We start from the raw sequence: 238,096 nt of genomic DNA on the forward strand, positions 1-238,096 counted from the left end.
TGTTACGACCGGGCTTGGCCCCATGTAAGCCGCCCCAAGTCCCTCCGGGGAGATGGGGCGGGGTATAAGAATAAAATTATTATTATTATTATTATTATTATTATTATTATTATTATTATTATTATTATTATTATTATTACAGACCCCTTGACAACCATGCTTCTGTTCTGCATTTTATCTCTGACCCCACCCCATCCTACCCCTAACGTCATCTCAGGAAACCTTGGATTCCTCCGGCCAGGCACTTTAGGGGATAACCTTGTTATTAGGCACTTTACTCTGACCCCCTTTACTCTCCTTGACCTTTGGTGGTTGAAGCTGATATTGTTTTAAAACTTTTTATCTTGTTTTACGTATTCATTAAAATTGTGCCTGAATTCGTTTGTGTTTTATACTGCTTGTTACTTATTTTTTATTGTCTTGTTTTATATTTTAATTTGTTTACATTATGTCTTTTGGGCTTGGCCCCGTGTTAGCCGCCCTGAGTCCCTTCGGGGAGATAGTGGCGAGATACAAAAATAAAGTATTATTATTATTATTATTATTATTATTATTATTATTATTATTTTAGAAAGGAATAACAGTTTATTTCAGAACAGGATCCCACAGCAGGAATAACACGGGCCAAGGTGAAATGAAATAATAACGCTATGTAATAAAATTTGGGGGAAAAAATCTGTTCTTGTTTTCATTGTGTGGTATTTTCTTTGAAAGCAGCTGTTATATTCCAGAAACTTCATTTTTTTGTGACTGAAACAAACTATGTTGAATTGCTGGATTGCTGTGTGTTTTCCGAGCTGTATGACTGTGTTCAAGAAGCATTCTCTCCTGACATTTTGCCACATCTATGGCAGGCATCCTCGGATGTTGTGAGATCTATTGGAAATTAGGCAAGTGTGGTTTATATATTTGTGGGATGTTCAGGGTGGGAGAAAGAAGTCTTGTCTGTTTGAGGCAGGTGTGAATGTTGCAGTTGGCCAGCTTGATTAGCATTGAATGGCCTTGCAGTTTCAAAGCCTGGCTGTTTCATGCCTGGGGGATCTTTTTTTGGAGGTGTTACCTGGCCCTGATCATTTCCTGTCTGAAATTCCCCTGTTTTCTGAGTGTTGCTTTTTATTTACTGTCCTGATTTTAGAGTTTTTTAATACTGGTAGCCAGAGTTTGTTAATTTTCACAGTTTCCTCCTTTCTGTTAAAATTGTCCACATGCTTGTGGATTTGAATGGCTTCTCTGTGTAGTCTGACATGGTGGTTGTCAGAGTGGTCCAGCATTTCTATGTTCTCAAATAATATGCTGTATCCAGGTTGGTTCATCAAGTGCTCTACCAAAGGAAACATTTGATCTAATTCATATTCAATATGCCGATTCTCCAGCAAATGTTCAAAGAGGGGAAGAGACTGCTAAACTCAAATGATGCAATTCCTTTCCTGGGATGCATCATAATTTTAAGTGCCCTGGCTCAGTGCTATACGAGTTGTTGCTTTGCCAAAGAGTGCTGGTGCTTTGCCAAACTACAACTCCCAAAGAATTGAGCCATGAAAGTTAAGGACTACAAAACTACATTAATTCTGCGGTATAATGCACCCTCAGAAAGTCCCAGATACCTCTCAAGTATTCTCTTTAATCCCTCCACACTTATCAGCGACAATCTCAGATTTCTGAGACCAAATTAAATGCTATCCTTATTTTTGCCTGTGGGCGGTGCTGGTTTGTTTTGTTTTTTAAAATACAATATACAGATTGAACACCCTTTCTCACAAATGCTTCTGACCAGAAGTTTTGGATTTCAGATTTTTCCTTGAATGGTATCCATGGGAGTTCTGGATATCAAAGGCCAACTGTATGACTCTCTCCCTGTCGAACAGTTCTTCCCATCAGTTCTATCCATTAATTTAGACCAGGAAAGCACTCAAGATGTTGTGGACTTGGCTCCTTAAATCTTTGCCATTGGTCATACAGTTGGCCTTTGATATCCAGAACTCCCATGGATACCATTCATGCATGCTCAAGTCCCATTATATGCAGTGGTGTAGTAAACAGCATCACTTATATAAAATGGTAAATAAAGGTTTGCTTTTCAGAATTAAAAAAAAACAATCAAGGCCTGGGTGTAGGCTTCATTGATATGAAAGGATGACATGATATGAAATCTCAATGAATGTTATGTTTAGATTGGGTCCCATCTCCAAGTTAATTTACAAGGCAACGTTTTCTCAATAGTTGACTCTTTTGGTTAAGTGGAAAACAGTAAATTTTGGAAAAGGATTTCATAGCCAACATAAAGGACTCTGTAGAAAAAATGTAGTAATATCAAATCCACATTATATGTTTCTCCCTACTCTCATGTAAAATATGAAGGGTATACCAGCAGGACTCTAAAATGTGATTTCTAAAATGAGAATACAAAGCGGGTAAATCTTGACCTCAAAGACCTTTAATAGATCAATATAATGTTGGAAGATAGGTCAGTAACATGTTACAACTAACTTAATGACCATATCCAGTTCCTCAGGAAATCAGCAATTTTTTAAATTTATTTTATATATTGCTCTTCTTGTGATTCATAATTCCAGTGAATTCCCAACCTCTAGTCTGTGGACCACCAGTGGTCTGCAAGACCTAAAATATGGTCCGTAGCCTCACAGTTACTACACTGTTGCAACAAGAGTGACTGGTCTTGCGAAATCCTCTTATAGTGCCAAGGCTTCTTAAATATAGTTTTCTGTGGGCAAGCAGATGGCGACTACTGGATGGCATATGTTCTTTTTCAGAAAATAGAACTGATGTGGTCTCTCCAATGCAGGTGGATAGACCACTAATAACCAAACCGAATCTAAAGTTGACCAAAATCAGCCCCCCAAATAACCAAACCAAATCTAAAGTTGACCAAAAACTGACTTGTAACCCTTTTGGTACCCATGTTGGAGAGTGGTCTCTGGTCAAGTGGTCCCTGGTAAAAAAAAAAAAAAAAAGTTGGGAAACACAGCCTAACTCGCTGCAATGTGTTCCTTTCTTTTGGTCCTTTTGGTCCCATGAGAAGTTGTGCCATCTGTGATAGTTTTCTCTAACCAGGTACTGATTCCCTGCACATGTAGCAATAGAGTCAAACTGAAGGAAAAGAGATTCCACCTAACATTAGGAAGAACTTCCTGATGGGAAGAACTATTTGACAGGTAGAGAGTATAGCAGAGTCTCCTTCTCTGGGGGGTTTTAAGCAGAGGCTGGATGGTTATCTATTGGGAGTGCTTTGGCTGTGTATTCCTGCATGGCAAAATGAGATTGGATTAAATGACCCTTGCAGTCTCTTCCAATTCGATGATTCTATGTATGTACAAGGATTAAAGTGAAAGTCTAGAACTGGGCTGATGAAGGTTCACATCTCCATCAAATCATACAGCCCAGAAAAGGGGTCATACCCCCCCCCCCCCCCGTTATGGATGCTCTCCCATTAGAAGCCTAATTGATACTCGCACTGGCTTCATTTCAGCATGAAGTTAACACACTGCATTTGATTAAAACCTTTGGGATCTAATGCTCTCATTCCTTTGTACATGCACTTGGTTTTAACAATTTTAGTTGTTTCAATTTCTGGATAGCTTAATATGTTGTTAGACTGCAATGTTACTGCTTTACATTTTAAATTGTATTAAGTCCTGAAATATTTGGATAGGGATGAGAAAAGTGTCTTTCCAATGAAGCAAAAATGGAACTGAAAATGCACATATTCCCTGTGCTTTCTTTTACCTGCCTTTGCAACAATCTTAGCCCCATCTACACTGCCAGATAATGCAGTTTCATAATGCAGTTAAACTGCATTATAAAACTGCATTATATGGCAGTGTGAATGGAGTCTAAGTAGACGCTATGGCTATGTAAAAAGATTACATAGAAGCAAAGCAACAAATAAACCATTCAAGATTCAGGGTTGGAAAAAATATATTTACTTTCAATCTTGTCTCAGAACATTTTATGCACAAAAGACCCCACAACACTTTTAATCCTATGCCGCTCCCCCACCCTACCCACAATGTCATGAGTAGGTAAAGTCAATTTCTCTTTGGCATGTGTGCTATGCCACAGTGCTGAGGTTTTCCAGGGTCTCCTTGGAGATTGCACACCACCTTTTTCCTTGGAGTATTGTAGCATCTTTGTTCTGAATTCTGCTCCTGTGCGAGGCAAGTACTTGGTCCAACTGAAGTACACACATCACTTCACAGAATAAGAACAGGGAGCAGTACAGAACAAGGTAATAGATCCATTCTGAAGACCGCATCCCTGGAACATGGGACGCTAAATGTTGGAGGTAAAACCCACTCCCATCTCAAGTCTCACACAGTGGATCCACTTGCCAAGTCCTTGTTTCTGGAGCAGAGCTTCCTGAGTGCTGGAAGCTACCAGCCTATCCATCTCATCCTTGCAGTGACCAGAGCCTGGTTCTGTTGGTGCCCGTCTTTCTCCTGTCATCCCAGGATCTTCTAAGTGGGAGTGGGCACACCATGCCCAGCTGACCGGCGTTTCCTGCGCCCGTAGCCCATTGGATCTGTTGTGCCTTTGTTGTTCTTGTGGGATTCATCTTTCTGGCTGTTGCCTCCATAACGATAGAGCAGATTGGCAAGGTTCTGGATCTGACAGGTGCCAAGGTGGCATCCTCGCACAGGAGGTGAAGCCATTAGGTGCCGCGGAACTCGGTGACCACGGACAGAGCTGTGGGTTTAGGAAAATCATGGTGAGGAATTTTGGAAACTCAGGTAGAAATGTAAAATCCAGAGCAAAAGGAACCATCTTCTGTATATTGGGAGGAAGTGGGAGCTTATGCCTGAACAAATGCCTAGGCAATAGTTGAGACTTGGACTAAAATGGTCATGTGTCCAAGATATGGCTTTTGCATGATTAAGACACTGCTGTGCCTCTCTCAAAATCAGTTCTGAAGTGACCAAGGCCCTTATACACTGTCATAAAATCCAGATTATCTGCTTTGAACTGAAATATATGGCAGTGTAGACTCATATAATCCAATTAAAATCATATCCATTTTGATAATCCGGATTATATGGCAATATAAAAGGAGCCTAAATGCTCAGGAATAGTAGGAAGTTAGCCAGCTTTCAGATAGTGACCATCTGTCATTTATTAAGCACACACACATATAAAATCTATCCAACACACATACACACAAAAATATAAAATCTATTAAACATATAGATGTGTATACGTGTTTGATCGATTTCAAATATCTCTGTCTCCAAGGAAAGTTAACTACTATAATAGTATAGTTGGCAGAAACATAGGAATAATTGGGTCACAGGGTCACATAAACAGAGCTATAGCAATTCTTGCAGTCTAAAAAGATAACTTTTCCAAGTTTTTCATGGGAAACTGCCTTATATTGTGCTGCCTCCTAGCTCACAATTATCTAGTACATGATATGATGCAATCTAAGTGTGTGAAACAGGAACAGACATTCAGTATAAATACTTGGATATTTATCAAAATAACTTCTAATTAATTCCTTCCTCATACTGTCGGAGGGGGGAATTAAATTTGCAAAAGCACTTGCCTAATAGAAAGCAATTATAAGGAGCAAAGGAAAAAAAACCTAGGGAGGGACTGAAGAGGACTGCAAATATGCTATCTGGAGACAACATTTTTCCAAATGCAAATTGCTGCTAAGTGATTTAAATATACTTCTAGCTAAGTTTAGTGTTCCACAGGACTTTACCTAAAAGCAATAGCTTGGGGACTTATGACTATCCCGATGTGTTTGGACTCTAGCTCCCATCAGCTCCACTCAGCATGACCAATTGTCAGTAGTGATGAAAAATGCAGCTGAAATATCTTAAGTCAAATTGCATTCATATTATAGAATAAAGGGGCACAACTTACAGATTTCAGCACCCATGATTCCTTATTATTACCTATATTGACTAGGGCTGCTGGGAGCTGAAGTCCAAAAACATCTGGGAAGCCACTCTAGGACAGTGGGTCTCAACCTGTGGGTCCACAGATATTTTGGCCTACAACTCCCAGAAAACCCCAGCCAGTTTACCAGCTGTTACAATTTCTGGGAGTTGAAGGCCAAAACATCTGGGGACCGACAGGTTGAGAACCACTGCTCTAGAAGATCTATTGTTGGAAAGGTTGGGCTAGTTCAAAGCTCAGGAAATAAGAAAAAAACTGGTTTCTCTGGAAAGGACTGAAGCGCTGGAAGACAAGACTCTAAAAGTAGTGATGAGCAAACTATCCCTCCTTTAAATGTTGTTGGACACCAACTTCCATCAACTCCAGCCGGCATAGTCAGTGAGAAATGAAGATGACAACTTCAGTCAAATCACAGCTGGAGTGCTTCAAGTGAAGCCGTCTGCTCTTGTGGTTTTTTAAGGAATATGGAGTTGTCTGAAGCCCTTTCCACACAGCTGAATAAAATTCCACATTTTCTACTTTGAACTGGAATATATGGCAGTGTGGACTCAGATAACTCAGTCCAAAGCAGATATTGTGGGATTTTCTGCCTTGATATGCTGAGTTATATGGCTGTGTGGAAGGGCCCTGGAATGATAGGCTAAAAACATTTCCGAACTACAAATAATCCCAGTATCCTCTACTAATGCAATACCTCGCCACCCTCTTCAATGCTATTGCTTCCTCACCCATAATGGCACTTACTTCCTAAACAGGTTTGGCTGGTTTCTTGCTTCCTCCAGCTGTTCCCATCTGATGGATTTTTCACCTGCCTCCAGCCCAGGTTTCTGAGGGGCTCTTCCATTATTTGCTCCTCCATGAATCTTTAGGAGCTGTTCCAGAAAGGAGGCAAAAGGAGGGGGTTGCCGTCTGTGAGAGAAAACATGCAAGAGAAGGGTTACAACTTTAGGAATACCTTGTAATTAAAGAGACAAGAGAAGGAATTCCTCATGATCTCTTTAACCACGGCCCTCCTTAAATCCATGCCTCACCTGTCAGGTATTCCAGATGTCCTCCAGGGCTGACAGGAAGCAGCCATCATCAAACACAGCAGCACAAGAACACTTCTGGCATCCATTATCCTGACCTTTTAAGGGGAAAAAAGAACCAGGATTAATTGGAGAAACAACTCTGCCTGGTTTAACCGGTGCTCACTATCAAGATTCATCAGCAGAGCATCTGAAGTAATAGCAAAAGTGTTTCTGAACATGTGAAGACTAGTTTTCCCTTTCCGACTGACAACTCCAAATAAACCTATTCCATTCACCCACATCTTGGCAGCTGTGAGCTTGAGCATTGTGTACCTCTCTCCCTTCTTATAAATGAAACTTTCAAAAGGAACAGTATTTCTTATTGGATCTTTACTGCTGTTCTGTTAGAAGCAGCCAATTGGATGGTCACATCTTCTTGACGACATTTCCTCCCAAAGACTTGAGGAATATGTGTTGTTGAAGGCTTTCATGGCCGGAATCACCAGAAGCATTCTCTCCTGATGTCTCTCCTGTGACAGTGCTTCTGGAACATGGCCATACAGCCCGGAAAACACACAACAACACTTGAGGAATAATTTGCCTTAGCTATTTAAGCTCTCCATAGAAATGCCAGGCTTTGGAAATACCATAAGAAGAAATGACTCATTAGAAAATACAAACAATGCTTGGTAAGAGATAGAAGGCAGTTGGAACAGTCGAAGACCACAATACAGATGGAAAGATTCACTCTACAGACTCACAATACAGATGGAAAGAAGCCACAGCCGTAAGTCTGCAAGAGCGGATAATAGAGTGACTTGGCAATCCATCATTCATAGGATTGCCATGAGTTGAAGTCAAGTTAACAATAAAGAACATAGCCATTCTTTTTATGATCTCCAGACAGAAAACTGCACTTTTCACTCAAAAAAACCAAGTGGCCAAAATCTTTCATGCAAGTCCAGCACCCATCTCAAAAATCTACATCCCAGAAAACCCGAATCCCAAAGATACTGAGATACTCACTTGAAGGATCTCCAGAAATCAAGTCCAGTAAAGTTCAGTGTGATCTAGTTGGATCTCTTTTCCTTCTTAGGAAGCAGGTAGTTCTGTCTGTCCAGCAACAGTTGAGAGTCTGTGTCAAGCTGGGATGGGAGTGGAGTTTATATGCCACTAGTCAGGAGGTGGAGCCACGGAAAGCTGGTAAGAAGCCTTCGCAACCAGACAGGATGCGGGCAGGACTTCCCTGCATGTTTGGAGGAGATGCAGGGTCTGTATCCTATCCCTGCTCCGGTTTGTGGCTGTTTGACATGCTTTTTGTCATGCACACGCCATAGTCACAGTGACTCATCACAATCCCCTAGCATCCTGTTTGGCACTGCAGGGATCCCATTCCCATCATTTCTCCCTATACGTACATGAAAGGCACCCGATTCCCCGTGGACTTCTCACTCAGACGTACAAACAAACAACATTAGCTGACACACGTACATAACACTTCATTCATATTTCCACTTCCCTGAGCCCAGTGCCATTTGGAGATGTATGTATACTTAGATCTCTGTCAAAACACACATGCACCTCCATCATTTTTTCAAAATGTACAATGGTCCTATACCAAAAAAACCTTATCCCAGAATAGGTTGAGGATTGCCAGGCTACACCAGGTTTTCCTTTCCATTTTGATTCTATACCAGTTGCCAGAAAATCAAAGGACAAGGTCGGATTCTGTGTATTTTAAAACTCATTTTAGGCATCTAGATGACATACTTTGTTGTTCTTGTATACCTTCAATTATTTTCTGACTTCTGGCAATGCTAAGGCCCCTTCTACACAGCTGTATAAAATCCAGATTATCAATGTTGAACTGAATTATATGGAAGTGTAGACTCAGATAATCCAGTTCAAAGTAGTTAATGTGGATTATCTAACTTGATATTATGAATTATATGGCAGTGTAGATTGAAAGGCCCTAAGACAAATCTATCACAGGCTCTTCTGAGGCCAAGCAGGTGAGAACTGCCCACGGTGACTCTCATAGCTGAGCGAGGATTCAAACCCTGTTCTCACAAATCATAGTCCAACAAGCAAACCATTATGCCAACTGGCTCCTATTTGCATGTGTTCATTCCTTTTAATCCTTCAAAATGTCTTGTTAAGTAAGGGCCCTTCCACATAGTCATATAACTTAGAATATCAAGGCAGAAAATCCCACAATATCTGCCATATATTCCAGTTCAAAGCAGATAATGTGGGGTTTTATTCAGCTGTGTGAAAAGGACCTTAGTTAAAGAAATATATCCCAGAATCCTTTGACATACTGGAGGTAATGCTGCAGAACACCTCTGCGACCACATCTGCTCCTTGTGCATGCCATAAATCTTGGTCCAGTTTGCCACCACAAAACCTAAGATTTAGACCTTGCCCCCCGAACTCCGGTTACACTGAATGAGTTACTTTTAGACTGCCACTCCCATAATCCAAAAGAGTAATTTGTCCACATTCTGGATTGCAGGACGTGACATTAGAAAGCCTCCATCCAAACAGTTGTGGTTATTATTATTAATATTTTTGGTCAGATTCCTGACATTCCCAAAGAGAGGATGTAATAGGGCATTGAAAGTCAGGATGTGTTGGTCCATCCTCCCCCCATTCACACACCAAACTATTCTTAGCTGTGGGAACGTGCAGATACACCAGGCTCTTTGGCCAGCTGTTTATGGCCAAGGGTTGACTCACACCTGGGACGATGGGGATTCATTAAAACTTAAAAGCTAGGAGCAAAGAGAGAATAGGAATCATTGGCTATGCCAATGTTGCATTAAGTTTCATCAGCCAGCCCAGTTGCTTTCAGTGCTTGGATATTGTATAAATACTATCCTTGATCTCATAGCCTCTAATTGTCTTGAAGTGCCTGGGACAATCCCTATTAATGTTCTGTCATCCCATTTTTTCAGCTGCTTTTAAAACGCTCTGTTTTCTTAATCCTCCTCCCACATTCCCCTTTTGGCTGGATCTACACTGCCATAGAATGCAGTTTGAAACATTTTTTTTCCGTGTCAGGAGCAACTTGAGAAACTGCAAGTTGCTTCTGGTGTGAGAAAATTGGCCATCTGCAAGGACATTACCCAGGGGACATCCAAATGTTTGATGTTTTGCCATCCTTGTGGGAGGCTTTTCTTATGTCTCCGCGTGGGAAGCTGGAGCTGACAGAAGGAGCTCACCTGCTCTCCCCGGATTCAAACCACCGACCTGTCAAAGAGCATTCTTTCACAAGTGAAAGAACAAGTGACAGACTATTTTTTGCAGTACTCCAGTTTCTTATTTTAAAAATAGCAGAAATATTATAATTTTGACACACTGGGTAAACTGACCCTTTTTCTAATTCAAGCCAATGCTCATAGAAGTATTGTTGTTCACACAAAAATAAATTATGTATTCAGTGGTCTGGTCTGGAACTGTGCGTGCTAGAAAGGTTGTTAATATTTCTTGGATGCTTTCTAAAAATATTCTAAGGATCTCACATATGAAATACACAAAAATTAAGTAAAGTACAATGTGATATATTATAGAAATTAACATCACTCTCTCTAAAACATATAATTAGATCATCAAAGAGCCAAAGACAGATACATTTCAACATGAGCCAGTCATATCTGATGAAACACCTAGAGAACTTACAGCAGTTGGGCACACTATGGTATACACACTATCACAACAGTACGTGTGGAAAAGATCTTGGCATCCTCATGGGCAATAAGTTAAACATGAGCCAACAATGTGATGCGGCAGCTAAAAAAGCCAATGGGATTTTGGCCTGCATAAATAGGAGTATAGTGTCTAGATTCAGGGAAGTCATGCTAGCCCTCTATTCTGCCTTGGTCAGACCACACCTGGAATCACACTGTGTCCAATTCTGGTCACTGCAATTTAAGGGAAATGTTGACAAGCTGGAATGTGTCCAGAGGAGGGTGACTAAAATGATCAAGAGTGGAGAACAAGCCCTATGAGGAGCGGCTTAAAGAGCTGGGCATATTTAGCCTACAGAAGAGAAGGCTGAGAGGAGACATGAGAGCCATGTATAAATATGGGAGAGGAAATCATAGGGAGGAGGGAGCAAGCTTGTTTTCTGCAGCCTGGAGACTAGAATGCGGAACAATGGCTTTAAACTACAGGAAAGGAGATTCCACTTGAACATTAGGAAGAACTGTGAGAGAGCTGTTCAGCAGTGGAACTCTCCGCCCCGGAGTGTGGTGGAGGCTACTTCTTTGGAGGCTTTTAAGCAGAGACTGGATGGCCATCTGTCAGGGGTGCTTTGAATGCGATTTCCTGCTTCTTGGCAGGGAGTTGGACTGGATGGCCCATGAGGTCTCTTCCAACTCTACTATTCTATGATTCCAGTCATGAAAGCCTTCAACAACATAACTAATTATCTGATTTCCTATTTTCCAAAAGTACATATAATGTTTACTGTTCACTTTTTTTTTTTACAAATCTTAATACTAAAAAAACTTAATATTAAAAATTACAGGACTCCACATATGTGTTATCTTACAGCCCTGTACTTTTTAATATTGAGATTTTGTTAAAGAAAATAAGATGTTTTGGGGACCCTATAGGTACTTCTGAACCAAAACAAAGTCACAATGTCACCATAACTGTACATACTCTGGTATGACGTCACCTAAAATGTGGGAAGACCCCTGAAAGATGAGTGGGCATAACTGGTTAGAGCTGGTCAAGGCTTCAAGACCTCCTTCCCAGGGTGGCGATGGGGTGGGGGTAGTCTAAGAGAGTTTGTTTTTCATTTTGTCCTTGGATGTTTATGATTTTTCCTCAGCAGCTGGAAGGAGCCGGAAAAAATACACACGTGACGTTTGTGCGTCTACAACGAAGGAACAATGGGGGGCCAGAAATGGGTGGCAAGGAGGAAACAGCTGGGGCTCCCGGTTGGAAAGGAGATCGGGTATTGGCTATGGGTGAAAGACCAAGCAGAGAAGCTTTGGGATTGTGGTGGAGAGGATAGGCCAGAGTCCATCCATAAAATCCATAGAATCATAGAGTTGGAAGAAATCATAAGGGCCATCCAGTCTAATCCTCTTCTTGTCATGCAGCAAAATGCAATCAAAATATCTCCAAAAGATAGTCATCCAGTCTATGCTTTAAAACCTCCGGAGAAGGAGACTCCACCACACTCCAAGGCTGCATATTCCACTGTCAAACAGCTCATACTGTCAGGAAATTCATCCTAATGGTTAGGTGGATCCCCCCCCCCCCATAATTTGAATCCATTGCTCCATGTCCTAGTCTCCAGAGCACAGAAAACAAGTTTGCCCCCTCCTTGCTATAACATCCTTGGGGTATCATGCCCCCTTTCAGCCTTCTTTTCTCCAAGCTAAACATACCCACTTCTCACAGCTGTTCCTCATAGGACTTGGTTTCTAAACCATTGATCATTTTAATTGCCCTTCTCTGGGCGCATTCCAGTTTTGAATTGTGGTGCCAAGAACTGGACATAGTATTCCAGGTGAGGTCTGACCAAAGCAGAATAGAGTGGGACTATGACTTCCCTCAATCTGGATGCTATACTCCTATTGATGAAGCCTAAGATCAAATCAGGTGACGTTTACTTCTAGGAAGTAGAGCAATAACCAATCTCGATAAAATAGTGAAAAGTAGAGACATCACACTAGCAATGAAGATCTGCATAGTTAAAGCAAAGGTATTCCCTGTAGTAACCTATGGATGCGAGAGCTGGACCATAGGGAAGGCTGAGTGAAGGAAGATAGATGCTTTTGAACTGTGATGTTGGAGGATAATTCTGAGAGTGCCCTGGACTGCAAGAAGATCCAACCAGCCCAAATAAAGCCTGACTGCTAGGAGCCCCAGGTGGTGCAATGGGCCAAACCCTTGTGCTGGCAGGACTGCTGACCAATAGGTCAGCAGTTCAAATCTGGGGAGAGCTGGTGAGCTCCCTCTGTCAGCTCCAGCTCCCCATGCGGAGAAATGAGAGAAGTCTCCCACAAAGATGGTAAAACATCAAACATCCAGGTGTCCCCTGTGCAACATCCTTGCAGACAGCCACTTCTCTCACACCAGAAGCAACTTGCAGTTTCTCAAGTCATTCCTATATTTAAAAAAGCCCGACTGCTCACTGAAGGGAAGGATATTAGAGACAAAGATGAAGTACTTTGACCACATCATGAGAAGACAGGAAAGCTTGGAGATGATAATGATTCTGGGGAAAATGGAAGGAAAAAGGAAGAAGGGCTGTCCAAGGGCAAGATGGATGAATGTTAATCCTTGAAGTGACTGGCTTGAAGGAGCTGGGAATGGCCACGGCTGACAGGGAGCTCTGGCATGGACAGGTCCATGAGGTCACGAAGAGTCAGAAGCGACCGAACGAATAAACAACAATAAAAGATCACATTAGCTTTTTTAGCTGCCACATCACACTGTTCAGTTTGTGGTTTAATAAAACTCCTAGCACCCTTCTACACAGGCACATAACCCTGAATATTAAGACAGAAAATCCCATAATATCTGCTTTGAGCTGGGTTATCTGAGTCCACACTGCCATAGATTCCAGTTCAAAGCATAAAATGTGGGATTTTATTCAACTGTGTGGAAGGAGACCTAGATCACACATACTGTTTTCAACCCAGCTGTTACCCATCCTATATTGGTGCTTTCCATTTTTATTGCCTAATAAGTAAATGTATACTGTACATTTCCCCCTGTGGAAATTAATTTTGTTAGTTTTGACCCAGCTCTCTAATCTGCTAAGATCATTTTGGATCCTGATACTACCCTTTGGGTATTAGTTATCCTTCCCAATTTGGTGTCATCTGCAAATTTGGTAAGCTTGGCTTCTATTCCAACATCCAAGTCATTGTTAAAGAAGACATGCTTATCAAATCCAAACGGTGAGAAGACCCCAATGGGGCCTGATTTCCAAAAGACTGAGCATTAGAAGAATCTGGAGAATGAGAGGATTGGAAGGAACTGGAGCTGTAGGTATCTGAGCAAACTGTCACAGTGGGCCAGAGGTATCCCTCAGAGTCTTATTTACCACCAGGCTAGAGGCAGGAGGTCATGATGAAAACACCCTTCTTGTGCCTCAAATTCATCTCACTGAGTCATTGTCCCTTGACTTCATCATTCCTCAAAGCCAAAAAACTGATAGAAGCAGCAAGTGCAAAAATACCACACTGTAAAGAAGAAAGAAGCACACTGATAAATGCATGTATGGGATGAGGAAAGAGGTGACTCATCTGATCTACCTTGGTAAACATCTCAGGAAACTTAGATTATCAAAGACGTTGGAGGAAACTAAAATACTTGTTCTGAGTCAGGAAACCATACTCTCCATCAATTTACAGATAAAACTGGGAAATGTGTGGCCAAGCAACAGCAAAGTATGACCAAGATGACGAAAGTTATTCATTAGGCAGAACAGACAAGCTCAGGTGTGTTGTAGTCATTTACTTTCACCCGAGGTCCCTTCTACACTGCCTGTGCATATCAAAATCTGGGGATATTCAGGTCCTGCTGGATACAATGGCATAACAAAATTGTATGCGTTGTACAAAATAGAAAATTTGTTTTTGAGGAAGAGGGCTATTGTTAACCCATGGATAGTTGAAGGCACATTACAACAATTGCAGAATCCATGGATACAGAGGGTCAATTACATATGAGAAGATGGTATGGAACCAGTGAAAAAAATTAAATGACAGAGGATTGTTTCTGCCAAATCAGGCAGTTGGTGGGTATGTGGACTGGGACAGATTTGTTTCTTAGGAACTTTTCCCACTGTGTATATATAACTGATGGACATAACTTCTAGTTGTTCCCATTTGGTAGTCTGAATTAGTCATCCCAATTTTTCAGCTGTTCTTCAAATATCCCAGTTTCTCTTTCCTCCTCTCACTCTCGCCCTTTGTCCTCAGTTTACCTCAGTTGCTGCTGACTAAATTCCAAATACCAAAGGAATTTGTGCCCAGCAATTGGGAAATGAAGGAGACAGAATATTGCCTTTCCCTGAAGACTCAGACAAAAGAAAACTGCTGCAGCCTCTCTTAACCCCTTAAATTATGTTGTCATCCTGATCACATCCTAAGGTTGTTTAGCCACATTGTCCTAGTTTGCATCTATAAAATGCAGGAGGTTATAAAGGGACATTGGGTCTCCCTTGGGCAAAAAAAAAATCTCTATCTCAGCCTGACCTTTCCTCCAAGGCCTTTTCTCCAGTACGCTGGCATCTCAGACCCAGTTCATGGATGGTGGTGGTGGTGACACATTGCGCTCCAGCATCCAAAGCAGAAGCTGTGTGCCCTTTCCGCATCCTCCATTTAGAAACCACCTGTGTATTTTGTCACCCGCAGCATTGTGGTGGCTATTTCCAGACTCCGGGACCTTGTCTATATTTATGTTGATTCTGAATATCTCCCTTGAACTTTTAAGAATTGCATCCCTTTTGGATGGACAAAGGAAAGGAAACGGATGAGGAAACAAAAGGGAACGTGTCAAGGGAGGGCCAGATCTTTTCAGAGCAACTTCTTGTAACTGGGGACTCTTCAGAAGAGCAATGTGCGCATTTGTGGAGAGGGGGAATTTCTTTTGAGGGGTTGGTTAAGTTTGTTATTTTACAAAAGCTTCATTCCAAAAAATCAGATAAGGTAATGATTTCATAACACTGGTATGCACTGATAAATTTCCTGATTGAACCTTGAGTTTCCCCTTAGCAGGGAAAGGTATTTTGCAATCCACTGACACATACACACTCTCACTCCATGGCCTTTTGCTTTTTTTGTTACGGTTCAGCTTCGGCCCCAACCCTGGCAACTTTAAAATCTTAATGTTTTAGCCCTCGGTCAGGTTTTTGCCCTGAAATTAGATGGCACTAAACTGGAAATCCTAGGCCACATAGGCATTGTTGCTGTCAAAATAGATTAGTCAGACTTTGCTAAATACTTTGGGGTTTTTGTTTTGTTTTTGTTTTTTTTGGGGGGGGGGTTGCTGTGCCAGGTCAGGTAGCAAAATGACATGGACTTTAGTCATAAGGCAGCTGCCAGCCCCTTCTGAGGTGCCATTTGAGTTCATTTTTCCAGGTTTTTAGTGTCATGCTTCCTATCTCTCTTTGGCACAACACACGTTTGCAGGTCCCTGTTTGTAACACTTCCCAGAACAAAGAGGAAACCGCTCACAATGTCTCAAATCAGACATATCCAGTGGATAAATATTTATGCTAGGTGCAGAATTCAAGGCCTGACTCACAGGATGCTCATAGGTACACGTATATTGTACATAACACTCTCTTTTTGAGACAATAGACAATAACAAAGCATTTTCCTCATGAAGGAAGCTTTCACAAACAAACAAGAAAACATGAAAAACTCACATGCTTCAAGCACCGTAGTCAGTGAAACTGTTATATTTGCATAAGATTACTATCGGATAACTGTGAATCAGTCTGAGATCTGTGAATAGTAAACTATGGGTACAGAAGATATCTCAGGTGTTGCCTTTTCCATGGTGGTGTGTCAATTGTCCAATGTTCTCCCAAGAAAGGTTTGCTTGACATGGCCATCCATATTTTCTAATGGATTTCTAGGTTGGATTTCGGCCATAATCATGCTTTGAGTGAATACTTTGAGCAGGCTGATTATTTACACTGGATACTTTGTAACAGTCTTTTAATCCAGTTAGTGTTTCTCTTTCTTTTAGTGATATATTTTTGTTTGAGTTTTTAACCCATTTAAAGACTTGATCACAACTCTCATCACAATTGTGTTGTTTAAGCAATTTCAAACTTGTCGTTATTGGAACAATCACATTTACACTTCCACAACTCGCTGCTATTGTGCAATACTGATACTTTGTTCATGTGCATTCCTCCAATCTGTGTTATGCGCAGCCTCATTTCTTCCCTGCGTTTGCTCTATCTAATTGTATGCATATTTGCCATAATTGTGCTTTAACTTCCTCATGTAATAAAATTATGAAAGCTATGTTTCTGTGAAAAAGGCATGTAAAAAAATAAATTTGGGAGATCCCTAGAAAGGATCACTCATGTATCCACCTTGGAGGGACTACCAATCAGTACAAGGGTTCTGGTATCTAATGTTGCTGAAATTGTCTTTGCTGTTGTTAATAATTCACATATTTCCATTTGCAGTATAGCCTAAATCATTCACAAAGAGCTTGTTCTACATTTATTAGCAATTACCCTGACGGAGAAGCCCCCGATGGCGCAGCGGATTAAACCACTGAGCTACTGAACTTGCAGACTGAAATGTCAGTGGTTCAAATCCGGGGAGCGGGGTGAGCTCCCATTGTTAACCCCAGCTTCTGCCAACCTAGCAATCCAAAAACGTGCAAATGTGAGTAGATCAATAGGTACCGCTTCAACGGGAAGGTAACAGCACTCCATGCAGTCATGCCAGCCACATGAGCACTTGGAGATGTCTACAGACAAAGCCAGCTCTTCAGCTTAGAAATTGAGATGAGCACCAACCCCCAGAGTCGGATACGACTAGACTTAATGTCAGGGAAAACCTTATGGAAAGCACTGCCCAGTCCACTAGAAAACAAGAGCCCTGTCTATATTGTCCAGAAAAGAAATTGTCCATACTGGTCTCGGAGGCATTTACATACATCGTCCTGAACTGGCAGGGTGTCAAAGTCCAATCAAACCAGCTAGGCTAAGAAAGTCAAGACTAAACTCACAGTGAGTATGGTTATCAGTCCTGTATATATGAACCCTTAGTCAAATTTTCAGGATTGGCCCAAGACATTTGGCTGGCTGGGACAGTAAACTAGATGGTGGCCTTTATACAGAAATGAATTGGCCTGGATCTTAACGACAAAATGGGCAACTTGATGATATCCTCTGAGGGTAACAGGCTGTAACGTAGGGGTTACATACATCTTTTTATTTCAACATATGGCCATGGGTTTCAGGAAAAACAGCCAAGAGCTTGCCACAACTGTGTGTCTGGAACCGGAGGCAGTTACTGCAATTTGCCAAAAGATAGTTTGGCAGAATCTGGAGATTAACCTCACTGTCAGAGAAGTTAACACAGCATAACAGGATGGTCAGTGGGAGGCGTAAAAAGAAAACCACTTTATAGTGTGATGAATTATATGATGATTCTATTTTTAGTGTCACATCTAAAGTGGATGTGTATGATCCCTTGGTTTCTTGTTTAAGAATGATGTGACTCAACCTCATCAGAACCAAGAGATTGCTCACTCAAATGAAACTTTTCCACAATTAAATATATATTAGAGATTCTATGTAAACATTAAGAAGATCTTTGTGATGGTTTGCTACTTTGGATTGTCATATACTCTCCTTCTCCAAAGGTTTTTAAACCTTTGAAGAGGTTGGATGACCATCTGTTAGGAATGCCTTGATTGTGTGTTGTTCCATGACAGGGGGTTGGACTGGATGGCCTTTGTGCTTCTGTTTCGAGAGTGCATAAAAAAGGGAGAACAAGAGAATTGCAGAGAGAGCAAAGTTGCAAAGTTAGCACATCTGAGGTTCCTCTCAAAAGGTATTTGGAAGTCAGCAGAGGTCAATGGAGGTAAGGTGATATATTTTGGGAGTGCTTCAGTTGTGCATTCCTGTGTGGCAGAAGGCTGGACTAGGTAGTCATTGCAGCCCATTCCAATTCTGCACTTCTATGACATCTTAAAACTGACTGTAGATTTGTGGCCATGTTAGAATGCTAACAACCTGCCTGTCCCCAACTACACTTAACTGTAATATTTTACAATCAGCTCAAATCACTAAGGAACTCATCCCACAAACGGGGAAAGTGGGGATCTTCTGTCCATCTTTCCCCCTTTTAAGCCTTTTGGAGTTGGGTAAGACGAGACTCCTGAAGATGGAGTTTTGTCTCCATTTCCATGTGCTGTGGAAACGGAGCTCCACAGTGTCCCACTGGAAGTGCCCTTATGTCATGTCACGGTCTCCATGGGACTTCTGTGGGGCTTTGTTTCTACACTGCATGGAAACAGAGCCAAAAGTCAATCTGATGAGGTCCAAAGACAGGCATTTCAATCCACAGAGCCCAGTCCTGGCACTATTCTTGTATTGCACCATCTGTAGAGACAGAAGCTCTTGCAGTTGTAATGCACTCTGTTGCTTACGCAACAAGTGGCAGAGCTGGCAAGACCATTGCATCCTTCCCCTGCTAGTGCCAATCTATCTCCCTTTCCCCCCTATTGCTTCTTCTCTTTCCCCTTTTTTTGCAAATTACCACTTATTATACTTCTTAGATTTTCCATGAACCAAAGATTGTATCACAACCAGAGGTCTCTGGTGACCCTTTTTCCAGATGAATCCAAACCTAAATCAAGTGCTGTCCTTCTTTGACTGTCTTGTGGCTCAAAGGAATGCAAAGTAAATACATCGAATGCTTACCATAAAGGCCACCACGATAAACATTGGTTGAAATATGTTCAGTCTTTTCAACTTAATAATGTTTCATTGAGGGAAGTAACTGGCTTGAATGGCTGGGTGCAAGTTTTATAGCTTTGTTGATAACATTCACAGTCATAAGTTGTCAATAGCATTAACTATGGGGTATGATCTAATCACTTTCATTATTTCTTAAGTGGAACAACAAACCTGACGAAGGCTATAAGTCGTGTCTCTTTATTGTGAGTCTGTGAAAGACCTGTTGTGAAAACAATACAGAACCATGTTTTGAATGGAATCTTCCACTATGGATTCCTGCAGAAAAAAATATTCAGGGTTTTTCCTGATGTATGCCTCACTGTTGCTTCTTACAAGCTTTAGACATTTAATAGCTGTATAGAAGAGGGAATTCCAGCTTATCATGAAACCAAATAACAAGCAACACCTGCTGAAATTTCCTCTTCTAAGCAACAATTGAAAATACAGGTGCTCTCTCCAGTTTTCAATCTGGCAAGCCCTACCTCTGGTTATTTTAGCTTTCAACTTCCGCAAGCCAATTGTCAGCGATTCTGAGAAATGAAATCCAAAACAGCTGGAGAGACAAAAGTTGAGAGCCACTGCCCTGTGAATATTTATTCTCATCTCCCACTGAGTTCAATAGATCTTGATTGTATGTTTTGGAACGTAGCCTTGACTGATAAGCACCTATGCTTACACAGAAAGATGAAATGTCTATTGTTTTAGAACCAAAAATGGATCTACAAATGAGGGCCATTTGGGGGAAATAAACATACTTGGATTATATCAGGAAATTAACATTTTGCCCTTAGTGCTTTATTACTGTAAAGGAAGAAGATATAATTTGCCTCCCTCCTGCATCACCATTTTGCTAGATCTGGAAAGTACCTTCATAATTGGAATGCACTTTCATGGAATTGCTCTCACTTCCAAGAAAAGTAGTTATAAATTTTGAAACGATACTTTCATAAACGCTATGTAAGCTATAGCCTGTTGCCCCCCAAAAACTAAATATTGGGATGAAGTGTATTAAAAGAAGCTACCCAAAAGGATAAAGAAGCAAAATAACCAGTTTTGTGGCAGCTAAATAATAATAATAATAATAATAATAATAATAATAATAATAATAATAATATTGGTCCCGGTGGTGATGGGCACACTGGGTGCCGTGCCAAAAGATCTCAGCCGGCATTTGGAAACAATAGACATTGACAAAATTACGATCTGCCAACTGCAAAAGGCCATCCTACTGGGATCTGCATGCATCATCCGAAAATACATCACACAGTCCTAGACACTTGGGAAGTGTTCGACTTGTGATTTTGTGAAACAAAATCCAGCATAAACTATCTTGTTTGCTGTGTCATACAACGTCGTTGTGTCAATAATAATAATAATAACTTTATTTTTATACCCCGCCCCATCTCCCCGAAGGGACTCGGGGCGGCTTACATGGGGCCTTGCCCGATAAAACAATCAAATATCAAAACACAGCAATAAAACAGTTATCCAATAAAAACATCAATTACAGTTAAAACAACTGAACAACTATGAGTTCAAGTGGGCAAGAGCTAAATATACAATTACTGAAACAGAATGCTTAACATTGTATATACCATTGAAATTTGTAAGAAATGTTGCAGCATATCTCATTTATTTCATTTATTTCTATAGTACCATCAGTGCTCATTGTGCCCTAAATGAGCAGTTTGTTGCTCTGTGTTTTCAAGTTGTTTCCAACCTATAGTGACCCTAAGGTGGCTCAACCACAATGTTTTCTTTGCAAGTTTTATTCAGAAGAGGTTTGACATTGCCTTTCTCAGAGGCTGAGAAGTGTGATGTGTCCAAGGTGACCCAGTGGGTTTCATGGTCAAGTGTGGGGTCTGCAGAGATGTAATCCAACACTTAAACCACTATGCCACACTGGCTCCCACATGAGCAGTTTAGAATTGTTAATTTGTCAGTTCCCTGCCTTCTAGCTTCCAATCTAAAAAGACGTGGCACACAAGGAAGAGGAAATTGCAGATAGGGAAGGGTTTACGTCTAGCAGATTCCGGCTGGCGTTTTTTCTCTCAATTGGGAAGGAAGAAGGACCTAGGCATGATGGACCTATGATGCCCACCTGGCCTCTTCTGCCTCCAAAGCTCCAAAGATCAGTCAGAGGCTGACGGTTTAACTGAGGATTTAGAGAAGACTGTGGGCTTTCCTGTGGCACAAGTGATGGGCTCTCAAGTCTGGGAAATTCAGGTCTGGGAAATGATGTTTCTCTCCATGAGAAAACTGGCTCGGAAAGTACAGGGCCTCAAGGCCAGTCTGAGGAGTCAATAGTAGATAAAGATTCGTGTGAAGAGCTGAGCAATAAGAAGGAGTCTCAGGAGAAGCCACCTGTAGCTACGGAGATCAACAAAAGTCACCATTTAAAAATCAGAGCCAAAAATAGAGTATGCCGGGTTGAGAGATTACATGGGAAAGTTGTGAAGAAAATTCACAGGAGACATAATGCTTCCATGGGTGGCTATTAAACAACGAATTGTTTACTCTAAGGGCAGTTCAGGCAACGCTGTGTTAGAGTGAGAAGTTAAGCCTGAGTTCTCTTGTTCATGGTTCAAGTCAAGCCTTGATTTTGAATTTAATATATCCTGGAAGTTTTCTATGTTTCTGTTCATGTACTTTTGCTCAAGTATTACTAGTTATATCTTCCTGATTGTGGATTTATGCTGTATCTGTGATTCCTGGCCATTCCTGGACTTCGTGATCTTTGGAACTTTAGAAGACATTTGGATTATTGTTGGTCCTCACCTTTTGCTAAACCTTTTGGGTTTATATATCTTCCTTTTTTATTCCTGATTTTAATATGCTTTTCATTTGTTTTTACAATAAACTGTTTGCTTGTATTCCTGGACTCTTGTGTGGTGCAGTCGTCATAGGTGTTTCCAGGCCTGGAGTGCAACAGCTACACCATTGGGAAATGGAGAAGAGCTTTTCATCAATTGCCAGGCCAAGGCAGAAAGGACATTGGCTGTTCACGTTCAGGGTTTCAGCTTAATCAGTGATGTCCTCCTTCATCCTCTCTTTGCCACCATGTTTATTTTATTTGTTAATTATCATATAACATTGCATAGTTATTGAGTGTGCACAAAAAATCAGTGTGTAATTTTTAAAAATCCAGTTTGCTTATGTACTACACACATCCTTCAAATGGAGAACGGAGAATGCCCTATTGGTATATTCACTTTAATGAATTCCTCCCAGTACCATGAAGATACCACCCTCTTTTGTTGTAGCCTATTAATCCGCACTACCTGCAGACAGAAGGATGTGTGGGAAACTGATGCTTTTTGTTAATCTGTTGAATTAATTTTATTTTTACTTATTTACTTACTTTATTTATATCTTGCCATTCTCTCCATAGGGACTCAAGGCAGCTAACAATAACACGACACAATCCAAGGATTAACAACCTCAGTCAGCCTTTCACATTCAGTAGGGTTAAGGGCACAGGACACAACCTGTGGGTACTAGATGTTTTGGCCTTTAACTCCCAGAAATCCTAACATCTGTTAAACTGGCTGGGATTTCTGGGAGTTGTAGGCCAAAACACCTGGGGACCCATAGGTTGAGAACCACTGATCTATGCTCAACTTATACCAAAACTTGATCATAGAATTGCACTGGAGGACCTATAATGTCTCGAAAATAATCTCTAGAAATCTCCAGGTCCTCCAGTACAACTTGGCAGAACTCATGCTTGAGAACCTAGGGATTCCTAGAGAAAACATGTTAAAAATACCCATGAATAATCAAATCCCCAAAAATAAAAAATGCAAATGTGGAGGGACAACTGTATTCTATATAAAAAGGCTGCCCTCCAGTGGCCTTCTGAATATTGACTGTTTTTTTATTGAGAGGAATGTCTGAAACAAACATAGAAGCATGAAAGTATGTAGTGATTCCCACATCATCATCATCATCATCAATAATAATAATAATAATAATAATAATAATAATAATAATAATAATAATAATAATAATGTTTATCTATACCCTGCTTTTTCTCTTCATAAGGAGACTCAAAGCAGCCAACCCACAGGTACAAAATACATCATGCTGGCTTATGAAGATCAGAAGTTGTAGAAGCACCACTATAAGATCAAGGTTGGATTTGTCTGGTCCTTTATTAATGTAGAGTAAATCTTTGTTGCCAGCTCTTGTGATGCCTAGTATTTTCCTGCTCAGACCAATTAGTCATGTCATAGCTGTAATACAATGCATAAGCCATTTTTGTTTATATCTCTTATGTTTCTGGAAAAACACAATGAGTCCCACTTTTGGGGAGAAGTCATCATGTAATTAAAGTGATTGATGTTGAAATGTATCAATAGTATTAAAGAAAATAGAAAACATTACATCCATATCAAGGAACGCATTCAAATATGTTTCAGTATTTCATTTCATATTAATTTAGTTTTAACTTTTCTCTCAAATCTGATTTCTGAGAATGTTCATACCATGATTTAAAGGGTACAGATGAAATCACAAAATGTTTAATATTTAAACATAGTTAAAACAATTACAACATTAAAATAGAATTATAAACGATTTAAAAGCACAACAATAAAATACAGCATTCTTTGCCTTTCCTCAGAGCAGATACATTGCTGAAAGTTAATCTGCATTGGATGCAAATTAGTCATGGTGGTCATGTGTGCCAAGTTAATCTTCTGTGGGACTCACAGTGCTCTCTGCAGTGTCCTCTGCCATTGCCCCCCAAAAACTTCCAAGTGGTTATGTGAGCCAAGTTTGGTCCAGATCCATTGTTGGTGGAGTTCACAGTGCTCTCTGGATGTGGGTGAACTACAACTCCCATTATCCAGGATCAAACCCACCAGTATGTAAAGTTGGTCATGGTGGGTATGTGTGCCAAGTTAGCTCCATCTTCTGCAGGATTCACAGTGCTCTCTGTGGGTGAACTATAACTCTCATCATCCAGAATCAATTACCTCAAAACTCCTCCAATGTTTTTGGTTGGTCATGGTGGATCTGTGTGCCAAGTTTGGTCCAGATCCATTGTCAGTGGGAGTCACAGGACTCCCTGGATGCATTTTCCACATACAAACATAGCAACATACATACATGCAAACATATTTTCACTTTTATTATACATATAAATTTATGTTTCGCCTTTTATTGTTTTTTAATGCTATGATAATGCAAAATTAGTTTAAATATAAGAAAGGTGAGATTATGAAGATGTACAGAAATATGATTGCAGGACCAAATAATTGTGAATCATCACAATTGCATTAATGAAAAGGTGCAAAATTGAAGGTGTTCAATCTGGTATCTATCCACAATCTACGCTAACATAATTGTAACAGAATAGCAGGTTGGTGCAATAAAGTCCCAAGTCCTTAATAATAAATGTATCAAGTTCAACAATCAGCTCTGTTAACTGTGTTTCTTCAACTCCAAATTACCCCTTACATTTAAAGGATATGGAGACTTTATTATATGAGTAATCCTTGTGTGCTTTTAAAACTATGCTACATAAATCCAATAATGGCAGCAAGCACCAAATTATAAGCCCTGAAGTTGCAATTGTATCCACATTTGCATGAAAGTTAAGTCCTATTCAGCTCGATCAGATCTGTATCTCAAGTACAATCAGTCTTCCACATTCACTGGGATTAGGAACCTTCGGGAAAGTGAAAAAATGCAAATAAAATGAAAATAGCCCAGGCTGTGGCGCAGGCTGGTGAACAGTCAGCTGCAGCCAGCTGCAACAAATCACTCTGACCAAGAGGTCATGAGTTCGAGGCCAGCTCGGAGCTGCGTTTGTCTCTGTCTTTGTTCTATGTTAAGGCATTGAATGTTTGCCTTATATGTGTAATGTGATCCGCCTTGAGTGCCCCTCGGGGTGAGAAGGGCGGAATATAAATACTGTAAATAAAATAAATAAAATAAATAAACACATTGTTGTTGTTTTTTACCTGAGAGAACACATCTCTAGGAATTTCTTCTATCATCTCTATAGACAATTTCTGTTGGATCATAGGTTCACATTGGAGGATTTAGAAATTCCTAGCAAGAAAATATCCAGAAATCTCTAGGTCCTCCAGCATTGAACTGGAGGACCTAGTCCTAAGGCAAATACTTAAATTGTAATCAAATCTTTAAATTTGGAGGGATGATCACATAGTTTTGTATAGTCTATCTAAAAGCTAATAATAAAAGGGCCGCTGGATGGCAGCATATTACAAGGGAAAGAAATAACAGAGACTACTTAAAAGGAGGAGCAGCAAGGAAGAGCTGGGATACTTGAAAGCTTAACAAGTTATTTTTGGCATAAGGTTTCTTGGATAGCAGCCCATGAAAGCTTGTGCCAAATCAAACTTGTTAGCCTTGAAGGTGCCATAAGACTCTTTGTGAGTTTTGCTTGCAGTGGGCTAACACAGCTACCGCCATTTGGACATGTTTGAAGAAGGATATAATAGTTTGCTGGTGTGAGAGCAGAGCTTAAGCTGCCAAGCCTGCCATTAGCCGTCACTCAACTTTGGTACCTGTGAGCTCAGCTCTTTTCGATGCCAACTTTCAAAACATGTGTTAAATGTTTGAATGGTTTAAGTGGTTGTGAAACACCTCTTTAGCAGTTAAGATGCAATCAACGGAGCGGTTCGCAATGGCTACGGCAGATCAATTCCATTGGATGACTCTGAGTTCTAGTACTATTATTGAGATGGGATCTCTCTCTACATAATTTCGTCCTTTTGTCCTTTATGTGTTCCCTCACTTTAGGCCCCATCTACACTACCATATAATACAGATGGTAACTCATATATATGGGACTCACATAATGTAGATTAACTTCCTTGAACTGCATTATTTTAGTCTACACTGACTATATAATGCTATTTCAAACTGAGATATATGGCAATGTAGATGGGGCCTAAGTCATTTTTCATTCCCCAAGTAATATTTAGCCTCTCCAACTTCTCATTCCACACCAGCCCTTTCATTCACCTTTTGATCCATCATTCCTATTTTTGGGTGCTCCTAGACTGAAGAATTTCATTATGCAACTGTCTTGTCTCAAGCACAGAATTTTACATGGTGTCCACCCTATATCTTCTATTTGCAACCTTAACAGTCACTGTGTAGTGGTTGAGCATTGAACTACGACTCTAGGGAATATGGGTAGATTCTGCAATAGAAATGGAAACCACTGGATGAGTCACTCACTCTCAGCCCTAGAAAACTCTCTGACAGTGTTGTCGAAGGCTGTCATTGGCTGTTGTGAGTTTTTCGCACTGTATGGCCATGTTCCAGAAGCATTCCCTTCTGACATTTTGCCCACATCTATGGTAGGCATCTTCAGAGACTATAAGGTCTATTTGAAACTAGGCAAGAACAACAGAACAGTAAATAAAGAGCAACACTCTGAAAACAGAGGAATTCCAGACATGAATCAATCAGGGCCAGCTAACACCTCCAAATAAAGGATTCCCCCAGGCAGGAAGAAGCCAGATCTTGAAGCTGGCAAGGCCATTAATGCTAATCAAAGTGATTAATTACAACATTCACACTGGCTTCCAACAGACAAGAGTTCTGTTTCCCACCCTGGACCTTCCACAGATATATAAATCTTCCTTGTGTTTCCAATATACCTCACAACCTCTGTGGATGCCTGCCATAGATGTGGGCAAAACATCAGGAGAGAATGCTTCTGGAACATGGCCATATAGCCCAGAAAACTCACAATAACTCTCTGACAGGTTTATTGTAGTGTTACAGTAGGTTGGAAATAATTAGAAGGCACACAACATGTTTTCCCCATAATGTCTTCTGTACTTTTGCCTTTAGTTTCTTACCAGAAACAAAAAAAATCAAAGATCGAAAGATTGAGTTTTTTATTTCAGCTGGTAGCAGAAAAAACAACCATTGGGAAGTTCCCCCTGAGAGCTTGGATACATTGGGTCTTTTAGATGTGAGCTGACTGTGGGATATTGGAAGTTGTAGTCCAAAAAATAAACTTTCCCAAACCCTGACTCATTCCCTGGTTTTATGCTCATCCTACATAGAGTAAAATCATGCATCCTCTCTAGATCCTGTTAGCTTCCTAGTCCTAGCCAGCATAGCCAATGGTTAGGGATATTGGAAGTTGCTTTTTAACATCTGGAGGGCTACATAATTCCCAGTCTGGCTTTAATAAGTAAGATTCACACCCATGTGTTATCTAGCTGTCCTTTCATACTCAGTGTACACTTTAATTTTTAATACAGTAGAGTCTCACTTATCCAACACTCACTTATCCAACGTTCTGGATTATCCAACGCATTTTTGTAGTCAACGTTTTCAATATATCTTGATATTTTGGTGCTAAATTCGTAAATACAGTAATTACTACATAGCATTAATGTGTAATGAACTACTTTTTCTGTCAAATTTGTTGTATAACATGATGTTTTGGTGCTTAATTTGTAAAATCATAACCTATTTTGATATTTAATAGGCTTTTTCTTAATCTCTCCTTATTATTCAACATATTCACTTATCCAACATTCTGCCAGCCCGTTTATGTTGGATAAGTGAGACTCTACTGTACATACATTTTATGTCTGAACAAAGTCTCCAACACAATCTGCCCCTTGGGACCCAAAATCAAATGCTGATTCTTTCTTTGTGGAACTGAAAATAATTAAAACATATCAAATTATGTTGGATTAAAATTTAGCACATAGCTTTATTAGAAAACTTTGTATGAAGACAAGCTGGCTCTCTCTTAGTTAAACAGTAAAAATCCTAGGCTGGGTTAAAAGCAGAGGCTGTGGTTAAGATGGAGAAGGATATTTTATCTGCTTTTGCTGAAGGGAAGAGGGGTTCTTGAAGTTGCTTCTGCCTTGGTTTAGAGAGGACATCCAGACTGGTAAGTAGAGTGGTTCCAGGTGTGTCTCATCTCTGCAGGCCCACCCTTCCATCCTCTGTACCAGTGAGGACTACAGTTGGCACTGGTACAAGGGTTGGGAGAGAGGGAAAGAGAGTTTTGTATATTCCTTTCCTGAAGCAGCAGGCGAAATGTTCATTCACGTTCCATTATCTGCAAGAGTCCAAAAAAGAAACACATAGAAAAGGGGAGGACAGGATTAGGAGAAGAAACTAGGACATCAAGGTCAATCACCCCAAAGTCCACCAGTATGTAAAGTTGGCTGTGTTGGGTCTGCGTGCCAGGTTTGGTCAGATCCATCATTCATGGGGTTTAGAGGTGAACTATAACTCCCAGAGTTAAAGGTCAATCACTCCCAAAGTCCATCAGTATCCCCAGCTGGCCATGTTGAATTTGTGTGCTAAGTTTGGTCCAGATCAGTTATCAGATGGGTTCACTGTTCTCTGGATACAGGTGAACTATAACTCCTCAATATCAAGGTCAATCAACCCCAAATCCCACCAGTATGCAAAGTAGGCCATGTTAGGTCTGTGTGCCAAGTTAGTTCCGGGTCCATCATTAATGGGGTTCAGAGTGCTCTTAGATTGCAGATGAACTATACATCCCAGTATCTACAACTCCTATAAATCATGGTGAATTCTCCCCAAACTTCTCTCTAATATGTTTATTTATTTATTTAATTTATATACCACGCTTCTTCCCCAGGGGGACCCAGAGGTTCAGTTGCTGTGTGCCATAGAAAAGAATAGGAAAGGGTTAAGGGAGAGGCAGTGGGCGGGGTCATGCAAATTCCACACCAATGGAGAGAGAAAAGAACACTGGGATACAGCACTCATTATAACCTGCAATGTCAGTGGAGGGATAGCTTTGGTGGCTCCTCAGCACTGTAGATTAAAACTATTTGTGGAGGCGCGAGGCTATCTGTGTAAGTGGACACGCTCCATATGCACACATACAGATTTTCACTTTTATTATGTGTACAGATACAGATTTTGTCTTTTTGGGGTAATGTATTAAGTGATTGGGAGAAGGAGCAAGATCAGAGACTCTACTGAAATCCCAGCACAGAAACATATCTTCTAATAGTATACTATTGGGTCCACTCAGAGACTAAGCCAAATTTATTTCAATGGCGATGAACCAAATACTCTAAAGCAGTGGTGTCCAACTAGTGATCCTCCAGATGTTTTGGACTTCAGCTCCCAGAATTCCTGGCCATTGGAATAGCTGGCTAGGGTTTCTGGGAGTTGGAGTCACAAATATTGGGAGGGCTATAAATTTGACATCTCTGCCCTAAAGATCATGCTTGACAATGGAAGCTATGCAGGGTCAATGCTGGTAAGTACTTAGATAGGAGATCACCCACAAAAACCAGGTACTGTAGTTTATATTGCAGGGGAAGAAACCAGCAAAACCATCTCGGAGTATTCCTTGCCATAAATCAAAAGGCAAGATAAAGACACACACATTTCAATAAGACACAGAAGTGCTAAACCTGCTCCTGTCTTCCTTTTTCACAGTAGTGAGAGGATCTTTGACCACTGGAATTTGTCCACTCTGCTTTTAAAACTTCCTGATGTGCACAGGAATTTGGAAAAGTTGGGGGAAGAACTCATCTATTGTATTGTTGAAGGCTTTCATGGCCAGAATCACTGGGTTACTGTGGGTCATACATGGCCATACAGCCCGGAAAACTCACAGCAACCCAACTCATCTATTATGTATTTATGTCGTTCCTTGCTTCTTCGTCGATTTATTTTCAGGCAGAAATATTTATCTAGTTTAAAAATATGTACTTTTTAAATGACAAATAATTCAAGAAGGTTCACCAACAGATTAATAAAACCCATTAAGCCTAGTAAAAACACATATTACAGTAAAAAATACAAAAAAATGTCAATGGCAATCTCTATTGTAGTTATGGATACCTTCATAGTCATAGAATCAAAAAGTTGGAAGTAACTACAAAGGCCATCCAATCCACCTCTGGATGTATGAACACATTCAAAGCACTCTGGACAGATGGCCATCCGCTCTCTGCATAAAAACCTCCAGAGAAGGAGACTCCACTGAAGCAGCATATTCCACTGTCAAACAGCTCTCACCATCAGGAAATTCTTCCTAATGGTGAAATCTCTTGTTCTGCCACTTGAATCCATTGCTTGTGGATCGTAAGAAAGCATTTTGTCTATAGTTGTACCCTTCTTGATTTTGTGAGATGAGAATTCCATCCTTGTTGGGATTCTGCCAAATGCTACAGAACCAGGATACGAAACCCCAAACATCCTTTAAAATATTCCACAGGATCTTTTTACAAAGCGGCCTTCCTGAAACCTGAAGGATTTCCTGTAAACATTTGCTCTGGTCCAAGAAAACCAACTTGGAATATTCCATCCTAATTAAGAGTATAGCGTCTAATTTCACACAAACAATTCATGTCTCAGCTTTATCTAGCAACCAACTACCGTAAGTTCATCACCCAAATAATGGAAAATCAACAAATTATAAGAGTTTGGCACATTCTACACTGCCATATAATCCACATTATCTGCTTTGCACTGGATTTTATGAGTCTACACGGCTATAAAAGCCCGTTCAAAGCACATAATTTGAATTTTACATAGCCTTTGAAGCTGCAATCCTATATATATATATATATATTTAGAAATAAGTCCTCTTAAACTCAGTGGGATTACTTTTGAATTAACTTGTACAGAATTGGGTTATTTATTAATATTAATTTATTAATGTTTACCATGTGGGGACACGAGAGAAGCCTCCCACAAGGATGGTAAAACATCAAACATCCGGGCGTCCCCTGAGCAACGTCCTTGCAGACAGCCAATTCTCTCACACCAGGAGCGACTTGCAGTTTCTCAAGTCACTCCTGGCATGAAAAAAAAAAGTTTAATCTCCATATAGCTCCCTTCTTTCATACAGACATAGGTGGCTTCTTTTAAAGGCTCCTTCCACACAGCTGTATAAAATCCACATTGAACTGGATTTTATGGCAGATAACCCAGTTCAAAGCAGATATTATAGATTATCTGCCTTGATATTCTGGGTTATATGACTGTGTGGAAAGGCTCAAAATGTGCTTGCCATGTGTAATTTTTTATCCGTTATATATCTTAAATAAAGTTTTTATTAAAAGTCTGATCATGGCAGCCTTTGAATCAATAAAATACTTTCCATTTGACTTGCTCTAACTGGCAAATTAACTATCATAGCTCTACTTAAAGCACATGTTTATGTTCAAAGAAATATGTCAAAAATAATTACCTTACAAATGCATAGCGCATTTATAGTTTCTCCAGAAGATCGTGTTTTTCATCCAAAATCACATCCAAAAGCAAGAGACACTTAACTTCCTATTGTCACTAGCCTGTACAGCCTTGACAAAATGAAGATCACATTGCCGATTGGTTTAGAAAGCTTGCATGGTTGGAAATTCCTTCTAAATGCTCAGCAGAGGGGACGTTTTCCCATTAATGAGACTGAAACCAATTCTTCTATTTCACCCACCTGTAGCCCAACAGGAAAGTCAACACTGACTACAATGTACTTTCCATTAAAAAACACATGCACACAGAAGCTTTTCTTGTCTTTTTGTCTCACATTAGAACTGGTCACACATGAATGCAAAGAGCATTTGAGAGAGATGCAAAGGCTTGCCTCCAGTGAGCTTGTGGCTAAGGTGTGATGTGAAAAGAGGACTTAAAGAGTTCCAGCTGCCTTGCTATACTGCACCACACCACACACCAACTTTAGGTGTGAAAAACACTTTTTGCAAATGCAGTACTTCTAGGTGCACAGATTCCTGGTGTGCCTTCTACCAAGAGCTCTTTCACACTACACAATTATAGTGCTATGATTCCACTTTAATTGCCATGGTAACACTCCATGAAATCATGGGATTTGCACCTCAGCAAGGAGTATTGGCACTTCCCAGCTAGAAAACTCTAGTGTCTCACTAAACTACAAATCCCAAGATTTCACAGGATGCAGCCAAGGCAATTAAGATCGGGGTCATACGGTTATAATTGCCTACTGTGGAAGGGCCTGAAATTATTGAAATTTGCTAACCCATCCTAGTATTGTCTATTCTGAATAACAGAAGCTCTCCAAGGTTATAAACAGATATAGGTCATCCCAGGACCAGCTTTATCATTGATAAAAGATAGCACATCTAGTATCATGAAAGCAGAGATATTGTGTTGTTGTCAAAAATCAGGACAGTAAATAAAAAACAACATTCAGAAAACAGGGGCATTCCAGATATGAAACAATCAGGGCCAGCTAACACCTCCCAACAAAGCATTCCCCCAGGCAGAAAACAGCCAGGCTTTGAAGCTGCAAGGACATTCAATGCTAATTAAGGTGGCCAATTGCAACATTCACACTTGCCTCAATCAGACAAGAGTTTTTTTTCCCCACCCTGGACCTTCCACAGTATATAAACCTCCCTAGCCTAGCTTATACCTCACAACCTCTGAGGATGCCTGCCATAGATGTGGGTGAAACGTCAGGAGAGAAGGCCTCTGGAACATGGCCATACATTCCGAAAAACTCACAGAAACCCAAGTTGTATATATATCAGTGTGGCTCCTTCTTTTTCCACTGAGCAGATTGCACAATGACAAACAAATGGTGATAAATCGTGGAACCAGAAAAGTTGGAAAAGACCCAAGGGGCCATCTAATGAATCCTCTACCCACTGTCAGACAGGATCAATAATTAAGCTGTACTTCAGACTTTCCCAAAATACCAGCAAACCAAGTTTTGAATAGAAACAGATTTAAAGAAACTTCGAAGTTTACAAAAGTGCATACCTTTAAGATGGCAATGTGACCTGAGCATGATCAGTGTGTATGGAATGCAGATGGGTAAATGGTAAGGAAGGGGTTGGTGTAAGTGTGTGAAGAAATGTGAGATACAGGACAGAAAGGAAGCAAAAAATAAATTGAAAAAAATAGAAAACAGCCCCCCCCCCCCCCAAAAAAAAAAAATTATTGGTATCTTGTTTTTAGGCATGTTCTTAGAGTTATTTGGGGCACTGATTCAGAAAATTGCATTGGATAGACCACATCAGCTCTAGTTTCTTGCAAATGGTTATCATTATTTTTTTTAAGAGCAAGCAGATGGCAACTGGTAGATGGCATACGTTCTGTATCTCTACTAGAGCTCATAGGAGGAAAAATGTACCTTTTTTAAAAATCAGCATATCTAATATATCCAGAAACAGGGCTAACATTTGGGGCACCAAAAGGTGTGTTGGCCAGTATAATGGACAGGTAAGGGAAAGCTACTTTTCTAGCAATGCTCACAGAATCCCCTAGTCAACATGTCCACAAGGAGTTTTCATCTAAATAAGTTTTCCAAAATCTATGTAGGTGATCCAAACACAAATTTAGGTGAAACTTTCCCAACCTTGTACCTTCCACGTGTGTTGGGCTACCACATGCTGGATTGGGATAACAGACAGCGTAGTCCACATCTGAAGAGCACCAAATTGGGAAAGACTGAAATCATCTCATACACAGAATTAGAAAGCATGTGACTTGTGAGAGAGATTTCACTCTCTTTCCCCCCTAAAAATTAAGCCTGTAATCCTATACACTTGGTCCTGCGATATGCACAGATCCTACATCAATGGATTCAACCACTTAAAATATTACAGACACACACTCCAGAAAAAAATAAAACTCAAAAAGCAGTTCTCAAATTTTCAATTTTTATATAATGGACACCTATTTTACTATACCATTCTATATGGGATTTCAGCATCCACAGATTTTAGTATCAATAGTAGAGGCAGTCCTAGAACCAAATCCCAATGGAAATGAAGGGTGCACTGTATAGACACTTACATGGCAGTAAGTCTAACTGGCCCCAACAGAACTTACTTTCAAATTATAGTACTAATTTTACTTATTATTACTTTAGTGACACAAAAACACAGTATGACACAGCAAACGAGATATATAAGCTGGATTTTGTATCACAAAATCACAAATCGAACATTTCCCAAGCATTTCCCAAACTATGTGATATTATTATTATTATTATTATTATTATTATTATTATTATTATTATTATTATTTAGTTATATATGTGAGCACATACACTGTATTACTAAAAAAAACCACAAGACTTCCTCCTGTCAGGAAACAGATTTTTAAGATTTCCCATCCCATGCAGAAGTAAAATGTATTTTGTTTGCCTGTGTGTGTGCATGCATGCATACACGTATTATTTGTTATATTTATATCTCAGCTCATGTCTAAGGAAATGAAGGTTGTGTGTATGGTCTTCCTCCCCATGTTTATCTTCACAGCTACCCTGAAAAGTAGCTTATGGTGAGAAAGACAAAGGCTCATCCTACACTGCCATATAACCCAGATTATCAAAGCAGATAATCCACAATATCTGCTTTGAACTGATTTGTATGAGGCCCTTTATACATTGTCATATAAAATCCAGATTAACCGTTTTGATAATCTGGGTTATATAGCCATGTGGAAGTGGCCTGGGTTTACACTTTAATTTAATCCACTTCATAACAGATTATCTGGATTTTAGACAGCAGTGCAGAATGGGCCCAATTGGCTCAATGTACATTGGTGAGCTTCAAGGCTGAGACTCCAATATTTTCTGATGCTACAAATAAGAGAGAAATTCCCTTTCCAGTTCATCACTTGCTACTGGGCTCCAGCATGTCTCAAGTAGTCACTAACAGCAGTCACATTGTCTAAATATTTATCCTGGAGAAAGCCTTAAACTGAAGGATTTGGAAAAGTTACTTTGTTAAAATTCAAACTGCTTAAAATCGCCAAGAAAGCTTGGCCACCTGCTGAAATGAATGCTGTGCTGTGTCCTCAAGTCATTTCTGACGTACGATGATCCTAGCAATGAGTTTTCTAGGGCTGAGAGTGTGTGACTCGCCTAATGGGTTTCCAAGGCTGAGCAAGAAATTGAACCCTTGTCTCCAGGGTTATCCCACCTGGGAGAAAGGTATAAATAAATTAGTAAAGTATGAACATAGAAATATTTAGCATTTAACTAGGAGCACATGCAACACAAGGGTTGTGGAGCCAGTTGGCCTAAACATAACTATTGGGCTGGATCTTCACTGCCATATAATCCAGATTATCTGTTTTGAACTGAATTATATGAGTGTACACTGCCATATAATCCAATTCAAAGCCGATAATTTGGATATTATATGGCAGTGTAGAAGAGGCCTCAGAGGAAGTCTTAAAGGGATCTACTGTTTCCATCTCACTGGACATACTCAACATGAGTATATTACAAAAAAAAACAAAAACCACCACAAATGTTCTGCACTTCCTCCTTATCAGGAAATTAATTTTTAGGTTTCCCACCACACAGGGGAAGTAAGTGAGGCACGCAACACTACATTTTGCTTTGTGTTGTCTTTTGCTATTTATTCAAAATGTGGGGTGGAAATTTACCAAGCTCAAGCAAAGCTTTCCAAAGGGGGCCCCTTCTACAAGGCTATTTAATCCATTTTATCAAAACAGATAATCCATATTATCTGATTTGAACTGGATTTATGAGTCTACATTGTCATATTGTTCACTTCAAAGCAGAAAATGTGGATTATCAACTATGATAATCTGGATTATACGGCAGTGTAGAAGGGCCTTGAGTAGTGGGTTGCTGTGAGTTTTTCAGACTGTATGACCATGTTTCAGAAGCATTCTCTCCTGACGTTTCACCCACATCTATGGCAGGCATCCTCAGAGGTTGTGAGGTATATTGGAAGCTAGGCTAGGGAGGTTTATATACTGTGGAAGGTCCAGGGTGGGAGAAAGAACTCTTGTCTATTGGAGGCAAGCATGAATGCTGCATTTAATCACCTTGATTAGCACTGAAAAGCCTTGCAGCTTCAAGGCCTGTCTGATTCCTGCCTGGGGGAATCCTGCAACATTCTCACTTGCCTCCAACAGACAAGAGTTCTTTCTCCCACCCTGGATCTTCCACAGCTATATAAACCCCACTTGCCTAGTTTTCAACAGATCTCATAATCTCTGAGGATGCCTACCATAGATGTGGGTGAAACGTCAGGAGAGAATACTTCTGGAACACAGCCATACAATCTAGAAAACTCACAGCAACCCAGTGATTCTGGCCATGAAAACCTTCAACACCAGGGCTTGAGTAGTATCTCTTCAGAAAAAGCAATCCATGTGAGAAATCCTGTTCTACCTAATTTGGGAAAGGATATGGGAAGTTTGTTTCAATAAGTGCATTGTACCTTCCAACGTTTCTTAGATGTAGGTTTTTGTTCATTGGCTCATCATAAATTTGGTTCTCAACTCTGCATCTTTGAAAGTGCATAAGGTGTATGTGACATTCAACAATTTACTAACCAGGAACAATGGTGGCTGTAGTACCTTCATTCCCTGCTCTATTAATCTAGTAGACAGTTAGGAAAGTTCTGGTTTAGCAAAGTTAGTTTTTTTTGGGATTGCAGCTTCCAGCATTTAGGAACTGCAGTCCAAAAAGGCAAACATGTTCGATAATTTACAGATCTTAATTAATAACCTTGCCAAACTATGTCTTTGATGCTATTAAACTGGATATTTATTTTGTATTGTACTGTCTGTTTATTTTATGTGTTGTTTTAGGCATCTTGTGCCATATGTAACCCGCCCCAAGTCCCTTCGGAAAGATGGAGGCAAGATACCAAAATAAAGTTATTATTATATTTGAACACGTAAATAGTTGGATACTATGCGATATGAAAGTTGTCATCAAATTCATGTCTATCCCATCCCACCTCAAAGAAACACAAGGAAACTAAAGCCCCTTCTACACTGCCATATAAAATCCAGATTATCTGCTTTTAATTGGATTATATGGCAGTGTAGACTAATATAATCCAGTTCAAAGCAGATAAAGTGGATTATCTGATTTGGTAATTTGGATTATATGGCAGTGTAGAAGGGGCCATAGATGCTTCCTTTCTCCCAGGATCCTTCCACACAGCCATATAACCCAAAATACTGAGGCAGAAAATCCCACAATATCTGCTTTGAACTGGGTTATCCGAGTCCACACTGCCATATATTGCAGTTCAAAGCAGATGATGTGGGATTTTATTCAGCTGTGTGGAAGGGGCCTAAAATCCATTCTAGGAATGGTAGATTGAAAGCAGTTTGGCATCACTTAATCTGCCATTACTAAATTCTACAAAATCCATTGAGTCAGGTCTTTCCCTCCTCTGCAAACTACAACTCCCAGGATTCCGTAGCATGCAGCCATGGCAGCTAAAGTAGTGTCAAACCTGTATTAATTCTAGATGCTCACGATGGTTCCTGTGAGGAAGAAAGCAGCAAGCTGTCATAGATAGGGTTTTCTTTTGGTGCATCTACAGCAGGCATGAGCCAGGGCAGTTAAAGTGGTGTCCAAGTGCAATCACACTGTAGATCAGGCATGGGCAAACTTAGGCCCTCCTATTAGGAATTGTGGAAGTCCAAAACACCTGGAGGGCCCAAGTTTGCCCATGCCTGATCTACAGAGTGATTGCACTTTGACACCACTTTAACTGCCCTGGCTCAGGCTGGATCTAGGTAAAGGTAAAGATTTCCCCAGATGTTAAGTCCAGTCGTGACCGACTCTGGGGGTTGGTGCTCATCTCCATTTCTAAGCCGAGGAGCCAGCGTTGTCCGTAGACACCTCCAAGGTCATGTGGCTGGCATGACTGCATGGAACGCCGTTACCTTCCCGCAGGAGTGGTACCTATTGATCTACTCACATTGGCATGTTTTCGAACTGCTAGGTTGGCAGAAGCTGGAGCAACAGCGGGCGCTCACTCCTCTCCCGGGATCTGAACCTGGGACCTTTCGGTCTGCAAGTTCAGCAGCTCAGTGCTTTAACACACTTCGCCACCGGGGCTCCTCAGGCTGGATCTACACTGTGCTTATATCCCAGGACCTGATCTCAGATTATCTGGCAGTGTAGACTCATATAGTCCGGTTCAAAGCAGATAATCTGAGATCAGATCCTGGGATATGGGGATATAGTGTAAATCAGGCATGGGCAAACATGGGCCCTCCAGGTGTTTTGGACTTCCACAATTCCTAATAGGAGGGCCTAAGTTTGCCCATGCCTGATCTACACTTGCACTTTGGCACCACTTTAACTGCCCTGGCTCAGGCTGGATCTACACTGTCTTTATATCCCAGGATCTGATCCCAGATTATCTGGCAGTGTAGACTCATATAGTCCGATTCAAAGCAGATAATCTGAGATCAGATCCTGGGATATAGGGTTATAGTGTAGATCAGGCATGGGCAAACTTGGGCCCTCCAGGTGTTTAGGACTTCAACTCCCACTATTCTTAATTGGAATTGTGGAAGCTGAAGTCCAAAACACTTGGAGGGCCCAAGTTTGCCCATGCCTGATGTAGATCCAGCCTCAGTGCTGAGAAATCACTGAGAGCACCACCCCATACGCACAATGCTCGGGACAGAAACCCATGCTCATCAACATCAACAACAGCACCCCTCCTTGGCTCTTACCTGTCTGTCTGTCTGTCTGTCTGCCTCCTTCCTGCCTTGGGGCTGAGTCTCCTCTCCTCGCAGGCGCTGCAGCTCAGCCCTTTAAAGCCCAGCCTCCTGCCTTTTGCTTCTCGCTTCTGGACCCACTCGAGACCAGGGGTGTGGCGGGAAGCCGGCTCCTGCCAGGGCTTCCTGTCGGCGGGGAAGTGAGCTCAGAAGCCCACGGATGAAAGCTCCCGCTCCAGCTGTAAACAGGAAACAGCAGCAGAAGCAAAAGAAGGGGAGGGGGAGGGAGGGGGTCAAAGGCAGGGCGGGTGAAACAGCATGTTTGTCTAAAGGAGGGATTTAAAGCACCCAGAAACCCTTATAAGTCCTCTTAGGGTGCATAACTTTAAAGCGTCATCAAACTGCGTTAAAGTTAAATGTAGACACTCCCTCTTAGGCCCTCATAGCTGCATTATATGGCAGTGTACACCAGGCATGAGCAAACTTGGGCCCTCCAGGTGTTTTGGACTTCAACTCCCACCATTCCTAACAGCCGGCAGGCTGTTAGGAATGGTGGGAGTTGAAGTCCAAAACACCTGGAGGGCCCAAGTTTGCGCATGCCTGGTGTAGACTCTTCTACGCTGCCATATACAATCCAGATTTGTCTGCTTTGCACTGTATTATATGGCAGTGTAGACGCATATAATCCAGTTCAAAGCAGATCATGTGGGTCATTTGCTTTGAAAATCTAGATTGTATGGTAATGTAGATCTGGCCTTAATGATGTTCAGTACAGTTAAACTGCATTATATGGACAGAGTAGATGGGGGCCTTAAGAAAGTGTTTAGCCAGTTTACTGAATTTTTTAGTTCTGTTTGTGTTTGATTCTGTTTTAATGTTTGTATATTTTGAATTGTATACTAATGCTTTTATGTAAAGATGGTTTGAGTTCCCTTTGGGGAGATAAAGCGGGGTAATAATAAAAATAATAATAATAATAATAATAATAATAATAATAATAATAATAACAGAGGCACAACTACATGGCCCAAATGATTCATTGGAACTTATGCCTCAAGTACCACCTTCCAGCAGCAAAGAACTGGTGGGATCACAAACCTGCAAAAGTATTGGAAAATGAACATGCAAAGATACTGTGGGATTTCCGAATCCAGACTGACAAAGTTCTGGAACACAACACACCAGACATCACAGTTGTGGAAAAGAAAAAGGTTTGGATCATTGATGTTGCCATCCCAGGTGACAGTCGCATTGACGAAAAACAACAGGAAAAACTCAGCCGCTATCAGGACCTCAAGATTGAACTTCAAAGACTCTGGCAGAAACCAGTGCAGGTGGTCCCGGGGGTGATCGGCACACTGGGTGCCGTGCCAAAAGATCTCAGCCGGCATTTGGAAACAATAGACATTGACAAAATTACGATCTGTCAACTACAAAAGGCCACCCTGCTGGGATCTGCGCACATCATCCGAAAATACATCACACAGTCCTAGACACTTGGGAAGTGTTCGACTTGTGATTTTGTGATATGAAATCCAGCATATCTATCTTGTTTGCTGTGTCATAATAATAATAATAATAATAATAATAATAATAATAATAATAATAATAATAATAATAATAATAATGCTTTCTCTGCAATATTGCCTCCAACACCAGTTATTCCATCCAAGTATTAACTATGGCTGTGCCCTGGCTTAGCATCCAAGATCAGATGACACGTTTTGCCTTTCTTACTAGTCATCACTAAATATTGGATGAAAAGGAAGGCAATGTTGATTATTTCTCTAACACTGGTGCCTAAGAAAACTCTGTGAAATTAATGGGGTCATGAATAAGTTGACAGGCCATTTGAAGGAACATACACATATGAATAATGCATTTGAGGCTGGATCTACACTGCCCTATATCCCAAGATCTGATCCCAGATTATCTGCTTTGAATAGAATTATATGAATCTGCATTGACACATGATCTAGGATAAGCAGATAATCTGGGACCCCTTCTTCATTGCCTTATAAAATCCAAATTATCTGCTTTGAACTGGATTGTATAGCAGTGTACACTCATATAATCTAGTTCAAAGCAGATAATGTAGAAAAAGCTATGTGATCTGGGCTATGTATGGCTGGAAAATTACCTTATATACTCAAGTATAAGCTGACCCGAATATAAACCGAGGCACCTAATTTTACCACAAAAAACTGGGAAAATATTGACTCCAGTATAAGCCGAGGGTGGTAAATTTCAGAAATAAAAATAGATACCAATAAAATTACATTAATTGAGGCATCAGTAGGTTAAATGTTTTTGAATATTTATATAAAGCTCAAATTTAAGATAAGACTGTCCAACTCTGATCAAATCATTATTCTCATCTTCAATGTAAATGTGCTTATGTATCCTTTTAATAATAATAGAGTAAAATAATACATGTAATAATAATAATAATAATAATAATAATAAATACAGGAAAATAATACAAGTAATAATAAATAATGTAAAATAATAAATGCAGTAATATCAGAGTGAAATATAAATATTATTATTAATAAAAATAGAGTAAAATGTAATAGTAGCAACAATAATAGAGAAAAATAATAAATGTAATAATACCAATAATAATAGAGAAAAATAATAAATGTACCATATATTCTCGAGTATATGCTGACCCAAATATAAGCCAACCAGGACCCTCACCCAAGTATAAGCCGAGGGGGGCTTTTTCAGTCGTAAAAATAGGGCTGAAAAACTAGGCTTATACTCGAGTATATACACAAGTGTTATACTCGTGTGTTAATGTATTGTCAGTGCCTGGTAGTTGAATGGGTGAATTAATTCCATCGATTTGAAGAAGCCATGGAAGTTCTCTATATGCCATTCCATATCTGTAACGGGAATCCTGGAAGAAACCTGGTTGATGCTGCTATTGAAAGCTTTCATGGCCAAAATCACTGGGTTGCTGTGAGTTTCTGGGCTGTATGGCCATGTTTCAATCGAGAATGCTTCTGGAACATGGCCATGCAGCCCAGAAAACTCACAGCAACCCATTGGTTGATGCTGTCAGGCAAACTTTAAGCATAAAACATTTTTTTAAAAGAATAACCTTTCAGTTGCATTGGTTCTCCTAAATGTACTTTAGAGCCTTTGATTGCCTGGACTGGCAATGTATCTTCAAACTGCTTAGATAAGTGATCCTCAAACTTTTAAAGCTGTGGGCCAGTTCACGACCCCTCAGGCTGTTTGGAGGCTGGAATATAGTTTGAAAAAAAAACATGAACAAATTCCTATGCACACTGCACATATCTTAATGCAAAAAACATGAAAGAACAATACAATATTTAAAATGAAGAACAATTTTAACCAATGTAAACTTACCCGTATTTCAATGGGAAGTGTGAGCCTGCTCTTGACTTGATGAGATAGTCAAGTTAATTAGGATTGTTGTTGTTGTTGTATGCTTTTAAGTTGTTTCAGCCAGACAGCAACGCTAAGTATAAGGTTTAGGATGGAGGCTGGGTAAATTATCTTGGAGGGTTGCATCAACCCATGGGTCTGAGTTTGGGGAGCTGTGCATGAATTGGGAGCAAGGATTTGTGAATATGTGCCAGAAACTCTACAGAAGTTTACTTGTTGTTGTGAACATCAAGGCTATTGATTTTTGAAGATTCTCACTGCCTCGTGATACCATACAGAAATGTCCTCTTTCATCTCTGTTAATTGTTCAAACATTGGAAGCTTTATCTTAATTAATTCACATAGACCCGGATATTAAGATACAAGAAACACAGGATTATGCTTAATGCTGAATATGCTCTCCTGGTTTTTCTGATACCTTACAGGGTGGTCGTTTTGAGGATAAAATAAAGATAGCAGTGTATGCCACCTCGAGCTCACAAAAGGAAACATAGCATATGAATGTAACAAATACATCAATGGCTCATTTACTCTCACATCATTTCAATGCATTGAACTTGGTTATGCGCCAAGCCCAAGCTCCTTAAAAGAACATGAAATGCATGTGGCCCTAAGAAAACTAACTGCTCATACACATTTAAGGACTGAAGCTTCATTGCTTCATTTAGGATTCATGTTCATGGTGTGGTGCATAAGACGAAAACATTGATGTTTGCATGTGCCTGGTGGTGTGTTGAATGGAAAGGATTTGGGGACAAAACTAAATCTGGTCCTTTGTTCTAATAGGCAAAGTGTTAGGTCACACATTTCAGGGGCCGGGCTGTGGCGCAGTTGGCTAGTAACAGCTGCTATAAATCACTACTGACCGAGAGGTCATGAGTTCGAAGCCCGGGTCGGGTTAAGCCTCCGACCATTAAAAAAAATTTAAAAAATAGCCCCGGCTTGCTGTTGACCTAGCAGCCCCGAAAGACAGTTGCATCTGTCAAGTAGGGAAAATTTAAGGTACGCTTTATGCGGGAGGCTAATTTAACTAATCTACAACACCATAAAACTGCTCACGAGGAAAAGAATGAGGAAGAACAGCCACCAATGGACGGTGAAGCAACAGCTCCCCCTATGGCCGGAACCGTGAAGCTGGAAAGATGTTAAAAATGCCTCTGTGTCTGTCTAAAACTGAATGTTGTTTGTCTGTTGGCATTGAATGTTTGCCATATATATGTTCATTGTAATCCGCCCTGAGTCCCCTTCGGGGTGAGAAGGGCGGAATATAAATACTGTAAATAAATAAATAAATAAATTTCTTCAATTATTCCTCATTGAAACCCACCTTGGATGCAGAGGAATATTTTCCGAGGAAGAGAACAGTATGGAGAAAAAACTGTTTCAGAATTTATTATGGACTACCTAAAGCATCTGGTGGGCGTTCCTCCCCAGATCCCGTTCTAGTTGTTGAGAGTGCACACAGAGGGCATGTTTATCCCACAATCTTTTGTCATAGCTCCAAATCAAGCAGGTATCCTCTGAGCTGTTATCCAGCACCGGCTTCTCACCCACCCTCCGTCTTGGCAGGCGCTCAAAATGCATATACAAAGTGGTCCCACGCCCTTTGGCCAACTGCCTCCAACCACTTCCTCCTCGCAGGTGCTCCAATCTCAGGAGGGTGTGGTATTTTGTGGTTCTCTCTACTTGCTGTTGGGTGTGTGTGTATGTATCTATGAATAAACAGGAACTAAGAATAGACCCAACGATGACATGAAAGGTTTGGCAGAAACAAATTACTTTGGGCAGAAAATTGACTCAACACTAATGAAGGACATATATGTTGAGTCAATATGGGCATGGACTGAAGTGTTAGGATTTGGAAAAGCTATCCCCATGATCAACACTGGTTTTCCAGTTTGAAGAAGTTACTCTCATGCCTGATAGATATCCTTCCATCACTAACAGGCTGAAGTTCAACTGGCATACTTTAACCTCTGGCATAAAGATGGAATGACACCACCAGCTTCACCTATTGTTTTTCTGCTTGTGGGCCATTGTGGAGACTTTTCTGGGTTTAAGAAGAATAAAGCACTTGTTCTTTATTGTTCACCTGCGTGGCACATATCTTGTTTCTCTGGCAAAGCAGTGCGTGGACTATACATTTTGATTTTTCATTATATCAGAGACAGCAACTCTACATATTTGCTTTGCATTCAGCTTCATTGTCTTTACTTGCTTTGTCTTAATCTAGTTATCCTAACTTAAAAAAAAAAAACCAGATGCAAATTCTACAATTGCACAGTCATCGAGAGATACACAGAATACAGTAGACATGAACTGAGCAAACATCTTTATGTGGCTCAGAGCCATGAGATCCACAGCCCTTGCTAATTTTCAGCACCTCAAACCACAGGCTCTGCTGCTTTTCCTTCTCACAGGTTCAAGGAAAAACCACTGAAAAAAGCAAAGGAAGCGGGTCAAGGAGGGGGGTGCTTCCTCAGCAGAGAACATGATTCCCAGTAAAGCCTCCTTGAAATGGCTGTGTGTTTACTGCTACCATGCACAACGAGGCGTTGGGAAGAGAACAAGAGCCAAAGTGAACAGTAATGGCTGCACATAATGGACAGCATTGTTAAAGCTCACGCACAGCATTTAAACTTGTCATCAAGCGCTGTACAAACTCAGGATGCATGGTTTATGAATATACCATTTTGTCTGTGATGGTCTGCTCTTCTTTTTTCATGGGATTCACTGTACATTATAGAAGCATGGAGTCAGAAGAGACCCCAAGGGCCATGCAGTCTAACCCTATTCTTGCCATGAACACATAATGAAAGCACTCTTGAAAGATGGCCAACCAGCCTCTGCTTAAGAACCTCCAGAGAAGGAAACTTGAGGAACATTGCACACACAGGATGTTAACACTCACACAATGTTATTTACACAGGTCCTTTATTAACACAGGTGAAAACAGGTTGAATCTATAAGTGTGCATGTGTGTGTGTAAGTGTGTGTCTGTGTGGGCATTTTGTGTAGGTCAGAGGTCCCAAGTCCTCTGGGATCCATGTGGAAACCCAGCTAAGTGAATTCCATGCAGGAAAGAAAAGAGGTTGGAGTGAGGCCGAGTGAACAGAGATACATGGAGGGGCTTAAAGGACAATCTTTGCAAGGGGGAAAAAAACCACTGAACATTACACACCCAGGAAGAAGCAACACTAGCAAGCCTCCCAAAACCGCAAGAGGGGCCCGGAGGCCTTTAACATATATCCCACGATATTCTAGGAGGGCAAAAGAGGAGAGGGTCAATGCTTTCTTCCCCACAATGATATTCACTGCTTTCCAAATGGTTGTGGTATTGATTTACACGCAACAATCCTTTGCAAACAATAGCTCAAAAGGGGAACGTGTGCTTCATTTTCCTCAGGCAGTCCTTTGTAGATTTCCACTGGATTTTAATTTGTTGGTCACTATGTCTCTTCGGGTTTATCATTCAAGGTTCCACCTTTGTTTCATTCGTTGTATCCGCTCCCCAAAGAGGTGTTGATTCCCACAATCCATTACACTAGATCCCCAAGATGTTGGTGTCTTGCCATTGTACTTCTGGAAGGTCTTTTTTCCTGGTTCTCACTGCCCTTTTTAGGATCCAGGGGAGGAAAAGAAGAAATCCACAGAACGAACTATATAATTGGGGGGGGGGGGATGGACAACCGAGGAGCTGTCCCCTGCTCCCCCGTGGCACAGAAGTGCACACACAGAGAGGAGGGTGAAGGCTCGGCACCAACACAGACATGGTTGCCTAACATAGATACACAAAGTTGAGGCAGGAAGGCAAGCTCTTCCTCTCCACCATTCCCTCCCATGTGATGTGACCCATCATTTCTCCGTTCCTCTCCTATTTCCTTTCTGCCTTCCATTTCCCTCTTCCACTTCCCTCCTCACTGTAATCTTGGCCAATACTGGGAAAGATCGGGATCTCCTCCAGGGACTTGTACGGGAACAGACACCCCTGGAGAGATTAAGCCTACAGAGGTTGTAGGGAAGAGAAAAAGAGAGATTATCAGTCACTAGAAGGAATCGCAAAAAATCTCATACGTCACCAAAGTCAGGACATGAAAATAAATATATACATTCAGTAAACAATGTGTTGTCGAAAGCTTTCATGGCTGGAATCACTAGGTTGCTGTGAGTTTTCCAGGCTGTATGGCCATATTCCAGAGGCAATCTTTCCTGATGTTTCACCCACATCTATGGCAGGCATCCCCAGAGGTTGTGAGGTCTGTTGGAAACTAGGCAAGTGGGGTTTATATGTCTATGGAAAGTCCACGGTGGGAAAAAGAACTCTTGTCTGATTGAAGCAAGTGTGAATGTTGCAATTGGCCAATTAATGGTAATCAAGGTGGCCAATTGCAACATTCACACTTGCCTCAATCAGACAAGAGTTCTTTCTCCCACCCTGGACATTCCACAGATATATAAACTCCACTTGCCTGGTTTTCAACAGACCTCACAACCTCTGGGGAATGCCTGCCATAGATGTGGGTGAAACGTCAGGAGAGAATGCTTCTGGAACATGGCCATACAGCCCGGAAAACTCACAGCAACCCATTCAGTAAACAGATTGCTGAAAAACTGCCATGAAAAAAGAGAAGGCTGATATAGGATTTGTATTCCAAAAGATCAAAACATTTCAAAGCTCCAAATATCAAGACTCTTTGGACATGAGATGCTCTCCTCAGTTAACCTCCCTTGGTACAGAGAATAATAATTGGGTCTCTGCTAAAGATTAAAGGCAAAGTCTTAGGGAGGTTCTTGAAGCCTTGAAAGAACGGTTTTCATCGCATTGTATTCCATCAACGGCCTTCTTAATAACAGTTTAAGAGGAAGGGCAGGTCCATATCCTATTTACAATATGAAGCAGGAAAGAGTTGAAATGCCCCCTCGGCAACTGAATCCACTTCAGCAGAACGGCAGTTCTCTTGTTTTGAGAATCCAAAGTCAGTACAAAGGTATGACTAAGATGAGGATTGACTGAGCAAAACAGGGCGTTTTATGCCCTACTGGTCCATATCTGAAACCCAAAATATTTTTTCTTCACTCCCTCCCTTGTTTTTTTTTTTAGAGAAAGGTGGGGTAGAAAAGTATGGTTCATGGCTGCACGCCATTTATAACCTGATCCCTTTTCTTTATATTTCCAAGTCTATTTCTAGATTTTCGCTCATGATGCAGTAACACCCCTTGCAAACACAGATTTTTCTTTTCTAAATCCAAAATCTTATCATTCCACCCCAGCCCTTTTTTTGCTGAAATCTACTGACTACAAGAAACATAATATCCCTTCCAATGCACTGTTGACACCATGGTATGGCACATAAGGGAACAAAAATGGCCCTCTCCCCTTGCACAAGTGCACACCCTTGGCCTACAGCTTTCAAGCTTAGCAAATTCCCATTATAACAAAACCAAGAACACAAGAAGAACCATACTGGATCAGACCAAAGGCCTCTGTGAACCATCATTTTGTTCCCCTAGTGACAAATGAGAAGCTTTGGTGGGAAGCCCATAAGCAGGCCATAGTAACAACATGCCTCTTTCCTTCGCACATGTCACAACAGTATCTATTGGAAAGCAAACAACCTCCAACACGGAGGACCTTACAAAATCTGTTTATATCAGCATGCATCTCATATTTTTTAAGGACGGGATGCATATTGTCCCCATCCCACTCAATTCTTACATTTTGAAAATACTGTGCTTTGACGCATCACACCACAGAAGGCTGGCTCCTCCCAATCTGTTCAAATTTATCCTTATGTCACATTTTTAAAAAATCTAATATTGCGCAATGACACAGTCTGGAAGTCTCTAACTATCATTCTCATGAAATTTTAGCTGATGGAATTTGAGCCCCCGGTGGCGCAATGGGTTAAATCCTTGTGCCGGCAGGACAGCTGACTGAAAGGTCCGTGTTCCGAATCCAGTGAATGGGGTGAGCTCTGGTCTATCAGCTCCAGTGTCTCATGCGGGGACATAAGAGGATGGTAAAACATCCGGGTATCCCCTGGGCAACGTCCTTGCAGATGGAAGGTTCTCTCACGCCAGAAGCGACTTGCGGTTTCTCAAGTCACTCCTGACATGAAAAAAAAGCTGATGGAATGCATACTGATTTTACAATCACACGTAAAAACAGTGCCTCAGGATCATATTAAATAAAAAAACACTATTAGAATCCCAGCTGCAATCATTCCATTTCTGCGATGTTTTCCAGATGGATTCTGACAGATTACTGACGGAATGGGACAAGCGTCATGTAAGAGGACCCGTTCGGAATCATGTTCAAAGAGTGTCAGAAATGGAGACTATCCCAACATGATAAGGTCCTGAAAGTCATATAGTAGCCACTTGATAGCCTTCTCCTCTAGGAATTTCTTTAATTCACTTTTGAAGTCCTCTGAGTTGGTGGTCATTTCTACATCTTGTGGTAGCAAATTCCACATCTTGGCTATACACTGTATGAAGAAGTGTTCCTTTATGCCTGTACAGATTTTCTACTTAGCGACAATATTCTAGAGAGTCAACATAACCTCCGGCAAGTGATGATGGGAACTCCTAAGACACACTTTTCCCGTCCTGTATTCTTTGATGTGCCAGAAGTTTCCAACCTGATATTTCACTGCATCTAGAGAGTTCCAGAGCAAACTTGTGTCATGCTGCTCACATATGCTTTGGAATGCATCATATTTGGGGAAAATTCTGGAAGGACAAAGGGTTTTGTGTAGGCATGCTCCTCCTCTCTCAAATGCACAGAAAGGGGAATTTCACCCACAGTTGAACTGCTATATTCACAAAGATTGAGTAGGTCAGTACTTTCCAATACTGCTGGGATCCCCACAAATAAAAGGTATGGTGCAATAAAGACATATCAGATCTATGCAATTTGTTTCCCACTCATTGCCTTCCAACATGCCATAATCAATATGCCCTGCGTAGGAGATGAAGGAGGTTGTAGTCCAAAACATTAGGCAGGACAAAGATTCTCTGTTGTACCCCAAACTACATGTTTTGTTTTGGGAACAATACTGGATGGGTGCCTGTATCTGAAACTGGAGCAAACAATCAAAATCTGACCATTTGTCAAAATGTAATTTCTCTTATTTACTTGATGTTTTTTTGGAAGATATCTTGCAGAATCTGAAATTTCAAGTACAGTGTTTTATTTTATTTTTTTCTTTCTGGGGTTGAGAATTGGCTTGTGGTCTCTGTAAAGGATGACTCTGAGTCACGGTGCGGTAGCTGAAAATTATGCTAAATGAATATGCATCGCCCTTGACGAATGAAAAACAAACTTGGATGCCTGGTGTGTTTTAGCAGAAGCTGACAATATGTTTACCTATTGCTTCATGACCACAAGAGCTAGTAGAAACTTGCTTTTAAAAATAATGTATTAATGCTGAGCTTTCCAGAATTTTTGCCATATTCCGCATAGCATAGTGAAATCACTACTTAGACAGATCTTACATACTTCTTTGCCTCTTGCTCACAGAATTTACTTATTTGGTTTATGACTCCCATAATCCTCCAGCCAGCATAAGAGATTGTGGGATTCATAATCCAAAAATAAGTTTCTCAAGGCTCTGTCCTACCTAGAGCAGAGTTTCTCAAACTGTGCCCCCCCTCAGATGTTTTGGACTTCAGCCCCCACCATTCCTAACAGCTGGTAAACTGGCTTGAATTTCTGGAAACTGAAGTCCAAAATACCCAGAGGAGCACAGTTTGAGAAACACTGATCAACAGTGTCTTTTTGAAATATTGGAAATCTTTCTAATCAGAGAGCAACATTAGATTGCTCTGAGTTCTTACTTTCCCACTCTTTTTGCCCATCTGCTAGTACTAGTTGTTGTGTGCTCTACTTTATCCTCCCCACCTGCCAATTCAAGGTGGCCTCTCCTACCCGCTTCCCACCTGCAATGCCTCCTACCCTTCCATTACCAGTAGAGGCTCCATTGCTTGGGCTCAGGTTATGTGAGGAGAGCTGGGATGGCGTGTATGAATCGTAGCTTCGCACCGATGAACTGCCAGGGAGCATACAGGAATAAGATGACGTCTGGCTGGCAACCGGGGGCACGGCCTGCTGCTGGCATTAGAGAAAGGAATAAAAGAGGTTGGAGGATTGTCATTCATTGGCCCCAGCTCCCACATGCTTCTGTTTGAGCTTTTGCTCTAAGCTTCCACACAGTTTGCGCTCACCTGGATAGGGAGGCTGTTGGCCATGGAGAAGGTAGGTAAGGGTGGAAGGGCACCATAGTTGTTGCTGAGAGCACTTTCTGTACGGCCCAACATAGTGCCTGAAACAAGGGGAAGAGACACGCGATCAATAGCGTAGTACCAGAATTTGAAGACTTTATCATAATCCCCGTAGTCATTTCTTCAAGGTAAAGGGTAAAGGTTTCCCCTGACGTTAAGTCCAGTCATGTCTGACTCTGGGGGTTGGTGCTCATCTCCAGTTCTAAGCTGAAGAGCCGGTGGTGTCCGTAGACACCTCAAAGGTCATGTGGCTGGCATGACTGCATGGAGCGCCATTACCTTCCCGCCGGAGCGGTACCTATTGATCTACTCACATTGGCATGTTTTCGAACTGCTACGTAGGTTGGCAGAAGCTGGAGCTAACAGCAGGCGCTCCCTCCGCTCCTGGGATTTGCAAGTTCTCCTTTCGGTCTGCAAGTTCAGCAGCTCAGTGCTTTAACACACTTCGCCACCGGGGCTACTTCATTCTTCAAGGATGATCCCAAAAAATGCAAACGACTTTGTGGATCCATAGTCACAAACAAATGCTTAGTAACTGGCACACTACTTTTGTGGTCACTACTTTTCCCAGGGTCATAGTGTCCATGGAAGATGGACATAACCTGTTGGCTCCATTCTACTTCTCCAATGCCTTCTTTGAAGACACAGTTTCCATACCTTTCTCCCGCTTGCTCCCAACACTTACACTGACGTAATGCACCAACAAGATTTCAACCACTTGCTCGATCAGATCCAGATAACTCTTAATTGCCCATTTAAGATCAATCCACCCAAGAATACTTTCTGTTGAAAGAGATTTACAACAACATTTTGTAACTGGGACAATTTATGTTCCTTTCAGGGATTGCCAAAAATTGCAGATAAACTCAAAGGAAACAGGGAAGCCCAGGGAGAGGGCTGATATCACCATCCCTGCTAATTGAAAGTACTATTGCTTCAGCTTGGAGCTCCATGGGCCCTAGGATGGAGGAATGGATGTGCCATCAGCCAGGAAGCCTATAAGGCACACTATTTTAAACAGGAACTGTCAGGAAGATACAAGAAGGGAGCTAATGATCTAGATGGAATACACTTGGAAAAGTGTTTTCAGGGGGAGGATAGAGAACTCTGGAAGCTGTGGAACAAAAATCAAACAAGCTGAGGAAATTTGATCCCTTGGGCCTTACCTGACCCTGTAGGCTGAGGGAGAGACTGGTAAACAGTGCTCCCTCCAGTGCCAAAACTGCTGTTTATGGTCAGGTGTCCCCCTGTCCCTCCTGCTTGGCGTCTCTGATTCCGCAGTTTCTCCTCCCGGCGCCACTTGGCTCGGCGATTGGAGAACCAGACCTGTAGGGAGAGTAAAATAGCATCACTTGCAGTAGAAAGATGACCTAGCAATGCTAGGTATCCTGTTCTTAATTCAATCATTTAAAAATGTCATGTGATCCCCCTGTCTTACCTGGATCCGGGCCTCTGGAAGATCAATTTTTGCTGCCAAGCGTTCCCGGGCAAAGACGTCAGGATAATGAGTGCGCTCAAACTCTGAGGAACATTGGAGGGTCAAAGTCAGGGAGATTAATTCACCTCTCTCTCCATCATTCACAGCTCTAGGTGAATTAGCACATTATCACCTCCTGGCAGCGACCTTAGGGACACCTTCCTTTCTATGTTGCTTTGTTAAATGCTCATTTCCCCAATTGAGGCCAATAAAGGACATCTAAATCAAATTGCAAAATTGGGTCAGCTGGTGGCCTTTGGGACTGGGAGGGCCGGGTGGCCAATGAAAGGTAAATCCAAAATACAAGAACAGGGAGAACCATCTAATTCTAGTTTTGTCTCCCTGTAATGACACTACATTACAACTCTTTAACATCCCAATGAACTGGAAAACAACCTCTTATGCTGTGAATCTTTGTAAAAAGAGATTCCTAGAAGGACAGAAACCAGAAGTGCATCCAATGCCACCTCACGGACTGGTATAAATAAGGAAGAAGGTGGAAGTGGGCTGGAGAGTCAGCATAATGTAATGTTTGAATTTTGATTATGACTCTGGAAACCAGGGTTTGGTTCCCCGCTTCTCACTAGTCTGGCATATGAGGGGCATGTTCCCTGGAAACACTACAATGTTCTGCTGGGTGCAGATGCTCTGTTCCCACATATAGCTCATTGCATATAAGTGATATGATATAGAGCAGGCATGGGAAAACTTCAGCCGTCCAAGTGTTTTGGACTTCAACTTCCATTATTGCTCACAGCCAAATTGTGGGACTTGAAGTCCAAACACCTGGAGGGCTGAAGTTTGCCCATGCCTTACAGAGTAATGTGCTGTAAGCAGATGTGCATCTAAGATGCAATATGAATTATATCCACCAGATGGACCTTTCCATTTCCCTTTTCCATACGGCCTCTAAAAAAGGTAAAGGTTTCCCCTGAAATTAAGTCCAGTCGTTTGCGACTGGTGCTCATCTCCATTTCTAAGCCGAAGAGCCAGCGTTGTCCATAGACACCTCCAAGGTAATGTGGCCAGCATGACTGCATGGAACGCCGTTACCTTCCTGCCAGAGCAGTACCTATTGATCTACTCACATTTGCATGTTTTTGAACTGCTAGGTTGGCAGAAGCTGGTGCTAACAGTGGGCGCTCATTCCGCTCACCGGATTCGAACCTGTGACCTTTTGGTCCAAAGTTCAGCAGCTCAGCCCTTTAACTCACTTTGCCACAGGAGGCCCCCATCCCAACAATATAAATGATCTCAAGCATATGTGGAATTACTGGGCCTTGTAAAAGGAATCAGTTTATGTAAAATAGGTATTGGAAGGGCATACATCATATGAAGTCTAATGCCCAGAAGAGTTTTATATCATCCCACCAAAGATGCATTGAAAGGAAGATTTCCCACAGTTATTGTTTCTGCCATTTCTCACAGCACCAGAGGTGGGTAGGATGGAGAATTAGCATCAAATAAAACTAGTCCCTGAAAGGCAGCTCATGTTTAAATAAAAGACCTGTGTCTTTAAGGTGCTTCATAGAGTTTAGTTTTTACCTTCATCCTTGTAGCATGGATAACACTCAAATAATTCTCCTATATGGAAATTAGTGCCTACAGTATCTGCCAGTCTCATTATGAGCTTTCAGATGGACCCTAAAAACTTACCTTTTCACTTTGACCTATACATGAGTCTTACTTTATTAAATACAGTATTCCCTCACTTATCGCAGGGGTTACGTTCCAAGACTACCCACGAAAAGTGAAAATCCACAAAGTAGGGACGCTATATTTGTGTTGTTTACAATCTCACTGGCAAGTAGCATCTCTGTCCCCTCCTTGCCTCTCAAGCACGCACGTGCCTTGTGAGGTGAAAACAAAGTTGTTTCAGCCTCCTTTTCTCTCCCTTTGGCTTCTCCTTCCTTCCTTCCTTAGGCTTCTCCTTAGGAAGGAAGTAGAAAGAGGGATTTATATTATTTTATGATTTATACTATTATTTTAGTGTTTATTTAAAAACCGCAAAATAGCGAGGGAGCGAAAAGCGGACAGCGAAGTAGTGAGGGAACACTGTAAGCCTGTTCCTACGGTGCTAGACAGGGTACATTCTGATATAGTATGAACCCCTGTATCCATGGGAGATATTTTCTTTGTGTGGATACAGTAAATGAATAATAATAATAATAATAATAATAATAATAATAATAATAATAATAATAACTTTATTTTTATATCCCGCCACCATCTCCCCAAGGGGACTCAGGGCAGCTTACATGGGGCAAGGCCCAACAACACAATAAAAATAAAAGGCAATTCACATAAAAATAGGATAAAAACAGTGATATTGTAACAATAAATAATAAATGAAACTGATATGATAGGGAACATTATTGAAATGAAGGACAGCAGACTCAAGAATTCCATAGAGTTGTATTGGAGAACTAGAAAATTCTTAGAGGATCTATTTTGTTAGATGTTGACAAATGAAACTGCAGATACCAGCTCACAGTTATGGGAATTCTAATGTACTTGATCCTTATTACATCATTGTTTTACAGTGTCTTACTGTCTTAATTTTGTGTATCATCTTGGTAAATTTTCTCTTCAATAATGTCTGAAAATATGTTTTGAAAATTTATATATATATATATATATATATATATATATATATATATATATATAGGTCTGTGAATATGAACCTATTATCTGGATATGCAGCCTTAATCTACCTCATAACCACTGAAGTAACTAAATTGAGGGGAAATTCAGAAGAAAAGCCCATAGGAATAAGGTTTGGGTAACAATAGTCTTTTCATGGGGCTGTCCTAAGATTTGTTTTGCCTAATGTGGAACAGCAAAGATCACTGTTGCCCTCCTACATCCAAAACAAGGTACATAACACCCAAATTATGATATACAAGGCAGAAAAACCCTTAGAGACTTCTCTAAATCACTGTTAATAAAAAATACTATAGTCGCTAACTAATAATGTACTGTATTTACTATAGTTAATAACTAATCATATGCTATTCTTTCATGTTGCCTGAGGAACTCAACTCACTCTGCTGAATGACAAGATTCAAGCCAAAGACAAAATGGCATAGATACAGCTAGTCATAATGATGTCAGCCACCTCTTTGAATCTTTTTCAAGAAGCTATTGGGAAAACTGATATAATGTGTGTGTTTGCACTGTTTGAATTAGAGTACAGTTCTCCCAGTGGCATCTCAGTTTGTGTGATGACAGTGCACATATACGTCCTGCAAAAATGCAAAAATACATGCATTCCTAGAAATCAGCTAGCCTGGGTTACTAACCAGAAAGACAGCCTAGTAGCCAGTGAGCAATTCCATCTGAACATCCCAGTCTTTGCCACCATCATTGCTTTCTCACCTTTCTCCAGAGCTTCGATCTGCTCCTGGGTAAAAGATGTCCGGTTCCTTTGCAATTTGCGCTTCAGCTGCAAACGGATTTGGGACTCATCTAGATCTTGGCTGCTTGCACCTTGGGGATGCTCAGGATCCAGGCCACTTTCAAGTTGCTGGCAACTATCTGCAAGTTGCCACAAGGAACAATATGTGGAAACAGAATAAGAGAATCAGAGAGTCAGAAGAGACCACAAAGGCCATCCAGTCTACTTTCTGACATGCAATAATAAAAGATACACATATTATAAGCTTTATAACACCTCATCATTGGGAGACAGTATAATATAGTGGTTGGTGAGGTAAAGAGGGATGGTCTTATGGACTGGCAAGGTAAGCAGTTGCCCTGGGTGCTGAGCTGAAGGAGGCACCAAGCCAAAATCACTGGCGCTCTGTTCATTGTGGATCCTGAATCTTTGGTAAACCAACACAAACCAAAGAAGGTAGAAACTTTAATGTTTTCCTCCAAAGTTCTGCATGTTCTCTATAGGACTACTTATAAAAATAAACTCCAACAGTTAAATTTAAAATGGGTTTCTTTTTCAATGTTTACATCACTTGTTCTCAGAGCTGATGAAACACAGCTTTATATTGCCAAAGTTTGAAACTTTGCTTCAATATAAATGTAAAATGTTGTAGAATTGATCAGGAAATGGGATGCGCCAAAAACACTCCTCAATCAGGGCATTGGTGTTGGACTAGAACATGGCCCTTCTTATTAGACGGTGGTGGTTTGAGCATACATGCTCCAGGGTCTCCATATCCACACAGCCACCATTTACTAATATGAGATGCAGCAGTCTGCGGTCACAGCAAATCATGGATCCAGATCCCACAGATCCAGAGGGTCACTGTATAAGTCTGGTGGCATATATTGCAGAGCCAGTGTGGTGTACTGATTTGAGTGTCGGATCAGAATACTTTGAATCCCTGTTCAGCCACGGAAACCTTGGGCAAATCATACACTCAGCCTCAGAGGAAGGCAAGGGTAAATACCCTCTGAACAAATTCTGCCAAGAAGCCCCTGTGATAAGGTTGCCTTAGAGTCGCCTTAAGTCAGAAATTACATAAATGCATGCAATAATATCAACAAGGATATACAGGCAAAGGATAAGGGTCAGCAGAGGACACTACCCCCTGTCCAGTGGTGCTAATACTCATAAATCTGACCTCAAACCAGTCCTCCCATTGCTTGCTTCAGCTCTACTCCCTCTGTCCCTCATATCACTGATGTTCCCTTTCAGCCCCATCCTCAAATCCCTGCCTCCCTTTTCAGGCTTTCTCCTTCTTCCTGTCTGATTGCCTGGTCTTTGCTCACAGTGACAACTATTTATTAATAGTTTATAAAGAGTGGATGAATGATTAATAAGCAAGTGTGACAAAATTGTTAATCCATCTCCTACACACTCAAAATGGAGGATTTCACTTCTGTTGGTACTTCTGTATGTAGCTTGGGAGGAAGAAGTGTCCTAAGATTGCCCCGATGATACCTGAGGCCTATGGAGGTCAAGAGCAAGAGAAGGGGAAACCAACGGGGAGAGAGAAATCTTAGTTTCTTCTGTATCTAGAGATGGAATTGAGCTTAAGGCTACCATATTGAATAGTTTGAATAGTTAGCAACTGTGCAATGGATTTTGAACAGGCAAGAATACATAGCAAAAGGAAAGAGAAAGGCAACACCAAGAAATCCTTGTCATGATTGCCTTTCATCTAGAAATCTATGTCCTCAATGTGACAGACCATCCACATCCAGAATAGGTATTCACAGTAATTTCTGGATCCGTCACCAAACTCTGCCTTTGGAAGGCAATCATAGCCATGAGCAATCATCCATGACATTCAATGAACTACATTATATGGGTCTATAGCCAGGTATGGGCAAACTTCCACCCTTCAGGTGTTTGGGCCTCAACTCCCACAATTCCCAACAGTTGGTAGGACATCAGCCACAGTTTGCCCATGCCAAGTCTATAGCAACAAGATATAATGAGGTTCAAACTGCATTATGTGGCAGTGTGGATCCAGCCCAAGACTAGAGCTTAGCCTATTTCTTTGGAAGGGACTATACCGCCAACAATCCCCATCCCAAATAATGTTATTTGGGAGATTCTGGGAGCTGTCGTTTGAAAAAGGGATTTGGACAAGCTCTAACAAAAAGTTTGACTCTCTGAAAATAAGAAGTTCTAACAATGTGGCAGCAGCATATGAATGCAAATTTGGGCCAAGACAGAAGCTTTGTTTAGACAAGGGGCTATTTATTTATTATATGGAAAGTGAACTGAGGGTACAGTAGTAATATATTTTAAAAGACAATAAAAGTTTGGAATTATACTAAATGCCCTTTGACCAGTAGCTGGCCACTTGGGGTGCCTCTGGTGTTGCTATAAGAAGGTCCTCCATGTACATGTGGCAGGGATCAGACTGCATTGCTATAGGTGGTCTGTGGTTTGCTCTTCTCCACACTCGCATGTTGTGGATTCCACTTTGTGGCCCCATTTCTTAAGGTTGGCTCTGTATCTCGTGATGCCAAAGCACAGTCTGTTCAGTGCCTTCCAAGTTGCCTAGTCTTCTGTGTGACCAGGAGGGAGTCTCTCATTCAGTATTAGCCATGGGTTGAGGTTCCAGGTTTTAGTCTGCCACTTTTGGACTCTCACTTGCTGAGGTATAACTCTGTAGATCTTAGAAAACTATTTCTTGATTTAAGGTGTTGATGTGCTGGCTGATATCCAAACAGAGGATAGGCTGGAGATGTCACTGCCTTGGTCCTTTCATTATTGGCGGCTACTTTCCAACTGATGTCAGGTGGTGCAATACCATCTAAACAGTATAATTTCTCCAGTGGTGTTGGGCATAGACATCCTGTGATAATGCGGCATGTCTCATTAAGAACCACATCCACTGCTTTAATGCGGTGAGATATGTTCCAGAATGGGCATTCATACTCAGCAGCAGAGTAGCAAAGCACAAGGGCAGATGTCTTCACTTTATCTGGTTGTGATCCCCAAGTTGTGCCAGTCAGCTTTCGTATGATATTGTTTCTAACACACACGTTTTGCTTGATATTCAAGCAGTGCTTCTAGACAAGGGGCTAGAGAGAAACCAACCATAGGGGGTTCGGGGACTCTCCGGGAAAGGTATAAAATTGGTGGGTGGCAACTGGGGATTTGGGGGAACCCACAAGGGTTTAACCTTTTATCCCAAGGGAGCTCTGGTCTGAAGAGTGACCTTTCTTTGCTTCTGCAGAGCCCAGCACTCGGATCTCTGCAGGCAACGCGAAGCCACGACATCAGCCGCAGTGCCCTAATGCGAGGCGACACTGCCAGCTCCCTCCCCCCCCTCCTTCCCCGAATCCTTTGCAGCCCCTGAAGCAATGAGATCCAAAAAGGCCCCCTCGGTGAAGAGTGTCTCTGCTTGGCCCTGGCCCAGACGTAGTGTTGTCAGGATCACTCCTCCTCCTTCGCCCGCCCCCCCAACCCAGAAGTCTGCCTGCCTACCCACCCACCCCCCTCTGTCCCCACATCCCCATCAGCTCTGTTTTTGCTGAGAGATCTTTGCAGAATGCAAAGGGAGGAAACACACTTGCATAAACCCAGAAGGGAAATGGGAGGCTTGGTATGAGGAAGGGGGGGGGGGGTTTGAGGAGAGAAGTGTGGGGAGCGGAGACCACACAGAGTATCTAAAAACAGCACAGATGGGGAGAGGGAGGGGAGGGACAGCCTGCTTGATGCTGCTACACAACATCAGCCAGGCCCATCTCAGTTGTTGGGCGTCACGCAAAGGGACCCAGAGGATCAAGAGAAGGCAGGGGATCCAAGGAGGCTGCAACAGGATAACTAGTTTGGGTAAACAGATACAAATGTCTCAGCTTCTACCTAGGCCTGGATGCAAAAAAAAATAGTTTGTGGGGATCAGGGGCCGAACTGTGGCGCAGGTTGGTGAGCAGCCTGCTGCAATAAATCACTCTGACCACGAGGTCATGAGTTCGAGGCCAGCCCGTGGCGGGGTGAGCACCCATCAATTAAAAAATTAAAAAATAGCCTCTGCTCGTTGCTGACCTAGCAACCCGAAAGATACAGTAGAGTCTCACTTATCCAACATAAACGGGCCGGCAGAACGTTGGATAAGTGAATATGTTGGATAATAAGGAGAGATTAAGGAAAAGCCTATTAAACATCAAATTAGGTTATGAGTTTACAAATCAAGCACCAAAACATCATGTTATACAACAAATTTGACAGAAAAAGTAGTTCAATATGCAGTAATGCTATGTAGTAATTACTGTATTTACGAATTTAGCACCAAAATATCATGATGTATTGAAAACATTGACTACAAAAATGCGTTGGATAATCCAGAATATTGGATAAGTGAGACTCTACTGTAGTTGTATCTATCAAGTAGGAAATAAGGTACCACTTATAAAGTGGGGAGGCAAATTTAACTAATTTACGACGTTGGAATGAAGAAGTGCCGTCACAGTGGATGATGAAGCAGCTGCTCCCCCCTGTGGACGGAATCGAACATCCCCTCAGGAGAAGGTTAAATTGTCTCTGCATCTGTCTCTGTCTTTGTTCTATGTGTATATGGCATTGAATGTTTGCCTTATATGTATACAATGTGATCCGCCCTGAGTCCCCTTCGGGGTGAGAAGGGCGGAATATAAATACTGTAAAGAAATAAAGAAATAAACTTGCAATATACTGTCAGCTATTAAAATAATGTGAAAATATGGGTTCTTCTAAAATAATAAGACAGGTTTCTGATTTGTCATACTATTCTATTTAAATCTATTTTTAATCTATTTAAATGGAAGACATCCGATTTGGTACATGAGATACCCTTTCATATACAACTCTCTACAGCCTTGAGGACTAGACACCTGAATGCTGAAATGCATTCTTGGAATGAATTAATGAATGAAGTAAGATGCAAAACAAGATTCTAAATATTTTTAAGAGGCACAGAACCTGGAGGGCCCCTATTTCTAACCTTCACAATAAATATTTAGGATATATAGCAGGTATTGGCAAACTTTGGTCCTCCAGGTGTTTTGGACTTCACAACATCAGCCAGGCCCATCTCAGTTGTTGGGCATCACGCAAAGGGACCGAGAGGGACCTACCGGCTGTTAGGAATTGTGGGAGTTGAAGTCCAAAACACCCGGAGGGCCAAAGTTTGCGCATGCCTGATATATAGGATAATATTTGCCTGCTGACATCCTTTCTCACAATATTCAATGGTCCACTTCTATAGAGTAGATACTGCAAATCTTGAATTATCTGAAGATTGGCTAGCCTCTGAAGAAGGACAATTTGTGATAAGGCTGAAACACTCTGGGCTTTTAAAAGAATGGTTTTGACCACTGTATGTCTCCTTTTATTCTTTCACTGTGACTACATGCTTTCCAGTTCTTTGTTTTGTTGCTTTCTAATGCAAGCCATTTAGGGTGGCAGATGAAACATTTACAATAATATTGGTAGATTTGTTTACCTTTTGCATGTTCTACCTTATTATTACTCTTACACCCATTTAGGGTGGCAGATGAAACATTTACAATAATATTGGTAGATTTGTTTACCTTTTGCATGTTCTACCTTATTATTACTCTTACAAAACGGCCATGGGCAGGAGCAGGAGTAGAATCATGCAAACTGGAAAGTAATATGAGCTTCATTGTAAAGGACAGAGTTATTTTTATATAAACATCTGAAAAGTCCTTGCTAGAGATTGAAAATAATCCTTTTTTTGGACTACAGAATCCAGAATCACCTGTCCCATATGGACACTTGTTCAAAGATTCCAGAAACTGTATTCCAGACTCTGTGCCATGTTGTAGGATGGGTAAACTTTGAGGAAGCTACAAAAATGAGAGCATTCAAAAGCTGGTTTCATCTTCAGGGTCCGTTACAAGGCTGTACAAACTGCCTGTTTAGTGGTACAGGAATGAAACATCTTTGTCCCCATTGAAAGTTCAATAATTCACATGTCAAGTATGAATGATTCAAGGCAATGGCACAGGCTAAACACTCCATTACACATCTGACATAATATATAAGCCAAGAGTAGCTAGCCTCCGTCCCATACTTTGGACAGCTCTTATAACCCAAAACTGTTAGCCATGGTATTTGGAAGCTTGGGGAACATGGTCTAAATAACAACATCCAAAGAGCCAAAGAGTCCCTATTCCCAGTGTAAGTTAATATATATGAATGTATTTGGTCCGTTTGCTTGCTCTTTTTGGAACAGACAAAAGGATGTCGTCTTCACATTGCATATAGTTAAACTGAGGAATTCATATCCATATGTTGTAGTAACAGCTGCCGACTTTGACAACTATCAAAGGAGACTGGGCATGTTTATGGAGGATATGGATAAGTGATAATCACAATTGCTAATAAGCACTGTGCCTCTGAAAATAATCACTGGGAAACACATCTGAGAGTACTTGGACCTCATGTTCTGCTTCTACTTGGTTACTACAGGACTAGAAAGCAGTACTGGGCTAGAAAGGTCTTTGCTCTCATTCAAACCCAGATGCCTTACGCATTAGCAGTGGAACTTGCCAAAACATTGAATGCCTAGCAGCTGCCTATGGATGCAGAATGCAGAGACTAATCCAGAATGTAAAGCAGGTAGCCATGATTTGTTGAAAATGATAATAGGCCGAATTTGACTACTATTGAGTTTCTGTAGGTAATAAGAGCTTAGAAAAATAAGGGGAAACAGTTTGGGATGAAGGAAATGTTAATGCATGCACATACCCCATGTTTCCACCTCATAGTTACATCTCCTAAATCTCTTTTCCTTCATAAGGCGAAACACAGAAACACAGAAAATATACATACATTTTACCATAATATGCAGCTAGCCCGCATTAAAACTGAGCACAGCAAGCCTTCTACATTTGTAATGTAATAACTTATCCTTATTCAAATGGATAATGGGACAGTAGGAAAAAGCCAACATGAGGATGTGTGTGCATGCATGCATGCATGTATGCAATTCAATTTTCTATTCCATACCAGGGTTGGGTGGTCCTGTCACCAAACTGTCTTGATACCACTCCTGGCGACCACCCCATGTACTGTTCTGTATGTTCAGCATTCTGCTCTTCTCATACATGCCATCCACCCCCATGGAGTGGAACTGGAGACCGGAGGGACAGGGAGAAGGGAAGTGGATGGAGGCCCCCCACCTGAAGGACTGCGAGCTGCAGGGCACACGCCCTGCGCCAGATAGACCTGAAAGACACAGCAAGAGAGAAGCAGTTATTCAACAGATGATCAATGCTCAGGGGAAGTCCGCACTGAGAGCTCTAAAGAACTGAGAAAAGAACTCAGTATATTATTATGATTATTATTATTATTATTATTATTATTATTATTATTATTATTATTATTATTATTTAGACGCCACTTTATCTCTCTCAAGTCACCAGTGGCACAGCGGGTTAAATCGCTGAGCTGCTGAACTTGCTGACCGAAAGGTTGGCGGTTCAAAAAAAGGGAGTGGAGTAAGCACCCACTGTTAGACCTAGCTTCTGCCAACCTAGCAGTTTGAAAACATGCAAATGTGAGTAGATCAATAGGTACCGCCCTGGCAGGAAGATAACGGTGCTCCATGCAGTCATGCCAGCCACATGACCTTGGAAGCGTCTACAGACAATGTTGGCTCTTTGGCCTAGAAATGTAGATGAACACCAACCCCCAGAGTCGGACACAGCTAGACTTAATTTCATTTTAATTTACCTTTTACCTTATCTCTCTCAAAGAAGACTCAAGGCAACTTAACATAAAAGCATTAGCAGACAATATCTTTCTCCATAACTGTCACACCAATCTCTTTTTTTCTGTAGCAATATCATTAAAAATATTGAGCAAAACAAGCAAAGAGTCCACCTAACTCCCCAGGGCTGAAAGTAGTAGAGCGCTTGCTTGCTTCTGCATGCAAAACTTTCCAGGTTAAGTCCCAGATATTTCCAGGAGACAGATTGAAACCATTACTTTTTGTTTGGTTTTAATTATTCATTTTGAGATTGTTTTAGGTCTTAATCTTTATAATCTGTAGGTTGTAAATTGTATATTGTAATGTTTGTACCACTGCTGACCGCTTTGAGTCTCTTCCGGAGAAAAAAAAGTGGTATATCATCATCATCATCATCATCATCATCAAGTTTTGAATCTTATTCCAAAATTTTCATGATTGATCTCCAGGTAGGGCTATAGATAGGCTCCCTACCTTAAACCTTACAAGCATCTACTTCCTACTTCCTATATCCCCCTACATTAAGGAAAACCAGAACACATGTGGCCATGCAACTTCAGTGTATGGTCAAGGTGTCAAAATTTAATAATGAGGAAGATCACAATGCTAGCAGGTAAGCTCACTGGAAAGTGTACAGCTCTGCCCCTTCTCTCTTCTTCCCCTGTTGAGTTGATTGAAAAGTGTTTTTGCACTTTGTGCAGCAACTGGAGTAAGTTGAAAATGGAAAGTGGGAGGAGAAAGAAACTGGATCATTTAAAAAGAAACTGAAAAAGTGGGATGACAGAGGATTAAATGGGACAGTCACTACAAAATTGGGGATTTGGAGGGTGTGTAATCCCAAGACCAACGGTTTGGTGTAAGGAGGCCTACTATATTTCTACATGTCATATTGCTATTGCAGAAATAAGCACAGATATAAGTAGATACAAGTCTTGTCATGGTGGTAAAGGATGTAATCTGGGGGGGGGGATCAAAACTATATTTTTACTGGAATTAAGAGCCATGATCCCTATGCACATACTCTTAGTTCATGGCTTCTGCGTGTCAAGCCGGAGATGAGTTGGGGGGCTTCTCAGTAGGGGAGGCCCTACCCGCTATGATAGTGTGCGTCTATATCTGCACACACTCTCTAGCTAGAGAGAAACTCCACCGCAGGGACCTGCTGTTCTCTTGACATGTCAAGGACTGCTTGCTACGTTGTCCTTGAAAGCAATGGCTGCAGCTGCGGACTGAGTGGGTGGATGTGGGTCGCAAATGGAGAGACTGCCTGGTCTTTCATCCACATTGCCCTGATTGCAAATTGCCGGTTCGTGTTGACAGGACTTGGAAGTGTCAACCCTCTTGCCTTTGCCAAAGCACCCCAATATTGTGTTGTTGAAGGCTTTCATGGCCAGAATCACAGGGTTGTTGTGTGTTTTCCGGGCTGTATGGACATGTTCCAGAAGCATTCTCTCCTGATGTTTTGCCCACATCTATGGTAGGCATCCTCAGAGGTTGTCAGGTATATATTTATATATATTCACCCCAATATTCATAGCACTCAATGGCACTTCCCAGATCTATTCTCCAGTCTCCCAAGGCAGCCTTTCCCATTCCCATTCACACCATCTTCTCTTCACCCACTCCCACCGCAGTTAAATATTTAGAAGAAGCAGATAGAGTGAAAGATCAGAGCTTTATGTGATGGGGAGAAAATGAGGAGAAACAACTAGAGGTTCAGAAAATATTTGTGGATGGATAAGACATATGTGAATGGATAAATACGGAAAAGCAGGCTGGCAGATTGAAACTGTGTGTGGATGGATAGATGAAGGCTGATCATGAACACAAGAGACGGGCATATGTTTTATGAGTATCTTGAAAGTTGCCTCAGGCCTTTTCTTGCTGCATGCCTGCACTTACCTATATGGATCTTCAAAAAAAAAACTCGACAAATTTTCATATCAAGGTCTTTAAAAGCCAGACATCACAAAATGCAGAGGAGTGAAGGCTACAACTTCCTAATTTCCACAACCAACGTTGTTTAGAAGATTCTGGGGATAGCAGTCAACAATAAAATAACTTTTCCATGCTTTGTTTAAAAATTGGTTTTAGCCTACTGCCATGAGATTTTTGAACTGCCCACCACTAAAGCATTTGCACTGGCTGCCAATTCCTTTCCAGGCCCAATGCAAGGTGCTGGTTTTGACCTTTAAAGCCCTAAACAGGTCCTACTTACCATTCTGACCACATGTCCTCATATCAATCTGCCCGAATTTTAAGATCTTCAAACAAGGCCCTTCTCTCGTTGCCACCACCATCACAAATGCAGTTGGTGGTGATGAGAGAAAGGGCCTTCTCGGTGGCTGCTCCAATTCTTTGGAATTCCCTCCCCAAGGAGGTTAAAACAGCCCCTTCCCTGATATCTTTTAAAAAGCAGCTAAAGACGTTCCTGTTCGTGAAAGCTTTTGATGAAGACACTTAGCTGTAATGACAGGAAGGCTAACTTTTGTTGAGTTGTGCTAATGTTACCATCTGTCTTATTGAGTTGCCTGCAATAACTGTATTAGACAAGTGTTTTTAAATATGTTTATTTATACCTTATTGTAAATTTGTTTTTATAGGTTATTATTTTACATGTGTATATTGTTTTGAATTGTCTTTTATATAATGTTGTGAGCCGCTTTGGGTGCCGGGATATAAATAAAGATGACGATTATTATTATTACCATACATTATTTTGGCTTCCGTGGTTTTCAAGGATGCACAGGCATAGCTCCAAAGTTTCAAATAGCCCCCTTAAACAGTCACAATAGTTCAAGTTCTGAAAAGAGGGTTATTCCTGGCTTTTACATTATCCCTCCCTGTGAAAGGTAAGAACAAGGAAAGAATATAAGGCATGGGTTGGGAAGAGTAGCAATCGTCATGGTTGTGCAAAGCATCAATGTAGAAGATTCCCTGGATCAGTGACCCTTGTGCACTGACTAGTGCAGCCTTCCCCAAAGGCCATGAATTTTGGGAGCTAAAGTATGAAACAATTAAAAGTCACCCCGGTGGCAAAGTGTGTTAAAGCACTGAGCTGCTGAACTTGCAAACCGAAAGGTCGCAGGATCAAATCCGGGGAGCGGAAGGAGCGCCCACTGTTAGCTCCAGCTTCTGCCAACCTAGCAGTTCGAAAACATGCCAATGTGAGTAGATCAATAGGTACCGCTCTGGCGGGAAGGTAACAGCGCTCCATGCAGTCATGCCGGCCACATGACCTTGGAGGTGTCTACGGACAACGCCGGCTCTTTGGTTTAGAAATGGAGATGAGCACAACCCCCAGAGTCAGACATGACTGGACTTAACGTCAGGGGAAACCTTTACCTTTACCTTATACTAGGGAAAGCTAGTCCACACAAAATTGCAAAGCCATGCCATGCCTCTGTTTCACAGCTTAGATCTACAACTCCCTGTATCCTCCAACCAGTAAGATTCTGGGAACTACAGTCCCAAAAAAGAACTTTAATGAATGTCAGTCCATTTTCATATCAAGGGTCATTGCCTGAGTAACAAAACAGGAAATCATATCTTGATTTCCCTTTTTTCATTAGCAGCAGGCGCGGGATTTGTATTCCAACTATAGCAGTTGGTGATAACATGATCCTTTATCTTGAGGCTAATACTGATATAGGGATAAAATGATTCCCACTGCAAAGACTAATGTGAATGTGTATGGAATAGCTGCTCAGATGAACTAGATACTTCCCTTCCCGAATGAAGCAACGTCATGGCGTTGATACGAAAAGAAGATGATGGAATAAGTAGGTCCCCATAAGGCAATATCTCCAATAGTTCAGAAAATCAAATGAAAATTTGCTTGAACTTTACAGTGGAAAAGTAATGATATATCATTACTAGGACAAGACATCTGGAAGCACCTGCTGGAAGTTGCCTCACAAGTCAAACCACTGTGCCATCTAGCACAGTACCTCCTTTGCCTAGTTTCCAACATACCTCACAACCTCTGAGGATACCTGCCATAGATGTGGGTGAAATGTCATGAGAGAATGCTTCTGGAACATGGCCATACAGCCCAAAAAACTTACCGCAACCTAGCTCAGTATGTTCTATGACAGTAAAAGTCTACCTTTCCCAGCCTGATTTGGATATGCCATGATTGATCTCTTGCACTGTCTTTGTGCAAAATATGTGATTTTCATTGAGCTATTGTTGTTCCACGTGAACAATAAACTATCCTGTTTAATCTGTCTCAAAATCAAATTGACAACAAGCAGCTACATACAGTTTCCAAGAAAAGAAACAAAAAAACCCCAAATCCCTATTTTATGCTTTCTGGGGAGTGTTCCATGCTATTTGAAAATATATAAATCTCCCAGATCAATTATATTATTATGTGAAATAAGCATTCTCTCTAACGGGTCAAAGACACCTCAGCTTCATAGTCCGGATCTACACTGCCCTATATCCCAGGATCTGATAATCTGATTATCCCAGATTATCTGGCAGTGTAGACTCATATAATCCAGTTCAACGCAGATAATCAGGTATCAGATCCTGGGATATGAGGCAGTGTAGATCCAGCCTGAGACAGGGGTTTAGCTTCTACAATGTGTTTTATCTGCTCAGGCATTCAGTGTCCTCTGCAGAAAGATCTGCAGCAACATGATCGCAATTGACACTTAAGATGAAGGCTGCAGCTAAACTGTAGGAATAATGCAGTTTGACACCACTTTAACTGCCATGGCTCAATGCTATGGACCAATGGGAGATGTAGTTTGGTGAGGCACCGGCACTATTTGGTAGCAAAGGCTAAACACCTTGTAAAATTTCAACTTTCGTGATTTCATAGTATTCAGATATGGACGTTACGTGTTATCAAACTGAATTAATCCTACAGTGTAGATGCACTTGAAGCCTCTGGATTGGCCTGGCTCTATATCAGGGGTGGGCAACAGTGATCCTCCAGATATTGTTAGATTGTCTATCATCCACAGTTTGTCATCATTTTTGATGTTAGTTAGGGTTGACTGGAACTCTAGTCAAATAATGACTGAAGGCCACATCTTTGTCCCATATAACAATGAAAGCCTGCTCGGTTGCCTGTTTCTGGCTGGTCAACAGATTGTGTACAAGCTACACATCAAGCCTTGACAGAATATTCCTGCATCAATGTCTTTCTTTGAGTATCAGTTTGTTTTTAAGCCTTTGTATTTGCGGACCTTAATTTTTAAGAGGAACAACAACAACAACAACAACAACAACAACAACAACAACATTATCTTTGTATCCTGCCCCCATCTCCAGGGCGGCTCACATGGAGACAAGCCCAACAACAACATAGGTTAAAAACACAGATCCATAATTTAAAACATTGTAACAATATAAAACAACATAAAACACATCAACAGAATTTAAAACCTGTACAATAATAGTAACTGAATATTCAGAGGGTAAAATTCATTTGAAGTTGCAATGACAATGGAAGGGGAAATCTCTGGACTTCCATGTATTGTTGGACTCCAGCTCCTATCAGCTTCCACACTCAGAGGTTTAGGGACAATGGAATTTGCAGTTTGACTACATCTGGAAGACTGTACAAACACAGTGATTTGAAACTCTTCCCCCTCATTTGCTTAACATCAGCAAGACAGAGCTAGGAGACTCATTCTTCCTCATTAGAGAAAGCTATTCTAAGACAACTCAACGCAGCCATGCAAATGCCACATTTAGAAGCCAACCAATATTACATGGAAACATACATCATGTCACATGGAGAGCAGTGACATATCATGCTGAAAGGCATGTGTGGGTAACATGTGGCCCTGCTGCCCATAGAAGCCTATGGGAGACGTATTAATTTTTCTCCATAGCCCAGCAGATGGAGTTGATGCAAGCAGCCCAAAGAAATTGGGATAACTGATTCCTTGCAAATGACAGCAAGCAAGCAGCAAGGAAGATTATTATTGTGCTGACAAAGGCTTTCATGGCCAGAATCACTGGGTTGCTGTGAGTTTTCCAGGATGTATGGCTATGTTCCAAAAGCATTCTCTTCTGGTGTTTTGCTCGTTTCTATGGCAGTGACCTCACAACCTCTAAAGATGCCTGTCATAAATGTGGGTGAAACTTCAGGAGAGAATTCTTATGGGTTATAGCAATACAGCCCGGAAAACTCACAGCAACCAAGATTAGCAGAACTAGACTTTAATCATTCTCTTTACTTGCAATCCAATCCTTGTCTGCATCTGTTTGTGCCTCTGTATATTTTCATGAAGCTATCACATGGTAGCATGTTACAAAGCCATTATCACACATTTGTAAATAGGGAGAGAACAAAACTCATTGTTACAATGGCTAACAGAGACCGCAATAGCACCATGTCAAAGCTTATCCGGATAGGGATGAGCTGCATTGATTCTAAGGCTTGTGTACAGTCTCTCCTTCCCCTATCTTTTTTTGATATGGCAACAAGAAGTATTTTACACACATTGATTAACCATTAAGCACAGCTTGTCATTTAATCTAAACCTAACTTATTTAATTTTAACAATAATGTAGGTGGAACTAGCCAACAAATCATAAAAATGGCTTGTTTCAGTAAACTATAGGTAAAGGTAAAGGTTTCCCTCTGAGTCCAGTCATGTCCGACTCTAGGGATTGGTGCTCATCTCCATTTCCAAGCCGAAAAGCCAGCGTTGTCCATAGACGCCTCTAATGTTATGTGGCATGACTGCATGGAGAGCTGTTACCTTCCCACCAGAGTAATACCTATTGATCTACTCGCATCTGCATTTTTTCAAACTGCTAGTTTGGCAGAAGCTGGGGCTAGCAGCAGGAGCTCACCCCGCTCCCCGGATTTGAACCTCCAACCTTTCGGTCGACAAGTTCTGCAGCTCAGCAGTTTAACCCACTGCACCACTGGGGCTCACTAAACTATAGCTAAAACTAAAAGCAGTTTATATTTCGGTTGTATCAACAGACTGCAGTTAATAAAAATTAAAGCAAACACTTCCAATCTTATTCTTGAGCATATAATGGAGAAGCAAGGCTTTGCCCCATCCCAAAAAACTGGTTTCTCATGATACACAAACACAAGCTGATGGACACATATTGAACAGCGCTTTAGTGAGAAAGAGAAAAATATGGAGCACAATGTTCCTTAGTAACAAATTTGCGGAATTCAAAAAGTGCTTTACTAGTAGTGGCAGCAAATCAGAATGTGTCCTTTCTGCAAATAGGGTGTATCTGACATTTTCAAATGTAAAATAGCACTGTTTTCACAGTGGTTTGTCTCCTTGATGTGTTCATGCTTGTGGCCAGTTTAACATGTTTGCTTCTTGCCTCCGGCCAAAATTTTCAGCTTGTGATTCCAGAGCAGAACAGAGTGCAATGCATGCAGCAGCTTTGCCTTGGTTTCCCCATTTTCCACCTCGGTTGTTCTACAACTCCCACTTTCCCCCCTTAATCAACCACAGTCTGATTTTCAATTAGCATATCTGAAAGGCTAAAGAAAGCTGAACAATGGGATTTTTCTGCACCATTTGTTACCCATTGATGGATTTCAAAGTCGGCTGTCTCAGGCATCTACCTCACATTCCCCCTTAGCAGTGCCAAACCAGCAGAATTAATATGTCCTAAAAGATACGCAAAGAAAAGGGGAAATACAAGACAATGTGCAGAGATTTAACAAGTCCTCCAGATACACAGTGACATACTTGTCAGGGCACATATATATACACACAAGCCATATACAACATGTAAACTGATGTACACATGTACACATCAGTGTACATAGTATTCAAAGAGAAGGATACGGTGCAGTGCATGTAGCAACACAAAACAGCTCTCGGCCAAATGAATGTGACAACAATAGACACATGAGTAGAGCAAAATAGTGATCCAAAAGACAGTACTGGCTTGAGCAGAATTGTGCTAAAAAATTCACTTGAAGTCTTGAAAAGGGGGAATGGTTATTCGATGTCATGCGGAGACCTGCTATCAGGACCTTGCGCATGGTCCATCCCCCCACATTTTAATAGAAACCATAGAAGGGGAGTGGAAACAGGATGGAACAATGACACTCACGGTGGATTAAGTAATTGTTCTTAATGTTTTTGCAAACATCTGTCTCCTCCAATTTGTTTCCCCTGTACAGTAATTTCCTAAGAAAGACTTGTATGCTTTAACCCAGGCAGGGGCAAACGTCGGCCCTCCAGGTGTTTTGGACGTCAACTCCCACAATTCCTAACAGCCTCAGGCCTGAAGCTGTTAGGAATTGTAGGAGTTGAGGTCCAAAACACCTGGAGGGCCAAAGTTTGCCCATGCCTGCTTTAACCCATGAGTTGCAAATAGTAACTTCAGGGGATACTTCAAACTACCTGCAACAAGCAAGATGAACGAAGCACTGTAAAGGGCAGAAGGAGATCAAATAAGCCATTGATCCAATCACTTGTGCATACATTCCTGTTTGAAGCTTCTGAAAATATTAACAACCACAAGCTTCTGAAAGCATTTTTAAAAAATCAGCCTGAAGCGAAACTAAAATGCAAAAATAAAACATTTTGATGGAATTGATTAATTTTTAAAACCATTATTATTTGTTCTGATAAGGAAGACACAACATAACAGAAGCTAGAAGACATTTAGCAACACGCACGTTGAAATATGCCCAGTATATGGAGTCTCCATATCAGCACAGAACAAAAAAATGTGAGGGTTGCTGTGAGTTTTTTACAGGCTGTGTGGCCATGTTCCAGAAGCATTATCTCCTGATGTTTCACCCACATCTATGGCAGGCATCGTCAGAGGTTGTGAAGTCATAGATGTGGGCAAAACGTCAGGAGAGAATGCTTCTGGAACATGCCCAGGAAACTCACATCAATCCAGTGATTCCGGTCATGAAAGCCTTCGACAACATAATCAAAGGCATCATCGAAATTCACTAAAATAAAGCCAAAGAACATGCTATAAAGCACAAGACATGCATATATGTGTGTGTCTCTCAAGTTGCCTGTTGACTTTGGAAAACCCATGAATTTCACAGGCAAGGAATATATAGATGCAGTTTTGCCCTACTGCACCATTTTAAAAAGGTATTTTTAATGATTGAATAAAATGAAAACAACACAAAATCGGCATAGAATTTGCTGAGCAGTTGCAGTCCAAAACACCTGGAGGACCAAGGTTTGCCCATGGTATAGAGCCATATAATGCAGATTAATGCATAATATAGGTCTATACTGGCCATATAATGCCACTCAAACTGCATTATATGGCAGTGTAGATCCAGCATAATCTGTTATATCATACAATGTACTGTAAATATTCACTTGTCAAGTTACGCTATGGTAGCACTACACAATCCCTGTATTGGATATTGCCATTGTGCAAAGAATGAGAAATAGTATATGTATAGCTATCACCATATTGCATTGTGTGCAATGCACAAAGACAATTAATTCACAATGTGCAATTCAGCTGGAAACAACCATTTCGCATTGTCCAACAAAAATTACTCCATATTTGTAATTCAATATATATGTGCATATACGAACATGGCTTCTGATAGTTACAAAAGTATGGACAATCTTATCAAGATCTACTTTTTAATATCTGTTCATACAATTCATAATTCAAGGCCCTTCTTTTCCACCTGACACTTTTCATTTCCACTTGTCTACATGCATTTGTATACTATTTTATCTTCCACCACATCTTCTCTATCCTCATCGTTCATCCAATCCCCAAGTTATTAATCAATTATTCAGGCCTAATAGGATTTTTTTTCCTTCCCCACATTGTCGCAGTCCCCACATTTTGCATATTCCCTAAGTAGAATTAAAAATTTAATTTCAGAATATCTAATCATGCAAACATTATTCTCTGATTTCCGAGTCTCCGCATTTTAGTACCCAATCCTACCATTGTGTTGTCGTAGGCTTTCATGGCTGGAATCACTGGGTCGCTGTGAGTTTTCTGGGCTGTATGGCCATGTTCCAGAAGCATTCTCTCCTGATGTTTCACCCACACCTATGGCAGGCATCCTCAGAGGCTATGAGGTCTGTTGGAAACTAGGCAAGTGGGGTTTATATATCTGTGGAAGGTCCAGGTGGGGGAAAGAACCCTTTGCCTGCTTGAAGCGAGTATGAATGTTGCAATTTGGCACCTTGATTAGCCTGGCAGCTTTTATACAGCCCGGAAAACTCACAGCAGCCCAGTGATTCCAGCCATGAGATGGACAATTTCAACAGAAAGGATGAAACCAGGAAAATGAACAAAACCTGGCTATCAGTATTTAAAAACCCTAAAATCAGGACAGTTAATGAAGTACAACATTCCGAAAACAGGGGAATTCCAGGCAATAAACAATCAGGGCCAGCTAACACCTTCCAACAAAGGACTGGCTCAGGCAAGAAGTAGCCAGGCTTTGAATCTGCAAGGCCATTAAATGCTAATCAAGCTGGCCATTTGCAACATTCACACTTGCCTCAAACAGACAAGACTTCTTTCTCTAAACCTGGACTTTCCACAGATATATAAATCCCACTTGCCTAGTTTCTAAGAGACCTCACAACCTCTGGGGATGCCTGCCATAGATGTGGGTGAAATGTCAGAAGAGCATGCTTCTGGAACATAGCCATGCAGCCAGAAAAACTCACAGCAACCCAATCCTACCATTTTTCAACAAGAAATTCTATATATCCTACCCCATAAAATTAAACTATTACCCCATCCTGTATCATAGTTCTACTTGGATGTCATCAAATTTTGTAAAAATAAATAAATTTCCATTTGATTTTCAGTCCAGTTTTTTAAAAAAATTATTATATTTTGCCAAAATGTTGTGACAACCCTGGTAGTGTCATCCATCAATTCATCTCCTCAGACACTCCATTACCTGCCTATGTTTCCCAAAAACTTATTTATGAGAAAAACAAGAACATCATCAACATATAGGACGTTTTGCTGGATATTTTAATTACCTCTATTTGTTCAGATGGCTTGATAATGAGATATAGTAAATTTATAGACAATAAGGCTACCAATGAGCATCACTGACAATGGTTTCATTATTCTGCCAGTGTCAAAGACACTAAGTCTTTGTGTATCAGTTGCTTGGAGCAAACAGACATAGTGATTGACCCCGTGCCATGTTCACAACTGAGCGCTGTGGGAAATACAATCAAATCTTGGTGTAATACAGCACTTTTCCTCTTACATTCTTGCAAGGAAATCTGCTGCGGCGCAAAATAACAGGGAATGAGATAATACACTCACTCATAGGATAAACTCTTCACACAATAAAACTGCTTCACATACACAATGCACAATTTAATATCTTTATGCTAACATAGCAAATGAATACCTACAATATCATACGTCCACTGTGACTATGCTATTTGGCATGGTAATGGATTTTCAGGAAAGGTTATATTGATTGAGATCTTGGTGTATCGAGTTCTGTTCTCAAGGTGATCAAAACAGAACCACCTCCCAACTAGTCTAATATTCAAGTTCAGATGAGACCAAAACTGCTTAGGTTCAGGGATGGACCATACTTGGAATTCACCGACCATACTTGACATTGTCCTTCCTTCTGTTTCCGCTGTTCCAATTTGAAATTTTATACTACAGAATCACAGCCAAATGCAAATAAAAACATGTATATTGCATTGTTTTCAGTATTGTTTTTAAAGACAGAAAAAGCGGGATTTAAATAAATACAACAATAATGTCTCCATTAACAAAGTTTACAAAGACTTTTTATGTCCACCCGGACCTTTATCTTTCATCCTCTGTTTAAATGGGCTTAAAAAAAGAAGAAGAACAGATTTCCAGGGTTAGTTTGCTGCATATCTACAATAAACAATGCAATAAAAGCTTCAGCTGGAAAAGAGAGGGATTCTCCTGTAAAACATCCTACTGTAACTGCATGGATCTATCTTCTGAACAGTCATTATGAAATCCAGTTGCTTCTGAATGCCTTGTTGAGCATAGGAAATTAAGAAATTGCGAAGGCAAATATGCCTGCCTCACTTACTATGCCCAACATATAAAAAATCCATAGGTTTACGTATTACACTGACCACCAAATTAGAAATAATGAGAGGATTAAAAAACTCCAAAATCAGGAAAGTAAATCAAGGACAACACTCAGAAAACAGGGGAATTCCAGACAGGAAACAATCAGGGCCAGCTAACACCTGCTAACAAAGCATTCCCCCATGCAAGAAACAGCCAGGCTTTGAAGCTGCAAGGCCATTCAATGCTAATCAAGCTGGTCAATTGGAACATTCACACTTGCCTCAAACAGATAAGAGTTCTTTCTCCCACCTTGGACATTCCACAGATTATATAAACTCCACTTGCCTAGTTTCCAACAGACCTCACAATCTCTGAGGATGTCTGCCATAGATGTGGTGAAACATCAGGAGAGAATGCTTCTGGAACATGGCCATACAGCTCGGGAAATTCACAGCAACCCGATGAGAAAACTGAAAGCTAGTAAATGTATTTCAGAATACATCTATGAGATGCAAAATGTTTTTTGTTAACTGACATAAGAGTTTTCTGAGTTTCATTTGGCATCTGCATAGCATTATTTTTTAATTTAAAATGCTAAGATATCTTTAATTGCTCTTCTTTTGGCATAGAAACGTATCTCTATGCCTTCCATGTTATTTTTGCCAACTTTTCTATTAAAGAAGAAATGCCCAGGGGCACACTGGCATGTAGATGATCCCTCAGCCCTGGATTTTTGCTTTGCTGTAGGCAAAAACACACAAAGAAATGGATGAAACCTATTCTACACCTCCAGAGATCTTTCACTGGTTACTGATATATTCATTTGGTTTGGGGTCATTCCTGTACCGCAACCGTTCTTAAGCTAAGCAGGTAAGAATCTATTTTTTCCCAGGATAGGAGACAATTCAGTACTCCAGTGTTCCAAGCATAAACCATAAAATTGATACTATAGAAAGAACCTGGATACTACAATGGTTGCTATGTACACACATTTAAAAAGTTACTTTTTCTAGATTTTTTAGATTCAAGCAAATATATATACAGTAGAGTCTCACTTATCCAAGCTAAATGGGCCGGCAGAACCTTGGATAAGCGAATATATTGGATAATAAGGAGGAATTAAGGAAAAGCCTATTAAACATCAAATTAGGTTATGATTTTACAAATTAAGCACCAAAACATCATGTTATACAACAAATTTGACAGAAAAAGTAGTTCAATACGCAGTAATGTTATGTAGTAATTACTATATTTACGAATTTAGCACCAGAATATCACGATATATTGAAAACATTGACTACAAAAATGCATTGGATAATCCAGAACATTGGATAAACGAGTGTTGGATAAGTGAGACTCTACTGTATATACATACACAAACACACCAAAAATATTATCTCTCTCATTTACACGCACACAAAACATCCTCCCTGTGCTAATAGTACATCAATATGGCCTTGAAAGAGTCGTCAAAGCAGCACACAAGCACAATGCACTCTTATGTACAGTATACCACGTTTTGGAGGGGGAAATGTAATCTCTCTTTCATTGTTAAACACCCATTCATCCAATGCTTTGTTGTACCAATGCTTTTGACACGAAATAAATAAATAAATTGTTAAACACCAGGCATATAATCATCCAATCCTATTTCTAAAGTGGTAGCCATGTTACGTACGTTGCACCAATATCAACAAAGAGATCCATAGCATCTTAAAGACAGCTAATACATAATGTGTTTCCAAAATAATGGGTGTTTCTTCTTCATGGTACTAAGGGATCGTATCTTCTTCCTTCTGTCCTTAACATAAACATAGAAGGATCCTTCTCCCCTTGTCCCCTTTTCAATATATCCATCTTATACGGGGACCACTAAGTTCCATATGCTTGCCTTTCTCAGCTTTGAAAGTCTCCCTCTGAATTGGGAATCCAGTCTTGCATATACAACCTTTCCCACCCACACAGGGGACTAGCTACATAGGAGTCCATGCTATCATGGCAGAGTGTTATTTATAGTGTTCCTAGACTAATAAACACACACCCCAAAATGGCGGCCATCCCTATCCCACAATACGGTAGTATGGAAATAAGAAGTGATTCCACCCAACAAAGAGGAAATACGGGAAGAAAAAGGCAACATCTTATAGACAATTATGGAAAGGTTTGATAGAATAGAAGTAAACCACAATCCTACTAAATTGTCAACAGAAATCAAAGCATGAAATCTTATTATATTATCAAACTCCATCTCCATGAACACATAGCTGCTCCATAAAATGTATCGCATGAAGGGCAGTGACTTCCCCACAATTATGTCTTGTTTCCGAAGTATTCAATCTGTATACCTTTTGGAGGGAACTGTCATTATTTTCCCACCACAAGCAGCTCATTCTACAGAATCCACATTCCATTCCCAGATACTTGGATCCATAACATCTCCGGGGGTTTTTAGCATTTGATTTCCCCCCAGTCTAGAAATTCTTCAGATAAGGTCGAACAATATTTGAATCCCTGACCCAGATCATTTTTTGATTAGTGTCATATTGTAATAGTCAATACCTGGAATCCTCTGCTTCTGAAAACGGCAACTAAGCAGAACTGGGAGAAGCTGATAAGAAGCAATTGTTGTATTGGAGAATATTTGGATCGGCACCAAGTAGTTGTCGGTTAATCACATAAAAAGTGGGCTCATTCAATCTGCAACGAAAGAGGACTTTTGTTAACTGAGGATGGGGAAAAGAAGAAGTCCCCAAGATTGCAACCCTCAATAAAACTAGGTTGGCTTACATAAACCCATCCAATTTAAATGGATGCTGGTCTACATCCTGATAGCACAATCCAAGCCTACCCTATGAGGTTTTTGAAGGTTAAAGAAAGGTAAGAAATATGAAACACAGACACAAAATAATAATCATGGATAATGATTTTTTTAAAAATCCAAGTCACCTCATTATTACTCCATGCTGTTTGTGTTGAGAAAAAGATTCTTAAAAAATCCAGAACAATATACTGACCCTGCATCCATCTTTCTCCCATTTCCATTGTGTCACCAGAACGCATCCATGCCAAGTGCCTACCTGTTTACTGAAAGCCACGTAGTCTTGCAGGCATAACTTTTTCAGTTTTTCCCTTTGTTACCCAGCTTCCTTCTCAGCTGGTATGGCTTGAGGTGTCCTGGCCTTTGCACTTCTTCTCCCAGAACCTGATCCACACGAGTCTCAACTACTTTCCCTTTGTCTGAGCTGTGCCCAACATCCTTTATTCTTGGTAGGTGCCTACCCTGCCTTCGCCCAATCCAGTCCAACCTATACCCCAGCTCCCATAGTACTACCTGCATTAGCAGTATCCAATATTTTTGGCTTTCCTTGCCCTTTCTTCTTCGTCTCCTTCAAATGCCCATCCTTTCTGCGTAAATGCTTTCGGGGAGACCTTGCTACCCCACCAGCCACCCACCTTTTGCCTGCCAACTCTTGGTACCCAGCCTAATGGACGTAGTCTCCCAATAAGAGTCTATATGCCCCGTCCCCTTGCTGTGCCTACTGCCCATACCACACTGTCTTGTTTTGGCGCTGCGAGTGGCTTTTGGGCGGGCGTTGTACAAGAATAAATATCATTCCTGGGCACAGAGATGGGGTTGCGGGGGGGAGGATAGGATGCGCCAAGGGGTGGGGGGAAATGCAATGCTGCGGTGACATTTGTGCTAAGTTGTCGTGTCAGATTTGAACTTAATTCCCTCCAATGGATCAGGGGTGGGGGAGAAGAGAGTAGAGAGAGAAGTCCCCAGCTATACGACCATGCGCCGTTGCTTGCAGAAATCATGGAGAAGGAGCCTGTCATAGTCGGTCAGGGCTACAGGGGATGGCAGGGATGGGGAGGGAAGGGGGGAGGATTGGGACAGACGGCACAGAGAGAGAGGCGTGAGCTGCACCTCCTAGTCAAAGGCTGCAGGGATGGAGAAACGAGAAGCCAAGAAGCTTGGCTCCAAGCCGTCTGATTTTAGCCCGTCAGCCTCAGAGTATTCCAAGTCCAGGTTCACGGGCCTCTCTTGTTCTAGCCAAATAGGCCCCAGAGAATCCACTCTTATTTAAAAAACCAAAAAACAACTAGGAGTCCTTGCTCCTTACACTCAGTCCCTCTAGGCATGGTGTCCCTCCAAGTGGAACTAGAATTGCTCCTCAGCCCCCCCTCCTCCGTCCACAGATATGCCCCGTTCTCCTTTCAGATGACCCAGATGACAAAGTAAACGAGATCCCATTGCAGCCCAAGACCAAAAGTCCTCAACAGCCATCTATCCATCTCATCCCCCTCCACCCACCCGCAAATAAATAGAGCCCACTCCCACTATAACACTGGGAGAAGATAATATAATGCTTTAGAGATTAAGAAAAAGCAGTACGCTAGGGAAAGATAAGGGAACAACCCAGGGTACAGAAATCGCAGGCCAAAAAGCAGGCAACTAATCAAAACAAACTACCCTGTAAGATATGTTGTTGAAGGCTTTCATGGCCGGGATCACAGGGTTGTTGTATGTCTTTCGGGCTGTGTGGCCATGTTCCAGAAGTATTCTCTCCTGACGTTTCGCCCACATCTATGGCAGGCATCCTCAGAGGTTATGAGGTATGGTTCCATACCTCACAACCTCTGAGGATGCCTGCCATAGATGTGGGCGAAACGTCAGGAGAGAATATTCTGGAACATGGCCACGCAGCCCAAAAGACATACAACAACCCTACCCTGTAAGAGTTTGTGCGGATGATGGGACCATTTTGAAGGAGCCTGTGTGCAAGACTGAGCAGCAGTCCCTGCCATTGTACAAAGGGAGACCACTGAGTCTGAAGGAAAGTGTTGGGTTTCATGCAAAGGCAGCATGTTGATGTATATGTATGTACAGTTGGATCTCCTTGTCTACAAATTCAACCAACCACTGCTTGGGAATATTTTTAAAATAAATAAATCTGAAGAGCAGGCCTTGATTCTGACATTTTATATAACTATAGGTAAAGGTTGCCCTTTGACATTAAGTCTAGTTGTGTCCGACTCTGGGTGTGGTGCTCATCTCCATTTCTAAGTCAAAGAGCCGCCGTTGTCCATAGATGCTTCCAAGGTCATGTGGCCAGCATGACTGCATGGAACATCGTTACCTTCCCGCCAAAGCGGTACCTATTGATCTATTCATGTTTGCATGTTTTCAAACTGCTAGGTTGGCAGAAGTTGGGGCTAACAGCGGGAGCTCACCCTGCTCCCTGGATTCGAACTTGTGATCTTTCAGTCAGCAAGTTCAGCAGCTCAGCAGTTTAATCTGCTGCACTACCGTAGGCATTTTATATAAGGGGCACTATTTTATGACGCCATTGTATATAATGGGACTTGAGCATCCATGGATTTTGGTATCCATAGGGGTCCTGGAACAAAACCCTAGTAGAAACCAAGGGCCCACTGTATGTATGTATGTATGTATGTATGTATGTATGTATGTATGTATGTATGAATTTTTACTGCCAGAAATTAGGAGAGACATATATGGGATTTCTGCCTCAGAGATCCAAATGATTTGCCTGGCTTTAGGTGGTACAGTAGAGTCTCACTTATCCAACACTCGCTTATCCAACATTCTGGATTATCCAACACATTCTTGTAGTCGATGTTTCCAATAAATCGTGATATTTTGGTGCTAAATTTGTAAACACAGTAATTACTACATAGCATTATTTCATATTGAACTACTTTTTCTGTTGATTTTGTTGTATAGCATGATGTTTTGGTGCTTCATTTGTAAAATCATAACTTAATTTGATGTTGAATAGGCTTTTCATTAATCCCTCCTTATTATCCAACATATTCGCTTATCCAACGTTCTGCCGGCCCGTTTATGTTGGATAAGTGAGACTCTACTGTATATACAGTACCTTCAGTTGGTAGTAAGGGTGTATTTCTTGTTTTGGCTCACATAGTCAAGAAAATAGGCAGGGACAACTTTATAGGCACTGAACAACTTTAACCCACACCCATTATTCAAAGCACTGTGTAATTTTTGCAGCTTTGTGTTTTTCCTCTTCAAAGGAAAGAACCTTTTTCTACAGTTTTTCTGTCACTTAGGGTTAGAGTTAAGGTTAGGAACAAGTTAACAGCTGGTCCCATTCTTTCAATCCTTTCAAGACCTAAAATGCCTTCAGGGTGGTTTAACCTAGAAAGAGGTCTATATGTACTTTAGATTAGTGGTATTCAAAGTGATGGATCATGGCCAGTCCATGAGCCATCAACTGCCAATCCCTGGCAAGTTTCCCAAGAAACAGGAAGTGCATAATAATAATAGGGCACAAATATGGCCCTGATAATAATAATAATAATAATAATAGGGCACAAATATGGCCATAATAATAATAGGGCACAAATATGGCCCTGACACTGCGGGCTTTTATCACATTACATAGTTATAACAGCACTGTGGTTCCACATTAACTACCACAGCTGCATCCTTTGGAGCACTGGGGTCTGTAGTTCGGTGAGATACTAGAGGTCTTTGGCTGGCAATTTTAATAGCCCTTGCTAAAATGCAAACTCCATGACTCCTCAGGCGGCAATCGTGCCAGATAAAATGGAATAATTGTGTAGGATCAAAGGACTCTAGGGGAAAAATGTTGGACTTCTATATCAAATAGCCTGAGAAGCACTGTTTAAAGTCATCTAATGAACTGTGGTCAAACACAGACCTCTTTGATTTTTACAGACAAGACCCTAGAGGCAACAGCCCTCCCAACTCCAACATCTACACTTCAACAAACTGCTTCTAATCATGGAGGGTCAATTTCTCCATTATGAATAAGTAATACGTGTTAATTTTTTGCTTCTTTTTTAGACATTTATTCAGTAGGAAATCTAATAAAAGGGAAGAGAAGCAAGTAGGTAAGGTGCACTGGATCACAATCTACCAATGCGAGAAAGTGAAAGTAACTTACATCAGAGAATATCAGGCTAGAAATAGTATCATACGAAAGCCAGCTGGCACAACCTGGGGATCACAACCAGACACAGTAAAGACATCTGCCCTTGCGTTTTGCTACTCTGCTGCTGAATACGCATGCCCAGTGTGGAATACATCTCACCTCGTTAAAAAACAATTGATGTGGCTCTTAATGAGACATGTCGCATTATCATAAGATGTCTATGCCCTACACTGTTGGAGAAATTATACTGTTTAGCCTGTATTGCACCACCTGACACCCGTCGGGAAGTAGCAGCCTGTAATGAAAGAACCAAAGCAGTAACATCTCTCGCCCATCTTCTGTTTGGATATCAGCCAGCATGCCAACGTCTTAAATCAGGAAATAGCTTTCTGAGATCTACAGAGATACTCGTAGGAACACCACAGCAAGTGAGAGTCCAAAAGTGGCAGGTTAAAACTTGGAACCTCAATCCATGGCTGATACCAGATGAGAAATTCCCTCCTGGGCGACTTGGAAGGTGTTGAACATACTGCACTCTGGCACAACGAGATGCAGAGCCAATCTTAAGAAATGGGGCTACCAAGTAGAGTCCACAACATGCAAGTGTGGAGAAGAACAAACCACCGACCACTGACTACAATGCGGTCTGAGCCCTGTCACATGCACAATGGACGACCTATTTACAGTGACACCAGAGGCACTCCAAGTGGCCAGTGTCTGGTCAAAGGAAATCTAACATAATGTCAAGTTTTTACTTTGTTTTTTTTTAATACATTATAACTATAGTCTCAATTTGCTTCTGACACAATAAATAAACATCAGGGAAGAGATGAAGAAGTCTAGAAAAGGGAATAGGTAGGAATTGTGAACCCATCTCTCTCCAGATGTTGATGAACTGTGGCCAACCACATCTGGAGAGCTACAGGATCCCCACTTAAGATCTGCAAGACAATGCAAGTGCAGATTACACTGAAAGGAAAGGAAAACAATTCAAGACTTATGGGGGAGGGAAACAGCCAAGTCAATAAGAAGAAGTGAGTAATTCCAAATGCTTCCTAATGCTGAGGTAAGGAACTTACAGTCATCCAGATTTAGCTGTCCCTCAACTTATTTATTTATTTATTTACAGCATTTATATTCTGCCCTTCTCACCCCGAAGGGGACACAGGGCGGATCACATTACACATATAGGCAAACATTCAATGCCTTTTAACATAGAACAAAGACAAACAAACATAGGCTCCGAGCGGGCCTCGAACTCATGACCTCCTGGTCAGAGTGATTCATTGCAGTGATTCATTGCAGCTGCTCTCCAGCCTGCGCCACAGCCCGAGCCCCATCAATCCCAGCTGTTATAGCCAATGGACAGAGGAGGTAAAAATTATAGTCCAACAATATTTGTAGGGCTGCAAATCCCCCACCTCCACGATTTCTAGAATGGAAATGTAAGCAGAACCATGTAGGCAAAACCAATTGGATCAAGAAAGTGGTTTTGATATTAGGATCCATGGTAGCCATAATAGTGGTATTACATGAGGACCAAGCTTTCTAAAAAATGGAAAAAGTGGACAGGATAGAGAAGGACATCAGGAAAGGATAAAACTGACATGAGAAATACCTTATAGAAGACATTTGGGCCATGTCAGAATGCACATTATGCTGGTAAACAGGTGCTATATATCTTTAAAGAGACTCCAGGCTTGGCAAACACTGAAGAAGCTTCTCAGATACTCTATTAAAAACAGGTGATATCAGTGTCTTAGGATTAAGCATAACCTGTCTTAAATGAGAAAAAATAGTTAAGTTCAATTCAGACAGGAACAATTAGAAAAAGAGGGTATATTCACAGTGCATGCTAACAGCAGTTTGGTACCACTTTATCTATGATGCCTCTATGGCCCCATCTACACTACCATATAAAATCCTGATTATCTCCTTTGAACTGGATTATATGGCAGTGTAGACTCATATAATCTAGTTCAACACAGATAATGTAGATTATCAGCCTTGATGATCTATATATAGCAGCTAGCTGTGCCCGGCCACGCATTGCTGTGGCGTTGTCTGGTGGTGTTGGCGAGCAATTTGAGTTAGTGGTGGTATTGAATGTCTGTTGTATGGTTGTCTTTTTGTTTAGTATGTACAGTAGAGTCTCACTTATCCAAGCCTCGCTTATCCAAGCTTCTGGATAATCCAAGCCATTTTTGTAGTCAATGTTTTCAATATATCATGGTATTTTGGTGCTAAAGTCATAAATACAGTAATTACAACATAACAGTTTGGATTGTGTCCTCCTGTGTGGTAGAAGGAAGTTTTACTGGATGATTCTTAGGGGTCTCTGCAAACCTTAGGATTGTATGATATTATTATTATTATTATTATTATTATTATTATTATTAAGAGGCTGGGTGGCCATCTGTTGGGAGTGCTTGGATTGTGTCCTGCATGGCAGATCGTGGGAGGTGTTAGCTGGCCCTGATTGTTTAGTGTCTGGCATTCCCGTGTTTTAAGAGTGTTGTTTTTTATTTGGTGTTGTGATTTTAAGCTTGTTAAAATATTAGGAGTCAGATTGTGTTGATTGTCATGGTTCATAGCATATATTTAAAATATTGAGTATTAAAATGTGTTGGATATTGTAGAAGGTTGGATAAGGGATAGTGGAGATAAATAATTCGGATGATGGGCGAGCGCTAAGACCCAGGGGACAGCATTTTCTCAGGCCCGCCTTGTGGGAACAAGGGAGAGGGCCTTTTCTGCTGTAGCCCCCCGATTGTGGAATTCTCTGCCCATTGAGATCAGGCAAGCCCCCACTCTTTTAGCCTTTAGGAAAGATTTAAAAACATGGCTGTTCCGGTGTGCTTTCGGAGAGTAACTGTTATATACCTCCTTTGTTACCCCCCCCCCCCCAACATCTATCCTCTAGACTGTTTTCACTATCTCATGTCCCTGTTCCCCATGGTTTTATTCTTATCTCTTCTTACCCCGAGTTTTAACTTTGTGTCCATGCGGCCCGCCCTTGTTATGTCATGTTGCTTTTCCTTTGATTTTGTTCTGTACTGTGCATTGTTATTCTTGTATTGTTTAATTGTATTTTGATATGTTGTTTTTATATTTTGTTATATTGTACTGTCTTGGGCATGGCCCCATGTAAGCCGCCCCGAGTCCCCGTTGGGGAGATGGTGGCGGGGTATAAATAAAGTTTTATTATTATTATTATTATTGACACAACGACGTTGTATGACACAGAAAACAAGATAGATATGCTGGATTTCGTTTCACAAAATCACAAGTCGAACACTTCCCAAGTGTCTAGGACTGTGTGATGTATTTTCGGATGATGCGTGCAGATCCCAGTAAGGTGGCCTTTTGCAGTTGGCAGATCGTAATTTTGTCAATGTCTATTGTCTCCAAATGCCGGCTGAGATCTTTTGGCACGGCACCCATTATTATTATTATTATTATTATTATTATTATTATTATTATTATTATTTTCCCATTGCCTGCCTTTCCTCTTGCCGGCGGCCATTATGCTTTCTCTTTCCCTCCCTCCCGGCATGGCTCCCGATGGTGCGTTGTGAGTTCTGTCCATGTGGAGGTGCGTGACGTGATTTGTTGTTGTTTCAACCTTAAGGCGTGGATGATGGGTTGTGTTGTCAAATGTCGAGGTTGGGGGGCCTTTACTTTTGTTGTTTTGCTCGGTGCCACGATTCCATCACCCTTTTATATAGATAGAATGTAGAAGGGGCCTATGTTATTAAACAATGGTAAACTGTGGCGTTTGTAGTTGGTGAAGTACTTCGAGAGCCCTAGTGTTTTCCCCTGTACAGCACCAGAATGGACCCAGAGCAGTAAAAATTGTGTCACGCTGCTATAATTGTTCAATTTGGATACAACTGAATAAAGAAAAAGAAGAAGAAAGATGAGGTGTGGGATTCATCGTACAACTAAAGAATTTAGCATAACATCGGGTTACATTAAAAACAGACAAGAAACACTCAGGTCCAGCTAATCACCTCCCAACAGTCCTTGCAGAGCTGAGCAAGCCAGTTTGCTGCCAGAGGAAATTTTTAAAAGTGGGTATCTATCTTTCATTCCATATGAAATAATGTATTGTCGAAGGCTTTCATGGCCGGAATCACTGGGTTGCTGTGAATTTTCCAGGCTGTATGGCCACGTTCCAGAAGCATTCTCTCCTGACATTTCACCAGCATCAGCATCCTCTAAATTAAAAAACTCTAAAATCAGGAGAGTAAATAAAAAACAACACTCAGAAAACAGGGGGATCCCAGACAACAAACAATCAGGGCCAGCTAACATCTCCCAACAAAGGATTTGCTCAGAGAAGAAGCAGCCAGACTTTGAATCTGCAAGGCCATCAAATGCTAATCAAGCTGGCCATTTGCAACATTCACACTTGTTTAAAAGAGAAGAATTCTTTCTCCCAACCTGGACTTTTCACAGATATATAAACACCACTTGTCTAGTTTCTAACAGGCCTCACAACCTCTGTGGGCGATAGATGTGGGCGAAACATCAGAAGAAAATGCTTGTGGAACATGGCCATACAGCCTGGAAAACTCTCAGCAACCCAGTGATTCCATCCATGAAAGCCTTCAATGGCATAACATTTTTTTAAAAAAATGATTCTTGAACATATTGTACAGAGGTCATATATTCCTCTCTGGTTCAAATGGGCAAAGTCTCCCAATATCGGACTTCTACGCCAAAGGAGGATTGTAGTGGTGTAGATGGGAGCTGGTAGCGAAGAGTGGAAAGGTTGTCCACGTGGCCTGGGGACCAGTGTGGGGGGGACACATAACGACGACGACGGGGAGAGCTAAGTACACATTTCTGTTGCTGCGACACGCCGTCAATTAAAAATGCAAAGCAGATTGACTCATGTGTGAAGGGGGCCTGGGGGGAGTCAGAGACTGTCAGGCCAGATCTATCTGCCCAACAACACACACACGATTCGGGCGGGGAGGGGTGGCATGGCAGAGGGGTAGCTAATGCCTGGAGGGGGTAGATTGCTGAGGAAGTATATAGCACATACTCCCTCACTGTTCTTACTCTCCCCCCTAATTTTGGTAATAAAAGCAAATGCAAAACACCACCAAGGTGTGCATCTACGGATCCCCAAAATCCCTCTATCAGTGCCAATTATGAACTATCTCAAGGCTCTTTAGAGCATTGCTTGGACACCCACATTTTTTCTCTGCCAAGGGAACTCCTTCAGAAAGCTATCTGCAATTCTTTTGAGAGAGGGGAGCCCACACATTCTCCTGCTTGGATGCCCTGTCCTTCCCTGCCCTCCTTTGCGCCCCTCCTCACCCCTCACCCTGAGCTCCATCGCTTTGGATTATCTCCTGCCACTGACAGAGCCCTGATTTTGTTAATTACGACTTTAAGGTGGTCTCTTTCGGGGCCATGGCTTTACCCTCACTCCAGCTAATGCTTCTCAAGGCTGCCCCAGAAATATCTCTCTTTTTTTTCTGTAGCATAGGATTCTCAGCCATATCCCTTGAGGCCAGAGAAGGAAGGAGGAGAAATTATAACAGCAATGTCCAGACACAGATTCTGAGTTTCAACAATATGAAAAGTGAACCATAACTAGACATCTTTGAGGAGGGGATTGGAAATATGGGAGTGGTGGTCTGGAAATGTATGCTTAATGAGGGCCAGAGGACTGAAGGAGACTAGGAAAAACCCTCCCTAATAAAATCTGGTGGCAAATACAGCTGGAAATATTCCCCCCCCCCTCGTTCATGTCAAAGAGCCTCCAAGCAGAGGCCAATGCGAGGTGGCACCCATGGCTGGCTGTCACGCGGCTCAAGCCCTCCCCTCGAAACCAGATCCCTAGCACGTGTCACTTCGATGTGAGGCCAGAACTGGGCTAAGGCGATCCAGCGCGGCGGAGCGAGCCGCCTCTTCCTCCCCCCAACCCTCTCTTAGGGTCTGGGGCGGAGGGGTGCATGTGCCGTGGTGTGTGCGCCAGGCATGTTAAATCAAAAAGATTGGGGAAATGCACCTCTTTCTCTCATGTCACCCCGCTCAGGCTAGTGCCCCCCTAGCTTCACAAAACAGCTTGCAAAACCCAAGACCTGAGGGATCATTTTTGGTTTGAAGAGCTGCCTTCAAATTCCAGCCAGAAGCCATCATCCTGCCAATATTATACCCCGTATGTGTTTTGTGCTGACCCAAAACAGCATTATCTCTGGTGTGACAATATGCATCTGTTTCCACACATACGCAGGGCTTTCCGTCTGTTCAAAGTTGCATGCCATCTTCTCTCCTCAACCTAAGGGCCCTTCCACACAGAGTCGGCCCTAGGTATTTTTCAAGTGTAGGCGAACATAATTTTGCCCCCCACCCCAAACCAATCACTGAAAAATAAAAGCGTTGGATAAGCGAAAATGTTGGATAATAAGGAGGGATTAAGGAAAAGCCTACTAAACATCAAATTACATTAAGATTTTACAAATTAAGCACCAAAACATCATGTTTTACAAGAAATCAACAGAAAAAGCAGTCTCAACTGTGCCCCTGTATGTTTTGCGCCCCAAGCGACTGCTTAATTTGCCTCATTGTTGGACTGGCTCTGCTTCCACACATCCATATAACCCAGAATATCAAGGCAGAAAATCCCACAATATCTGGTTTGAACTGGGTTATCTGAGTCCACATTGCCTTTTATCCTAGTTCAAAGCAGATAATGTGGGATTTTATTCAGCTGTGTGGAAGGGGCCTAACACACCTTGAATCCTATCTTGGGAGAAAAGCAGGATATAAATCCAATCAATCAGTCAAGCCATTGGCACTCTGAAAATTTAAGCCAGCATCATTTCATGCCCGAGCCCCACATGCCAGTGCTATTCCAGCTGTCAGGCCTTCCAAACTGTAATTTTCTGAGTGTGTGAATTAAATAGTGCTCTCAATCTTGACCCACATTTTTCTGATATCTGACTTTGTCTTCTTTCTTCCCCCCATTTATCTCTCTTTCACCGCCTCCCTTCAATGCATGGTCCTCAATCCACCCTCCAGCCAGAAGCCAACATCCTGCCAATATTACATCCTGTGCATTCATTGTGCTGACCCAAAGAGTATTATCTGCTTTAGCACAGCAAGTTAAACCACCAGCTGCAATCAATCTTGCCAATCAAAAGGTTGAGAGTTCGAAGCCCGGGTCAAGATGAGCTCCTGGTCTTTAGCCCAGCTTCCACCTACCTAGTAGTTCGAAAGCAAAATGAGAGTAGATAAATAGGTATTGTTTTTTTGATGTCAGGAGCACCTTGAGAAACTGCAACTCACTTCTGATGGGAGAAAACTGGCCTTCTGCAATGACATTCCCCAGGGACACCCGGATGTTTTGATGCTTTTATCATCCTAGTGGTAGGCTTCTCACATGTCCTCTCATGGAGCTGGAGCTGATAGAGGGAGCTCATCCACACTCTTCATGGGTTGGATTCGAACCGGCAACCTTCAGGTCAGCAACCCAACCTTCAAGTCATCAGTCCTGCCGGCACAAGGATTTAATCCACTGTATCACCAGGGGCTTAAAAATAGGGAGGTATTTTAAAGTACCCATAAGAAAATGCCAGGAAAATACCAGCAATTTGATCAAGGAAGAAGTTTACAAACAAAGCTCTTCAGCAGGGAGATGGAGTGACAGCAACCCCCATGGCCAGGACCGACCACAAGCCTCCAAGATGCCAAAGATGGGAAAATTTTTAACCCAGTATCATGCCATGCCCATATGGCAGAGCTATTCCAGCCTTCAGGCCACCCAATTTATAGTTTCCTGAGTGGATGAATTTAAAAGTGCATTCAATCTTGACCCAATTTTTTCTGATATCTGACTTTGTCCTCTCTCCCTCCCTCTCTCCGTTTCACTCTTGCTTCAATGTACAATCCCTTATCCATCTCCTAGCCATTGTTCTGTCAATATTACACCCAGTGTATACATTGTGCTGATCAAAAACAGTGTTGCTTCTGTGTTGTCGAAGGCTTTCATGGCTAGAATCACTGGGTTGCTGTGAGTGTTCTGGGCTGTATGGCCATGTTCCAGAAGCATTCTCTCCTGAAGTTTCACCCACATCTATGGCAGTCATCCTCAGAGTTGTGAGGTCTGTTGGAAACTAGGCAAGTGGGGTTTGTATATCTGTGGAATGTCCAGGGTGGGAGAAAGAACTCAGGACAGTAAATAAAAAACAACATTCAGAAGATAGGGAAATTCCAGACATGAAACAATCAGGGCCAGCTAACATCTCCCAACAAAGGATTCTCCCAGGCGGAAGCAGGTAGGCTTTGAAGCTGCAAGGCTATTCAGTGCTAAACACAGTGGCCAATTGCAACATTCACACTTTTCTCAAACAGACAAGAGCGCTTTCTCCCACCCTGGACATTCCACAGATATATAAACCCACTTGCCTAGTTTCTGGAACATGGCCATACAGCCCGGAAAACTGACAGCAACCCAGTGTTACCTCTGGTTTGATTATATACCACAGTTTCCATACACTCTTCATTCAAAGTTGCAATATCACCTTCTTTTCTTAACCAAAGCCATCTTTCATCCCATCTTGAGAGAAAGGCAATCCAATCAATCAATCAATCAATCAATCTAGCCAATCTCCAGTTTTAACCCAGCATCATTCCATGCCAGCGCTATTCCTGAGGTAAGGCAAAGGTTACCAGTCGTGACCAACTCTGGGGGTTGGTGCTCATCTCCATTTCTAAGCTGAAGAGCCAGTGTTGTCCATAGACACCTCCAAGGTCATGTGGCCGGCAAGACTGCATGGAGCGCCGTTACCTTCCCGCCGGAGCGGTACCTATTGATCTTCTCACATTTGCATGTTTTCGAACTGCTAGTGTGATCGAGGTGACCTCCCCTCCAGGACTTTGTAAAAGATAGTTCAAAAATCAAGACTTTATGTTCTATATTCCATATATTTATAGTAGAAGGTGATTGAGACTTTTTACTGGAGTTTACTGTGGATTATCCCTGCATTCTGAGGCAAGAGATAACAACTTCATGAATTGTAAAATCATGCTGCTAAAACTCCACTTCTATGACTTTCCATATTGGGTTCCCCAGATGTTGTAAACTTCGTTCTTATCAAATGTTTTCTATTGTTTATATCATTCAGGATTCCCCTTTATGCAATGTCACCCACCTTTATGGATTTTCCTTTATTTCCTTGAAATCTATCTATCTGCCTATATGTATTTGTACTCTTTGGGATCCCCGGAAAATATGTATTTTCCCAGCAGGGTTTATGTTCCAACTTTATTTTAATTTTCATTCTATCCCATATAATTGTCAAATCATGAAATCAAATGGGAAATATTATGACCCCAACGTGAACTCTAGCCCTATGACCCAGACCTCCCTTCCCAAAAACAAAAGGATAATCTGCCACCGTTTAATCCAATCTCATTCCGATCGCATGGACAATATAGGGCTTGAGTCACCAAATTCCCAAAGGTGACTCGCCCCCAAGGCAAACATTGTCATATCCCAGGCCAGGACGCCTCAGGAAGGCACCCCTGTGGGGCCCGTCAATGACGGCTCATCACCACCCTTCTTTACTTCCCGTCTGACACCCCAAGGCATATCTAAGATCTGTGAACGTGACAGGACCCCGGACATCCTTGATGGGTGCCATTAATTCCTTTAGAAATCGGCTGGGCCAGGATTAATCTGATATTTCCTGTCCTGTCACCTCATTGTTTCAATAGCTCCCGCCTCCTCCTCTCTGATTGGCCCGGGCGGGGACAAAAAGCGGCTCCCCATTGGGCCAGCAGAGCAAGGCGGGAAACGAAAGCCCGCCTCGTTCAACCTCCCAGCCTATCCGCGATCAGATGGGCGGGGGAGCAGGGCGGGAAATTCAAAGGGCTGTCAGACCGAAACATTGTATAAATATGGCTTTATTTGAAACATATGTTACGCTAGTAGATTGAATGATCGCTATTAGCGTCCTTTTCAGCTGAATTGCTCAATAAAGACTCCTTGGCGGATTTTCCTTCACCCTTGGCGGACCTTCTTCATTTCAGGCTTCAGGTTGTATTGCGGCTTATATTCTCCTTTTGGCTTCGCCAAGGTCCGTTCCCTCAGGACCGGGTCGGGTCTCTCCTAAAGGGCCCGATCCCCTAAAGTGCGGTCGACAACATAATTTGGCTTTACCACGAAGGGACTTGCTTGGAAGTTCCAAAAATCAATTTATTAGGCTAAAATTCCAAGCGGCGACCTTGGTCCAGATATTCTGGAACAGGTTGGGGAGAGAAACGGCTGCAAGGAGGGCCCTCCAACCAACAATTTGACCTCATTTCACATCCAAATTTCTCTGGCAGTCCCTTTCTCTCTCTAGATCTGATTCAGGGTACTGAACAAAGGAGCCAGATAGGAGGAAGCAGATTTTTAGCTCCTCGAAGGAAAGGCGCCAACGTGAAACAGGGGACGCCCTGGAAAAAAATAAAAGGGAACCGGCCCCGTTGTTGAGACCCAGGTGGGCGGAGCTCTGGAGGTATTGCACTTCGGATCAGGGCTCGGTAACAAATTCCTGGTGAAACGCGGGAACATCTGGCACCCGGGGGGCGTGTGAGAACAGTCTGGCTTGTAAGATTACAGGTTCAAGGATCGCGGGGTAGGGGAACGATTGTGTTCCCGGGGCACCTGCGGATTCCACGAACGCCAGCCATTCAGCCTTGGTGTAGGGAAACTCTTGAAAGGACGAGTTGCATCCGGGTGAGTCGTTACTCCATTAACTGTCAGGTACTGGGCAGGGGCTGAGCCAAGGATGGGTGTTTGTTCAGCACGTCTAGGGTGTCCCACCCCAGTAGACATCCCCAGGGATTCTCCATTGGGCAAGATCCTGGCCAATTGGGGTGGGCTTTGCATCGAAAAACATGGTGCAGGCCAGGTTGGGCTAACTCAGCGCGCATAAGTGGCCCCTCGGGGCCCTTGAAGGGGGAACAGCTTGCCCCCTCCCCCGCTTGAGTCGCCGAATTCGGAGTGTTGACCTAAGGTGACTCACCATGGGGAGGGCAGGTGGTTCCAGCTTGCTTATGCCGCAATGTTCATGGCCCTAAGCCAGGGAGAGAATCGGAGGGGGGGAGGGGGGTCCAAGTCTTCCCATGCAGGGACGTGGGCTCCAAACCTACCCTCCTCAGAAGCTCCTCTCTAGACCTACTTCCCCTCCCGCCTCCACCAGAAGAGGATTTTCTGGACACATTTGCTTGCCCTCTCCCCCAATCCCTATCCCTACTTTTTCTCCTCACCCTGAGTCCTACACTGATCCAGGACTCCCAAATTGGCCTTCCAAGGGAACCCTTACTTCAAGGATCCCCCCCCCCCCCAAGAAATTCCCCTCCAGAGAGTTCAGCCCAGTCTAACGTGAAGGAGGGCTCCCAGCCCCCTCCCCTCTCACCCCGAAACACACCTGATCCAAAACACTGTTCCTCTTCTCAAGTCACACTCTCTCAGCCCCCATCCCAGCCGTTCCTTTGAAGCCTGATGCCCCCCCCCCAAATTGTATCTGCCCCTGCCACTCAACTCCTGCCACATTCTGAGTTTTCCTCAGATGGGAAGAATCGCCCCACCATCCCCCTCCTTCTCTTGCCCCCACCAGGCTCTCTCTCTCTCTCTCTCTCTCTCTCTCACTCTCTCTCCCTTTTCTTCTGTGCCATCTCACCTCCCTATTTTCAAAGGTTCAAGCCCTAATATTTTGTGAGACCCCCCCCCAGAGAAAACCTGCTGCTTCTGTGGTTTTAACTTTTTCTTGTCTCTCTCTCCTCAAGCCTCCCTTATCTTAGAGAGAAAAGGGGGGGGGGGGGATGGAAGAATTGATGTATTTTTCTATATGTGAGTTTTTTTCTCTCTCTCTCTCTCTTCCACTTCATGTTTTCCTAGGCCAAAATGCACTTCAACATTCTCCTTTTTCAAAGCCCCCCCCCTTCCTTCCCAGCATCCCCATTTCTCCTTATAAACATTCAGTCAAAATCCTGGTTTACTTTTATAGTAAAGGCACTCTTTCACTCTCCACAGTTCCCCAACAATCTCCTTTCTTCCTTTCGGGTCCTTCTCCCTCCCTTTCCCTGAGTGCATGCGTGTGAATGTTTTAAAAATCCCTCTAACTGCCTTTAATTATGAGGGGGGGCAGTACAGAGTCCAGGGGACCTTCCAGGCACAGCTGAAGAGATCCAGAGGACCGGACCCAACCACCTGACTGAGGACATCAGACCAGACTGCAAGACCCATAATCCATACCTGCCACCATGAACAGTTCTAAGACCTGGGTAGGGGCTCTCGGAGTGCGCTGTGGATTTCATGCAGCAGCTAGAACCCGGAGGCCATTGGAGATGGTCCTGTGAGGGTAAGCCCGGACCCCCAGTCACCCAGAAGAGACAGCCCCACCTGTGGCTGATCTGAGACCCCTACGGGGGAAGCAGCCCCATCTGCCTGGCTCAGGGGCTAGAGACTAAGACACTGCTGAAAGGATTCTTGCACATGGCAGGCTTTTATGGCCAGACCACCGTATGGTGCCCTCCAGCTGGCCTGGTTCTGCCCTGGCAAAGGGCTACTGAGTGCAGGTCTGCCTTTGACGCTGCCAAGGAGGCCCTCATGACATCACCAGGGGACAGAATTGGCCGCCATGGCAGGAGATGTCCCAGAAGAAGTGAACAGGACTCTACCAGTGACCACCATGAGGGAAGGATGTTCCGCCCTCACCAGAGCTGTGCCAAAGAAGGACCCCAGGACTGCTGGAGCCCTCACAAGGTATGAGTGACTTCCCTGACTAACCCCACCACGGGAGGGAGGGGGGCTTATAATCTGTCCTTAGTTTCCCTAGGCACTCTCTCCTTTCCGTCTCCTCTGTTGGAGTGCTGGACCTGCCTGCAGTCACCAGGAGGCGCCGTGCTGTGAGGCGCAGAAGCTGTGCCCAGTTGCCCCCAGCTGCCAACTACAAAGGGGGGCCCAAGCTGCAGCCAAGAAAAGGCAGCCAAATGGGAGTACTGCATCACAGCCTCCATCATCCCCAGCCCTCACCACCTCCACCTTCATGCTCCATTTCCCATGACTCCAGACCAAGGGACATCTGTTTCAACACCATGGGATCACCCACCACTGACTGAACCTCAGCTTTCACCTCTTCAAGCTCCTGCCCTCCAACAAAAAGGCACAATCTGATCTACCAAGGCAGAGGCCCTGCATGCAGTGAAATGTCGGGGCTTTGGGAAATGTTCATAGCCATTTCCAAGCCCCGAAGGGGGGAAAATGTGATCGAGGTGACCTCCCCTCCAGGACTTTGTAAAAGATAGTTCAAAAATCAAGACTTTATGTTCTATATTCCATATATTTATAGTAGAAGGTGATTGAGACTTTTTACTGGAGTTTACTGTGGATTATCCCTGCATTCTGAGGCAAGAGATAACAACTTCATGAATTGTAAAATCATGCTGCTAAAACTCCACTTCTATGACTTTCCATATTGGGTTCCCCAGATGTTGTAAACTTCGTTCTTATCAAATGTTTTCTATTGTTTATATCATTCAGGATTCCCCTTTATGCAATGTCACCCACCTTTATGGATTTTCCTTTATTTCCTTGAAATCTATCTATCTGCCTATATGTATTTGTACTCTTTGGGATCCCCGGAAAATATGTATTTTCCCAGCAGGGTTTATGTTCCAACTTTATTTTAATTTTCATTCTATCCCATATAATTGTCAAATCATGAAATCAAATGGGAAATATTATGACCCCAACGTGAACTCTAGCCCTATGACCCAGACCTCCCTTCCCAAAAACAAAAGGATAATCTGCCACCGTTTAATCCAATCTCATTCCGATCGCATGGACAATATAGGGCTTGAGTCACCAAATTCCCAAAGGTGACTCGCCCCCAAGGCAAACATTGTCATATCCCAGGCCAGGACGCCTCAGGAAGGCACCCCTGTGGGGCCCGTCAATGACGGCTCATCACCACCCTTCTTTACTTCCCGTCTGACACCCCAAGGCATATCTAAGATCTGTGAACGTGACAGGACCCCGGACATCCTTGATGGGTGCCATTAATTCCTTTAGAAATCGGCTGGGCCAGGATTAATCTGATATTTCCTGTCCTGTCACCTCATTGTTTCAATAGCTCCCGCCTCCTCCTCTCTGATTGGCCCGGGCGGGGACAAAAAGCGGCTCCCCATTGGGCCAGCAGAGCAAGGCGGGAAACGAAAGCCCGCCTTGTTCAACCTCCCAGCCTATCCGCGATCAGATGGGCGGGGGAGCAGGGCGGGAAATTCAAAGGGCTGTCAGACCGAAACATTGTATAAATATGGCTTTATTTGAAACATATGTTACGCTAGTAGATTGAATGATCGCTATTAGCGTCCTTTTCAGCTGAATTGCTCAATAAAGACTCCTTGGCGGATTTTCCTTCACCCTTGGCGGACCTTCTTCATTTCAGGCTTCAGGTTGTATTGCGGCTTATATTCTCCTTTTGGCTTCGCCAAGGTCCGTTCCCTCAGGACCGGGTCGGGTCTCTCCTAAAGGGCCCGATCCCCTAAAGTGCGGTCGACAACACTAGGCTGGCAGGAGCTGGGGCTAACAGCGGGCGCTCATTCCGCTCCCGGGATTTGAACCTGGGACCTTTTGGTCCGCAAGTTCAGCAGCTCAGAGCTTTAACACATTGTGCCACCAGGGGCCCTGAGTGGGTGAATTTAATAGTGCCCTCAATGTTGACCCACATTTTTCTAATATCTTTGTCTCTTTCATTCTCCTTCTCTCTTCTTCCCCTTTCTTTCTTGCCTTCTCTCCCTCTCTCTTTCTTTCACCCCCACATCTGCACCCAATGTACAGTCCTCTGTCCATCCCCTATGAATTCACTTCCCACAAGTGTTTGGATTTTCTCCAGCTTGTACTCCAAGCAACCTAGTTTCTCTTCTTTTCCTCCGCCCCTCCTCCTCCTCCACATCCACATGCCCGGAGGCATCTCTGTTGTCAGAAAATCCTATGCTTGCCCTCTGGGCCGTGGCTTGTCCCGCCTGGGGCCGACCCAGAAAAAGCAGCTGCAGGCAGGTTGTGCGGGGAGGGTATATCTTTCCAGCCTGGAGCAAATGCCATCAGCTGGTATGGAAGCCCTCTTGGGAAAGTTTGCTAAAAAGCATGGCAGATGGTGGCCCTCCATGGCACTCTCCATAGGGATGGAATAAGGCTAAAGAACCAGATGGAGAGGAAGGACAGGCTACGTTTCAAGTTAAGATGGGAAACGGCAAGTTAGGAGATAAGGTTAGGTTGGAAGGTGTGACTGGAACAAAACGCAGCCAAAGGAACAAAAATAAGGAAACAAAAATAATTAAACCTGCAAAAGTGAAATCCACAAATGTGGAGGGCCAACTGAACAGTAAGGAGCATGGCTTAGCAGCGTACATGCCTCAAATAGCTGTTTGATAAAAGGACAGCAAATGGTTTGTTATTTGACTTATTAGTATCATCTTCAAAGAGCAGCAAGTGCTTAGCTATTTAATTTGCTATTATTACATACACTGGAGCCCTTGGTGGCGCAGCCTGTTAAAGCGCTGAGCTGCTGAACTTGTGGACTGAAAGGTCACAGATTTGAATCCAGGGAAGCGGAGTGAGCACCCGCTGTTAGCCCTAGCTTCTGCCAACCTAGCAGTTCGAAAACATGTGAATGGGAGTAGATTAATAGGTACCGCTCCGGCGGGAAGGTAACAGCACTCCATGCAGTCATGCCAGCCATATGACCTTGGAGGTGTCTACGGACAATGCCAGCTCTTTGACTTAGAAATGGAGATGAGCACCGACCCCCAGAGTCGGACATGACTGGACTTAATATCAGGAGAAAACCTTTACCTTACCCTACATTTTACTTTATCATTTATAGGAGTCATATATTGTTATATAATAATGATTATTAAATATGTATTATTATTATTATAAATAATATTTGATTGGCACTAGTATTGTGTGTTGAAAAGGAGGGGAAAGATACTTTTGGGGTTTAATATTTTGAGTGTCAGAAAATTTTGTCTGACACTGCATACTAAATGTGCTTTGATGTGTTGTCAAAGGCTTTCATGGCCAGAATTACTGGGTTGCTGTGAGTTTTCCGGGCTGTATTGTCATGTTCCAGAAGCATTCTCTAGATGTGGGAAAAACATCAGGAGAGAATGTTTCTGAAATGTGGCCAATCAGCCCGGAAAACTCACAGCAACTCACTATAAACTAACTATATATAACTACTGAGGAGAATTGCTGCTGTGCCTCAAGAGACACAATTTCTTAAGGTTGCCCTCCATCCCTGATATTGTCATTCAAAACATCAAAGAGAGTAGACAATAAAGACATCGAAATAGTCAAGGATTTCCTATATCTTGGTTCAACCAATAATAAAAGAAGGAAAGAAATAGACAAAGACTAGAACTTGGGGGGGGGGGGAGCTAGGAAGAAAGGAGATAAGATCCTCAAATACTGTGTATGTATGAGGTAGCAGGAAATAATGAAAGGACCAAGGCAATGACGTCTCCGGCCCACCCTCTGTTTGAATATCAGCCAGCATGCCAATGCCTTAAATCAAGAAACAGCCTTCTAAGATCTATAAAGGAACTCCTCAGCAAACAAGAGTCCAAAAGTGGCAGGTTAAAACCCAGAACCTCCATCCATGACTGATACTGGATGAGAGACTCCCTCCTGAGCACAAAGAAGACTGGGCGATTTGGAAGGCGCTGAATAGGCTGCGCTCAGGCACCAGGAAATGCAGAGCCAATCTTAAGAAATGGGGCCACAAAGTGGAGTCCATGGCATGTGAGTATGGAAAAGAGCAAACCACAGACCACTTATTACAATGCAGCCTGAATCCTGCCACATGCACAAGGGATGACCTTCTCACAAAGACACTAGAGACACTCCAAGTGGCCAGCTTCTGGTCAAAGGAAATCTAGTATAATGCCAAGTTTTTGAATTTGTTTGTTACCCTCTATTTGCTTCTGACACCATTAATAAATAAATAATCATTTTGGTTTCCTTCTCTGGACACATTGTAGCTTGTCAATATCTTTCATAAATTGTGCCTTGGCGAGGTCTGACCAAAGCAGAATAGAATGGGACTATGACTTCCCCAGATCTACTCCTATTGATGCACACACAAAGTTTAAATCTAGTTTTTTGCTCAAGAAGGAACCTTTTGGGGCCCTATGTCTGCCTCTTTGGGAACCCATAATAAGAAACTGGAATTGCAATTGATAGGAGAGTAAAGTACTGCATCCATTCTAATGTCTGAGGAATCAACATGAGGCTGAATCCAACTGAAAGAGAGGAAACCTATACCAGCAAGTTGCCTCTGGTGTTGCAGAGCTCTCTTAAAAAGAAATGGCCCGAGAATGACTCAAGGAAGTCAAATAATTTGGAGACACTTCTCAATGTAAACAACAGGAGCTGTTGATTCAAGATAACAGGATTTGACTCCTTTGAACCTTAAATCAACAAACCTCCAAAATCATCTCATGCTACCGTGTGCGCATCTCTGCTTAGTTTATTATCTAGAAATCCAAAAACACATATATTAATTCCAAACTAGGCCCTATATGCTTCAATGAGGGGTCACAGAAATCTGTAAAACCCATTATGGATGAAATAAATGTAGTCATGTTATTCCAAGTAACCCCAAAACCATATGCACAGCCAGTATGAAGAGGATAAATGTGACATGAGTGTGATACAGAACTACAGTGTGAAAGTGTATAGTATTATGAGCCATATAATTATTATCACGTACGGGTGGACTATTGTGTCCTATGCATTATTGAATGGGATTCTCGTGGAGACGGGAGCTCAGAAGAGGAAACTGGCATCTCTAGGATTAGAACTAAAAAACAGAATTACAAGATCTAGGAACCCAGATCTCTGAACTCTGAACTTGGAAGGATGTAGCCTGTATTTTGGTGACTGTAAAGAGAAATTGAACCAGAGGGGTGCAGGCACATCTCACCTACTTAATCCAAGCTCAGTTGCTTAATGTGGGATGGGGAGGTGATGTGAGGCTGACATCTTGTGGTAGAAAGTGAGTTTACAGGGCAAAACTGAGCAATGATGCAAACCAGAGTGGAAAGATGTGTATTGACATTTCTGGCATCAATGGGTGCCTTAGGCCCCTTCCACACTACCATTAAATCCAGATTATCAAAGCATATAATCCACATTATCTGCCTTGAACTGGATTATCTGAGTCTGCACTGCCATATAATCTAGTTCAAATAAGATCATCTGGAATTTTATATGGCAGCATAGAAGGGGCCTTAGATATGGGCAATGGATAATTGGCAGTCTAAAACATTGATGTCTTCCAAAACTCTATCCTGAAGTCAAGTAGGAAATCTAAGATATGTTATTTTCTTCCAAGGCCAGCTCAAGGTATTTCCTGCCTGAGGGTGTATCCACACTGTGGATTTAATGCAGTTTAACACCACTTTAACTGCTATGACCCAATGCTATCGAATTCTTGGAGCTGTAGTTTAGTGAAGCACCAGCATTATTTGGCAGAGAAGGCTAAACACCTTGTAAACTTGCAATGTCTGTGATTCCTAGCACTGAGCCATAGTGCGAAACTGCATTAATTCTACAGTGTAGAAGCACCCTGAGACAAAGGTAAAGATGGTGTTCCATACCAACATCAACAAAATTCCTGTACCTTATACAGAAGCTGAATGGACTGGCACTTGAACTTTATCTGACTTCAGCACTGGCGAGATATATATATATATATGAGTGATGGCATCACGGCGACCCACAAAACAACAAAACTACAGGCCCCCCAACCTCGAAATTTGACAACACAACCCATCATCCACGCCTCTAGATACAACAAAAAGAAAAGAAAAATAAAGTCCTAATTAGAGAGAGGGGAATAAATGCTTTTATCCAATTGCTGCCAGTTAGAAGGCTAAGCTCCTCCAACTTGGTCTCCTAGCAACCCAAAAAAATAATAATAAAAAACACTTAAAAATTAATACAATAAAATACTATAATAACAGAAAATAACTAAAAATAATACAAGAAAATAATAAAATATAATAAATAAAAATATAACTTACAATAAAATTAATAAAAAATGCAAATAACATCAAATAAAAATTACACAACAATTTTTAACCAATACCACCACCACTTTGCCACAGCAACGCGTGGCCTGGCACAGCTAGTGTGTGTGTGTGTGTGTGTGTGTATGTATGTATGTATGTATGTATGTATGTGTATGTATATGTATGTATGTGTGTATGTATGTATATGTATATGTATATGTGTATATATATATATATATATATATATATCCCTTTTTGAATGACTGAAACAAGTACAGTATAATCACTTGCATACATAATAAAAAGTACTTTGGTAAACTGAACTGGAAAATAGAACAAATCTAATTGGAAAGCACTGGCAGAAGGATACAGGAGAGGCTATATGAAACACACAATTCTCCCCCAACACTATTCAAGACAGCTATTTGCTACTTGAGGCAGTTGCCTCACTCTGCATTCTGCTCATGATCTATTTGTACCTACTACAAAAAGTAGGTCCTGCCAACCTAGCAGTTTGAAAACATGCAAATGTGAGTAGATCAATAGGTACCGCTCCGGCGGGAAGGTAACGACGCTCCATGCAGTCATGCCAGCCACATGACCTTGGAGGTGTCTATGGACAACGCCGGCTCTTCGGCTTAGAAATGGAGATGAGTACCAACCCCCAGAGTCAGACATGACTGGACTTAACGTCAGGGGAAACCTTTACCTTTTAAGAATAATAAATCCCTAATGTTTTAGATTTAGGTTCCATCTCCAAGATAACTTGTTATGTATGCAAATTCTGAAATCCAAAATACTTCTGATCCCAAGCTGTTCAGATAAGAATACTCAACTTGTACCAATTTTGGTTAAATAATTAATATTAGATATAAATCTACTTCCTTAATGTAAATGTTCCTGGAATAAATAGGATTGTTATGCCAGCTTTATAGCAGTGCTTTACTGATCCTTTCCTCTAATCAATGAACCTATCTCTCGCTTTGTCCTCTTAACTACGCTTAAAGATCATGATTGAGACTAATCACCCGACCATCATTTCACAACAATTTACACTTCCTTCCTAGGTTGCTGTAAGTTTTCCAGGCTGTTTGGTCATGTTCCAGAAGCATTCTCTCCTGATGTTTCACCCACATCTATGGAAGGCATTTTCAGAGGCTGTGAGGTATGTTGGAAACTAGGCAAATGGGTTTATATATCTGTGGAATGTACAGAGTGGGAAAAAGAACTCTTGTCTGTTTAAGGCAAGCGTGAATGGTTCAATTGGCCACCTTGATTAGCATTGAATAGTGTCGCAGCTTTGAAGCTTGGCTGATTCCTGCCTTGGGGAATCAGTTGAATGCAATTTTCCTGCTTCTTGGCAGGGGGTTGGACTGGATGGCCCATGAGGTCTCTTTCAACTTTATGATTCTTATGAGGGGATTAGCTGGCCCTGATTTTGATTAGTTGGCCCTGGAATTCCCCTGTTTTATGAGTGTTGTTCTTTATTTGCTGTCCTGATTTTAGAGTTTTTAAATACTGGTAGTGTTGGCCAGTTTCACAGCCTTTTTATAACGAGTTGGCAGGCTGCAGCCAAGCTTCGAATTCTGACCAATCGCAGAGAGGGGCTTGGCTCACTGGCCAGCATGGGCTGGGACAAGGGATGATTAAGTGTCAATGAATGGGGTTCCTTTTACTGAACAGGAAAAATAACAAAGTGATTGAGGGCATTTCTGGCCTTACCCAGGAATGCTATTGTCTTATGAGATGAACATGGCATGGCCCCTTAATAGGGCTGGGCTGGTGGTTCCAGACCCCAGAGAAACAAAACATCATATATTAATACAATCATGCAGAAATGACAGAGGATGGTCTTGGCTGTAGACATACAGATTCCTTCTGATGCAAGAAGTCCCATTCATCAAAGGCACAGGTGGTGAAATTGGTTCTTCCTCACAGGGGCAGGAAGAGGTGATTGTCCTGTCCAAGTAAGCTATTGTGTTACAATGTCCAGGTAAAGTCCAAGAGATGGGTGAGGTTGGAAATTGATGAGGAAATTCCCAGCTTGGTTTCTTTCCCCCAGGCTATGCAATTGTGTGGGATGCAAGACATCTTTGGGTTCAGGAACAAGGTTTCCCTCAAAGGGAAGGAATGGGGATCTCAGGAGCATAAAACATTAAGTTAACACAACATATAGGCAAAATAGGAACACATAGGAAAAACATGGCACATTTAGGGCAAATTATATACATGAGAGACATAGTTTTCCAAAGTACCTTTAACAAGCCAGGCTTCCCAGAGGAAAAGGAGAAGGCAGGCAGAATGGAAGAAAAGGGGGAAAGGAAAAAAAGTGAGGAAGGAAAAAAGGGAAAGGAAGGAAAAGAGGGAGGAAAGGAAGGAAGGGAAGGAGGGGGAAAAAAGAGAAAAAAGGAGACTTCAGTGAGTGGGGACCTGGCCCAGGTAAACTAGGCATCCCAAGGACCCAGGGCTGGTTTTCTCATGCAACAGTAGCCAGGTTGTGTTCATTTTCATGGTTTCCTCCTTTCTGTTGAAATTGTCCACATGCTTGTGGGCTTCAATGGCTTCTCTGTGTAGTCTGACATGGTAGTTGTTAGGGTGGCCCAGCATTTCTGTGTTCTCAAATGATATGCTGTGCCCGGGTTGGCTCATCAAGTGCTTTGCTACAGCTAGGGTCAACTAATCACCTCCCGACAAAGGATTCCTCCAGGCAGGAAGCAGCCAAGCTTTGAATCTGCAAATCCATTAAATGCTTATCAAGCTGGCCAATTGCAACATTCACACTTTCCTCAAGCAGACAAGAATTCTTTCTCCCACCCTGGAACTTCCACAGATATATAAACCCCACTTGACTGGTTTCCAACAGAACTCATAGGAGATGCAGGCGAAACGTCAGGAGAGAATGCCTCTGGAACATGGCCATACAGCCCGGAAAACTCACAACTACTCACTCATTCCGACCATGAAAGCCTTCGACAATGCCAGGGTCAGTGGCAGGCAACAGAAAGGCAAGGCGGAAAAAGGAGGAGGGACATAACGAGTTACATAACGAATTACTTTGGAAAAAGAAACTTTCCAAGCTTCTGGGTCTTAACGTGGTATCACAGTGTAGATGTACCCCCACAAAAATGAGATCCCGCCCCCTCCGCCTCGCCGGGGTCTGGGGGGAAAAGTGTGGGAAGAATGAAACTTTTTGTGTCAACGTGGCGCCCAGCAGCCAGTCCCAGGGCCTCTCGGCCACGCCCCTCGCCCATCCTCGGCCTCCGATTGGCTCCGGGAGGGATGAGGGGCGTGGCCCGGGAGACAACTGCAAGAGTGAAGATGAACTGGGGCGGGATTCAGAGAGGGGCCATTGCTGGGAGTGGAGCTGCTGCTGCAAGTGGGGCAAGAAGGTAAAATCGGTGATGGGGGATAAAATGGGGGTGGTTAGGGGGCATATGATGGAGAGGTAGGGAGATTCAGTGGCTCATGTGAGGAAAAGGGGGAAAATAACTCAAATATTTGCAAAATTTCTTTTTTGGGGATCCTGGAGTGCATCTACACCAGGCATGGGCAAACTTTGGCCCTCCAGGTGTTTTGGACTGTAACTCCCACAATTCCTAACAGCCGGTAGGCTGTTAGGAATTGTGGGAGTTGCAGTCCAAAACACCTGGAGGGCCAAAGTTTGCCCATACCTGCTTTAGCCTAGCAATTCTATAGCAATGAACCATAGCAATTAAGGTGTCAGAAGAAAGGTATGGCTGTGAGTCATGTTAAATAGATGTGGTTTGCAGTTGTTTGCAGGTTTAAAAGTGTGCAATAGCAGGGTTTGAACAAAGAGGAAGAAATTGAATGATGTTGGGGAGCATCCTGACGAGTCTCAAGCTTGCAATCGGACTCCATGTCATGGGTAGTAGAAAAAAGAATTGCTATGTTTTGTTGAAAACTTTCATGGCCAAAATTACTGGGTTGCTGTGAGTTTTCTGGGCTGTATGGGCATGTTCCAGAAGCATTCTTTCCTGATGTTTTGCCTGCATCTATGGCAGGCATCCTCACAAGCTCTGAGGATACCTGCCATAGATGCAGGTGAAACATCAGGAAAAAAATGCTTCCGGAACATGCCCATACATCCCGGAAAACTCACAGCACCCCAATTGCTATGTATTTCTTTGCCTTGCAGAGATGCACAAAAGGCACTTTTATAAGCTTCAGGAAGGCTGAGTAAACTACCCATGTACTGGATGGATGGACTTCTGTATCCATGTCACCAATTTAGCACATAGTGGTTTTGCAATAGCAGAGCATGTATTGTGGCCGTGGGAGGGAAGGATGGCATCAAAAAATAACTCAAGGTATAGGACACCTTGATCAATGGAATTATTACACTATGTAACAAAACTTGAAAATGTTTTTGTTCCTAGTTTGAAACTGTTATTTCCTCTTTCGTTGTACAGTACTACTTACTTTGAAAGTAGTTGTTCTGCTCGAGAAACTTCATTTTTGTGGCTGCCACAAACTAGGTTGAATTGGTTGAGACTCTGTGAGATATTGATTGAAAAACTACAGCAAAATGTGCTGCGGCATGTTCTGCAAAAACAAAGTTTTTTGCAGTTTAATAAACTTTTCCCATGTTTTTATGGTAGAACCAATTAGGAATGATAGAAACAATTAAGATAGAACCAATTAGGAAATGACATTTTCCCAGGAACAAAATTGTGTCACATAGTGCTATAATATTATTCTTATTCCCTGACTCTAAGAGGAATAAGGCCTCATATACACTGACCATTTAATACAGCTTCAAACTGCAGCAGCCAGGCAACAAACTTTCAGGAAAGTGCACAAAAGAAAGCCCTTAATATGCCTCAGTGTTCTGAAGTTTGTGAAATCACCAACAGACTGGTTCCATGATTTTCTATAGAATTATCTGCTCAGCGGAACCACTTTCATGAATACAGATTTGAAACTGCATTAAATGATCAGTGTAGATGAGGCCCAAGAGTGAGGACTCTCAATGTAGCAGGGCTGCTGTGTCACTATGACCGTTTAAATAGAGATAAGATGTTGGAATAATTCCATCTAGAGTTATGTTGACCGATAGCTCCTGTTGAGCCCAAAGGTTTGCTTGCGATCCGTATTCTTTATGCCCTAATTCTCCATCAAGGCCTTTTTTCTGAGCTGAGACCCTCAATTGTGTCCCTTTGTCTGATAATTTCAATATGTTTCCTTGGATCTCTTTTTCAGTGTAAAGGATTACAAGGAGAAAGCAGCCTTCTAAAGGGTTTTTGCCACGTGGGGGCAGAAACTCTCTTTTAAGTTTGGCAGCATAGCTTTGCTTCCATTTAGAGTCAAGTCACCGCTGAGCTGGTAGGGAGGAGTTGGCTTGAGTTTTGCACATTTTAGAGTTGCAGGGGTCATTTGAAAATACAATGTTAAGAAGGTTTTTTGGTGGGTGCCAGAAGCTCCTTTTGCAGGTTGTCCAAGCAATTTGGCATCGGATGGATCTGCTTTGTCCTGCTGTCCAGGAAGTAATGCGCTGTTCTGATTCTGCTGTCACTTTGCTCCTCTGTGGCTTTCTCTGGAAAGGATTTGGGGACAACTTTAATTGAGGTGCCTCCAAGAGTTGAACATTCTGTATCTTGGACAGTACAATTGGGAACTGCCCTAGTTCTCTGCTGCAGTTGGGATTACTAGATTTCTCATTTTTTGCCAGTTTTGCCCTTGGAACGACAGGTGCAGATTTATTTTAAACTCTTTTATTTTGTCATGCCATGCCCACCCCCAGATTGGCCTGAGATCCTTATAATTGAGATATTTTACTGGTTGGATAAGGTTAAAATACGTGCAAGAGAATAGATTAAGCACCAGGAATTCCACATTCTCTTAAGAGTGGGTGGATCAAAAACTCCATAATGCTCTTTGAAAGTGAAGTGCGTGTGTGTCTGGCTGGGACAGAATCAAAGTAAGTGGAAATACAGAACAGATAAAGTAACTAGGAATCCAGACTCTGTGTTCTTAGATGTGGGAGAGAGACCTAAAGAAGAAAAAAGCTGGTTTGCTTGGAGGTCATTTTGCAGCTAATGTGGCCATAAAAGTGCATCTACACTGTAGAATTAAAGCAGTTTGATGCCACTTTCACTGCCTTGACTCAATGCTATAGAATCCTGGGAGTGATAGTTTCACAAGGACTGCCAAATAATATTGGCGCCTCTCCAAAATACAAGTCTCATGGTTTATAACATCGAGCCATGGCAGTTAAAGTGGTGTCAAACTGCATTAATTCTTCAATGTAGATGCACCCTTCGAAGAAGAGTTGAACTGACAAAGAGCAAAGTTGAGAAACTTGTGAATAGGTACATGGACCACTCTCCATATTGACCGTGTTCCTTTTTTTCAAAGCTGTGCACAATGACGTGGCAGAAGAGCCTGTGTTCCTACTGGATGTTGACTGTATGTGTCATGTGGGTTCTGGCCAAGCCACCCCCTGACAAGAAGGACCGTGTCCATCACAGCCCAGACCTCAGTGACCACCTCCACGACGACAGCCAAGATTTCCAGTATGATCACGAAGCCTTCTTGGGTAAAGAGGAGGCCAAGACATTCGACCAGTTGACTCCCGAAGAGAGCAAAGAACGTCTAGCGTAAGAGGAAAACCTTTAGCATTCCAACATTGCCATTTTTAACACTGGAAGTAGTGACTGAGTGAAGAATATTGCATCCTAGGTTGTGTGGAAACAATGCAATCTTATATTCCCTTAGGTGGGTCAGTACTAGACTAAGGGTGCATCTACACTATAGAGTTAATACAGCTTCACACCACTTCTGGATTCAGAAACTGGATCATATGGCATGGTAGATAGGGCCTGAGACATGGCAGTTAAAGTGGTGTCAAACTGCATTAATTCTATAGTGTAGATACACCTTTGGAGAGCCCAAATCCTTGTTCTGTCTTGGAAACTCACAGGATTACTTTGGCAAATTGCACTCTCTCAGCCTAAGACAAAATTCTGAAGCAGACCTGCATAACCTGCAGCCCTCCAGCTGTTTTGGCCTCCAAATCCCAGAAGTTGGAGGCCAAAACAGCTGCAGGGGTGCAGGTTGTGCAGGTCTGCTCTAAAGAAATATTACCAAGAATTCCCTATGATAAGCTCACCATGTGTTGGGTTTAATGTGAAGGAACATAACTGCAACAAATATCCCATCAATCTCGGCCAGTATAGGCAGTGTTGAAGGAGAGAGGAGATAAGAGTCCAACACTTCTGGATAACATACATGTGCTTCATTAGCATTAGTTTAGGTTAGTTGTACCATCCAGGTTTTCTTGAAACAGAAAGAGGATTATTTTGGTGCTGCATCTTTAGAGCGGCTTCAAATTACTGCTAATATGGCACCCTTAACAAAGTAAGAAAAATTTAAATAGCTGTGCAAATTAATGTGCTTTACCCAAACCAAACCAATTTGGAAAACGGGAAGCATTCTGCATAGCATTCTGTAAATAGAAAGTAGGTTTGGCCATACTGGCATATATCTAAATGATTGGTGGGAGATCAGCAAGTGTTACAACTCTGAATTGCCTAATAATAGCAATAGTGTAAAAGCATTTTACCTTTATGTTTAGTGGGTGAAAAATAATACTTAAAGAGGAAGAACTCACAAGCTTGGTTCTGGCAGTGAACACAATATCCTGAGCTGAAGTTGTGCTTTACCTTCTTCCTTATAATAAAGACATTATTTTGCCCTGGTTCCGGTTGGTGGATTTTGTTTAAAACAATTAGCTCCACATGGCCCAAGGCCATTCTGTAGCATAAATCTCATCATATTGGAAAGAAATAATGCTACCTTTCAAGGTGTTGGTCTTGAAAAAGCCTAGTTGACCACTCACAGAGAGTACTAAGTCATTTATCATAGAACAGCTTGCTCCCATTAAGCATGTTTTTATATACTTTAAAGCAGACCACATATCTATTTTTATATACCCATCCAACCACTATAAACTAGTTTCTTTAAGGCAAAAAGTTTTCTGCCCAGTAGAGCAGAAAACTTAACTGGACAAAGAGATATTATTTCCGAAAGTGAGACCAAGCAACACTGTGATGAAATGTGAACAGAGCTTGGAAAAGTGTTTCTTTCTGTATACAATTGGTTGGGGGCATTCTGGTCTGAAAAGTATTATTTTTGAAGCTCTGTTGTAGTGTATACAATAACATTTGAAGTTTGGTTAAAACATTCTGTCTCAAGTCACCCCTTTCCACATAAAGCAGTATCCTTCCGGGTCCTATGATACACTGAAGTACAAGTGATTACCTATCTTTTAGTTGATTATGTCTACCTCGCAGCCCTGTTTACTGCATTGGACTCCTTTATAATGATTGGTACCATAACTGTGTTTATTTTAGATTGAACTGTTTTTACTGCTGTTTTATGATATTGCTTTTATTATATTTGTTTGATCATGCTGTTGTATGTTGTTTTGACAACTGTTTTCTACATGCTGGAAAGCTGCCCTGAGTCCTCTCGAGGAGACGGAGTGGTGTATATAAATAAAGGATTATTATTATTATTATTATTATTAGGCAAAAATTCCAAGTCTCTCAAAAATCACAGATTTCAAAGTTCTGTAGTGTGAGGCCATGAACATTTAAGTATTATAAAACAACTATAATTTTACTATACAACGGACTCTTTATCACAGAATTCCATGTGTATTTGGAAAGATTCTGAAGCATATTCCAAACAACACACTTCATTTGCATGGAACATTGAACTACCAACAACATACATATCTAGGAGTTATCATGAAAACTTTAAAAAGTAATTTTAAAAAGTAACTTTCCTAAGATTTGGCTTCAATATAATGCACACATGCATATAGAGAAAGATCAGCAAAAAACCCTGATTTTTTTCATTGGGAAATCCATGCTGACTTCACTTTCCTCACTTCTCCTTTAGACCCTTTAAATTCCACTGAGATGTGTCAGATTTGAACTTGGAGAGAGTTTATCTCATACATTTAAATTGCCTTGAAATTCAGTACGATATAGACATTGGTATGTCAGACTAGGATTTAGGACATCTATTAAAATCCTGGTCTATCCACATTATCTGCTTTGAACTGGATTATAGGAGTCTACACTGCCATATAATCCAGTTCAAAGCAAATAATCTGGATTTTCTATGGCACTGTCAAAGGGGCCTTAGAGTCAATCATTCTCTTGGCTTGACTTGTAATATATAGTTGTGGTGAAGATGAGGTGGAAAAGAAGAGATCCATCAAATCTATATCCTCAATCCTCTGTATTATCTTAAGAACATCTAGATATTTTGGACTACAGCCCAATAATCCCTTATCATTGGCCACACTGGATCAAGGTTGGTCAGAACTGGAGGCCAAAATATTTGATAGGCCAAAATTCTCCACGCTGTCCTCAGGAATTGATATCTTAAACTTGAACATACTTTGGTGGCTGTTCTCTTGATTTGCAACATTTATCCTCTCTGCAGGAAAATCGTCGATCGAATCGACAAGGACAAGGATGGCTTTGTGACTCAGCCTGAATTAAAGGATTGGATTAAGCACACACAGCACCGCTATATTTATGAGAACGTGAACAAGAACTGGAAGGACTATGACAAGGATAGCGATGGCCATATCACCTGGACTGAGTTCAAAAATGCAACTTATGGTCACTATGAAGGTGTGGTTAGTGGAAGGAAATTGGGGAGGGAGAGGAAGAATGTGTGAGAAGAGTAGGTTAGGTGCTTCCTAGTCTAATTCTGCCTGGGTTGCATACTTTCTAGTGTAATTCTCAAGCAAAGCCAAAGTGCTGTTAGAGGGAATGCCTGAACAACAGCATATATGTAGAAACATTTGTGAGTGGTTATTTAAGCAGAAGGCTGAGGATACAGCCGTCCCGAGTCCCCACGGGGAGATGGTGGCGGGGTATAAATAAAGTTTTATTATTTTTATTTATTATTATTACAAGGGGAGGGGGGAATTATGGTATATGGCAAGATTGGAGAACACTTTTCTCCCCTGACTCTTTTTACAGCTCCACACAATTCTTGGTCATGTTGGGAATTGTAAAGGGAGCTGTAGGCCAAAAATCACAGACTATCAGTAGTTTTCTGCTTCCTACTCCTTCCCTGTCTACAGTGTTTAGTACAGGAGAAGGCAAATTGTGCACTTTAAACCACATGGCTTCTCCAGGACTCCCAGTGGAGCCTGAAAACATGGCAACCATGACTCACAGCCCCTACATTGCATTCAGGCGAATGCTTGCCTCCTGCAGATGCCTGCCCTGGTTTAGTAAAAAGAAAAAGGGCTAAGAATGAGAACTTTTGCCTGTGGGTGAGTAGGGTTTATTAGATGGGATTGCATTCCACTGGGAAGATTTGGAGAGACTTTCTTCTACGCTTTCTCCCCAATAATCTTGATACATATTGGGTTGCTGTGAGTTTTCTGGGCTGTATGGCCATGTTCCAGAAGCATCATCTCCCTGTGTTTCGCCCACATCTATGACAGGCATCTCCAGAGGTTGTGAGATCTGTTGGAAACTAGGCAAGGGAGGTTTATATATCTGTGGGAAGTCCAGGGTGGGCAAAAGAACTCTTGTCTGTTTGAGGAAAGTGGGAATAAAGAACAACACTCAGAAAACAGAGGAATTCCAGACAGGAAGCAATCAGGGCCTGCTAACACCTCTCAACAAAGGATTCCCTCAGGCAAGAAGCAGTCAGACTTTGAAGCTGCAAGGCTATTCAGTGCTAATCAATGTGGTCAATTGCAACATTTACACTGCCTCAAACAGACCAGAGTTCTTTCTCCCACCCTGGACATTCCATAAATATATAAGCCCCACTTGCCTAGTTTCCAATGGACCTCACAACTTCTGAGGATGCTTGCCGTAGATATGGGCAAAACGTTGGGAGAGAATGCCTCTGGAACATGGCCATACCGCCCGGAAAACTCACAGCAACCCAGTGATTCCAGCCATGAAAGCCTTCAATAATACAGATTGTTTGTTTCTCCTCTGTTAACAGTACTGAAGAAAAAACTAGTTATTGTATATGAAATTGGAAAAGGGGGAAAATTCAAAGGCAATGGATGGTCAGGGGTTGCATGTGGTGCTTGGATTGCCAGTTGTGAACTCCTGAATTGTAAGATTGGAAGCTTGCAACCATAGGTGCCATGGAAAGGGGTGTATGTCTATGATGGTTTCTGTACATCCTTGTTATGCTCTGTTAAATGATCTAGTAGCACACAAGGAGAAGAGAGTTCAGATGGTAACTCTAGAGGGGGACTCTAGAGTGGTGAAACCAGAATTTGACAGGCTAGACCATTGGTTCTCAACCTGTGGATCCCCACATGTTTTTGCCTTCAGCTCTCAGAAATCCTAACCGCTGGTAAACTGGCTGTGATTTCTGGGAGCTGTAGGCCAAAACACCTGGGGACTCAGAGAGTTGAGTTCCACTGGGCTAGATACAAATATCCTCTCCCACTATAAGGCATCTTCATGTAGGGCACTGAAAGCTAAGACTGGAACTCAAGATGGCTTTGAGGGCTTTAGGAGCAAAGTACAGTTAAAGGTTTGAAGGAGTTTGGCTAGTTTATCTTACAGTGTGTTTATATGTCAAGTTATTTGGAGCTAACAACCTTAGACTTCTAACACCTTGTTTATGCCAGTAGTTTTATAGCAAGATTGGCAGGTGAACACAGAGACAATGTTCAATGTGATCGGCTTCCTCTCACTTACTTGGTGCAGGCTTACCAGCATTGTGGGAGCTGGCTGAGGCTGTAAGGTCCAGGCTGGCATGCTGCCCTGAGAGAGAAAGGGAACCATTGGTGTCTTTCTCCCCCAGTTTCTGGCAGTTTACCTCCTTCTGGAATAAGCTATGAGGAGAAAGCTGCCTGAGCCTCAAACACTTAGGTTTCTGCAACTGGAGAGGTACAGAGGATTTGCAAGCCAATTCTTGGTTGTCAAAGGGCTACACTTAACCCATGAGCCACTAGCATCTAATCACTAAACCAACAGAGATGCACAAAACAGAATGCTGTCATCATTTGTATGCATCGACCCTTTCAGAACAATTTTGGGCAAAAACCAGAGTGGGAGTGAGGGACAGTAAACCTCTATAGAATAACTCCATTCATCATCCATGTATTGAGATTCTGTGTAGTAGAGCTGTAGTTTCAGATGTTGTTGGTCCTGCACTTCCACCATACTTAGCCAATGGTAAGGCATGATGGGTTTTAAAACTCAACAGGCAGACTTAGAAGATCTCACAATTATACTTTTCCCTATAGGTGCTGGTGATGCATACCAGGAAACTTAATTGACATTGTAATAAGAGCCATTGTATAGCTTTGTGTCCTCTACTTTTATTTTTATGAGTTATATTTATATCCTACCTTTCACTCATTCAGGTGTCCTCTTTTTATCCACTCAAGAGCCCTGTGAAGTGGGTCAGGGTGAGACAGAAAGTGACTGGGCCAAGGTTATCCAACAGATTGCATGGACCAGTGGAAAGTAGAACAGGAATAGGTTCCAATTCAACTCTCTAAAAACTAGTACAATTTGAAGTGGTGGTTTGTGAACTGTCTATGAACCATTTGCTGACAATCAGTGGAGTTTCCAGGAAAAAAGAAGCAGTTCTAGTCAATGCACACAAATAGGATGCTGTTGCCTGGGAAGTCCAAGAATAAAGTTCAGTCTTGACTGTCTGGATAAACATACAGCTAAATACAACCTGTGTTGATGCCAGAATATTGTCAGAGCAAAAACAATAAACCCCCCTATACCTAGAAAAGGGAATTTCAGGAGGTGTTGCCTGTTACCTGGTGGTTTGTTAAGCAACACTTGTCTTTAGTTCTGTCTGACAACCCTGAAAAGAGTTCAGTAAATCCCTCAAGAAACTACCATTTGTGCAGAATCAGTTCCTTTTTATGATGTCCTTCTGCCCTTGTGAATGTCCCAAGAAGACCAACATAGATGTGTGAGACACCCTGTATTTTCTCTTTATGTAGGTCAAGACTGATAGTCTGGAGCTACAACTCTTGGTCAAACTGGGACTGATAACACTATGTAACATGATTTTTGTTCCTGGATAATAAATGTCATTTTCTAATTGGGTTTATTATAAAAACATGGGAGAAGGTTATTAAACTGCAAAAACGTTGGTTTTGCAGGATATCCTGCAGCACTTTTTGCTTTCATTTTTCAAAGAATGTCTCATAGAGTCTAAACCAATTCCACATAGTTTGTGGCAGCTACAAAAACAATTTCTAGACTGTAACAAGTACTTTCAAAACAAGTACCACACATTTAAACAGGAAATAACATTTTCAAACCAGGAACATTTTTTTTTCAAAATTTGTTACATGGTGTAACATCAGCATTTGAGGGGTCCTGCACACTCCCCATCCATCTTGAAATACCCTTGATTGTGTGATTTAAATCTGCTCTGGGCTTTGTGGCTATTCCTGTCTTTGCTTCCTTTAGGAGAGGAGTTTGGTGATCTGGAAGACAAAGACTCCTACCGGCGAATGTTAGCCCGGGATGAGCGACGTTTCAAGGCAGCTGACAAGGATGGGGATTTGAGTGCTACAAGGGAGGAGTTCACTGCCTTCCTTCACCCTGAAGAATTTGACTATATGAAAGATCTTGTGGTGACGGTGAGACTGATATCTTAAATTATTTGACGAGAGGAAAAAACTTATTTAAGATCTAGGCTTTGGTAGCCTAGGTGGGACATTTCCCTTTGATATCAAAGCTGATTTCATGCACTACATTTGCAGTTTCCGTATTTATGTAGAAAAAGAATTCTTAAATATCAATGTGCTCACTTGCACACCACCTCTGACCCAGTTAGTGTAAATGAGTTAAAATATAATAAATACACTGCAGAGAGAACCATGTATAGAATAAGAGCAAAACTGAATAGCTGCACCAAAAAATAAGATTAATAAAGCAAAATTCAATAAAGCTTCTCATTTGGGTCATACTTAAACCAGATAGGAGTTAGGTTCATCACAGTTAGTACCACTTCGATAAATCTGTTAGCTCATCCTAGAATACAGCCACTAAATGGATCTGACTTTAAAAATAAGTATTTATATAATTGATTCTGAGATCTATTCTATTTGTGATTAGCTGTTAGATTTTGCCCATTGATTTCAAGAGTTTTAGCCAGTGTTTGAGTATGTCTGAAGCCTATGTTTGATGTAATGGTTGCAGATGTGGTTAATATGCTGAAACAGAAATGTGTTGAGTCCAGAAAACTCCACTGTGCTTTTTCGCTAACTGCCGTCTTATTTTTCCAGGAAACTATTGAGGACATAGACAAGAATGGAGATGGCTTTGTAGAGGTGGATGAATACCTTGGTAAGAAAGGGACCATAACATTGGTTTTGAAAAAGAGTTAGAAGGCTTCTTAAGGGGAGAGACAAGAGACAAAAACTTTCCTTTACCCCTATTCCTGCTTTTGAGTAAGAATTTGGTTAACCTATAGATTACCAGGGAGGACACTGCTTTGACTTTTAATCATCACAATTAGTGGGCAAGATACCATTACAGATGTACATACATCTGTACATATCTTTGTGTTTTATGTTTTATGGCCAGGTGACATGTATAGTCCTGAAACGGGAGAGCCAGAGCCCAGCTGGGTGAAGAGTGAACGTCAACAATTCTTGGACCACCGGGACCTCAATAAAGATGGCAAAATGGACCGAGAAGAGATTGGGCACTGGATTTTGCCCCCAGATTATGACCATGCTGAGGTGGAATCAAAACACCTCCTTGTTCACTCAGATGTTGATAAGGTAAGGGGTAAGTGGGGCAAGGGGAAAGAAAATTAAGTAACAATCTTGGAAAAGAAATGCATTCAGAAAAAATTGGTCTTGCTTTTAATTTTCTTAAGCAGGGAGGAAATGTTTCTGGTATATATGGATATACCGACTATTATATCATGCTTCCTCAACTCAGAGGTGCTGGACTACAACTCCTATCAGCGTCAGGCTGCCATCTTCTGGTCATTTCCAAAGCAGCTAATTCTCTTGCCGTTGCTTGTTGTAGCCATCCTGTCTTGACCTTGGCCATTTTTCCAGGTCTGCAAAGACAGAAACTGGGTTATAGTTGCTAAGCAACTGTAGGTCCTCCTCTGGCCCTTAAAAATCTGTTCTAATAAACAAGGTCCTTTCACGGGGTTGAGGACCACAGGCCTGTTATACAAGCCCTGTGTGAGTGAATAGTTCAGTTCTTTGGTGAGAACACTGAGCAGTCTCTCTCTCTCTCACTTAGCTTAACTGGGGTGGGAAAAAGAGAAAGTGTGTGGGGCAGAAGTCAGAGAGGAAAATTAAGGTGTCCAAAAGAAAATAAGGAATTGACAGAAAGTGGGAGTGTTTGATAGACTAATAGCTCTATTGTTTCCAATTGCTGTCCTTGGCATAGCACGTAGTCCAGTCAGATTTGTCTATGGATTGTGGCAAAACTCTTAGTAACTACTTGAACTCCTGGCTATTTACATATCTCATCCCTCTTAAGTGACACACATCAGTAAACACGGCCAGGTATTCTGGGACAAAGTATCTAGCGCAATGATATTGAGTCTTAGCTTGACATCCTTTTCAGCTCCCCAATGTCAGGCAAGACCCAAATTTTATCCTAGTGAGAAAACGTTTCAATTTCCCCACCAAACAAACTCATCAATGTTAGAACTAGACTTGCACCGGAAAGCCATTTATAATGCTGAGAAGATCCCCTTTCAACCAAAGGAAGGTCAAAAGGAGCATTTTCAAGGGATTCCTTGCCAGTTGAGTTAATATATCTCTTGGGGTGTGGAACAAACCATTCTCCATTTTTTAAAAAGAATTAAAGCAGAATATAGTATGAAATGGTCCCACTTTCAGAGGATGTTTTTCCCAAGATTGTGACTTGTTAGTGATGTGGCACACTGTCAGTTTCATAACCACACAATAGCCCCTTTCAAAAAAAGCAGGAGAAAAATTTCAAACTTGCCTACTCAGCAGCCATTGGTCTTCTCAGAATTGGTTAATCTTTGGCTTTCCGTGTGGTTTTGTCTACAGCTGTCATTGTAAAGCTACTGGTTTTATATTCTGCTGCCTTTAATGTTAATAAACAATACACCGAGGGAACTCTTGTTGGTAGCTGGTAAGGACAGTCACTGCATCCATCCATTAGCAAGACCTATCCGCATGCCCATGGACTGTGAGACTACAGCTGGATCTTAACTGCCACATAATCCAGATTATCTGCTTTGAACTGGATTATACGAGTCTACACTGCCATATAATCCAGTTCAAAGGAATAATCTAGATTTTTTATGGTAGTGTAGATGAGGCCCTATAAGTCCAAATAACTGGAGGGCCAAGAGTTACGAATATAAACACATATCTTGTTTCCTTCAAGAGCATTCCATCGCATTTTTGGGGTCTCCCTTTTCAAAAGATGGAGGTATGCTTTCAAAGATGAAGATCAAACCTCACATGCTTTTGACCCATACTGGTCAAAAGGCTTGCATTCAGAGCTATGAGAAGAGGCACAAGAGATGTGCCAGAAGCTGTAGGCATATAAATTCTTCCAATGCCTCCATAGGATGAAGTGTAGAGAAATGAACTAGTTCTGGAGTTGCTGTAAATTATTTTTGTCCCATTGGGAACTAGAGGAATTTTTAAAAATTGAAAAAGCATTCACACATAATGACCAAATGACCGAGAGGGAACAGTGTGTTTGCTGGCACAAAAAGACAGTATTTCATCTCTGTTTCTCCCTCTTCTACAGGATATATGCTTTAAACAGTTCTATGATTCTTCATTTTTGTATGGACGTGGTTAATTGGGCAGGATGTTGTAAAGCTCTAGTGACAATAGGATGGGAGCAATGCTTGTTTTCTTTCCCCTTTGAACCTTTCATCCTCTCCCTCATCTCATATTACAGTAGAGTCTCACTTATCCAACATAAACGGGCCGGCAGAATGTTGGATAAGCGAATATGTTGGATAATAAGGAGGCATTAAGGAAAAGCCTATTAAACATCAAATTAGGTTATGATTTTACAAATTAAGCACCAAAACATCATGTTAGACAACAAATTTGGCAGAAAAAGTAGTTCAATATGCAATAATGCTATCTAGTAATTACTGTATTTATGAATTTGGCACCAAAATATCACGATATATTGAAAACATTGACTACAAAAATGCGTTGGATAATCCAGAACGTTGGATAAGCGAGTGTTGGATAAGTGAGACTCTACTGTACTTCAATGATGCTATTTTATACATAATTGACTAACAATAATTGACTAACAGTAAAAAAACAATCAGCATAAATGATTTGGGGTATAATTGGGGTTGTAATTGTGTGCTTCTCTCCTCCCTCCTGCTCCTCCCCTGCCTCTGCTTTCCCTTTCCCATCGCAGGATGAAAAAATAACCAAGCAAGAGATATTGGACAATTGGAACATGTTTGTGGGGAGCCAAGCCACCAACTATGGTGAAGATTTGACAAAGGAGCACGATGAGCTGTGATCAGAGCAAGTGGGGGATGCGTGTTGGAGCATCCTCCCTCAGATGCCAGTGGGGGAAGCACACTCCAGGAGGGAAAGGTTTTCTTATTTATTGGTGTGAGGGCCTGCTTAAGTTTTCTGGCAGTTACGATAGCTGGCATAAACCTGGGTGGTTTTTATATGAGCTGTTCTTCCTCTCCTGACTCCTTATCTCCCTCAAACACTGTGAAGTTTTGCCATACTTACAAAGATGTCCTCACTGCCAGAAATTTAAGAAGTGGCAGATTAAACATCTCTCACTCACTTCCAAAACAGTGTTCAATCTATTTTACAAGGGCTGGTCTGTGTTTGTGTATTCCTCCTGTCATATTTGTGGATTTCAAGGCATCCATTTGTTTTATCTCCAATAGTTTTAAACTGCTTCTCTAAAGGGCAAACTCCATTGCCACTCAAGTTGCTCTCTTTCCTTGGTAACAAGATTTACCTTTCAAACAGTAATATGGGACTTCATAGGGGGCAAGCAGCTGAAGCGGCACAAACAAGGCAATAGGTTTGAAATCACCATTTATATACAAATATAAAAGGCTCCTTATATGCAATATATACGTAGCCTCAATCCTTGGACAAATATTGTAGGTGTAGTTTCTCTTTCTACCCATTCTTCTCCAGGATGGCAGGCTTTCACGGGAGGAATTCATAAAACTTATGCAGCAGAGTTTTGACGCCACCAAAGAATATGAATCGACAATCAAGCAAGTGTTGCCCCACCATGAGCTGTGACGTTGTGATTGTAACAATCTGGATTATTAATAAAACTATTTTCCACCCCCTCCATATTCTGTGGTATAAACTGGAATGAAGCAGAATTAGTGGAATATAAAAGTGGGAGCAAATTTGTTTTTACAACAGTCACTCCAGCAAAACACATTTTTTTCCTTGCTGTCTCAACAAAACATTGCGAACTAGACTTCCTGTACATTTGAACCAAAATTACTTTGGAAGACATTTTCTGAGGAAGTAAGAGTTCAAATCTCAAAACACTGAGAAACAGGATTGCTAGAACTGATCTTGTTTTGAAAAAGGGGGAAAGTAATGCTTGTAGCTTGTGAGAGAAACAGGTGACTACTGTGATCCTCTTCTTATACTTGAAGTGTGCACCTTGTCTAGGGAGAGTGAGTGAACAGTTAGTTAAGTATGCTTCCCATGGCTCGCTTCAGAACAGATCCAAGAACCCATGCTTCAGATTCCATTCTTCCATATTAAGCAAAGGGACATTCCATACCACAAATGCAGTGAGAGCGGTACATGTTTTATGTAGCTCTTTTTCCCAAAGGTATTGCCTCCCAAATTCCTGGTAGTTGTTATGAGTAATCACTGAATCTAAAACCCTATGCCTATGGAAAAGGGGTTGAACACTAGGAAAGAAATGGATGTCCTCACAAAATGTTCTTCAATTCAAAATTGTCTCCAAACTCTTTCAAAATGCAGGACACAATGTTATGCTCACTGAGCTGGGACTGGAACTGAAAAAAAAACTTGCCTCTAGATATCTTTAGAAACCAAACCCTTGAAAATTAGTTATACAAGATTAAAGGGAGGATAGCCAACTGGACTCAACCACTTCAAAAATAAATTGTCTCATACACAGAGAATCACAAACCCAGTTTTTATTTACAAACATTACAGAAGACTATTGCTACCTCTTTCTGTTTATATGCACTAAATACCATTTGGGGGAAGCAGATTGTAACCAGCACAGAGAGGCAAAGGAACGGCTCCTTTCTTCTGCCAGAATAGTTGTCTCAGCTCATTAAGCTTGCATAACTGGACGGGACTTCTTGGCCTCCAGTTCCACACCTGAACCTGAAAATCCTGTGCCACCCTAAAAGAAGAGAAAATACTAATGAGACAAGACTGGGTGGCAATGGCTAGCTTTATTTTACAATGCTTCTAGAAAACACGTTTTGTTCAAAGTTTAACTGAAAAAATGACTTGTCCTGGATCTTGAATACATTTGCAACTATTCTCAGAGCCTGGAAAGGTTACTTTTTTACTATGACACCACCCTCCAACCAGCGTTGGCTATATTGGCTGAGGGATTCTAGAAGTTATAATACAAAATAGGAACTGTTCCAGACTCTTAGGCAGACAAACAGCTGGTAAGAAGTCCTCCCTCCATATTTCAGCTTATGTGAGCTCTGAAAGAGAGAAGAGTGGGCAGCAACTGCTGGCCATTATCCTCTTCTCCACTTCCATATACTTTTTTCCTTGTATGTTATGTCTGACTTAAATTATAGGCCTGAAACCAGGGAACTGTCATATTAACTACAGTAGAGTCTCACTTATCCAACATTCTGGATTATCCAACGCATTTTTGTAGTCAATGTTTTCAATACATCGTGATATTTTTGTGCTAAATTCGTAAATACAGTAATTACTACATAGCATTACTGCGTATTGAACTACTTTTTCTGTCAAATTTGTTGTATAATGCGATGTTTTGGTGCTTAATTTGTAAAATCATAACCTAATTTGATGTTTAATAGGCTTTTCCTTAATCCCTCCTTATTATCCAACATATTCGCTTGTCCAACGTTCTGCCGGCCCGTTTATGTTGGATAAGTGAGACTCTACTGTATTAGTAAACCACTCTAGGAGCATTTTTAGTTGAAGGATGTGGTATAACTACTCTAAATGGATTAAAAAGCCAATTAAGATATGCAGAATAATCCATTACTCTGATTCAAAGCACCAGTAACACGTGATTCATGTAAACAAGTAACTATGCTATATGAAAGAGTTACCCTACAGAGACAGCATCTCAAAAGTAGTAAAGAGCTTAGTAAACATTGAAACCCATTGGGTGACTGGGCAAATTGCACACTCTCAGATTCAGAGGAAGGCAAAGAATCTCTTTGTGAAAAAATCTTGCCAAGAAAACTCCATGATGGAGAAGTGAGCAGCAGCAACACAGGTAAACTTTCATGTGTGGAGCATGCCCTTAATCAGTGTCAAGGCCTTTGAAGCATTATTCCAAAGGTGTAATGGGAGAGCTGCATCTTCGGAAACCTTTGCAGTAGGATACAATATACAAATGATTTCTGAGACTAAAAAGTCTAGGCAACTACGTGACTTCAGAAGCATTACTGGTTCTGCATGGGACCCTGGAAACCTATATAAACAACATATTTCTCATGTTTAAGGCTCAAAATCTCCTTTCAAAGTCCAGGGGGCAATAATGCCATATTTCTGTTCTCCTCCCACAGGCATTTTAGCCCTTGGAGAGGTCTTTTCTATTTAGAAAGTAGGGCATGGAGGCACTGAATTGGAGTCAAACAACAATTGGAAGGACACAAGTTCTCTGGGTTACACAAGTTGCTCTCACCCGCTGTAGGACAATGATATCCTTGTCAGTCAGCTTCTCTCCATTCATCGGATCAACCATGTCCTTCTTGATGAGCTTCTCCACACACTCTAGAGTCACCACAGAGCCCCTGTTAAAAAAAGGACATGCTTCGTATTCTAAACAGAATACATGAATTACCACACTTAGTGTATGGCCTTGAGGTCACCATCCCCTACTTTACACACTAAAATCTAAATCTAGAAATGCCCCATGACTCACGATGGACGGAGTACAGCACAGGGAACAGAGTTTCCAAGCATGTCCCGCGTGACAGCACAGACGTAACGGTCTTGGCGGTTGATCAGCCCCACACGATCCACACTGGAGTCCACAGGGGTAAAGTGTACTGGGGTCAGATCCTTCAGTTTCAGGGGTTTCCTGCTCATGGGACAGTACACACACTTGTCCTAGAAAACCAACATCAGGGCAAATTAAGGAGGACAGACTAATAGATTTTTGGGGGAGAAAAAAAGAGTAAAGTTTGGGGGATTGAAACACTAAAATATAAATCTCAGAGCAGGGTCTGTGTGTGTATCAAATATTTAGAGTGCTACTCTCCAATTGACAAAGAGCATTCAAATGTAGATGAAGTTACATAAGCTCTATGAATTGTGGGGGTAAACCTGGTAACTGCAATTTTAAATATCAAGGTTCAAAGAATTTATGTCACATTCTTTAAAAGTATGGGGAGATATTAAGAGAATGAAGCAGTCAAAATATGTGATTTATCCAAACAGTGGAGAATTGGGTGTAATCTGAAAAAAATAGACATTTTCTAATAGATGTTTCTGATGCTTAATATTTCACATTTTATATAAGAAAATTACTTTTAAACAAACCAATGCAATAATATTTTTATGCACTTCAGATAAAAGAGAAGTAGTTTTTCCACTTGCCCAAGTATTTACATTGAACCAAAGAAATCATCACCACCCATGCAGACCGCAAACTTATAACCACATACCTACAACCAATGCCTAGGAACTCAGTGGAACATACTTCTGAGTAGATATATCTAGGATTGATCTGTTATTATGGTTTAGGAAATGCAATCTTATTTGTGTCAATCAAAAATAAGTGACTCAAGATTCGGTGAAATGTACAGACAGATACCAGAGGAACTATTCTGGGAAATTCAAAGCTTTAATTTTTTATTAGATTAGTTGTAAATATCTCAAGAATTGAAAGATCAAAAATACATATCTTTATGATATTTACATTTTTTAAAAAATTGCACTCAAAACTACTAATGCTTTTATACTCAACATGGTATGTATTTATGAAATTCCCAGACACGCTTCACAAAAGGAAAAAAAATGAGAAAAAGCTAGTTCTTTAACTTTTCTATCTCTAATTAATTAGAAGAGACAGCATATTCTAAAAAATGAGAAACCTTCCACAAGAAAATATGAGACCATGGGAATTTTTCCAGTCCACATACCTGGAGCTGTGAGGAGCTTCCTGTGCACTTTTGAGAAAACTAAAGGCTTTCTGGATCAAACCTTTCACCTCTGAATCAAGGTTAGTATAGCATTTTGTCGCAAGTCGCCACCCTCCAGATGTGCTGAACTACAATTTCTATCATGCCACAGCCAGAACTGCCAGCCAAATCAGATACGGCACATTTGAACAAAAATAGGAACATACAGTCCTTCATATAATGTTGAAGTGCAACTTTTACCATGCTTCAACATCAGATGCAGCTAACAAAACTGTAAACCAACATCTGCAGGGACACAACTTGTCCTTCCTTGCATTGAAAACCAGGCAATAAATGAGCCTGGGAAGGGAATGGCAAAGGGACTCACTGGTTTGGGGATGACTTTGGTCTTGGCCTCAGGAGTCAGCGAAGGAATCCAGAAGCTGGGAAGTTTTTTGTCTTTGTCTTCACTGCTGGGTCCAGGCTCAGAATCTCCTGTAATACACAGAACAGAGGGAGCTGTGTAAGAAAACCTACCACTTTTCAACTATCAGATGGAGGCATGAAATGGCATGTAATATAAAAGCATCCATGTAGCAGTAGCGACACTGAAAGCACCTATAAAATGCCAAAAGTTAAAATGTGGGGCTTTTTCTATTAAAAACGATGGTATTTGTCTAATTTTTGGGTCCCTGCTTTTGAATACAGGCAATAAACAAAATTGTATAACCGGCACACAGAGAGGACAAAACGTTTCAAAATTTTATCAGTACTGACCCACAGCCTTCTGCTTTGTCAACATTTACCTGCCTTTTGATCAAAAGGGTTGAGGGGCTTGCTGACAATGCTCAGCTCTTTGTCCAGGAAGTTCTTCACCTTGGACTCTTTGGCAGCCTTGCTCAGCTCTGCCATCTCCAACTTCTTCTCATTCTTCTGCTTCTCATAGGCCTGTCAGTACAAAACACTGACATCAACAAGTATGACGCCATATTTTCCACAAAATCAGGACTCACAATGGATAAAATCGCCATTCCTACTATACTATTCTTAATATTGGTATAATCTATAGAGCAAATTACTAAGAAATTTAATTATACCAGTGCTACAAAAGAAAAAGAATAAAAATAAATACAGAAATGCTTCACTCCTTGTTACAATCTTATAAGAGAGAGAAAATGAGGATAAGTACAAAGCTAGAGGGAGAGAATAGGCCTTCTTGTGTGAACATAGCAGAAAGAACAGAAATGCTCATAGTCTACTGAATAAAATGTCTTGTGAAAATTTGGGTTAAAAGGAGAAGCTTGACAAGAAACCGATGAAGAAGTTGCATTATGGTTCCTAGGGGACAACAAACACTAATGGAGGAAGCGGGTCCAAGGACACCTGACTGGGGCACACTACCTGACATCAGCATAACTATATCAGGAAAATATGCCCTACTTGGATAATGAATTGACAGACTACCTTAGCTGCTAAAAGTCACTATCCTTTACAGCAGGGATGGGAAAGTACAGCAAGCAGATGGACCCCAAAATGCACATTTGCAGCCACCAAAGCAAGAGGCGCCCTCTCAAAGTCCCTCCACAATATCTAACGGATCTATCCCCAAAGTGCTGAAAACACATTCCAAACTCACCAAATAGGGCAGTTTGCTTTCTCCTTCTACAGACCAAACTATTAGAAACCCTTTTGTACTTTCACCAGAAGTGCCAGGGTATCACTTTCTGATAGCACACTTGTACAACCTGGGCAGAGGGGGTGAAAAGTGTTCTAGACTTTCGTTAGTATGTTCGAACAGACTTATTTGAATCCTGTAAACTTAACTGGCCAGATGTTATTAGTGGATTCTAGCTCTCAGAAGTGACAGTGAACCAAGTGTCCTCCTCAACCATTTCACTGTCAGGTTCACCGTAGCTCCAAGGGAACAGCCACCCCTGGGAGTGTGCTAATGAAGACTAAGCCTATACACCATAAATTATCCTTTCCTTTCCATTCCGTTTATCACTTTTCCTTTCTCAAATTGCATGTCCTACAATTTTCTCAAAAACTGGTACAGTGCTTTCCTTTCCATACAGAAAACCTGTAGATAAGTATGTATATAATAATCCTGTTTAGCCCTCAGAATAGCACACTGAACATTTTCTCTAGTACCTTCATTTGCCGAGCAATCTCTTTTTTCTGATGAAGAATGTACTCTAGGATGGCTTCTTTCTCATACAGATATCCATCAGGGCTGGGGAGAAATAAGAAAAAGAAAAGAATGAACTAAGAGAATTACTTTTAAACATCACAGGCCTCTACTACACTGGGAGCTCCCAATCATGATATGAGTTTAGGAATCCAGTGCTTTATTACAAATACAAGTATTAAGAGGGCATATACTGTACAAGTGTAACAAATCCAGTTGGCCCCACTAGATATTTACGTCACAACGGGGTCCTTGCAAGGCTGCAAAGAAAGACAGCAGCAATCAAAGTCCTTGACCGCATCTTTGCTCAGACGGACATTCTGTGTGCCGTATCCAGAGGCGGCTGTGGAAAGAGAAAGGGGAACAATTACAGCAAGCCCACTTTGACACAAATTGTATTTTTTAATTGGATGCCCTTGGCCTTATATAAATCCAGAAAGAAAAAGAAACTGGTAGAATACTTGCCCAAAAAAGACTAGACTGTTGGGGCACATACTCAAACAATGCAACTTGTTGCTACTGACAGCTTTTTTAAAATCTGAGTAATGTTAGTCACTCCAAAGGATGTGTTCAATGCAACTGAATAGTAACATGATTATAAACAATTATCATCATCATCATAGGTGTTCACTCATGGCCTAGTATAATTGTAAACAATTATACTTATAGATACCCAGTTTTGACCTTCATGCCCATGCTTACTTACTTAGGCGATCCCTCATAGTTCGAGGATGATGGTCCTTCATTTCTTGGAAGATGCCTGTGCGTGATTTTTTTTAATGTGTGGAGGTCGGTGCACGGCTGGTCAACACACAGTTTTCACAGATTGAGGTCCCAGCAGTGGTGTGATTAACACAACGAGAGTGGCTTCTCAGTCTGTTGCAGCCTTCTTCCGCCTTCACAGCCATTGTAACATGTACCATGTTATCCTCCGCCTGCTCCGCCGTTGAGGTCTTTGGGTCTTCGGATTGTTCTTGGTCTGGATCCTCCCCTGTGGCCACTCCTGGGAGTGTGTGACTCCCGTGGTTGTGCCCGCAGGTTCACTGGAACACGCAAGTCCCCTCACCACGTCAAGGTGACAATCCATCGAGGGGCATGCTATGCAAATAATGACAGTGAAAAATTACAGGGAAGGCAGGGGTAGCCCCATTTTTTACCATTGCTGATGTCCCCCTTAACGACTATAAAGTAATATTTACCATACTCTAACTATTATACAATACTTTACAATTGGGAGAAAGATATTGACTGAAGTTGCAGGAAGCCATTACAGGGCTTATAGATTTCATTAAGGGCATCCCTGCCAACTCAATAGCTTCAACACTGTCCAGAACTTCCATGTTCAGCATTCCTGCTTGTATTCAACCCCATTTTACAGTTAATGTTCTCAAGGTTTCAAAGTTGTTGTTTTTTTTACTGCAACTCCCACAATTGTCTAGGCAGCACAGTCATTGGCTGTTCTCAAGGATTACGGAATTGTGGTCCTTTGGAATGGAAGAAATGAACCACGTTAGCTGCAGGGGAAAAAATTCTTAGACCAAAAAACGTTATTTGGCATAAGTTAATCTTTAAGGTGCAAAAAGACTCATTGTCGTTTAGTCTGAAAAATATTATTTCCAAGGTCTGCCTCAATCTCAGGCAAGATTTCTTTTTCATGTTGAATCAGTATTGCTTTTTGGATTATTGCCTACAGTTCCCTACCGCTATCACAAAACAAGACTTCCCCCTGCCCCAACAGTATTGCCCACATGCTTCCATCTGAATCCACAATGCTACAGAAAGAGGCCTCCTCACCTGTGTCTTTCTTCTTTTCATGGTAAGTATAGACAGCTCCTGCTGTGCAGTTCTTCCCGTGACGTGTCATGGAGGCTTAGGTGGCCAGTCCAAGAAGAGACCAGTAATCTTTATTTCATTTCTTCAAACAAGAAGATGTTTTGATTAAGATTGACCCAACATAGTGGAAGAAGAAGGTGCCAGAATGCTACAGCCAGAAGCATGTTAGGAAAATCCAGAGTGTGATAAACTATGTTTGGACTTAAAACGCACAGAATCACCAGCCAGCATGCCCATAAAGCAATGACCCAAAACCAAAAAGAATTGCCGGCCTTTGGTCTACCATCAAGCTGGAAGCCTGAGAAAAAAGAATGGTACAGAAAGTTCCACAGAAACACCTCCTCATCTATTTTCCACCTAATCTTCCTCATCATTTCTCAAACCTACCATGGGGAGTTGTACCTAATCTGACCATAAGCCTTTTGACTTTAAATTTACACATACCAGAGATTTTCAACAGGCATAGCTTCCTTTACTATTATTTGGCAAACCATACCTGTTGAAATTACATATGCCACACTATGTTAAGCAGGATGTTACACTATTCTTTTATCTAGCTGCTCTAAGGCCTAGACAATGACAGGCGCTTTCACTGCCACATTTAGTTACAATTCAATCTCTTCAGGTTATCTTATAAAAGTTCCTTTTTGGGAGCCACAGCTCATAGAATTGTTCTCATCCTGTCACCCAGAATGGCCAGGAGCCAGGGTAGCTGGGTGTTTCCAGATGTTTCAATCTTTTTAAAGTAAGTTTTTATTAAGTTAATGGCATACAGAATAAGAGAAAGAAAAACATTTAAAGATAACTGAATACACATAATACTGGTATACAATTCCCCTGAACTCTCCACCCCCTCCCCCATCCGTGTACCACCACCCATTATTTTTTTTTTAAAAAAACCCTATCCTTATCCAGAGGCTGAAATCTTAAAAGCAACTTTTATAAGATGATTGAAATGAAACCAGATTGTCAGGTGTGCTACATTCTAAGAGATGCTAGCTCCTTATTTTGGAAATGGCAGCTGAATCTAGCAATCCCCTTTCCCTGAATAGGGGGTCACATTAATGACAGTCCATGCTGCTAACAATGGAAGATCAGACGCACTTGAAAAATATGTTAGTCTTCTATTTAATGGCCTAGACGGTCTATGACTGCCACCTAGCGGATATTTATTTAGCCATTTCTCTAGGATCTGTATCATTCTCTCCCACTTGGTATCCTCTGGCTCTTTGGGGCTAAAATGCTCTACATTCATGACCACTGGCCATTCTTGCTGGTACAGAAAGGAACTGAAGTCCAAATATGTAGAGGCAGGTGCTAAACAGAGAGGCTAAACTACAAGGCCTCATTATTTTGTATATACTCTCATAGCAACTACAGGCAGTCCCCAAGTTACAAACATCGGTCTTATAAATGACTCCAAATTAAGAACGGGGTGAGACAACAGAAAGTGAGAGGAATCTACTGCTTGGAAGGACAATTCACTCCTAAAAGAGTTATCATGGAAGCTTTTTATCACTAATACTTTTTTCTACAGCAAGCCTTTTTCCAAAAACCCAATATCACAGGGACAGAAAATGAGGTGAAATCTTCATAACAGGGGCACAGACAGCAAAACAAACACGACAGGGATATCAACTTTTCCTTATGCTATCCAAAACTTATCTATCTATTTCTGGCTGGAGTTATACTTAAAAATGTACCTGTTACAAGTTACCTGCAAATTCAACTTATGAACAAACCTACAGAACCTATCTTGTTCAACCTACTGCTTAATACTAAATGTATTAATGTATATAACAGTTACTCCTTAACAACATGCCATATAAACATTAAAAAGAATGCAAATTTGTATGATTTACTATGCTAACATTCCAATGGTGGTAGATAGAGCAGGCAAAGGCAAACTTGGGCCTTCTGGGTGTTTTGGACTTCAACTCCCACAATTCCTAACAGCCTACACCTGCTTAAAAAAGTAACCACTATCACTCTCATAAAGCAACTCATATTTCCACATTTTGAATATAGCTTTTTTTACTTATTGAATGAAGAATAAGATTCCATGACATTCCCAAAAATGGTAATTTGGAAAACGGCATACTGGAGTGCCTTTGTAAATCCCACAGATTATATGTAACAAAATTCAAAACATTTTCTGTTCCTGGTTTGAAAGTGTCACTTCCTGTTTAATTGGTGGTGCTTACTTTTAAAGTAGTTGCTATACTCCAGAAACTTCATTTTTGTGGCTGTCACAAACTATGTGGAATTGTTTGAGACTCTATGAGATATTAATTGAAAATCTATAGCAAAATGTGCTGCAGAATGTCCTAGAAAAACAAAGTTTTTGCAGTTTAATCCATTTTTTCATGTTTTTATGATATAACCAATTAGGAAATGGCAGTTATAATCCAGAAACAAAAAGTATGTTACATAGTGTAATCTGTCTGAAATTTAAAATGACTTCCATTTTGTGTGTGTGTGTGTGTGTGTGTGTGTGTGTGTCAGGAGCGACTTGAGAAACTGCAAGTCGCTTCTAGTGTGAGAGAATTGGCCATCTGCAAGGACGTTGCCCAGGGGATGCCCAGATGTTTGTGGGAAGCTTCTCTCATGTCCCCACCCGGGGAACTGGAGCTGACAGAGGGAGCCCACCCTGTTCCCCGGATTCGAACCCACTGATCTTTCAGTCAGCAGTCCTGCCTCCACAAGAGTTTAACCCATTGCACCACTGAATTCAGAGGGGTTTCCTTACATGTACCCTGTTTTCCCTAAAATAAGACATCCCCAGAGGTTTTGCTGAATTGCTAAATATAAGGCCTCCCCTGAAAGTAAAACCTAGCAAAGTTTTTGTTTGGAAGCATGCCCGCGAACAGAACACCAGAGCATGCAGGATCGGTAAATGTACATACCATAAAGTACATGGAAATATTGGTAGTAACAAGAAATTCTTGATAGGATTCACAGTTTGTCTGGTTATGCTGGTTTATGATGACAACTACTGTACAGTATATAATAAAGTTCATTTTTTGTTCAACAATAAATGTGAATTATTCTTCATGGAAAAGTAAGACATCCCCTGAAAATAAGATCTAGAGCATCTTTGGGAGCAAAAATTAATATAAGACACTGTCTTATTTTTGGGGAAACACGGCATTTATATAGAGCAAGTGGTCTTGGCCTACAACTCCCAGAAATCCCTGCCAGTTTACCAGCTGTTAGGATTTCTGGGAGTTGAAGGCCAAAACATCTGGGGACCCAAAGGTTGAGAACCACTGATATAGATGCTCATATTGTCTAATAAATCACTTTGCTATTCCATCACTCAAGGAGATCATTCTCTGCCACAACATAATAATTAAATCCACCCTAAAAATATTAACTAGCCTTTTAGAAATGACATATTTAATAAGTTTCTACATTCCTTTCTCTTATATCAAGTAACACACACTGGCTACTACGCTTCCTGTACAATATCCCTGAATGCTCACCTGTTAATGCTCACGGATAAATAATAAACTTTACAAAAAGCACGGCCAGTTCTTCTGTTGGCAGGCCCTTACCTCTCCAGAAGAGGCGGAAGCAGGAAGTGAATAACTTCCGGGAGCGCGCTGATGTTGTCTCTGTCTGGCTTGAGCCTTTGCAGAATCCCCGTTGCTAAGGAAACAAAGAGCTGAGAACAAAAGGGCCGGGCTCCTAAAGTTCCTAGGCAGAAAAAAGGCATTTAGGACCATTGTTTGAATTCCTCAACAGGAACAGAGAGGCCCTGGTCTTGAACAAAGTCCATAGCATTGAGCCATGGCAGTTATAGTGGTGTCAAGCTGCATTATTTCTACAGTGTAGATCAGGCATAGGCAAACTTGGGCCCTCCAGGTGTTTTGGACTTCAACTCCCACAAGTCCTAACAGCCTCAGGCCCCTTCCTTTTACCCCTCAGCCGCTTAAGCGGCTGAGGGGTAAAAGGAAGGGGCCTGAGGCTGTTAGGACTTGTGGGAGTTGAAGTCCAAAACACCTGGAGGGCCCAAGTTTGCCCATGCCCACCCTAAGGAGAACCTATGATGTCTGAAACTGTTTGAAGGCACACAACAATGGCATGGCATGATGGCAGAAACATACAGAATTATCCATAGTGCAGTCTGCAAAACGTTGCAGGTTCTTATGTTCTGTATTTATTTCCATTTTGCTGCTAGGCAGGAACATCCAGATTTGTTGTTTTTTAAATGCTGACTTCACTTTAAGCATAGATTAAGCATGTCTACGAGGTTGATAGAATCACAAAAGAGAAACCAGGAAGAAAAAGAAAACCAACCGCTGCAGCATTACATAATTCATGTGAATTAGTCACGGCAACAGTTCGCTATCTCTGGATGTCGGCCTGAAATACACTACTTTTCAATACAAACAGACCATAAACCCAGCTCTGAATCACTGTCTTGTATAATTGCGCAGAGCAAAATACAGTAGAGTCTCACTTATCCAATATAAACGGGCCGGCAGAACACTGGATAAGTGAATATGTTGGATAATAAGGAGAGATTAAGGAAAAACCCATTAAACATCAAATTAGATTATGATTTTACAAATGAAGCACCAAAACATCATGTTAGACAACAAATTTGACAGAAAAACTAGTTCAGTATGCAGTAATGCTATGTAGTAATTTACGAATTTAGCACCAAATATTACGATCTATTGAAAACATTGACTACAAACATGCGTTGGATAATCCAGAAGGTTGGATAAGTGAATGTTGGATAAGTGAGACTCTACTGTAGAGTAAGACTGGATGGTCCCTGGGGTGGTTGTTTTTATTATTACTGTTGTTGTTGCTTTGTACTTTTCTTGCATGGCAGTGTGATCGAGGTGACCACCCCCCCCCCCAGGACTTTGTAAAAGATAGTTCAAAAATCAAGACTTTATGTTCTATATTCCATATATTTATAGTAGAAGGTGATTGAGATTTTTTACTGGAGTTTACTGTGACTCTCTGCACAAAAGGTGTTTGACCTTTTAGCCTGAGGCAAGAGATAACAACTTCATGAATTGTAAAATCATGCTGCTAAAACTCCACTTTTATGAATTTCCATGCTGGGTTCTCCAGATGTTATGAACTTCGTTCTTATCAAATATTTTCAATTGTTTATATCATTCATGATTCCCCTTTATGAAATGTAACTCACTTTTATGAATTCTCCCTTATTTCCATGAAATCTATCTATCTGCCTATATGTATTTGTAGTCTTTGGAATCCCCGGAAAATATGTATTTTTCCCAGCATGGTTTATATTCCAACTTTATTTTATTTTTCATTTTATTTCATATAATTGTCAAATCATGAAATCAAATAGGAAATATTTTGAACTCAACCTGAACCCCAGAACTTATCCCATTTCCTATGACCCAGGCTTCCTTTCCCAAAAACAAAAGGATAATCTGCCACCGCTAAATCCAATCAAATTCAAATTGCATGGACAATATAGGGCTTGAGTCGCCGAATTCGGAGTTTGCTGACCTAAAGGTGATTCGCCCCAAGGCAAACATTGTCATATCTCACCCAAAGGAAAAACCAGGACACCTCAGGAAGGCGCCCTGCAGAGCCTGTCGATATGGCTCATCACCACCCATCTTTGCTTCCATCTCTGACACCCCAAGGCATATCTAAAATCTGTATACGTGACAGAAACCCGGACACCCTTGATTGCTGCCATTAATAAATTAAGCACCCTTTAGAAATCAGTCTAGCAGGATTTAATCCTCTGGTTCCTGTCCCCATCACCTCATTGTTTCACTAATTCCCGCCTTCTCTCTCCTGATTGGACCTAGTAGAGACGTAAGGCAGCTTCCTATTGGGCCAATGAAGCGAGGCGGGAAACGAAAGCCCGCCTCGTTCAACCTTCTAGCCTATCAACGATCAGATAGGCGGGGAAGCAGGGCGGGAAATTCAAAGGGTTGTCAGACTGAAATTTTGTATAAGTATGGCTTTATTTTGATTGTATGGTACCCTAGTAGACCGAATGATCGCTACTAGAGTCCTCTTCAGCTGAATTGCTCAATAAAGACTCCTTGGCGGATTTTCCTTCAACTTTGGTGGACCTTCTTCATTTCGGCTTCAGGTTGTATTGCGGCTCATATTTTCCTATTGGCTCCGCCAAGGTCCGTTCTCTCAGGACTGGATCGGGTCTCTCCTTAAGGGCCCCGATCCCCTAAAACGCGGTCGACAACAGCAGAATGGGGTTTGACTGGATGGCCCATGGGGTTGCTGTTGTTACTTCTGTTGTTGTTGTTGTTGTTGTTGTTGTTACAAAGACTGGGTGGCCATCTGTGGGAGGTGCTTTGATTTGTGTGTCTGTAGATAGTTTGTAGGTTGTGTTTCTTCATCAGCTTCTGTGGTCAGTGGTTCCCTTGATGGTTAGTGGTTCCCACTAAGAAAATCCAACAATCCACCGACCGTATAGGGAAGCTGATGAAGAAACACAACCTACAAACTATCTACAGACCCACCAAGAAAATCCAACAAATGCTACATTCAGCAAAGAACAAGATGGATCCTCTCCCCTCTCCAGGAATCTACCGTATACCATGCTGCTGTGGACAAGTCTACACAGGGACCACCAAATGCAGCAGCATTGCCCAAACACGAATCAAGAAACACGAAACGCACCACAGACTAATTCGATCAGAAAAGTCAGCCATAGCAGAGCACTTGAACCAGCCTGATCACAGTATATTATTTGAGAATACAAAAATGCTCGACTACTCTCACAACTATCATGTCAGACTATACAGAGAAACCGTTAAAATCCACAAGCATGTGGACAATTTCAACAGAAAGGAGGAAACCATGAGAATGAAGAAAACCTGGCTACCAGTATTTTAAAAACCCTCTAAAATCAGGTCAATAAATAAAGAACAACACTCAAAAACAAGAATTCTAGACAAGAACCAGCTAACACCTCCCAACAAAGAATTCCCCCAGATAAAAAACAGTCACGTTTTGAAACTGCCAGATTATTCAATGCAAATCAAGCTTGCCAAGTGCAATATTCACTGTTCTTTGTGTTGTCGAAGGCTTTCATGGCTGGAATCACTGTGTTGCTGTGAGTTTTCTGGGCTGTATGGCCATGTTCCAGAAGCATTCTTTCCTGACGTTTCACCCGCATCTATGGCAGGCATCCTCAGAGGTTGTGAGGTCTGTTGGAAACTAGGCAAGTGGGGTTTATATATCTGTGAAATGTCCAAGGTGGGAGAAAGAACACTTGTCTGTTTGAGGCAAGTGTGAATAGTGCAATTGGCCACCTTGATTAGTATTGAGTAGACTTTCAGATTCAAGGTCTGGCTGCTTCCTGCCTAGGGGAATCCTTAATTGCAAGATGTTAGCCATTGAAATCCACAAGCATGTGGACAATTTCAACAGAACAGAGGAAAACATGAAAATGAACAAAATCTAGCTATCAATATTTTAAAAAACTCTAGAATCAGGACAGTAAATAAAGAACAAAACTCAAAAACAATCAGAGCTAGCTAACCATCTCCCAAAAGAGAATTCCCCCAGGCAGGAAGCAGCCAGACTTTGAAGCTCCAAGGCTATTCAATGCTTATCAATTGTAACATTCACACTTGCCTCCAGCTGACAAGAGTTCTTTCTCCAACCATGGCCATTCCACAGATATATAAACCCCACTTGCCTAGTTTCCAATATACCTCACAACCTCTGAGGATGCCTGCCATAGATGTGGGCAAAGCATCAGGAGAGAATGCTTCTCAAACATGACCATATAGCCTGGAAAACTCACAGCAACCCAGATATCAAAGTGGTATAATTGTGTAATCTCGACTCTCCCATTATCACCAGCAGTATATTTGAACAGAGAAGCCTGGTTTCGTTTCCTGAAACAGAATGGAATCACCGAACTAGAAGAAAAAGGGAATCAATGCAATGCTGAATTGTACTTCTTTTTATAGAATCTCAGCACAGCATGAAAACTTAAACTTGGTATCCATTGAACTTTGGTTTCAAGAGCCCGCTGTGGCTACCAAAATACGTGGGTGCCATATATAAACGAAGTAGTAAAATTGTGTCCCTGAAATAAAATTGCAAAATCAAGGTTCATTTTTGGTATTTTTTTAATTAATATTTTCAAGTTGTGGATAGTTTAATCTGTGGATATGGAGGTACGGTCCATAAGCAAACATTAAGATCCCAACTATGGATGGAAAGAGAGGCACAAGCTCAGAAAAGACAGATCTAAGGAATCTTTACTTCTGCCAAGACACTAAACATAAATGTGGGAAAGGGGGGGGGGGGGGGAACTAATTATGCTGGTATGAAATCTCAAGCTATGGAGAGTAGAAGGTTATGACCTTCTTTGGTAAACAGAAAACTAAAAGGCAATATTTGGTTTCAGTAACACAGATATGAGGAAGTGGACAAATGAGGGTCAGGTGATTCCCTTAACCCGTATCATCCTAAAAGACTGAAACCACCAGCAAATTGGGAAGAAAAGCAATGTGTCATTGCGACAGACTTTCCAGTCTTTGAGTCGCATCAATTTTGTTTATACTATTTTTACAATATAAGATTTCTAACGGAGGTATCCAAGAACCCCGACTCAATGTATCACAGGGAAATAATACACCTGTCTTTCTAGATACTGTCCTTAGCAGTATTAACAATATTTACATTCAGGGCTGGGCCCCAAAAAAATGCTATGTCTCGTGTCTTTACCTGTCATCTACATACTGTATATAAAAGCTGGCTGCCTGGACTGGACTGGACTGGACTCTTAATCATGATTCCTTATTACAGTATACAGAGGTGGCCAAGATGTAGAGGATATTTTGTAAATATACAGGGTGTCCCAAAAGTTGCCATACATACTGGAAATGGGAAATTGTAGCTAAATATACTTTTATTTGCAAAATATTCATTACAAAATATCCTCTACATGTTGCCCATCTCTTTCTACACGCGCACACACATGCACACACACACACACACACAGTCTTCTCCCCACCCATTATGATATAAACTATAATATGAGTTTATTATTTTTTCTTATTTGTGGAGAATTTTGGGACACCCTGAATAAGACACCAAGCAAACAGTGAGCCCATCTACACTTCTATGTGATCCATATCAAAGCAGATAATCTGGATTTTATATAGCCGTGTAGAAGGGGGCTGAATAGCACACATAGGCCCCTTCTACACAGCTGTATAAAATCTGGATTATCTGCTTTTAACTGGATTATCTGTCAGATAATCCAGTTCAAAGCAGATAATGTGGATTATCTGACTAAATATTCTGGATTACATGGCAGTGTAGAATGGCCCATACTCTCTCCTACAACAGTGGCTGCCTCAGGCCCCTTCTACACTGCCAGATAATCCAGGTTATCAAAGCAGATAATCTACATTATCTGATTTGGGCCGTATTATCTTAGTCTATACTGCCATATAATCCAGTTCAAAGCAGATAATGTGTATTTTATATGGCAGTGTAGAAGGAACCTCCCTATTTCTAATCATAAACCAACTCTGTAACAGTTATTATCACACAGTCATACGATCACAATTTACACAAGCTCATTAATCGCCCAGACCTTAGACTACCCCCTCAATATTTTCAGCCCAACAAAACATTTCCTCATTGAGTTTGGATGCTGTAAATTCTCAGCCTTAGGCAAATCGTACACCTGTTGCAATTCTTAAACAGGTTTATCAGCACTTGTGAAAGTTACCTTTGGACTATAACTCTGAGCCCTTCCACACAGCCATATAATCCAGAATATCAAGGCAGAATAACCCACAATATTTGCTTTGAACTGGGTTATCTGAGTCCACACTGCCATAGATCCTAGATTATCTGTTTATCCCAGATTATCTATCAGTGTGTTTTGTTGATGTTTATTAATTCAGTCACTTCCGACTCTTTGTGACCTCATGGACCGGCCCACGCCAGAACTCCCTGCCGGCCATCAACACCCCCAGCACCTCCAAGTGTGATCGAAGGTGACCAAAGCCAGTCACTTCAAGGATAACATCCATTCATCTTGCCCTTGGTCGGCCCCTCTTCCTTTTTCCTTCCATTTTCCCCAGCATCAGTATCTTCTCCAAGCTTTCCTGTCTTCTCATGATGTGGCCAAAATACTTCATCTTTGCCTCTAATATCCTTCCCTCCAGTGAGCAGTCAGGCATTATTTCCTGGAGAATGGACTGGTTGGATCTTCTTGCGGTCCAAGGCACTCTCAGAATCTTCCTCCAATACCACAGTTCAAAAGCGTCTATCTTCCTTCGCTCAGCCTTCCTTATGGTCCAGCTCTCGCATCCATAGGTTACTACGGGGAATACCATTGCTTTAACTATGTGGACCTTTGTTGCCAGTGTGATGTCTCTACTCTTCACTATTTTATTGAGATTGGTCATTGCTCTCCTCCCAAGGAGTAAACGTCTTCTGATTTAGTGGCTGCAGTCTGTCTGCAGTAATCTTTGCTCCTAGAAATATAGTCTGTCACTGCCTTCACGTTTTCTCCCTCTATTTGCCAGTTATCAATCCATCTGATTGCCACAGTCTTGGTTTTATTATGTTTAACTGCAACTCAGCTTTTGCACTTTTTTCTTTCACCTTGGTTATAAGGCTCCTCGGCTCCTCCTTGCTTTCAGCCATCAAAGAGGTATCATCTGCATATCTAAGGTTGTTATGTTTCTTCCAGCAATTTTAACTCCAGCAATGGATTCATCATGCCCCGCACTAGGCATGATGTGTTCTGCATACAAGTCAAATAGGTAGGGTGGGAGTATACAGCCCTGCTGTACTCCTTTCCCAATCTTGAACCAGTCTGTTGTTTCATGGTCTGTCCTTATTGCTGCTACTTGGTTGTTACACAGATTTCTCAGGAGACAGACAAGGTGACTTGGTTTTTATTTTATTTTTTTCGTGTCAGGAGCAATTGGATTTGCTTCTGGAGTGAGAGAATTGGCCGTCTGCAAGAACGTTACCCAGGGGACGCCCAGATATTTTGATGTTTTACCATCCTTGTGGGAGGCTTCTCTCATGTCCCCACATGGAGCTGGAGCTGAAAGAGGGAACTCATCCACACTCTCCCCAGGTGGGATTCGAACCTGGCAGCTTTCAGGTCAGCAACCCAACCTTCAAGTCATGAGGCTTTTCTCCCCTAGGCCATCAGAGGCTCCTAGGTGACTTGGTATCCCCATACCACAAAGAACTTGCCACAATTTATTATGATCCACACAGTAAAAGTTTTAGAATAAAGCCTGTTTTAGTCAATAAAACAGAAATAGATGTTTTTCTGAGACTCCCTGCCTTCCTCCATTATAGATAGGCTCATATAATCCAATCCAAAGCAGATCGTCTGGAATCATAGAATCATAGAATAGTAGAGTTGGAAGAGACCTCATGGGCTATCCAGTCTAACCCCCTGCCAAGAAGCAGGAAATCGCATTCAAAGCACCCCCGACAGATGGCCATCCAGCCTCTGCTTAAAAGCCTCCAAAGAAGGAGCCTCCACCACAGTCCGGATCAGATCCTGAGACATAGGGCAATGTAGATCCAGCCTAACTGTCCCTAAGCTTCAGAAAGTGAAGAACGTAGAGAGACAGGGCTGCTTTGAGTCACCTCGCTCAAGGCTTGAGCCCTGGGATGTGTTTTGAAATCTGGGACTTAATGATGTGTTTGTAAGGATGAGAGTGCTTCAGAGCAATTGGGGAACTCTCTCAAACCGTGGGCTGTCTGTTTCCTGTGAATGCCGCAGGCTTTCTTTCGAGGGGGTGGGGAGTGACTGGACATTTGCAGAACAAAGGCTACCTGCCCACTCTCTCACCGGCATTCTGCCAGCCCAGCCTTATACTCCTCCTACAATCAACCACCCTCCCCTGCCTGGCTTTACCTGTATCTCCTCCTCTATGTGACCTTCAGACCCACCCACCTCCCTTCACCTGGAGCTTTGGCAGCGCCTGCTTCTATTCAGCAGACATCAGTCTTCTTTCAGTGACTCCCTGCTATTTCAGGGTGGTCACAGAGTCAGGATTTATCTCTTCCGTTATCCTTCGCCTGTTTGATATTTGGATAAACCTTTAACTCTTTACATCTGGCTTCCCGGATTGGAGTGGGCAAGGGCTTGGGAACAGCCTGGTGCTTCCCTCCAGTTCATCTACCTGCTTTCCGCCCACAATTTCCGCACAGGTGAGTTGGCAGCTCTGAAACAAACCCAACTCTCTCTTTGTTTAACACTTTGATTTCCAATATGTGTGTTGTTTTTCTTTGCCTTTCTTCTAATCAGATTTTGATTTTCAAGAACTGCCTAGAAAGCAAGAGCTACACTTCTTACAATTAACACTTTACAAAAAAAAAATCTTCTCTGGTCCTATTGCCAAAATTAAATTGGATATCATCCTATAGGAAAACTCCAAGATTTTAAAAGAACATTGGAACACTAAGAGATATGATACCAAGTCCTCTTACTGTATTTTAATGGCACAACCCTTGCCACATCAACTCAGAATTGGATTACATTGTATTTTCAAATTGACTTATTTTGGTTAAATCCATCTGAATACAATGTAATCCACTTGTGAGTGTACAGTACTTAGAATCACAGTTTACTTTGTTCATGCGTAGAAGTAGTTTATGAGTTGCTGTGAGTTTTCTGGGCTGTATGGCCATGTTCCAGAAGAATTATTTCTTGACGTTTCGCCTGCATCTATGGCAGGCATCCCCAGAGGTTGTGAGGTATGTTGGAAACTAGGCAATGTGGAAAGTTCCAGGTGGGAGAAAGAACTCTTATCTGTTTGAGGTAGGTGTGAATGTTTCAATTGATCACCTTGAATAGCATTGAATAGCCTTTCAGCTTTAAGGTCTGGCTGCTTACTGCCTGGGGAATCCTTTGTTGGGAGGTGTTAGCTGGTCCTGATTGATTCATGTCTGGAATTCCTCTGTTTTCTGAGTGTTGTTCTTTATTTACTGTCCTGATTTTAGAGTTTTAAAATACTAGTAGTCAGATTTTGTTCATTTTCATGGTTTCCTCCTAACTGTTGAAATTGTCCACATGCTTGTAGATTTCAATGGCTTCTCTGTGTAGTCTTACATGGTAGTTGTTAGAGTGGTCCAGCATTACTGTGTCCTCAAATAATATGCTGTGTCCAGGTCGGTTCATCAAAGCTCTGCTATGACTTCTCTGATGGGATTAGTCTGCAGTGCCTTTTGTGTTCCTTGATTTGTGTTTGGGCAATGCTGTGTTTGGTGGTTCCTATGTAGACTTGTCCACAGCTGCATGGTATACGGTAGACTTCTGCAGAGGTTTATGAGTTCAGTGGGCTTGGGAACATATCCTGAATCTAAAGTAGCTATTATGGTCTATTTATATTACATCTCATGGAAACAGAAACTGGAGTTGAAAATACCCTGAATGTGTGGGTGTAATTATTATTATTTTAAGTCATAAGTCAGAAAGATCTTTTTTTCCAGCTTCATCCCATAAGGGATTGGAACAGAATATATTATTCTCTGTTAGAGCATATGATTTTTAAAACAGAAAAGTTTTGCTCCGGGAACCCTCCCCATCTCAGTAGGGTGTGCCCATTTGAAATACACAGCAAAGCCTATCTCGGGATCCACCCTATTACCTAAAGGACTTCTCTTCCAGTCCCGGCAAGAGATAATGATGGTTTATTTTTAATTTACAGCTCTGGAAACTTTGGCACTATGGGAGAAATAAACCTCACCTACCTTATAGGAATGTAGTCAGAATAAAATGGTAACTGGTGCAAAATACTGACTATTAAAAAGGACTATCAAGGCTGGCAATTTTTTGGTTCTCCAGATGTTGTCGGAGTGTGTCTCCCATCAGTCCTAATCAGCATAACAAACTACTGTCATCACTCCACATTTGCGACTTTGACTTTTATGGATATAATTATTAGTAGATTTTGATTTAAAATGTTCACTCTAGAAATCTGTAAATCATCCAGTGCAGTTCTATGTTCAGTTTCCAAAAGATGTTGATCGTAGATATACTCGAAGACATAGAAATTCCCAGAGAAATTCTATATTTGTGGTTTTTACATTCATGGGGGCTCTTGTGCCTCAAACCCCTGTGAATACAGAGGGCTAACTGTATCAGAGATGATGGGAGTTATGCTCCAATAATACCACATTTGGTTTATATTTAGTATAAATGGCAGGAATTCATTGGGGACTAATAGAGCAGGGGGAAGCAGCTGGTTTTAAATTGGATTATTCTACCATCATCAACATTTAAAATTATTTCTAGGGCTCTAAACATATTTTCTTGGAACTAAGTGCAGGTTCAGCCCTTCCATAAAGCTCTGCAAGGAACTGCTTGAAATATTATCATGATTTTTTAAAGACTTCAGTAAAGAAATACACACTTAGATGATTGTTTTATATCATCCATGGTGTGGCAAATGCTCATGCTATGTCTTTCAGATTGTGCTTATGCTGGGGATACAAAAAAAACAAACCCAAAACTAAGCTAGGCAGTTCTACAGAATACACTTCCGAGTAAATGTACGCAGGACTGGAACTGCAAATGATTAACTTGCTTGATAAATCACAGGAGAAAAGCCAGCTTTTTGTCATTCCAAAAGGCTGAGGGCTGAATACAGCTGGAGAAAAGCTTATCTTTCTCCTTTTGCCTTAAGGACTAATTTTTAAGAATGGATGTCCTGTAGGATAATAGGATCAATGTTTTTTGTGCACACCCATTAGAAGACATTGAATTCAACAGGCCTTGCTTCTGGGTAGACTTGTGGTCTAGAAAGACTTTTTCCATTGAGAAAACGCTGTACAATTAAAAAAAACATCATCTTTCCTCCCTATAAATGTCTCAGCATTTACTGTTCCCTTGCAGGCAATGGGATGTTTCACCTTATAATACTCCACACTAGTGGAGTTTGAGAAAGTTACTTTTTTGAATTTACACTTAACATTTGGGAATGGGCTTCAACGCCTTGGAAGGTGTTATTAAGATTCACAGCTTGCTTTGACTAAGGTGTTTCTTAGCTAGCTGCACCCTCTTCTACTTTGGTCAGATCTCACCCAATTCCGGGCACCACAATTCAAGAAGGATATAAACAAACTAGAAGATGTTCAGAGAAGGGCAACCAAACTAGCCAAAAAACTGGAAGCCACCCACGAATTACTATGAGATGTGGCTTAGGGAGCTTGGATGATTAGCTTGCAGAAGAGAAGGTTACATGAGAACCATATTTGAAAGGATGTCTTATGGAAGATGGAGCCAGCTTGTTTTCTGCTGCTCCAGAAAGTAGGACACAATGGAGTTCGATGGAGTCTCCTTCTCTGGAGGTTTTTAAGTAGAGGCTGGATGGACATCTATTGGAAGCGCTTTGATTGTGTCTTCCTGCGTACAGAGATGGGTAAGACTGGGGTGGCATTGAGGGTCTCTTCTAGCTCTAGGAGTCCAGATTTCTTTTTGGAAGAGCTTTGCTTGAGGCAGAGAGAGTGTGACTCACGCATGATCACTCCAGGGGGATTGTGGCTGGAAGGAGATTCGAACCCTGATCTCCAGAGTTGTATTCCAATGCTCAGGGATGAATAGAATACATTATCTATATCATGTATGTGTCTATTCAAAAGCTCTATGCTTGTAGCTGAACAGAAAAGATTGGATGGTGGTCTCCAGAAACCTGAATCCTGCACTCAACCAACTACATCCCTTTCTTAGCTTTTTTAAATCGTGTCAGAAGCGACTGGTGTGAGAAAATTGGCCTTCTACAGAGATATTGCCCAGGGGATGCCCGGATGTGTTACCATCCTACTGGGGGGGGGGGGCTTCCCTCATGTCCCCGCAAGCTAGAGCTGACAGATGGGAGCTCACACCATCTCACGGATTCGAACCACCAACCTTCAGGTCAGCAACCCAAACTTCAGGTCAGCAGTTCAGCCAGCACAAGGGTTTATCCCAGTGGTTCTCAACCTATGGGTCCCCAGATGTTTTGGCCTTCAACTCCCAGAAAGCCTAACAGCTGGTAAACTGGCTGGGATTTCTGGGAGTTGTAGGCCAAAACACCTGGGGTCCACAGGTTGAGGACCACTGGGTTAACCCATTGTGCCACTGCGGGTCCATCCTTTCTTAGCTGAAATAAATATATCAGCCTTTAAAGGTTGCACTGGATTTCTTCTGCATCTGCTTGAATATTTTTTCATTTAAATCTTGGGAGCGGGGCAGGTGAAATCAAGTTTGCTTTTGCACTTTCTAGGGAAAAACGTGTCACAAATCCATTCCTCCCTGTTTGCACAGAAAGCCATATCCTGAGTTGTGGATTTATTTAATCTGCAGGGAAAATCTGAGGTGTCAAACTGCATTAATTCTACAGTATAGATTGGTGGTTCACAACCTGGGATCCCCAGATGTTTTTGGCCTTGAACTTCCAGAAATCTTAATAGCTGGTAAACTGGCTGGGATTTCTGGGAGTTGTAGGCCAAAACATTTGGGGACTGCAGGTTGAGAACCACTGGAATAGATGCAATATTTGGTTCAGTCCTCTTGTAACCAATCTTATGCTCCCATTTCAGGGACTGTCATGTGGAGTTCTTCCTGTCTTCTGCTGTTCCAAGCTGTAGCACTTGTTCTCGCCGCTTCTTTCCAGAGATACAATCAAGTCCAGAGCGCTGTAGAGGATCAAGGTAAATTTGAAAAAGGTTACATTGATGAAGGGCTTACATGACAGCAAAATGCAGTTTTATTGCTATTCATTTTAGTCCTTCTCATGCTTTGGATCAGCACACCAAATCCAGTGCTACAGACCTTATGAACTTTAGGCTAAAGGAGGGTAACCCAAATCACTCAGTAAGATTCAGGATAAGTGATAATTTGGATTGAGCTCTACTGGGACCCCTTCTACACTGCCATATAATCTAGATTATCAAATTGAATAATCCACATTGTCTGCTTTGAACTGGATTATATGAGTCTACACTGCCATATAATCCTGGGTTATAGGCTGACCCTTCAGCCACCACAACTTACAATCAATCCTGCTTTAACAGAAAAGGTCAACTAAAACCAAGAGTTCCAGCATGCACAAACAACACACTCTCTCTATACAACCTCTCTCACCTCTAAGCTTGCATGTCACAGATAATAGCTTCTAATACTTGCAGACCTACATTCCACATGTGGCAGCGAGTACTATATATGGCCAGGAAGTGTTGCATTTCCACAAGGAGGAAAGAAGTTAGCGAGTTGCCCCTGAGGGGGGAAAAAAGCACAAAAGCTCAACCTGGAAACGCATGCATGTGCCAGTGGGCAACAAACCAGGAACAAAGGCACATTCATGGTGTTTGGAATCAAATGATCTGCAAAGATCTGATAACAGGCAAGAACAGAAAGCACTAGAATCTTAAAGGCTTAACTATTGGTTCATAACCCTCTCTTAAATTCCCATTAATATTAGCTTTAGGTAGGGCCAATGTTGTGTAGTGGTTTAAACATTGGACTACAACTCTCGAAACCAGATTTCAAATCCCTGCTCAACCATAGAGACATGCTGGGTGATTTTGGACAAGTCGCATTCTCTCAGCCTCAGAGGAAGGCAAAAGCAGCCCTCTCTGAACAAATCTTGCCAATAAAACCCTGTGATAGATTTGCCTTAAGGTTACCATAAATAAGAAATGACTTGAAGACTCACAGCAGAAACCATACACATGCCAATCCATTAAGGCCAGGTGGGCAATCTCTGTAAGACACTTTAGGCTCAGAGAGTGGGTTGCTGTAGATTCAGATATGCTAAATCCAAGGCTGGTAAAGTTACTGGCCCAAGGATTCTGGAAGCTGTTAAAAAAGTAACTTTCCCAAGCTGTGCTTTGAACATGAGAAAAATGCTTTGTTTTCTCTTCTCAGTGTTCCTGGACGACATAACTGCACACAGATTCCTGGGCCGTAAGCTTCTTTATAACCACTGGGATTTTGAGCTGATCGTCCCAGACAATCTGGAACGTGAATGCATCGAGGAAATTTGCAACTATGAGGAAGCCCGAGAAGTCTTTGAGGATGACTTCAAAACAGTTGAGTATTGGGGAATGGAGCAGGTCTTAGACCAGGATTTTATGAGGTTGGTTACTTATTTGTGGCCAAAAATGTGGGTTGAGATTTTCATGAAATCTGCATATAATCTGTACATGCCAATTTAAATACAAATTTAGAATTTACTTCCCGACATTTCGGAGATAAAAACTGGGACATGTCTGGCTGAGCAACATCAGAGTGTGGTCAAGGTGACAAAAGTTATTAATAAGGAAAAACACACAGCTAGGAGTGGTTGCAGCAGTTTGCTTTTGCCTCAGCCTACTGGGAAGGGCCAGATTTGACACACACCGCTCCTCTTTTCCCACTGAGCAATTTAGTAGTACTATAGTTGAAAGGAGGATGGAAGGAACCTGGAGCATTTTAAAACAGCAATAAATAAAATGACAAGAAAGCCACGAGTTGTCCAGTCTTGCTATACAGGGAGTCAGTCCCCAAGCTACAAATATCCGACTTACAAGCAACTCATAGTTAAGAATGGGGGTTAACTTAAGTCAGCAGAAAATGAGAGAAATCTACTCCTAGGAAAAGAAATTCACTCTTGAAAGAGTTATCATGGGGAAAAGATATCTCCACTCAAGTTTTTTCTTCTATCCTTGTTTCCACGGCAAGCCAAATTTTTCAAAACCCAATCATCACAGGGACAGAAAGTGAGGTGAAAACTTCTGAAAAGGGGCACAGACAGCAAAAACAAACCCCACTGAGATGTTAATCCTTTCCTATGCTATCCAAAGTATGCATATACAGTATATATAACTTTGTTTGCAACTTTGTTTGTAAATTGCATCAGGTACTTTTTAAAGTGTTGCTCCAGCCATCCCCCCCTTAAGAACAAACCTTCTGTCAAGGACAGAACGCCACAAGATTCAAGATAACAGAGTTTATTGGATTACAGAACTCAAAAATGCCCGTAAAATACAAGGGCCAGGCAGTATTAGCCTTTAGGAGCAAAAAGGGACAAGGAAAAACGTTCAAAAGATAAACCGGATTAAACCGGAGTTTAATCCGGGTAAAAACAAACTGCTTGCTTCAGCCTGGGGATAAACAAAACAAAAGCCGAGGAACAAAAGATACAAAAGAATGCAACTAATTGGCAGCAGATTCCTCTCTGCTGCCAACACTGTGCTTAGAGTAACTTGCGTCGCTCCCACACACACAGCAGACAGGATTTCCAACACGAACAGATCAGCCAAGGATTGTAGCAGTAGAGTAGACCCAGTTCCTTTCCGTAGATCAAAGCCAGAAGCAGACGTTTGTAGTTTCCAAGTCCAAGAAGGGGGAAGTCAAGCCGTGGTCAGTTCAGTCCGAATTTCAAAGCAGGAGATGGCGTCCGTCAAGAAGACGACGGAAGGTCAAGGTATCAGCACACGAAAACACACCAGTCTTCAGGAAAGCGTCCCACACAGATCCCAAGCGTTCGTCCAGATTACCATGCCCAACGCAATTTGCAATTGCTCCCAAGCCCCATTTTATGCCAGTTACAAATCCTCATCACTGTCAGCTGTCCTCCTTAACCCGGGCGTTTCCTCATCACTTTCCTCATCAGAGCTGGAACACCTCTGACTACGCCCCACAGCATCTCCAGCTGTGGATCCCGTCCCATCCCTCCAGCTAGACCATGGGTCTAATCCTGAAGGTCCCCATTCATCTTCTATCCCATCATGGCCAGTGGCACCCAATTCCTCCCTCACCCGAGTCCAATCCATCTCATCCTCCTCCGAGCTAACCAGCCCCTCCTCCATTCTCTCCGTAAACCCCTCAAAAGACTCTTCGTCAGATGGTGCTGCAAAAATGTCTCGCAGTCTTTTTCTTTCTCGCTCCTCGAGAGTATCTGACTCTCGAGGAGTCTTACGCCCACGTCTGTCAGTAACAGAGCCATGAGGCTCAATCATAACACCTTCAGAACCTATCTTGCTTGTAATTTGGGGGACTGCCTGTACATTTCATGCATCTGGGGAAAGGGATAATTAATAGTTAGCAAGAGAATTCAAATACAGCAAGTATAGTCAACCCTTCACATTCACTGAGGTTAGAGAACAAGGCACCAACAAAAGTGGAATAAATGCAAAAAAAAAAAACCCAACACTTTTTTAACCTGGGAGAATAGCGCTCTGGGAACCTCTAGAACAGATCCTTCAATATAACTATATGGTCAACATTCATTATAGTTCTTTAAATTGGACTTAGACTGGATAAAGCAACCCACATAGTCATCCTATGCATAGTTCCCGGAAAGTATATGGAATATAGATTCTTTTTCTTGAGAAATGTGGCTCTTCTCATTTGTGTGCCATTCATTTCTGTATTTAAAAAAACCCCAATACATTTCATGCACTGGGCTTTCACGCTCTTGCTCTTTTATGAGCATCCTGATCAATAGTAATAAGATAGTGATAGTATTTAGGAAAAGTTCAAGACTGCTGGCTGCTCTGTCTTCTTATTTTCTTTATGCCTCAACCCAGCTTGGACTAGGTAGCTCTTTAAAAAGAGGACATCTTTGAATAGAGGACTATCCTTTGTGAACTAGGACATTGGCCATTATAGACCATAATAGCTCCCTACACCGGAAATATTATCCAGTGTAATGATTTTTAAATGAGCATCTGCTGCCTCTTGTAGTCTTGGTGGAATTGTAGTTAGTCTACAAAACCACTGCCAGAATTGCAGGAAGGAAGCAACTGGGGGCCCTTCTACACTGCCATATACAGGAGAGTCTCACTTATCCAACATAAACGGGCCGGATGAGCGTTGGATAAGCGAATATGTTGGATAATAAGGAGAGATTAAGGAGAAGCCTATTAAACATCAAATTAGGTTATGATTTTACAAATTAAGCACCAAAGCATCATGTTATACAACAAATCTGGCAGAAAAAGTAGTTCATTACGCAGTAATGCTACGTAGCAATTACTGTATTTACTAATTTCGCACCAAAATATCATGATATATTGAAAACATTGACTATAAAAATGCGTTGGATAATCCAGAACGTTGGATAAGCGAGTGTTGGATAAGTGAGACTCTACTGTACTTCACATTATCAAAGCAGATAATCCACATTATTTGCTTTGAACTGGATTTTATGAGTCTACACTGCCATATAATCCAGTTCAAATCAGATAATCTGGATTTTATATGGCAGTGTAGAAGGGGCCTGAGAGCTTCTCTGGCAAAGGTATAGCATTTCCCAGACAGATGCTTCCAACTATCTCCAAACACCATGATGATGTTTATAGTCCAATGTATGTAAAATGTATTGGTACAAGACCAGTACTATAGCACATATTATGCTATAAGTAAAGGTTGCAATGGAGTTATAAGTAAGACCCCCCCTTATGTCTACTCTTTCCATGTGGCTATAGATATGGGTCACATTTTTACAGATACCCCCAAATGAATTAGATCTCTTGACCTTTTAAAACTAGTAGTCTTTACTGTAGGTTATTGAAGCAAGCCAACTTCAGGCCATTGTTTACAAAGATGGCTTGATTTCTTAAACCATAGATGAGATTAACTATGTATTTGTTTTTTCATAGTATCACCCCATGGACCTCCTAAATAAAGAGCCAACATAATACCCAAGTATAGGTCAATTTTATATCCATGTCAGCCATTCTGTACTCTGTGCCAATAAAAATTTTGCACCAGGCAATGCACTTTTTGGTTTCCAAATAAATTAATCTAATAATCACATATCTGCTTCCTGTGTGTAATATTTTTATTTTTTTAAAATAATTAGGTTGCAATCTTTTGGGTAAAAACTGGCCACTACAGCTCAATTTAACCAACTCATGGTTAAGGAAGCTCAACTGGTTTTGGGTGATGTCTGAATTAGCAGACCTCAGCTTGTAATAATACAGGAAATGTAAACCACAAACACTGAACTGAAGCAGAATCCAAAGACATAGCTGTGTTAGTCTGGATCAGAATGCCAAGAGATCCTGTTTCACCTTTGAGGCAAACTGAAGTAATTAAGTTGGTAGCATACACTTTATGAAAACTATCATTTGCACTAACTTTGATTTGATGTAACACTAAATAGACAAACTATGATTATGGTTGCTGCTGTCTCCTCATGGTTGTTGCATGATGGAGGTGGCTGTGGCCTTATAAAACTAAATGCTGGAAGCTTAAGTTGAGAGAGACAAGCAACAGTCATCTCATGCTTTACTTGTTGCATGTCTAGAAATTTAGGCTGTCTTTAAGCCGTGGTTTTCACAGCTGGCCACCACAAGGAGTGATCTAAATTGAGCAGTGTTCACAAAATATTTTTCTTTTAGAATCGCTTTGTAGGGTTATTATTCCTTTAAATTTGGATTTAAGGGACATGGGATACAATATCAGCTCCTAAGCTGTAGTTAATATCTGAATAACCTCAAAAATAAAGCAAACCATGGTTCATTTCAGTATTGAGAGTCATGCCACCCTGGGTTGCAACTCCTTTCATTTTTTGCCATTGGCTATGCTTGTTCTAACTATGGTCCATCCTAATAATGGTTTATTGAAACAAGCCAGCCTCATAATCATAATTTGATACTGGCTCGTTTCAAAACAACCTATAGTTAAGAAGAGACATAACCTCTCAACTTCAGAGTAACAGTGGTTAATTTAAAACAAAAGGTTTTCAACATTTCCTTACAGCTTGACCAAGGTAAAGGTATAGATGTGTGTTTGTGAGTGTGGAGGGGACTAAAGTTTTGCTTTCATTTTCATAATGCTATGCTGTGCCAAGATTGTGTTTGCACTGACCTGTGTGTTTTGAATCCTGTGGCACTAAAAGGAGCAAAGTTTCCATATCATTCCAGGAAAGCAATAAATAAAGCAACACTGGTTCTGAACTAGTGAGCTAAGAACACTGTTGTCTCGGTGCAGTTCCTCCTTGTCATGACTCGTCTAGGAAGTTCAGTACAGAGAGATTCTTAGCATAGTCAACAGCCGCAAATAAGACCTCAGGCTTCTTATTACAGAACTACGCATTGGCATTTCAGAGTTGGGAAGGCGGGGACTGAAACCAGCAACCACAGCAGCTTGTGATGACGGTCAGGGGGAAAATTGTAGCTAGGTCAAGGCATGTTTTGCATGTTGTTGTTTTGTTTTTTTGTTTTTTTACATAGCAATGTTACTTCACTTAAACTGGAAAGACTATATGAAACCAGTTTTCATGTAGTTCTGTTCTGTACCGTAATGGTAATTCCAGCTGCAATGTTCAGTGGGGTTTTTTTTTGGGGGGGGGGGATATTATCTGCTTGTATCTACTATATTCAGTTTTTCCTTCACTTTTGTTCATCTTGATAGGTTTCGAGTATTATGCATGTAACTTAGCATTCAGGAATATGGTTAAAAATTCCTCTAAAAGGTGTCCAGTATGAATCCTCCCAATGAGTTCTTCACCTCCCAGTCAAATATACTATCTCCTCTAATTCAGTTAAAGCTTTTCCCATCACATGCAGTTGGCCCATCCTATCCATGGATTCTAGTATTCTAATTTGAAAATGTATTTTTTTAAATCTAAAAATCTTGATTTTGCCATTTTATATAAGAGATACCATTTGATTATGCCATTGTATTTAATGAGACCTGAGCATCCATTGTTTCTGGCATTCACAGGGGACCAAACCCAACAGATACCGAGATCCCACTGTACCCGGTTGTGTGTTGTACCACAACACAGTGCTGATTAGTCCTCTGTTGTCCCACATTTTAGCTGCTTTTTAAAGGTCCCTCTTTCTCTCTCCTCCTGCCGCTTTCTACTTTTTTCCTTGGTTTAATTCCATTGACACAAATAAAAAATGTACAAAAGATAAGAAAGGTATTAGTATTTCATTAGAGAAAACTCCCAAAAACAGCAGAGCATCCAAAAATATGCAAACATGATACTTAAATTTATTCATTTATTTATTTACAACATTTCTACCCTGCCCTTCTCACCCGAGGGGACTCAGGGCGGCTTACAACAACCGGCAAAATTCAATGCCAAACAGATCAATAAAACAGCAACACATTTAAGACCATTAACAACTATTCATAAAATATAACACATAAAATACATTAGTCAGCTAAAACATATAGTTACTTATATTGGAGCATTCAGCTCACAGCAAGCAGAGCCTGAAGTGTTATGGCTTGAAAAGAATTTAGATCTTAGGAGGCAAAGATCCACAGTTCAATCTTTAAAATTACAAAAGGTTTATTTACAAAAATTAATATTAAAGAACTGGGTCTGAGCTTCTGTCTAACTCAATCTCTCTAGGGTTCAAAAGAGAGGGAAAAATCTCCAAGCACTACATCTCTCCTGACACACACAAGCAGAGAGCGGTCTCAATACACACTAATGTAAAAAGCAAAAGTCTGAAATAAAGGCATACACCCGAGAAGTATCCATTCTACATAATCAAGCAGAAAGAGAGTGAAGAAGGGGACTGAGTCTTGCCCTTCTCATTGGGTTCAGGCAAAAGCAATCTGCTGTGGCCTCTCTGGCCCCTTCTACACTGTCCTATATCCCAGGATCTGATAACAGATTATCTGTTTTAAACTGGATTATATGAGTCTCCACTGTCAGATAATCGGGAACAATTACATAATCTGGGATCAGATCCTGGGATATAGGGGCAGTGTCGAAGGGGCATCTGTTTTTCTCAATAACTTTTGTCATCTTTACAACGCTCTGGGGTTGCTTGGTCATACAGTTTTCAAATGTGAAATGTTGGGGCTGCTACAAAAGGCGTTGTGTTTGCTTGCCAGTGTGCTTTCTGTTCCACCATTTAGAACACTGTCACCATATTCTCTATTAAATATGATTAATTGCTATGTGACGGCAATTAAAGGGATAATCCAGGGCTGTGCAATATGCCATAACTGCACGGCACAATCCATATATTATTAGAGCCAGTCCAGAATCCTGTTTAGCTTCAGCTCTGGATGAAAGAGAGAATGAATACCTGTTGCTTTAATTTCATACAGAGACAAACGGTTTATTGTGATTTACCAGGGGAAACACGTGGAAGTAATGTCTGTTGTTGAGGTTGAGGGCTGTCTTTTCCTGGAGGCTACTGCCCTCTACTGTGCATGTTCTGAATTGAATGCTTCAGTTCAGTTCAGCAAACTGCAGTAAGCTAAGCAGGATCTATCCAGACTATAGGCTTCCTCAAGGTTTTATGGAGGAGATAGCATGCTGCTTTCCACTCGTTAGAGTCTGTAGATAATAGTGAACCCTATATTTTGACTATACATGAGGTGGAAGCATACTATAGAATTGCACTAGCGGATCTAAAGAGGCCCATTGACACTTCCAAGGGGATTTTTTTTTGAGAGTGTGGGTAAATGAAACCATTGATATCGAATCCATGGATAAGGAGATGCATTGTACTGTATTTGTGCCCATTGCTACAATTGCTTCTTTCTTTTCTGGAAACTCTCCAGGGCCTGGAAGTTGATGGTTTGTGGGCTGACACTGGTCCATATACTACCACTTTGAATAACACTGACATAGACTATGCTAGTAAGCTAAGCAAACCAGGTTACTTGGTACTTGCTTGGTTATTTGTTGACTTGCTTGTTACAAAAACAAAGAGGAAAAGAGATAGTGTTTGGTCATTTAGATTTATTTAGTTATTTAGTTATTTTCCGTATCAGAAGCGAAACCGAGGGTATAGTTGTAATGTATTTAGAAACACAAACAAAGTTTAAAACTTGTCATTATACTAAATGTCCTTTGACCAGAAGCTGGCCACTTGGAGTGCCTCTGGTGTTGCTGCAAGAAGGATCTCAATTGTGCATGTGGCAGGGCTCAGGCTGCGTTGTAGTAAGTAGACTGTGGTTTTCTCTTCCCCACACTCACATTTCGCGAACTCCACTTTGTGGCCCCATTTCTTAAGATTGGCTCTGTTTCTCGTGGTGCCAGAACTCAATCTGTTCAGTGCCTTCCAAGTGGCCCAGTCTTCTGTGTGCCCAGGAGGGAATCTCTCATCCGATCTCAGCCATGGATTGCGGTTCCAGGTTTTAGCCTGCCACTTTTAGACTCTCACTTGCTGGTGTGTTCCTACGAGTATCTCTGTGGGTTTTAGAAATTTATATGTAATTTATATGCATATGTAGAAAAAAATACTATAACTGATAGAAAAAATCATAATGGAGAGGATTGTGACCTGGGGCGTGTCTAGTTCTTTGATGGTACGGAGTTGCGGAGCAGAAGGGGTGGCAAATCCCAGCCTCTTTGATAGGAAGATACCATTGCTTGGAAGAACATTGTTAGTCCCCCTTTGGCTAGGGAAAATTCTCTGGGCTTTCCAAAGAGGGGCATGGATGATGTCTGGAGAACCCCTCTTTGCCACTTGCTGCTCCATCAATTATAGAGAAAAGGAAAAAAAACTATTGCAAAATCTCTCCAGAATCTGCTGGATCCCAAAAGACTTTGCTTTGAGCTACAGCAACAAAGGGAAAGGAGTGGGCTGTGGGTCAACTATATTGTCATGACCAAAGGAAGGAGTGAGGCGTGTGAGGTGAAGAAGTCATGATGGCTGTGGAGAGTGCAGTTGAAACGATGGCAGAGAAACGTGAGAGCTAATATAGAGCTTACCTTTGGTGATGGGACACATCCGATGCTTAGCCGGCTAGTTGTTGATGGGAAACTTTATCACTTATGATTTATTTTCTTATTGTTCTTTATATACCAACCTGAGATGCATTAAAAGAGGGCTCTGTTTTTTCCTACTGTCTCCAGCCCCACACAGCTAGAAAAAAGGGTCCCAAGTGCTAACGTCTACTTCTGGAAACCACCCACCAAGAGCCTTGTTGGTATCGAATCTAGATAGTGGTGTTTGATAACATTGTGGTATATGTATATTTAGATCCCCTTCCCTGTGGCTTTTACAACTGTAGTGGAGAAAGAGGTGGGAAAAGCAAGGGGGATTTCCTGATAACATCTCTGGTTCATAAAATGTGCTTTTGGTTATTTGTTTTGATCAATTTGGGTTCCTATCTGAATATGTGAGATCATGGACTCTATTGCTGAAGCCAATATCTCAGATATGGAATTTCCCTTATCATGTAGCAACCATGGCTTTTCTTAAGGCTGGCTAAAAGGCAGGGTGTCCCTGGCTTGCAGCAGAAGACCAAACATCTTGCCTCTAGCTTAGAGAGGATGGTTTTTCTTTGCTGAGGGCTATCAATTGAAACAGTAGCTATGTCATTTTAGAAATGGAATATAATTCCCCTTGCAGGGCTGACCCAAGACAGTTTGCTGCCTGAGGAAAATTTAAAAAGTGGGTATCTACCTTCCATTTTATGTGAAACGTCTGACATCCTTCAATATGAGTGATGTGGGTGATTCTCCATAGAGCCTGAAGGCAGCAGACTAGCTTTGAGATGCAAAATAGGTTTTTTATTTATTGTGCCAGAAGCAAATTGAGACTACAGTTATAATGTATTAAAAAAAAACCACAAAGATAAAAAATTGGCATTATACTAAATGTCCTCTGACCAGAAGTTGGCCACTTGGAGTGCCTCTGGTGTCGCTGCAAGAAGGTCCTGCATTGTGCATGTTGCAGAGCTCAGATTGCATTGTAATAGGTGGTCTGTGGTTTGCACTCCAATGCTGTGGACTCTATTTTGAAGCCCCATTTCTCAAGGTTAGCTCTTCATCCTTTGACGCCAGAGCACAGCCTGTTCAATGTCTTCCAAGTCATCCAGTCTTCTATGTATTTCTCATCTGATATCAGCCACAGATTGAGGCTCCGGGTTTTAGCCTGCCACTTTTGGACTCTTGCTTGCTGAGGTGTTATTGCAAGTATCTCTGTAGATCTTATGAAGCTATTTCTTGATTTAAGGCGTCGGCTTGCTTACTGATAACCCAAACAGAGGATGGGCCAGAGATGTCAATGTCTTGATTCTTTCATTACTGGCTGCTACTTCCTGATGGATGTCAGGTGGTGCAATACCAGCTAAACAGTATAATTGTGATAATGCGGCATGTCTCATTAAGAGCCACATCCACTGTTTTAATGTGGTGAGATGTATTCCACACAGGGAATGCGTATTCAGCAGCAGAGTAGCCAAGTGCAAGGACAGATATCTTCACTGTATCTGGTTACATCACTCAGTACTCTCCTCTAACCTCTTACTCCCATCTCCCAGGCTCTGCCTCCTGAGGCAATGGTCAGACTCTTCTCCATGGTAGGAGAGTTTCCTCATCAATGAAGAACAGACATGAAATACTTTATTCAGTGATGTGGCAATGACATTTTGGGGCTTCGTAAGGAGCCTGGAGTTCTATACTCCTGCATGGGTACAACCTCTTAGTGGGTGAAAGTGTTTCCAGCATCTAGAAAATGATCCCTTTTTCTTTTGTCATATCAGATGTAGAACAGTCACAAATGCTGAAGGCAGGAGGAATGGCTGTTGAAACGAGTTGTTGAAATGGGTTTGACAGTGTCAAGTTCTGAGACATCTCATTTAACCTTACCTTTCTGTGCTAAGAAACTGCTGGTTTCTCCAAATGGTGTGTTTTCTCCCAATTTTTTTTGCATAACATTTGGTTTTACAAAGTAATTGTGAAAAATATTAATATGGAGTGTGAAAAGAAAATTGGGAGCCTCTCTGAGTAGGCTGAGGAGGGAATATTGCCAGAAGGGGTTTTCCAAAGACAGCCTGCTGCCTGGGGCAAATGATAGAATGGTGCTTCTCATAATTCCATAATAATCAGAAACCAAATGTAGTAACAGATGAATTGTTGCTAATAATAAACCACTAGGAGCCCCCAGTGGCGCAGTGGGTTAAACTGCTGAGCTGCTGAACTTGCAGGCCAAAAGGTTGGCAGTTCGAATCCAGGGAGTGGAGTGAGCTCCCACTATTAGCCCCAGCTTCTGCCAACCTAGCAGTTCGAAAACCTGCAAATGTGAGTAGATCAATAGGTACTGCTTCTGCAGGAAGGTAACGGTGCTCCATGAATTCATGACCTAGGAAGTGTCTAAGGACAATGCCGACTCTTTGGCTTAGAAATGGAGATGAGCACCAACCCGCAGAGTCGGGCACGACTAGACTTAATGTCAGGGGAAACCTTTACCTAATAAGCCACTATATTTGAGGGCAGTTATCCCAAAGGACACAGAACAGGCAGTCAATTTTATCCTTCCAAACGAGAGGATAACATTCAGGGGATGGTTGTCGTTGGTCCTTCAATGTCTTTCTAATTAGGCGACTGCTATAAATACACCTTTTTAATAAATGGACTATTTTATTTTGATGCCAGTATGGCCAGCTGTGACAACTGGAATTTGGTCAGAACTTGTACAGAGCAATGTTCTATAGGTATCCCCTCCCATTTGCACAATTTTCAATTCAAATTTTATTTTTACCTTGGCAGACTTAATTGAAGGATTAGAATTACTGTGATGATTAGAACGGCTGTTAGGAAGAGACCTTCATTGTTGTTGGATAATTGGAACACAAATTGAGTGGTTACCACCAAAATTGCAGAATTTTGACTACTGTATACTGTATATGTATTGCCATTGGGGTTTTATCCGCTATTCATGGTGGCTAACAGAATTCAAAACAAAATAAGGTATTATTACAAAACAATATGATCAAACAGTTAAATGTTGTCAGAGAGTGCCGATATTACCTCTCAAGGCAAGGAATTTCACAATTTATGCATTTATTGTGGTTAAAACACAAAGAAAAGTCCCTCTGACATATCTTGGAGGCTAATATTGGACCCCCCCTCCCCCCCCATAATGCAGTAGGTTAAACCCTTGTACCGGCAGGATTGATGTCCTGAAGGTTGGGTTACTGACCTGAAAGTTGCCGGTTCGAATCCAACCCGGGGAGAGTGCAGATGAGCTCCCTCTATCAGCTCTAGCTCCATGCGGGGACATGAGAGAAGCTTCCCACAAGGATGGTAAAAACATCAAAACATGTGGATGTCCCCTGGGCAACCTCCTTGCAGATGGCCAATTCTCTCACATCAGAAGTGACTTGCAGTTTATCTACCCGCTCCTGACACAAAAAGTGGCTAATATAAGAAGAGGCAGAACTCTTGGACCTAAGCCATTTAGGATTGTTGTTTCATATCAATGCTGCATTAATCTTGCCTTCTTTTGTTGTTCTCTCCTGCAGAAACAATTTTGGGAGGCCTATGAACACAATGGAAAAGGAGGAGCGAGTGAGTATGGGGACAAAATGCCAATGGGGAAAGCTCTTTTCTCTATATCTCCAACGCCCCATTTTGCAGCCTGAATCCACAATACTAGAGCTAGGAGACTCTTGTTCTGTTTCCCCAAGCAGACTTGGGGGGCATTACTTCTCTGAGTTACAGTTCTTAGGATCCTCCAGTCGGCACAGCCAAAGATCATCCTGGCTAGAAGATTCTGGAGGCATAATCCAAAAACAAAAAAAGAAGTCTTTTAAAGCTTTTCTTCACAGCTACTGTGTTTACTAACCTATTTTCCTGCCTACTCAGAAACCCCAGGTGTGGATGTGGCTGGTTTGGTGGCTGGCCTCATAGCGGCTTTGGTATCTACCGTCATGTTTGTGGTCGTGGCCATGTATTGTATCAAGTACCGGGCGAAAGAGAGGAGCCGGTCCAGGTATGGGTCAAGGTCAATGGGAAAATTCTGTGTGTATATGTGTGCATAAGAGATAAAAAGGAAGAAAAATGCTCTTCATCAAATTACACCCATGTTGATAGAGCCCCCAGTGGCACAGTGGATTAAAACCTTGTTCTGGCAGGACTGACAACTTGAAGGTTGGGTTGTTGAACTGAAAGTTGCCGTTTTGAATCCACCCAGAGAGAGCGCAGATGAGCTCTCGCTATCAGCCCTGGTTCCATGTGAGGACATGAGAGAAGCCTCCCACAGGATGGTAAAACATCAAACATATGGGCGTCCCCTGGGCAACGTCCTTGGACGGCCAGTTCTCTTACATCAGAAGCGACTTGCAGTTTTTCAAGTTGCTCTTGACATGAAAAAACCACATGTTGATTGGACCTCCCCACAACTGGAACACAGGTTTATCCATTTCTCCTTGTAAGGAGGCAATTCAGATCTAGAAAATAGGAAGAAGGATGAAGCTACCTCCTGTTGTCTGAAGTCCACCAAGTTGGAAAAGATTATCTTGTAATCCTTTTTACGATTTGATTTCTTTCAAATGTCATCACAGAATTCACAACTTCTTCCATTATTCCCAAACAGAATAACTGTATCGTGACCACTCCACATTTGCGTTTTTAACTTTTACAGATTTGATTATTCACAGATTTGATTAAAATGCTCTCTGTATGAATCTGTAGGTCCTCCAGTGCAACCCTATGGTCAACTTCCTCTGTTAGAGAATCTAGAGATTACTAGAGAAAGCACCTCTTTAGGAATCTCTATGTTCTCTAGTGCAGAGTTTACTAAGTATAGAGTCATACTGGAGGACCTGAAAAATCCTAGAGATGTTATCTCAGGTTATCCCAGGTACCAAAAAAATAATCTTATTATTTGAAATTTTTCACTTTCATGGGGGCCCTGTGTCCCTAATTCCAGTCAATGCAGAATGCTTACTATAAATGCTTAATACAGTGGTTCTCAATCTGTGGGTCCCCAGATGTTTTGACCTTCAACTCCCAGAAATCCCAACAGCTGGTAAACTGGGTGGGATTTCTGGGAGTTGTAGGCCAAAATACCTGGGGACCCACAGGTTGAGAACCACTGGCTTAATGTATGAAGTTTCCTAAAAAGTAATTGCATTTTTGTTCAACGTATAATGGTCAATGGCACATCTGTTGAGCAAAGGTAGTGAATGCATGGTACTCATGATAATCAATTGTCACCATTTGGAATTTACATCTCTTTATAAGTTGAAAGTTATATTTCAGAGGGAATGCATGCAGCTTTTTCCAGATAGTGCAACTTGCTGTGCACAGTTTCGGTTCCTGGAGGAATAGCCAGTGTTGGCCTGTGCAGCACAAACAACAGGGAGTCCTATAGCACCTTTAAGACTAAAATGGCATACAACATTTGCATCAGATATGTGAAACTTCATCCACATTTGGCAATCATATGTAGTAGAGGGAGACAGGAAAGAAGAATTGTAAAAGGTATGAATTGCAAAAAGTACCGTTCTTTCCCAGGGCAATAAAGAGACTGATGGCTTTGCGTAACCAATCATGATTGACTGATACTAGTATCAAGTCAGCTCTGATTTACGCTGATCCTAGGAATAAGGATCAGCTGTCATCACCAGTCCTACTCAACTCTTGCAAACTCAGGCCATGGCTTCCATGATTGAGTCTGTCTATAATGTCTTTCTCCCTTTTCCTAATATCTTATACCTTTCCAAACATTATTATCTTTTCTAATGAATCATATCGTCTCATGATATGACCAAAGTATAGCAATCTCAGATTGGTCATCTTTGCTTCTAGGGAAAGTTCAGGCTTCAATTGCTCTATTACTCATTTATTTGTCCATGATATGTTTAGACTTTTTATCCAGCATCATATTTCAAATTAGTTGGTTTTTGTCCTCTCAGCTTTCTTCATTATCCAGCTCACAACTCGATATAGAAATGGGAAATACAACAGCACATCATGAACAATCCTAACATGATATATTTTTATACTTCAGGACCTTGCCTAATTCCATCATAGCTGTCCTTCCAAGGCCTACTCTTCTTTTTATTCCCTGGTTGAAGCCTTCATTTTGATTAATGATTGAAAAATCTTGAGCTATTTCAATGTCTTCATCATCTACTTTAAAACTAATTTTAGCTGGACGTTCAGAAGGACATCAGAGTCAGACTACCTTGGCTTCTTTACTGAATGACTAATATTAGGAGCTAGATAGAGGAAGTTACTTAGTTCTAGCCTTCTGAATATCTAGACATGGCTGGACCTGGAGGTGTCTATGTTGCTATAGTTTTAGTCCATCTAAAAGTTTAACCCATTGCAGTGGCGCGAAGGGTTAAACCCTTGTGCTGGCAGGACTGTTGACTGAAAGATCGGTGGTTTGAATCCGGGTAGTGAGTTGAGCTCCCATCTGTCAGCTCTAGCTCCTCATGTGGGGACATGAGAGAAGCCTCCCACAGGATGGTAAAATATCAAACATACAGCGTCCCCTGGGCAACGTCCTTGCAAGATGGCCAGTTCTATCACATCAGAAGCGACTTGCAGTTTCTCAAGTAGCTCCTGACATGGAAAAAAGTCCTTCTTGATTGGTTATGTCCAGGAGGTAGTGGTAAAGGGCTATTGTTTGGCAATATGGGGCTGACCAAAGTGTAGCCCTTGGATCACATGCAACTTTCCTAGTCGTCTTTGGACACTTAGAAAACCCCTTCCCCATGTTTGGGTTCATAAGGGTCCCTCATGCTATCTAGACTGGATGGAGGAGATTATGCCACGTTTTTATTGGATTTGGTAGCTGTGGTGAAGCTCTTCCCACAAACTGCAAGTGACTTCCAATCCCTTGCACTTTTGACATTAAAAGTTCTCTAGGATTTTTTAAAAAAGTATTGGTGCTCCAAGAGTGACAGAATTTCTTCCATATCCTCAGAGGAGTTTTTACATCAAACATTTTCATCAGTTAGGTCTTGGGTCTCAGGGGATGGGGGTGACCCTCTGAAATCATATGTGGGCCCTGTACCTCTAATTCTGCTCTTTCTTCTGTTGTATTACCATCTACATAAACTATTGCAAGAAAATAACCAGACCTTTGGACTGAGATACTATGAACATGCTGATGACACTGTGTTCTATTGCTCTTTGTTACCTCATTCCAAGAAAGTGGTTGACATACTTGAACATTACCTGTGTTTGATAATAGCCTGGATGTGGGTGAACGAGATTATATTAAATCCAGATAAATCTGAGATAATCTTGGTTAGTAGAAAGCCTTAATTACGAAATTGATTCAACCAGTTCTGGAAAGGTCATGACCCACCTGAAAGTTCAGATTGATAAGATTGAAAACACTCCTTGATTCTGGACATGCCTCTGGACTTTGCAAGTGTTTGTGATGGTGAGAGTGCATTTCCGTTTACATTGAGGGTGTTAGTCAGCTGCAGTCATTCCTTTGCCAGTTTCATCTTATGCATGCTTCATTACATTGCAGTTAAAATAAATTCAATGTGCAGTACCTGGGACTATCTTTGTAGATCATCTAAAAGCTTCGACTGCTGATTGGTTCACTGATTGCATCATTTCACCACTGAAAAATCAGTGCTGGTTTCAGGGCCTGGCCTCTCTTCTTCAGTTTTCAGGGTGATGTGAAGGAATCTCAGGACAAGATAGCTGTCCTGAAAAGTAGTTAAACTTTTAAAAGAACTAAATGCCATATTCTGTGCCTGTTCTGATGCTTAATACATATAACTTTCTTAATGGCATCATCAGGAGCTATCTCCTCTGACATCACCAGGGCTTGCCCCTCAATCCATGGTTGTAACCTTGACATCCTAAGGCCTGGGATAGTCCTGAGATGGTATTCCATTGCCAGCTGATTTCCATGCTCAGTTCAAAATAGTTGTTTGAAGCCTTACATATGTTAGACTAGTACAGTGGTTCTCAACTGGTGAGTCCTCAGGTGTTTTGGCCTACAACAACCAGAAATCCCAAGTAGTTTGCCAGCTGTTAGGATTTCTGGGAGTTGAAGGCCAAAGCATCTGGGGACTCACGGGTTGAGAACCACTGTACTAGATCTTTTAGAATCTTCTTTGATAAGACTAACATTTCTACAGTTTGATTCCCTCCCATTTCAGATGGCTTGCTTAGAAGTTACACGTCCCTTCCTTTTATACTAATAGAAAAAAAATCCATCCTGCAAGGTTGAACCTTCCCAGACAAAATCAATAGGGGTAGATTGGCATGGGTACTAGTAATATTTTGTGGCCTCTGAGAGGTTTGATCCTTGTGGCTCCAGGCTTTTGGGCATAATGTGTTTGTCTGGCCAAAATGTGTGTTTTCTGAGCAGCTGGTGAAAACTGTTAGTAAGCTAGTGTTTCTTTACAAAAATATTATTTCTAAAGAATATTCCAAATGACTAAGCCAGGGTTGGGTCATTTCAGCAAGGTGAGAAGGTACATTATAGAATGCATATTTGGTAGTGATTGTTTTTGTTGTTGTTAAAATACATTAAAAGTAGCTAGGGCTCGGGCTGTGGCACAGGCTGGAGAGCAGCTGCAATGAATCACTGCAATGAATCACTCTGACCAGGTCACGAGTTCGAGGCCCGCTCGGAGCCTATGTTTGTCTGTCTTTGTTCTATGTTAAAAGGCATTGAATGTTTGACTATATGTGTAATGTGATCCGCCCTGAGTCCCCTTCGGGGTGAGAAGGGCGGAATATAAATGCTATAAATAAATAAATAAATAAGGTAAAGGGTTTTCCTTGACATTAAGTCTAGTCGTGTCCGACTGAGGGTTGGTGCTCATCTCCATTTCTAAGCCAAAGAGCTGCCGTTGTCCATAGACACCTCCAAAGTCATGTGGCTGGCATGACTGCATGGAGCACTGTTACCTTCCCGCTGGAGCGGTACCTATTGATCTGCTCACATTTGCATGTTTTCGAACTGCTAGGTTGGCAGAAGCTGGGGCTAACAGCGGGAGCTCACTCCTGTCCCGACAACCGACCAACAACCGCTTGGCGGTTTAATCCACTGCACCACTGGGGGCTCCTAAAAGTAGCTATATGTGTGCAAAATAGATTACAGCAGAATATAATTAAAATATCTTCATTAAATATTAAATTACATTTCCCCATACTCATTATTAACAAATGAAATCTCCCCGTGCATAGTTGAATATTAAATTACATGTATATACAGTAGAGTCTCACTTATCCAACATAAACCGGCCGGCAGAATGTTGGATAAGCGAATATGTTGGATAAGAAGGAGGCATTAAGGAAAAGCCTATTAAACATCAAATTAGGTTACGATTTTACAAATGAAGCACCAAAACATCATGTTAGACAACACATTTGGCAGAAAAAGTAGTTCAATACGCTGTAATGCTGTGTAGTAATTACTGTATTTATGAATTTAGAACCAAAATATCACAATATATTGAAAACATTGACTACAAAAATGCGTTGGATAGTCCAGAATGTTGGATAAGCAAGTGTTGGATAAGTGAGACTCTACTGTATAGAGAATCCTTAAATTGTTTAATTTGACTAATTATGATACCAACTGTTGATACAAAACTCAAATGAACTAAACTATGGTATTTACTAAACTGCATTTAGTTTACTTTTGCATTGATAATAGTACATATAGCAATATGCTGAATTTCAGTGGCCAACTGTAATCCAATTTTTAACAAATTAAAATAGGGGGAGAGCACAGAAAAGGTTTTGGAATCTTACTTTGCCCACATTTAAACTCCATAACTAGATGCCATGGAAATAGTTTGTGGATCACTCTGAGTTTTTGGTTGTTTCTTTTGGGCAGGACTCAAGACAACTTGCATCCTCTCACCAGCTTGGATGAAGAGCCAAAGCCTGAGAATGCACCAGGGCTTCCATCCTATGATCAAGCAATGGCATCTTCGGGAGTGCATGATGCACCACCTCCACCTTACAACAGGTACAAAAGTTGCTGGGATTTCACCCCAGGTCTCTTGTTCCAACATCATCCAGAAGCTGAGAACCAAAAATGGCTGGAGAGCTCAGTTTAGGGTGGAGACCAAAACCAAGTATCCATAGTAAAAAGAAAAAAGGAGAGTGTGTGGATATGTAGTATAGCAGAATATTTCCCATCTCAGTTTGCTATTTAAATGCCATGATGCATCTTCCGTGTCCGTGTAAGAATGTGCGGGGGGGGGGGGGGGTAGTTCTATGACATTCATAGAGTCTGTATTTACCACCCTAGACCCCTGGCAAGAAGAGTGGAAAAGCAAATGTGATGTGATGTAAACTGACAGGCAGGTAATACAGCAGGGAACGGCAGCATAGAACACAACTTTCTGCTCCATATTTGGCTAAAACATCAGAATTCATTTCTTTTTATTTTCTCCTTGATATTGTTGCTATGAAAATTAACAGTGTTAATACATCAGAAAAAGTAAATAGTAGCATAAAATAAATACAGAAACCGGAAAAAACTGCAGGGAGAAACATTGTTCTATTGTTTGTACAGATGTGGGCAACTGAAATCCTTTCTTTCGGCCTTCAGTTCCTACCAGCGACAGCCAACATAGCCAATGCTGAGAGATTTGGGGGAAGTGGTCATAGCACATACACACCCAATATCAGAAGAATAAAATTTCCAAAAGTAACAATAGGTTTAATACATTAAGACCAATTAAAATACAGCAGTCTCACTTATCCAACATTCACTTATCCAACGTTCTGGATTATCCAACACAGTCTACCTCCTGCTCGGATCCACAGCTGTTTCTCTAGGCAGCGAGGACTACACTTTTAACGGATTTAATTTCCGACAATGTTGTTACTGCAAGTTAATTTTATGTAATTCTATCATTATTTGTAGTCAATTTGTTAGTAGCCAATGTTTTTGTAGTCAATGTTTTCAATACATTGTGATGTTTTGGTGATAAATTTGTAAATACAGTAAATTACTACATAACGTTACCATATATTGTACTTTTTCTGTCAATGTGTTGTAAAACATGATGTTTTAGTGCTTAATTTGTGAAATCATGTAATTTGACATTTAATAAGCTTTTCCTTAATCCCTCCTGATTACCCAACATTTTCGCTTATCCAATGTTCTGCCGGTCCGTTTACGTTGGATAAGTGAGACTCTACTATATCACAAATAGGGAATAAGCTTTCAAATAAATGTCTTCTCATACTGGATTGGGAGACATCCAAAAAAGCCATTGTGGCTGCTAAAAGAGGTCTCTGAGGAGCTGAAACTTTGAAAGGACGTGTACAGAAAATGGAAGGAGTGACATAAAACCAAATTCAAGCCTCCAGGGTTAGACAACGTGCATTTTGCTGTGTTGAAAGAGCATGTGGTTGTTTTAAAGCTGTTGTCTGTCATCTTTAAAAAATCTTTGCTCCTCCTCTTCACCAACCACCATCAATGTGTAGCTTCTTTCTCAGTAACATGACACTGTGGTTTGCTTTCCTCTTTTTCCAGGAGCAGTACCAACTTGGCCCCTCCAACCTGAGTTGCTGACAGCAGGGGGAACTTTCCCGGGAGACTTGCTCCACCTGGTTGTACATTCCTAAAAGACATTACACGTGCACATTGCAGCAAAGCTGGTGGATGAATGGGCACAACTGTGAAAACATGCGATGCTGACAAATATTTATCAGATATGAGTATGCACTCTATAAAGACTGGGTGTAAATGTGTCAAGTGTGCTACAGAATTTTACCTTATGTCGCCTGAATGATAAAAACTTGCAACTGTCAAATGTGAATGTTATGCATATTCACTACACTGGCATGAAAATTAATCACCAGTCTGTACAGGTTTGTATCCCAAATTCCTTTACGACCAGCCTCTTCATATTGAACAAGGTTTGGTATATACAATCTTTTTCTCTATCTTGGTTTTAACTAGACAGAGTGTGGATAGGAACTGTTTCAGGATAAACAATTAGGATTGAGAAATGAGCAGACACTTTGGAGCCTCAACTATGAACCTTATGGCCCAAGACTGTGTAAGCTGCTATATTCTATTCAAGTCTAGATGTGAAAGATTTGCCCCTGTGATCAGCTTGCAGTACGAAGCTTTTTAAATGGCTATGTCTGACATTCATTCTGTAACCTGAGTTTCTACTCCTGGTCTCATCAAAAGCAGTGCTTGCCTGCTATGGATACTGATCTTTGATTCCTAATCTGGAGATATGCCCTTCCATGCTTAAAAATGTAGGAAGCCAGGCTATCTGTCCACCTAGCATGGTATTGTTTGATCTAGTTTGGCTGTTCTTTTGCAGGGTCTCAGATAGGAAGAGGTTTTTTTTTACATGATACTTATCTAATCCTTAAAATAAAAACTTGGAAGTAACTGGACCTGGGAGCAATTGCATAAAAAGTATGTTCTTTTCCACTGAGCTATGATCCCTCTCCATTTATAAAGTCCAAGTTGTTCTTCTATTATCTTATCTAGAGTTGTAATTATGGGAGGAGTTTAGATAGCCTCCTAATTAAGAACCCCCCACATTTTCCTTCTGTCTCCACATTTGCACAACTGCAAAAAGTTTGTAAAATTAGGGCCCCCCCCCCCCAAATTACACCCCTGACCTTATCCCTGGTATTTCTTAACTAAGTACAAAAAATAGCAAACGTGCAAACAATGGAGTGAGTGAGTCTTGGAAATATGGCAGGAGGAAGGATGTACGTATGTAAAATGTATACATCAGTTATGGGAAATATGGACACTGTTGCAATGATGCAACTGTGCAAGAACAGAAGAGCAGAACCAAAGTCTCTCTACATGTACTTCCAACAACTGTGGTGAACAAAATTGTGTGACATGGAATGCGTGTGACTGTACAATGAACTAAGCAAGATGTGTGTGCCTGAACATATGTCAAACATTGTATCTGTCCTGCATTTTCGCTCAACTGTCCTGAAATATTTTCGCTCATCTGTCCTGAAATATTGCCACTACATATCTCTGGAGAAGGGGAAGCATTCAGATGGACAGGAACGTTTCCAAATAACTGTGTTGTCTGAGAAGTTTTGATCATGGTCTGTGTTAAAAATAAAGTATGATCTACTTTTCATAAACCTGTCCTTCCTATCACAATATAATTTGTTTCAAATTAACTCAGAAAGAGAAACTAACTCTAATATACGTACTATGGCCATTACAGGCTGGAAATAACTTAAAGATGCAGTTACAAGGATAATATAATGTAAATAAAGAAGAGTACAGCTTTCATTATTTTTTTCAGAGAACAGTGAGCGTTAAAGCTAGGACTGGAAAGTCTTGTTCAAGGGCTCCTCTATACTGCCCTATATTCAAGGATCTGATCCCAGATTCTGTTTATTCTAGATTAGATTATCTGGCAGTAGAGATTCATATAATCTTGTTCAAAGCAGATAATCTGGAATCAGATCCTGGGATAATAAGGAAAGCGTAGAAGGGGCCCGAGTCCCCACTTGGCTACAAAGCTCAATGGGTGACTTTGAGCCAGTCTCTATCTTTCGGTGTAAACTACTTTACAAGGTGGTTGTGAATGTAAAATGAGCATGAAGATCCTGTGTGCTGCCTTGGGCAAACCAGAGCATATAAATATAAGAAAGAAATACTGATACGTTCAGCTTTTACTATTGTTTGTGACCATTTAGAGGAAATCAGAGTGGAAAAAAACCCAGCAAATGCATATTTTATTTTCCTTTCCTTTGATGCGATTCCTGTTTAACACTGGCACTTTAAAAAAAAGTACTTTTTTTTTGCAAGATGGCTTGCATTTCTAAATAAATACTAAAAGGCTTCTGTTCAGCCAGCTAATTATTTTGTTTAAACTCAGTGCAGTGAAAAATGAATTCAGTGAAGCTTACTCCTCAAATACTAAGAAACTAGGGTTCCAGCCTTACAGCTGTAAAAAAAAAAGGTATTTTACTATGTGCTTTTGCGTTTGTGTGTGTACTCTCAGGATGAGCCCCGACACTCCAAAATTTACAACTATGCCACTGGACTAAAGTAGATACTACATATACAAAAAGTGCCTTTCTCCGCATGACTATGTACATGGGAATACATACATATTGTGATACTCATTCTGAACACTTTTTCATTTTAAATGTTTACAGCCTGTCTGCAAAATCCTCAACATGGTTGATAAAAAATGATTAAAGATAAATATAGATTAAATCACTAGAAACCTGATTTTTTTGGATTTTTAAATATATCTATATATATCAAGCTGTGTATATGTTTGAATCCGTGGATACAGAATCCAGGGATACAGAGGGCTGATGGTACTCCATTTCCAAACCCATCCCTTTTATATATTTACACAAGGCCTAGCCTATCCAGAGACTTCATACTGTCTGCCAATCAGAAAAAAACTGACATTTTTACAAACACACACATATTAATTCCCGGCTGTTCCTGAAGAGGGCTCTGAGAACATAACATAGTTTAGAATAAATTTCAGCATCAGGCCACGAGGTTCAAACACGGGTCTCCCTGACAATTAGCTTGGATTCAAACAGCTCATTTCTATTTACAGCCTGAAATAATTCAGGGGGAGTAAAGAGATGACAAACGACTACAACAATTCTGTTGCTCTTAATTGTTGTCTCAGACTAAACAAGCTACAGGCCATTTGAAATTATTCTTGAGGTGAATGTTATATAAACTTAGGCCTGAAATCTTTTCTATTTCTCCCAGGCTAAACCAGAGGCCGACTTGCAATTGAAAATCACCTCTGGCCTCTTAACCTCTGGGTCTTGAAGACAGTTCATCTCCAGAGAGATGTGACTGTGCATTCATGTAATTTGCTCTATAATTTATAATTATATCGGATTCTGTATTCATTTTGCAGTTTTGCAGAAAAAGAAAACATGGGTGATTCAGGAGGGCACTAGGAGGCCAGGAAAATCCACGGCATGAAAATGGCTGTCTCTTTCAATTTGTGTACAATACGCAGCAACAAATGGGCTTTCAAGTTGCCTGTTGACTTTTGGCAAGCCCGTAGTTGCTTTTCTTTAAGTCAGGCATATGTACAATCTGAAATAATTGATTTATAGAATGTTAATACAATAGAAGCTGAGGGATGTGTTTTAATCCTAATACTATTTTTTCATAGCATGTACATGTTACTGAACCTGTTTGTGGGACATCTTTACAGCCAAACACTATAGAATCTGATATTCACAGCCTTGTATATACGTGTCGGTGGTAAGAGCAAATAGCCACACGTATCCATGTACGTATTCCACCGCACTCTTTGTAAACTTGCACCAAAGAAAGATCCAATGTGAAATGATCCTCATTGGTTGCTGTGGGTTTTCCAGGCTGTATGGCTGTGTTCCAGAAGAATTCTCTCCTGATTTGTAGGCAAAACGTCAGGAGAGAATGCTTCTGGAACATGGCCATACAGCTCGAAAAACTCACAGCAACCCAGTGATTCTAGCCATGAAAGCCTTCGACAACACATTGATCCTCATATTGTTATACCAAGACAGATCTCCAAACTTTCTACTTAAAAGACTGCTTCCACTGTAACCAGCTAGGAAGAGCATTCACACAACCAAAAACTTAGGCCCCTTCTATGCTGCCATAAAATTCAGATTATCAAAGCAGATAATCCACATTATCTGCTTTGAACTGGATTATGTGTGTCTACACTGTCATATTTTCCAGTTCAAAGCAGCTAATCCGGATTTTACATGTGTGGAAGGGGCCTTAGTAGGAGCTTGTCCCTGAAATGAAGGATTCACATCATTTCAGACAAGTGAACTGCTCTTCAGAAGTAAGAGAAAGCCACAAAATACATCCACAGAGCAGAAACCTGCTCCAAACTCCCAATCCTCAGTGACACCCCTTTCTCGGTCTACTTCTCTGTTGCTTTGGCCATTCACACATGGAAATTATAAGGCACAAGGACATCAATGTTGCTCTGTAAACGTAGTTCCCTTCTACTCCATTTAATTCATCCTCTTCTTCTTCTTCCCTGTTCTTTGTCTAGGCCCCTCTTCCCACTTTTTCTTTCCCCATTCTTCTCCAGATATTTCTCCATCACCTTCCTTCCTTATTTCAAGTCCTCGCTTTGCCAGCCAGACTTGACCCGCATTCTTCCCATTCCCATCTATCTGTCCTTTCCCTTCTTCTTCCCTGTTCCCACCGATCCTCCAAAACGTTCCAAAACTGTGGCTTTCTCAAGGTCCATAAATGTTGCTCCATGCCCAAATTTATCAAAAATAAGGCATAAAATCACCAAAGGAATTCATGTAACATAAAACAAATTTTGCATTGAGATTCGGGTTCCATTACGCACATGCAAATATCCTCAAATCTGAAACATTTCTGGTCCCAAGTATTTGGGATATAGGGAGACTCATCCTGTATTCTTATTTCTTTCTTTCTATTTTGCCCATGCATTACATGACATAAAATTACCTGCAATCTGTAAGATGTCTATGAAATATAAAATAAATTTTGTGTTTAGATTTGTACCCCATCTCCAAGGTATCTCATTATACATTTGCAAATATCCCCAATTTCGGATAAGGGAAGTATTTCAGATAAGAGAAGACTCAACTTGTATTATTTTTCTTTCTTTTGCCTAAGCCACTTCTCCTAAGCATTTCTCCTCTCTCTTTTGCCCATGATATAACATGATATAAAATTGCTTTCAAGCTACAAGATGCATATGAAACATAATATTCTACTTTATCTCTCTGTCTTTCTCTGTTTTGCCTGACTACAGGCCTTTCCACACAGCTGTAAAAAAAAATTCACATTGAACTGGATTATACAGCTGTGTGGAAGGGGCCCCAGTTCAAAGCAGATATTGTAGATTATCTGTCTTGATATTCTGGGTTATATGGCTGTATGGAAGAGCCACCAGAATATCAATAATATTATTAATAATACTTTATTTCTAGGCCAACCCTGTAGGACTCGGGCAGATAATCCACAACATTTACTTTGAACTGGATTAACTGAGTCCACACTATCATATACATTAATCCAGTTCAAAATGGATTTTATACAACTGTGTGGAAGGGGAATACCTTCTCCCAAGAATGTGGGATAAGCCTTATCGGATAAGGTAAGACTCAGCCTGTATTCTCATTTTTTCTCTCCCTTTCTCTTGCCTGACTCCTTTCTATCAAGCATTTTTCCCTCTCTTCTGCCCATCCAAAACATGATATAAAATTACCTTCAAGCTACAAGATGCATTACCTTCAAGATACAAAGATACATATGAAATATAATATTCTGCTTTCTGGGTTATCTGAGTCTGCACTGCCATATATTCCAGTTCAAAGCAGATGTGGGATTTTATTCAGCTATGAGGAAGGGGACTCAGGGCCCTTCCAGACACGCCTTATATCTCAGGATCTGATCCAAGATTATCTGTTTATCCTAGGTTATCTGACAGTGGAGGTCCAGGGCCCTTCCACACAGCCATATAACCCTGAATATGAAGGCAGAAAATCCCACAATATCGGCTTTGAACTGGGTTATCTAAGTCCACATTGCTATATAACCCAGATAATATGTGATTTTATACAGCTGTGTGGAAGAGGCCTCATATTCCAGTTTAAAGCAGATAATCTGGGAACCGATCTTGTGATAAAGTGCAGTGTGGAAGAGCCCTCAGTCTGTAGTCTCTTTTTTCCCTCCCTTTTCCAAAGCATTCCTCTCTCTTTTGCCCATCGAAAACATGATATAAAATTACCTTCAAGCTACAAAGATGCATATGAAATATAATATTTTGCTTTCTCTCTCTCTCTCTCTTGCCTTACTCCCTTCTCCCTAACATTTGGAACAAGTCTTATCTGATAAGGGAAGACTCAGGGCCCTTCCACACAGCCTTTTAACCCAGAATATCAAGACAGAAAATCCCACAATATCTGCTTTGAATTGGGTTACCTGAGGCCCCTTCCACACAGCTGTATAAAATCCCACATTATCAGCTTTGAACTGGGTTCTATGGCAGTGTGGACTCAGATAACCCAGTTCAAAGCAAATAACATGGGATTTTATACAGCTGTATCGAAGGGCCCTTTCTCTCTGGGCCCTTCCACACAGCCCTATATCCCAAAATATCAAGGCAGAAAATCCCACATTATCTGAGTGTGGACTCAGATAACCCAGTTCAAAGAAGATATTCTGAGATATAGGGCTGTGTGGAAGGGCCCTCAGATATTCTACTTCAAAGCAGATCTTGTGGGATTTTCTGCCTTGATACTATGAGTTATGTGGATGTGCTGAAGGGCTCACTATCTGTGGGCCCTTCCACACAACCATATAACCCAGAAACATCCCACAACATCTGCTTTGCACAAGGATATATGGCAGTAATATAAAATTACCTTCAATATACAAGATGCATTACCTTCAAGCTACAAAAAGGCCTATGAATTATAATATTTTGATTTCTGGGTTATCTGAGTCCGCACTGCCATATACTCCAGCTCAAAGCAGATGTGGGATTTTATTCAGCTGTGTGGAAGGGGCCTCAGGGCCCTTCCAGACAGGCCCTATATCTCCGGATATGATCCCAGATTATCAGTTTATCCCAGATTATAAGGCAGCGTGGGCTCAGGACTCTTCCACACAGCCATATAACCCAGAATATCAAGGCAGAAAATCCCACAATATCTGCTTTGAACTGGGTTATCAGATATTCCAGTTCAAAGCAGATATTGTGTGATTTTCTGCCTTGATATTGTTGGTTATATGGCTGTGTGAAAGGACTCACTACCTCTGGGCCCTTCCACAGAGCCATGTAACCCAGTGCCCTTCCACATATAACCCAGAAAATCCTACATTATTTGCTTTGAACTGGGATATATGACAGTGTGGACTCAGATATTCTAGTTCAAAGCAGGTATTTTGGGATTTTCTGCCTTGGTATTGTGGGTTATATGGCTGTGGAAGGGCTCACTATCTCTGGGCCCTTCCACACAGTAATATAATCCAGAAAATCCCACATTGTCTGCTTTGAACTGTAACACGCTATGCTAATTATATATGTGTGTGTGTGTGTGTGTGTATACAATATAATTTACAATAATATATATTACAATGTATATGCATATATTATTTTGTAATATACTAATAATACTAATAATAATAATAAAAAAACTTTATTTATACCCCGCCACCATCTCCCCAAAGGGACTCGGGGCGGCTTACATGGGGCCCTGCCCAGGACAATACAATATAAAACAACATAAAAACAACATATCATAATACAATTAACCAACACAATTGATAAAATATACAGTATAACACAAATAATACAATGTAATAATATTAATTATATATTAAATGTAATATTGCTAATAATATTACAATATATTTATATAGTACAATATAGTAATTTATTGCCAGTATTGTGCTATGCTAATAATATAATGTATGTAAATTTAATTTGTAAGCCACTCTGAGTCCCCTTCGGGGTGAGAAGGGCGGGATATAAATGTATTAAATAAACAAACTGGAAAATATAACAGTGTGGACTCAGATAACCCAGTTCAAAGCAGATATTGTGGGCATTGTTTATACAGTAGTCTCTCACTTATCCAACATAAACGGGGCCGGCAGAACATTGGATAAGTGAATATGTTGGATAATAAGGAGGGATTAAGGAAAAGCCTATTAAACATCAAATTAGGTTATGATTTTACAAATTAAGCACCCAAACATCATGTTATACAACAAATTTGACAGAAAAAGTAGTTCAATATGCAGTAATGCTATGTAGTAATTACTGTATTTAGGAATTACCATCAAAATATCACGATGTATTGAAAACATTGACTACAAAAATGCGTTGGATAATCCAGAACGTTGGGTAAGCGAGTGTTGGATAATTGAGACTACTGTATTTTCTGCCTTGATATTCTGTGAGGAGAGGCTCACCATCCCTGGGCCCTTCCACGCAGCTATATAATCCAGGGCCCTTCCACACAGCGATATAACCCAAAAAATCCCACAGTATCTGCTTTGGGATACTGGGTTATCTGAGTCCTCACTGCCATATATCCCAGTCCAAAGCAGAAAATGTGGGGTTTTATTCAGCTGCGCGGAAGGGGCCTCTGTTTCCTTCCTGCTCCATTTCCCTCCCTTCCACCCTTCCACCCATCCATCAATCCGTCTCTCTCTCTCTCTCTCCATCCAGGCATCCTTCTCTCTCTGTGAGTGTCTCTCTCTCTCTCCTTCCCTCCCTCCCTCCTCCTCCTCCTCCCGCTCCCTCCTCCTCCTCTGGCCAAGCACGGGATTGTGGGAGGAAGCGGAGCGGAGCGCAGACAGACGCCCAGCGAACATGGCTGCACCATGAGCCGCCTCCCAGAGGCTCTCCGCCGCCGCCGCTGCTACTGCCGCCGCCTCCGCCTCCTCCCAGGGCCGCCTCGCTCTCAGCGCCAGCCCGCGGCTTGAGGCCAGGCCGAGTGCGGGGCGGGAGGGGGAAAGGAGGAAGGAGCCAGCGAGGGAGGGGGAGGAGGAGGAAGAGGAGGAGGAGGAGAGAGAGAGAGAGAGGGACCCCCTCCGCCCTCCCTCCCTGCCTTCCTTCTCCTTCCTTCCTTCCTTCCCTCCCTCCTCTCCCCGCTCGCCCGCCTCTCTCCTCCCCATCGAGCGCCTCCTCCGCCGCCGCCAGGAGGGGCCCAGCGCCCAGGCTGGCCTCCCCATGGATAGGAACTACCCCAGCGCCGGCTTCGGGGATCCGCTGGGCGCCGGCCCGGGATGGAGCTACGAGCGCTCGGCCAAGGCCAGGTCAGGCCGCCCGCCTGGGTGGAAGAGGAGCAGCAGGAGGAGGAGGAGGAGGGACGCAGCAGGGAGGGATTGAGATTGGGCTTCCTTTCCCTTCACCCACATATTCCAAGCAGGCCTCCTCTCCTTTGGGCCTAGGAAAGTGGCGGTGGGAGGAGGAGGAGGATTAGGAGCAGGCCCCAGGGCATGGCGTTATTTTATTATTATTTTGCATGGCATGTAGGGTTGCAAGTGGAGGTTATCAAAGGGGGGGGGGGGAAGGAGGCCTGTGCTTCAGGGAGCGCCTCCAGGCCATGCAGCGGAATGGGGGGCCAGATGAGGCATAGCAAGGGGGGAAGGGGAAAGGGGAGGAGGGGGAAATGTGTGTACAAAGGGCAGGGGGGCAGGAAGAGGGGCCGAGGAGACTCCTTTTCTTCTCTCCTCTGCCCCCTTTCCATGCACAGCAATCCCTGCAAGGAGAAAGTGTTTTCATTCTGTGCAGGTGAAGAGTCAGAGCCCTTCCACACAGCCCTATAAACTAGAATATCAAGGCAGAAAATCCCACATTATCTGAGTGTTGACTCAGATAACCCCGTTCAAAGCAGATATTTTGGGATTTTCTCCCTTGATATTCTGGAATATAGGGCTGTGTGGAAGAGCCCCGAGTCCACACTGCCATACATTCCAGTTCAAAGCAGACAATGTGGGATTTTCTCCCTTGATATTCTGGGATATAGGGCTGTGTGGAAGAGCACACTGCCATATATTCCAGTTCAAAGCAGACAATGTGGGATTTTATCCAGCTGTGTGGAAGGCCCAGACAGTCCTTATATCCTAGGATCTGATCCCTGTTTTTCTGCTTTAAAGTGGATTATATGAGTCTGCACTGCCAGATAATCTGGGATAGTCTCAGGGAGATAGGGCCGGTTACCAATAAAGTATTATTATTATTATTATTATTATTGTCACATAACCTGGGATCAAATCCTGAGATATAGGGCCTGTCTGGAAGGGCCAGAAGTCCAAACACCCATATAATCCATTTCAGTGTGAACTCAAATAACCCAGTTCAAAGCAGATATTGTGGGATTTTCTCCCTTGATATTCTGGGATATAGGGCTGTGTGGAAGAACACACTGCCATATATTCCAGTTCAAAGCAGACAATGTGGGATTTTATCCAGCTGTGTGGAAGGCCCAGACAGTCCTTATATCCTAGGATCTGATCCCTGTTTTTCTGCTTTAAAGTGGATTATATGAGTCTGCACTGCCAGATAATCTGGGATAATCTCGGAGAGATAGGGCCGGTTACCAATACATTATTATTATTAGTAGTAGTATTATTAGTATTAGTATTATTAGTATTACTGTATTGACACAAAACCTGGGATCAAATCCTGAGATATAGGCCCTGTCTGGAAGGGCCAGAAGTCCAAACTCCCATATAATCCATTTCAGTGTGGACTCAGATAACCCAGTTCAAAGCAGATATTGTGGGATTTTCTGCCTTGATATTCTGGGTTATATGGCTGTGTGGAAGAGCTTTTATACAGTTTATGGAAGATGCCCCAGGCACACAGATCAACACATACTTGTATAGGCTTTTGCTATTCCTCTTTCTCATCCCAGAGTGTGTGCATGAGGATCCTTTCTCCTGTGGAGGACAGAAGGGCAATTCGATTGTGTTTTCTTGCAAGCAAAGATGCCCCTTCTCTGTGCTCTGGGTAGGGAGCATTGCACTGTAATACAACTCAGCACTCTTTTGGGGACATGCTCCTCCCCATTCAGATTAGGAAGGGACAGAATGCCCCCTCCCTATACATATATGTGTGTTTGTGTGTATGTATGTATGTGCATTTGAGGACCTTTGTTCTCAATTTCACCATTCATAGGGTGAAGGTGAAGAGTAACACACACACACAGAAATAAACACACATGTGTACATTTGGATTTTCTCCCTGCGATGCGGGGAGTGCATGCATGAGGTGCCCAAGGGATGGGGCCCTTTCTCTTGCCAAGGAAAGAAGGACAATTGGATGCCCCTGCTCTGTGCAGGGAATACTCAGCTCTCTTTAGGACCATGCCCCTCTCCATTCGAAATTGGAAGCCTCATCTCCTTTTCACTGAGTATATAAAATCTGTGCATTTGAGGACACCCCCCCCCCCTCATTTCACCATTCATGGGGTTATTATACCTGGAGGTACAAGAGATGGAGGTCTTGAGCAGGGCCTGTGTTTTTTCCCTCCTTCATAAAATGGGGAAGGGCTTATAGCAAGGGGGCAGGCTCCCTGTCTGACGTATAGGATGACTTGTGCACATAGTTACTTTTTGTGTTTGCATGTGGACATTTGTTTTGGAGATTGTAGTCTACAGGATAAATTTTTGTTGCTGAAGTGGTTGTGGCGGCAATAATGATGCTCCGTGGAAATACAGGTCTTGGGGAACCCTAGTGATTCCCATCACGTTCCTTGTGAAATTAGACACAGAAGCAGGCCTGCAGGCCTTGCGACTTTCTTTATATGCTGTGCTTGTAAATTGGGAGACTTACCCTCTGTGGTTGATGTGGTTTATGCCTGGAAGGCCATCAATTCAGGAAAAGCACAAAAGGTGAAAGCACAAGAGCCCTATATTAGTAGGCCTAGTGAACCAGGGTGGTTACTTCTTGATTTCATACTTGAACCTCTTTGGCGGTCTCTTCTTGTGGGGTGTTTCTTTCCAATATTAGTAAGGAAAATTAGAAAGGGATGGAAGTTGCACTAATTGCAGATCTCTCCTGCTTACCTGAAAAGGAGGAAGCATGTTGGCTATTTTTGTAGCCTGGCAGGTTTTGTTTATTAATGCAAAAACACAGAGGTACTTTCCTCAGAAAATAAGTTATGCCTCAAATTAATAGCTCTTTTGCTTCCTTTTTTTAACCACTCAGGTGTCCCAGAACCTCACACAGATTTGGGCTTCTGCTTTAATATTTAAATCTTGATCTCTTCTTGAAAGCCCAAAGATTCCAGTTCTCACAAACTACTAGCTCCTGTTCTTTCCTTCCCTATATGAGCTATAAGATGAGTATCCTGAATATGTCATCTTACTTGAACTCTGGCTTGCGGCCTACCAGATGTTATTGGGCTTTATCTTCCTTCAGACTGGCTGGCAGTGATTTTGTTTGGGAGTTGCAGTCCCACAACATCTGGAGGGCCCCACTTTTCCCATCTCAGTTCTGAAGAATGTAGGACGGTGCTCTTGTCATTTTCTGCAGTATCCAAAATTTCATCTTTTAGCACTAAACATTAGGCTACTTTTTAATTCTTCTCTGTCTTGATGGAGCCTCGTATAGGTGATGGAAAACAAAAATAACATATTGCACTGCATTACTTCCACATACATTTCATTCTTCTCCCTAGATGTAATATAAAAATTACTCCGACCCCCCCCCCCCTTTCAAAGCTGTACCTTTGTGTTGACAAGCAATTCTTGTATGATAGAAAGGCAGTAATCTGAGTTTTGATTTGAACATGACACTGGCCATGCATGTGCTCCATGTGGTCACCAACCATCTGATTTATAAATTTTAAGTGCTTCAACACATACACACGCATTGTTAACACACCAGCAATTTGTGGTCTGGTTGGCATATTCTTAGAGTGGTAATTTTTTTATGTGCAAGCGTTGCACACTTTTGGGCCAGCACATGCGTGTTTAAATGAAAGGATGCTACCCATGGCCTGTGTTTCCATAGAGTTTGTGTCGCAGATTTACCCCGAAGTAACTACGAAACGGGTGTAAATAACCTAAAGGGACAAGATCTAATATGATCTTGGAAGCTAACAGGTTCAGCTCTGGTTAATAATTGAGTGGGATACGGCCAAAAAACACTAGGTATTGTAGTCTATATTTTAGAGAGATGAACTAACAAATATGTCTTAACAAAAACCCCATGAAATTAATAGAGTCACCATAAGTTGATGAGCAACTAGAAGCATATATAGTATTACCCTTCTCAGTGGATTTTATAGTCACAGTTTCATTTACTTAGCCTCCAAAAATATTCTCTTTCAGAAGTGTTTGTGGATTTCTGTAAATCCCCCAGTGTGGTTCTATGACATGCTTCCAACTCAAGAATAGTCAAAATTTAGGGTTTGCTATTATTTGTAGTTTCAGGCTTGTGCAGGGATCTTGGAATGTGTTGTTGTTGTTGTTGTTGTTATGTTTATAGCCTGCTTTTTGTCTCCACAAGGAGATTCAAAGCACCTATATACATATAAACACACAACCACAGAAGCATGGGGGAGAGTCTAGACTCAAGATGATGAAGTTACTTGGAAACACATGGTTTTCTTTTGGATAAAAGACATGAGTTTTACTGTAAAAGGCATCTAAGACTAGGATTCTGTATACTGTATGTATAAATGAGGCAACTCATAGACCACTCTAAGGGTTCTTTACTGTACTGTACTAGAGCTCACGAGGGGTAACTGTGAAAGACCTAATTTTAGGGATATTCTTGTGTTTCAGATAGGTCAAGAACACTGTTATCTTCACTATAAACATTAGAATACAGGCAGTGGTTCAGTTATATTTGAGGAGCCAGAAAGTTGTTCGATGCTTTCTGGAGGGTCAGAGTTAATGAGATAGAAGTTGGAGAATTCTTGGCTTAGTGGATAATTACAACCTACAATATCATTTGTCCTTTGCTTCTGTTTATTTACTGTCTCCAAAAGTGTGTGTTGTGTGTGGTAAAGGAAGAGCATTTTAAAGTTAAACTGAAATCCCTTTGGTTCCTTTTGAAAGTGCAGGTGTGCTTTTCTGGTGCATAATATTCAGGCGTTACTGCCTGTCTTAGAAATTTTGTGAAACAGTAGGAAAAAAGCATCTCAGTGTGCACATCTTGCCACATCTCTGTTCATCCACTATCTTTTATAGGGAAGGAGGGCTTCCAGGTCAGAAGGCATATCTTCCATGTGAGCTTGAGGCCTAGCAGAATTCATAACTATTGGCTGTGGGGTAGGTTGATTCTGTGGCAGTGGCTGTGTCAGCAAATGGCTTTGAAATAGCCTTGGAAATAAGCCTATAAAATGCTACTAGTCAACAGCAGTTATATTAACCTGCTTGATTGCAAATGTTTTATATTTGCAGGCACACTAGTGTCCTTAGAAAAACTATTTTCCCGTTTACAAAAGCCTTGTAGCCTGGTTGCCTGGAGGCGATCCTTTGATACCACAGGCAAGTAGCTGAATGTTTACAAGTCAGATTTGAGAAAGCAAAAACTGGATAGCTAGTGACAGGATAGTATAGTGGACTGGCTTTGCGCCTCCTCTCCTGAATGCTGAAAAGTATATAACACCCATTGCATTTCCTACTTGCCCAGATTTTTTTTTTTTCTTCTTCTTCTTCTTCTTCTTCTTCTTCTTCTTCTTCTTCTTCTTCTTCTTCTTCTTCTTCTTCTTCTTCTTCTTCTTCTTCATGTCTTCAATCTATGCTGTATTTTTCTTGGTTTTCATCCTCCCCCATCTCAGTCCACCCCAAGTTTGCTGCTGTTCTGATTCTGTTAGGGTGCAAGGCAGTGATTCAGAGTGCATGCTCTGTCTCCCATAGATACTAAAAATCTGTAGATTGTGTATCCCTTCTCTCATAAATGTCATTTTGCTCCAGCACAAGTACCCAAGGCTTATGTACTCCCTGACATGGTTTAGTTGTACTCTCACTGTAATCATGCATGTGCATGCTTTTATACACGGTATCACATGCATAATACATGTACAGTAGAGTCTCACTTATCCAACATAAATGGGTCGGCAGAATGTTGGATAAGCGAATATGTTGGATAATGAGGGATTATGGAAAAGCCTATTAAACATCAAATTACATTATGATTTTACAAATCAAGCACCAAAACATGTTTTACAACAAATTTGACAGAAAAAGCAGTCCAATATACAACAATGTTATGTAGTAATTACTGTATTTGAGAATTTAGCACCAAAATATCTCAATGTATTGAAAAGATTGACTACAAAAACATTGACTATTAAAAGGCAGACTGCGTTAGATAATCCAGAATGTTGGATAAGCGAATGTTGGATAAGTGAGACTCTACTGTAATTATTTTTGATATAATTTCTTGCATGGGCCCAAGATTGTCTGAGAGTGGCATGTTGCTAGAATTTTTTTTTTTTTTAAGAAAAAAGTTTGGGGAATTTTATGTCCAGAGAAGCAGAGTTCTACAACTTGTATATATTATACATATTTTACATGTGTTTTGCATTATATGTCTCGCTCCAAATACTGAGGAGAAAGGGCAGGGAGCATAGCAGGTCATCGTGGCTATTCCTTACCTTGGCCAATTTACTTTTTTGGACAACAGCTCCAGGAATTCCTCAACTTGTATGGCCAAGGGCCAAGTTCTTGATGAAAGCAATCTACACATCATCAAAAACCAGAAGCTTCATAAGATATATATACTGCATTTATTCTTAAGTTGCATCTTTATACTGCAGGACAAACTATATAAAACTGCCTGTTGCCTGTACAGGCATTCCCCAAGTTATGGACAAGATAAGTTCTATAGGTTTGTTCTTAAGTAGAATTTGTTTGTAAGTCAGAACAGGTACAAGTGTAATTCCAGCCCATTATATACATACAGTAGAGTCTCACTTATCCAACATAAACGGGCCGGCAGAAAGTTGGATAAGCGAATATGTTGGATAATAAGGAGAGATTAAGGAAAAACCAATTAAACATCAAATTAGATTATGATTTTACAAATGAAGCACCAAAACATCATGTTAGACAACAAATTTGTCAGAAAAAGTAGTTTATTATGCAGTAATGCTATGTAGTAATTACTGTATTTACGAATTTAGCACCAAAATATCACGATCTGTTGAAAACATTGACTACAAATATGCGTTGAATAATCCAGAACGTTGGATAAGTGAATGTTGGATAAGTGAGACTCTATTGTATATATTTAGCTTTGGATAGCATAGGGAAGGTTTGACACCCCTTGAAAGTTAGTTTTGGTTTTGCTGTCTGTGTCCCTATCCAAAAGATTTCACCTCACTTTTTGTGAGGATTTTTGGATTTTGAAAAATGAGGCTTGTTGTGGAAACAAGGTCTGGTGATAAAGCTTCATTTGAGACACCTTTTCCCCATAATACCTCTTTCAGGAGTGAATTTCCCTTCCTAGTGGTAGATTTATCTCATTTCTTGTTGTCTTACCCTCTTTCTTACCTGTGAGTAGATTGTAATTTGTATGTTTGTAACTCAGGGATTGCCTGCAATTGTAATCTAACAGTTTAAATATTGAAGACCTGAATGATACGTTTATATCCCATTGTACATATATTTTTGGCAAGCAGGCTTTTGCTGTTGCTAATCAGGTGCCAGGTATCCTTATACATGCCTGCCCTCCATGTGGTGCCTTTCCTATAATATGCAACTACACGTTCCCATCACCTCCTTCCTGTTTCTGTGACTTTCCTATTTCTATGCGTGATTTTCCACAGACCAGGCACTTTCTTTTGTTTTTAGTTGAACCTGATTAGCAATTAGTTAGTCAGTGTATAACTGTGTCTGCAGAAGATATACAGTTAGGAAAACATATGTATGTTGCGTTGTGTGAAACAGGCTATATAACATCTACCAATGCAGACATTAGTTTTTACAATCCATATTTTGAGCATATTTCATGTCATGAATTTTACATGCCATAGTTGTATGTGCATGCAGTATGGCTTTGGCATAGGAATTACTCTCTAAAAGTATAAAAGTAGTACAGAGTATTACAACTAGGAAATGTTATGGTTGTTGTTGGGCTGTGCGGCATATGGTTTTGTATTCCTTTACCCAACTTAGTTCATATCCATGTATGTTCCTGAAATGTGTGTGTTCTCTGCAGTAGCATCTTTCTAGTGTTTATAATGCTAGATAGTATTTATATAGGGCTTAGACTGAGGCCCCTTCCACACCGCTGAATAAAATCCCACATTATCTGCTTTGAACTGGAATATATGGCAGTGTGGACTCAAATAACCCAATTCAAAGCAAATATTGTGGGATTTTCTGCCTTGATATTCTGGGATATAGGGCTGTGTGGAAGGGAGATAGAATTCTGAACTCTTTTCATGGTCCCCCCTTTTTTCCTTTCCTCAATTTATTTTCAGATTCAGAAATGGAGGGCAATTTAAAAGTGCATAAATTAAACTTGTCCAACATATTTAAGTGGTATTTTATTGTTTCAAAGATTTCAGTGGTGAGTGGCTGAGTGCATCATTGGAGAGAGTTTGCCAACTATTCTTACTCCTTTTTTGACAGATGCATGTGCATTTTCGGCTTTGTATTCATTCATTGTTTACTTCCATTATTTGATTCAAATCCTTAATGTGAGTTTACTGTCAAGGGTTGAAGAAATGGGCCTAAAGTAGACCAGAGCACCCTGGGAAAGTAGAGTGTAAGTCCTATTCATTTGGCTTTTCCCCCAGGTAATAGGGAGTCAGTATATATATTTCTTTTTAAAGTGTAGTAAGTGTTATATTGTTTTCTTATTTGAATGAGCTTCTTTTTGTCAGTACTGTACAGAGTTTTTGGACTGCAGCTCCCAGGATTCCCCAGCCAGCATGGCTATTAGCTATGCTACCTGTGGAATCCTGGGAATTGTAGTCAAAAGAGTGGGTTTTATTCGGTTTATGTAAATATGCCGAATGGATAATTTTTGTTGTTGTGGTATTTAGATTGATAACCCTTCTCACCCCATAATATAGAATTGGTAGCAAGACATGTCCTTAAGTCACCTTGAGAAACAGGCCAATATTATCCTAATGTACTGGTACAGGAGCTGAGGCTTAGAGCCACTGACCTGCTCAAGGTTCTCTCAAAACCTCCAGGTCCCATAGTTTATCAGCTGTTGCTCACATGATCTATAATTCTGAAAGGAAGAACTTGCTGCCTCTTGCAAGAAACTATCTTTGTTATCTAGGGTGTCACCCATGAAATTTTTGGTGAAGGCATAAGGTTAGTGCCTGGGTCCTGAAGACCTGAGTTCAAATATGACACTTTCTCTTGATTGATTGATCAACAGCTGTTTGGCCTTGGAAAGGACATGCTCTGACACTCAGTTTGTTATCTGCATAGTGGGAGCAGAACTGACCCATCTTGCTGAGGACTTGTAAGGGCAAATATAGCAACTATTTAGAAATTAACAGGGTGGTCTGTTTGAAAACTGCTATAGAACTGCTTCAGTGGGTGTTTGGTATCCACTGGTTCCAGGACCCTCATTATGCTCAAATCCTATTACATACAATGTTACAGTAAAATGGTGTTCCTTATAAAAATGACAATATCGATATTTACTTTATGGGATGGGCGTGGGTGGGAGAGGAAGGAATATTTTCAAGCCATTGATGTTTGAATCCATGGATACAGATTTTGGATATGGAGAGCTGACTACTGTGGACACCTGAGTGAAGATTGCAATTTTACAAGGGATTGATTGCAAGAAACAGTTGTCTGAATCTTTTTATCTTTTGCTATCAACAGAAACAAATGTGTTTGCTTTACAATCTTCAGCCACTGCCCCCTTGATCAAGGGAGATTGAGGATTTCTCTCTCCTTGGGCCAGGAGTCTCACATTGCCACCTTTTGCTCTGGATATCATGAGTTCTGTTTCTGCCTGTCTCTCTCTCTCTGGATGGATGGCCATTCAGCTATTGACACAGTGTTTTGTGGCAAGTTAGGAACTGAAACATCTAGGGTAAATGAAAGAGTCGCTTATTTCCTGTTTTCTATAGCCCTAAGCGAAATTGCCCTCATGATTGCTGCTGCGTAGCCCATTCTCACACACCCCTGCCCTAGGAGGTAGGCTGGGGGCAGAGGGTGCTTCTAGTTTTGGTAAGTTGAGCCTATGCCAGACACCCAGTCCACTGCTTCTCTGGATCTCTATGCCTTGTGTGACATTTGTATCTTCCATATTTCCCTGTGGGTCTGCTGCAGGTAGTGGCATTCCTGAGGCAGGCACGCTTACTCTTAGCAAGAGCTTTTCCACAGCATTTACTTCTCCGCAGAGAGGCCTTCTGCTGTCCTAGGGCTGTGCCTGCATTTCCTGCATGGCACGTGCATAATTGTGGCACATGCCTCGACACACACATTCAGAGAAACAAATAACGGTGTTGGGTTTGGCTTGGTGCTGGAAGGAGAGGAGTGGCAGTGTTGCACATAATTACGTTACACAGAGTAGTTCCCAAAGGGATTCTGGCAGAATAGAGTACAGTAATGCTGCCTAGGATCTGGAACGCCTGGGTATTTTTTAAATCTGTGAGAACAGTTCTTTAGGCATTTGTAAGTCAACTACTGTGATTCTATGGTCAACCACCACCAGACATTGACCATAGATTCCTGGTTGGTGGATAGAGGGAGTGATGTTGTGAAACTATGGTAACCACCTGGTATAAGACCAGGTCCCATAGCAACAATAGCTCCAGGTGACTAGGTGGCTGTAGTGTTTGTCATCTTATACCCAATCCTTTGGAGGAAAACCCCATTAAACTTGCTGTTGAATTTCACTGATAATTTGTGTGACAAGAGACCAGACTCTTGGGTTTTCTAATAACATAGACATTTGGAGATATTTTGGGAGAATAAGCTGTCAAGAACAAGGATTTGTGGCTGATTTAGAAATGAAGGTTAAAGTCTCATAGTGTGGAACAGAGCCTTGGAAGGTGGGGGCATTTTGTAGCTTGGAGTAGGGATCTGGAAACAACGCTTCTTGGGTGTTTGGTTTCTCTGACAAGAGGCCATGTAATTGGCATAGGGAGCAAGCCTTTTTTAGTATGTGTAGGGGGGTAGGGATATTTGTGCAGATCACAAGGGGAAATGTGTTTTCTTGGTGAAGGTGGGGGTAGAAAAGAATGTCAGGTAAAGGACAGGTGTAGGCAGCGGTATTAGAAACAAAGTTGACCTGATTGAGTTGCAGTTAAGGACAGAGAGATCTCAGCAGCACCCACGGCTGAGGAAGCAGGTCAGGATTGGGGGACGTTCTTCTGCAAGCTGTGTTTTGGCTGCTGGGCTAGACAGCTGCGTCTTTCTGTGTGAGTAGAATGGGGGGGGGGGGAATGGAGAGGTCAGATGCTGTGGGAAACAAGGAATTGGGGACTACATTTTCCAGCATGCACCACTAATTACATATTCCAGTATTCTTTCCAACAAAGTGATATGCTAATGAAAAAAGATGGGGGAAGGGGTGGACAGTGTCTTGGCATTTAAAATAGGGAGTCTTCTCTTTATTCTTGTGCTGAATTTCATTCCAGTAGCACTTTTAGAATGCGCCATATTTTTACTTGAATAATGGTTGTGTTCTGGCAAAGAGAGTTCATGGATGCACCCATTTTAGAGGCAAGGGGCTAATGCCCAAGGCCATATAGAAAGTTTATGGATGAAAAGTGATTGAACCATTGAGGATGGGACATTCACACACTGGACCTCTCATTGCTTTGTACCTACATCAACATGACTGCCTTTACTTGTTTACTTGCCCTTGATCACTCATGCAGATGAAAAGAGTAAGTGATCTCTCGAATTAGTTTTAAAGACACCTATTTTTTGTGCAGCCAGGATATTTGAAATAAAACTTGGAAAACTATACATGTGTGTGCGTGTGTATATGTGTGTGTGTGTATATATGTATATGTATGTATGTATGTATAGATAGATAGATAGATAGATAGATAGATAGATAGATAGATAGATAGATTGCAACTTTCAGAATCCTCCAGACATAGTCCAAAAAAGTAGTGTTTACAAACTCTAGAGCAGTTCTTCTCAACCTGTGGGTCCCCAATTGTTTTGGCCTTCAACTCCCAGAAATCCTAACAGCTGGTAAACTGGCTGGGATTTATGGGAGTTGTAGGCCAAAACATCTGGGGAAACACAGGTTGAGAACCACTGCTCTAGAGTATGTTAAATTAATTAAATCAAGATTAGTAGCACTATTCCCTTCACCATTAGCAACATTAGTGGGATCTGATGAGAACCATAGTCTAGCGAGATCTTGAAAGGCACAGGTTCCTCAGTTTGGTGTTCAGTGTACTTGACTGTCTTGTTAGACCTGACACACTGTCTTTCTCAATCTCTTCCTCTCTCCAGCTTGGTGTATGGCGGATCCCGGAGCTCACACCCAGACACAGATATCTTACACCGCCAAGCATACGCCACCCCTCATCCTCTGCAGGGCTACGCCACAAACCACCACCCGGCAGGTACCGTGCTCTTTTCTCTCTCCTTGATGTCTGTATCTTATCTGTGTTCCTTTGCCCCAGGCTTCTAAAGAAGGAAAAAATCTTGTGACATCTTTAACTAATTTGTTCCAGCGTATGCTGAAATAAGCCCCACGTGTACATGTGTAAATGCCGCTAGTAAACAATAATAATAGTCTATCTTTTCTCTACTGAGCATAAGACACAATGCAGACTGAGTGTTTATCCCAAAATTGAAAATCCTCCAAAATCCAAAATTGCCTACATTGCTAACTGAACTAGTGACTCCTTTGCTTTCTGATAGTTCAGTGTATACCAGCTTTGTTTCACATACAAAATAATAAAGAATATTGTGTATAAAATTAGCTTCAGGCTATATGTTTAAGGTCTATATGAAACATAATTGAATTTCGTTTTTAAATTTAGTTCCCGTCCCCAAAATTTCTCATGTATATGCAAATATTTCACCATCCAAAAAAATCTGAAATGCAAAACACTTTTGGTCCCAAGCATTTCAAATAAGGGATGCTCAACCTATATAATTTGATACCAAACTAAAAATCATTTAGGCCAGTGGTTTTCAACCTGGGGTCCCCAGATGTTTTTGGCCTACAACTTCCAGAAATCCCAGCCAGTTTACCAGCTGTTAGGATTTCTGGGAGTTGAAGGCCAAAAACCTCTGGGAACCCCAGGTTGAGAACAACTGATTTAGGCTTTAGTATTTCTGATTTCTTTGTATGGATGTGAAAGCTGACAGGAAAAAAAAATGAGTCATCTGAAATATGGTTCTGAGGATACCATGAGCCACCAGAAAAATAAATAAATAAATCTAAGACAAATCAAGCCTGAACTCTCCCTAGAAACCAAAATGGTTAAACAGAGGCTATTGTGCTTTGGGCATATCATAAGATGACATGACTCATTGGAAAAGACAATAATGTCAGTATGATAGAAGGCAGTAGAGAAAGGATGAAAGCCTCATTACAAATTGTCCTAGCTTTTTAAGACCTGAGCTGAGTTGGTGACTAGTGCTTGTGGAGGCCTCTTATTCATGCAGTCACCATAACTTGAAGCCAACTTGATGACACATAGACCACTTCTCTCTTCCCCATTGGCTAATATTGGTTGAAAAAAGATCATGCCCTGTGCCAAAAAGAAGTTTAATACAGAGGTGATGCTATTTGTCCCTCAGTTCTTTGATCTCTACTATAGCCAGGTGTTTTTTTTTGTTTGTTTTTTTACCCCTGGCCATTCTTTGCTACCAGTTTTGCAAAATTCTTCTGTCTTTTTTTACTGACTGTCACCTTTCTGATAATCACTTTTTCATTGCCCACCTTCATATCTGCGAGGAGTTTACCTAGTTCTCCCTCTTCTTAAACAAAACGTAACAAACAAAAACGTAGTTTTTCTTTGTATACCGCCCTATTCTTTAAGGTCACCCTGACACCCCCATACGGCTGACTCTTTGGAGATTCTCTTGCTTGTTCACTAAGACTGTAATCCTCTTCTTGCCCCCTGTCAATGTATCTGTCTGTCTTTGCTTTCTCACTGACTTTCAGCTCTTTATCTCCTTTCTCTGTCTCTCTCTTAAAATACAAACAAGCACTCCTTTCTCCTTTAGGTCTTTCTGGCCTGTTCGAGACAGGGCTCCATCATGCCAGCAGTGCCACACCAGACGCCTCGGTCATGAACCTCATCTCGGCGCTGGAGTCACGAGCACCACAACCAGGCCCTTCCGCCTCTTCCCTACTCTCCCAGTTCCGCACCCCATCCTGGCAAACAGGTAAGTGAAGCATTTTGGACCCTCTCCCAGCATCCCAGGAGACGTTGATGCACTGATGTAGCTTAGACTTCTGTTGGACTGCCTTATACCATCCCATTGGTCAGTATAGTTTGGTATTCTCTTCTTGAACTAGCAGCACCTCTTAGGGGTGGAGAGATTGCCCACCAGATGTTGTTTGGCTATGACTTCCATCATCCTTCACCTGTGTTGACTAGAACTGGTGGGAATTGCACTCCCAAGAGCTTCTGGAAGACTGCAAGTTCCCCATCCCTGATGGAGGGTCTTTTCTACTACCGTGTTTCCCCGAAAATAAGACAGTGTCTTATATTAATTTTTGCTCCCAAAGATGTGCTAGGTCTTATTTTCAGGGGATGTCTTATTTTTCCATGAAGAAGAATTCACATTTATTGTTGAACTAAAAAATGAACATTTATTATATACTGTACAGTAGTTGTCATCACAAACCAGCATAACCAGACAAACTGTGAATCCTATCAAGAATTTCTTGTTACTACCATTATTTCCATGTACAACTGGTATGTACATTTACCAATTCTGCATGCTCTGGTGTTCTGTTTGGCAGGCGCTGGGCATGCTTCCAAACAAAAACTTCGCTAGGTCTTACTTTTGGGGGAGGCCTTATATTTAGCAATTCGGCAAAACTTCTACTAGGTCTTATTTTTTGGGGATGTCTTATTTTCGGGGAAACAGGGTATTTGGTTATCTTTATTAAGATGTCTTTCCTACTACAGTATTTTAAACTTGAGATTTTGGAGGTAGAACCTGAGACTTTTTGTATGTAATTGAAATGAGGCATAAATGAGAAATAGGTGATCCTTCAGATGCCACTCAAGTACAACTCACATCAGCTCTAACCATTCTAGCCTATTGAATGATGGTTAATCCCTGATTATGAATGCCCAGCCCTAATTTACTGTTAAGGTTTTCTCAGTACTTTACCCCCAACCCCGACCCTATAATTTGCATCTTGCACAAGTCCTTGCCCTACCCTCTCTATTTGATCATGCCTATCATATCCCCGATGACTGGTTGCTGAGTTTGGTTTTGATATACTTTTATGATGTTTTTATACTTTGCTGTTTTTAATTGTTTTAATCAGATTGTTTATGTTATTATTTGTTCTTATGTTTTTAACTGCTCTGTAACTTTAGTTGTATGTTGGGCTTGGTCCCCATGTAAGCCACCCTGAATCCCTTCGGGGAGATGGTGGCGGGATATAAAAAGAAAGTTGTTGTTGTTATTATTATTGTAAGGAATAATGGGATATTTATGTGAATGGTTCCATATTCTCCCCACCTACATGACTATCATTTTCCCTCGATATGTAAGCAGCAGGGAGGGGGGAGTGACTTTTGTGAATTGTTTTCAGAAAATGTGTCCTGGTACCATTTTGTGTGTGCCTGCCATCTCCTCATTTACTTCTTTTTGTGAACATGCTTGACGTCTCTTTTGTAGACAATCCATAAATTCTGTTATTTTTGTCCGGGAGCCTGTAACTTGAACCTCTTTTTCTTTTTGCAGCCATGCACACTCCGGCGCCTGCTGAGCTCTTCATCTCAGGGGCGCTCCCAGGCTCCGGCACCTTCCCTTCATCCTCAGCGCTCTCTGCTTACCAGCACCCGGCCTCCTTCAGTGGGCGCAGCTTCCCAGTCACTTCCTCACTCACATTGCAAGATGCTACCTTCAGCCCAACCTCCAATGGTCTCTTGTCTCCTCACGATCCTTTGCTTCACATCAAGTCCTCGCAGTCGAGTGTCCCTTCATCTCTCAGCTTTGACCGGCTGGGCAGTGCAGTGCTGGGTACAGGCTTGCCCTCCCAGAGCTCGGCTTATCGCAGCGCTCAAGAGTCGGCTTCCCGTCACCTCCCTTCCCAGTTCAACCTTCTTTCATCCTCGCTGGGGCCATCCGACCAGACATCCCAACTTTACAACACGTCTGTCTTTTCCAGCTCGCCTGCGTCCTCCATTGAGCGGGCCATCCCCCGGCAGGACAGTGTGATCAAACATTACCAGAGACCCTCCAGTGCCCAGCCGCAACTCCCTGCTGCCCATTCCCTCCAGCACTACCTGAGCTGTGGGGGCAGCTATCAGCAGATGCCCCACCGTTCCAGTCTTTCCTGCAGCCCCCTGGGTGAACAGTCCCCTGCCAGCAGTGAAGGTTCCCAACAGCAGAAGACCCCACAGGCCTCACGACAAGAGCCCTCCCAAAGTTACCGTCCCATTATCCAGTCCCCTGGGTACTCTGGCACAGCCTCCTCTTCGAAATCCAAGAGCTATTCTGCCTCCCGCCAACCACCCCGTTCCACCGCCACACCCAAGTGCCAAAGCAACTACAGTTCATCCACCCCCAAGCCTAGCTCTGTCATTGCAAGCCAGTCCCAGGCCTATTCACCCGGACAGCCCCAGAGCCTGCTTTCCATGAGCCAAACACAGAGTTACTCTGTCAGCCAGCCACAGAATCTCTCTTCGGTTAGCCAGGCATCACAAGGTTTCAGCAGTAACCAGGCCCAAGATCTCACAAGCGTAAGCAAAGCTCAGAGTTATTCAACTACTGGTCAGGCGCAACAGGGTCAGGCTGGTCAGGGTGGGCAAGGGCTGCAGACCTGTCAGAATCAGACTTACTCGCCTGAGCAACTGCAAGGCTTGTCATCTGTTGGGTACAGTGTCCAGGCTGAGCCCCATGTCTCTGTCAGTCAGACACCGAGTTATGTACCAGCGCATTCGCAAGGGATGCCCACAGCCAGCCCATCGTTAAGCTACAGCACTGGCCACTCACCGGCAATGCCAGGCCATAGCCAGTCCATTGGCTATTCACATAGCCAGAACCTTCCAGACTCGAGTCCTTCACAGATCATTCGGCCTCTCCAGTCGCCCACTGCTAACCGACCGCAGAGTGTGGCATCGCCTGGGCAGTCTCAGAAGTATCTCACTTCTGTGCTTTCTCCTTCCTTCATGCAGTCAGCTCACACCCAGAGCTATCAGAGTTCCCAAGGAGGGTTGGAGAGAACACCGTCTTATGGTAAATCCAAGACTGACTCAGACCTGCTCTCATCTGAGCGGACAGACGATGAGGAGTTCTTGATCCAACACCTACTGCAGTCACAGAGTCCACCTAGGGTGCCCACGGAAGGGATGGTGGAGTGTGAAGAGAGGTCTGGGAAAGGGATGAGTTACGAGCTGAGTAAGACAGAGGAGCGTTATCATTTGCAGAGCGTCATCCGGACCAACTCTAATCTGGACAACCAGGGCCTTGAGATGTCTCTGCAGAGCCTAAAAGACAAGAAGAAAGGCGAGAGGGCCAAGGAGTATCCACACACACGCTCGACACCAGAGTCTTTGGCCACCTCTGTGGTCCATTACAGTCATCAAGCTGGTTCCATGGACTCTTACGGCCAAGAGATCAAGAAGTCAGTGGAACAGCACCTCCAGGGAGGCCACATGGACACAGGTGGCAAGGAGATTTCGCAAGCCCACTCCTATTTGCAGAAGACTCCTGAGCATGCCTCACAGCCTCACCCCATGGAGCCACATGGACTCATGCCTGGGCAGCAGGGTGCCTCATTGATGTTGGACTCCCCTCCTGACTTGCCCTCTCTTTCCCTTTCACAGCAGCAACAGCAACAACAGCAGTCCCAGCTGCTCCAGTCAGTTCTGACACACACCCAGAGCCAGCTGCACTCACGTGGGAAAGTTCGGACTCCCCTGGATGTCCACATGATGGAGCCTCAGCGCATGCACCAGGCAGAAGCCCCCTCTCCGCAACTTCAGATGCAGGCATTGGAAGCCCACCTGCACCAGGCACATGTGCGTTCCCAGAGCATGGAGGCCCAGCTCCTTGAGCCACAACAGTCTCCGCAGCTCCAGGGTCAGCTCCAGTCAGAGAGGATGCAGTCTGAGGGCATGGAGGTGATGCCACAAGGCAATCTGTCCCAATCACAAGAGATCCAGGATTTCTTGGAGCCAGAATTGAGCTTGGAATCCCACCTGGGGCAAAGTGGGGCAGTTCAAAATCAGCAGCATCTTCTTCCCGATGCCACTTTGGACCCGGACTCCTCACAGCAAGTTCCTCAAGGACAACTTGAGGGCAAAGATCAGTTTGAGAGTTCTAGCCCGCAGGGAGCCAAACAGCGTTTTGTTCCCTTGACCTCCATTTGCTTCCCAGACTCCTTGTTACAAGATGAAGACCGAAGCTTCTTCCCAGGCATGGAGGACATGTTTGGGCCTCCTCCCTGTGCTGGGGATGAATTCCCTAAGCCAGATGATGGCACACAAGGCATGGAGAGGGGCGAGGGGATGAAAGGAGGGGGCTATGACATGATGCAAGGAGGACAAAGCTATCAGAGCTATTGCCATTCTGAAAGTGGGGATGGGCAGCACTTGGGATTAGATTCTGTGTCTGTCAAACACGAGTTGCCATCAACAGTCAACACGGAACAGTTGGGGCTAATCCAGTCTGGCCAACACGGGACACCTCCTGTTTCGGAATCTAAGTCAGGCTTGACATCACCAATATTTTGTTCCTCCAAACCCAAGAAGCTGCTGAAGACGTCATCCTTTCACTTACTCAAGAAACGGGAGCCACCGTTCCAGCCACCCAAAAAGAATTATGCCCAGGAGTATGAGTTCGAAGATGACGAGGACAAGGAGGATGTCCCGGCTGATATCCGCCTCAACAGCCGCCGCCTGCCTGACTTGCTGCCCGACCTCATTTCCAGCTGCCGCACCAACCGGACAAGCCTCAGCCCCATGGGGGACATAGACTTCTGCCCGCCTAACAGCGGCCTCATGGAGGGGCCCAAACGACGGGGCCGCAAGCCCACTAAGCCCAAGCGAGAAGGCCCACCCCGACCCCGTGGCAGGCCCCGCATCAGGCCCCTGACTGAACCACCCCACGGCGTGGCTCACGACGGCACCAAGAAACCCCGAGGCCGGGGGAGAGGGAGGGGCAAGAAAGCTGGGGAGGAGGGGGTGGAGCCAGGAGGAGGCTTGGAGTCACTCAAACCACTCAAGGTAAGCCAGGAGGGTGAGGAGTCTGCGTTTCTTTTTTTCTGTTAAGCAGTAGGGCTTAACGATAAGAGAGGGAATTCTCCATAAGGGGCAAGTAATAGAAGAAAACAGGAGTGAGTGATGGAATACAAAGCTTATGGGTTTGTCTGACAACCTGGTTTGGGAACTGAGGAAGCTGCTTTTAATCAGATCAAATAGATAGTCTATAGTCCAGTATTGTTTTCTCTTGATAGGCAATGACATGGCAGGGTCACAGGCTTGTGTTGTTCCCATCACTTGTTGCTATGAGTTTCTTTTTTTTTTAAACTGAGGATGCTGGAACCTTCTGCTGTGTGTCACACTTATGTTCTGCCGCTGGGCTAAGGCCTCCATCTCAGTGCTTAGAAGAGTTACCACACTGGACTAATCCCAGAATCCACAAGCTAGTATCGTTGGTGAGATTCTGGGAATTAGCCTGAAAAAGTATTTTCTCTAAGTTGTGTGTATTGATTCATGTATCAATGCAAAAAGGAACTACTTTATTTTTAAAAACTATATTGGGCTGTGGGAGATGTACAATTTTCAGAAATTTTTAAGTCATGTAAGGGAGACCTTTTTCCCCCAGAGTTTTTATGGGGAAAATTGGGGAAAAAATAAACACTGTAATATTATCACACTTTACAGATTGACGGTCATTATGTTAGTTAAGGAACGTAAACAGTATCATGTATAATTTGGTTTGGTATAATATTGTCAAGTTTGGTATATTGATAGTACAGTTAATTTCTTACAAAATTCGGTGTACTTTTTTACATTTTAATTTTGAGGGTTATAACTGGAGTCATACAATCCTAAACTGTAGGGAACCTTTTGAGTTTTGCCAGTTTATTAGGAACAGGCAAAATTAATAAAAACGGGAGGGGGGGGGGGAATCACTATAATAAGATTAAATTGTTTCATTTCTTCTACTTATCCATAGTGTCAAATAGACATACAGGAAATCAAGACCAACAGTTTCAATGATCTGATACTATAGATAGTCTTGTTTATAGATTTTCGTCTTACATGGTTTTAGGAAATAATTTTGGGGAGGTAAATACACGAACACTTTTTTTAAAGTGTTCTATTCATAATTCTAAATAAAAACATTCTGCAATTAATTCTTCCAGGAAGAAAAAGCTTTGGGAAAAAACTTGTTAAAAACCTGTTTCTCCCTACATTTGCCTACATTCTTTCCTCCAGGTCTTCATTTTGCTACTGATGAACAGTTGTCAGAAGCACCTCTCTGTATAGTGTGTGTCAGTGATGCACAGTAGCCCCAATACAGGTCTGTAACTCAGTGGCAGAGCTTGTGTTTTGCATTCAGAAGGTTTCATGTTCATTCTATAAGGGTAGAAGTGATCCCTGCCTAAAACCCTGGAGACCCACTACCTGTCAGTGTAGACACTGTTGAATTACTGTGACCAATGGCTTGACTTGATGTGAACCAGCTCTGTAACTGGAGTGACAATGGCTAGGTCCAGTGATCCAGGAAAGAAAATAATAATAACAATAATAATAGTAACTTTTTTCTTGTATCCCACCACTATCTCCCCAAAGGGACTTGGGGCGGCTTACACATGGCACAGGGTGCCAGAACAGAACATAAAATAAAACACAATTTAAAAATACAGTTGAATAAAACATATAAGCATATTAAACGACAACTTTAAACTCAATTACAGTAGAGTCTCACTTATCCAACATAAACGGGCGGGCAGAACGTTGGATAAGTGAATATGTTGGATAATAAGGAGGGATTAAGGAAAAGCCCATTAAACATCAAATTAGGTTATGATTTTACAAATTAAGCAAATTACATCATGTTATACAACAAATTTGACAGAAAAAGTAGTTCAATACGCAGTAATGCTATGGAGTAATTACTGTATTTACGAATTTAGCACCAAAATATCACAATGTATTGAAAACATTGACTACAAAAATGTGTTGGATAATCCAGAACGTTGGAAAAGCGAGTGTTGGATAAGTGAGACTCTACTGTATAACAACACTCATCAACCAATGGTAGAAGCAACTGTGAACATGGCCAAGCTGTAAACAATTGGACAGGGAATGGGATAAGTGCAAAGCTATCTGCTTTGAGTAGGCTTGCATTCCCGTTTACTAATGAAGAATGCAGTTTGTGGATGCTTCTGGATCCAGCACTTCCTGGATTGTCACTTGGTTATGACCATATTGCTGGTATGTCCTGAAATCCCTCCAGCAAAAAGGAGGTATTCTTTCCTGGATCATTGGACTTGGCTTTTTAGGACAGACAAAGGTTCTGTCTTGTCTCTCATGTCTTGTGGCATTTTACAAGACAATCAGGGCTGGATGACCAACAGCTCTTCTGTTTTGCCGTCATTAAACTTCCATGTGGTTATCCATGTCACCAGTATATTGATTATATTTCAGTCCAACTTTGCCCTGTAGTTTCATGTAAAAATTACAAAACAAGAGAGACAAGGCAGAACCCTTGTCTATTCTAAAATGCCTCAAATCTGGTTGTTTTGTTTTTTATTTTTATAAGAGCCAGGTAGTGTTTGATATTTCACAGTTAGAAGAACTGCATAAGGTGTGAAAATTTTACTATTTGTGGTTTTGACATTAGCATTTTTTAAATGTCATGGCTCCAGGGTTTGAGTTTCTAGGGTATGATAGTACCAGGCTAGGATGGCAGAATTTGTAAATACTATAGATATTGGACACCAAGAATGTGTTTGTGCATGTGCTTGCATGAGAAAGAGAAAGAGTGCCTGTGTGAGTCAGAGATAAATTCCCTGATTGTTTGGGGATTAACAAAAGAAGGAGTTGAGATTATGGATTATTAGGTCTGTGTGTATGATGCTTATTTCACCCAAGAACTGATGCAGAACTTTATTTTCTTTCATTTTAAAGAGACATTGCATTTCTAATGGGGAAAGTGAGGCCATGATGGCAGCAAGATAGGGGAACTTGGGGCTTTCCAGAAATTGTTGGACAGCAATGTCCCATTTTCCCTTCCTATTTGCTATACTAGTTAGGGATGCTGATTTCCCATCTATGGCCTATAGGAAGGCAAAAACCAGGGATGAGCTGGCAGGTGGTACTTTAGTTGGTTATGAGTAGCATTAGAGTTCTTCTGTTGGTCTTTTTCACTCCTCCTTTAAGTTAACATCAGGTCACCCTGCTCTTCTTTCACTTTATTCCTTTTCCACCAGTTCCTGAGTGGAAAGCCAGAAAGTGTGTTTTTTTTTCAATCCATAATTTTGAAAATCCAGTAATTAAGCAGATGCAAGCAAACTCACCTAGTTTGCATGTTTCTCGAATTGGTTGGAAATGGTGGGTCCAGAGAGGTGGTGCACAGTGAAAACCCCAAAAGAGAGGACACAGAGCCAGTGTCTGAAAGAGACCAAGCAGGAAATCGTTTTGAAACTCCTCCCCTCCTCCAATTCCTTCTCTTTCCTCAGATCAAACTGCCAGTCCCAAAAGGCTTGGAAGGCTCTCAGCTGGAGGTTCCTGCTCCATCTCACCAACCCCCTCAAGAGAGTAGCTTGGACAGCAGCCAGACTCGAGAGAAGATCAAACAGAAGATCAAGGAGGTGGAAGAGAAGCAGCCTGAGATGAAATCAGGATTCATGGCCTCCTTCTTAGACTTCCTGAAGTCAGGCAAGCGACAAACGCTACCTTCGTCATCATCCTCTACATCAGCCACGGTTGGGCCACCTGGGACCTCGGCTCCTGTGGCCTCTTCTTCCGGAAGCCCCTCCAAGACGCCACGTCCCCCATCGGCTGCGTCCTCCTCTTCCTCTTCCCAGCCCCCACCTCCCTTCGGTGTGGCACCTTCAATGTTGTCTGGGGGATTGGATGGAACAGAAGGAGACCCATCTGGACTTGTTATGAGTTGTACCAGTCCTTGCAAGAGGCTGGACGAGGAGCTGAAGCGTAACCTGGAGACGCTACCCTCCTTCTCATCTGATGAGGAGGACTCTGTGAGCAAGAACCAGGACCTCCAGAAGAGCATCTCTTCTGCCATCTCGGCACTCTATGACCCCACTGACCGTAAGGAGGGAGAGCCTAGCGGTGAGTGTCTGCAGAGCCTCCACAAGTCCTGGGCTCTTGTTCTTTAGATTTCATTCATGTCATTTACAAGGTGTCTTATTAGCTTTGTCTCCAGGTTCTGAACATAGATTTCTGAACAATACTTAAAATTTGTTGTCTCTGTATAGCCTTAAGAACCCTTGAATCCTGAATGCATAGACTGTTAATAATCAAACAGTTGCTTTTAACCATGAGATTTCCGTCATTTCCAAATAGCCTGCTACTCACTTTATTGGATCCAGGCGCACCACAACTTCTGACCCAGTTTAGAGTTCAATCCTTCTAGATAATTCTCAGTAGTATTGACATGAAGCAGATTTCTTTAGCCTAGCGCCTTCCAGATGTTGGTGAACTACAACTCTTTATCCCCAGCAACCATAGTTGTTGGGGTGGATGCATGGTGGGAATGGCAATCCAACCAGTGCAGAATACAAGAGCTCATACCAAATAAGAGCATAACAGATAAAGCAGTTAATACAAATAATATATAGGGTACTGTATTACATGATTTGTATGTGATAATTAACACCACAGTGTAAAGACTTTAACAACAGATCCATTAACCAAACACCAACAATTATAGAAATCCAAGCCTAATGGAATTCTGTTTAGGTGTAACGTAGTTCAGCACAACTGGAGGGCATCAAGTTGGAGAAATCTGATCCAAGCATTTTAAAAGTGAAAAGAATTATTTGCTTCCTTCTGCACAGATTGCTCATCCACGTTTGTCAGCCTCCACGTTTTTGGAGTATTGTCAATTATCAAAACCTTTTTGAGAAAAATGTACCACTTCCAAAATCTGTTTTCTCATAAAATTAACTAGTATAATGAATACAATGGCTGTCAACGTGAATAGTTTGGAGTGAAAGATTGTTTCTTCAGGAGACTATGACTAAATGGCTTCACATAAGAGTAGGTTAGGAATGAGAGAATGTGACTTCCCCAAGATTCCCCTTAGCTTTCAATAACCGAGTGGGGATTTGAACCTTTGTCCTCAGAGTTGTAGTCCAGTGCTTAAACCACCACATCACACTGTTATCACTTGACCATAGTCTCTAGGATAGATACAGTTGAATTTGCTCTTCCTGGTTTGTTTATTTTTTCATGCAAAGGGAGGAGTGAATGGTCATTATCCATTAGCATATACTACAGTTATTAAATTAAGATTCCTGGTCTGTCATTACATGTTAAAGCTGTATATTTGACTTCACTTACATACGCCATATCTTCTCAGCCATATTTATCTAAATTTGATGTTTTTTCTTGTAATTGACAGCATAATGTTTTACAAAAACATATAACAAACAAAATGAAAATTAAACTATGTAGTCTCCAGAGCCTGAAAATACGTTTATGTTTAAGAAAGCTGTTTTCTTTCATTGCAAACTCCACATGGTTGCATGCTGCAATATACCTATTTCCAAAAAGATAAGATGGTAAACAGAAGGGGAAAATTTTAAATCCAGTCTAGAAAATAGTGGATTTTGTTTTAAACGTTGTGGCACTCTTGCTGATTGAAACCTCCCACTTTCACCTACAGATGTTCCACCAGTGGAAGAGAAAGCCCCCAGCCCGGCCCCCTCATTGGAGGCAGAAACCCAGCAGGAACTGCCCCCGCCTCCCATTTCCCCAGCTCCATCACCCAAGGAGGCTCCACCTGTCCCAGAAGAGCCACCAACCCAGGCATCTCCTGAACCTGAGGATCCTGAGGACACCCGACCCCTACACCTTGCCAAGAAACAGGAGACGGCAGCCATTTGTGGGGAGACAGACGAAGAGGAGGTGGAAAGCGGTGGGGAAGGAATCTTTCGAGAACGTGATGAGTTTGTCATACGTGTTGAAGATGTCCAGGCCCTCAAGGTTTGTAAAGAGGTCTATGGGTGTATCATTTAAAATTATAAATGAAAACAGACCTTTTAAGGATGAAATTTGAAGTATTTTAGAATCAGAGTTGGAAGGGACCACAAGGGCCACCAAAGTCCACCTCTCTGCAACGCAGAAACATCCAATCAAAGCACTCTCAGCCTTTTTCACGGCTGATTTTCCTATTTCGAAAATCATCCCAGGGACAGTGATGGTGTAGGGTTGCTAACTGGGATAGTCTGTTGCAGCAGAAATAACGGAGAGCTTGGTGGCACGAAAAACTTGCACAGTTTGTTTGACGACGACTTCTGCGGGCTCTAGCCTACTTCCTCAGATGCATGAATGGGGAGGCACTTAGGACACATATCTGAGAAAGTGGGCTGGAAAAGTTCATGCCAAATCAAATCAGTTAAGTTTTCAAAATGCCCTCAGAACTCTTAAATATTATTTCATATTTCATTGGCTATTTTTTCCCCTTGGGTACGTTTCTGGCTTGTTATGTATTTGTGCTTCTAAAGTATATAATTGTACTTAAAATTGAAGTCTGACATTGGAGCTTTCAGCAGTTCCTTTCTAGAGCACCAGTCAAATTCACCCAGTTCTAAGCAATGCAGGATCATCAGATGCTTCTGGAAGAGGAATGAGAAACGTGCCCCAAGACAACATAGCTAATAGTGAGGAATGCCAGGAGACTCAAGTAATGTGTCTTCTCACTTTTGTCTTAGAGCAGTGGTTCTCAACCTGGGGGTCCCCCAGATGTTTTGGCCTTCAGCTCCCAGAAATCCTAACAGCCGGTAAACTGGCTGGAATTTCTGGGAGTTAGAGGCCAAAACACCTGGGGACTCACAGGTTGAGAACCACTGTCTTAGAGCTTTAGCCGAATCCTGATTTATGTTATTCCTTATCAACTAAAAAATAATTTTGCCAAAGTCCAAAAAATCCCCTTACATCCCAAAACATGAATCAGAAAATCCTGACACTTCAAGTTTGACAATACAAACTTTAAAGAAAGTAATAGAAAACACATAAAAATAACAGGACACCTCAGAATATGAACCAGCTATGCTAACAAATGGGATATTTTGCAACACAAAAGGCAGTCTGTTATTATTGACTAGAAGGTGTTTGATTCAGACAGAATGAGTTACATTTAGTTCCCATTGTAAAACAAATAGCTTATTTCTCTGATTTCACAACTAGCCTATAGAGGGAAGGACTATCCCCAAAACATGTTTTATCCTTCAGAATTTAAAACCATAGAAGACTTGGGAAAGGCCTTTTTAAAATTACATGTCTATCCTGCCTTTCTTGCATGATATAAAACATTGCATCTATGCTTTCCAGGCAGTCTCCTATTTAAACACACATCAGACCCATATAAACTTAACTTAAGCAAGACAGCTACCTCATGTGCCTTCAGACCAAACCTTGAATCTGCATGAGGTTATAATTATCAAGCTAGAACCCAATAGGGTTTATTTACAGTTTGAGTGTACATTTGGCACTCCCCATCGATGTATTTTTGCTTCCACAGATTCCATTATCCACTGTTTGAAATATTCCAAAAAACCAAAGAAGCAAAGCTTGACTTTGCCATTTTATATAAGGGATCCCCTTTCCCCATGCTATAGTATATAATAATTTGAACACCCAAGGATTTTTGATTCTGTAGGGGTTCTTGGAACTAAAATCCAATGGATAAAGGCCCCACTGTATGATTTAATCTTGCAGCTGGAGTGTTTTTCCCCCAAAATATAAAAACCGTTAGAAGAAGATTTCAGTCTTACTGAACAAATTATTAATGCATTATTTTAACTACAAATCTTCTTAAACTCTCCTTCTGGAGAATGAAGTCATCAGTGTGACTACAAGAGTTAGTCCTTCTGTACAAGTTTGATACAATTTCAAGAATATTGACAAAATATAGTATTGTTTTGAAAAGGACACTTTTTCATATTTGTATTTCCTTTGCTATGGTCTTTTCTAACAGCGAGAAGTCAGGCTTATCAGCGACAGGTTGCTAGTCTTATACTGTGATCAGCAGTCCTTTTGTTTGTCCTTCTTACAGCTTGCCCTTCAGACGGGGAGGGAGCCACCCCCAATCTGGCGGGTACAGAAGGCTTTGCTTCAGAAGTTTACACCTGAGATTAAGGACGGACAGCGTCAGTTTTGTGCTACAAGCAATGTAAGTGTCCCTATCAGTTGTTCCATCCCAGTGACCTGGCACTTATGTGCTGTGCTTCGTCTCTTCATGTAAAAACATAGTGTCTGTAAATCCAGAGGTACCTCATTAAATCTGCATTTTAGTGTGCATATTTGCATGCTACAGTAAGCCATGGTTTGTTTTAACTATGGTTTGTTGCTGAAGCAATATATTGCACAGCAGATAATCAGCCAAACTGTGACTCTCCCCATTTCTGATTTGTAGTCTGTTTCATTCCCACTCAGCTCCTACTTTAAGAGCTGGGAAAACAAGTCATAACAAGCAATTTTGAAAAAAGTAAGAATCTGTAAGCCAGTAACAAAATATTATTTCAGACTATAGTGGGGTGGGTGGGTTTCTGGATAATAAATCATGGCTTTTTAGCAGAGGTGCAATGCACATCAGAAAAAAAAACAGATTCAGCAAAACTGTCTCTATTGGCATGCTATTTTAATATTGTATGTGATGTAATAGAGAAATTTAAAAATATCAGAGTGCAGTGTGTTGAACTCAGTTTTTCTTTTCATTTTTCCACCACATTGTTCCTATTTCTCAAACTCCTTTTTTTGTGAGAGAAGTAGCCCATTCAATTTTGGTGCAGTTTTCACACAGTTTAGCCATGAGGGATATGGATTTTTATGGATGACATATATAAATGAAGCAGTGCACTCTCCTTCCTGTGCGCACATCTCGTTTTCCAGTTTGTGCCTAGGTTGTACCCTTCAAGTAGTTGGGTTGATCCAGTTCCTCTTTTATTGAGTGTCCAGCCTTGAGTTTGATATCCCCTTATTAGTTTTGGAAGAACAAATGTACCATTTAGAGCCTCCCATTGCCCTTTTCAACATGCTATCCTTTCTTTCTTTTTTTCCCTTCCTCTTTTTAGTATCTGGGTTATTTTGGTGATGCTAAGAATCGATACCAACGCCTCTATGTTAAGTTCTTGGAGAACATCAACAAGAAGGATTACGTACGTGTCTGCTCCAAAAAGCCTTGGCACCGGCCTCTGCAAGCTGTCAGGTAAACAGACAGGAGGGAGGTCATATTTCTTCAGCTACAGAAGCACTAGTAATAATTGCTTTCTTAATGTGAATTTATTCCAGTGTAGGCAGGTGTTTTTCCTCCATATTTCCTCCATATTTATGCTTAATTGATTGAAAATCAAGCATAAATACATTCCTCTTGTGGAACTTGATGATTGAGGGCCATTTTTGTGGTGCAGGTGTTGGTAGTTTTTGTTAAAAAGCAATTAAAGAGTATGTCATTAATACTGTGTTGTATTATTCATAAAAAGTTAACAGGCAATGAATAATATGTTGCTCTTTAAAATATGTTTTCATGTTCTTGGCTGGGCTATACAGTCACATTTTACAGTTTTGACCTCCTCTCTGGCCTTTACTTTTCTTTTCAAGCCTGGTTTTCATTCCTGGTGACCATTTACATCTCCTGTTCAAACAGTGAATTGGGTGGCATCCTATACAAGGTTTTCTTTTTCTCATAAACATGATTGGATATAAGGCTGGCCTCATCCCATACTTTCATTCCGGCCCTGGAGCCCCTAGTGGCGCAGTGGGTTAAACCTTTCTGCTGGCAGAACTGCTGTCCGACAAGTCGGTGGTTCGAATCCGTGGAGAGCAGGTGAGCTTCCTCTGTCATCTCCAGCTCCCCATGCGGAGACATGAGAGAAGCCTTCCACAAGGATGGTAAAACATCAAACATCTGGGTGTCCCCTAGACAACGTCCTTGCAGACGGCCAATTCTCTCACACCAGAAGCAACTTGCAGTTTCTCAAGTCACTCCTGACACACACACAAAAAATGTCCCTCACTGTTTCCATTACAGTAGAGATGTGGAATGTATATAATTCCAGCTGTTGTTAGATTGCATCTTCCATCAGCCCTGGCCAGCATAGATAAAGGTTAGAAATGACAACAGTCCAACAACAGCTAGAAGACTGCCTTCCCTTGTATTACAGCCTCTCTGTTTATATACTTGCTGACTTCAGTAAACTTGCGTCCTCAAGGATGAAATATTTTGACCCCTGGGTCATGAATACACACTTCTATGCTATGTCTTTCCTGGTGCAGGAGACAGAGCCAACCCAAAGCCTCTGGCCCCAAGGTCCCAGTGACACCCAAAGTTGAGAAACCCGAGAAGCTGGAAGTCACAGAAAAGACTGAGAAGCCAGAAAAGCCCTCCAAGCCGGAGAAGCCCCCCAAGGCTGAAAAGCCAGAGAAAACGGAAAAGCCCCCCAAGGCTGAGAAAGGGCCTAAGCTGGAAAAGCCCCCCAAGCTTGAGAAGGCTGAGAAGCCTACCAAGGTGGAAAAAACGGCCAAGGCAGAGAAGCCCCCCAAACTGGAGAAAGTGGACCTTCCTCCTCCTGTTCCTGCGAAAGCTGCCTCAGCGAGTGGAACCTCCAAACCCAAACCTAAGCCGGCCAAAGTGAAAGCTGAGCCACCTCCCAAGAAGAGGAAAAAATGGCTGAAGGAGGCAGCATCCTCCTCCGACTCGGAGTCCAGTCCTGATCAGCAGAGTGAGGAAGGTGAGTCACCAGGGCTGTGCTTCTGTCTTAATATTCATTGGGAGCAGGTGGCCCTAGAAGTGAAGTAAGGGGTACCAAACATCTTTGTGGAGAAACTGTCACTGACAGTGAGGAAGAAGAGAATTTTATTGAGTCACTAAGAGAGAATGTTAGATTTAGGGTGAATCTGCAAAGCTGGAGTAGGATTTAAGGGAAAATTGAAGAGGTCCACGGAGCCAGATTGAGGGAGTTTATGGACAAAAGGATGGAGGGATAGAAGGAGAAGGCTGAGAAGGAACATTGATAGCAATGTTTAAATATTTAAAAGGATAGCACATTGAGAAAGTGGCAAGCTTGGTTTCTGCTGCTGAGGAGACTAGGATACAATGGAACAATGGATTCGAATTAGAGGTAAAAATATTCCACAACCATTAGGAAGAACTTGTTGACAGTAAGAGCTGTTCAGCAGTGGAATGTGCTGCTGCTTCCAAATGTGGTGCAGTCACCTCTGGAGGATTTTAAGCCGAGAATGAATGACCATCTGTCAGGAGTGCTTCGATTGCGCATTATATTGTATTATTTTTATGTGTTTCTACTCATTTGAGGCATTGAACGTTCATCTTTTTGCTTTGCGTCTGTAAACCGCTCTGAGTCCCTTTGGGGAGAGAGGATGGTCTAGAAATAAAGTTTATTATTATTAGAATATATATATATATATATATATATATATATATATATATATATATATATACACACACACACACACACACACACACACACACATACACACACATACACACACACACACACACACACACACACATACATACATATATATGTGTGTGTGTATATATAAAAAAGACGGTCGACGACCAACACCAAAAAATGAACAGACGTCGTAATAGGAACATGAAATACGTTTAGATATTTAAAAACACTGTCAAAAGCAAAGTTAAAACCCATTATTGAATATGATAGTTAAAATGGTATTAAACATTTATATGCTAAGATGACAATGGTAAATATTGAAATATATATTAAAACCTTCTAAGACTGTGACAGCATCTTGCGCCGACAAGCTATTACTGCTGCACAAAAGTTAGCAACTTTGGCAGTAATTTTGAGGTGTCGGTCAGCCAAAAGATAATCAAAATAAAACCTTACAGATCTCCCTGATAAACCTTCTAAAATTGGATTTATAAAATGTTTTCAAAGACCAGTACAAAAAACATGCCCCACAGTTCTACTGCCTCAGCCTCACAGGGACATAGGTGTTCATTAGATTGTATTTTCCTGCATGGCAGAATGGGGCTGGGCTCGATGGCCTTGTGGTCTCTTCCAATTCTGTGATTCTATGATGATTTTTTTACAGAGGGGTTTGTGTCATAATTGAGGAAAATTTTCCATTTGAATTGGAATGATAGCTGGAAAGGGCTGTCATTAATATATCTTTAATCACAGGCTGGATTTTGTTTTGGAGGGCTGAGTTCTACTGTGATTTTATTTTCTTCCTTTGCTTGTGTTTTGTTTTTCCATTAGCTACCTTGTGTTTTGTCACGTATAAGCCGCATTAAAGATTTAAGGGAAGGCAGGTTGTAGATGACTTAAATGCAATATTCCATCTCTTCTGTAGAGCGTGTGCTGACCGGACGTATTCTCAATACACGAGCCATGAAGGAGATGTACCGCAGCTACGTGGAAATGCTGGTCAGCACTGCCCTCGACCCAGACATGATTCAAGCTCTTGAGGATACAAATGGTATGTACTCTTACATAAGGGCACATTGGCTGTCATGAGCATCCCAAGAGGGAACTCATTAGAAGTCACAGATGTTTTGCTCCCATATGCCAATTCTTGAGAAATCCAGTCATTTTTCTTTCTACCTATTACCAGACTTGAGTTCCTCACTTTTTTCTATTACTATTAGTTGTATGGAGACTTAAAAGGCTTTTACTTGCAAGAGGTACTGGCCAGGATCTTCCTGGAGCAGAAATTGCCTGGATACTGACTATTCTGCTCTTTGTTACCAATGATAAGGAAGCTTTTCAAACTAAGCATGAAATACCAGCTTTTGTACTGTGCTGGGTAATGATAAGAATTATCATTAGCATTCTCTCCTGACATTTTGCCCACATCTATGGCAAACATCTTCAGAGGCTGTGAGGTTTTTGGAAACTAGGCAAGTAGGGTTTGTATATCTATGGAATGACCAGGGTGGGACAAAGAATTATTGTCTATTTGAAACAAGTGTGAATGTTGTAATTGGCCACTTTGATTAGCATTGAATGGCCTTTCAGCTTCAAAGCTTGGCTGCTTCCTGTCTGGGGCGATCCTTTGTTTGGAGGTGTTCAGCTAGCCCTGATAGATTCATTTCTGAATTTCCCCTGTTTTCTGAGAGTTGTTCTTTATTTAATGTCCTGATTTTAGAGTTTTTTTTTAAATACTGGTAGCCAGATTTTGTTCATTTTTGTGGTTTCCTCCTTTCTATTGAAATTGTCCACATGCTTGTGGATTTCAGTGGCTTCTCTGTGTAGTCTGACACAGTGGTTGTTAGAGTGGTCCAGCATTTCTGTGTTCTCAAATAATATACTGTGTCCAGGTTGGTTCATCAAGTGCTGCTATGGCTGACTTCTCTAGCTGAGTTTGTCTGCAGTGCCTTTCGTGTTCCTTGATTCATGTTTGGGCAATGTTATGTTTGGTGGTCCTTGTGTAGACTTGTCCACAGCTGCATGGTATATGGTAGACTCCTGCAGAGGTGTGAGGATCCCTCTTGTCATTTGCTGAACGTAGCATTTAGTTTGTAGGTTGTGTTTCTTCATCAGCTTCCCTGTGTGGTCACTGGTTCCCTTGATGTATGGTAAGAATAATGTGTTGTGAATAAGTAACACTACTATGTTTTTCACTATGCATCTTTTGAGCTTGGAAAATACATGCAGATTTATTTTAGTCTCAGGCTCCTGGAATCCCATATCAACAATGCCCAGTGATTACTCTGTCTTGAGTATTCTAGGATTTATCGTCCAAAGAAGTGACCTTTCCCGTTTCTGCTATATTTTGTTATGCTATGAAATTAGATATCCTTGAAGGTTTTTTAAGTCTTACTGAACATGAGTTCTTTTCTTTAGGTGATTGATTGAAGTCCAACTTGAACATGTGACATACTTTATAACGGGATAAACTTTGTTAAAATGCAACACCAGAACTTTTTTTTTTTTTTAAAAGAAGGCAAACCCTGCCCAGAGATTCCAGCATCTTCAGAAAGCCAGCATGTGACCTTTTAAATCTTGCCTATGTCACTTCCCTTTCCTCGATAGAACTCTAGCCTACAAATGACCTCATTTACAAGTGTCTACATATGACCCACCCACCCCCCAACATTTTTAATTGCTTGTTATTCTTCTCCAGATGAACTTTACCTCCCACCTATGAGGAAGATTGATGGGATATTGAATGATCACAAGAAAAAAGTGCTGAAAAGGGTGTCTCTTAATCCATCACTGCAGGTATTGAATAAGGACAAATTTTTAAAATGTCGTTCTTCTGTTGGTGAAATTCTATTGGTGTCTTTTGATTTCAAGTTACCTAGACAGAGAGAATATACCTGGAGCTTTATAGCAAATGCTGAGGATGAGATTTGAATTACAGAAAATGTCTTATTCTTTGATTAATTTTGGAGAGTCCTTCAGATCTTTGATTGTTTATTTGTTTGCTTCCTGTCTCCTGTGCTTTTTCTGGGATGGAGCTTATCCCTTTTCTCCCAGTTTGCTCAGTGGCTATTACATCTCCAGTTGTTGACATTACCCTCATTCTTTGCCTTCTTTTAAATGTCCAATCTTTTCCACATCTCATGAGTTTCAGTGTATAGAGCAACATGAGGTCATGCATTTGATCTGACAATTCATTATGTGGACACTGTAGTCTCATAATTTATGCTCCACCTAGGAGGCGCTCCACACGTTTCCCCAACTCCATGCTGAGACGTGCGACACCACAGTTAAGATACGTCCGAGTGGTGAGCCTTACAACCGCAAGACGCTCAACAAACTCAAGAAGAATGTATCCAAACCACAGGTAAGTGTTGGGAACCAAAATTTGCTATTTGTTGATTGTTCGTTGGAAAATGCAGGGCATGCCATTCCCTCATCCCTCTTTTAGTCTTCCTTAAGTTAAACGGAGAATTGAAATTTACTGGACGAGAGTTCAACATTGATCAGAAATTTAAACTTGGGTCTCCCTGCTCTCAGATTGAGACCAAGTCCTGCATCACAGTGGGGCTCTCTATACCTTGTTCCTAACACTTTTTCTCACTTCTTATGTCTGGGGCCCTTTCACACTATACAATTACAGCACAACTATTCCTCTGATTACTTTGTAAACCATATGTGTTATCCTGGGACCTGGAGTTTGCTAAGAATTGTAAATATCTCTCCCTGAATTACAGGTTCCATGATTTCATATGTTGGAACCATGGCAGTTTAAAGAAGAGCCCTGAGGTGAAACTGTGTACTGTGAAAAGGCTCCTACATCTAATACTTCTACCCTTTTAGTTTTTTGTCTGGTGAACTTTTTTGTGACTCTGATCCATTAATAATAATCATAATCATAATAATAATTTCTTACCGGCCTCTCCTTGTGGCAAGTTAGAACATTGCTGAAGACACAGAATCATCTTAAAACATTCTGCAAAATACACATATTAAAACATATTTCTACAAAATTCTTATTAAAAATACACGGAACAAAGATTAAACATAAAACACAAACTTACAAATTTGTGATTAAAATTGGTGCTGAACTGCTAGAGCAAGAGATAGGGAGCCTTTCCACGTGGTGCTAAACTACTCTCCCATAGTTATAGTTCATTTTGAATGGAGTTTTGATAATAATAATAATTATTATTATTTTATTATCCGCCACTCCTCACTGCTCGAGGCGGGTTACAACATCGATGTTGATGGATGTTGGAGTCCAACAATATCAAGAGGGCCACAGATTTTCCACCATCTCCGGGTATCTAATGCCCCTTCTACACTATACTTATATCTTAGGATCTGATCCCAGGTTATCTGATTTGAACTGGATTATATGAGTCTCCACTACCATATAATCTAGGATAAGCAGATAATCTGGGATCAGATCCTGGGATATAAAGATAGTGTCAAAGGGGCTTTAGCAATACCTCTTCTAATCTGTACAAACCTAGCAGAAAAGGGTGAAATAAGTAATAAAATCAAGTAAAATACATGTTATACCTTGTTTCTCTACTAGAGTTGTGCATTCGTGTGGAATTACTGTCGGTTTTGAGTAGTTTCATCCATGTTGTCTAATTTTCGAATTTGTGTTCCGCTAACAAAAATAGGCCACCTGTACGACACGAATTTTCGTCTGGCTAACGAAAAACACCGAACTTTTTGTGCATTGGCAGCAATAGGAGGGCTTCTGAGGCTCATCCCCCTCCCCTTAGTTTTTGGGCTAGAGGGGTGAAAATCGCCACAAAAGGAGGGCATTTTGATCCCTTTTAGCCCGCCAACTTTTAAAACGTTTGGATCTTCCCCAGAGTACTATTGTTATTAATAATATTACATTAACCCCCCTTTCCACAAATCAGATCTTACCCGGAGGCAGATCCTTCTTAATATATACATATTATATATATAGATATTATTACCTTAACCCCCCTTTCTACAGATTGGATCTAACAGGGAGGCATTTGCCAGGCTGAGGTCAGATTCCGAGATCCTTCTTCATATACATTGTACACATCAGCTGTAAGCTCTCTGTCAATAACTGCTTATTGTTACACGTCAGAAACAAAACGAAAGCAAGCACGATGACTGTGCGACTTTTACTTTCATGTTGCCTCTCGTTTCCTATGAAAATCATCATTCATTTTGTGTAGATGAACAGTCAAAACAAAACGATAGCACGAAGGAAACGAAGGAAAAATGTTTGTGCACACCTCTAATCTCTACTGATAATACTCGAAATCCCATCCTACCCATTAAGCTGTTTGGTGGAGTTGTGAAAGGCTGATCTAGCTCTTGCTCTAAATAACATGTGAGTGAACAGTGGCAAACAACAATTTCACATGTTCCAGTATACAACTACATAAAAGACTCCTGTAGTGTTATTCTGAATAGTATGTCAGTACAGAACATCTATCATATGTACAACGGTTTACTTGTTTTTGACAAAATGCAGGGCTACATAGGGCTTCCAATCATAGGACTGACCTTCTCTTGAACAAGTTGAGAAGCAAGTAATTGCTGTGTTAGCTGTTCTCCCACTGGACAAAAAAACTAAAAATGTAAAGAATGTTGTTTTCAATACTGGCCAGTTTAAAGGTTCTGGGAAGTTCTTAACCAGAATATGAGGAAGTTAGTTTCCCTTCCCTTTCCTCTAGTAATCTGAAGTATATTGTTTCTGATCGCAAGTCAAAAACAACATACTTCTTAATTTATCTCCCAAAAATTTCCCTAATCTTTCTCAAAATGCTACCATCTTTCCAGTGCAAAAGAATGTTGTGATAACCACAAATCTATAGATTGTGTGTTCAAGATGAATATCTATAATGTATTGTCGAAGGCTTTCATGGCCAGAATCACAGGGTTGTTGTGTGTTTTCCGGGTTGCATGGCCATGTTCCAGAAGTATTCTCTCCTGACATTTCGCCCACATCTATGGCAGGCATCCTCAGAGGTTGTGAGGTATACCTCACAACCTCAGAGGATGCCTGCCATAGATGTGGGCGAAACGTCAGGAGAGACTGCTTCTGGAACATGGCCATACAGCCTGGAAAACACGCAACAACCCAGTATCTGTAATAATTTTCCCATCCATCCTTATTAATATGGCAGTTCACTAGCAATCTCCTTCTCCCTGCTCCAGTTATCTCTGACTGAAATAAATGTGCCTGCTTTGTGCATCTGGAGGGAAATTTTAGTGGGTTCGATAGTTCAGTTTGAAATACCCAAAGTATTTGAGTATCCCTATTCACATGAAAAAGAGATAGTGATATTGTATTGCAGTACGTCCCTCTGAGTACTGAGAACAGTAGTTCTGTTAAGTACAGAGAGGGTGGAGATTTCACAGTAAAAACAAAAATGCAGTTGTCCAGTGCTGGGTGGAAGTCTGGCAATTGTGATTCCTCTTACCTGTATCAAGGAGGTATGATTACAAAATACTAATTGAAAAATATGTAATCAGTTACGCAGTCAACAGAAATTGAAGCCAGATAGTGCAGAGGGATAGTCCAAAGAGCCCCTAACCCGAGTCAATGTTGGATTAGATAAAAGAAGAAACAGTGTGTTGAATTTTCCTTTCTCATTTAGTTGAGGCAGGGCACTTGGCAAGGGGTATATATCCACAAGCAGTTTTGCACCTGAATGGCATGTACCCTCTCATGCCAACTTAATAGTTTATAGAACTTTGAAAGATGCCACCCTGATCCCAAAGAAGACGCCTTGAGAGAAAGCTCAACTCTGTAGTACAACTTATAATTGTGTTACTACCCAAAGTGGTGGTCCTTGGATCAGTGCCAGTCTGTGAGCAGCAAGCAAGAATTGTAGCAAACAAGCACTTTTGGGGTGGAAGCTTATCTCTTACATCACATAGCCTGAGACGCACTGATACAGAGAAGGGGCAAGGGCAGTTTTGATTCCACATCTCCCATCAGCACTACCCCATCTACTTCCTCAGATGCATGAAATGAACATTTTGACAACTTTGTTCACACAGTAGAACATTACAGAGTGGAATAATAGTTTTGCTCACTAGCAGTATTCCCACTGCAGACATTGAGGTCATTGCTACTGAGTCCACTGACAGTTAACTATGTCAGCAAGACCGTCCTTGTGATTCAGAATGTGCATCTTGAGATTTGTAAAGACTGTGTGATTGCTTTGCATTTCCTTTTTAAAAAATGTTATGGGAGGATGGGTTGCTGTAAGTTTTCCGAGCTGTATGGCCATGTTCCAGAAGCATTCTCTCCTGATGTTTTGCCCACATCCATGGCAGACATCCTCAGAGATTGTGAGGTACAGTATATTGGAAAATAGGCAAGGGGGGTTATATATCTGTGGAAGGTCCGGGGTGGGACAAAGAACTCTTGTTTGTTGGGGGCAAATGTGAATGCTACAAATAATCACGTTGATTAGCACCAAAAAGCTTTGCAGCTTCAAGGACTGGCTGATTCCTTGAATTGCTAATCAAGGTGATTAATTGCAACATTCACACTTTACCTCAAAAAACAAGAATTCTTTCTCCCACCCTGGACCTTTCACAGATAAATAAACCTCCCTTGGCTAGTTTCTAACAGACCTCACAACCTCTGAGAATGCCTGCCATAGATGTGAGTGAAACATCATGAGAGAATGCTTCTGGAACATGGCCATGCAGCCTGGAAAACTCACAGCAACCTAATTATTCTGGCCATGAAAGCCTTCGACAACACTTACATGAGGATGATGGGATCAAAGTCTTCCTTCCTTCTAGTATCCACCTGCAAACTGCTTCATGACCCTGGTTGATGAACATGTGCATCCATGTTTTTCCTCTCAGAGCACTCATCCTTTTTGCACCAAGGATAGGTAGTTGTGTCCATCCAGACATTTTTGGACTGTAACACCCATAATCCATTTTCAAGAGCTATTTTGACTCATGGCTACTCTAAGATGGCAGCACATTGCTTCTTCTTGCTTTACATCGGTGGTTCTCAACCTGTGGGTCCCCAGGTATTTTGGCCTACAACTCCCATAAATCCCAGCCAGTTTATCAGCTGTTAGGATTTCTGGGAGTTGAAGGCCAAAACATCTGGGGACCGACAGGTTGAGAACCATTCTTTACATCAATGAGCAAGGCTCTCTATAGTCTCACTTTGTCATATGTATATGGTAGGTATTGAATCTGAGACCTTCTCATTGCAAACCATAAATGTTATGTATGCCTGGATAGACATTGGAAATGAGGAAACTGCAGCCTTGTGTTGTTGGACTCCCATCTAGATCAGGCTGTGTTCAGAGTAAATGGACAATGCAATCCAACAATAGCAACATGTAACACGGTTTTTGTTCCTGCTTTATCAGTGTCATTTCCTAATTGGTTCTATCATAAAAACATGGAAGTAGATTATTAAACTGCAAAAACTTTGTTTTTTGCGGAACATCCTATAGCACATTTTGCTATCGGTTTTCAATTAATATCTCATCAAGTCTCAACCAATACAACCTAGCTTGTGGCAGCCACAAAACAGAAGTTTCTGGAGTATAACAACCACTGTACTTTCAAAGTAAGTAAAGAAAAATTAAACAGAAAATAACACTTTCAAACCAGGAACAAAACATTTTTCAAATTTTGTTACATAGTGTAGTCAGAAGGTCGTAAGTTCTCCACTTTTCGCACACATCTATTCTCTGTCTAAACCAAGCCTATTCTTCAGAATAAAGAGTCCTTTCCCATTGGCTGAAGCTTTGTAGTCTGCCTTCTGACTGAAGGAGAAACAACCGTTACGAAGTTTTCTTTCTTACCCCTTAACAAAACTGAAATATATAACATCGCAATGAATTTCAGAACATAAAGATGACATAGTAATATAAGCTTCTTTACACTGAATCAGACCATCAATCTGTCTTCAGTATAATCTGCCCCAGGCATGGGCAAAATTTGGCCCTCCAGAGCAGCTGATCGGGAAAAGGAAAGGGCCTGAGGCTGTTAGGAATTGTGGGAGTTGAACTCCAAAACCCCTGGAGGGCCGAAGTTTGCCCATGCCTGATCTACCCTGATGGACAGCAAATCCAGACAAGCTTTTTCTCAGTATACCTGGAAGTGCCAAGAATTATATATAGATATTATTACCTAGACTGACATCCTTATAATTTAGATTTGCTGAGGTACTGATCATTTCACAGGATTACAGATTTAAGGAGTTTGCTTTGCATGCATGTGCGTCTGGGATTATTGACACTGAAAACTATGTTCAAAGTGTTTCTAGTGAAAAGTAACTGAACAAGGCAAGTGTATTTGGCGTACTTGTAAACAAAGAACATGGTTTTTTTTTTTAAAGGGTAAATAATACAGTCTTCAAATCTCTGGAAATTTTGGGGGAAGGAAAGGCCTAGTAAGTTAAATATTTCACATCCTTTAAAAAATAGGAATTTTGTTATTTTATTTTCTGCAAAGTGTTAGAGAGGCCAAAAAGGTGAATGTGAGATTTAGAAACCCCAATGTTGATCATTTAAAAAAATGAGGATTCCTTGCCAAAGTAAACTCTTATGAGATGCATGGGGTTATCATAAGGCAACAGGTGACTTGAAGGTACACACATATACATTTAGACTTCTCAGTCAGAGAATCCAAGCCTCACCAAACAACGGATCCTGGGTTTCCATAAAATGTTGCCATGGCAGTTAAAGCGGAACATATTGCTATACATTGTATTGTGATGTGCCCAAGGGCTTCATGTTCCTTCTGCCCAATCTTTCCATTCTTACATCTTCCTTCATTTCCATATGTACCCCAGGCCTTGTCATGGTTGGAGAGGTAAAGAAGACTACAGGTAAAACATTGAGTTTAGTCTTAGAGTTTTAGGCATTAATGGAAATAGGAGTTTTCAGTAACAAGAAGGCATGGGCAGTTTAGCCAAAGGGGAAGATGTGACAAGAGGGCAAAGTAGGCAAAGGAAAGTGGAGCTTTCTCAATGTCACTGAAACCAGAGGTGGTCCATAGGCGCCCCAGAAATTTTGGGGTTGTAACTTCCATGATCCTTCACTGTTGGTCAAGTCTGGTGGGCCTGGCAGCCATAACATTTGGAGAATCACAGTTTCATACCCCTGTTGTAAAGATCAGCAGTGTGATTTTGGGATTATATAAGTGAGGAACTTGTGGACTCAGACCAAGAAGAATCTATGATCTGTGATTTCCTTGAATTATTTCTCCTTTTCATCTTTCTGCTGTTATTGTTGACAGGAATTCAGTGTGGAAGTGGAGAAGTCCTTTTTCTACACTCTGTACCATTCCCTTCACCACTACAAGTACCACACTTTTCTGCGTTGTAAGGATGAGGTAAGATACCAAGCATACCATTTTGTTGCTTCTTTTAGGGATCACTTTTGAGATGAGCAGAACACCAATACCATTTCTGTTCCAATTGTACTCCTGCTCTCTTCCATTGTTTCTTTCTCTCTCAAACCTCACAGTCAGAGACAAACAGGCTGAATGTTATTACACAGAGATGAGGGCAGGCAGTTTTCTGTAGATTCCAGGCATCGTGAACTGGTCTGCCTTAACAGGAAAGAGAGTCTTCCTCTGTCTGCTATGCACACTTGATGCCATGGAAACCTGACTGCACAAATGATTTTAGGAAACATTCTTAGAAGGACTTCAGCCCTGTGAAAACAGCAGCTAAATGAGATGACAAGTGTCGCATAGATATAAATGTAGATACACACATATAAATACATATGTGTATGTATAGCTAAATGTAGCTGTACTTGGCTTTGTGGAATGGAATATCACTTGAATTTGAGACCTTATTTTTCAAAAGGTCATTCAAGCTGATGGAACTGATTGCTATCCTTGGTGTACTTATGCTTGCATATGGTGGACAATAGAAGAAGCTGACAGGCATTGATTTTGGAGGGATGTTTTAATGTTCCAGTAGGTCAACTTGAACATTGGGGTAACATATCAAAAATGTTTCAAACAACTCGCAAACCATTGTGTTGCGTCTGATTCCAGCGAATGTAGACTGGAGGATGAGCATACTAGAGAGCAGGGTTCTTTGTATTAAGTAATTTAAGGCATTTCTGAATTATGGAACCACTGTGTTTTTAATATAATGTTTTTATACTGTCTATTGTTAAATTTGTCTATTTTGTTTTATTTTGTTTTCCCTTTTATACTGACTTGTTATTTATTTTGTATATATTATTCAATATATTTTATTTTTTATGCTGTAAGCCGCCCTGAGTCCTTTTGGGGAGAATGGGATGGGATATAAATAAAGATGATGATGATAATAATAACAATAACAACAACAACAACTTTATTTTTGCATCCCGCCGCCATCTCCCTGAAGGGACTCGGGGCGGCTTACATAGGGAAAATCCCCACAACATAGTATAATATGACACATTAAAATTAATAAACAATATCATAAAACAATATAAAACAAAAACAACATGATACAATATAAAAACAGTCAACAACAGCCAGTGAACCAGGAATAGTAAACATCTTATTATTTTATTATTATTTGATACACAAGATTAGTACACAGCAAACAAGATCACTATGCTGACTGTTGTATTGGATCACACGTCACACGTTGGTGAATAATGCGTGCGGATCCGAGTAGGGTGGCCTTTTGCAGCTGACAGATGGTAATTTTGTCAGTGCCGATTGCTGGCCAAGGTCTTTAGGCACTGCACCCAGTGTACCAATCACCACAGGAACCACCATTATTATTATTATTACTATTACTATTACTATTATTACTATTATGACCAAATACCTTGTTTACCTAATCTGGTAGGAGCACCCCTCCAGATTCCTAGTGCAGCATTTAGTTAGATGTCGAGCATCGGCTGTACTTACCAAGATACCAGCATCAGAGTTGGAAACACATTCCATTTTTGCAGTAAATCCCAGAATGCCTGAGCCAGCAGTCCCACTGGTTGTTTGGGTTTCTGGGACTTATAGTTCAAAAAAATTATATTTTCAAGCTCTAAGACACATCAGACCTTTCTATGCATCCATCCATCAGCAGCATCTGCATCATATCCTGCTCTTTTTCTCCCAAACGTATAACAATATAAGTAACACATTCAAAAAGTTAACCTTAAAATCTCATCCTGGTGCTCTCTCGAAATACTCGTGCATGTCTCTTGCACTGGGCGCTAATGTTTGATCCTCTCTTTCTCCAGACGACGGCAATTGAGGGTCAGGACGAGGACCTGGGCCAGGAGGAAGTGGTGCAGCAGTGCATGCGCAACCAGCCATGGCTAGAGAAACTGTTTGACTCCTTCAGCGAGTTGCTGACTCAGGCGCAGAATAAATGTGCGTGACGCAGCCGCCAGAGCCACGCCCCGGGAGGGGCTGCCTAAATCCCGCCCCTCTGCAGAGCCAGAGCAGGAAGTGGGGAGAGGAAGGTCGAGGGGTACCATTACAAGCAAGGAGTTCAGACCCAGCTGACCACCACCCCTTCCCTTTCCAGGTTTTCTTTTTTTTTCTTTCTTCAAAGCAGGATCTGGGATGGGACTCCTTATTTTAGGGTGGGTGGGGTGTGTGGGAAGTTTGCAATGGCAGAGAGGACATGTCGAGGAAGGTTCTCATCAAACGTTGGGTGGTTGGACAACCCCTTTCCCTTTCGCCCTGGCTGTACAGAGAAATATTATTTATATATAAATGTATAAATGTCTAATTGAGCAGCCTTGCCCCCTGCTCTGGTGGGGGGTGGGAGAGTAGGAGAACCTATAGGAAGGTCAAGGTGGTGTGTGATTTAGAGCTGGGAGGCTGGGATCCCGGACTCCTGGTTTTTGTTCAGGGTGAAGGGAAGTGGAAGTTGGGTCGGTAAGCAGCAAAGAGAATGGAGGGAGCAAAAGGTTCTGGGTTTCTTGGTGTCTGTCCTGCACCTCTCCTGTCAAGAACCTTTACTTCTCCGTAGCAAGAGTTCAGAATTGGAGTGTGAGGGATGGTGTGCTGGGCCACCCTTGTTACCATATTGGATCCTATTCACAGTCTGACCAGGTAGGATGTAACCCTGCTTCCCCATCTTTCTCCTCCTGGTCAACAAACAAACACATCTCCGCCAAATAAACCGTTGTTTTGAGGTGCAGGGAGAAGGAAGCCTCCACCATCCCATCCACTGATAGCGGTCACCTCTGTTCTTGCTTCCAACAGGACTATTTATTGCCAAGTTCCTCCTTCCCAACCATAGCTTGTTCCAGAAGGTGTTTTTTTCTGAAGCATTATTATTCTTTCACTCAAAATTGCTGCTGGTGGACCTGCCGCAAGCCACTTTCCCCCCCCCTCCTTTTTGCCATTGGGTTCAGGAGTCTAGCTCTTTCGGACATGTGGAACATCTCCCCTAACCCTACTCAATATCCCTTTGGACTAGCTAACAGTTAATGGGCAAGGAAGGGAGCATAATTGCATCCATAGCAAACTGCCTGCACCAAGTTTTCTTAAATCTCCCCATATCTCTCTGCCCTGGATTTCTGAACTGGCCCTTGTTGGATCACCGGAGGGCTGCAGTTGAGGGCAATCAGAGCTCCTTTGGGGAAAGGGTCATCCTTTTCCCCTCCCTATTCTCCCCTTATGGTGTTTGACAAGGCAGGCATCTGCTCCCTCTCCTCCAGCTGTATATACTGTATAGGATAAAAAGTCTATGTATCATATTGTATTTGACTAACTTGAACTTAACAACGCGCAGGAGTTTCTCTCTTTTCTCTCATTGTAGCTGTGATGTTCTTTGGTTTGGACTGAAACTCATTAGGAGGTCATTATTTTTTTAAGAACTCATTGTTGTTGTTGTTATTGAGGGGGAAGGGAGATTCTGTGTCCCTACCCCTCTCCCACCCTCCTAAGCAAAGGTCCCCCCCTAAACCCTGAGCTGAAAGGCTAAAATGAACATTTTAGATAGAGGATGAATTAAGTCCCAGCCCTGGCTATGACATCTTCAATTCACAATTCACCAGTATTTCTACCCTGAGGTTCACCACTTCTTTTGTTTCTTCTGGATCATCCTGATAATTTCCTTCACACACAAATAGTGACCAGTTAGCCAGTCCTCCTCTGCCTTTTAACCCTTGGATCTTCCTAGTGATCTTCCCACCCCACCAGATTCCCTTGTCCCAGCAAATGTCTACCTCATTCTTGCTCCCAATGTTCTCTTTCTTTTCAATTTGATTTAATTCATCTGCCATCTTTTCTAATTTTAAATTTGTTTTTAATTTTAAAAAATCCACTCCGCACATGCAATTTGATTCTCCCTCCCCCCCCCCCCCCCCCAATATCTAAATTCCCTGATATTTGCCATTCTTTAGTCTTCCACCTTTTCCTCAAAGATTCCTTGTTACTGACTTTTGTAAATCTGCAGGGCATGTCAAAATTCCCCAGCACACTTCTACGTTTTTCATGGAAGAGAGAGAGAGGAGAAAGAGGTGCGAAAAGGTACTTCAGATGTGGAGAGGGAACAAAACTCCCTTTAACCCAGCAGAACGACTGTGGACATATCCCTGAACAGCACAGAAATGTGTTTTAAGTGGCCCATGTGGGTGTTTAGGTAGGTCAGGGTCTTTTATATATACACAGCATCCCTCCTGTCCCCATAGATCCTACCCTTCTCCCTATTATTTATTGTGGATGAATAGAGGTTGGCAAGTATGTATGTGAGTGTGCGTGGATGGAAATTTGGTGTCCGTGAACCCCACTCAAAATGGGGCGCTTCGTTTTTTTTTAAAGGGGAAGGAGGTGGACTGGCTGCCTTCTCGGATATTTTAAAGCTTGCGGTTTAGTTTTTTAACAAAACAGCTTTTCCTTACAAACCTGATTACGAAGATCTGTTGGGCCTTAGAGGTGAAGGATTGTAGCTTGAACCTTGTGTGTGGAAAGAGGCTTAGTTGAACATGGGTTTGAAGTAATGAGGTGGGGAGAGGGAGGGTTTCACAGTACAGGGTTAATATTTGAGGAACAGAGAGCCAAGAGACCTCTCGGGACAACAAACCTGGTGCCATCGATCCCATGCGAAACCTTGTGAAAGCATCACTCCAGGATGGAGGGGACTGAGTCGCCAAACCCTGACTACCAGAATTGGAGAGGCCCAGCTCCAGGTTGATGGAGAGAACACACACAAATGTACCCTTTGCTTCCTGTGACAAAAAAATAAGAGACTTTTCTCCCCGCCCCCCCCCCCCTCCCAATTTGGATCTCGGAAGGTCCCCTTTTTTACGACGTGTATTTCTGTGTATCTTGTTCGCGCCTCAAGGGTATTGTTCTGAGATATGGGATTTGTGTTCTGTATTATTGGATGTTCCTATATATTTTTATTGTTTATTATTAGTGTCTGAGACGTTTTTTTCTCTCAATATGTAAAACTCACATTGTATACTGTGTACACAACAAAATGACAAGAAACACTTTTCTTTGCAAAAACCAAATGCCTGATGCACAGCTTTGTTCATTTGTTGGGAGCTGGGCAGCAGTGGAAAGGGCTTTTTTGGTTACGTTTTGTCTGCTTGGAAATTGGTTCATTGGGAGGGTAGAGAAAAGAAAATCCAGATCTACTTTTCCACCTTCATCATCTGCAGGAATAACCAGTAATCCTTGGTAAAGTTGTCTTCCATTTATACACAGAAAATGCCACCTTTACCTCCAAACAAGGACAAGCCACTCCATCCAGGTGATGTAGGCTGTACTTCAGAGGAAGGAATTGGCAAGCCACCTATGAATATTCCTTGTCTAAGAAACTCCTGTGAATTCATAAGGTCAATAGGCAGTGTGGATCTATGTATACAATGATTTACTGTAGAGGTTTCAAACCATTTTGATAGAAATATTAGCAGTAATACCAAATGCCCCTTCCACACACCTTTGTGGTCCTGATGAGGTGCAAATGTCCTTTCCCATGAAGAGGCTTGTCAGAACATTACACAAAAATAGCAGTGTCATTGTGTGAGGCTAATTTTGTACAGAATATGCAAGGTTACATAGGTTTAGTCCAGGAGTTTCTGCTCATCCACTACATTCATTGCTTGTGCAGGAAACTCCAGACCAGGTTCCCTTTGTAAGCCAGGTATCAGTTCACAGATATCTCTTTGTTACACCATGAGCAGAAACTGGCTGAATCTCACCTTCACAAACTTGTTAGAACATATCTTCGCGTAACACTATGTAGCAATTTTGAAAAAAAATTCTGTTCCTGGTTTGAAAGTGTTATTTCCTGTTTAAATGTATGGTACGTACTTTGAAAGTAGTTGTTATACTCCATAAACTTCGTTTTTGTGGCTGCCACAAACTAGGTTGAATTGGTTGGGACTCTACAAGATATTCATTAAAACCTATAGCAAAATGTCTTGCAGGACATCCCACAAAAACAGTGTTTCAATTAGGAAATGACATTTATAACTCGGGAACAAAAATCGTGTTGCATAGTATAATCCTCTGTATAAAGGTAAAGGTTTCCCCTGACATTAAGTTTAGTCATGCCCGACTCTGGGGGTTGGTGCTCATCTCCATTTCTAAGCCGAAGAGTCGGTGTTGTTCGTAGACACCTCCAAGGTAATGTGGCCAGGCATGACTGCACGGAGTGCTTATACCTTCTTGTTGGAGCAGTACCTATTGATCTACTCACATCGCATGTTTTCTAAATGCTAATTTGACAGAAGCTGGGGCTAACAGCAGGAGCTCACTCCACTCCCTGGATTCGAACCCCTGACCTTTCAGTCAGCAAGTTCAGCAGCTCAGCGGTTTAATCCTCTGTATGTCTACATAAAAACTAAGATCCCTGTTCTTAATATAGCTTACTACAATTAAGGATGTATAAGCTCCAACCTGAGACCACTCCTGAGGCAACTAACCCATCCCATGTTGTATATCAGAGATTGTAGATCTCTCACCAAATCAAAGCTTTTGGGGGGTATCCATCCTTCCATCTTGCTTTGCCCCAATTGATACCTTCTCCATGAAACTGCAATCGCTTCTCCATGAAACCATCATATGCTATTTTCATACCGTTTTGTATTAAGACCTTTGAGCTAAAATATGCTGACATGTTTGACCTCACCCACCGTTGGAATGAAACCTGGGAGAACATTGAAAACAAATTCGGCTTTCTGGGAGCAGAACAGGTTCTCCTCTGTTATAGATGGCCACACCCAAGTCGCCACACTTAATATTCCAGCAGTCCATTCAATGCTCCCGACTTCAGTCCCACCATGGCAAACACAAGCACAAGACTGATGTGGGACAACTTCCCTTTTATTAAAATCACTTGTTGGATAAGTGACTTAACTCACAGCCTACTACTACCCTTGTGTGTTATGGGGCTTTCAGCCCCATTCAGTATCAAAAATGACCCTCCCCCCACCCGTGTACCACTCTATGTGAATTTTCCCTGCCAACTGAAAACATTGTTTGATATAATTAACAAAGTGGGCCGTAATTTATGTATGTTTGTATTTAAGGTGCCTCGAAACCTCAATTTTGGCTAAGTATCAACTCTTTGGTATTTAGAAGCTGGAATGTTCTACATCACAGAAGAGGTGTTAACAAAAGATATTCCTTTTATCCATCTTCTAATTGCCCCGAACATTCATTGAACATTAACTATTTACTTTACTGCAGACAGCAAATATGTTTGACTAGGTGTTGGAACTGTACAAGAACAAGAAAATCAGGTGGTTCAGTGGTACAGATCACTCGAAAAAGACACTGAAATTTAAACATGATTGTGCCTTTAAAGATATAGTGGGAAATCCCAGGACATGATCAATTCACTGATCGTGGATGAAATACTAACAAAAGAGCAATCAATTCTGCTTACTACTTTGCTTATCCAACATCTGGAATAGTGGACTATTATTTCCAAAATGCTACCTGCCCACAGGTGGGAAATTATGGGAGTTTTAGTCACAACTTTTGCCAGATCTGAATTTCTTGCTTCTAGATGTAATAGTGAAGGAAAGGGGGAGGAAATCAAATAATTCTATTCTTGGATAAAAATTTTAAAAGTGGCGACTAGTTTAGTAATTTGGTTCCAAAGACCACTTAGGTTTTCTAAACATTTACTGCTCAGTTTTGTTGGGAGGAGGAGCTGTTTGTACCTCTACCTATATACTTACTTACTTACTTACTTACTTACTTACTTACTACCTATATACGGAAAATATCACAACGAGAGAAAAAAATATATTGAATTACTTCTTACTACTCCACCATAGATTAATAAAGGGGTTTGTGGCTTGCTAGTGTGTGTCACCCGTATTAGAGGATTACATGTAAAGAGTGGTACAATGTGGAATACCAGCTACTGGGTAGGAAAATCTGTGCTTGCTGTTGCATCTCTTTTAGCTTACTGGGAAGATAGGGATCACTTAAGGCTGTGATTATTATTTTAAAAAAGATTAAAACACCCCTTTAAATGCATTCATACAATATGTCGTGGAGCATGGATGCCCATCTGTGTAGGTGCAGAAGCTTGCTGGCTCTAGCGTCAGTGAAGTGTATGATCCTCTGGCTCTGGTTTTCCAATTCTCCAACATAATATATATATTCACCAAACTGTCCATCTTCCAATTTTTCGCCCCAAAACCGACATTTCTTACATTACCCTGCCATGTGCACCCTTGAGCAAAGGCGGCCACCAATTCAATGCAATTTGCTTGGAAGAATTTAGGACAGGAAAGTGTCAAGAGTAGGATACGCAGGGCTTGAATCCTTCCCAAGTGGCACAAAGCGTGTTCACGACAGCAGTGCTGAAGGTCTGGAGAAATACGATACATCCACTTCCTGCTCCCGTTCCAGTTTGCAGGGTCCTCTGTGACAGTAGAGAAAGTGTAGTATTGAGGCACAACTGCGGAATACACATTGCCAGCCCATGTTGCAAGTGGGGGAAAGTGGAGCGAGGGAGCAATCCTGCGCAACCCTCTCGCTGGAGGGAGACAGAGCAGCTCTTCTTTCCCTTTCCAGGATCCGTAGCTTGGTGCGGGAAGGCAGTTTACAGAATGGAACAAGGGCAACCTTTGCGTTCTTTCTTCTTGGGGCTAACAGTCGGGGCGGGAGGAGACTCCAGCTCATGAAACCTCCTGGGAGGAAAAAGAGAGAAATAGAAGAAATGGTGGCAAGAAATAAAGATCACATGTAAAAAAACAATTGGCCTGTTCTTCCAGGGCTGGAAAGCCTTTGGGCTACAATTTCCACAATCCTGTACCTTCAGCCATCTGTGTGGGACTATTGGAAGATGTAAGCCAAAACACATACAGCAGAACTTTCCAAACATTCAGACATGCATCATTTCACAACACAGTAAGTCAGTTTTACTAGCAAGCCAGAGGTTAAGCCAACCCCCTTTTAAGAATTATGGACACATACATGAACTGTAACCAAGAAATGCATGAGGACACAACACATCTCATGAAACCCTTTCATTATACTATGTGTCAGACTACACAGAGAAGCCACTGAAATCCACAAGCATGTGGACAATTTCAACAGAAAGGTGGAAACCATGGAAATGAACAAAATCTGGCTACCAGTATTTTTAAAAACTCTAAAATCAGGAAGTAAATAAAGAACAACACTCAGAAAACAATTCCCGACATGAAACAATCAGGGCCAGCTAACACCTCCCAACAAAGGATTCCGCCAGGCAGGAAGCAGCCAGGCTTTGAAGCTGCAACGCCATTCAAGGTGGCCAACTGCAACATTCACACTTGCCTCAAGCAGACAAGAGTTCTTTCTCCCACCTTGGGCATTCCACAGATATATAAACCCCACATGCCAGACCTCATAACCTCTGAGGATGCCTGCCACAGATGTGGACGAAATGTTAGGATTGTATGATAAAAACAAATTATAAAATTTTTTGTCATTTGTCATGTTTGTTCAATGCCTAAACATTGCAGGTGACACAATAATGTGTCATGACACGCCATTTGGGAAGCTCTGATGTCGAGGGCCTGCAGTTCTCTACCACCGAGGTAGCCTTTCCTTCTCTTTATTCTGAAAAGAGAGGTTTTATACAGCCTGTCAAAGCACACTGCCATCACTCACCACGTTGGTGAAGTCGAACTTTCTATACCCGATACTTGCTAAAAGTTCCTGCCAACACTGCTCTTTATGTAGAATTTAAAACAATAAAATATTACAAAGAAAAATATTTGAAGCAAATTAAAACGAAGTCTAAATCCACCAAAAAGCAAGCAAATCATATCAATTTTAACGTCCCATCTAAAACTTATTTGGGTTGGATCAAGGTGACTTCCCTTAGGAGAGAGTTCCACAGATGCATTTCTGGAAGAAGGCATCATTTGCTATTGTTCACAAGCAGTGCTTTGGGTAAACTAACTTTTTGAATCAAAATCCAGAATATCCCAGTCATCGTGGTCATGAAGAGATTCTGAAGTTGTAGCTTCCAAAAATAATTTCTTCAGATCAAGTTTATGAGCCCTCATATCCAGCAGCGGTATACCACATGAGAAGTCATAGGGCACATCTACACTGTAGAATTAATGCAGTTTGACACCACTTTAACTGCCATGGTTCATAGGATTTGTAATTTGGTGAGACACCAGCCCTCTTTGGCAGAGATGGCTAAAGACCCTGTAAAATTACAATGCCCATGATTCCACAGCATTGAGCCATGGAAGTTAAAGTGGTATCAAACTGCATTAGTTCTGCACCATAGATACACAGAAGCAGTGGGTGTCTGTCTGGTGGGAGGTGGAAGTTAAAATCTGTACTAGACCACCTAACTGAACAAGGTTCACACCACACATTCTCACCGCTTTCAAGACCTTCAAGACCTACAACACCTTTTTCTTTGCAGAACTAGAATGCCACATCCTGAGCACGTGAGTTAGAATTCACTACAAGTGTTTGTGGACAGAGTGCTAAACAAAAAGAGAACTGAGCACCTTTAAGCTCCTGTAAGCCTTGCATGTTATACAGGCAGTCCCAGAGTTGCAAACATCTGACTTACAAACAACTTGTTAAAAACAGCAGTGAGACAACAGGAAGTGAGAGAAATCTACCCCTTGAAAGGGGAATTCACTCCTGAAAGAATTATCATGGGGGAAAGGAGTCTCCACTGAAGCTTTCTCACCAATCCTTGTTTCCACAACAAGCCATTTTTTTTTCAAAATCCAATGATCACAGGGACAGAAAGTGAGGAGAAATCTTCTGAACAGGGACACAGACAGAAATACAAACACCACAGGGGTGTTAACCTTTCCCTATGCTATCCAAAGCTAAAAGACAGGCAGATAGATATATATGGCTGGAGATAGTGTTCCCTCACTTATCGCAGGGGTTATGTTCCAGGATCACCCACAAAAAGTGAAAATCCACAAAGTAGGGACGCTATATTTTGTCTTGTTTACAAGCACTGCCATGCACGCTCCCACTGGTGCCGCAGCCTTGTGAGGTGAAAATGAAGCTGCTTTGGCCTCCTTTTCTCTCCCTTCGGCTTCTCCTTCCTTCCTTCCTTAGGCTTTCTCCTTAGGAAGGAAGGAGAAAAAGAGAGGAAGGAAGGAAAAATAATAATTTTTATGGTTTATTATATTCTTTTAGTGTTTATTGAAAAACCACAAAACAGCGAATCCGCAAAAAGCGAACCACGAAGTAGTGAGAGAACACTGTACACTTAAAAATGTACCTTTTCCAGCTTACATACAAATTAAACTTAAGAACAAACATACAGAACCTATATTTTTCGTAACTTGGGAACTGCCTGTACTCTCAGGATGTAGAACAGAAATCTCATTGCCATATGCCATCAACACAACAATGACCCAGACTCCAGTTTAGCCCTTTGCCCTATTTAGTGTGCCAATATACTGTTTTTGTGCTATGGCTCCATGCAACATCCTATGGAATTCTGGGAGTAGTATAGTGGTCACATAAATAAGGTGCATATAAAACATCATTGTATTTTGTGTGTCGACTTGAGTTCCACCTCTAAGATTTCTCATTATGTATAGGCAAATATTCCAAAATCAGAAAAAGTGGGAAATATGGAACATTTCTGGTCCTTAGCATTTTGGACAAGAGATATTCAACCTGTGCTACTTTTATGAACTCTCTTGCTCTTTCCATAGCTTTGGGTCTCCCTGCAGAGAGATGACTGGGATGATTATGATGATGACGATAGACATTTAAAGTTCTCAGAGAGCTTTGACATGGTTGAACAGAAGCTCTCTGAAGCTTTAGGTGCTCTTACTGCTTACTACAGAGAAAACCAGCTGATTCCTAAACCATCTAAAACACAGACATGTGCTTTTCATCTTAAGAACTGACAACCATCCTCTGTTTGGATATCAGCCAGCATGCCAGTGCCTTAAATTAAGAAACATCTTCCTAAGATCTACAGAGATACTTACAGGAACACCTCGGCAAGTGAGAGTCCAAAAGAGGCAGGTTAAAACCGGAACCTCAGTTAGTGACTGAGACCGGATGAGAGACTTCTGGGCACACAGAAGACTGGGTGACTTGGAAGGTGCTGGACAGACTGCGCTCTGGCACCACGAGATGCAGAGCCAATTTTAAGAAATGGGGCTACAAAGTGGAGTCCACAACATGCAAATGTGGAGAATAGCAAACCACAGACCATTTATTACAATGCAGTCTGAGCCTTGCCACATGCACAATGGAGGACCTTCTCACAGCAGCACCAGAGGCACTCCAAGTGGCCAGCTTCTGGTCAAAGGAAACTTAGCATAATGCCAAGTTTTTAACTTTGTGGTTTTTCATACATTATAGCTGTATTCTCAATTTGCTTCTGATACAATGAATAAATAAATAGTTGGAGAGCTCTACTCCACGCCAAACTATAAGCACTGTGGGCCTGAAATACTTCGGGGTGAGTGCTTACACCAAGGGAGAAACAGCTAAAAATAAAATAAGTTATTACCATCTGATGTTTTTACAGCAGCCAATGACCTATTTAAAAACAATAAATAAAACACAGTACAGTACTAACTGTACTTCTCAATGGTTTGATTTATATCCTACTTTCCCCCAAAGAACGAGAGAGTCAACCTGGCTCTCAATAAAATTCAGACCAGGAAATTACAATTAATATAAAATGAGCACTAGGAGAAAAACAAAACATTAGTATGCAGTTTTAAACACACCAACAGAAGAAAATAAAGCATCCTTCCAGTTAGAAGCCTCTTTCGGAGAAAGCTCTGCCGGTTGCCAAAGGCCTGCCGGAAGAAGAAAAGTCTTTGCCTGCCAATAGGAAGACAACAGGGAGGAAGCCAGCCAAACCTCCTTTCATAAGGAGCTCCAGAATTTGGGAGCGGCTGCCGAAAAAAAAGAAAAGAAAAAGAATGCTTCCAGATGAAGTTGTTAATGTGCCCAGCCTCATTCACAGGAAATTACAGGGAAAGGGTGTCTTCCATTTTCCATCACTTCTTTCACTTGAAAATTAAAAAATCACAGTAAACCCGTTACAGAGGGAAATAAAGGATGCATGTACACGTTTTCTTCTGTTTTCAAAAATTTGGCTGGCTTCTCATGTGAAACCCATTGAAGTAGAAAAGTCTTTTTACTAGGCGAGAGGTTTGCTGTACATTCCTTCGCCTATAATCTAAATGCTTCTAAGCTGGTTTTAAATCAGCGCAAACTTTAACTGGATAACATACTTAATAATTTGATTCATTCAATTGGTTTTTAAGTTTTGCATCATCAGATTACTAAATTTGTCTCATTTTTTAAACTTTGTGACCAACTGTCTTGGTTTCCTTGGTGGATATAAGTTAAACAAATAATTTTAACATTTTTAGTATAATTGTCTTTTAAGTTGTATTTTATTTTAATCTTCGTTGCATCCCATATTGGAAGAAGATGGGATAACATAGATATACATACATCAACACATGCACAACTCTATGTTAGCTCCATCAGAAGTTGTTGATTTCAACAGAGTTTGCTAACATCCACAGTTCTCCTGTTTCCACTGTGTGTGCAGAAACATCTCCCGCAGATATGGGGGTCACACTGTAATTTATTGTGTCATGGTCTGCGATGCCGGCAGCCACCTGCCCAAGTCTTACCTGATGGCCCTCACCAGCTCATGGAAAGATTCGTCCACATTGAGGCGGAGTTTGGCAGAAGCTTCCATGTACGGGATCCGATTCTCCCGGGCAAAGCTGAGGGCCTCCTCTTTGGACACCTGCCAATATTTGAGAAGGTGAAGCATGAGCAACCATGGAGATAGGATTGTAGGATGAGGAGAATGGCTAAAAGAAAATGGGGGGTCAGTTTTGGATAACTCAATAGTATCTACTGTTCTTCTGGGCCTTCATATTGATTAATGGGGCTAGCCATTGCCGCCTTCTTGGGCTGAGAGAGTGTGTCCTGCTCAAGGGCACCCAGTGGGATTCCTGGGCTGGAATTCAAATCCTGCTGTCTAGAGTCAAACACAATGCTTGACCCACTAAACCAAGACTTTTGGGAGTCGGAATCCAATCACATCAGAAACTTGGATTTGGAAACATCTACTATAAAAACAAAAAAAAATTGTATGTGTTGTCATAGGCTTTCATGGCCAGAATCACTGACTTGCTGTGAATTTTCTGGGCTGTATGACCATGTTCCAGAAGCATTATCTCCTGACATTTCGCCCACACCTATGGCAGGCATCCCACCCTGGACATTTCCATTTTTCTCCCACCCTGGATATTTCATAGATATATAAACCCCACCTGCAGAGTTTCCAACAGACCTCACAACCTCAGGATGCCTGCCATAGATGTGGGCAAAATGTCAGGTGATAATGCTTTTGGAACATGGCCATACAGCCCAGAAAACTCGCAGCAACCCAAAGAATTCAGACACTCTGCTTCCAAAATATTATTTCAACTCAAAAGCAAATGGGTTACTTGATTACTTGAACATACTAACTAAACGTAGGACGCTCTTTTTTAGACTGCAGCTCCCCAAATCCCCTCACTTACCATGATTCTGGGAACTGTAGTACAAAAGTAACTTTCCAAAGCTCTGAATGCAATGTGACAGACTTTTTTGATTTAGCAACATCCTGTTGCAAGCAAATTGGTTCTGTTTGTGCCAACCCACCTAAAATCTACTTTAATACACAATGAGTTGCTGGACAAGAGCTTGATAGGAAGACTGACACCAATAGTAAGCCATATCACATGCCGCAACACCAAACAATGTGGAGACATCGTGTCGCAATTAAACTCTGCAGCCCCTCACCTGCCGATGAAGGTCCAAGTCAGCCTTGTTGCCCACAAGGATCATGGGGAACTCATCACGGTCTTTCACTCGAAGTATTTGAGTGTGGAACTTGTTTATCTCAATGAAACTAAGGTTGGAAAGAAAAGGAAACAGATGAAAGTGCTTGGCAAGAGACACTGCAGCAGGGCAATGCTTTGAAGATGGAGGAGAAAGCATCTAGGGGCAGACAAACTCTCACATCCAAATATAGGGGTGGGAAACACTTGGTCTTCCAGATCTTATGGACTTTGGTTCCCAGAAGCCCCAATGGTTAGGGACTATGGGAACTTTAAGCCAAATCATCTGGAGGCCAAAGATTTCTTAGCCCTGCCCTAAGATCCAATGAGATGCTCTATCAGGAGTAGACTTTCCCTCTCCAATCCCCACTATCTCCCCTATGTTTTGGTGAAGATTACTTTCTCATTTCTTTCCAGAGTGTTGGCTTTCTCGAAAGATGTCCAGTGGAACAATGGAACTATAGCACTAGTAATTACTAAATTGTTTTTTTCTAACATACACACATACAGTTACTTCTTAGCTATTGCTCCATAAAAAAGGAATAATGTAGTAGCAGCCACAGCAAGTGAAATATCTGATACCACTTAAGGAGGACCACTGAGGGTCAGCCTCCCTCAATATCCCATAACTCTTGGGATGTGCATTCTGGTGTCCTTGTTAGAAGAAATCGTCTTGGTTCGGGGACCATGAATGATGCCAACTTGTGAGCTGGAATGTGGCTACTGAAGTGACAAAATCTTCCAAAACTGTAGGAGAACGTATTGGCCAATTTAGGACAACATTTTCTCAACATCAGCTTTCTTAATCTGTACAATGGGAATCAGAATGCTCAATTTCTGTGGTCAGGTTGAACAACACAGAAGAGGCAGAAGAAAAAGCAATGGGAAGTCACTATGTCTACTGGGGAGTTCAACTTTTGATCAATTGTTCACCAGAAAAATGTATCACCAATAAAGTATGGACCTCAAAAAGGGAATATTATGGCTTGCAGCCTTACCTGCCACGGTCGTTGATGGCATAGACCAGGAGAAAACCTTCCCCTGTGCGCATATACTGCTCTCGCATGGCCCCAAACTCCTCCTGCCCAGCAGTGTCCAGAACTGATGGAAAAAAGAAAATCCAATTAGATCTGACTCATTCTGAATATGATGGGATTAATATAATTTAGCAACATTAATGTAAGCAAATCTCTTGCTAAAGTACCATCTGGTTCAGGTAACCCTTTGGTGGATAGATCCCAGAGAAACTTAAATTTCTCATAATGCCTTAGAATGATGCTACATCATGGGCATCATGTTAAATTAAAGCAGCAGCTCCCAACCAACACAGAACTGCCTGACAATAGAGGAGAAAAGATCGATGGAGAGATAAACCATCACAAATAGATCTTATGGAGGCTACTGGGTTAACTATAGAGTAGATCTGATGGGGGCAACTTGAAGCCTTGCAGATGCTGTTGGAGTCCAACTCCCATCATCTCTCCAATAGCTATGGTGGCTAGGACCAAGTGAGACTTGCACTCCATGTGAAGTGTCTCAACTTGCCTGCCCCACCTCAAGCAATGCCTTTAAAAAAGGATAATTTTGCTATGATTTTTCTCCAAGATGATGATCAGAAGTTATCTTGGTTCTCTCCCAAATACAAAATTGTCCACATGGATGTGGAGACAGTGAGAGCTTTGCTTTTTAATGTCCAATGTATACAAACCTGGTTTTATGCACAGAATTATTAAAATAGAAACCCAAGATCCTCCAACCTGAACTTAAAGAAAGAGTGCATCTGAACATGTTCTGAGTCGAAGTATGTAACTGAACTGAGCCTCTAGTGATCCCTGGTTAGCTACATAGGTACAAACCACATAGAGGTTTACTACTAGATCCTGGCATAATTTCTGACCAACCCTGGTTGATGGGATATTGCTCATTTCCTGGCGTATTTTATCTAGGTTCAGCCTCTGTCAACTTTCCCACCCTGTCTCTGCTGTGCTGTTTTATTGCTACTGTTGTTTCTAAACAAGCAAGCAACCACTTGTCCCACAAACAGGATGGCCCTCACCGCTACAGGGAGGGCAACACAGAGCAGGAAGGCATAAAAATGCAAAACTGTGGTCAGGAGAGAACCTATTATGTGATACCGGGAAGGATGTTATGCACCGCAACATGCTAGGATCACCTTCCGCCAAGCTTCAGCCCACTTGTGCATAACTTCTACAACATGTCAACACAATGCCAGTTAATAGATACTCACTGTCCAGCCGCGTTGGGGTTCCATCAATGTTGCAGATTTTTGTATACGAGTCCTCAATCGTGGGGTCATAGTCGGAGACAAAATATGACTGAAAAAAGAGGGAGGAGGAAAGGAAGTTAACAATGATAGCAAGAGTTCTTACTCTGTGTAGCAAAAACAGGAAATCTAGACCTAAGTCTTAAAAATAATCCCAATTAAATAGACCCACTGACTCAATAGAAACTACAGTAAGTGTTGACTCCATATTATATAACACTATATAACAAAATTTGAAAAGAAATCTGTTTGAGTGTTATTTTCGGTTTAATTTTTGCTGTACTTACTTTGAAAATACAGTAATTGTTATACTCCAGCAGTGTCATTTTTGTGGCTGCCACAAACTATGTTAAATTGGTTGTGACTCGATGAGATATTCATTGAAAAACTAAAGGAAAATGTGCTACAGGATGTCCCGCAAAAACAAAGTCTTTGCTGTTTACTAAATTTTTTCCATGTTTTTATGATAGAGCCAATTAGGAAATGACGTTTAGAACCCAGGAACAAAAATTGTGTTACATAGTGTAATTGATTCAATAAGCCTTTTCTAGCTGGGACTATCAACAACTTTTAAGCCTCAACTCCCATTTTTGCTCACTTGCACAACAGTATAGGCTTATGGGGGGGGGGTATTACAACTCCCATAATCCTCAGGCAGAAAGTCCAACTTTTCCAAGCTCTATCCATACTGTTTGCCGCTCAGGGTGCATCTACACCAGTGGTTCCCAACCTTTGGTCATCCAGGTGTTTTGGACTTCAACTCCCAGAAATTCCAGCCAACTTACCAGCTGTTAGGAATTGCGGGAGCTGAAGTCCAAAACACCTGGAGGACCAAAGGTTGGGAACCACTGATTTACACTGAAAGTTCCATGCAGTTTGTCTCTAACATAACTGCCATGGTTCAATGCTATGGAATCATGGGAATTGTAGTCTGCTGAGACATCAGCATTCTTTGGCAAAGGAGGCAAAAGACCTTGTAAAAACTGCAGATCCCATGATTCCATAGCATTGAGCCATAGTGGTGAAAGTGGTGCAAAATTGTATTAATTCTACAGTGTATATCAGTGGTTCTCAACCTGTGGGCCCCCAAGTGTTTTGGCCTACAACTCCTAGAAATCCCAGCAGGTTTACCAGCAGTTAGGATTTCTGGGAGTTGAAGGCCAAAACATCTGGGGACCCACAGGTTGAGAATCACTGGTGTAGATGAACCCTTGGCCACAATTCTTCTCTTCAAAAATAATAATTCAAGTATTGTCTTTCTGGGTGACAGAAAGTACGATCATGGGATCCGAAGTAAAACAATAAATGATAACTTTCCCCCAAGAGTCAAACCACAGTTCCCAAGACTGAGCAAATTATTGTGTTTGTCGAAGAATGTATTTCCGTGGGGAGTAAAATATTAACAAGAAGTAACTCGCAAACAGTCTTCTTCTCTTCCAGGACACCTTGAATCAGCAGAGTAAAACAAATGCCATAGATCATCCCAAATTTCCTTATATACAGTCAGAACTTTGGTATCTCCAGACCCATATTGCAAGTCAGGACTTGAAGTGGCTCTCGAAGGCAAGGGCGGAAAGATACAACTTTCTACACCAGGGATGGGCAAACCTTGGCCCAAAACACCTGGAGGGCCAAAGTTTGCCCATCCCTGATCTAGATATTATTGTACTCCAGCTTCACTCAACCCTAGGGTTATGTGGCCAACGGTCCAAGGGGATGGTTAATAAATATTGGAGGAACATGTCTGCCTCCAAATCTCAAGTTGGGGCCATCTAGGGACCTGTCAACAGTTTTATATGCCAGCTAGGCTCTATATTCTGTTTCCAGGCACCTCTGAAAAGCTCAGGACTGAAATAGGAGATTCTAAATTCAGGATAATCTGATCACCATCCTTGTTGTTCTCTTGCTCTTTCTGGCCACTCCTTGGTTCCTGCTCCGTTTGACTCCTACCTTTGCAAAGGGCTCTGAGCCAAATGATTCCCCCACCACCAGGCTTCCAACAAGGAGGATCACAGCCCGGAAAGGGATGGCCTTGGGGTTTGAGAAAATCCATTCTGGAGCATTAACTCCCAACCGCCTCTCTCTTGCATCTAGGAAGAGGATGCCAACTAGATTGCTTTGGCCTCTCCCCACTGTTTATGGCGGGGATTTGCAAGAAAGGGCAGCTGCCAGAGGGGAAGAAAAAACAAAAACCTCACCACATGCCTCGATCCTAGGCACATAGTCCCCTGGGGGGGAACAGCATGTTCCTAGAGGCGTAGGGTGTATTTATATTGCAGAATTATTGCAGTTTGATGCCACTTTAATGTCCATGGCTCAATATTAATGGAATCATGAAATCTGTAGTTTTAAAAGGTCTTTCGCCTTCTCTGAGTGAATCTACGCTGTAGAATGAATGCAGTTTGACATCACTTTAAGGCCCCATCTACATTGCCATAGAAAACCCAGATTATCTGCTTTGATGATCTGGATTATGTGGTAGTGTAGATCCAGCCTAACACACGTGGCTCTATGTTGTGATATCATGAGATCTATAGTTTACAAGGTCTTCACCCTTCTCTGGGGGGCATTACTGCATTTTGATACCACTCAAGGAACTCCAGAGAGTTGTCATTGGGTGAAGCACCAGCACTCTTTGGCAAGGAAGGCTCAAGACCTTGTGAAACTGTAACTCCCATTATTCCAAAGCATTTAAAGTGGTGTCAAAGTGTGTTAACTCTACAGCATAGATACAGCCTGATATCACTTTAACTACCATGGCTCAAAGTGATAGAATCATGAGCGTTGTAGTTTTACAAGGTCTTTATCAGACAAACTACAACTCCCAGGCTTTCATATTGAGCAAGGGCATTTAAAACCAAAGTCAACCTGCATTTTAATCCAACTTTCAAAGTGTCCTGGCTCAATGGCTATGGGATCTTGGGAGTTGTAGTTTCACAAGGTCTTGAGCGTTCACTGTCAAAGAGTGTGCCTGCCTCGCCAAACAATTACAACTCTTCAGGGCTGGCTCTACACTGCCATATAATCCAAATTATAAACACAGATAATCCACAGTCTGCTTTGAACTGGATTATACGAGTCTACACTGACATATAATCCAGTTCAAACAACTACATCTCTCAAGGGCTGGATCCACTGCCATATAATCCAGATTATCAAAGCAGATAATACACACTGCCTGCTTTGAACTGGATTATATGAGTCTACACTGTTATAGAATCTAGTTCAAACAACCCCATATCTCCATGGCTGGATCTACACTGTTATATGATCCAGATTATCAAAGTAGATAATCCACATTGTCTCCTTTGAACTGGATTATATGAGTCCACATTGCCATATAATCCAGTTCAAAGCATATCACTTGGATTTTATATGGCAGTGTAGCCCAGGACTCTATAAGGCTTCAGCCATTGCACTGAAAGTGCATTTATCCCACACATTCTAGCAGAAGAGGGCGAGAGATCTTACAAAAAGTACCACTTCTAGGGGCCTTTCCACACTGCCCTTTATCCCAGGATCTGATCCCAGATTATCTGCTTTAAACTGGAGTATATGAGTCTTCACTGCCAGATAACCTGGGATCAGATCCTGGAATATATGGGCAGTATGGATGGGCTTTAGGGCTGAATAAAATCCCACATTTTCTTCTTTCGACTGGAATATATGAAAGTGTGGACACAGATAACCCAGTTCAAAGCAGATCCTGTGGGATTTTCTGCCTTGATATTCTGGGATATAGAGGCTGTGTGGAAGGGCCCTAGGATTCCCTAACACTGAGGCATGGCAGTTCAATTGGCAGCATTATTCCCCCCGTGGAGATCAACCCTTCCCGAAGTTCTACAACTTAAGACACAACTTTGTAAGTTGGGAAAGTTTCCTCCTGGTTTCCCCACCCTGTTCTCCTCGGCACACCCTACAAAAGGGGGAAACTTGGGCTTGTGAACCCCAATCTCTCCCTCCCTGGGCCCTTACCTGGATGAACTGGATGGTGAGGGCGCTTTTGCCCACGCCGCCCCCGCCGACCACCACCAACTTGTACTTCTCCTGCGGCGCCGCGCCTTCGTTGGGATTCATCATGGTTCGGGAGGCGGACAAAAAAGTCAACAAAGCGAGCTTTCAAACAGCCCAGCGCCCCGCCAATGCCATGCCCCACTTGTTGGCTCCTCGGGCCCCCAAAAGATGGCTGAGACTGAGATGCGGAGTGGGCCTGGAGAGGGAGGAGAGGGCTCGCCCCTCGCAGAAAGCGAAATGCGGCGTCTTCTCCTCCTCCTCCTTCCCGGCTGCTGCTGCTCCTCCGCTTCCCTATTTGGCCAGCCGGAGCCGCTCCGGGGCGGGTCCCACGTCCGGAACCCCAAACAACACTCCTCCCCTTCTTGGGATGTGTAGTATGGACCCGCCCCGTCGCTGGCAAGGAAAGCAGGAAGGGAGGTTCCTGCTAAACCTGGATCTACACTTCCCTATATAACCAGGATCTGATCCTACGCCACAACATTTGAAAACTTTTCTGTTCCTGTTTTGAAACTGTTACTGTTTAATAGTGCGGCACTTACTTTGAAAGTAGTTATTATGCTCCAGTGCAGGCATGGGCAAACTTCGGCCCTCCGGGTGTTTTGGACTTCAACTCCCGCAATTCCTAACAGCCGGTAGGCTGTTAGGAATTGCGGGAGTTGAAGTCCAAAACACCCGGAGGGCCGAAGTTTGCCCATGCCTGTTCCAGTGGCTGTCACAAACTGTTGTGAGTTCCAGGCATTATAGCCATGTCCCAAAAGCATTCTCTCCTGACATTTCGCCCACATCTTTGGCAAGCATCCTCAGAGGGTGTGAGGTCTGTTGGAAATTTGGCAGGTGGGGTTTATATATCTGTGGAATGTCCAGGGTGAGAGAAACAACTCTTGTCTGTTTGATGCAAGTGTGAATGTTGTACTTAGCCATCTTGATTAGCATTGGATGGCCTTGCAGCTTCAAAGCCTGGCTGCTTCCTGCCTGGGGGAATCCTTGGTTGGGAGGTGTCAACTGGCCCTGGTTGTTGCCTGTCTGGAATTTCCCTATTTTTTGAGTCTTCTATATTTACTGTCCTGACTTTAGAATTTTTTTAATACTGGTAGCCAGATTTTG

General features: G+C 41.7%; 7 protein-coding genes, 1 long non-coding RNA gene and 1 other non-coding gene across 13 annotated transcripts; 3 read left to right on the plus strand and 6 right to left on the minus strand.

The window, feature by feature from the left end:
• Positions 1-3,929: 3,929 nt before the first annotated feature.
• Positions 3,930-10,085, minus strand: LOC100560660 (pro-adrenomedullin). Its single transcript, XM_003222696.4, has 4 exons — positions 7,956-10,085; positions 6,951-7,045; positions 6,664-6,828; positions 3,930-4,704 (listed from the first exon to the last, which is right to left on the minus strand). The coding sequence occupies exons 2-4, from the start codon at positions 7,034-7,036 to the stop codon at positions 4,476-4,478; spliced, it is 480 nt and encodes a 159-aa protein (XP_003222744.1). The 5' UTR covers positions 7,037-7,045; positions 7,956-10,085; the 3' UTR covers positions 3,930-4,475.
• A 17,185-nt stretch (positions 10,086-27,270) lies between these two features.
• On the minus strand, positions 27,271-39,211 carry LOC134299849 (uncharacterized). Its single transcript, XR_010007088.1, has 2 exons — positions 38,869-39,211; positions 27,271-28,471 (listed from the first exon to the last, which is right to left on the minus strand). It is a non-coding gene; the product is annotated as an uncharacterized LOC134299849 (long non-coding RNA).
• Positions 28,323-28,418, minus strand: mir150 (microRNA mir-150). The gene has a single exon (NR_129870.1). It is a non-coding gene; the product is annotated as a microRNA mir-150 (primary transcript).
• Positions 39,212-45,187: 5,976 nt separating the features above from the next.
• Positions 45,188-83,852, minus strand: LOC100566883 (paired box protein Pax-6). 4 transcript variants are annotated; one of them, XM_062957055.1, is made up of 9 exons: positions 83,770-83,852; positions 77,767-77,904; positions 62,463-62,681; positions 55,409-55,567; positions 51,992-52,074; positions 51,720-51,879; positions 50,497-50,594; positions 50,239-50,383; positions 45,188-46,273 (listed from the first exon to the last, which is right to left on the minus strand). In XM_062957055.1, the coding sequence occupies exons 3-9, from the start codon at positions 62,575-62,577 to the stop codon at positions 46,188-46,190; spliced, it is 846 nt and encodes a 281-aa protein (XP_062813125.1). In that variant the 5' UTR covers positions 62,578-62,681; positions 77,767-77,904; positions 83,770-83,852; the 3' UTR covers positions 45,188-46,187. The 4 variants fall into 4 exon arrangements, with proteins under 4 accessions (XP_062813125.1, XP_062813123.1, XP_062813124.1 ...); XM_062957053.1 differs by lacking the exon at positions 83,770-83,852 and adding an exon at positions 78,285-78,794; XM_062957054.1 differs by lacking the exon at positions 83,770-83,852 and adding an exon at positions 78,222-78,794.
• A 20,498-nt stretch (positions 83,853-104,350) lies between these two features.
• Positions 104,351-119,571, plus strand: rcn3 (reticulocalbin 3). Its single transcript, XM_003222697.3, has 7 exons — positions 104,351-104,629; positions 107,616-107,857; positions 110,718-110,911; positions 114,713-114,885; positions 115,534-115,594; positions 115,835-116,034; positions 118,652-119,571. Exons 1-7 carry the CDS (start codon positions 104,366-104,368, stop codon positions 118,757-118,759), a joined length of 1,242 nt encoding a protein of 413 aa, XP_003222745.2. The 5' UTR covers positions 104,351-104,365; the 3' UTR covers positions 118,760-119,571.
• Positions 119,572-120,389: 818 nt separating this feature from the next.
• nosip (nitric oxide synthase interacting protein) lies at positions 120,390-131,268 on the minus strand. 2 transcript variants are annotated; one of them, XM_008113618.3, is made up of 9 exons: positions 131,142-131,268; positions 127,546-127,666; positions 125,989-126,094; positions 125,715-125,796; positions 124,370-124,511; positions 123,952-124,058; positions 122,363-122,550; positions 122,123-122,231; positions 120,390-120,619 (listed from the first exon to the last, which is right to left on the minus strand). In XM_008113618.3, the coding sequence occupies exons 2-9, from the start codon at positions 127,613-127,615 to the stop codon at positions 120,548-120,550; spliced, it is 876 nt and encodes a 291-aa protein (XP_008111825.2). In that variant the 5' UTR covers positions 127,616-127,666; positions 131,142-131,268; the 3' UTR covers positions 120,390-120,547. The 2 variants fall into 2 exon arrangements, with proteins under 2 accessions (XP_008111825.2, XP_003222746.2); XM_003222698.3 differs by having other exon boundaries at positions 131,070-131,207.
• Positions 131,269-139,397: 8,129 nt separating this feature from the next.
• prrg2 (proline rich and Gla domain 2) lies at positions 139,398-167,339 on the plus strand. The gene is made up of 7 exons (XM_008113619.3): positions 139,398-139,779; positions 144,151-144,261; positions 145,478-145,641; positions 157,775-157,820; positions 158,118-158,244; positions 164,083-164,217; positions 165,739-167,339. Exons 2-7 carry the CDS (start codon positions 144,159-144,161, stop codon positions 165,767-165,769), a joined length of 606 nt encoding a protein of 201 aa, XP_008111826.1. The 5' UTR covers positions 139,398-139,779; positions 144,151-144,158; the 3' UTR covers positions 165,770-167,339.
• Positions 167,340-174,510: 7,171 nt separating this feature from the next.
• Positions 174,511-220,875, plus strand: prr12 (proline rich 12). The gene is made up of 14 exons (XM_062957403.1): positions 174,511-175,011; positions 187,117-187,229; positions 188,848-189,009; positions 190,552-194,039; positions 197,507-198,119; positions 199,678-199,997; positions 202,069-202,185; positions 203,087-203,220; positions 204,288-204,742; positions 206,355-206,480; positions 208,128-208,225; positions 208,665-208,793; positions 215,684-215,779; positions 217,642-220,875. Exons 1-14 carry the CDS (start codon positions 174,926-174,928, stop codon positions 217,780-217,782), a joined length of 6,078 nt encoding a protein of 2,025 aa, XP_062813473.1. The 5' UTR covers positions 174,511-174,925; the 3' UTR covers positions 217,783-220,875.
• Positions 220,876-222,676: 1,801 nt separating this feature from the next.
• On the minus strand, positions 222,677-237,317 carry rras (RAS related). The gene is made up of 7 exons (XM_062957404.1): positions 236,954-237,317; positions 232,943-233,030; positions 231,693-231,795; positions 230,657-230,765; positions 229,492-229,610; positions 223,589-224,520; positions 222,677-223,545 (listed from the first exon to the last, which is right to left on the minus strand). Exons 1-6 carry the CDS (start codon positions 237,056-237,058, stop codon positions 224,433-224,435), a joined length of 612 nt encoding a protein of 203 aa, XP_062813474.1. The 5' UTR covers positions 237,059-237,317; the 3' UTR covers positions 222,677-223,545; positions 223,589-224,432.
• Between the last annotated feature and the right edge of the window lie 779 nt (positions 237,318-238,096).

The sequence above is a fragment of the Anolis carolinensis genome, chromosome 6 (assembly GCF_035594765.1).
Source record: "Anolis carolinensis isolate JA03-04 chromosome 6, rAnoCar3.1.pri, whole genome shotgun sequence".
In the NCBI taxonomy this organism is placed as follows: domain Eukaryota; kingdom Metazoa; phylum Chordata; class Lepidosauria; order Squamata; family Dactyloidae; genus Anolis; species Anolis carolinensis.

Excerpts from the sequence above, each read along its gene's own strand:
- LOC100560660 (XM_003222696.4), bottom strand. The coding sequence starts at position 7,036 with ATGGATGCCAGAAGTGTTCTTGTGCTGCTGTGTTTGATGATGGCTGCT. Across the intron at positions 6,829-6,950 it reads ACATCTGGAATACCTGACAG|ACGGCAACCCCCTCCTTTTG; the intron begins GTGAGGCATGGA and ends TTTCTCTCACAG. Across the intron at positions 4,705-6,663 it reads CAGCCAAACCTGTTTAGGAA|CTCTGTCCGTGGTCACCGAG; the intron begins GTAAGTGCCATT and ends CTAAACCCACAG.
- LOC100566883 (XM_062957055.1), bottom strand. The coding sequence starts at position 62,577 with ATGGGGGTGGATGGCATGTATGAGAAGAGCAGAATGCTGAACATACAG. Across the intron at positions 50,595-51,719 it reads CCCTCAGCCTACAGGGTCAG|GCACTATGTTGGGCCGTACA; the intron begins GTAAGGCCCAAG and ends CCCTTGTTTCAG. Across the intron at positions 46,274-50,238 it reads AAGCAATGGAGCCTCTACTG|GCTTAATCTCTCCAGGGGTG; the intron begins GTAATGGAAGGG and ends CAACCTCTGTAG.
- rcn3 (XM_003222697.3), top strand. The coding sequence starts at position 104,366 with ATGAGATCCCGCCCCCTCCGCCTCGCCGGGGTCTGGGGGGAAAAGTGT. Across the intron at positions 114,886-115,533 it reads TGAAAGATCTTGTGGTGACG|GAAACTATTGAGGACATAGA; the intron begins GTGAGACTGATA and ends TTATTTTTCCAG. Across the intron at positions 115,595-115,834 it reads AGAGGTGGATGAATACCTTG|GTGACATGTATAGTCCTGAA; the intron begins GTAAGAAAGGGA and ends TTTTATGGCCAG.
- nosip (XM_008113618.3), bottom strand. The coding sequence starts at position 127,615 with ATGACACGTCACGGGAAGAACTGCACAGCAGGAGCTGTCTATACTTAC. Across the intron at positions 124,512-125,714 it reads AGATTGCTCGGCAAATGAAG|GCCTATGAGAAGCAGAAGAA; the intron begins GTACTAGAGAAA and ends TTGTACTGACAG. Across the intron at positions 122,551-123,951 it reads CCAAAGTCATCCCCAAACCA|GACAAGTGTGTGTACTGTCC; the intron begins GTGAGTCCCTTT and ends TTGGTTTTCTAG.
- prrg2 (XM_008113619.3), top strand. The coding sequence starts at position 144,159 with ATGTGGAGTTCTTCCTGTCTTCTGCTGTTCCAAGCTGTAGCACTTGTT. Across the intron at positions 145,642-157,774 it reads TTGAGGATGACTTCAAAACA|AAACAATTTTGGGAGGCCTA; the intron begins GTTGAGTATTGG and ends TCTCTCCTGCAG. Across the intron at positions 158,245-164,082 it reads AAAGAGAGGAGCCGGTCCAG|GACTCAAGACAACTTGCATC; the intron begins GTATGGGTCAAG and ends TCTTTTGGGCAG.
- prr12 (XM_062957403.1), top strand. The coding sequence starts at position 174,926 with ATGGATAGGAACTACCCCAGCGCCGGCTTCGGGGATCCGCTGGGCGCC. Across the intron at positions 198,120-199,677 it reads TAAGGAGGGAGAGCCTAGCG|ATGTTCCACCAGTGGAAGAG; the intron begins GTGAGTGTCTGC and ends TTTCACCTACAG. Across the intron at positions 208,794-215,683 it reads AGAATGTATCCAAACCACAG|GAATTCAGTGTGGAAGTGGA; the intron begins GTAAGTGTTGGG and ends TATTGTTGACAG.
- rras (XM_062957404.1), bottom strand. The coding sequence starts at position 237,058 with ATGATGAATCCCAACGAAGGCGCGGCGCCGCAGGAGAAGTACAAGTTG. Across the intron at positions 229,611-230,656 it reads ACTTGGACCTTCATCGGCAG|GTGTCCAAAGAGGAGGCCCT; the intron begins GTGAGGGGCTGC and ends AAATATTGGCAG. Across the intron at positions 224,521-229,491 it reads GAGCTGGTGAGGGCCATCAG|GAGGTTTCATGAGCTGGAGT; the intron begins GTAAGACTTGGG and ends TTTTCCTCCCAG.